The sequence below is a fragment of the Channa argus genome, chromosome 20, assembly GCF_033026475.1.
Source record: "Channa argus isolate prfri chromosome 20, Channa argus male v1.0, whole genome shotgun sequence".
NCBI classification, from domain to species: Eukaryota; Metazoa; Chordata; class Actinopteri; order Anabantiformes; family Channidae; genus Channa; species Channa argus.
The window spans coordinates 17,700,554-17,944,346 of NC_090216.1; the positions used below are offsets into that span (position 1 = coordinate 17,700,554).

Sequence of the window (243,793 nt, forward strand, 5' to 3'; positions counted from 1 at the left end):
GGATCACCTCCGTGTTTTGCACATCCCACTGCAGCATCATTGCTGTTATTTATATTATTGATCAATCACACAGGCTGGAAAAACAAGCAAAACGTATCAATGTAAACTGGAAATAGGTCAAAATGGTTCCTTCTATTTGAGCATTTATGACGTGGCCACAGTCAATAGCATTCAATCCCAGACAAAGTGCACTAATAAAAAAAGTTTGAATTTGAGTTTTCTGGTTTGACTAGACAGAAAGAAAAAACCATCAAATTATGTGCTACAGTACAACATCTGGCCTTCACCAGAAAAACAGCATAGGTCATTTCCTAGAGATTATTTATATTTTTACTATTGTTAACAATGCTTCTTCCTAAAGGAAAATGTGCAAAGCATAAGACTTCCAAAGGCTAAAAGAAAGTTTTACCTTTTACAGTCTGAAATATACGCAAGAAAGAGGTGATAGCTATTTGTTGGCTTATAAGCACTTTTTTGAAAAATGCACAAGGTCACATTTGTCATGAGGAAGAAACATGTCAACAAATGTAATGTGTGAGTGATATTGCTGTGTTTTAATAACTTTTAAACAATGGAGGAGCTCTATGGCACAGACTAAGGCTAAAATTAGGTTATGGACTCTCAGATGTTACAAAAAAAATATTTTGCATATAGCTCATAGTTGATAATCATTGGTCATTCGTGACGTTTTTATTTGCTCTCAGCAAAAGTAAGTTGTTGAAGAAGAGACAGGAGGCAGAGCTGGAGGTAGCAGAGCTTAAGATGTTGAGGTTCTCTTTGGGAGTGACGAGGATGGACAGGATCAGGAATGAGGACATCAGAGGGACAGCTCATGTTAGATGTATTGGAGATAAAGTTAGAGAGGACAGATTGAGGTGGTTTGGACATGTTCAGAGGAGAAACTGTGAATATGTCAGTTGAAGGATGCTGAGGTTGGAGCTGCCAGGCAGGAGGTTTAGAGGAAGAGCAAAGAGGAGATTTATGGATGTAGTGAGAGAAGAGGATGCAGAGGACAGGGTTAGATGGAGGCACATGATTCGCTGCGGTGATCGCTGAAAGGAAAAGAAGAAGAAGAAGAAGCAAAAGTAAGTTGTTCCGACAAACCTATTTGGAAAGTAATTTGTAAAAGGCAAATCATACAAAAAGTCTCGCTATGCAATTTTAAGGTCCATCACTTACCACTCTCACTCTCACAGACTCATCAATGTGGTAATTTATACTAAAGCCCCTTTTACGCTGTCCATTCAAGGTGGGTTTACTGTTCTGTAAAAACCTATCAAACTGGACTAGCATTTTGACTCCCCTTTATTCTATAGAGGTAGTATCAGAGGTTTTTCACCTCAGCACTGATGTAAACGACTTATGGTGGCATAGAGTGTTGGGGGAGAAGGACTGTGAAGTTATGATAATATTTTATTGTGAGTCATGTGGGTTGTTTTTGCTGGGAGGCTCTACCATGTACCCTGGAGGACAAACAGCATTTATGATACAATTCACACTCAAGCATTGTGTATAACATGTTAATGAAATAAAATGATTATACTGGACTTTTAAGCAACATGTTTGAGGGATCAGACTCAACACTGTGCTGGAGGAGACACTGGGAGACTTGCAAATGAATGCAACATTTTACAAGTGGTTGGATAAATGCAACTAAAGATTGTTGTTAGTTTCTTTTGGAGGCAAAGCCCATCCATGTTATGGTGCTTTGCCAGATCCCAGTCCTATTCCAACCCCGCTTACTGCTGCCTACTCCCAAGCTGCATGCTCTATTGATTCTCAAAATTCACAAATACAAATACTCATGACACACATGTTATGAATGAACTGTTGTACTTAATCCACACCTTTGTTGAATCAGAATCATGTAGTAAATGAGTAAAAGTAATAGATGTCTTTTTTTTATTATCCTTTTTGAAATAACAATTTGTATTATCATTTAATTTGCTTTTGTTTTACATATACGAAAATTAATTTCAATTTCCTTTCATTCCAATACCCAGTTCATCTGCCATTACTCTTTTGGAAACAATATACAATATATTTCAGTCTTACGCATCACAGTGGATGTTACGATAAGTTTCGCATTTCTTATACTGGTGTGCTGAAAATCAAAACTAAAAGTATTAACATAAAGAAATACTCAGCATTAGTATTAGTAACTCTTCAGATTCTTTACTCAAGTTGAAGTAAAAAAGTAAAAAAATACTTGTAATCCTCTAAGACAACAATATATTTTCAATTGTATTAAATTTGACCTGAGTGCACAAGCCCATTCAACATCATTTCGACAAACTCTCAGGTGTAATTCATGGCCACGAAAAGTTATAATAATTAAGTAATAATAATAATGAGGGGCCAAAGTTGCCAAGCAACATGGTCTGGAGCTAAGCAAGCACAGCAAGTATTTAATTAATAGTTAATTTGGTTTTGTTATTATGATTCTTAATCTGCAAAAATCAGCTAAAGCTGTAAAATTAATGTAGTGGGGCAAAAGTAAAAGTGACTAAGATTGAAATACTCCACTTAAGTAGAAGTACTGCATAATTGTTATCAAGTACCTTGGGGTGGTCGTCACAGCAGAACGTTTACCGCACGTTAATTTGCCCATGTTTTTTTACGCTGAATGCTCTTAGCGCCACACCCCTCCCATTTAATCCTGGCTAGGGACCGGTACCAAAATGAACCTCAGTGGCTGGGCAGTGCCACACCTGGTGGGGTGGGCTTTGAATTCACAGCCTTCTGCATGTGTTAATGATGTTAGGTGCTGTTTTGTGTGCTCTAACTTTTTTACAGACTGCTCAGACTCCAAGTCAATAAATTCATATATGAAAAAAAAAACTGATGAAATCCTGGTGAACCCACATAGAAAATATTTTTGTCCAGTGTCTATTGTTGGTCAGCTTTGTGGGGAGAGTTTGCATGACTGTTGACCTTGCTTGACAACCACACAGGCCACTCATCTGATGACAGACATGCTGAAGGTCGGAGTCAGCGTAGATTGAATGGATCGAACGCTTCAGCAGCACTTAACTGACGCTTATGTCTTGCTTTTAACATGGACTCCCAGTCAGGGTTACAATCCAAACAAAGAGATGAAAATCCATTATACACGTTGTTGATCAAACTTAATTCGGCAATTGGATAGGCATGGGTGGACATAATCTAGATAACAATTCAATTAGGCTGGATGCTCCCGGAGTCACTCCCCACTCACTGTTGTGCTGAGATTGGTTGTCCCTGCAGGGAGTAACAAGGTCAGATACTAGATCCCAAATATCAATGCATTTCATTCTTATGACTGAAGTAACATCATTAGATTCATTTGACAAGCCAGAGATGACTTCAATAAATGTTGATACAGTATTTTTGTGAGATGAATTGAGCCAGTAAGGTTTTTCAGTGGGGTATTAATTTACACCCAGGCAGCTGGTCAGTGTTTTTAAAGACACTTCCCCATTTATGGGCCACCAAGCTAAGGACAAACAACTAAGCCGCAAACTGATATTCAACATTATGGCAGTGAAACCACAATTTCTCTATTTCACAACTGAGAAATTATAAACACTACATTATAGTAGTATTTGATAGAATCAAATGGTTACAAAGATCTATTAAAGGCTGTGACGTCTAATTTAGCCATGGTGTGGCCACAGTCTTATTAGGCATCTGAAAAGACAGTTGTGCTCCTTCTGTTCCCTTTCTTTGTGCTTGGCTTCTGGAGGAGGATCAGTGAAAGCGGTAAACAGGTGTGAGCAGGTGCACTGAAGGGCTTTATCTCTCCCTTTCTGTCCTCATTCATCTCTTTCTGTCACATCCAACTGTGGGCCTCTGCCTCTATCTCATTGTCATTCCAGAGGTCCTCCAAACTTATCTGGGGAGCAGCCGGGCTCTTACACTGATTATACAGATGCTTTGGGAAGAGGAAACCACAGCCACCTCCATCTCAGTCATCTCAGAACCTCTGTGTAGCCAGTGGCAGAAAGAAGCCTTACAGCAATTACATAAACTAGACAGTTTAAAAGGTCATCTGATATCGAAGACCAATTAAAATGCTAACATTTTTGGATTTAAAATGTGTAGACTAGATTAATTATTTAAACAACACAAAATTGATCTGTTCCTACACAGATTATGAAATAACCGATGTGTCAAGCGTTTGCTGGGTGTAGCTTCTTAAATGTAATCATCTGAATCCTTTTTTCTTACACAATTTGAATCTAAATATTTGTGAATTGTTTGACAAATCATTAGTTGAAAAATACAAAATACAGTCGATATTCGGCACACAAAGGAGCAAAACTATACTTGTTTGTAGTTTAAGTTGTAACTTACTGTTATAACAATGGGTGTCCATTTTTAAAGAACGCAATTCAAAAACGTGAGCTGAATGTATGTCACAGACCTTTCCAGAGACTCCAAGAAACTTTCTCTGGACCCTCCCAGACATGTGTGACAGTGCTACATACAAATGTCTTAAGTCCAATTAAAGACATCTGTTATATGACTGCACACCCATTCATGGCTCTGCTCAGCCCATACAGTGAACTTGAGGTGAGTGGATCTCTAAAAAAAAACAGGAGCTGAAACAAAATCCATACGAAATAGTGCTGGACTATTGTAGGAATTTTTTTAAATTATAATTTTCTCAAATTGCACTACATGTAATGAAATGTATCCCCAAAACTGCCCAAACCAACACGCATTCAATCATTTTACACGAGTAAATGTTTTTTCCTAATTTTCTAAAGTACTTTGTTGCGCACATATAAAAAGTTGTGTGACAAATGTAGTAAAAGGCAAAACTATACAGCAACTTGAACATCATTTGAACCTATTTACATAAACGTCGAGAAGACAGTATTTGATCCTAAGTCAAATACCCACACTGTCTCACTTCCACCTCTGTACGTGGACGCACAAACGCACTAATATTTACAGCGTTTCCTCATTCTAAATGCGGATATGTGACACCTGGTCCTGTCTAGAACATTTGTTCTAGTGGAAGTTGGTGAGGGAACAACGTGCCCTTCAGACAGACCTATGGAAACTCAGTGATGTCATATTACACGAGTTCACACAGGGTGAAAGACTGGAATGATGCTGTTTGCTGTGGAAGGAGGGTAAATACTGTCAGTGACAGTGTTCTAATATTGACTTAAAGCACTTTTGGTAGTACGGAGAATGAATTGTACTAAAGTTGAAAACCAGCAATATTTGTCAAAGATGTTCACAGAAGCAGACGTACATCAATGTTCCCCTGCTCTGGGCCTCAGGTAGAAGTACAGCTAATCCTGTTTAGCACAGTATAGACAGCAGTTAGCACAGTTAGCAGAGATTAGATGGAGGCCAGAAACACGATTGGCTGTTGGTAAGCTGTCCTCACTCTGGGCTGTTGGAGCTGACCAATCAGAGCAGGCCGATCTCTTAAAGAGACAGGAGCAACAAACAAGGCATGAGGATGAAAAGAAATGCTACAGAAATGAACTGCAATTTTGAGTTTTTATAAACTTTTTATAAACATTTTCAGGTGGACCCCCTCAAATATAACAATATGGGTGAGAATGATGTGTCCTGAGGTCATGAAGTTCAGATGGGAGGGGTGCAGGCTCACTGCACATTTGAAATTGCTTTAGCTGCTAATGCTAACATTAATACCTTAGGTTAGCATTGTAAAGCACAGGGAAAACTTAAAAACCCCACACAGAGAGGCTGCAGCCAGCAGTGGGATTCGACCTGGGGAACTTCTAGCTATCAAGTGGCAACACTAACCACTCCACCAGCGTGCTGCCCACCACTGGCATATTTTATAATATTTTTTTGCCTGTTTTGATGTAAACGTGATGGGAAGCCTTGAGTTAACACATCTTTGAGTACAGAGATTTCTTTCATGTTCAAAGTAAGAATGGGATGGTCAGACGCAGCTAGAAGAACAGCAGTGGGTCTCCCCCACTTACGTTGTCCCGCATAAATCATTTAATAATATTTATTTTGTATCTCTTACTGTGTATTGATGCATCCATATCGGACTCTTGTTTTCATATGCAATGGTTCATCTGGTTTATTTATGGTTCATTGCTCTTGCACATAACAAATGGACTCATCGTGTCTATAGGTTTTGACAAGACAAACTCGTGTAAAACACCATTTCCAATTTATTATGATCTAATGACTTATATAATTGTGTTACAAAACTTATGCAGCTTTTCATTGGTCTGACAGAAAAGGAAAAAGAAGAATTCTGAGCATTTACATTCTCGTTTCGACTACGTGTTGTTGCATAAGCATTATTGCTGGTTTTTTCTTCAAAGGCAAGTGGGATATTTCAATTGACTGAAATACCTTCACTGACCCAAATTAGATCCTGTCCTTGCTTCCCTTTTTCTTCCTGCCCTAAGACTTCAACCAGATGGCTACATGATGTAATCAGGAAAATGGTGTCAGTGTGTCCAGTCAGCGCATTTTTTTCACAGGCAACATTGAGCTTTGGGATGAACCTATATGTGGTTAGTGCTTCTACTTAATATTAATGGACTAACCTTTATTTCCCATGAGATTTGAAGATAAGGATTCTGAAAGAGTAAAAAAGTAAGACATTTCACGCAATGAATTATTAAAAAAGGCTAGAAAAAAAAAATACCCAGGGTGTGGGATCATTAGGTCAACTGCTGACTTCTTTGATTTTTACCACGGATGTTTCATCCTCCTTGGGGATGGTGATGCATCGGCATAAGGCGATTTTAATTTTCACTTCTATGCATTGGGGTTAGACAACAATCATCGCTAGTTATCTCTGAGGCTTTGTTTTACTTGTGTTTCGTGCCAATCGTGCAGCCAAGACTGTAAAATCATTGGAGATACTGCACTGTGCATTTTCCACAATTCAGTGCATTATAAAGTCTCACACTCACTATATGCTCAGCATTCTGGTTAAAAGCGTCGTAAGAAAGAATCTTTGTTATGAGCACTAGTTCTTTTGCCCCTTTATCACATACAAGAGACAATTTCTAGGCGCAGCCACCATCTGCCTGCTTATTTCATGTCACTTAGATGAGGAGGCCAAAGTCAGGAGGAGGCATTGTCAAACAAAAGAAAGAAAACTATACTCTCAACTTTTCTTTTCACCCCAGTCTTGCCCCCTTGTATCACTGTGGAGTATGAGCCAAATGCAAAGCTGAAGGAGGTTAATTTGAGCTTCAGTGTTAAAGTCAACAACAGAGGGGGATTAGTACTGCTCCAGCAGCCCAGCAGCTCCACACACACTGCAAATGAAGTTGTCCGGATACATTTAAATGACATGCACTCTGCAAAAATATAAAATAAAATAAAATAATCTTCTTGAAACATAGACAAACAAATGGCTATAGAGTATCCTCCGCAGTCTGTCTTCTGTGTTATGTTTCCATCCAGTTGATGCTGCTATTTGCATCAATACTTGCTGTTCAACAGGTTTTCATACCTAAATGACAAAGCAGTTCTTTTGTTAGTAGCTTTTGTTAGAAGCTTATTTTATGTACTGGACTCACTAACCTTGGTTAATATTAAGATGCATGTAATTTTCTTTTTTCTTTTAATTTTGTTCAGCTGTAAGTAGAGAAGGACCACACATTCTTCTGTTTGTCATAAACAGTAAGTAATAAACAGATTTTCACATTTGTTAATTATTTAAATTTGCACGGACAGGCATTTAGGATTATGTGGACACGTTGTTTAAAAATGGAATCTCAAAATGTCAGACGCAGACCCCAGGTGCCCCATGTGGAGTGAACAAGTGTCCATGAATTAGCATATTGATGAGCATACATTTTTAAAACATTGAACTTCTCAATATTTTAAGCTAAGAAGTTCACATTGATCTCAGTGATTCATTGGCTACATTTTCAGCATGTTCAATGCCTCTTGCCCAGTGACAGCCCCCCTGCAGCCCTAACAGGGAAAGCAGTGTACATAATGGATGGATGGGTTTAAATTGATGTCCGTGTTGCAGTAGGTGTTGATTTGAAGATTCTTGCTAATTAATATGCTTTTCGCATAAAACGTAAAGCGTTTAACATTAAATCAATCGACCAGTCCACCCTGTTTACTCCCCCATGCTCTGCTGTGCTCCACTTAAGACCTTCAGGCATTAGCTCTTACAGTATAAAATTACAGTGAAGAAGAAACTATGAAACATACTAGTCATACAAAAAAAGTATGAACTTCACAAAAACCCCTTGACAAAGAAATATTTCTGCACTGTTCAGAGAGTCTAGGGCTACTATACATTCACATTATAGGCTTTTAATTCCCATTTTTTAAGGAGATCCGACTTTTTTCTGCTGGTGGTAACATTTGTTTGTCGTCAGCTCTGGCGAGAACACAGTTTGGTCCTAAGCTGACACGGTTTACTAAAATTGAGTTGACTGTCACACCATAAATATGTCTTTGACTAACACATAAAAACACTTCTTCCACAAACAAACAGTAAGTTCAACGAATGTGAGAATACTGTAACCTGTAAAGTCCCATCACATTTGAAATAACTGACATTCTGTCTTATCAAACAATCCTCAAAGTCTGATTAACAGCCATGTCTGCTGCTAGGAGACATCTGTTAAAATAATAACTACCAAAGAAATAAAAGGCTGGACAAGCTGGACAAGCATTTGTTAAGACTGAGATCTCAATGAATTAAACAGAAGTATATAATGTGACAGTGATGCTTCTTTTCAATGAGAGATCAAATTGCAAAGACCCTTTGTGTAAATGATGTCAAGGTGCAAGCAGGTATTTTGCAAGGACCAGTTGTACTAGTGTTTCTGGTGATTCAGTGTTAGGAATAACAGCAAATCATATAAACTTATCAGTAACATGCAGCATTACTGGAGTTTCTTTTCGAGAGACAGAAGAAACAATAAACTCATTTTCTTAAACTCACTGTGCACTGGCATATTGAAAGTTGAAAGATGAAAACTATACCAGACGTTTCCTTCCTAATGGTCCATTCTTACAATGAATACCAGTTCAGTAGCACCACCTTAAGTTAGTTTTAAGTTGTTTTGACCATCATTTTACATCGGTAATTAAATCTAAACAAACAGTTATTTCAATTTAAGGCGTCAAACCAAACTTCCTCATCTTCACTACACTGTTAGAAATGACTGTGTATATCTTGACTTAGATTTCTGCTGCCTTGTACCTCACTTGTGAGTCGCTTTGGATAAAAGTGTCTGCTAAAGGACTAAATGTAAATGTAATGTAATGTAAAAGTCTTTTTGAAATAGTCTGTATGATACTACATTTGCAACTGTTGCCACAAAGACAAAATCCAGCACAGTGCAATTTATAAATCCTCTTAGCAACGGTACCAGACTAGTAACTCATGTTCTTGACATAAAGGCCTCTGGTACCATTTGTGTTCTGTCACATTATCCTGCTGTATTGTTGTATTACTTTAACACTTGTGTAGTATTTTGGGATGGTAACCACATGATTAAACCAAGGGTCCTGTGGAACTTTCCCACATGTCCTATAGTAATCTATGAAAGGACTTGTAGAAAAGTATGCTTTAATGTGTCCAAACAAAGAAAGTTGCTTTGAGCTGCTCTTCATTGGATATATGAAGAAATATACTCGTTACACTGTGGCCAATGGTGGCATTGCATCCACATTGATCATGTGACACACACTGCACCAGATTCAGGAGCAGTAATTACCCATTTTCCTGCTTGTCCTCAGAGGTACCACATACTGTCTAATGTCTGCATAGAGGCTGTCACTGTCTCTCTGAGATTCAGCTGACATACTGTTTGTCCATTGTGGCAGCAGTAGGATTGGTCCTTACGGAGAATGTGGCCCGTGTCATTAATGTCACCTGTCACTGCACTGAAAAGCCAAACTTTGTCCTTTGTGGCTGTCTTCAGTGCACTGTGTTCCAAACATTCCCACACACTCGAGGCTGTTACCCTGCAGCTTGAGAGACAGCTGAATCTATCCTTGACTCTGTGCTTGTTAAGCAGCTCTATCAGTACTGCTTGATTTTGATTCAAATATAAAATCCTTGTGGTATATTGGACAGCACTGATAGCAGACTAAGCTGTGTTTCTATGCCGCATCTTATGATTTTCTACCACTTGTGTGGCTTTGTGGGCCGTGCCCACATTAGCATGCGAGCGTAGCCTTTGACCTTGTGCCCGTGTGGAGCCACGGCACAGACTAGCTGCAGTGCAAATAGCCACGTGTCAAGGAGACAGAGGTTCAGCAACAATTGGAGATGACAGCTCATTCATCATGGCTGAGGTATCCGTTCCACTGAATAGAACACATTCTCCACCCTAGACTGCGTCTGGCTCACTTAATTAAAAAAACTGGAACGCAGTAAACAACTTCAGTGATTTCTTCTAGACGCAATGCTACTTCATTAAAAAACATACTTTTCATGTTTGGCATTTTTAGTGAATGAGGAATGCAATTGAGCTGTTAATTCTCAGGGCAGGCTTTGATTATTCTTTTTGTTCTGCTTTTTTGTTTTTCAATGCTATGTGAAATGTGCCTTTGTGGGTGAATGAGATAATGCCTTGTTGTCCACAACACACAGAGGAAAGCTGGATGTAGTATAGTTAGTGCTCGCATGCACACACACACACACACACATGCGCACGCACGCACACACACACAGGGCGGGCTTTGAAAACAGACTGACTAAGTGTGGTATACTTCCTACAAATACTCTCACAAACATGTCAAAGTTGCCCAAAGTCACCTCCTACTTCCTATATAATGTACACTAGGTAGTTCACTCAGTACTGAACAGTCAATTGACCTTTGGACACTTACTAACACGTGTCGTTGCTAAAAGTTGTTTGAGTCACATCTCTAAAACAGTGTGTTACAGTGTGGGATACTTTGAGTGCACTGTATAGTCGACAATGGGACACTACTACAAAGTGGCGAGAACATGATACAGTGAATAGTTCCACAATTGGGGAACAAAGCGATCTACAATCTGTTTACTTCTTTTTATTTTTATGATTTGTTCATGAGAAATATTTTCATATAAAGCAGGAAATTACTAACATCAGCTTTTTGTTTGCTGGGATGACCTTTGTGAGCTGTTGTGTAGTAATGTTTACCACCACTTGACTGATGAAAAACCAATTAGTCTTCTGAATTTTCCAAACTGGGCCATAACACATCTCATATCGAGATCAGACAAAGACAGACAGCCTATTTAACTGGCAAAGCATCAGCATGCAGACACAACTACCAAGAATGTAAAAAAAAAAGTTTGAATCTCTAACAAATATTGTCATGTACTGTTTTTCTGTGGTACAATAATAAGAAATGCCTTAAGGTTTAGGCAGCAAAAGCTCTGTATGTTGTAATACTGCTCACATTTCTGAAAAAGGACATGGAGCTGTACAAGCAAACGCTAAGAATACTATTCACTACAACCCTCACAATTTAACAACCGTCACGATGCCAGGAAAATGGAAAGCTAAGTCATTATAGCTTTCTTAAAATTCTCATCTCATTTCTTCTGCCACATCATTATCTCCGAACCACAAATTAAGCTGTTTATACGTCTTTTTAATTCCGAGACAGTTGAACTGTTCATTTGCGTCGTGTGTCCCATATAACCATTGTGTCATTGAACCGCATTCCAATGATCACATACAGTCCCCTCCATGATGATTAGAATAGCAAGAATAATTCATTTATTTTCTCATACTGTAAGTTTGTAAGTTGAAAATGTCAAAAAGGGGGTAATTCTACGATGAATTATGATTAAGATCATAGTAAGTGTTGGAGTCAAACTGAAATTATATTAAGAAATGGTTCTAAAGTTTTGGCCATCCTACTGTATATACAATGAATTAACTTTAGAAGAACCTCTTAGTTAATATACTTCAGCAGATTTTATCATTCAAACAATCACACTTTTTTTATACAGCACCTATCAGATGGGTTAATGCGATTTAAAGTGCTTTACAGATGAGTGAGAAGCAGATGAAAAAGCATACTAAACAAAGGCAATAAAAGATTAAAAAAAAAAAAGTCAATGATAATATAGCCCACAGAAAGAATACTTAAAAAAAAGAGAGAGAGAAGATGATAAAACACACTAAACGAGGGGAATAAGACATTAAACTATGGGACTATAAGGCAATGAGATGATACACAACAATAAAAGACTAAAAATAAATGTAAAAATATATAATGAACAGAAATTAGTAAACAATAAAACAAATAACATTTAGATTTAAGAAATATAAAAAAGGTATTGATAACTAAAACATAAGAGAAAAACACAGTACAGAAGAAATATATACACAATAAATACTAGTAAAAAGGTGCAATAAATGAATAGTTTTTCTTGGCAGAAAAGTAAGAGGAAAACTACTTTATGTAAAGGAATTTGATAATCAACTGAATCAAAAGCAGCACTTTAAGTCCAGTAGTTCCAAAACTGAGACTTATTTGTTATGGGACTGCACCTCAATTTGTTAAACAACATAGAAGGTAGCTCCTTTTTCTACTATAGATAGTAATAATAAGAATAATTATTATTCAATATGTAACATGTTTTGTGAAACATAAGGCTTCCTGGGTTCTAAAACAATCGTGTCAGGTTTTGTATAAGGACGGACCCAAGTGAAGATACGACGAGAGGGAGTTAACTGATAAAACAGGTTTTTTTACGGCAAAAAACCAGGAATCAACTAAAGATCACTCCTAAGAGGAGGACTCGAAAAAACTCGACCCGTAGCAAACATTAAACACCAGGATCTATGGCTGAGATGACAAAAACAGAATCAGAAACAGAACAAACCAAACCTCGGATAGGGAACAGGGAACAGAGTTAAAAAAAAAAAAAAAAGCAAGAATCAGAACATGTCAGGTAAACCAGGGAGCAAGGTGCACTGTCCGGGAGTTAGACGGAGGATCTGGCAGAGGACTGTGGGGAGAGCCGGGTGTAAATGAACCAGTGAAAACAACCAGCATGATTAACAAAACATGAGGCAGGAAGCAGGTAAGAGGGGCTACAAAATTAAAGCCCTGGGCAGAAAGTGAAAACGACGTCCGGATCATGAAAGATAAATTAGAAGAAAATACTTCTAGTTCCTAAATCTGATGGTTCAACAATCATGTTGTTCACTAAAGGATGATTAACATTTTCATGTTTGGGCAGCTCAGTGTTTCTTAAAGTAAGGACGGGCAATACCTAGATTTTTCCTTTCAATACGATACCCGTTTAGTTTATGGTACTTTTTCATAGATAATAATACGATACCAGAAAAATTACATGATTGCACAGTGTTCATTAATAAATTTATTGCAAGGGCAATATGAAGTAAAAAGGAAACTCATTAACATAAATAATTGAAAAAAATAATTATAAAATCAACAATCATCAAAGTACAAAATGGAACTCTGGAACCAAAACATATTATCCAACCTTGTCCAGTTAAAGTTACAGCACAGAGAAAATGAATCCCTGTGTTTTCCTTATGCAACCATCAAACCTACATATCACATGTCTAGACTGGAATAGTTGTTGTTTTGAAGGATAAAATATTGGCGTATGTCATGTCTGAAACACGGTGTTTGTGTGATGATATTGGTAAAATCAGATGGAGCCTGTTTTTAAGTCTTGTATCAGGGCTCATGAACACAATGAAACCCCATCATGGAAAAATACTGATTCTTTACCAATGGGAGACTAAAAGACCAGAACACAAAGCTGCACAGACACTTGTGTTTTTCGTGCATTTTAACAGCAAACCTTTCAAAATCTTCAACAAAACCACTGGATTTCCTAAAAAAAGTAGGCCATAGTTCAGCCGGAAGCCCAGTAACACAGTGCATAATGATGAGTTGAAACAGAATCGGTCCTCTCTGTCCCATGAGTCTTATGTCCCAAAGTGTGTTGCTGTGTGACTGCTAATATGTAATCTGATTAAAAAATATTCAGATCAGACCTGGTGAAGCTCTCTTTTAAGAACTGTGCTTAACCATCTGTGTTATTGACACGTACTGTATTTATCTAAAATTGATTGTATTACATAGTTTTCCTTTCATAATATTACCCATGCTGAACGTTTATATTCACAGCCGCAAACTCAAATAAGAACCTTATAAAAACCTAGACCTTTAATCTGTAAATGACTGAAAACATTGAAGACATTAAAGGCTTTTGAAACTGGAGGTATATAGCAAGATGATACAGCATAACCTTTAAACACAATAATACCTAATGATAGTTTTTTTTTAGTATTCGTTCTTAAGAAAAATGTAATTGTAACTTGTTGGCAAAGGTCTGTATAGTCCAACTTTCACTGTATTACTTCTGATGAGTTTTTGTACTGTATGCTGAGGTTACAAGACCACTTGTTGCTACTGCTAGTTTTGATAAAACTATCATTCTCAACTGTCTGTTCACTACTTTTAATTTTTTACTTCTTAGAATTTTATTTTAGTTTTACCCATTTATTCCATTTGGTTTGCTTAAAGCAAGTTATTTCAATTGGTTTTTCATTGCTTTACACTATTTAAATGTTTTATCCAATGTGTTTAGCTAAGTATTTCAAAAGGTTATCAATTTCTTAGATCTTTTTAAGGTGTTTTTCCACTCTTCTGCTTATTGATTTGTGATTTGTGTTTAAACCGTTTATTGGTCACTTCAACTATCTGCATCTTGTCTGTTGCAGAGGTGTTATTATTAACTGAACGTGAGGATTTTTAACTGTTTGATGTTCTATCCATGTTTCCCTGTGTTATCAAGTGTACAGCCCACAGAATGGAAATAAGGTTTAAAGCAATGTTTGCAAACTAAATTAACTCCACTCCACTTTTTGAGTGGACCCTTGTTTGCCCAAACTTCTAGCTCCCACTGTCCTGACAGCATGATGGGTCCTCAAACATAGTGCAGCAATTATAATGTCACTACCCCATTGAAGTTGACTTCCTCAGAAACATCAGACTTGAAATGTCAGTGGCCTGATAGCTATGTCAAAAAAAGCAAAAAAAAGCTTCAAAAAATAGAATATTGTGCTTAATTTTACAGCATTTTGTACTTTACACATTTTTATACACACACAAAAAAAAATCCAATTTCAGTTTGAACTTAATTTGACTGAATGGGAGGAGCAACAATCAACTGCAACACTACATGCACTGGTTTTACCCATTAAAAATCAAATAACACCAAAGAGCCTTGGGTAACATAGAACCAACATTGCTTCCAAGCATTTAATGTTCCCTTTAAAGTCTGCACAGCCCGTTGGAGAACTGAATGGAGAAAGCACAACACTACTCTGAATTACTGTTTTTGATTAAAAATGAACTATTTCTGCATTTGTTGTCTGGCTACTTCTTGATTTCCTGCACAGTTTGCACACCTCTCAACTTCCAGTCTTTTATTTTTTTCCTGCTCTATATTTCCCTTTTCCCTGCCTTTCTGCCGAGCAGCCCATCAGCATTACGTGCGTCCTCGGACCTGAAACAGACCAGAGTAAGCCATTGCAGGCAACCTAATCTCAGGTAATGGAAGAAAATGGGTCTCATCCTCTTTTCCATCCCCATCCTGAGTCTCCTGACCTCTAGGGAAGCCTATTTTAATGAATGCTGAGTTAAAAATAAATAGCAACATTAAATTCTGTAATCTGTGGCCTGTGCAGTCTGCTCGATGGTCCATTTTTAACACAATAAAGTCCTAAGTTGTACAATTTTTCCTGCCAGATGGTGGAACTTTGCTAATTTAACTAAATAAATTATAAATGACGTTATTTTCTATACATATTTTTATATTGTGTCCCATCTCTCAATTAGGCTGATCCATGGGCAAAGTCATCAAAGGGCAAGGAAAGTGAAAGAAGTTTGACTGATGATCGCTCTAGCGTCCTGCACCATCTCACATAGAAGCTATGACACAGTTTTATGTACTAAATATGTTAACTACAGTTAAATATTTAGCTGTGTAAGGTTGTCAAAGTAAGAGATATTTTGGATGTCACCTAATGGATAACTTAGGATTTATTCTATTGCATGCAACTCTGGGGACATACTTAGGTTATAGTTTTATGAGTTTTTTTGTTTTATCTCTTTTGCAATGTGTTTGTAGACCAAGAGTCAAGATGAGTTTCCCAACTTTCTTTTACCAAAAATGGTCCAAGGAAGGGAAACTGGTTAACCATTGGCAGGGTATGAATGTCCAGATCTCAGGCCAATCAAACATCTTTGGAATGTGCTGGAACAACAAGTCCGAGGTCTTCAGAGGTCAGTCAGGGCTGTTTTGGCAGAAAACGGGGGGCCTGCTCAATATTAGGCAGGCGTCACAATGTTAAGGTTCGTCGGTGTAGCGGCGTAAAGCTTGAAGTAAACATGTGTTTTCATACACACGGTAGTTGAAAAGCCCATAATTCAGACACATAATTCAGACTGCTCTTAGGTGGGATCGGTTTTTCCCCTGGAGTGAAAATGACCAATAAAGGACCCCTGTTTTGGGTTCCCACGCCCACTAAGTACAGCAACAGGAATCTGGCCAATCAGAACAGAGTGTTCTAATGTAGCCCACATCAGCACAATCCCACCTTCATGTTTCATGGTCAGCCTTATGTAGTCAGTGCTGTAATCCTGGCCAGGTCCATGCCAAACATGCTGGGCACCCTTTGATCTAGACTTAAATTTATTTCATTTTCATGTGACCAAAAAAATGTGCTGCCATTATTCATCAGGCTTCTTTTCATGTCCTGTGCCAATCTTGTGTAATCTTGCTGTTTTGTGTTGATTTGTGAACAATGTCTTTTTTCTTGGACTCGTCTCCACAGAGACTGACTCCACCACACGAATCACTTAGTAAACTGCCAGATTTTACATATAATACTTTATGTTCTAATGCAATGTTGTGTAAAGCGTAGTGACAGACACTGCTCTGTTTGTGCTTGAAGTTCCTGCTACCACTACCACTGATTCAATGTCTTTTTAGTAGCCTGCTGATCCTCTCACATTCTCAGCCAATTCCTCACTACGTGGCACCATGTTGCACACAGCACGGGCCAAAGCAGCAGAAGCTGTTTTATAATGTTGTTTTACTAGCTGCACCCACTTTAGTAGCAGTGATCAGGAGGTGCATTAAGGGTTGTACCATATAGTCAGTAAATCGTCTGTGTTGTTGTAAGACATTTTCAAACTTTAACGTTTTAAAACTAAAACTAAAATTGTATACTGAGATAGACTGGTGACCTGGCTACCCCACCTCTATACAGCCGAGGTCAGTTCCGGCACCATCAGGGCCATAAACAGGATGAGCCATTTTGGAAATGGAGGAATGGAATGATTTCATAGCTCTGTCTGTCTTTCAGTATTTGGGTTGCATGAATCAAACAAATACAATTGTGGATTTATCGTGACAAAATCCAATATGTGCTCCAATATTTCCCAATATATAAAACCATGTGAAAAACTTCGCTTGTAATGTAATGAAACTTCAATGTTCCGCTAATAAAACTGTGTAGCTTTATATTTGGCGACTTTAAATTCACTTATAGCTCTGTTTTTGTCATTTTAAAGGTGCAGTCCTACACATGCTTATGAGCATCCTCTGCTTCAACATAATAACAATGCAAAGCTACAGTATGCAGCATTTTTCAAATATATTATTTCAGTGGAAATATGCCATAACTTCATCTTAATGTGGAGAGTTGCTGTCAAAGCATTCAGTGAAACAGAGAGCTGACACCACCATAAAGGGTTTCCATCGTACGACACTGAAAGCTCCGTGTGTTGATCATTAACAGAAATGGGTACCTGAAGTGTCAGCATGTAACACAGAGGGACTGGACTGAGATTCTGGAATGAGAACGGGCTGAGAATAATAATTTTATGAGAAGTTTGCAAAAAACAACTGAAATGTTTTTTGACAGACTGTTATTCTGCAGGAGGCTTAACTCCTTTAATTAGTGCAATAAGCTGCTGAAAAGGGTCTACAACAGTGAGTGCACTGCTCTGTGAGGTTGTCTGATGAAGAGGTGCCAGTGAAGCCAACAACCTGAACAACATGATCAAAAAGGCAAAATCTGTTGTTGGAATGGAAGTGCACAGTCTGGAGGCTGTGGCAGGGGGGAGGATGCCATCGGCGCCACGACTTCAGTGTCGACCTGGAGAATCCCACCATGAACTGTGGCCAATGAGAAGCTCATTTAACCACACGCTGGTCCCACAGAAAAGCCAGACGGCCTGCGTCAGTCATTTGTCTCTGCCAGACGACTGTTCAACAAACGTGTCTAACAACACGTCTATGTCCTGTGGTTACTTTATGGTTCAGATAGTGCATTGCTGTTTGTATTGGGCCGTACTGTTGAACTGTTCTTCTTCTTGCTTGTCATTTTGTGGTGGGAACATGTGAACATTCCACTTTGGGATCAGTAAAGTCTTCGCCCTCCCTCTCCCTGCTCTGCTAACATCTGTTATGCTCTGCTAAGCTTCAGATATTGTTTTGTATAAATATGCTCTGAGACTATAATGTAATAGCGCCGGAGAGCTGGAGCTCAGCTGTGTGTCTCTTTGTGGTCAAGCCGCTGCTTCCCCAGAGATTATGGCGAGCGGCATTAAAAACAAAACAAAGCAAACAAAATACGCTCTGTCCAGGCAAATGAATATTATCCTCATTATAATGAACCATGTAGTAACATTTGGGGAAGAGCAGACAGCGGAATTAAAGCAAAACCTCAGCTCTTCAAATTACAACCTTTTTCACACTGTTGCTCTCAGTAAGCAACAGTTAAATGCTGCTAAATGGAATTCAGCCATTATTGATTTTCATTGTTGTTGTAGTTGTTGACATGTTGTCTTTTTCCAGTCAAACCCTAAAAAAAAAAAAGGATGGAATCTGATCAGGGTGCTCAGACCAGAATGTGAAAGTCATTTTTTCGACGACATTTTTCAGTGAAGTTTCTTAACATGAAAATGTCAAAAAGTAATGAAATAATGATTATCTTACATATTTTTTTACATTTGAAATTACATTTTTGCTAATTAAATTTTTTTCCTGCAAAGAAGAACACAAGTTTTTAACTCTATATGCTTTAAATGATTGTTGCTCATTCATCTAACAAACTCATTTACTACTCTAACCAATACTGAGGGTTGCCAGATCCTCAGGTCAGAGATCCCCCATTTCTCTATATAATAATTCATTGTTTACGGAAAACATGCAAACTTGGCAGTTGCATAAACCTTAATTATTAGCCCAATGTGGAGCTGAAATGACAACTTTGCATTGACACTTTGGTGTTGGTAGGACGGCCCTACCATCTAAATTTGGCTGATCAGGGCATAATTTGCAGTCTGCCTGAAGCAGCTGCCCCGTCCAATGGAACGTGTGATTTCATTAAGCGGAGACAGTCTCGAGGATTTACTTGATTAACTTCTCATGCATAATTTAGTGGTGGCAATTTGAAGTTATTACAACCACTGATATCGATTAGTTTTAGTCGGTTTGGATCAACCTGCTGCTTGTGTGCACACTAGAGTGTGATGTGGTGTTGCAAACGGGCCTATTTGCTTTGTAATTGGCTGAGCCATCTCACTAAGGGCCTTGTTCCAGACTCTCTGGGTGGTAATGTGGCCCTTGAACCAGACTGTCACCCGCCACGCCTTCGAGAACCAGACCCGAGGCTCCGCAGCGATTAGCAGCCAACAGTCTGTAGACAAACTGTTAGACCAGGCTACAATAAGTGTATTTAAAATACTGCATGTGAAAGAAAAGACATTTTATATACAGTTCTGTGTGTGGTTGCCTGTAATTATTTCTCCCCAGTTTTGCAAACTTTACTCTAACTCTGCGTATTACTGTAAATGGAACTCTAACAAGTCACACAGAGCCATGAATTCAATGAGTGGAACAGTGGAAGCGAATGAACCTACAAATGACTGAGAATCAATTTACTCTGACTCTTACTGCTAGAGAGCCGAAAGCCATATGCTAAGCCCTATAATTCAGCAGACTCTATTTCAGACTTTTAGGGGATTATGAAAAAGCTCAACAATCAGCAAAGAATTAGCAAAAGTGTGTGGAAAGGTGTATGTTGCCTGATGAGGATCGATAAGGGCATTTTCCTCTCTCAGGTCTTTCATTCAAATCAGCATAGAAGCACTAATGAGTAAGAATAAAGACAAATGATGGAGTGTTTTAACAAGGTGGGTTAGTTGGAAGTTGATAAACCATAATGGCAGATAACAGTGAATATAAGTGTTGACAAGTAACAAGTTTCAAGATGGACATTTTAGAAAATGTTGCAGCTCAAAGATACAGTTCAGTTTAACCAAAAAATGCACAAGTCAGTGAATAAAACATTTAAATTACAGCTACAGCAGCCTCATATGTGCTGCTGCAGAATGATCCAGAGTATAAGAAAGCAACATGGATGAGAGTCTTGCTCGTGTCCAGCTACCAGCTACATACAGTACGCTATATGTTTTCTGTACTGCACTTTTACTCTTTGTGCCTTCATCTAAAAAAAATAAGAAAATTGTAAGATTAATGTGGTAAACTGATGAGCTCATATCAACACTGTTATCAAACTGATTTGGGTTATTAACTCTTCCCTTCCCATTCACAGTTTCAAATAACAGCAAATTTTCAGTCAAATTTCCAATTTCTCGTTTGTTTAAGGGGGACACTTGGGGGGATTACTGCATGACTGTAGCCATTTAGAAAAACTGTATTTATGAAATAAAAATTCTGGCTTTACAAGTGTAATTTTTTTTCAATAGAAAAAACACAGACATTCAGACTAACTAACATGAAGCTCTGGATTTTCAGTTTGAGAAAACCAGAGGCAGGTGCAGTATGAGACCAGGTAGGATCAACCAAACATTCTACTGCCACGACAGGAGGACCTGCAGGTGGGGCTGGACTATGACTCCTAGTTGATGTGCTTTTAAATGCTTCAGCACGACACTACCTGATTAAAATAAAGGCAGAATTACATGGCTGTTGCTCTATTGGCTTCTCACTGCAGAAATGATGAGAGACCAGGTGCCAAAGCCGGTCTCAGGGTGCTTCCCCACATCCTGATTTTTGTTCACCAAAATTTATATCGTGAATACTAGACCCATATGAAGACCCATATCATACCCAACAAACTCTTCCAGAATTACGGTTAATATACTATTTTTTAAAGATGCTTTAAAATAAGTTAGCCTGCTTCACATGACTTGTTGAAATGACAAATAGAAGAGTGGAATTTACATTTTACAATAATAACATATCCTAAAATAAAAACCATGATGCCAGAGTTTGATAAGTGGCATAAAAACATCAGTCACACCGGAATAATCACATGTTTCTCACTCATTCTAGCAATAAACTAGCATAAAGATACTAAGAACATATGAAGGACTTTGTGCATGTAGCCATAGTTTGATGGGTTTATGAGCAGCTGGTGTAACACAGTCCAGCACTGAACAAAAGTTTGATCTTTCTTTGGTGACTCTCCAGCTGTCTTACTTTCTGCATCCTTCTTGGCGTGAGTGACACTTTTTCTCCCATGCCGCCCTAAGTGGACACCTGACAGGCTCAATGAAAGGCAGCTGGCAGGACAGTATTGAAGAATGAAGTGAATAATTTATCTGAGCATCTGTGCCCATGTCCCTCATTCATCTCAGTCCCTCTTCCCACTACCCCCTTCATCTCGCTCCCATCTCTCTTTCACTCTCCACCCCCAAACCCTATCAGGAAGAGCTTTTTTTCTTTTTGCCTCTCTTTTTTCATTTCTATGTTTTTCTTTTTGGACCAATACAAAACTGGGCCTTACTCACTTTGCTTCATAGCTGGTGTAGATTTTCATTGTGTGCTTCTAGCTTACAATCAGATTTTGACACTAGATTTTGTGGCCAAAGTTGTTTGTTGACATTTCTGTCCACACTGATACATTAAGGCAGGTCATTTTGATACTTGCCACTCATTGTCTCTGGGCATCAATGTAGGTCACGTAATGCTTTTGGACTGAGTTCAGATTGACTGCCATGCATTCATTTGACAGTCCTTGCGTAAACTAGCAGTAAGTTGATCCTGATCCTGTCCCTAGAGTCACAGACAACACTTAAAGCTTCTTTAATCAATATTTTTATATAACATGGGTCATATTTGTGATATTAAAGGTGTCACACTTCAGTTCCTCACAAATAATATATACGGTACAGTCCACAATTCAAATTTACAGTTTTTTTTTAAAATGCTTTTGGTTTCTTTCCTCCCTTGAAATCATTCATTCAAACATAACACAAGTCATTTTCAGTGCAGACCAAAACAGCTGTTTTCAGTTAGAAACATGATTGAATGATGCCAACCCATTTAGCATCCAGCTAACGAATACAGTAGAACAGGGTCAGTTATTGCTTAGGAGCTGGTCGAGGCCAAAACAGAGCTGGAAGAGTGATTTTTTTTTTTTGTAGCGGATCAGATGTGAAATTATTTTTTTCGTATGGTACGAATTAATAAAAAGTCAGTTTTGGTTTTAACAATTGCTGGTTGCACCTACAATAAAAAACCCATCGGTTAAACCAGCATCAGAGCCTATTGTGCTTGCTACAAAATGACCTCCTTCCTTCTTACTGTAGGAATATTTAGTATGTAATAGTAACCAACATACAGTATAATGCCCTCAAAGTTTCTACCACAGAACAAAAAAGAAGTGTTAATAACCTGTGCTACCATGCAACACACTACTAGAACTTTCAATGGAACTGATTAATACATGTCTGTAATCCCAGTTACTGCTCACTTCTGTATCTATTATGTAGAGATGCTAAATGTTTCAGTTTTCATTTTTCAGATTATCCATAACTTTTGGCTCTCCTCCCTCCACCAGAGAGCTGACACACAAACCACTGCTGTACCTACATATGTAGGCCCTTAGCAACTTTCTTGCAACATTTAAGCTTTTAAGACCCCTTTAGCACTTTTTTTTTTCCCCAAAAAAAGTGACTAGCAAGGACTGCAGCACTTCAGTCAACCAATCATAAGCCTGAGGTTACTAGTGTGGGTTTGTTGAAAAGTTCGATGAAAAGTTTAATGAAGCTAAGAAACACGTAGAACACTGCTTCAGCAGAGTACATACAGATCAGGCTATAACACAGCCTCGTTTTCATATTCCTTTCATAAAAAAACTAAATTGTCAGTGCTTTCAAAAATAGGATCATAGGGGCTGCACTTAGTCATCGTGTGTTTTGCTGTCATTTTATTCCCCCTCACGGCTTCTAAAACTTGAATAGTTTTACCTGGTATGGATAATCTTCACCTCACTTCACATTGTCCATTTGTGTTTCCATGTGTGCAGTTGCAGTTCCTCTACTTTTAGACTAAAATCCTGAAAGTCATGCATGACTAAATCAAATTTTCCATTTTTATTTAATGCATGTATTTTTATATCTGCTTTCCCTTTAGTGGGAGCGTAACTATGAGACGCCATCTGAGAAACAAAAGCTGTGACAAATGCTTAAAAAATATCCAGTGTGATGGCTAAAGTAATAAAAAACAACAGGAAGTGAAGAGTGACGCAATGGGAAGGAATAGAGAGATTTGTGAAGGAAGGTGACTGGGGAATGTCTTAACAGCTTGGCAAGTTATGGAGGATTGTTTTTAATCCCTTGGTTTCATTAGAGCGCATCGTTATTCGTCATTGATCACTGGTTGCCATGGGGGATATGTGGCAGCCTTGGGCTCATGGCCTCTGTTCCATCCTGCAACATGCTGGGATCTTAATGGAGGGATTCACTCTGAGAGAGATAGATGAAAAAAGAGACCGTCACACACAAAGAGAAAGGTCATAGAGGTCTTTAACCTCTCTGTCTGACAGTGCGACAGCAAGAAGGGTTCATGGTATCACAGCATGGCCTTAATGACTTTGATTGCTGTGAAGTGAGCAAAGTTGAGTCCATTTCCTTCAGGGGTCAAGAGTCTGGAGTCTCCCAATTGTTCCCAATTAACCATCAATATCGTTATTTTTTTCTTCAAACACCCTTTAAATTGCTTTTTTTTACATCTGAAAAAATGTCCACTTCACAGAGGGGGAAAAAAAATCCCTGTACATTGCTGTATTTTACTGTTCACACTGACGACTTACAAACAAACCAACATGCTTTATTCCCAATTCCCAGTCGCATATAGCTTTAACCAAATGTCCACATTTACAAATGAATGCAAATTATAAAAAACACAGAAAGATGGTTAAACTCAGCATAATCATGAAGACTAACACTTAAACCTGCTGCTGTGTGTTTGCAGTCTGTTCCTCTGAGAGGAGATTATGGCAAAGCATGGTTGTTAAAGAACAACGAAATCAATAATTTCTCTTGTTTGTGATGGATGGGAGTGAAAATTTTGAAGGAAGGAAAAAACGAAACAAACAAGAAAAATGTTGGCCAGGAAAGTTATGGCTCCTACTCTCATCATACATCATCAGGTAATATCAGGCTTGTGTATCACATTTTGCAGAGGACCCATGCTGACCCTTGTTCTCCATAATATTAGAGATACCGGTTATGACCCGTATTCTGCTTGGTGGCTTGTGCTAAACCACCGGGTTAGCATGCAGAAGTCCGGGGGTTTGAATGCCATCCCACCAGCTGTGGCCCAACCCAGCCACCAAGAGCAACCTTGGTGCCGGTCACAATAAAATGGATAAAATGGGAGGGTTGCAGCAAGAAGAGCATCGGGCATAAAAAGTCACGCCAGGTCAATGTGCGAAACATGTTCCGCTGTGGTGAACCTTACTAGGACAAGCGGAAAGATCCTGTCCTTATTTTACCTCCATCATTGTACCGTGAATTATCACATGACGTGAAATTCTTCAAAAACTACATTCTTACTTGTACTAAATTTCTGATTCACACTGTAACCCCAGATAAAAGGTTCACATCCCTCCACCACAGATCCAGAAAACAGAAATTGTACATTTTCTCTTGAAATATCTGGAACTTTGATAAATTTAAAATCACTGTAGCCCAGTGTGACTGATGCTTCATATAAGTCTCAGGTAAACTTTGAAGCTCATAGTTTAAATACAGCCATGACTGTAAATGTGTGACCCTCATTTCTTACAGAGGACTGTAGTACTGTCTCGACTACTGCAATGCCCTGCCAACAGGGCATATGCACACTCAAAACCCTCCACATGATCCAAAACCCAGCAGAACATCTAAATTTGTAAAGGACACATGTCATACCAGTCTTCAACGCTCTGCATTGGCTTCCTGTAGCTGTCCACATCAGGTTCAAAGCTCTAACTCTAGCCGACAGCGTGGTCAACTCAACAGCACCTACCTACCTGATCTCCCTCCAGGCCTCCTCCCGCCAACTCACGAACAACATCTGGTGGTCCCAAACAAAGCTCTTATTCCCAGTGGTCCCACAATGGTGGGAAAGTCTTTAAACTCTGCACACTAAGCAGCCTTGCTCCCAATGTTAAAATTGTTGAAGATCAAACCTCTTCCGCAATGTCCTATGTAGTTAAAATAAAAAAAACAATTAAATACAATTTGCAGAGACTGTGGAAACCTTTAGCGAGCCAGAGTCTCCGTTAGATGCATAAATAGCGTTTCTCTTACTGTAAGACCTTGAAAAATAGCTTGAAAAATACCCAAAAAGAAAAATTCTTTGTTCTGTTTCCTTTTAACAATCTAAAGATGAGTAATACCATGTCGAAGGCTACAGAATATGGAGTAAGCAGCACACATTAAAATTGATTGCAGATGCTGGTCATTTTATTGCTGGTACAATATATCATGTGGCGCATTTTAATAAACACTGAGCTGAACTGTAAGGTTCTGATGTAGTCTATTCTTTAGAGGAAATATGCAGAAGAAAGCGTTTGACAAAGAATGACTCAAGGCGGTGGATGAGATGATTCTGTGAGCAACTGTGCGGCGAAATTCAATCCCTCACAGTGAGACAAATTGTTCCATTAGCGACTCGCTGTCCTTTCAATTTCTCAGCCTGTTGATTAATAGCTAAAGAGCACTGTGTGTCACAACGTGAGTCTAACTTGGCATGTCCTCCCGGCTACTCCTCAGCCAAGACCCCCTATAATGAGCCTCTGCTCTCGGGGCCCAGCAGCAGATTGCTTTGATGCTCCTATTTATCCAGTTTCTTTTGGCTCACCATATAGAAATGCACAAATCCACCCACTCGCCCGACCCTCCACCAGAAAATTAGAACAGTGCGCTCATGGTAATGGAAAAATACGACAGTACCGTCGGTAAAAAGGAAAATCGCCGCGGCATTGTCGCTCACTTTAATGCAATGCAGTGAGATGTTCATTTCCAATTTCCATCACCTCTTGGTTAGAGTTCTTTTCCTATGGATTGACTTGGCTCATCAAGAGCTTATACGTAGTAGATGGGCGAACACACAGTGCTGCATATTTCACCCGTGAGGATGAAATAAAAGAATGGCAGCAAAAATCAATTGGCTCTGGCTTAGATGCTCAGTAATGCCTCAGTGTTGGGGTGGAATGCTAATGTTGTTCTGGCTCCTGATCAGTGCCCCGTGGAGACGGACAGCCAGTGTTCTCACTCTGCTTTTCACTCTTTTACTGTTTTACTCCCAAGAATTCTCATTTATCTATTAACTTTTATTTGATTTTGTTTTAACGCAAATACATTTTGCGAAGAAATGTATGTAAATTTGACCTAACACTTTCTAGTGCTCTATTGTAAAGGACCTACCCATAAAAGCATAACAGGGCCACTGGTGTTTGCTGTAGTCAGTGTAAGAGCCGACTCAGACTGTGATTCTAGAGATCATTTGCAATTTTGTTACCTTAACTCAGCCATAACCAGGTATCATGTGCATAATGTAGAAAGCAATCCTTTTTAACACATTCATAATAAGTGGAAAAAAGAAACACTGTCTAATCTTTTTAGTTGAATCTAAATCTTTAATCTTTAGCATGCTTGCCTTTAATCCATGACAGTGAGGAGATGAGGGGAAAGAGCTGAGTGGGTTATAAATTCAGCTTCTGTACCAGGGCTTTGCATGTTCTGCTTCTTTTGATAGTCACAAATAAAAGGGTTACTTCAGCCTTTCAGTATTCCACTTAAGTCGAGGAGTCACAAGGCAGGTTTTAATGAATCAAAATCAGGAAGGCAGACGTTTCAATTATTTTTGCACTTAGTACTTTTAGTGTGGCTCCAAAAATGGTGGGTAGTGACATATACCCCATCTCCTCACACTTAATACTCAAGGTTTTGTATTTGGAATCACTGCAATAGCTGTTTGGATCAACAAGATTTTACGTGTTTCTCAAGACACAATACACCATGTTTGGAATCCCAAACTTTGTTCCGACTTGGCAAGTTTGAGCTTAGAGTGAGGACTCAAGGCCAACACAGAGAGACAAACACAGACAGACAACCCTTCACATGCACCTACGAGCAATTTAGTTACCAATTAATCAGACATACAAGTGTTTACGTGTTTAGGACTCATAAAAGTCACGGATGCCCGTGAACGGGAACCTGCAAGTTTCTGGCTATGAGGCAGCAGCACTAACCGCTCCATCACCTTGCTGCCCGACGGAACTACAAAAAGACTAAACAAAAACAAACAAAAAAACCACAGTAATACTGCCACTTCCATGAACTGTAACTAAAATTCAATGGGATCCACAAGGTTAAATGAATTCAAAAGCAATTTTTATATAGGTTAACAAAAAAAAAGAACAAAAAAGTACAAGTCTTGTAGGTGGGCCTTCAGTCAAGGACACACACACACACACACACACACACACACACGTCTTTAACTTGGTATGAAGACCCGTACAGTATTTGAAAATGCTGCCCAATGGATAATAAAGTAAACTTGATAAATTACGTGGAAACACAAAAGTCCAACATACAGTAGGTTTAAAGAAATAAAATAATATTAATACAATAGACCTTAGATACTATTGACACAAAAATGTACAGAAATAAAAAATTGAAAAAAAAAAAGCATTTTCTTACCAAACATTTGTCTGCTGTAGTGGGCTTGGCTCTTTAAAATTCACGATCAGCTTCAGCTTGTGACTAATTGGAGCCACAGAGGATATTATGGTGTGTAGTACTAATCTGAGTTTTCTTCTGCCCTTTAATTGAAACTTAAACATTCATTGTCTTCTACCCATCACACTTTGCTTTAACTATAACCTCATTGTGATTATTGATTACATATTCTACTAACAAAATGAACAAAATTGTAGGTCCACTATGTTCTAATCCATCATGCGCGAGAGCCTTAAAATACGTGGTTTGTGTATCTTTATTGTGTTGTACTGGAAGCAGCTCTGGTAATTGATACATTTGTAAATGTGACTGTACTTTGGAAGCAATATCCAGCCAGAGGACAGCAGTGACATGTTTTAGAGGAACGACATGTGCCGTGTTAGGACAAATATCTCGCTGCATTTATTTGACTTTACTCACTGTCCGACAGATGGACTGTGTATTTTTGTAGACAATAGTTTTTTTGTGGTTTCCCTCATGACAAATGAATGAAAAATACAGTGATTGCAATGAAATCCAGGCACTTACAGGCTGGAACGAGCTGTCAGCCACAGACAAACCGTTCTTAGTCACCCGAACTGAAAATCTACCTGAAAGACATCAGCTGCAAACGAGGACATTTCTGTGGAAAAAAACGGCAAACAGACTGTTATAAGAAAAAAACATGTAAAGCAAAGAAAACCAGAAGTGAAAGTGTGGTTTGCACTGGCCAGTAGTTCAGTCACAGCGTAAGAGATGAGATTTCTCTGTCTCAGTACGGGAGCTGATTTGCAAGAAAATGAAATAAAATAATAAAAATGGCAATGGATTAAAAGTAAAAAGAGTTGGGAATCCAAAGTGTAAAGACTCTTAGTGAAGAAAAAGGGTTCAGTTAGAGAAGCTTGAGGGAGCGGCCTGGAATTCTGATGACATTAGCAGCAGCGTGCAGCTCATCTCTGCTTGGTAACGTTCGAGGGGAATTACTGTCACAATCTGTTATCCGTAATCCACTGAGCTGATCAAATGCAGTAAAGTAATCCAATTTCTATCACTTGTCAACTATGGAATAACTTGCTTCTTTATGTACAATCAGCAAACCAACACTTTAAAGCTGCACTTGTTAATATTTTTGTTATCATTAAAATGTTATTTTACTGCCTAATAAATTGTAATATACTGTAATAATGACTGTAATATTAAAGATGCTACTTTTAGTGATTGATTTTACAGTTGCTACTGTATATTCCATGTTTTTACTCCAACAGTGTTTTTTGTTCTTTCAGCTTATCCCGTGAGTTCATGGTGGCCACAGCAGATCATTGTCCACATGTTAATTTGTTACAGTTTTTACGCCGGATGTCCTTGACGAGACATTGTTTTGGCAAAAAAGTCCCCTTCGATAGAGGATAAGAATTTTTTAGGTCAAAGGCCAAGGTCACTCTGATCTCAAAAAAAAAAAAAACATTATTCTGGCCATAACTCAAGATTTCATATGTTAACATGGCCCAATTTCACACAAATGTCTAACAGGATAAATTGAAGGTGTGACATTTTATATCAAAGCAGTCAAAGCTCAACTCCGCTATTAGATACTAAAAGTTGTCTCCATGTGAAATATGTTTCTCATTCGGTAAATCACTAGAATCATGTCAGTATAGTGATAACTTCCAGTTTGCCAACAAAATACACCTATTATAATTTATCAAATACCATCAAGTCCTCATTATATATTCTATATGAATCTAGACCTACAGCTAAAGTGCAACGTCACTGTTTGGCAGAGGCAAACCATCAACAAGATATTTTCTACAACGTGATTAAAATTTGCTGTTATCTTTAACCAACTGCTGAACCGAGTCTAAACATAACCTTTAAAAAGTTTAATAAAAAATGTACTGCAAGTTTGGATATTTGCATTTACATGTAAATGTAGTCATTTAGCAGACGCTTTTATCCAAAGTGACTTACAAGTGAGGTACAAGGCAGCAACAATGTAAGTCAAGGAGAAAACCTCAAAGCAAAGTCCCATCAGAAAAGTGTTTCAAGAGATGTGAGTGCAAGAAAGAGCAGAAAGGAAGTTTGTTTTTGTTTGGTTTTTTTGTGTGTTTGTGCTTCTATTTTTAGATAAAATAGATTTAAGTGTATAGAAAGTTGTGGAAGAGTTAAATTTTCAGCTGTTTCTTGAATAAAAAACATACTTGCCACAAAAGAAATATGTTTTCTGATTAAACATACACTATATTGCCAAAAGTATTCGCTCACCTGCCTTTAGACCCATATGAACTTTAGTGACATCCCATTCTTAATCCACAGGGCTTAATATGACAGCTTCAACTCTTCTGGGAAGGCTTTCCACGAGGTTTAGGAGTGTGTTTATGAAATACATAATACACAGTGCTCGCAGTCTTCGCTCTAATTCATCCCAAACGTGTTCTATCGGGTTGAGGTCAGGACTCTGTGCAGGCCAGTCAAGTTCTTCCACACCAAACTCACTCATCCATGTCTTTATGGACCCTGCTTTATGCACCTGAATTCATTTAGTGGGATGGGTGAACGAATACTTTTGGCAATACAGTGTATCTATAGCCATTGAAATCCTGCAATGGTGTTAAGTCTACTTTAGGTCACCTCAGCCAATTCACACTGAACAAATAAACACCCCCCTAAGGAAACTCAAGGTTTATTTCACAAAGGCAACGACACCCCGGTAGCAGCACAATGATGTTTAGCAAGATGTGTAACTGTGATGTACTTTTGCATTAACTGGGTCTCTAGCTAAGTTGTTTGCTTGTTGAGTACAAGAAGTAAAGAAATGATTATGGTCACAGCTTCACTTTCCTGCAACAACATTTGTAATGAGACCCTGGAGAGGAAATGCAAGGACTCTTGAACCGCTGTGACGTGCCGCTCAGGCTCAGGCATTGCCACAGGAAGGTCCTCAAACATGAGGGTGCGAATCTGACAGTATGTCACCAAAAGACTGATCCCTTTCTTTTGCTGCCTTCATCAGACGGCTTCCTGTATGTGATGTAGCGGTCCCTCGTGAGTCTCCCTGTCCCACGCCCTGTGTTGTGTCTCATCGATCAGACAAGTCACTTAAAGGAGTCCAAATGTGGCTGGATTCATTAATAGGTTGTGCACAATCCATGACAATTTTGCTTTGATCTGAATGTTGTTTCGGCTCCAGTGCAGGAGGGAGAGACTCTCAGAAAACAAACGAGCTTAGCTGGTCTCTCACAGTCCTTCCCCACCAACCTGCGATGCTGCCTTGGGTCATTTACACACGGGCAGTCTCAGAGGCAGTGTGAAATACCTCAGCTCTGACCTTAACTATGAAGGCAGTTAGGAGGAGGATCAACTTTGGCCCCCAAACACTGCTATGGTACCTTAAATACAACAAGCGCTGCCGCCTTGACCGAGCAGTGTAAGGTCTTTATTTCATGGTACTGTAAACCTTTCTTAAATACATTAAATGAATGCAGGTTTCATTCCTGTAAATTTTGAGGTTTATTTTATAATATTATGCATAAGCACTATGCATGTGGTTGGACTGGATTGGGAGGCAGAAGGCCGCAGGTTGGAATCCTACGCCGCCAGGCGTGGCTCCACCCAGCCACCAAGGCCCCAGACTTCTAAACAGACAAGCCGAAAGCTGTGGATCTTTTTTCTTAATATTTAGTAAAAAAAAAACTGTCATATGAGTTCATATAAAGCATATGAATCCATTCTATGTCAGTGCTCTGATGCCTGTTTTAGCTCAGGTTTTGTGGAATTTGGCTGTGCTGGGTGCCAGGTGACCATGCTTTTCTACCGAGCATCCAAGGCCACATTATTAATCCACTAGCAGATGTGGGGCCATGTTTACCAGCTACAGCGAGGAGTGTGTGTGGTTCACAGTGACAAATCGGCCGCTGCGTTGATCTACAGTCACATACCAGGCAAACAGCCTTAATGAGGGGTCACTTGGCATATTCTATTTGTGACCAAGAGGCTGGTAATTCACTGGACAAAGTCGAGCCCTGCTGTTGGGGAGAGAAAGTTATTTAGCAGGATTAAGTGAGGGATTGTGTTTTTGACTTCAATTCAATGACGCACTAAGCTGACTGTCTGTTCGTTTTTGGGTTTTGGTGTAGATATAATTTGCTCGCTGTTCCACAGTCCGGTTTGGTCACAGAAGCTCTTCATTTTAAAACAAACAGACAGATACAGGATGTATGAAGTTGACTTAGAATCTAAAGTGATCTCATTCTCCAACATGCAGACTGTTTGTCATGTAGCTCTAATTGACTGGCTTGGACGTATCTGCCCTATTATTTGTATCATTTGTAAACTTGCCCTTAAAGTACCAAAGCTTTATGGATTAGTTTGCTGTCACTTCCTCTTTGGAAAGCCTTCCACCGTGGGTAAGGGGATTAGGGCTCGGCTGGCCTTAACAACGCTTGTATATTAATAAGTCATTTAACCACCTTAAACCTATCATACATTCTGAGTTATAACAACGTAAATAAATCAAAGCAAGTAGGTTACAAGTGAAACTGGGTGCATCAAAATGTCACAGACAGCTAAGGAGAGGATGGGAAAACACAAAATGCTGGTATTGGTATGTCTCACAAGTTGTTCACTTTGTCTGGGGAACCTTCACTTTTTGAGACAAGGTTAAGGGGAGACAGTGGTCAACTTGCTCTGTCTTTTTGGGAAACTTTTTTTGGTTGGTTGTGGAGCAAATCTTTGACACGCGAACAACAACAGTTTTAATAAGCCAAACAAACAAACAAAAAAAAAGCAGAAGTGATAATATTAAAATTACATAAATCTTCAGGCAGAATGGTTTATGAAGGTATTTTATAAACACTAATAAGAGATGGACATTTAGATTTAAAAATGTATTTTTAGTTGCTTCTGTTGTGTTGTAGGTTTTGGCAGTGTGTTTTGTGGTTTAGTTGTGTTACGGCCTTTTGCCGTCCTTTTCTTCTATTTGCATGTGTTTTTTCCGTGAGCTCTCAAGGCCACCATACATGACATCCTCAAGCCCCCTCTGATCCATGCCGGAAATATTCAAAATTCATTTAAAGCTGCACTAATTCTTTAAAATATACTGTATATTTTTATGAAAGACATCACTTGCAGTCATGAAGTAACAAAGAAATATCACTTAACTCATCAGGTCCATGGAATGTTTTGACCTCTTTTAGCTCTTCTTTTTGTTTTGGGACCCCTGCAACTTTGTTGTTGTGATTTCAGTTTTCTATTTGCAAGTATTTCCAGCAGCAGCAGTTACTATATTTAAGAATTAAATAAATATAAACTAACAAGCACAGAGAAGCAAAAAAGGTGGCGGATAAACATAGCGGAGCATTTAGAGAAGCATCTCTCACTCATCAGGGACACACATCACTCTATAGATCGTTATATGACAAACACTGAGCATTTATCAAATTCCACGTTCCATAATTGAGCTGATAGCAAAGTTATTATAGACTAATGTTAACTTAAGCAACTGTTTACCAACAGGTTGGACCTGATCTGTAAGAAACCACCAAAGTGGAAATAATTCCATCCTAACTTACTGTACCTATACAATGTTTATTAATCATGTACACTGATGTGGTATATTGATTACTTATGATTGTAACAGGGAATGTGAGTGTCTATACACTTGACTGTAAGTGAATCTGACTAATTGGAAACATGTTTGGTACAAATCCAGAATTGAATGTTCCATACTGAGCACTGTGATTGAGCTGAGTTCAAATTGGTTCTGACACATTGTCCCAGGGGACCTCGCATCTGAGCAGTCAATCACACGCTGCATTCCTTCATGTTGCTCAGTAGACCTTGAGTTTGGCGTCGTTTGAGGAGCTTTTGCAGTTGTAATGCAATATCACGAAAGGTGAAAGGCATCATATCACATCTCATCTGGAATCAGACAGGAGAGACTAAAGACTTCTTAGATCCAATCCATCCTGCCGAGCATATAGACGAGACAAGGTGGCAGATTCACTGCACTCTATCATGTCTTGAGATATGAGCTTCTTGTCAGATTTTAAACCAAGCTTTAAATCATACTGTGACAGATTTATTATATTTTGTCACTGTTGCTGATGTCACTGCACTGCTGGAGACATATTTGTTGATTTAGTTTATGATTCAAACATTCCAAATATTATTAATTTAGAAGAGTTTTTAGTCTTTGGCATCACCAATTTTCCAGCTTTTGCTGGCTACATTGAACACTCTAAAAGATGTTGATAATTATTAATTATTAACTCTCTTCTACAAGGAGACACTTTAGGATTCCTCATCAAGATTTAACTCAGCTTAAATCCAAGGGGTCTTTTAAGAAATGTATTCTTAACATTATTTAATATTACAGCACATGAACTAATCCATACTTCATGTGTAGTTATGTGTCCTCTGATATTTTTTTAATTACATGTGATTTTGACAACTAAGAGTTCAGTCGTTACCAATGCTATTGTTCCTGTTATTACATAATCCTGCAGAATACAACATACATGATGCTTATGTCTGAATGTTGGTGATAGATAACAGAGATTAATTATGTGGAGAATTCCCAGCCCTTAATATGTGACTAAACTGACTCTCAGTATAAGAATGAACATCTCTAACTTCTGGTGCCCTACATGGAAAATCAATTATTGATTAATGTGCATGTTTGCTATAGTATTTGCAGTCACCAGACAGGACCCGCATACCGGGCTCCTCTCCTGTGCTGCATGGTAGAATTCACACATGCAGATACTGTAAGAAAATAAAAAAATAACAGATGACTAAAAAACAATGTGAGATTTCTTATTTTGAATCCTTTATATCGGTATAATTACCTGTTCCCCAGGTTAAGAACTGGGTAACTTTCATTAACCTCATCATAATGTGAGCATTCAATTCTTCTGGTTTATCAGTGTGGTCAAAAACATATTATATGTCAGTGTAATGAAAGTTAATTACACTGAGTTTCATGAAAAAAGTTATTTGAAAGTGTTTGTTTTTTTTTTAATCTTAGTTTTATAGAATGTGACCTGTTACGTGTTTACATTAAAACTGTCTGGGCTCTTTAAAAGCTTTGTTTTGTTAAAACCCCTGAAATGGCCATTTAATAGCTTCATCTTTATGATCTCACGTTTAACTTATTATAAAAAAAAATCCCTGAAAATACATTTATAATGCAGAATAGCTGGATATAAATGGCACGAGACTTTAATCATGGTGGGTTTTCATACCGTGAGTAGTTCTTCTCAGAAGGTATTTATGTGTGTCCTGCATTTATTGAAAGTTTGGGAACTTTATTAGTGTCTGCAAACTACTAGTACTGTGGAACATTGGGCTAAGCCTGAGTAGAAGGGTGCATCAGTATAGCTGTATTTACACTATTCTTTTAAATGATGATGACCTACTCAAAAAGAGAATAAAACAGACCAGCTTTGATGTCCTGATCATCACCATGACTTTTATATGCAGAGGTGATGTGCTTTGCCTTTTTTTGAGATGAGACAATCAGGACAGAGACTAAATGTGTGGGAGGAAGCTCTCCTATTAGATTGTGGAACATTAAAAGAAGCAGTCCCCTGCTCAGCCATTCAAGTTAAGTGTATCACTACAAATGAAAGCGGATGTACACCCACTAAATAGATCCATTAGCCTAGGCTCACTGGCAATAGCTAGAATTTTCAAACTCAGAGTAAGAGGTCTTGATTGAGTGGGTGATTCAGAAAAAAAAACACATATTACACAGGTATTTAAAGAAACTGTATTAGATTTTAACTGTATTGACAAAAGACTATATGTGCATGTGTCATCTGCTGTTTATGTGTCTGAACAAACTTACAAAACAATGACAGACAGGCCCCAAACTGCACAAGCTGATTGTGTCCTTTTTTGTATTTATTGGGTCATTTAATATATATATATTTTTTTATTTTATTAAATGTTGTTTGGGCAAAGTGGTACGAGACTTAGCACAGTCCCTTACAGCAAGAAGGTTCTAAGGTTCAAGCCCAAAGGTCGGCTGAGGCCACTGTGGGTCAGGCCATTTTTGCATGTCCTCCCCGTGCTTGCTTGTACTCTCACAGTCTAAAGACATGCAGCTAGGTTAACTGTTAGCAATAATAAGGCGCACACACACAGCCAAGTCCATCCACCCCTTTACCGCTAATGATAATTATGGTTGGTGGCATTAGGAACAAAAAGTACATTACACTGTCGGTGCAACACATCCCTGGAACTAGAGATTTGCCAAAGATTTGCCCAGATACTGCCAAATAAATGAATACATAAGCATTATGATTTGCTGGCTTGAAGAGATACCGATTTTATTTGTTCATCCATCCGTTTATCTGTAACCATTTCTCTGTCTCTGTTGGCTGTCATTGGATGAGAGGGCACATCTTGGAAAGGTCTCCAATCCATCTCAGAGAGACATACACAGACAGCCATTCACACTCACATTCACAGCTACAGGCAATTCCGAGTCCTCGGTTAACCTAACATGCATGTCTGTGGACCGCTGGAGCAAGAAAAGCAGAGTGCCCGAAGGAAACTCCAAGCTACACTGGGAGAACATACGAACTCTACATAGAAAAGCTCCGGCCAGGCTGAAATTTGAACCGTGGAGCTTGTAGCTGTGAGGCAGCAGCGCTAACCACTCCACCACCATGCTGCCCTGATTTCTTTTTTTTTTTTTTTTGTTATTACTAATTAGGTACACGGAGACATATTATTCTCCTTACGGTACGAGAGAGCTCGTCAGTGGTAAGTTTGTTTACCCTCAGAAATGTTCCCACTGTATCTCTGACGTGTTTTTTCATGAGAAATGTGAAGGCCTGGCTGAACAGAGCACTGTTGGCTTGTGTATCTTCGTTGTTTTTGATATGGAGGAACAGATAACGCACTGCAGCAGTATCACAGTATGTGTTTGACAGAAAAGTTAAAATTTTATTTCGTTTGATGCCAAGGGCTGGAGGCACAGCACAGCACGTTTAATTGGAAGAGGAGCTTGTTATGTCCTCTCAAGCTGAACATGATGAAATCTTATTTTGTCCGCCTGTACTCCAACTAGGAAAAGAGCATGTGTGATGTGCTACAACCCACAATCAAGTCGCAACGATATTTTCACATAATGAGTATGTGGTAATTCGGCACAATGTTTGCTTTGCATCATTTCCTAAAGTTGACTTGATTGCCAGAATTCTGATTTCAGCTCCCGTCAAAACCTATTATAACAAGGGCTCTGTCTATTTCTTTCATATTTGTGTATATTCCACTGTGGAAATTATGCTTTAAAGCCACTGAGCCCCTGTGGGTGTGTGGAGAATGACTTGTATTGGTTCAAACACTGAGCTCATCAAGGCCATGTCAGAAAAAAATTCACATTCCCAATGCAAAAGAAGTTGTGTCCTTGTGCCTCTACTGTAATTAACACCATGTGGCCACACAACTTCCAGCTGCAGGGGATTCTTCAAGTTGAAAATTCTCTTTCAACTTGAGTTTCTCACAGACTTTATGTACCAGAAATGTGGGCTGAACGAAGCAAGAACACAACAGTAGACCTCTTCAGACGTGCAAGAACCCTGAACTTACTAGACCCGGATCACCAGGAGGAGCTGCATGTAAGACTGCCAATGTCCAAAGCTGCTTTTGTTAACATTAAGCGTACCTTGCCCTGATCTACTTGAACAGATGGGCCAGGGCATGGTTCAGTGAACTGGGCCGTGGTACGGTTCTAGTGTGATCACTAAATGTGCACGAGCACCGAACTCGATTGCTGTCATTATGGGGCAGTGCTTCTTCTTAAAACAAAAAGGCACATGGTGATGATGTAAGCATCAGTATAGAGTAATGTGACCAAAGTTGGGAGAGACGGAAGCTAATGAAAATCCTGCTGTCACCCATATACTGTAAGTCTTTGTACTTCAGATGGCAGAAACAAAAAAAGTGCCATAACAATCAAGTAGTATGTCTAACTACACTGTTGTTTGTGCCAGATGTTCAGTGCAGCCAAGGCTCCACAGTGGAAGCATTTTCACTGGCATTTACCTGTAAAACAAATTTTAAGACAAAAATCATGAATTGATCCAGCTTCTCTCCTCTTTCTCTCCCCTGCTCCCTGTCTGATCAAGACCAGGGCTCAGCTACTCCACATGGATGGCAAAACTGAGATGTGTAGGAGAACATGACTTTGGCTGAAGTAAAACCCGTTACTGGAGGTGAAACGCATGACTGGCCAAATAGGATTTCCAGACAACGGCTTGGATCTATAATTGAACCTAATATGCCAAGTACCTTCTTTAGGATTTCTTCCAGTAGGTGAGAATGGACAATCTCCTTTGTGTGCTACATACATGAAAATACCGCACTGAATTAGGTCCAAACGTGATCCTTCAGACATTTTCTTGAGTGTTGGTCCCCAGTCACATCCTACATATTAAGTGTTGGATTTTAAACTGTGGCAGGAAGTACACGATCCCCTAATACTGACCACAGGTCTTCACAGGACAGGTTCTTGACCCCTGTGCTCTGCACGAGTCTTTAGTGTTGCTGCTTCAAATGCCATCAGATGAAAAAACGGTAACTCCTGTTAGTTTGATGCGACAGTTCAGCAGTATTAAGTTTGTAGCCTGCAGAACAGTGATAAAGTGAATCAGCATACAGCAACTGTTTTGACAAAAACCGTAATGAATGGAGGATTTATTATACTGACTTAATTTTAACTGTTAGTAACTTAATGCTGCCAACTGAGTGCATTTGATTATTTAAAACTAAAAGTAGTTTTTCACATCATTTTGCTGCTGCCCAACTAATTATATTTTATCATATTTGAAATGATTCGAATTTTTTGTTGCTTACATTGAAAACAACCACTTAGACCTGATGCTGTTTGAAAATGGATGTCAACCAGCTCTCATCACTCAGCATCAAATAATGCCGCTTCTCAGGGTCATATTGTGCCACTTTAGGTTCTTTGGCAGCCCTGATGGTAACATAAGTTACAAAAAAATTATACAGAATGAAAAAACTTAGCAAGCTAAATATTACATTATTGTTCTCTTGTCAAAGCTCTGACTCTGTCACGTTCTCTTGTCAACAAAGCTCAATTTAGGCTAAAACCTTCAGCTCAGAGCCTTCTGTTCTTCTGCATATTTTGAAATAAGGTCTTGAATTCCATTCAATGGCCCTTAAAAGTCTTAGGTTTGACTTGCAGCCACCCTGATATTGGTCTAGTCAGGGGATCGTTGGTTTTCCTGACAGCTGGAAAACCTGGCGTAGCTGTTTATAGAGCTCAACTGTCACTTCTATCTATGTTTTATCCTAAAACCCAAATGCTAAATAAAAACTTAACCAAGAAAAAAAAAAACAATGGTGCCTATGGGGGTCCTGCTAATGTAAATGTTGCAGAGCTGGGTGTTTTCATTCATCTAAAAATGACAAGTTGAGAAAAAAACTGTTTTATCATGTTAAGAAATTAAGAGGTCTAGATAACCGTGAACAGACCACATTTGAGTCCATACATGCACTTAGACGGTCCCTGTCTACAATTGCAATGCATATGTGTCCAACGTCTACTTCCGTTGTTGGAATATTAGAATGTCCAGAAAACAGCTTAGTACATGCTTTCCAAAGAATAATTTGGAATCAGACATTGTTCAGCTCACAAGCAAACTGAGGGACTGAAACTAATTAACTAAATAATCAGTTAATTACATTTACTGGCAAATTTATTTGGGCATCCAGGGGTTTAAACATTTTTAATTATGCATTTGGGATGCATGCTGGCATGTGCACATTCATGCAGGCTAGTACAACATATCATGGGTCTGCTGTATGCACATAAAATAGTATGTGTGTTGCAGTACTTTTTGCATTTGTAGAACATTATGTGTAGTTTATACCTTCTGCTGCAGCATGCAGCTTTTTTCCAAAGATGTTATTTATGAAAGTAATGAATTGATCCACATGTATACAAACTGTACATATGGGTGCAAACATTTGCATCAAATAATTGTTTCCAGAATTTAAATAAAGCTAATGTTTAGTGAATTTATTAGGAGGATGCAAACTTTGGCAGCGACTGACTGCGATGAGGATAATTTTGTTAGGTGTTTGTTAGCTACACGCAAAACAATGCAATTTTAGCGTTCATCAACAACAGTCGCAAAAACTGTCAAGGTATATAAAAGAAGTTATTTTAAAATACTGAAATTTGTCTTACTATTTTTCTGTTTTAGCCATTTTAAAATAAGGTAGTGCAACTTTTGGAAGTGGATATTCAGCTGTATTGTAAAAGCTTGGTCCAGTGAGGTCTTGTTTTCACTTAGAGAGAAGAATTTTTCTGATTTGATTTTGAGTTGATTTCTGAGTGCTTTGGGGATGCTGGGATTCTGCAGTCCAAGATGGACTCTCGTGTTATAAGTCCCCAAAGGGGTGAGCTGGTTGGCAAGCCCAGAGTGCATGGAAATAATTTGAGCCATGGAGCCTAATGAGCACTAGTGAGAGAAGTGGCCAAGCAACTCTGGTGAAACCTCAACAAGCAAGGTGTGTGTGTAAGTGTGTTTGTGTGTGAGCTGGAAGATAAGGAAGATTTATCATCTGAGGCAGACAGTGACTCTGAACGCCTCAGCTGCTTAAGCTATCCCTGGGGGCCCGGGGTTTTTGGCACTACAGAGCACAGTAATAATCCACTTAGATGTGGAGCCATGAAAACAATCAATTATTACTGCACAAACTGATTTATTATAACACAGATGGCCAGTTCAAGCTTTGTGTGTCCGTGAGCATGCGTGTGTTGTCCATTTTGTAACCTGTGGATCATGTACATGTGCACGCCAACAGTCTCTTAGGTCAAGTTTTCCTATTCTTGTCATTTGACATCACCATCATATCTTCTAATGCTCATGTGTGACACATGTCCTCGTATGCATGTCCCTCGTTGCTACTGTACATTTGATTACATGACATGCAAATGGTAAGCAGGATAATCCCAGACAGGTTTGTAGGTTCTCTTCAGCTCAGCAAGGACTCCAAAAGATCTTAATGCAGTAGGTGGCTGGAGACTCCTTTGATGGAGGAGCTCTAGTTCTGGAGACTCCAGCTTGGTTGAGACATCTGCGGGCATTGGTGGACTTCCTTCCTCTTCCTGTGGTGTGTCTGGCAGTGGGAGCTGGCTGTGGCCCGCTGAAAGGACCTGGTTGGGGGCCCTCATCAGCTGTTGCTGCTGCAGCTGAAGGATCTGCCAGACTGGCTGGTTGGCAAATAACTGCCCTGCAGTTCAAAGATTGTATCAGCCAAATAGCTCTATCGATGCCTTGTACAATATCCAACTCTGCTGCTAGTTAAGACCAACTCTGTAGTATTTACAAATGTATGTAGTAAACCAGCAAACATAAATGGCAAATAATTTATTAACAATTAAAATATAATATTATATTTTAATCAGTCAGGAAGTTACTCTTCCTCTAAAAGTTATCATTGTTTTTCAAGGCTATTGTGATTTCTTACTGTTGTACTTCATAATTAGCTCCATAAAAATGTGACATACAGTGCTGTACACTTACTGGCCACTTTATTAGGTACATCCAACAACTCTGCCAAGATTATAATTTCTTATAAATATGACTTCTTATGATAGTATCAACCATCCACAATCTCAATATGACAAAGCGTTTCAACTTAAAAACTGACAAATTATAGATTATTATTTACATATGTTTTCTTTAAAGCAAGAAAACAAACCCCCAAAACAAACTACAACTGAATGGTTGCAGCAAAAGCCTTTAACAGCTTATCAAAAGAAAAAACTAAATACCCTTAACTCACCAAAAGGCCCCAACTAGATTAGGAAAAAACTGTTTTGGTCCTGATTAGGTAACAATTACAAGTACACACACACACACACACACACGCACAGTTTTCCTACAAACAGGCAGCATGACTCACAAACTCACAAACCCCCAAAGGATCAGACCTCACGTAAGTTATTTTCTATGCTCGCATTTCAACACATCCACATAAAAATGTAGGAACAAACACAAATAAAAGAATGGGAAGAAATCTCATGCATAATCAAAACACACCGAACAACACACCCATAGGGACTAAACAAAAGCAGGCTTATCACAGTTCAGGGCTTGAGGTTGTCAGAAAGTAGTGAAGCAAAGGGGGAAATAAGTTTGTGTATGTTGTTGGTAATTTCAAAGAGTGTGGTTCTTGGGGCTTATTAAGACTTATTTTGTTCTCATGTGTTCCACTTGGAAAAAACTATTTGAAACAAAATACAAACAAGACAGATGTTTATATGGAAGAGAACTAACTACCCTGTGGGAGAGCAAAGTGGCAAGTCAATGATTCCCCCATTTTCTCCTGCAGTCTGTCCTTGCCATTACTTTCTAACCCACACACTGTTTGGATTTAACAAAGTCTGTGGTTGTGTTACATCAGCTGAGACGTGATGTTGTAGTCAGCTTCTCTTACACTTTGGGATTTCGTTAGAGTCGTCCACGGACCACAGGGTCAGTGGTTCAATCCCCAGGCCCGGCTACGTGAAAGGCACTGAGCCCCCAACAGCCCATTCCCCCTCCCCCAGCTGTGCAGCGCCGGTCCAAGCCCGATAGAAATTGGGGAGGGTTTCATCAGGAAGAGCATCCAGCACAGTGAAAAAAACTGTGCCAAATCAACATGCGGACAATGATCCACTGTGGTGACCCTGAACTCATGGGATAAGCCGAAAGAACACAAAAAATTAAAAGTCTAAAGCATTAAATGTGCATTTATATATATATATATACTTAAAGACTTCCATTGGCTAGATGTTACCAAATACATTTTTGCTAAAGCGACTTCACAATTGCAGCAATTCATCTATTGGCCTTAATGCAAGTAATTAACTTGAATTCTAAGGGAATATCAAAAATATTTTTTCACTCACATTCACATTTAAGTGTTTAGTGTAACATACCAGGAGATCAGCAATTATGTTTTCATTTAAAAAAAACCTGTATGTAAAAACCCCAAGAATTTAAAATAGACTATCGACAACTATTTTACTTACCGTACTGTGAGTATAAAGCTGTAAGACATATAGAATAAATATTTTTATATTAACTATGAAAAAGATTATCAGCCCTGCTCTACAGTCAATTTAGCTTTTTTCAGCTCATTTTTTCGTTAATGTAATGTAATGTAACCTTTATCTTTATATAGTGCTTGTTTACAACAACATAAAACTTTAAAATGGAAAATTAAAATAGAACAATAAAAACAACAATCACAGATCACCTATAATGTATCAAATAGCTGATTGAACAACTGAGTCTTCAGTTTGGATTTAAAAGTATGGAGCTCAGATCTAACACAACAGTAATAACAGCAAAGACCCTGTCACCCCAATGCTTTGGCCCAGATCTAAGCACAGCTAGACAGAACTGATGGGTTGATCTGAGATTGTAATTTGCAATCACAAAAATACAGTGCATTACAATAGTGAACCCTCGAGGAAATAAAAGCATGAATGGCAATTTCCAAGTCCTTTTGTGGCAAAAAAGGCTTGACTTGGACAAGTGAGCACAGTTGGAGAAAACTTCAATCACAGAGCTGATTTGTTTTAATGAACCGCAGCTCACTGTCACAAAGAAAACCTAGGTTTCTGAGCACAGTGTTAACATTGGAAGCTGCATTAGCTGTTTGCTTCCTGCTAAGCAGCAAATAAGCAACCAGCCGAGGAAGATATTGAAGCATTTACAGGAGCTTCTCTGGTGGTTACTGCAGCAAAACAGGGCCACTAGGAGAGTGAATGTTAGGCTTCCATTTATTTAGTGGCCAAATGATAATAATAAGCTAATATCTGCTAGATGTGTAAAAAAGGCAAATGTTTGTCAAATCTTTCACACGTTTTTTTATTTATAACGTTGCTGTTTTGAAGCATCACTAAACACTGCATCCATTTGTACAGTCACAGTTGTTGGTTGACTTGCACAAGCAGTTCTGACCTGATATCCGTTCAACAGAACTACACATGTGTATCTTCAATTTGCTGCTCAACAATTTTTGTTGAAAAAGAGGGCAAAAATTTTCAGTTACACTTTGTTCAGGTACACACCTTTATGCATCTTTTCCAGGATTTAAACTGCAACTTTCTTTTCATAGGCTCTATTTCCCACCCTTTAGGTTGTCTGTCACTTAAGAAAATAACATTTGCAGTTACAGTGAAATTTCCTCAAGACATTGTTTATATGCTCCTAACCTTGTTAACAGATGTTTCCAGAATAGCAATGTGCCCAGAGTGCTTTCTGGGCAAAAGAGTCAAAAATCCATTAATCTGCTTCTTGCCACAGGTATAAACAGAATACCAAGAATACTCTGTGCTGGATAATGTTTGATTAAAGGCCTGCAGCCACTCTTTGGGGAGCACTACATGACAAAAGACATATCTGTATCTATATATCAAGGTCCACATAAGTAGTTGCCAATCAGAGTACGCTGACATTCGAGTGACATGGTGAGAATATGGTCAGCTCATTTGGCTCTTGTCCTTTATAATAAACAGAAATCAATACTTAACTCATCTCAGGAGAAAATGGGTTTCTGATTACATCTGTGGAGCAAAGACATATGTACCTAAAGGCTGAAGAGCATAGCACATAACACCACTAGAGGAGAGAAATAATGGAGGTGCGTCATTGTAGATTATTTCCTTCACAACTGCCATGTGCTTTGTAAAAGTATGACGTCATCAGCGAACAACCAGAACATGTTACACAAGAGTTGATGGATTTGTTCATCTCATGGAAGAAATTGGAATTTGCCAATATTGAAACTGTCCTAGATTCTAAAAAAAAAAAAAAAATGAAAGAAAGAAGCTTTAAAGATGTTAATGCATTTCGAGCAGAAACTATGAGACAGCATCTTTAAATTCACTCCTGAAGATCAGAGAAACTAGTGCACTATTCATTTCTACAGCTCCAAAATAGCTGCCATGTAATGAGGTGGATGAAATTCACACAGTGTGCGGGTTCACTGAAGGAATATGGAGGAACTATTTTGGTCTGAAAATCAAGGTTAAATAATGATAGTCTTGCGTTGTCTTTGATGTGTCTCTGGCGGCTTCCTGTCCCTCTTCGGCTCCAAGCTGGTAAGTTTGATACATAAACCACCTTCTCTAATGCACCTTGATGCTGTTTGGGTTCACAGCTCATCCGCTCTCCCATAGTCTCCCATCTTTATTGCTAATCCTTTGGCCAGACACTCACAAGGTCCCCAGAGAGGATCACACTCACCCAGAATCAACGCTTAAGAGAATAGCAAAAAACAAACCCTACCTGTACCAGCTGCAGCTGTTCTACTTTGTTACTCAGAAGGTCTCATTCCAAAGGTTATAATGTAGAACACGAGGAGATTTCAACTTGATTTATTAAAGTCACAGATTAACGCAGTGCTCTCAGGCATATCTCAAACCAAACCTCTATACAAGGGCTTCAAGGAGCCTCACACAGATTTTAAACTCTGGCCAGTCATTTGTACGTGCAAATATGTATTCATGCATGGGAATCGGGTGAAGAGTAAAACCAGTAGAAGTACATATACGCAATATTAAAGTACAAGTTCAAATACTTTTTGTCATACCAACACATCTCAGAGAATGTCAGTAATGTCTTTGGCCTGCCTGCGGAAATTTGCATTCACTGTGCAGGAGCAGGCATGTTGAGACACACAGCCTACTCAAATGTTTGGTATCAAATTCACTGTGCCAAGTCAATGTTGATGCATATATATATATATATATATATATATATATATATATATATATATATATATATATATATATATATAATGTCCCAGCACTTTCCTGAATTTGGAATTCACTTTTCCTCCTTCTCTCGTGAGAGAGGATCTAAAGCAAAGTGAGCTCTTGGTGTTGTGGTGGCCATTGAGCTTTAAATGAAAATCATTGACAGGATTTTTTTATACTGTTGGAATCGTTTTTCCTTCTGGAGGCAGCAAAGCACATGTGTGTTTATTGCCATTAATTCTAGAGCAAGTTACACAATATTACAAGATAGCCATGTGCCATTATTGTCATGACCATCAGTCCATCAGACTTCTGCCTGTCGTGACCTTATTTCCAGCCTTCCTGGTGTTTTTTCAGTAGTTTGGGTTTTATTCTTAAAATGCATTACCGTGCACATACTGTACTACTGTCTCCATGTGATGATACAACATGAGTATTGAGGTATTAAAAGTGAGAAGGCGCTGGGTTATCAACCGATCATTAATGTGTAAGTAGTTTCACAGGTGTCAGTTTTATTAATGTCAGCTGATCGGTCAATCTTTAAGTTTATAGTAGAAAAGTCTTAATGATCATTAAGACAAATACCTTGAAATGGAAACTGTAAAATTAACTTTACTTCTCTTCTACCAATCATCTAGCAGGTTTCAGTAAAGGCCACATCAAAAATTGGTCCAACAAAATCCTCCGGAAACAGGTCAATTTTGAAGCTTGGTTACATAAAGTAGTTAATAGTAACTTTCATCCCAGCACTAAGCCGTTTAGGTTCGTCACTAAGAAGATAAGTTAACATGGTTTATTAAAAAATATACTTTAACCATTAAGGTGGTATGATCATTTCTAATAAATCATTTCTCTTTTGTCTATCAGCTTAAACCAGAACTTTCAAGCTGCATTCCCTTTCAAAATCCCTCGGAAATTCTTAGTTTTATTAAAAGTAAAATTTCGGGTGTGATTAAAATTATATGTATATATATATATATATATATATAGAGCGAGAGAGAGAGAGAGAGAGAGAGAGAGAATTGCCAACATGGTCCAATTTGAATCTTAGCTGGAAGTCACCTCTTTCCACATTTCCACATGTCTTTTTTCCCCTCTAACCACTAAACATTATTCCCTAAATCTAATCATGTCTAGGATCATAGGAAGAAAGGTAAAAATGGTTAAAGTTTCCTCTTAAGCAAAGATAAATTGAATTTTGATTTAATAATGCCATTTTACATTCAGGCTCCATTCAGACAACTATAATAGTGCACCACACCTACATTCTAGGTAAAGATTTAAACACCATTTGAAGCATCTTTAATGATGTTCTCTCTTTTCAAATATAAAAAACACAAGTTTTCAGCAAATGTATGTCAGCACAAGTATTTTTTTCAATTCAGTTCCATTTAACTTTATTTATATTGCGCCAGTTGAGAACAAAGTCATCTCAAGACACTTTACAGAATAAAGTCAAGACTATAAAGATGTATAGAGAGAACCCAACAATTCCCCCTTTAGCAAGCCCTATGCAAAAGTGTAGAGGAAAAACTCCCTTTAACGGAAGAAACCTCCAGCTGAACCAGGGTGGACGGCCATCTGCCTTGACCGGCTGGGGTGAGTGGAAAGTGTAGCGTGAAAATAGAAGAGAATCAAAAAGCAACAACAAAACATTGGGCAGATTGGTAGGACCAGTAGCTGCACACTGGAAAACACACAGCTCCAAAGCCGGGGACACCTGCAGAAAGGGACAGAGAGAGGAAGACAGAAGGAGAAAGACAACTGCTGCAACTGTGGTGCAGGAAGGTAGAGCGGTTGTCCACCAATCTCACAGTTGTTGGTTCAATCCCCGGCTCCTCCGGTCACATGTCAAAGTGTCCTTGAGCAAGACACTGAACCCCAACTTAGTTGCTCCCGGTGAGTGTTGGCCAGCTGCATAGCAGCTCCCCAACTGATTTATGAGTGTATGTGTGAATAGCTGAATGAGAAGCAGTGCAAAGCGCTTTGAGTGCTGATAGGTAGAAAAAAGCTATGTAAGTACAGAACATTTACCATTTAACTACGGGAGAAAACCCACGGAGTTAATGTCATACAGTAGTGACAATTGTGGGGTGAGAGGAGAGGAGAGAGGGTCAAGAGGAGGGAAGGAGCTCAGTATATTGGGGGGTGGGTCCCCCAGCAGTCTAAGCCTATAGCAGCATAACTATAACTAACTATAAGCTTTATTAAAGAGGAAGGTTTTAAGCCTAGAGTTAAAAGTAGAGATGGTGTCTGCTTCCAGAATCTGAACTGGGAGCTGGTTCCACAGGAGAGGAGCTTGATAGCTAAAGGCTCTGCCTCCCATTCTACCTTTTGAAATTCTGGGAACCACAAGTAGACCTGCATTCGAAGTGATCTACTGGGATGCTATGTTGCTATGAGGTCTTCTCTGAACAGTGAAGCTCTATGTAAGAAGCAGGGTTTTACATTCTATTCTAGATTTAATGGGAAGCCAATGGAGAGAAGCTAGTGAAGGTGAAATATGATCTCTCTTGCTGGTTCCAGTCCACACTCCTGCTGCAGCATTTTGGATTATTTGCAGGCTCTTTAGGGAGTTACTGGGGCATCCTGAAAGTAGGGAATTACAGTAGTCCAACCTTATTAGGTTGGACTACTGTCTTTCCCTACTTAAAAAAATGCATGGACCAGTTTTTCGGCATCACTTTGAGACAGGATGCTCCTAATTTTGGCAATGTTCCGTAGGTGGAATAAGGCTGTTCTAGAGATTTGTTCTATATGTGAGGTAAAGGACAAATCCTTGTTAAAAATTACTGGAGGCAAGACTTATGCCATGTAGAGTAATGATATGGTTGGACAGATTATTTCTGAGCTTTTAGGCCCAAATACTGTGACTTCAGTTTTGTCTGAGTTTAGAAGTAAAAAAAATAATAATTGCGGGACATTTTTTAGTGGTTTAATTACAGCTACCTTATAGGCCTGTGGTACATAGCCTGTTTCTAAAGATAGATTTATGATATCTAATATGAATGTATCTATTAAGGGTAAAGCTTCCTTGAGCAGCTTAGTTGGAATAGGGTCTAGCAGACAGGTTGTTGGTTTAGATGAGGTAATAATTGAAGTTAGCTCAGAGAGATCTCTGGGTAATACTGACTAGTGGGAAATGGAGTCTGAAACAAAAGCAAGACTTACTATAGTGCGTAGGGAGACGAGCTGAGCCTGGAGGGGAGGTAAGGATCTTATGGTGAGGAGTAAAGTGGTGGTCCTGGCAGTGTATGCGTGGGGTGTAGCTTTGAGTGGGGGTCCTGGCAGTACAGACAGAGGACAGAGGTCACAATTCCAAAACCCCTTGGTGAAAACACCCAATAATATCCAAAATCCCTTTCAGTGAGCAAGTGGACTAGGTAGTGCTGAGGAAGTCCGTGACGCTTGGTGCAATAATCAAAGTTCCTTACTAGCAACCTGAGTCCCACAGGTAGAGAGTCACATGGGGCAAAAGGGCCCCTACGCAAGGCATGGACTCAAACGTGAGCAAGGCATGGACTCAAACGTGAGCAAGGCATGGACTCAAACGTGAGCAAGGCATGGACTCAAACGTGAGCAAGGCATGGACTCAAACGTGAGCAAGGCATGGACTCAAACGTGAGCAAGGCATGGACTCAAACGTGAGCAAGGCATGGACTCAAACGTGAGCAAGGCATGGACTCAAACGTGAGCAAGGCATGGACTCAAACGTGAGCAAGGCATGGAAAGCATTCTCTTTCATGATGTCTGTGATGATAACTTCCTTACCGGAACTTAGCCATACCCAGGGTCCATGGCGTTATTTACCAGATCAGTAACAGAGAGACCAGGAAACAGGATGTGGCTGCAAAATAAAAGTCCTGAGGGAGGAAGTGAAGTCTGGGATCCTGACATACTAAATTTCTAGAACTCCACTTCCTTTCTTACTTTCATGTTGCCTGTTTTAAGTTGCATGTTTGCGAACTATACCATGGAGACCGTTTCTTCTGGTTTACTGCCTTCTTTTTCAGAGGGGCAACACTATCGAGTATTGTTCTTAGTGAGGCTGCAGACTTGTCAAGATACTCAACCTGTGCAGGATTAACATTAAGGATTAACACTACTTTCCATTGTATTAACATATAGTGAAGCAAATGATGAAAGAATTATTTCTTTAAATTTGTTTACAGCATTTTCACTTAAGCATCTGCTGTAGTGGAATTTTTCCCTGACTGCTTTATAGTCTATTATTATAAATTCAAATGTTAGTAGAAAATGGTCAGACAGCAGAGAGTTATGAGGAAATATTGTTAAATTATCCATGTTAATGTTTTAGGTCAGTTAATATGTTAGCAAATGTTTGTAGTAACTGTGGGGGAAATAACCTGTGCTCCAGTTATGAAAATAGCAGTAAGCCAGCAATGACAGCACAACAGATTTTAATGTAATTACTGTCAATTCATGTGTAGGAAATGTAATCGCCAACAGAGGATGTCGGCACCAACATATGGGTGATAATAATGTACGTTTTTTTTTGGTTTTATACAAGTATGTTTCTGAGTGTATAGATGTGAGCGTCCAGGTTACAGTCAGGGTCAACATGTGCGTTGTAGCTTCACTGATTGTTCTGTGAGTTTGTTATATAATTAAACATGAATATTTTGGAAATGTCTGACTGTTATTGTGAGCTATCACATGGATCTGCGTGATTAATGTGAAGCAACCTGACGTTTCCTGTAAGGTCAGCCTGACTAAATTTACCAGAATAAGTTAGTTGTAAGATTAAATATGACAAACGATACTTCGTACTGTTCAGATGCACATAAGGAATCTTTTTGAACTTGATTTAAAACCAGACTGCAAGTAAAATATACTGAATTCTGAAGTTGTAGTGGGTGGTAGAGAGTAAAATTTAAAAACTTTAAAACAGAGAAATTGCACCGTAAAAGTAGAATTCATGGCATATATATCCATAAATATAGATATATCTATATAGATATATCTATATTAGAGCTTTATTGTGATATGGAGCTGTGTAGTGTAATTAGTGTAAGTAATCTTGAGTTCTTTCCCACTGTTATGAAGAGCTGCTCTTCATGTGGAAGTTGCTTCATTACACCCACATCTGCCACTGACTTCACAGTTACAACAATGCAAAATGAACTATATGAGCTACTGAGGCAGAACTCATAAAACCCAGCAAACGTTTGGGCAGAGCTCATACTTTATCATTTGGATTCTCCGTGTTGAAACTCTGAATGATGCAACATTTAGAAGAGGCTCTGAAGCAGTAATAACTCAGCAAATGTCATTTTTCATCTACATAACATATTATAAACCCGTATTCAAACACGGCAGATGAGATGAATCATTTTCTCATGTCAAGTACTTCAGAAGCTGTTGGGATTTTCTGTGGTGAATATCAAGTGTAGACACAGTCATGGAGACACACTTCACACTCATCTTTTTATAAAGAAACCTTCAGATATGAATCAAACAGTTGGGAAAAAGGGGGAACGTTTGCAAAGATAGTGGTGGTTTTGTAATGAAGAAGCTGAATGACAAATGCACCAATGACCTATTTTCCTGTCAAACCTTAGTGAGTCAGAGTTCTTTGATTGTCTCTTTACCTCGAACACAATGTGGTCTGATTTCATTTCCCCCCACTCTCATTGTGCATGATGATTGAAAGGATAATGGAGGAGACACCTGTAATCAGGAATGGTTTCAGGGAGAGGAAATTAATTTGTGATAGGATTTATTCCTCTCATCTGGGCTTTGTATCACTGGTGAATCCCGGATGCTCACCTCAGTTCAGCGATGTCACACTGACTTGGCAATGGGAACGTTTGTGCTCTTTTTTATATCTCAGTTTATTGTTTTATACCTGAAACAACTCCAGTACTCCAGTAATCTAGTAAAGGATCCGTGAGCCACGATATTATAACCCGTGTCACAATTCTGGTTACCAGCGATGCAAGCTGTCCCCTTTCAGGAAAATGTGTCAGTCAAACAATGTACAAGTACAAATACACTTACAAGTTACGTCTATTCAAAACTTATGAAGTAAATTGGTCACAGAAAAGACAACAAATGAGCCACTACCTTTGTGTTATTGCAACACAAATGTCAAGGGACTATCAGGCAGACAAAAATTGTGAATTGTTATTCTTTGAAATGCTGTAAATGCTTTGATAGATTCCAAATACTGTAGATTTGACTTATGGGCAGCTGGTGACCCTGCAGGTGAACTTTCACCTCAATTCAATTCAATTCAACTTTATTCATGTAGCACCCATTCAAAACAAAGTAATCTCAGGGCACTTTACAGAATAAAGTCAAGATTATAAAGATGTATAAAGAGAACCCAACAATTCCCCCTGGAGCAAGCCATAGGCAACAGTGGGGAGGAAAAACTCCCTTTAACGGGAGAAACCTCCAGCAGAACCAGGACGGACATCTGCCTCGACCGGTTGGGGTGAGTAGAAAATGGAGAGAGAAGAGAAAAAGAGCAACAAATGCAGCAACAAAACATCTGGCAGGTTGGTCGGACCAGTAGCTGCACGCTGGAAAACACACAGCTTCAAAGCCGGGGGACACCTGCAGAAAGGGACAGAGAGAGGGGGACAGAGAAGGACAAAGACAACTACGAGAGAAAACACACAGAGTTAATGTCATACAGAGGTGACAACCACTGTGGGGTGAGAGGAGAGGAGAGAGGGACAAGAGGAGGAAAGGAGCTCAGTATATTGGGGGGTGGGTCCCCCAGCAGTCTAAGCCTATAACAGCATAACTATAACTATATGCTTTATTTTTTTTTCTTCTAGTTTTAAGCCTAGAAGTGTATTATTTGACAGAATGAAGAATTTACAGTGTGGCCATCATTTCTCACAGTGTAGTCACATGCAGTCATGGGTTTTTTTTACCAACCAACAGCCTGTTTAATGTGAATAAATAGCATTTGACCAGGTTGAAAAACTCCAAACTATTCCCTTAACCTACATACTGGTGGTATTAATGTTGTGGCTGATATGTGTAGACATATAAGTCTCTATATGAAGTTTACTGAGGATGGAACTGTCTACATGTTTCTGTCTACACAGAAAAAAGACACAAGCCTGCATCTATAATTAGATTAAACCAAAATGTAGATCATGCTCATTTCTCCCAGGCACCACACATTTTGTTGGGTTAACTAGTTCTAACACATCTGGTTGACATGACAATAACTGCTAACAATACCTGGATGTTGCATTTGAAGTCCTGACACTCAGTTCTAGGAACTGTTGGAGCTAAATTTTCCAGAGAACCATGAAAACCAAACCAGTGCCTGTAGCAGCAGTTCATTCTTTTCCTTGACACCTTGAATTGTGACAGAAGCAAAACCACAGGTATTAATAATAATATTAACAATGGCTCTGTTCTATTCAAATGTTCCAGTAAGTCATGACGGGATGACAGCGCAAACAAAACCAGGAACCCGAAACTGAGGGAACAAAGTGTCAAAAGGCCTTCTTTGAAAAAGACCTGTGACACATACAAATTACAACTGGACTAATACTATGTAATGAAAGTGGACATTTGTTCTACATAGGTATAATTTCTAGTGACTCACTAATCTAGTTGGTCAGTTTTTATTATTTAATTCTGCACATTCATGATGAGTGTTGGCATCACTGCAGTGATATAATACAGGGAGGGACCATTCGCTCAGGTCTACTTTGCAGTGATAAAGTGCAGTACAGTACTTTTGTTAGACTTTGATGAAGAAAAAAAACACCCCTGGACACATCCTCCTCCTCCTTTCTCTCATTTGTTATTCCTTCCTTTTTCATTATCCCTGCAGCAACCCAGAGATCAAGTAATTACACCTCCAGAGCAGCTCACCCTCCATCTACTGTACCCCCGCCTTAGTTTATTCATCATGTGTCAACCTTTAAACTTTACTGGGTGCATGATTCTATCAAATCTAACATGCTCACACTATAGAAATATTCAGTTACTTTACACACACACACACACACACACACACACAAATGCTTATTTCCTGAAATTGCATTCATCATATTTCCCTTCACTACCTGATGTACGTATGTCTCCAGAGTAGTCCGGTCTATTTGGAATAGTACTTCAGACGGGTGCTTTGCTGCTAATTTGAAGAGCACAATTAGAGCAAGGAGGGAATGACTTCATGCTGAGGCTTCAGTAAACTCAGCCTGTGTGGCACTGATGACATTGCCTTTGATAACTTTCTGAATCGGCGTATAATTGTTCATTAAGGCGGCTAATTAGGACATAATCAAGCACCAGTGATTTAAATGTCAAAAATGAAGGGCGGGGTAAAGAAAGCATCATTTAGTTTTGGTAAAATGACAGTTCGGGGTGCTAAGAGCTACGCGTAGTGACAATCAAACACAACCCTTGTGCGTGTGTGTTCCAGTTCACACACTCCCATTCTCTATTCAAGCTAAAGGCAAGCAGATGCAACACTGCCCCCTTCAGATCCCATCTGTTGGGCCGCAGGCAACACAGCAGCAGCTCACGGCCACTAAAAAGCAATTGGCTGGATTCCTTTGGTTGCATCAGTATTTTCCTGTTTTTGCAAGTTTGACTTGTTTATCTCACATTTTAAATGGGCAAAACAATCCGAGAGTAAACAGAAAAACATTGAGGGACGCGCACACACACATACACACACAAACACACAGACACAGAGACAGAGAGAGAGACACAGAGAGGACATTTCCATTCCCACAACAGATTTTGGGACAAACACAAAGAATTGCATTTATCATTTGCCCCTTTGTCGCTGATTTGTGCAAGATTCATTTTTTGAATAGTTTTTTGTGTAGTTCCTACCCATTTACAAAGCAGCTAAAATGTACATAAGAGAAAAGAAAATGACATTTAGACATGGATTATAAGCATATACTTATCCACTCACTGTACACAAATACAGTATGAAATAAGCAAGTTCTATATATAAATTATTACATTTGGACACATGTGCATACATGCAAACTCAGTATGCGGCTCCCTGACATGGAAAAGTTGGAAAAAGTCTTATTCTTCATTTACTTAAACCACAACTTGTATGTGAAATAGGTACAAAGGCTGTTTTTGACAAACTCAATGTACAATTAGAAGATTTTTTTATGTCAACGTAAAACTGGTTTTTACATAATCTCAATTCCTTTCAAATCTATATTGTAAAGTAAGTGGTTCCGTAAATACAAACATCCTGTAAAGCATGTCTTGGTTTTAGAAGTCACATATTTAAATGGAGATTACTATGAATATGTTTAAAGGATTTTATAAATCCTGTTTAATCAGTGTTCAAGCCAAAATCTGAACCTTGAGGGCAAAACACAACTCAACTCTGAACAGATTATTGAAAAGCAGAAGTGAGGGAATAAATAGAAGAGCATTTAGCTCACTAAATAGCTGCTGGAGAACAGGAAATCCATCATTAACAGATTAGAAATCAATTGTGCAACAAAGTGACTAGTGAGGAAGGCCACCAAGAAACCTATGAGTCCTCTGAAGGAGTTATATTCTTCAGCAGTTGAGATGAAAGAGACCTTAGAGGCAACAACTGTCGCCTGGGTTCTTCATCAGTTGAAATCTTTAGAGATTGGCAAAGAAAAAGCTCCTGTTGAAAGAAATTTTAATATTAAATCATAGTCAGGGTTTGCTGAATGACATGTGGGAGCCTCTGGAGTCAACTGGAAGAAGGTTCTTTGGTCTGAAAACACTGCACATCATCACAACCAGACCGCTCCCACTGTGAAGCATGGTGGTGACAGCATCCTACTGTGGGGATCTGTCTCTGCAGCATGACCTGGGAGGCTTGGGAAGGTATCGTAGTTTGGAAAATGAATGCAGCGAAATACAGGGAAACCTTCAAATAAAACCTGAAGCAGTCAGCGAGAGAACTGAGACTTTGGAGAAAAAAGTATTATCCAGCAACACAATGATCCCAAGAGTACAGTCAAATATCCACATAAATAGTTTAAAAGCAACAGGGTTAATGTTCTGGAGGGGCTGAGTCATTTGTGGCTGGACTGGAAAAGTTCACTTAGGAAACATGTGTAACGTGACAGAGCAGGTGGACAATATAATTCAATTCATCAATTTCTTTAAAATTCATTAGTCTCAGATAATATTATGCACAACTCTTTTTAATATTCACAGGTGCTGTAGAAATAAAACTTTCCACTGGAATGTGAGACCTTGCTGCAGGGTTTTGCTACCAGCAGAGCAATAAAGAAGTCCAAAAGTGTTTTTGATTGATAGGGTTGGTCTTGCAGTCAATGTTCCAGTTCTTTCCAAAGGTGTTAGATGTGGTAGAGGTCAGGGGTCTGTGCAGACCCTCATCAAAGAGAGTGCTCGTGTAGAAGGAGAAGGACAAACTGTTGTCTTAAATATGATAGTATGTATGTTTTATCACTGGGATGTGACACTGATACACGTGGACAGAAAAACAGACAGCACCCTCTTAACACTGTAATACACCCATCAACAAGTAGCTGTGGTTGAAAACATTTGACATTTGTGTTCATTTTGTACTGTGGGCTGATTAGCAGCACATGCTCAGAATTGATACTCATCCTACTTTGTATTAACAGACGTATTAAAACAGGGACTTGGCTCTAAATCAAAAGAAGCAAATGAAACACACGACCACAAGACAAATGACAAATTCCAAAAAAGGTCCAGTGGTCAGATATAGGAGAAAGGAGAAGAGTCAAAGAGGCAAAACAGGGAAGTAACAAGGAAGGTGGAAACTTGAAATGCTGTAAATTCACTGTCATGAATCTTCATAAACAATCTGGCAGATGAGGAGTGGAACACTGCAGATTTTTTTTTTATGGAGGCTGGTAGATTGCACAGATGAGAAATGGGTGAGTAGGGGGAGGTGGGATGGGTGAGAAGATGGGAGAGGTGGCAAATATAAAGCGAACATGACAAGAGAACAGATCCAGTATGTTTGCCTGGAAGATACCAGCCATGACTGGATCAGGGTAAAATGGGGCCCTGGAGAAGGACCCCCACCCTTTTGTTTCTGGTCACTTATCTATCTATGCTATTTTACATGTCTATTGGTTTTTGTCTGGTTTTTATTTACTTTAATGTATTTACTGTTTGTCCTGTTGTGTGTTTTTAGTCTTTTAAGATCAATTTATTAATATTTTAGACAGTTTGTGATTTTTGTTTTATTTTTTTGTAAATTTTGAGCCTATCAATTCATTTTACAGAATTTAAACAACAGTAACTTCAGAGGCTATGGGCAGCACCTAGCAACCATGAGACAGAGTTATACTCCCCCTCCTCTTTCATTTTAAATGGTCTGGCCAAAACATTACAACCACCTTTTCTTCTAATGCACCCCAGTACAACTCCAGTAACCACTTCCACCTCAATAATAAACAGAGAGTACAATTATCACCTTTCTGACAGTTTCAACTTAAAAACTGAGAAATTCTAACCTCGTAAAAGTATCATTCATGGCAGAGCTACTGTATTGGATTACATTAGATTGTACACGTGTATCTAATAAAGTGGCCTGTGATCAAGAAGTTTACTTAGTCATGGCACAGGTAGTAGTTTTTCCATTTCTATCTTGGAATATTTCCATATTATTCATATCATTATCACTAATACCAATATTTATACTGTACATTGTGTTATTTCTATTGTAGTACTGTAGAACCTACAGTGCACTAGGTGGCACTATGTCTCCTGACATGACTAAAATAGACGTCATCACAGAGTTTGTGGAGCTGCATGAGGTAAAAAGGAGACGTCCAGCTGACCTTTTATTGCTGCCATGAGAGAGTTTGCTCCATTGTTGTGAAGCTTTCAAAGCCACTTATGACTCTGTGATTTTTCCACTTGAGCCATAACCTAAAAAACGAGAACATGGTGAATAGAGGGAGACCTGCCACACTGTGTGAGTGCTTAAATTCAGACATTTGACACCATTACAGGACTGCACAATGTCTTTGTGTATGTGTGTGTGTTGGCGTGGGATCTTATCTTCTTGTTCTTTGAAAAAAAGAAAAAAAAAGTGCTATTACATAATGGGAAAGGGCCCTTCACTGGCTCACCAGTGAAATCCTTTTAGAAAAATGAATGTGGAGCCATCTTGAGCACAGCCCCCACCTTCCATTCTAAACGGAGAGATTCCTGCGAGTAGACACGTCCTTACTCATGTCTGTAGTCAGGGTCATGTTCTGGGACAAACTGAGGTTAGCAAAGAGAGATGGAGAGGGAGAAAAAAGAAGGCTTCCTGGTTCCAAGTGGAAGACACTTGTAGCCAAATCTGGGCAGGATGGGAGAAAAGACACAAACGGATCTCAGCTGCATAGTTGGAGCTTGGCCTGAGGCAGGGAGAAAACTGATAGTGTTTATGTTGGAGAATTAATTGCAAGAGAATTCTGAAGGGATGGAGGATGTGCATTGATTTGTATGAACATTTTTTCCTCAAGTGTTTTTCACATGGTGCTAAACTGTGTTCAGAGACCGTGTAATGCTAATCAAAATAAATCACGTAATCCCGACAAATATTGCTACTTCAACTCCATCAAGAATAAGGTGCTTTCCAGAAAATCCACAGTAAATAAGCAGATTATGTGTTGAGTAATGAAGAGGTCAAGTGCATATATAACATGTCTCTTTTCAGTCACGATGTGCCTAAAGAGGGTGGACTGTCAACTTTTTTTAAGGGTTTGGTCAAAATATATTGCACGACATATGGAATTTATTTTTATTTTTTCAAAAATACCAAGTTTTTGGTGGTTCAAAAATATTTGGACAAGCTAACATACTTATAAATTAAATCCTTGGTTGCAGATTCTTTGCACTGTCATGAAGTTTTGGAAGCCATAGATCATATCTATGTGGTATGGGTGACTGAACAGGAAGGTGGAGGAGTCGTCCACCAATCTCACAGTTGTTCTTTAACACGTTGAAGTGTCCTTGAGCAAGACACTGAACCCCAACTTAGTTGCTCCCGGTGAGAGTTGGCCAGCTGCATAGCATCTCCCCCACTGGTGTGTGTGTGATTGTGAGTGTGAATGGGTGAATAAGAAGCAGTGTAAAGTGCCGATAGGTAGAAAAATGCTATATAAGTGCAGACCATTTATTATTTACCGTATCCATATCCCGGTCTTTACTGCAGCTGTTATCAACTGTGAGCACCATCCAGCAAGTTTGGAGCATTTGGTTGAAACTGATAATCTCGTGAGAGATGCATTAGTATTGACCTTTTATAGACCACCTCTTTCTGGAGGTTTCATGCTTTTTGCCAAAATGATCAGTTGCATAATTGCATATTTTAGGTACTCAAAGCTGTGACCATATGTCGACTGTTATGGGCAAATCATATGACCCGACACCATGACATCCACCACAGATATCAGATTAAAAAATTATGCTCAGCACTGACTAGCATTGTTTCAGCGGGACATTAATTCGAGGTTTATATGGTGACAAAGTGAAAAAGCATGTTTACCTCACTAATAGAATTAAGTTTATTATCAAGAACTTATTAACATTAACTTATTTGGAGTTAGGTCAGTAAACCAGGTAAACGTCACTTTGCTGGTTCGGAAACACATTTGAAATATACATTAAATAGAAAGATTTACGATAATTAACTGGTGGTGTAGAAAATCACTGTGTGTTTTGTGACATCACTATTAATAACCTGACAGTTTTGTAAAAAGAAATATCGAAACCCATATTAAAAAAAACCATGATCAGCCCCTCAGATGGTTTCTGTGGTTATTTCACAGTGTTATTAAAACACATTTGAAACAACTTGAAACGGATTAAAGTCTCCATGACCTCCAAGGACTCGCAGCTAATGTGGGTCTGTGTGGGCAGAAACTGATGTAAAAAAAAAACTGTACGTTTGTTGGACTGTTTGATCAAACACTTTATCAGTGCGTGACATTAAACCATCTTGAAAGGATCCGATCCTCATTTAGGACAGAGAGTGATTTAAGGATGAACCCATTACTTCTTTAAACAGCTTTGGCAGGACTATATCAGGGGACCTGATGAGCATTTGTGGCACAATTTCATTAATATTACAGCAACACAAATCTAACGGAGAGCCACTGCAGAGATAAGAGAATTTATATTTACCCTAATAAAACTGATCTACTCAGTGAAGTACTTGAGATTTAGCACAGTGAGGAGGCCTCTGCAGAGCAGGGAGAACGGCTTGCTCCAAATATTAAACAGGTTTCTGGGGTCCAGTTGAGGAGATATTACCTGAGAGAACATTTGCCTGTAGCCTATATATGTACTACTGTATAAGTAACTGTATCTGTAACAAGCCTACAAGTTACTGGACCATTGGGAAATTGTTAGCAGCTCTTTTAAAAAGGAAGCACCAAAGAAGCATAGTGCGTTTCCTGGGACATGTTTGTTTACAGGAACATGGGAAACTCAGTTAAACAGCATTAACATGGACAGAGAGCTTCCTAAAGAAGACAGAGCTTAGATCCAAACAAAGAGGAAACACTAAATCTGGTGTGTAGACAGTTGTGTGTTGGACCAAACCCTTGGACTCCGTAACATTTCGAAACTCGGTTGTAACAGGATTTATGGCTTCACAACAATTATGGAACCACAGCTGATAAAAATTCAGAGAAGATTCCCATTTGGTTACTGAAAACTATGATGTTACCTTTGAATCATCAACGTGCTGTGAGGGAGCTGATAAACACCAACCAGAAAAATGTGATTGGAAAATTAGATCAGAACAGACTTAACTGTGAACAACTTTTTTTTTTTAAAAGACACACAAAACAATGTCACTGAGTTTGTTGTCTGGTGTGTCATGTGAGTAAAATCTGATATTTTTTGTGATTTTGATAAACTGATCTAAAATAATATAACAATACCAATATGATCCAAAGCATTTAAGCCATCACAAACACATTTTGGAAAACATTCATTTCCAGTCGGTTTTCTATTGGCAACTAATTAACTACTGTAGCTTAATGTCATCTGTTAATTTGCTAAAATGTTGTCATAATGTTAATGTCCAGTAACAGTTAACAACTAAGTTATTTTGGTGCCTGTGGCGCAGGAGTAATCCCACAGTTGTTGGTTTGATCCCCGGCTCCTCTGGTCACATGTCGCAAGTCTCCTTGAGAAAGACACTGGATCCCAACTTAGTTGCTCCGGGTGAGTGTTGGCTATCGGTGTGTGAGTGTGTTTGTGATTGTGAATGCAAATGGGCGACGAGAACGAGTGTAAAGCATGTTGGGTACTAATAGGTAGAAAAGGCTACGTACCATTTAAAATATGCAGTAATAGGGGTCATAATCCTTATTTCATACCCTATCATAAACATGCTGCTACTGATGTTTGCTCTCAGTGTTTGTAACCATTTGATGTCTCCTTGGTCCACCATTGCTGAAACACATCATCTTCAGCAGTCAGTGAAGATGTTGTCCCCTCCTTTTAAACCCGCTTATCCCATGCTCATAAATGTCACTTTTGACTGGAAACATTTCCATTGTTGTCTGTACTATTTGCATTTCTGCAATATACTGAGTTTTGAGCATGAACACAGTGACTTTTATCATTTTCCAAACAAAGAAAGTGGAAATAAGCGAAAGACTTTCAGGGATCAAACAGAGACGGTTGAAAGCCCTAAGAATGAAATGGTCAGTGAAACCAGCCAGGGGGTAAATTTCCTTGATTCATCAATGATGAAAAAAAGCTTCTATTCTGATTTAATGGAGCTGAACTCTCATGAAGCATGAACTTGCATTACACTGACTATATTTGCGTGTTCGCTCTCTATCAGCAGCAGCTGCTGGTTTTTGGTTGTGTTTGCTTAAGTTTTCTCTAATTGCACGTATTTCCTACCAGTCCACTAAGGCACTGAATCAAACACTGGTAAAGTTGGCGACTTCATGGTGAAAGCAGCACATTTAGTGCAGCATCCAAAGGACCAAATATTTCATTCAGGAGATTCTACTCTCCTTTCGGCTTATCCCGTGAGTTTGGGGTCGCCACAGCAGATCATTGTCCGCATGTTGATTTGGCACAGTTTTTACGCCGGATGCCCTTCCTGACGCAACCCTCCCCAATTTCTACCGGGCTTGGACCAGCACTGCATCACTGGGGAGGGGGAATGGGCTGTCAGGGGTTCAGGGTCTTGCCCAGGGACACTTCGACATATAGCCAGGGATCGAACCACTCACCCTGTGGTCCGTAAGCAACTGCCTTTACCAACTGAGCTATAGCCGCCCCTCTGAGCTATAGCCGCCCCTCTGAGCTATAGCCGCCCCTCTGAGCTATAGCCGCCCCTCTGAGCTATAGCCGCCCCTATTTCATTCAGGAGATTGTGGAGACAAAAGCATGGATAACATCTCATTTAACAAGTACTGGCCCACCTGTGGGCCTGATCTGCCAAATGCCATTTGAACACCACCATGGTTTGCTGTACACTGTTTGAAAGCTCAAAGTGTCATGAGAAAGAAAACAATGTAGAGATGTATTACTTTAGTATCATCATCAAATAATGTGGCGGTGATCCAGACTTGTGGCTGTTAGATAGCTAACACTGCATGTCTCATATTACTTTATATATGTGCATGCACAAAAAGTGTCAGAGGGTCAAACATACAAATTAGTATGTCAGATTTAGGCATGTTGAAAGATGAAAGATAATTTGAACTCGTTAGACTTAACAATTTGAGAAGGCCATGTCAGTAAACTGTGATCTATTTAACTCAAAAATAACTATAAGATAGAAATATCTAACATGACGTTTATTACAATGAGCAAGCTCTTCATTCAGACAAATGCTCACTGATAGCACTTGAAGGGAGACCTTCAGATTTTCTCTGTCTCATAAAGTAATTAGGCCGTGAGTCCTTTAAAAATAGCAGAGGTCAGTTTCCCCAGCCATTTGGCTTTGTGTGAGAACTTTAATGTCTGAGCCTCTATCAAATACCGAGGTAATAAAATAAAACCAAACTAAGTAAACTTGGCTCAGCAAAATACAGCCACCACCTTGTGCTTACAATAGGATCCAAAGCTTGAATGTGTCCCTGCTGACGTTGTGATAGCTCCTCTCTGATCCCTGGCTTTGACAGAGCCTCTGGTTTCTCTCTCACCATGACTTCAGGCTGACTTCTCCTCTAAGCCCAGTGCTGTTGAAGTTCACTTCGGTGGAGATAGAGGACCCTGGAATGGTTTTAATCAGTAGCATAGAAACACCACCATCATGGTTCATTTATGTTACGGGGAAACAACTGTTGTTTCTGCAGACAGTGGCAGTAGTGCTTTCTCTACAACCCACATTCACAATTTACAGATGGAATTTAAAATCCCCTACTCACTCATTCCATCCTCCCTATTAAATGTACACTAAATAGTTCATTTAATAATAAGCAGTCAATTGACATTTTGGACACTTAGTGACTGTTGTCATGTTGCATCATCAATAACAATTTGAGATGCACAACTGTAATTTTCTCATCTCTGGAAACGGGGAGCATTGCATTGTGGGAGTGTTAGCAGAAAGTGTACATGCCATGCATACTACATGCATTGTGGGATAAAGTGGATAGATTTGTATAGTGAGTGGGGGATGATTCTGGACACAGCCCATGACTCTGCAATTCACTGAGATAAAGAGTATTTCCTGCTAATGCAGCACACAGCTGTTTAAAAGTGTGTAATGTTCACTACAGGCCACCTCCTCTGACAAGGACCTTAGAGGTCATCTTCTCATCTTAATAAGAAGAAGTTTGGGTTACAGATTTGTGGAAATATCATCAATATGTTTGTGGTAAACTAAAAGCTACTAAAGTACTTTACAGAAATGTATTGGGCAAATATTCACACCCCATGTTGTACTGGGACCTTGAAAAAGATCCTCTTGTAGGAATGAAATATGAAAAATAAAAAACCTTTAAAAACCAAGGGGGATAGAGCATTTTCCACCATGGTTCCAAAACTGTGGAATAACCTCTCTGACTCAGGGTCATCTTTTAAGATACGCATTTTTATAGATTTACCTTTCCTGAGATGTGAGATTCTTGTTTTAGTATAAATAGTATATTCTATCTATTATTATTATTATTATTATTATTATTATTATTATTATTATTATTATTATTATTATTATTATTATTATTATTATTAATAAGGATGTCCCAATACCTAGTACTAGTACTTGCACTTTAGTACTCATCGATACCGAGTATTGAAATCCTCATCAATCCACTGCAATTAAGCAAATCCTGTAAGAACAGAAATTCTAACAAGTTCTGAGGAACTTTCCCTGAAAACAACACAAAGAAAAGGAAAAAGGGCAAACCAAAGAGTTAGGATGAGATCCTGAATGGGGAAGCGTGGACAACATGGACTGAACAGTCTACACAGGAATATGAAGGCGAAATAAAACAAAGCGTTGTCAATCGTAAGCCGGTGTCAGTCACAAATATAAAACGTTTTCCAAATATTCTTTGGAAACATGAGTATGACTAGATCTTAAGACTGTGGTACAGCAGAGTCTGTATTCAGCCTACTTTTGATATCGAAAATATATCAAAACAGACATTTTTCCACCTTCGCCTACCTGTGATCCCTAACGCTTGATTAGCTTCTTTGCCATGTGTTAGATAAACATTTTCAGTATGATTCACCAATCTCTAGCTAATTATCCTGGCTAAGCATGAAGACTTGGAACAGGAGGAAACCCCCTGACTCAATGTGAAGTCAAAATGATGCACAACCATCTCTACATTTTACACAGATCAACAGCTTTCGGCTTGTCCCTTCAGGGGACAGCTCAACATCTCAACCCAGTGCTCCCCACCAGGCCCCCATCTCTACATTTTACATATAAACACCAAATTCTTGTTCTAAATCAATGTACTAGTTTCAATGTGAGTTACCTGTTAGTAATATTTCTTGGCCTCAAAACACAAACAGTGTTTGTACATATTAAAAAACAGTTAAAATAAGCTAAGCTAAGCTTGCTTGGTCTTCTCATCTGATTCTTCGGAAATGTGAAAAAGCCTTGTATATTAGTTTGCATTCATCTTTAATATTTCCATTTATGTTATGTGGTGCTTTTTCCTCAACACATTTATGCATTTGAAAGAAAGAGAGCGTTTGGGAACCAGGTGGTCCTCAGAGCCAGCAGCACAAAATTGCCCCTTAGCCCCGTTATTAAAAAAAAAAAAAAATCCTCAGCCCTGCAGAGATTAATAGTCACAGTTATAGAACTTGAAACATAAGTTGTAGCCCCGACCTACTGGAACAATTAAACAATCGATTATAACTTAATGTCTTGTTTGCTCGGTGAGTGTTTATTTGTGTCTTCCTGCAGCTGTTTTGCAGTGCACGCTCACACCAGCGTACGAGGGCTGTTATCTCTCTCGTCTGCTTAGAGAAGAAACAAAACAGAACAACTTTCTGTGATGAAACAGTGGCCAAAAAATGTCCATGGCTGTAGAGCGTGTGTATACCGAGATGCCACGAGCACTAGATAAATGTCTAAAATATTAATTATTTGATCGTTATCTGCCGGCTTGAGCACAAAAATCTCAGGCCACAAGCACGCTTGAGGGAGCGAGACATACTCGAGGGAGGCTTGAAATAAACAAAGCAACAGAACAGATGATAAATCACAAGTATGATTTTTAAAAAAAAATAACAATTTCCAGCATCGAAATATTTGAAAAATATTTGAATTGCTTAATATTAGAAATACAGTGAAACAGGATTTTTGTTTTCTTTCACCTGCTTGAACATGTCTTAGCAGTCTTTTGTCTACATAAACTTGTCAGAAACTTTTCATGACCTCCCTCTCCTAAATATAAACCATCCAGATGAGTAAACATATTTGATTACAATTATTGTCAATGCTAATAAATTACCATTAATGGTTATAACTGAATGCCAATGTATAAACTTGCTCATAACAACACTGGTCTTGCTTTACTCTCAGAGTCACATGCATGTGACAACATGCGAATCAGAAGTTATAGTGGAAAACTTCTATTGTGAATGTGACCATGTGAGGTTATTTAGGATGCTTTGCCCTGTGTTTAGACTATGGTGCTGACTGCGTGTTTGGGATAATGTAAATGGATGATAAATCTTTGGAGTGCTGGCTTGACAGTCCCCCCTAAACCCCCTTTCGGTTTTCCTACACTAGAGCTATCTGTCTCTTTGCCTCGGGGCCTCCCACCAAAGCTTGCATCGAGACCATTCAATCTGCAGCTTATGTAGTTGTAGCGTTTTAAAGATAATGAAAAATAAAGAAAATCCACTTTAATATCTACAAGGGGGAGGGGAAAGTGTTTGTGTGTTGGGGTCATGTCCAGTATTGGAGGCATCTTTCATTTTATCGATGCTTACGGACACATTGAGCTGCTGAAAAAGGAATTAGAGGGTTAAGTCTTGTGTCACAGCCCTGTTAACCTCCTCAATGGAGGACACAGGAGCTTGGACACAATTGAAAAGTGCCTTCAGCTACTTGGTTTGTCCATAAGTTAAAATAAAAAAAATCAAGCCACACATAAGGAATCATTCATTATTACCTAGGACCACTGTGTGATACTGAAATGGGACCCTCATTTACATCAGTGTTAGAAAGGTATAAATATATATTTAGAGCTTCCTCGTTCCTCCTCAAGTATTCTCAGCGAACCTTATATTTACTTTCCCTGTGTCACTAATGAGTCAGACCAGGAAATGGTCTGTCCTGACTAACTCACTCATGGATTTCTCTGTTTGCTTAGCGTTTCATCACCATCACTTCATTCCAATGAGACTCACAGGCTGTGAATCTGTGCAGTGCATGCTTCTATATTAAGCCCGAATTGTAAGCATGGGAAGGCAGATGACAAGGCCGGCGAACTGCACAGGCACACAAATTGAATATTCTGCTCCTGGGGTGTAGCCGCTCCATCCCTTGTTGCAAATGCTTGAAACCGCAGATCACGTTGAGCTGCGTCAAAACAACGCTTTATAATATTTGAAATATAGAAATATAGAAAAAAGCAATAAAAGAAATTGTAGCGAGCAAAATAACATGCTATTCAAAGAAGGTATTTCATCTCCAGAATGTCTCCACAATATTTCTGCATAGGTTGGTTACATTTATTACCTGAGTTTAAAGATGTTTATCCTTCCTTATTCCACTTGTATCAAAAGTTTTTCTTTTATTATATTAGCGTAGGGGTTGGGGCTGGGGTCCTTTTAGGCAGGTGTGAACCTCACAATCCCAGTTCGGGGGGCGGGACCAAAACAATCATACCTTCAACACTTGACCCTTTCATGTGATCTTAGTTCTGTCCCAAACCAACTTGGTAGCGAGCTTCAGTTGGCTGGTTGACAGCTTGTCTTCTTTACAAAGAATTACGTGGGGGTGGGGTTGAATATTTAAGATCTTATGTCAAAGAGAACAAAATTTCACTCGCGCTAATTGTCACTTGCCGTGTTTACTTTCATGTTCCCTCCGCAAATCTATTTAACCAATGAGCATAAAGGATTATTCTCACATCACATGACTCTCACATGACACACAGTTTAGCAGGTCACAAAAACATACTTTCATACTGTTCAGAATAGATTGTCAATAAAGAATAAAAAAAAGTCACAGATGAACATGATGCATTCATTTTATCACTTTTATGACATTTTAATCGTTAATTGGTAACAAGCTCTTTTGTCGTCTAAAAAGATAATAATGTTAACAGACTTTCACAGAGGAACAAATTGCTACCAGTAGCTAACTTTAGTCACCACAAAGTATAAATAAGCTATCAGGATATTTCATGTATCCGCTGTTTTCATTTGAAACAGCAATGGAGTTTCCTTTTTAAAGTCCCGCTTGAAAGGTTGTTTATTTGCATGTGTCTTTAAATTAAAACTTTTTTTTTATGTTTTTCTATGACTTTACATTCTTTACAGTTCTGAGGAAACTAGTCTAATAAAGTTACTTCTCTTATCTAATGCAGCTGTTATGTAATTGATCTAATTAGCTGATACGCTAACTGTGCTTTATGCTTCCACCAGCATGAGTTGTCTTTGTGTGCAGGTTGATTGTATTTTGCATCGGGTTGCTGTTAACAAAAAATAATAATAATTTATGGATGTCGAGGTCAGGTACATTTCCCGTGATGTGTTTAGACCTTTACTAATTTGTCTTATAATGTAAGCATCAAACCAGAACCCTGAATCTCCACTTTATTGAAATTATTAGTACGTAATTACTAGTTTTTTCAAGTAAGAATTATTGTGTTAAGTTTTCAAATTTGTTTTAATTCAGTTGTGGCAAATTCCCCTGAAACAGTGAACAGTAAATAAGTTGACTAAGTGTTTCTTCTTTCCTTGGAACCAAAAACAGAACAAAAAGAAAGAGAAAAACAATTTCCTCCTGCACAACCTTGGCCCCGGGGTCATTTACCACCTTGATGTGGTTCTGATGCTGTTATTTGGCTATGGAGCGATGCAGAGCCTGGAGCTGTGTCTGATGTTGACCCAGGCAAACCAGTGAACAAGATGTTCTGAGTGTCCATGGGCTCCAGGCTCTTTCTGTGGCCCTCATCTTGTTTGTTTTTCCGACTGAGAGCTGGCCTTCCCTCTCCTCCACCATTATTCTTCTACTTCAGCAAGAATGTAAACACATGAAGGATACTAGCACGTGGTCTATAAACTATGTACATATGTGCAAAAGTTAAAAAAGCTTTTATTTCAAAGAAAGATTGTGAATTTTGTGTTATCGCAGTCTTTCAGTATAATGAGACTAATTACTTTGTGATGCCATTGTTACAGGTTATGACCTAGTTGTGATGCCCACCCTTTTTTTTCTGCCTGTACAACATCTTCACTTCAGGCTACATCTTCTCAAAGAAATGTTTGTACTCTTTTAAAGTGGCCAAAGCTCCAGCCTCCAAACACAGCAGGACATGGCTGCAGGCATTACACATGCAAACAGTTTACGCAGCAGCACAACGACCTGTTTAACCTTCCACATAACACCTGTCCCGTCCGCTAAACACTTTCCAAACCATTTCCAGGAGATCGTAAACATTTGCAATGCCGTGTTTACCCAATACGTGTAAGAACAAAACTCTGTTAGCACTGATAGACCTGCAGTGAGGTGAGGTACAGCGTGTAGCTATGTTAATATGGCTGACTTCCTTCAACTTGAAATAACCTCCCCGAATTTGAGTCAGATTGATTTGTGGTAAAGCATGAATTCTTACATTACATTTCAGCCGTACGAGCACGTTCCCCTGCTGTTCAAAGGTCAGCATTACCCGACCTCTGACACTCTTTACCACCAATAAAGAAACAAGTTGCAGAGTTCTTGGATATTTCTTTTAGTTTACATCGACACTCAAAGAGACACACAGGTAGACACTGACACCAATTAATCCACCAGCAGTAACCCCCAATAGATCTGAGTGCAGACCAGTCAGAAGATAAGTGATATTTCATAGGAGTTCAGAAACTCCATCTGTAATCGTATCAAACATACTTCAGACCCTCTTGTGGGCTTGTCGAAGCACTTCTGGCAAATAGAAGTTAATCAAGTTAAAATTTTATCTGACAGTGACCCCAGGAATGCAGTTGATAAGATAAACCCAGGATGAAACTACCTGAAAGTCAAATTCCTGTATTCAGCCGCACACTATATCCTATATATTAGAGAACTGTTGAATCAGTCATTAAGTTTATTTGGTATTTGTGATCAATTTAATGCTGATATATTGACTTTTGCAGTCTTTGCTGTACATGTTAACAGTTGACAGTCCTCATAACGCAAGGTAATTTAAAGCTGCACTGCTCAAATTGTTGTGATAAGAGGTTATGAAATGACTGAGTCAAGGGGTCATTTACAGTAACAAAAACATAAAAAACTATCACCCAGCTGCACAGGTTCCTTCAGCAAACCTTAGCATGTGCAAGCATTCTTTGTTTATTGTGTTTTACAGCTGACCACTTTACAAATGTCATTGTCTCTCACTGCTGACACACACCAACTACCAGCTATACAGGAATTTACGATATAGTATTAGGGTCACATAAAGAAAAGAAATATAAGAGGAGGTTTTGTTTTAGTTTTCATTTCAAGAATAAAGTTACAAAAGTTTTTTAAAAAGTAAAAAAAAAAAAAAAAATTGACAATGTCAAGAATAAAGTTGAAATGTCGAATATGTTTCAGAACAACCAGTGAATTTTTTTAACCTGCCAGTTCTGCTCTGGTAGGAGGGAGGTTCTGACGTGATACCATAATTATATCATTTTGCATTATCAGATAACTTGCAACACTAACAGCAAAGAAAGTTGGAAAGAATGGGCAGGACGCACCAATGTAGTCCAGAAATCCTGTCTCCTCTGTAAGAGGTAGAAAACCGACCATTCTGATGAGCCGGATAGAGGTGTGTGGTTGTTGTGGAGCCATACCAGCATTAAGGGGAGGGGTCGACGGTAACCCCACTGCACCCTGGCTGTACATCAGTGTTACATGTGTCCCACAGTGCTGGCTTCATCTCTCTACTGTAGCTGTGCAGCACGGACTCTTCAAAGTCCCAATGTGCCAAACTGTGTTTATACGGTGAAAGACAAATGATTTTCAAGTTATTAAAACCATTTGTGAAGTAGAATTAATTCCACAGAAGACATTTTGTAGGAGCATAAATGTGCTAAAAACTAGTCGAAAAATCTTGACTATTCGACTTTATTCTCAAAATAGTATTTTAAATCTCATTTGTTATTTAACTGACCCTAATACTCCGTTGTAAGAAACTATTGGTTTTTTAAAGAAAAGCTCTAAAAAAACCCAACGTAGATCCCCAAGCAGACGTTGTAAAGAGCAGTGCGTATTATAATACATTCATTTCGGGGGCTTAACCATCTTCGATAAATATTTTAATGGCGTGTTATCTGCTTGCATTGTAGCTACTTCAAAATGTAATATGTCAAATGTGTGTTTTTTTTCAGCTCGTTTTTCTGTCCCCTGCTAACCAAAAGTATCAATGCATGCCATTTTTAAATATCATTTTCCTTCTTCTATGTCAATAAATAGGTTTAGCAGAATGCCTCAAAATCTATGAAAATTGATAATTTGATATTATGTTCGCAATTTGTTCTGCTTCCCTCAAGCATTTATGATGCGGGTTTTAAATCATACAAAAAAACAACTAAGAAATTATGTAAAAATAATTTCTTACTTGTCACCTCACTGCTAAAAACACATAAATATGAAATGTTCGTAGTGTATCTGAAATGTGATGTGATTCATAATGATAAAAATTACCACAGAGGAAAAAATATGACTGATTATACAGGTCATCATTGAATATAATAAAAGTGGTCAATTTGCAGATTTGCAGTCCCGTGTTTTGAAAAATAAATATGGCAAACACAAAAAAGTACTTCTTCTTCAGAGACTACACTTGTCTCCATACATAAAGTTCATTAAAAGGAAAATCAACTTTAGTCCCGTACTTTTGTTTTGATCTGGTTTGTGTGTTTATCTCTCATGGCAGTCATACCAATCCAGTTATCATGGGAAAACACTTGAAGTAAATACTGTTTAGTATTCTGCAGATCCAGGGGGATTTGATTCCCTGTTTTGGTTCTTCACTAGACCACCACCTAGATATAGCACAGTGCACATTAATACCGTAAAAGGTATGCCTGCCTTCATTACTTACGGTATGAATTTGTTTAGCACAGATTCACGTTCATACAACTCAGATACATTCTGCTGAGAATTATACCAGTATTTTTTTAAATGGGACAGAGTTTATTACGGTCTTCATGATGTGTGAAAATAAACAGGGATTTTCCATAATGGTGCTGCATCTAGTTCAGCTATTTAGAAATTAACGGACTAGTTTATCATCGACTCCTCGTACTTTTGTAATGTCAAAACACACAAAAGCAGCAGCCCTTTTTTTCACTGTAACTGATTAGGTCTGCATTTATGAGACAGTAGCTTCATCTTATTATGCTTTTAACCACCATGTCTGCCTCCCCTACAGTTCACGGCTTTGTTTTACACATTACACTTAACGTGATGCCACTGAGTTGCTTCATCAACCACAGTTTTTTTTTTGCTGTCACCAAAGTTCCTTCGATAACAAGCTGCTAAGTTCTCTCTGAGAACATAAAACTATAACTAGAACAGAATGGAATTCTGTCTTTAAAAAATTATTGGCTACACTTAAAATCCAACAACTATCCTTACTTACATTATTTAGTTAACTTCACTCAATTATCAATGTAATGTTAACTAGTTTTCATCAAGTTAGATGTAATTTTAGGATGAACAAGCCAATTTACTGATTGTTTTGGAGTGATGCTAAATTAAAAGAATTACAAAAGAAACACATGAGGCAATGACACTACTACACCAGTGGGAGGCAATAACTCATAAAAATGTGCCTAGTCTGCTGGGTCATAACAGGGTCATGTAAAGTAAGTATTCTGCCCTTGAAACATCCTGTCCTGGCATTTGCTGAGAATCGAAGGAGGGTTAAATATTTCGGAAATACACTGCTGGAAGTAGAAATATGTTCCTTGTAATGCCGTACAGTGTGGGACTGATCTGTCCCTGCACAATCACAGCTAATCAACACAAGATCAACACTGTTGCTTGTGCACAGCAGACAGAGACAAAGATAGGGAAGATGCTGGGGGGGTCCTATTGATTAGTATTCAATGGGCTCTGCTGTGTTTGTACTACTTTCAACCAAACGTTATAGGTTAAGTTATAGGTATACGTTTTCGATTATTTGCTAATTATCACGTTCTATAGATTTTTCCGTTTTTTGGGAAAATGTAAGTCTTGAACTGTAGCTCAAGGCAAAATAAACGGACGGCAGAAGGCAAAGTGTGAAATTGAATTTGAACTGAAAAGAGGAAGACTATGGTGATAAATCATTCAGAATTGTGATTTTGTTTTTTATTTCATGGCGATATCGCTTTTAAATGTCCTGGTGGCATGGATGTGACAGAATCCATTGCAGAGGAAATTCATGGACTATTATTGGGTTTCAGGACCTAGTAGTGCACCAGGCGTCCCATTATTTGTCACAGTGATATACGAAACGAACAGCGAAATTAAATTTATTCCAGCTCCATTAGCATGACAGTATAGCGCTGTGACAGGCCCATATGTCTACACCATGTCTCTAACTAACAGACAGCAAAGAGGTGGTTTAGAGCAGAAGGTAAATACATATATCAAACATTTTCCTTGCAATTTGATAAGATGTCAAAGACAGCGAGGCAGGTTGAAGCAGACATGGCCTCGGGTTGTCGGTACGGTAAGTTTGTCTTTCAGAGCTGGACTCAGCAGGAAGAAGCTGTCAAAACGGTAACGTTATAGTTCAAGCGTGTCCGTTTGAAAAACCGCATAATGGTCCTAATGGTTCAAGCTCTGCTAGGAACGGTTTCATGCGTCACAGCTGGATTGCAAGTAAACACGACAGCCCATAGGTGAAGTATAATTCATCTGGAATAGTTGATCTTGTAAATTTGTTTCCCATTTTTGTGCCCTCCGACCACTTTCATATTCACTACATTAGGTCGCCTGTTTGCTTCAGTGGCCCACTGACACATGTGGGATGACACTTCACTCACTTTTCTTTTACACACTTTGGTGATGAAACTACCAAGGAGCAAGAAAGAGACTTCTGGATTTTCAAAGTAAAAGATCAGATTTTTTTTTACAGAGTAAAACAGAGAGGCCTTGCTGCACAAGATTCTGAACGAGTCATTGGAAGGATTTCACATTTCAGCTGCGTGTGGGTTTGTGATTGTGTTGTCTGCTGGCTCGGCTTCAGTTTTCCTTTGCCCTACAGCAGGCTGTTGAACTCCCAGAAGGGAAAAAAAATCTATGAAGATTTATAAAGAATAAGTGAAACCATTTGTTTCTGTGTTTCACTGGTTTAAAACAAGCCTGTCCTCACCTCTCTCCCTTGCTAACAGACTTTTGAATCAACATGTTTTGCTTGGCATATGCAATCAGACAGGCTTCATGCAGAGCACGAGGCTTGTGCAAGCAGCTCTCCCATTTACTTGCCCATTTAGCTTCGGTGCTGTTAGTTTACATTAGATCCCCATTAGTGTCAGAAATGCTGGGTGATGCCCAGTTACTGTGTGAGAGGGGAGGGGTCAGTGGTGTTCTTTCTCTCCACACACAGGTGGTACAGTGTTGGTGTGTGTATGCATGGATGACGACTTGTGTTATGTATGTGTTCATGTTTGAAGTTGATTTCATGTGTGTATTTGCTTATTGAGGTACATTGTTGGTACATTAAGCTGTGTGCCAGTTTACTTTTGCTGGACTACAAACTTGTCTTGTCCAATCTTGTAGCCGGCTTTATCTTGATTGGTTAGGGGAGGACTGGGTGGGAGAGGCGATCAGTCAGTGATGATCCACAGGCGCTCTCAGTTTCAGTGTTTCCATAGGGAGCACAGACTGATCCACCTCCTTCACAGCCTGAGAGGTCTTCATATTCAGACAAGGACTTCTTTACCTGGGATAACCCTATAACTGAAAGCAGGAATCCTTTAATTATTTGAATTGTTGAGAAAGATTTTGAGGGAAAACTGAGAACACAGTGGGATATCAACTTCTACAAGCATCACAAACTGGAATAGAACATTTTCTGTTCTTGCAAACCCGAATCCACCCAATAACTTGTGAACTAAGCTTTCTGGAGCTACCTTAGAGGAAGCCACATTCAACTCTACCGTACCAGATGTGGTGAGAGAGGAAGAACTACGAGCAAGCAGCTGAAAGCGAGTATGAGTCTAAGGCCTGGTGAGAGCAGGGGTGTGGTATAAGGGGCAAAACCAGCTAAGAATTGCTTTCAATGTAAACACACGGCACCATGCCAACCTGGCACAAGAGGTCCTGGACCACACTCCCGCTCTCAGTCCTCATTGTCATCATCAACCACCAGGTAAATACATCTGCAAGCATACATGATCATTCAGTTTTAGCTTCGCTTAACACAGAGCATTGATGCTGGATCTGCATTCACATACATTTACATTACATTTTCCAAATGTTCTTAGTCTGTTACATTTTTCTGAAATTGTAAAATAATGTTTCAACAACTCTTGGCTCCTTAAAACAACTCTCCGATTGGCTGTATGACGCAAGTATGCTCGCCAGATTTCTCATGAAACACACCAAAGAACCTTTTGTCACTTAACTGTGGAGAGATAAAAAATACAACATACAACATTCTTTCTTTTATCTTAAATTAGTTTTTATTTATATTGGGTTTGGGCTACAGGAAACCCCACTGCTCATCTGCAATTTCTGCCATATCTCTTAATGAAATCATTGCCTGAAAATCCCAGTTTAGCAACAGGCTGGAAAAAAAAAAAAAAAAAAAAAACCGGCTCGGTATCTTTTTTGAAAATCAAATCAGAGAGATGGTTTCCCTCAAGGAGTGAAAGCAAAAAAAAAAATAAGAAAGAAGAGAAAAGACAAGTTAGATCAAGAAGCATCTTCAACAGCATAGTACACAGAACTTTTTATGGATTTCAGATCTTGCTGCTTGATCTAAAGCAGGTTTAGTCCCATAGGAGAAAACAAAAAGACAGAGAAAACAGAAGCTGTTGTCTTTTGTTCACTGGTGATACCACTGTGGACAGTCCCAGTGAATTGTCTCGTCATTCGGCTCGCATGAGAAATCTTTGTGGCGCAGGTGGTGGATAAGCCACCAGGCAGCAGAATGGACACTGAGAGGCTGCAGAGTTTAGCTGCTTTCTCACTGGTGTGTGAAGATTGGGAGTGTTGGGCCGAGATAGGACAGCTACTGTCCTCGGCTGTGACACTGAATTATTAAATGACGAGAGTGGAAGCTGTGGTCTGCAGCTTGCTTCTCAACTTAAGGGACGCTAATCTGTCTCTCTAATGACATCAATTTAGACGGGAATCATAATTTATGACTAAGCATTGACTAATTTATTAGCGGTCAAATACATAACCTTTAGACCAGGACATATCCACAGCAGTGAAACTCCGCAGAGAGGTGTGTTTGCACGGACTGATGACTTGACTGTATCAATTAAAGGATAGAAATACGGGTGAAAGTGTTCTCTCATTGGCAACCGTGGACCTGATTAAATACTCCCACCAAGTGGGTAAATACAAATACTACAACACCTACTTCATACCACTGTACATCGAAAGGTCTGGGAACTAATAAACAGTGAAATCTATGCAGGTTTAACAAAATCAAATCATCAGTTGTTCCTTTGATAACAGAGTTATTGCCAAGTGAGAATTTGTGTAGTTATCTTAATGATGATTCATTTTTAAAAAAGTCCAGGTGATCATTAATTATAATAAATTAGTTATGTTGCCTAGAAATCAAGTTAACTACCTAGTAAGTATTGTCTTGTCACAATTCTTTATGTTTATCACATAAAGACATTTGATAAATTAAAAGATCCATATTAAAGCAATGATTTGTGGCCTTTTGTCTTCACCATATTTCACTGTGGTGAACATCGGAGGGAGATTTTAGACCTTTACACTGCAGCTGATAGTAAAACCCAAAATAAGTGAAGATCTGAAGTGATTGAACACCAGTGACTTACCTAGTTAGAGCCAACTTCCATTAAAGCTGTTCTGGGCCAAGCAGCTTATTAACGCGCTTTGCTTTTCCTTTTGCTTGTCACCTGTCTGTATACACACCATTTATCATGTGACGATTAGGAAGCTAGTGGAAAATAACTAGCATCTCTTTACAATGTAATAAAGCCTATATTAGAATACCTACTGTGAATAACACATCGCAAAATCAATAAGCTCCAGTTTACTTAGCTACACTTTGTAATGTTTTATATAATGGACACTTTAAGCACCAAACCCACTGAGAAAAATGTGGATATTCTGAAAGTGTTCTTGGGTTTTTCAGCTCATAGGTTTGTTTTCATGACCTGGAACTTTAATGCTCTGGTTCACTGCTCCATTTAAATTCATTACCCGGTTTCTATTGTAAATTAACTTTAACTTTAAACCTGCACATCAAAAATTTTGCTTTATTTACACTGAATCAAATGACGCCAGCCACAATAAGTTGGTTTCTCACAACGTAAAAAACTTTTTTGTAATGTGCACTCACCTGTATGGCTCTTTTTATGTGCACTATAATGTCAGCATGCATTTACACAAACACATATATATATATATGTAGTATGGTTCAAGTAATATAATAAATAAACTGTCTCCTAAAAATTACATTTGTGTTCAGCTAAACTGAAAATGCATTTTGTGAGAAATGTAAGCAACTGTGGCCCAGGAAGGTAGAGCGGTTGTTCACCAATCTCACAGTTGTTGGTTGAATCTTCGGCTCCTCCTGCCACATGTCGAAGTGTCCTTGAGCAAGACTCTGAACCCCAACTTAGTTGCTCCCGGTGAGTGTTGACCAGCTGCATAGCAGCTCCCCCATCGGTGTGTGAGTGTGTGTGTGATTGTGAGTGTGAATGGGTGAATAAGAAGCAGCATAAAGCGCTTTTAGTGCCGATAGGTGGAAAAGCACTATATAACTTAAGACCGTTTAACTGCAACCAGATTACAAGTTTGCAAGTTGCAAGTACACAGGTACTGAACATATGACTAAAATGTTCTCAGACAGTATATTTTGACTACTGATAAATCTTTTCATGGTGTTTTGACTAATCATGATTTGGCTTAATTGACTTCACACCAAATGTGTGATTTTGCTTCCACAGTCTTTTTCTAACCTTAACCAAGGTGCTTTGTTGGCTAAACCAAATCACTCTGTAATACTCTGTATCTTTTCTCTTACCTTGTGAAACCCTATGAAAGGTAACGGCCTCAGTGCTTGAAAGTCTGATAATTCAACGGGCTGAATATTGGGAGAACTGCAATAGAACTCTGGCAACAGATGCACTTTTAAAAACTGGTGAGCCTCCTGCCAAATAGTAATTATCTCGATTTTTACTACTTTCATGAAATCTTTAGAAATTATTCCTTTGTTATTGCAGGAAACTACTGCAGAGGAGCATTTGACATGTTTGTGTGCTGGCCCTTTTCATCTCCTGGGAATGTGTCGGTCCCCTGTCCTTCTTACCTACCATGGATCCAAGAGGGTAAGATTATAGTTAACCCCATTCACTTCAAAGGCATCCAGTGCATGACATGTCTTCCTCACAAATTAAGTGTAATTGTAACTTTGGCCTCGTTCTATGAATGGCTGTTTTGTGCTATTCATACAGTTTATCGTTGCAGTCATTCCCTGTGAATCCATCAGTTTATCACAAGACCGGCTGCTGTACTAATCAGTTTAAAGTTTAAACACCTAATTACACACTGATGGTTCAAACATTAAAGGGTGACTTCACCAATTTTTAACTTGCCTTCTATGGCTTTAGTTTAAATGTACAATAATGCTTTTAAAACTCCCTCTGTTTCTAGCTAAAAAAACCGGCCCATGTGTGGGGGACTCTACTCTTTTCCCATGGTCCACCTGGGGTCCACCAACAGTCAACCTTTTAAAACAGCATTGTGAGCACATTTAGCCTAAAGGGAGCCATTGGAACTGTGTGAGCACTGATCTGCTAGATTTGCTACATGAGGAAACTTACAAATATCAGGGTTTGGCAAATTGGCAATTTTAAACTACTGACTGAAATAACATCCTAGGAAATAGTTAGCGTTATTGAGACAAGCCTTTTGAAAGGATATGCAGTATGCAATAAAAATCTATTGAATCACTGTAAACAAGTAGCCATCCTGTACCTACCCAGTTTGATGTTAAGCTGCAAAATGATGTAACGTTGTAAAAAAAGATTTCCTGCCCAATCAATCTCTCCACTGGCTGCAGTGACTGAAGAAGGAATGCTTTTCAGTGTGTCTTTCAATTTCCTGCAGATGGCTCCAGGAAGGCACATCGAGAATGCTTAGAAAATGGAATGTGGCGACAGAGGGAAAACTCCTCTGAGCCCTGGAGGGATGAGTCCGAATGTCAGGATCACCATTACTTTAAAGACAAAGTGAGAAGGAGGGTGTGAACAATTGAGCAGGTTGACATGTGTTTGTTGATTTGTGGTTTCTTATGATAGACATTATACAAAAACCATTAGGGATTGTTCACTTGACAACTGCCCAAGAACTTTTGTCTTCAACAACAACATGCGAAAAGTTTTTTTGTATCTGCACATTAAGATTCTTATCTGTATGTGACCAGGAGGACGAAATGCTTCGCCAGACAGCTCTCAGACTCATCGCTGTAATAGGCTATTCCCTGTCCATGACCTCCCTCATACTGGCCACTCTGCTGATGGCCATGTTGAGGTCAGTACTAAACAAACCACTATCTTAGGAGATGAAACCGAAAAAGAATGTGTTCAAAATGTTGAAACGTGGACCTTTCATTTCATTGGAACTGTGTCAGTAGGACAATCTACAGCAAGTATACTAGGTCAAAGTTGAGCAGAGCTGTTTGTAGACTGTGATGGGTGTCTACAGCAGACAGATTGGGTAATAATTCTATCATTTTCCTTTTTTTTCTCTTACAAATAAACTACTGGAGATTCGTTTAAAATGTGCCTCCCTTCAGTTGCCAATCCTTCATTTTAATGTAGTTCCAATAAGGACAATAATTTACTGGTTTCCACTATGTCCCATTACGTAGAGGAAGCATAGGAGTGTTTATAAGACAATGGACATGTACCTTGATCATTTGTCATTTCCACGTATTGTAGGTCCTGACATCTTCCCTCAGTAATGCTTCTCCAGTTGAAAAGGACGTTCCAATCAATGCCTACCTCATATTGCGGTTGTATCTGTTTATCAGGAAGCTCCACTGTACCAGAAACTACATCCACATGAATCTGTTTGTGTCATTCATCCTGAGAGCCATGGCTGTCATTTTGAAGGAAAGTATACTATACTTCATGTATTCCAACCTACCGAAGGATGACATCGGATGGAACGAATATTCAAGGTCTACGGTATAAAAAGAAACAGATTGTTGACTATCTCTCGTCATGTAGTAGTTTATAGAATACACCACTTGGGACCAAGACTAATTTAACTTTTCTTTTGACAGATAGCCTCAATGTGCAAATTCTCCAAAGTGTGTATGGAGTATTTTGTGGCCTGTAACTACTTCTGGCTCTTGGTGGAGGCCATTTTTTTACACACGCTTCTCTTCACCGCTGTGCTGACCAAAAGACGTTTGCTGAAGAAGTACATGCTGCTAGGATGGGGTAAGCTGTCACAAGCAAAACACAGATTGTCAAAACTACTGTAGCCCGTTTCTCTGATGTAACACCATCTTTGAGCCCCACTCTGGCACTGGCTGACAGTTCATACTGTGGTAAAATAAATCTCATATAAAGAGACTGCTCTGCTGGTAAGAGTCTTACTGCACCAAATATTCATCTGCAGATGCACTATTTCGTCCGGTTGGAGTAACATTTTCTGAAATGCTTTTTTTCGACTGTTCAGGGACACCAGTCTTGTTTGTGACACCATGGACAATTGTCAAGATTTTATATGAAAACACAGAGTGAGTTTTTTCAAATAATTCACTCTAAGTAAATGAAAATGTTCTTTATAACTTGACTTCTTCCTTTATTCGTCAGATGCTGGTCAATTGTGAACAGATGGTTCTGGTGGATAATACGAGGCCCAATAACTTTATCAGTGCTGGTAAGCGTAGTCTTGTCTTGAAAGTCCTTTATAAAACTGTTGAACAGTCGTTGAACCTGATGTCCATGTTAGGTACAGATTCTTCATGTTACTCCTGAGTCCAGTTTCTCTGGTGCCAAACATCAAGTGATACACTTGATATTTCCTGCATTTAATGGTTCCAGTCTTGTGAGGGAGTGTGACACTGAAGTCACAAGCATGGCTGTTTTTCATTAGTAGTCATTTAAATCTACTGTGTATGTGTGTTGCAGGTCATTTTCTCTATATTCATCAAGATCCTGATGCTTCTTCTGTCCAAGCTGAAGGCAGATCAGGTGAAATTTACCGACTACAGATACAGGTACTTCCCCTGCCTTTGTTCACCAGTGTAACTGTGTCCAAAACCAAATGGCAGGAAACAGATTTGACCTTGAGAGCAATTTCCTAAGTGGTGTCCTTACACAGTGCAATAGGTTCTTCCCTCTCCAATGCATGGCACAAATTTAAATGTCAACTCTATAAACTCCCCTCTGTACTCCACCATGAATGTCATGACACTTATCCGCGTGCTCCCCCATTTATAGTAATTTGCCATTATTATTATTATTAATTACAAATATCAGCTGTGCAGTAATTATGTATCACTGTTTGTTCCCCAGCTTGGCTAGAGCAACCCTGGTACTGATTCCTCTGCTGGGAGTGCACGAGGTCGTCTTTACCGTGCTAATAGATGAATGTCTGGAGGGCAGCAGTCGCTATGCCAGAAACTTTATCAACCTCACCCTCAGCTCCTTCCAAGTAACAACCCTAACGTTCATTTTATACCTGAGAAGAGCAGTTTTTGGTCTAGATCCCCACTAACTTCAAATTTGTTCCAGGGATTCTTGGTGGCTGCGCTCTACTGTTTTGCCAATGCAGAGGTACGTCTCTTCTTTTGTGGAACTATGACTTTCATTAGAATAGTGTACACTGATTGGAAACAAGCCAAAAATTTAACAGGACTGCATTGTCCATGTTTAAAGTGTTTTAGCTTGTTTTAGCTCAATGCTTTGGTTTCAGATCATCAACTCCAACAGCAAGCAGCTGTTTTTTGGCAGAAACATTTACATAAACCACTGTGCACTTCCTGCCCAGCCCCGAATAAGAAACAGTATCAGGAATTTCCTTGTGCTTAGCAGTTGAAGCCCAAGAGCCCAAGAGCTCAAGAGTTGATGGAATCCAACACAACTAAAAGGAGAGAGAATGTTGGACTCATTCAACAAGTGAAGATTTTAAGATTGAATATTGCTCAGTGTTTCCTAAATGTGTCAATACATTGTTGGAAGACTTGAATGTTTTCAACTGCTGTAGAGTGGCCAAAAAAAAGAAACAGGTCAAAACAAATTGACCAAGTGTAACTGTAGCTTTAGTTACACTTGGACAGAAAGACTGCAGCTGGTCGGGGATTTGAAGCAGTAGTTGTAGTTGTCAAGTTTGCATGTTCTCCTGGTGGTTGTGTGGGTTTGTTCCAGTTTCCTCCGACAGTCCATATATGTGCATGTTAGGTTAATTGGTGAATCTAAATTATAGGTGTGAATGGTTGTCTGTCTGTGTGTCTCTCTGTGTTAGCCCTGCGATGGACTGGAGACATGCCCAGGTTGTACCCTGCCTCTCGCCCAATGACAGCTGAGTGGTTACAGATGGATGGATTTTTATTGTTTTCAGTAATTTAAAGTTTTCTGGCACTTAGAGAAAATGTCAATCAGGTGCAATTAAAACAGTAATCTGATCATCTCCCCATGAAACTAGCTTTATGGCTGAGGCTGATTTATGCTTCCACGTTTGAATATCTGGTAAGTAGTCTTTTTCTGTAATTAGGTCCAAGCTGAACTGAAGAAGCGCTGGCAGCTTTTCCTGTTCACCAACCACTTCCAGGTCCGTGGCTGTTTCCGTGGTGCGCCTATCAAGCACCTGTGGAAGTGCACTCGAGGGCGGCGGCCGCACTGCACTCGGCAGAGTGATTCTTATGATGAGGGAGCCACTATAACAACTCACCAAAACCTGCTTCAAGTGGCTGTAGTAGGAGGCAGTGAAACACTTGGACTGGGAAATGTTAAAGGTCAGGGGCTGATGGAATGTGACACAACGGGACTCGATTTTCTTACCAGGAAGAGCTTGTCCAGTAGTGATGGAGAGATGACACTTGGGGAAACCATGGAGGAGATCCTGGAGGAGAGCGAGTTTTGATCCCATTTAGCTGGCCTCTTGGTATTTCATCACCTGACGTGCACGGGTATACACTGGTAAACACATGGAGGAAGAAACACATCCTCACACAGCTGGGCCAAGACGCCAACTGGCCCTTTCTCATGTTTAGTTTGTGTCTGTTGCAAATTTAACCCACAGTGCTGTGAAGAACCATTTGAACCCTTCCTGATTTCTTCACTTTGTGTGTGTATCTCAAACTAAACTATTTCAGACCTTGAAATGAAATTGGACAAGTTGTACTCATTGAAGCAAACAGGTGATGACCAACTGGGCCTGTGGGGAAAAAGTTCTAAGGAAAACATCCAAGGAAGTGAAGATCTCTTTCATGACAGGCTGAAAAAACGCATCATGGGAAAACCAATGGTGAGGAGAAAACCACTGCTGAAGAACCTTTGTCAATTCTGACGCAACACACCGAGATTATCGTTCGCTCCATGTGGTCTAACCAAAAACAACACCATGACCTACAGTCAATCATTGCGATGGTAAAGTGTAGGGTGATCCTCTGCTGCGTCAGGGTCAGGACAACGTGAAATAGCTAAAGGACACATGAATTCGGCTCTTTACCACAGAACCCTGAAGGGGAACTTTGGGTCATTCGTCTGTGAGTTGAAGAACCAGAGTAAGAAAGAGTAAATCTCAGAAAAGGTTTATAATGAAAACTAAATGTTTTAGAATGACCTGTTCAGAGTCTGAAGCTGAACTAGCTATTAAGGTCAGCCAGGCATCTATTTTTGGACATGAAGGTACTTAGGAGCCTTTTTGCTTCAGTAAATACACCAAAAAGTATCAATTCAAACTTGTATTTTGTTTTTTTTCTCAGGTTTTATGATGTTATTAGAAGATCTGAAACCACTATACACTCATAAAAAAGAAGAAACTCAAATTGGTTGATGATATTTTCACATCAATGTGAATTCAAGTACACCGTTGTCATCACCCGATGTGTGCAGTACTGTGCACACCGATAACGTAATGAGCTGCTCACATCAGAAAACCATAAGTTTCTCCACAATTTCTTGTGAAACAGCCGATGATAGGACAACAGTTGTCATTGAGCCACTGTACACAGCTCGTGAACTAAGGGCTAACACATGATGGCAAAGCAGTTTCATCGGTAACATTGTCCTAATAATGTGTATGTAGCATTAACTCGTGTCTTTTGAGAAGCGCTTTATAGTCCAAAAGAGCAGGGTATAAATGCAGGATGTAACAGGTGATGAGTGATGAGACTTAGTAGCTCACTTCATTTCCGATGCTTCAGTTCCTTTCAAAGGCCTGAGGACAGTACTGCCAGGATGGTTTGCCGATGGTACATTTCGGTATCAAAGTTGAACTTTACAAAAGTCAGTGTTTTATTTAGCATAGAAAATATAGCATCCTATATTTCAGGCCAGTTATAAATATCCACATGACACAACATCTGGATTGAAAAGTGTAAATAAATACAATGTATTTGTCGCCCTAATCTGAAAAAAAATATGGCTGGACGTGCAGCAGCTTTTATAGGCATTTTATGTTTTATATTCTTTGGCGCTTTAAATGAATCAGAGATTGTTGTACAGTTCAAACTATCACATGATGTGTACTTGTTTCACAGCAATGTATATGTGCACAAATAAACAGCTGTTAAACTGTCTTCTTGTCTGCACTGAACACGCAGTCACCAAAATACCTTCCTACACAACTAAACTGCGAACACAATCACCTGTTATTGCTATTAATTTACTGAAATATCTGCTGATCACTTGAGTGAAGCAGTTTAAGGGAATAAAGTTTATACAGATTTACTGTTTCTATAGTGAAACAAGCGACTTTGTTTAATCCATGTCGAGCTCCATCTTGAATTTTAGTTCATTTTTATTTTTTCTAAATATTGTTTCCTCTGTAGATTAACACAAGGTGGTGGTTTTGCTGCTTAAATACAATAATATCTGCAGCCTCTGGCTCCTATTCAGTGAAGCTAAGAATCAACTTTAAGACTTAGTAAAATGCTTTAAACTAAATTCACTTCAAAACTGCCCAGTTTTCTTTCTTTTTCTCTTTTGCTTCACTATATTTACAACATATTGTTGGATTCTCTACATGTTTATACAAGTTTAAGTGTAGATGTTTATTTTGTGAAATGTCTTCAAACTCAACATAATTGGGATTTATTGTAGCCAAACTAGCTCTTAACGACATTGCTGTTACTATAAAACCCGATCTGCACCAAATTTCCAACTTTTAAGAAAAGTGCTGCTCTAGTGGTTTTTACAGCTCCACTCCCATTTTAGTTCTTATCATGACAATTCATTACTATAAATCCTGATATCCCCTTAGTCACTGCGGATCATTGCTCCCCTGAGTGTATCCACACACACACACACACAAACACACAGTACTGAAAACAGTTTGTCCAGAACCACATTCATCTAGGTTTATTGCACCATCCAGAAGCAGCACAATTACATCTCCTGTTCATTCATGCAGCATATACGAGCTGAGGAACCAGAGAAGACAGAGAGCACCAACACAATCTGCCCAAAAGGTGGGAGCAGACCCCGCAGCATTAATGTCATACAGTAGGTAATATAAGGGTTTCATTACAGAGAATTCTTAATGGGACCAAAGTCAAGCTTCATAGCATCTCACTTGATGTTAAACAGCAGAACTTATTTAACAGTTTCTGGCCATGTAACAGCTCTGTCAGGTTTTACTTAGCAGCCTACTTCTTTACTACTACTCTATATAGCTGTAATTACTAGTTGTACAACCTGTGGGTTTTACTAACAAAAAAATCTCACGAGCTTTTTAAATATGACACATTGTACATAAGAAAATTTGGGGTGTAAATGGTACAAAGACAAAATATTAAATGTGGCGTTTGACAGTTTTGAAAAGCTAAAGTTATGATCTAGATGATTTTCACCTCATCGAAGTTCCATAATGATTTTCTTTGGATTCTCTTTTTGATTTGCATTTTACACAGACGGTGTTTGTGCATGTGTGCATTAATAATTCAGCTCGAAAGGGATCATTATGTCCATTCGGCCTGAGGGATCCCGTGCTCTTTATTCGCATGTGGACATGTGAGTTGTATTTACGCCCTGATACGAGCCAATAACCAAACAGTGAGTCACGTGGGCTGCAGTATTTCATGCCTCCTCTTTCCGGCCTCTGAGCAGATTATCCGCTGTCCTCCCCCGTTAGGTAGCGACCATGGCTGGATCCTGTGCGACCGACAGCGCAGCGGAGCGCATCGGATACATCACCAGAATCGAGAGCTTCAGCGCGTGTCACCGCCTCCACAGGTAGTCCAGCATCCGCTTCGTACTGAGACAAGTTTCCCCTTAGACACCGATAGAGGATCGAGCTTTATTTCTGACGCTTTACTGATTTACGGATGGGATCCTAATGTTCGAATGTCCTGCATGTCCGAATACGCTCCAGAAATGTCCTTATGTGTGTGAAAGACACGAAAAAACCACAGGACCATGGGCAGTGTCGAGCCACAGCGCTGATCCTGGATCAGTTTATCAAATGGTTAATGTCCCCACTGTCTGTGGACCACTGCACATTTTAAACCAGCGAAACCTCTCGTGGGATTTGTAGTCTATAGCTGGTGCTGCCTCCACGTGCTGTCGGGGGGTTCGGAAAGGCATCACTGAAGGCGCCAGACACATTTATTATTCTCTGTAGCCTCATGGTTTAGGTACATAGAAAATAACAACCTGGAATCAGGCTTTAGTGCTAATATACTAATCATGTTTCTTTAATTGCTGACTTTCTCTTTACTCTCTTGACTAACACAGATTCCGGCTACACTTTATGAACTTTGAGCTATATGTTTAGTCACATTCTGAGCATGACAAATTGTTACGGATGCTTTTCCTTTTAAGTGATTACTACATCATTTCGTCATTTCTACAGAATTAATATGATTTTTTACACTGTTATAACAGGGGTCACCAACATGGTGCCACTTACTAATGAGCTGCATCTAATTTTTTTTGTTGCTATTCTTTTTTAAATCACATTTGGAAGTTATTGTGATCTTTGTATTCACATAGATTAATATCATTAATTTAATTAAGTATTGATAATAACATAGAATTAACGGTAAATTGAGCAAATTTGTTATTTCAAAAGTGCGTATTAAACTGGTAGCCCCTCACATTAATCGGACCCAAGAAGTAGCTCTCAGTTTCAAAAAGGTTGGTGACCCCGGTGTTATAACATCAGTTAGTGTGAGTGTATGGGATGTACCTGAAGGCAGCACATGTCCCATTGGTCATTTTCCTTGTGTGACTTGTGAATCCAAGAGACAGATTTTCTCTACACATACACTGGCAAGAAAAAATTTGGAAGAAACTTTTGGTTTTCTATTACTTTTTGGTGGTTTTATTTAATCAAAGCTTTATAATTAGATCAAAACACACACCAAAAAGGAAAAACTTTAAAAGTGAAAAAAAAAAAAATCAAACAGATTTGTCAGGCAGTTATTGCTGAAAGTGGAAATATGATTTAAACATTATTTTGTCCTCAGATATGCTTAAAAATGAGTTTGTCTTTTTTTTGTGTTTTTGTCATCAGTTTCATTTGAACATTTAATTGAATAAAACCAACAAAAGATAGTAGAAATACTAATGTGTTAGTGTTTTGAAACTTTTTATTGTAGCCTTCACCTGAGCGATGAGGAAAATAAAAAAGTCTATGGAAAATGCAACAATCCCAACGGTCACGGACACAACTACAAAGGTTTGTTACGCTCTGTCGTTTATAATAGCCTGAAACAGTGTAGTGCGGCTGTGTCGGTGTCTCTTATTTATTCAGTATTCTTGTTTGTCCACAGTGGAAGTAACAGTGCGAGGAAAGGTGAGCATCTCTCAGGCATCTTGAGAATGATTCCAGCTCAAAGGAGACATGTGTATACTGGATGCTGATTAATTGTATTCTAAAAAGTTCAAGTTACATATGAATTGTCAACGGCTACAAATCGATTGTTATGGTTCTCTAGTCATTTATGTAGCTTGTTTCCATCGTATGAACTGCAGAAGACCTTGCCCCTAAACCACAGCTAAATCGGTTGCTTCAATCTGTAAATTTGTTCTGACATCATGAATAACTAGTGATATGGTAACACACACACACACACACACACACAAACGAGACACACAGAAAGGTGTTCAAGCTTTGATCCTGTATGTGTCCACAGATCGATGCTCGCACTGGCATGGTCATAAACCTGACCGACTTGAAGAAATGCATTGAGGTAAGATCAGCTCCAAAGCACTGTCTTCGCCTTAGTGGGGTTTCATCAGAAAGTATTTCACACAAAAACTGGATTTTCAATTTGCATTGTATGGGTCTAGTTTGGGGACCACATGTGTATGAATGTAGTAAACTTCCTTCTGGCTGCCTTGTATTAAAATAGTTTGATACTGGAAAGACAGAGGGTTACAGATTAAATACATATCTATATCTATATCTATATCTATATATAGATATTCCTCAAACACACCCATTAATTAACTGTCCTTGCTATCCAGTCTCATATTCTTTCTTTTTTAATCATTTTTAATACAAGAGGAAATATGTTTGGTTAATTTTCCATCATTTATTATCAATAATGACCAATATAAAGGGCAAACTCCCTTCGGAAGGTGCAACAATACAAAGGCATTTGGTTACAAGCTCAACAAGGACTTTTCTAAAGGTTGTTGTTCATCCAAAGATCCAAGGCCTTTTCACCACAGCTGATCACTGTGCGCCTGATTCCTGTGTCAATATACCTACTTCAGAAATTGAAATGAAATCTTTAACCTTAATAAATAAAACCATCATTTTGAAATTTGCATTTTGTATTCACTCTGGTCCGGTTTGTGTAATAAGATTTGTTTGATCCTAATCATTTAAGTGTTGAAGGTGAAGTGTAGAAATCAGGAAGTAATACTTTTTCACCGCACTGTATCACCAAGATTATATGAAATAGCCTGTTAGTGCCTTCAGTCACTGAAATGTTCTTATTCAGCCACATTTCCTGTGTGATATTAAAGCTGCAGTCTTCTCCATCAGTTACTGCATTGTTTAATTATAATTTTATGTCACACATTAACATATAAATGCCCTTTAAACATCATAAAGCTCACATGTTAAGGATGTTGGGAGTTTGATCCCCGGCTCCTCCGGTCACATGTGTCCTTGAGCAAGACACTGAACCCCAACTTAGTTTGAAATGCTTAGCAGCTCCCCCATCGGTGTGTGTGTGTGTGTGTGTGTGTTTGTGAGATAGTGAGTGTGAATGGGTGAATAGGAAGCAGTGTACCAATAGGTAGAAAGGTGCTATATAAGTGCAGACTATTTACCATTTACCATGACTGTGGTCACGATAAATAATATAATCCAGTTTTTTCAAAAGCTCTGTAGATTTGGTGATAATTCACCACAACTGAACCTTTTTCCTTTATACACATTTGAGTCTGTTTCCTTTCTGCAGGAAGTCATTATGGTTCCACTGGACCATAAAAACTTGGATAAGGACGTCCCATATTTTGCTAATGTTGTCAGGTGTGTACCCTTCTCCAGTACACAGTGTATGTGTATGTGTATTTGTTTCACTGATTAATGAAGTTTTCCTCTGTCCATCAGCACAACCGAGAATGTGGCCGTTTACATTTGGGACAACATGGTGAAGGCCCTCCCCCCCAACCTGCTGTACGAGATTAAGATTTATGAGACGGATAAAAATGTTGTTATATATCGAGGAGAGTAAGGAGCCGACTTAATGTGATGTCTGATTTAGAAGTACCATTAATTGTTGTTTGCTTAATTTACACTTTGCCTACTAAGGACTGCAGACTCTGGTTAGTAAGAGTAAAATTTTATCAGAGCTGATATAGTTATTGTTGCCCCTTTTACACAAAAAAATGTGTAGCATATTGATGAAACGTTCAGTATTTTTTACAGAAATTCTATTCTTGTTGAAAAACATATTTAGACCAGTGAACTGTTACCATTTAAAATTAAATAAAGAAATGTTTTTGTCCATGTAGCCATATATTATCTGTATAAAGGTGAAGGGCTAAGATGGAGGTGATCCCAGCTTTGACTGGGCAGAGAGATGATGTACACCCTGAAAATTGTTTTTCCCCTTCTACTTAAAAGCCACAGAGCCATAATATGAGATTGTTGGAAAAAAAAACCAAATCACCTGCTATGAAATAATAAGACTGGATGAAGCATTTGATCAGAGGTGCACACTCTGAACACTACGCTTCAGCAGCACCACAGTGAACTGGCTAAATAATGACATCTAGTGATACAAACATACATACTGTACATCTCAGCTTGTTGCATTACACCTGCTTATACTGCATAGGAGTACTTTGAATACATTTATAGTAATACTATAAATACTTTTTATTCCAGAACAAGTTGATTATTGCATAAATGAATTAAAATAGTGGTTAAACATGAATGGAAACATTGATTAGTTTGTAACACAGGCTTTATGTTCAAAGTCTCCAAGGTCAAGCTATGGCAACTCTGATGACATCATCTACTTTTTTAGTCCTTACAGCTTAAATAATGTCAAGTCAACTGAACTTCTTTAGAGTATGTAAACTGTTAATGTTCGACCTGCCTACAAATAGCCTTCTTTTTCCAGGATATTGACCGTAATTAATCTTTAATAAATGCATACACAGCTGCACATATGAATAAGCACAAACATATACCAATCAGGCAGAACATAATGACTAGCTGGGCAATGTAATGCAGACCAATACAGTGGCTCTGCCATAAATTCTGCTTTTACATTTTTCATAAGTTCTTTTAGGTTAAAACTTGTCAGAAATGTAATATTTCTACTGTCTGTTTATTATTGAGGTCATAATGAGTAATGGAGTCGGACTGGAGTGCATTCTACGAAGAGGTGGTTCTAATGTTTTGGCCACCTTATTTATTCAAATAGGATTCTCAAATTCAAATTTTTTGAAAGTATATATAGAAAACGCAAAGTCTAATACAGATTTTATCCAATGAACAAAATAAAAATCGACAAAAATTTTTATATTTTTTTGTTTGTGTCCCTCTGTAGTATTCAATTAATACAAACAAACAAAAAACATTAAACAACAATTTAATCCGTTCAAATTAAGAGCAGAATTTGACACTTAAACCTTTTAAACAATGTGTGTGAATCATGGAATAAAAACAGGTGATAAAACATTATATCCCACAATTTTAAGATAAGAGTGTATTTATGTGTGTGTTTATCTACTGTACTGTTTATGCCTTGCGACTAGACAAATATTTAATGTGTTTGATACATGTTTAATCTTCCCTGAATAAATGTACTTTTCCAAGCTTCTATGTTTTATTTTGCGTGCAGTAAAACGGATTCTTTATTCCAAAGCCAGAATTCATTCTGGCTGTGACATAAAAAAGGACAGATGATGTCACAGCAAAATATATATATATATATATATATATATATATATATATATATATATATATATATATATATATATATATATATATATATATATATATTGCAATACTGTATGAGTATAAACTTTTTGTTGTTTTTATACTTTTTACTTATCACGCATTTTTGTGTGATTGTTCTCCTGACTGAACAAAAAAAAATAATCTAACCATCAAGGGCTCCAGAGGAGCTGGTAAATGGACATTAAGGTAAGATTTTGTGATGTGTTGTGATTTTGTGTTGGTGATGTTTAGCCACTGGGGGGCAACAACATACTACTTCTAGAAAAACTGTATTTTTTTTTGGCAACCAGAAAGGTCCTATGTTAAAAAAAAAAAAATCCATGTTAAGTTAATCAGGTCAAATATGTGTAGAGTCTAATGTTGTAACTGTTACAAAAATAATATATTAATTCTCACCACTATGTAAAGCTGTAGCAGAGCAGTGAAGTAGGCAGACACAGAATAACATAATGTGATTTCTTACCTGGGGTTTACTGTCGCACTGTAACTCTCTGCTGTGGGGATTGAAAAACCATTTCAACCATTTCAATTCATTACAAGCAACTTTGGTATAAGTCATATCTCAGCCTTACAATACTATGACATAACAATAATAACTGACATCATTTGACACATGTTTTATGACACACATATGGCACAGTATGTAATGCATCTTTTAAATTATGTCCTGTGTTTGGGCTCTTAAAGAAATTGTTAAACTTTGTGGAAAATACAATTTCTTTCAGGATTTGAAAGTATAAAACTGTCAGAATCAGCAAACTTACAATTTATGACAACGTGATACTGTGAAACTTTCAGTGTCACAGTGTGCAGTGTCTCCTTGTGACAGTCCCATGTATGGATAACACAGAGGACCGAATCAGACCATACTGGATCAGTTGGGGTCCGGGTTAACAGCGACCGCCACCGGTGCTGTTGACCTACAGGGTACAGATGGAAATTGGACTACTGTTGGTACGAAGTCGAAGAAGGAGAGAAGGAAGGTGTGTTCGTAGGCAGAGAGAGAAGAGGAAAGCTAAGAATGTAGGACTGACAGTAGGGACTTTGAATGTTGGGACTCTGACAGGGAAGGCTAGGGAGTTGATTGACATGATGCAGAGAAGGAAGGTGGACATACTGTGTGTCCAGGAGACCAGGTGGAAAGGTAGCAAGGCTAGAAGCTTAGGAGCAGGGTTCAAGTTGTTCTACCATGGGTCAGATAGGAAGAGAAATGGAGTAGGAGTTATCCTGAAAGAGGAGATTGTGAAAAGAGGATCAGACAGGTTGATGAGCCTGAAGTTGGAAGTTGAAGGGGTGATGTTCAGTGTTGTTAGTGGTTATGCTCCACAGGTAGGATGTGAGTTAGAAGAGAAGGAGAAATTCTGGAGTGAGTTAGATGAAGTGATGCAGAGCATCTCCAGAGGTGAGAGAGTGGTTATCGGTGCAGATTTCAATGGACATGTAGGTGAAGGGAACAGAGGTGATGAGAATGTGATGGGCAGGTTTGGTCTTCAGGACAGGAACACAGAAGGTCAGATGGTGGTAGAGAAGGTCAGAGGGAGTTGCATTGTGTCTTTGTAGATTTAGAGAAAGTGTATGACAGGGTGCTGAGAGAGGAGCTGTGGTATTGTATGAGGACGTCTGGAGTGGCAGAGAAGTATGTTAGATTGGTGCAGGACATGTATGAGAGCTCACACATGAGCACTGGCAGCAGGAGATGTGATTACGATACAGGTTGACGTGTCTATGATGATAAGAAAAGCTGATTGGTTGGGCAGAGGTTCCCAATCTTTTTCATGCCAAGCCCCCCAAGTAATACTAGCTTTTTTTTTATTAACTTTTGCAAAATGTCCTAAAACCCCATAATAAAATGGCCCATGTTAAAAACACCTTTGGATGGCAGTTCCTGGAGAAGCAAATTAACTTGATAACGTTCAAACTTTCAGGAGCAGAGCAGACGTGTTTGTGAAGCAGTTACCAGGTCGTCTCTGGCGGTTTAAGCGATGAATGATGTTTGGACTGGCAGGCAATTAGAAAGCTGCATTGCAAACAAATTCAATCTGTCTAACCTCATTAGCCATCCATTATGATATGATTTTATTCATAAAAGGCTTTTTCCTAGCATTTAGTCTTATCTTTCCTGCAACTTGCTGAGCACATCCCCCAGGTTCCCGCTAGAAACACGAGTGTTATAAAGTGATCCCTTTATTCTCTTTGTGGATTTAGACCACAGCATGTGTACGATGTCACTAAGTCTACATATTTGGCTGATAAGGGGAGCTTGAGCCAAACTTGTAATCTTTATGTCAAGATTCAGCTGCCAAGTGAAACCTTTCATTAATCAGATTCCATAAACGTGTCATGCACAGGCAGACAACCTGCCACGAACAAGCCACAGCAAGACAGAGGCAGCAGAGATAACCCCTCACAACTGTGATACCAGATCACTATCTGACTCTTCTAGTCTTTGGCTCCTCTTCTGACATTACCGATTGTTTGCTGATCGCAGATCTTTCCCCCAAAACCTGCTGTATGTTGGACTTTTTACAGTGCTGGCTAGAAACAAAGCAAATCAAACTCTGTAATTACAGTGTGATAGAAGGCAGCTGGATTGCTGCAATTAACAGGTAAAAGCCAGCAATTATCCTGCTGCTTCATGGAAAAGTGTTTTTTACGGCATTTTATCATCCTGAATTTACTTTGCTTTTATGTTCTGATAGCAGCAGCATTGTACTTTACTGTTTTTTGTATTCAGCCCATGGCAATGCAGATGTGTCAGATTATATTCCCAAACTGTGTTGGCAAATGTAACCACAGGTTTATCTCTGTCAAACACAATGGCTGCAGTCTTAATGCATGTTTGCTTGAGCTAAGATCGTTATGGGGATGTATTCAGAGCAGGTTTGTCTGCTGATGTCCACCCATGGGACAGTCCTTCCCTGCAGCGGTAGGTGGATTTCTCTGAAACATGGCACTCTGCCAAAGATAGGCTCTACAAGAACCTTGAGGGTGAAATAGAGCAATTCCTCTGCATCTGACAAGCCCTCAGACAACAAGTGCTCTGTGAAAGTGTTTGCAAAGACTGGCTTGATTGATATTACTTCTTCAGTTGCTTATTGGAAAAAGCTTGGGAAACTATGAGCATTTTTCTTTGTCTCTTTTTAAGTACATCTAGTTTTTTCTTGTACCCTGAGCATGCACACGAAGAACATGCAAACTCTACACAGAAAGCTGGCAGCCAGGCAGGGAATCGAACCGGCGATCTTCTAGCTTGAGAGGCGGCAGCACTAACCACTCATCCACCATTTATCTACCTGACTAGGAATCTCATTTTTAGGAGACAGGTTAGCCAGAAAGGACACTTGCTAATGAGAATCCCATTACTCATCCCATCAGAATCCCATCCGCTTTGGTTGTACTTTGTGTTTTGTGCTAATTACCAGATGTGCACATCCAAACAAACTACATGCATTTCTGCACATTGCAGCAGAATTTTACATTGAACACATTTTGCTTTCCATAAGGGATGATCCTATTCTGCCCCCTAGGGGGTAAGATGTGAAGTCACAGTGAGAATGCAGTAGTTGTATGTTTAGTAGTATGCGAACATTCACATTTAGCTTTTAACTTGGGATTTAGCTTTTTAGCATTTAGTGCTAAAAAGCTAACTAGTGCTAATTTATTGTTGAAGTCAACCTGAGAGCTTTACTGTATTTACTGAGTTTATTTTTACTACCTAATTATTAATTTTACCAGTAAAGGAAAAACTATAAAGCATGTTGAGAATGTTCTTGTTATTTGTGCTTTTTGGTCCTTTTTTTTGCAATCGTAAACATTACAGTACTGTATCATGATTTTGCTTATTATACAGTAAATATTGCTTAAGATTTTTTTTTTTCCAATTTAGCAGTTTGTAAAGTATGACACAACCCAGTCTTTATTTATTTATGTCTTTATTTATGCAAACTAAATGAAATAGCTATATTTCTGATACCAATGGAAGGTATCAGTCACTTTTAATTTACAAAAAAAGACTTTAACAATTATTCTGTATATACTGCTGTTTTTTCTGAATCATATTTGACATACTTTGGTTGTGGATCAGCCCACTTTGGAGTGTTAGTTCCTGCCACAGGAATGCACATTTATAAGATGAGGTGTGTGTGTGTGTGTGTGTGTTGATGGGGGTTGCACATTGTTCTGGTGGAGGCTGGCAGTCTGTGTTGTACTACTGTCAAAAGGTGGTGTGGCTTTAGGCAGGAGGTGTGTGTGTGTGTGTGTGTGTGTGTGTACTTGGGGGGAGGAGGGGGGGCTATTGAAGCTCCTCCGTGTTTTCTCTTTGCTCGTCACCTCCCACTCTCCCTCCTGCTCCTCTCTGGGTCAGGTAGCAGGCATAACACACACACACCCTCTGTCTCTCAAAGACACACACACATAAACACACACACACACACACACACACACACACACACTGCCATAGCCTCAAGTGAGCACACACAAGCACATGCTTCACTCCCTCCCCAGAGCTTGGTTGGGTGAAGACAGCATGGGCAGCTGTGAGCTGTGAGGATGGAGAAGAGAGTGTGTGTGATCCAGACTGACTTCCACCAATACAGACCCACCATCGCTCTCCACAGCAGACCTCTGGCACATGTAAGAAACCTGCCTCACCTCTCTGCCTGCCTCTTTTTTTGTTCCACTGTGTTTTGATCGTCACTTTTTCTCTCTTTTTTCATTTTTTCCGTTATTTTTCTAATTAATTCTTCTTGCAGTCCCTCAACCTGTTTGTATCCATTGCTGTGTTCTCCAGCATGTTGCATTAGAACCAGGGCTCCTCTTCACTACAGCCCCACAAATCTTCTACTACTACTCCCCACAAAGAGGTCCATTCAAAAGGGCCTGTCAAAGTATGCAGGACAATGCATGTGGATGTAGTTTGTCTATGTAGTGATATGCAGTATGTCATTGTTAAAGTACTTAAACATTTAATTTACTATTTCTGTATAATACTACTTTGTGCAGGTAACTGTACATTTTATAGGGTTGCACATGTTTGACACAGTCCATATTTCTGTTTTTCATTCTCTCTCTCACACACACATGCATGCACACACACATACACATATTGCACAGGAATGCAAATACAGATAAGCATCAGGCTTTAAGAACTAAATTTCATCTGCTTGCAGACAGAAAAGAATGGGAATAATGAATCAATAGAACTCAATAAAAGTTTAGCAGCATTAGTGGATGATTTTGATAGATAAGATGACAGATAAGAAGGACTGAGTTGTAGATGGGATGCAATTAGCATAGCTTAGCATGATGAGTGGTCAGGTGGAACTTAAACATTAGTGTAGCATGGCTATACCCACCACTTCTGAAGAACTGTATTATTACACATTTATAACCATAAATGGCTATTTAAAAAAAAAAATCACAATTACCAAATTGTTGGTTTATTCTTTTCATATGCTCCTCAGTCTTTTCTTGCAGCCCCTTCTGTTGTTTATTATCGGGGGGGTTTCTCTTTAATCTCCTCTTCAGAAGGTGAAATGCATGTTCAGATGGGATGGGTGCAGGAAGGTAGAGATGTTGTCCACTAGTCTCGCAGTTGTTGGTTCAATCCTGGCTCATATGTCAAAGTGTCCTTGAGCAAGACACTGAACCCCAACTTAGTTGCTCCCGGTAAGTGTCGGCCAGCTGCATAGCAGCTCCCCCATCAGTGTGTGAGTGTGTGTGTGAGTGTGAGTGTGAATGGGTGAATAAGAAGCAGTGTAAAGTGCTTTGAGTGCCGATAGGTAGAAAAGCGCTATATGAGTTGAGACCATTTACTCTGAATTCATTTAGCATCATTAGTTATATAATTTATAAAGATCTGTAAACCTGTTGCAGGAATAGTCATGTAGCCAAAGACGTGACAATAGCTCAATTGTGTTCACAAAGTAACTCTTATAATTTGGCTCATGAGCTGATTTTTTATTTGTTTGTTTGTTTGTTTTTTTGTTTTCTTCTTTAGCTTTTCCATAAGTTTGGTGATGATATGTCTGACTTTAATAAAAATCTGAATGTAATTTGAATTACATCAGACATCAATATACTTTTATGATTATGGAGCATAATAATCTCATTGTGACTGTACAAAGAATAAAGTAGCAGAAAATAGAAATACTCAAGTAAAAATACATCAAAACTCCATATTAAGTTCAGTAAATCTACTGGTCATAAAGTGTAGTGTTACCCATAATTCTGAGTCATATATTGTATCTGCTATACCTTTACCCATAACTATAATAAAACACATTGACATTTGTTTAAGTACATTACAAATTTTCCTTTCAATAAAGTTATTGTGTATTAATTTTCCATTGTGATTTTTGCAATAGTAGTTTGTCAAAGTATTACACTGTTTCTCATAGTTCACTTACTAGATTTTTCCAGAGCTTTCTACCACATCTTGTCTTTATAAACAGATGAAAGTTGTCCTAGATTTCCAGTGTGTTGAACTTGGTCACGTGATGAAAATATTTTTACTTACTTGGAAAAAAAAAAAAACCATGTAGTGACAAGAATACAGGAGGAACATTCCACTCATGACTACAAGTTTTTTAATGCAAGTGCAGTTAAAGGTCCACCTTGGGTTCTCTTGAGGGGACAAAAGATAAGTCTTTGGGGTCCAAACCTAATTCTTCTCTGCAGTTTTAGCTTAGTTGAGAAAGTATGAGAAAAAGGAAGCAGTGTTTTTCAGGATTTAACTCCACAATCTAATATTTACCTCATGGCACGTTGTCTATGTTATCTGCTCTTCTACAGGATATGATAAGTTGCCTCATCGGCCCTGCAGATCCTGATGGCTCTTTCAGTAGATGCATGCTAGTCTGATCTCTTGTCCTTGTCTTTGTCTGCATTTTCAGACCTGTTCAGATACATTATGCCAAATGCCACACACACACACACACACACACACACACACACACACACACACACACACACACACACACACACACACAGAAAGCTGTGTCAGACAACAAAGACATGAAAAGTTGTGCTACATTTCTGTTTTGATAATGCTGCATGTGGGTCATCATTAAACCCAAGTGTTGTGTGGGGGGACAGAGAGAATCTTTTGTGTTTTCCTGAACATGGTTTAACCTCATAAAATATTTGAAAGATGGTAAATTGAAAGCAATCCCAGCAAACTCGTGTGTATGTGGTAGTAATAGATTATTTTTAATAGTATGTTATTATTTCTTTTGCTATATTTATTTTTTGTTTGTTTTGGTGGGTCGCTGTAAGAAATTAATTTACTGCAAAGGATCAATACAGTATTATTCTATTTTATTCTTATGAAGGTTAACCTAACTACAGTCAGTGTTCTATGGCCCAACTACAGTATGTCAGGTATTTCAATAAGCTCTATCAGGACAATAACAGGTACTGATCAGAGCAGAAACCTTCCACAGTGTGTATAATGTCAAGAGTTATCTCTGCAGTATAATTACCTGACAACACTCATGTCATTGATATGATTTATAGGCTGGTGTTATTGTACCTGACGTGCACCCAGTCGACCACTGAACTATGAGCAGCTTCAGCGATCAAAGAGCTGCCTGTGCGTCCTCTGTGACCTGGATTCAGAGTTCAGCCAGAGTCCATTCACCTGGGAGCAGTTAAGAGTTTGTAGAGTTTGTGCTCAGCTTAACCACAAAGCAGTAACTGCACAGAAACCAGAGCACAATGCACACAAACACGCACACACAGCCCGATCGATGTGATGCACCAAAAAAGCAGGCCCAGCCAATTTTGGACATCGGAACAGACTTGATGTAACTTGAGGTGACTCCTACAGGCGAGAATAGTAACAGCTCCCATATAGAGAGAAAAGGGGGTTTAAAAGGAGATTTCTGTCTAAAGTGTAGTAGTGTAATGTGTGGAAAGTCAGTCTTGGTGCTATATTTGAACTATTAGCCTGTAATCATTTACATAGCTGTTGTGTATTGGCAGAGCCAGCTTTCCCCCCGGTCTGACTTTGGCCTGCAGGCATGTTGATGGTTCACTGGGAAAACTATTTAAAGGAGTCTTCCCCATAGTGGAGGGATAGTTTAAATATCAATGGTACAAATTTGTCTATTTGATCAACTGTAACTGTTTGATAATCTGAAGGTCTTTGTAGTTGTCACTTTTGATGCATATACAGTTTTTATTTTATTTTAAACTGTGATACTGAACTGTTATATGTGTGTGATGTTAGGCGTGATAAATTAGTGGCATGGAGCCTGTATTAGTTGTGTGTAACAGCCATGTGTGATAACGGCTAACAGGTCGGCTGTAGCTCAGTTGGTAAAGGCAGTTAACCACAAGGTCAGTGGTTCGATCCCTGCTCCCGGCTACATGTTGAAGTGTCCTTGGAAGGACACTGAAGACACTGAAAGTTGCTTCAGGTCAGGTGAGCACCTTGCATGAGTATGTGTCAATGGGTGAATGGGAATCAACATTGTAAAGCGCTTTGGATAAAAGTGCTATATAAGTGGCTATTTAACGGATTCTCTGGTGCTGCTACAGAACATTGCTAAAGCATCATAATCAGGACTGTGAATCTCCTATTTCATTTCCAGTCTTTCACATTGACCAGTCTAATGCGTGGTGAAGCAGCCACAACATATGATATGCAGATATTGTTTAAGGGCATTCAGACATCCCTTCATAGTAAACTGGGAGAGTGGAAATGGCACCTGTGCACTAATGTCCACGGTGACATACAAGCATCTGTATATACACACTGTTTTATTTGTGAATCTGCAGAGTGTTGTAAATCTGGCCCTTGTCCTCTGACAGTCATATTTTTAAACATAAAATAGTGCTGAAACTTAATATATGTGCAGGTAGTTGTTTTTTAATGTTTCTCTTTAAAACATTCTGTTGTTGGAAAAAATATATGCTGCTGTAAAGATGGTTTATTACTGCCTCCACCAGGGATGCTAAATACCATTTCACATGGTGCTAATAATCTGAATGCAAATGCTTTTCAGCCTTTGGGGTAGCTAATAATTTCTTTGTTAAAAATAGATTTTCTTGGAACATGTGTGATTAGCATACACCAGAATCATAAACGTGTACTTGAAAACAGTAGCATCTGAACATGTGTTCAAATGAGAAGTTATGGAAGGAAATAGCTGCTCAAATAAAAGGAATGGAGACTGTGACATTAATATTTCAGTTACCAGCAGTCAGATTAGAAATGTTAGGAATCAGATGAAAAACATGGTTATTGGGAAACAGAAAAATGGGCTATCATTTCATACTAGAAGTTAGTTAAGACAATTGGAAAGATTTTTTGCTGGGAGAAGAAGAGCAGACAAATATCTGTGAGCTTCAAGTCAAAACATGAGTCTTTCCTAAAGTTTAACTTAATAAGTTTCAACATGCAAAAAGGGACCTTGCTGCAATAAAGAGAGCATTTAATTTGTGCATTGTCAACAATAACACTGGCTTAAAATGTTGAGCCCTGGGATTGTGCTAAAGGTCAACCATTGATTTGTCACATTTATCTTCCACTGCTTTTCTGGCAACTATGTCTAGATTGATGTTGAGTGCAATGGTAAATCCTGCACTGACAGGTAAATACATTGTGTTTAAACTGACTGCAGGCAAAGGAAGTTTAGGTGTATCAGCGGACGTATCCTCAAGGCGACTGAAAGACACTTGGGCTAAATCTTATTTGAACAACATGGTAATGGTCTAATTTCTGCACTGACAGGCTGTACAGTTTGTCAGGTGACGGATAAGCTCACTGTCAGTGTTCAGAGAGCTGCGAGCTAATGATGACAGCTCTTTTCCAATGACACAGACACCGGCAGTAACAGATATTTGTGTATGTGTGTGTGTGTGTGTGTGTGTGTGTTGGGGGGTGATTGTGTGCTCTGCCTTTCTTATTATAACACAGTTTTTTTCTTTTATACCTGCCTTTCCATCTTCAGATCTCACTGTGGAAAATCAGATCACATCTCTATTTCCAAGGGAAGAACTTTGTTTTCTATGTTTTAGAAGTCAGACCAAAATTACTTGAAGAATCTTGTTAGCTGTTGGGAGACAGACAATATAAAAACTCTGGATAATGCATTTAGATTAAGATCGACAGTCGTGTCAAATACATTGAATTTGATGTTTATTGTTGTTAAAAGACCATGTAATAAAATGAACTGTTTGGACAAGAGACATCGATGTTTACTATACTGATATTAATGTTTACAATATATCTGAACATTTTTACAAATATCTTAAACTTAACTTTAATGTGAGCTTTTATGCAGACGACATCTCTTTTACACCTTTTCTTTAGTGCCATCATCAGGTTAACTAAAATGTTCAAAGAATTTAGCAAACTTTAGCGCTGATGATAAGTTTGGTGTTTCCTTCACTTTTCATTTAAAATCTAGATTTCCATATATTTCCTTCTTGTATTTAGTTCTATAATTAGTAAATGCTCGCATGTTAACATTTTAAATAAAAACAAAATTCTAAAAACTACTTTTAGAATTTATCCTTTGACTATGCTTTGATCAAATTTTTAAATAAGTCCCATATCATAAGTGCTAAATCATGCAGATACTTAAAATTTTGGTTTCGCTGAAGTAAGACAAATGTAAAAGTTTTGGCACAACCATTGGTTATTTACACATCCAGAATTAAAAGAGCAACATTACCATTTATTTAAAGTCAACTTTTTTGCAATCCGATATGTTTGTGGATAAAAGCGGCATTACAATTCCCAGACAGTAATAATATTTGTATCCAAGCCGTGCCGCATTTCTTTATTACCTTAAGGAATGCCGTGGAGTACAACAACCTCAGTTGGTAAGGCAGTGAGTCAGTGGGTCGACTCCCGGTCCCTCCTGGCGATGCGTCGTAGTGTCCTTAGGCAAAAGACTGAACCACAAGTTGCTCCGTTGCATGGCAGCCGCTGTCATTGGTGTGTGAGTGTGTGTGTGAATGAGAAGCAACATTCAGTGCATTTGTATGGACTCAAGTAACGTGGTTACAGTTGGGTTCTCAGAAAAGCTAATTTCTTAACTGTGGGGTAAACAGGAAAGCTGTTTTTCCAAATAAAGTAGGGAATCAGGGAAACCGTTTCAGAGAATATGGATTTTTTCTTTCTGGCATGTATATGCATAAATAAGTCTCTAAGCTTTCTCCAACTTAGCATCTGTATACGAACATTTACAGTAACCAGTTTTCTTAAGTCCCTGCAGTGTCATTGTAAAGTGCTTTGCGATGTAAGCAGACCATTTACCGTTTGCCGTTTAAAAGGAAGTCACAAAGTCGTAGTTACTGAACCGGGCAGAGCTTCACATGGACCAAATTCAAATAATCCGTGGTCATAAAACTGCTTGCTACAGCGTTTGACATCTTACAAGGATGATTTTTCCTGTCCCTGTCAGGTTCATTATTTTCAAAAGGGTTGTTTTTATTTCATGCACTTGCTGTAGATCTAAGTACATTGCTACTTTTTTTATGGAGGAAGCAATATAGTAACATAATGAGTAAAATAATGCTGAGTAATAAGTAAAGTAATATTACTTCTGAACCCAAACTTTTCACTTAAGTATTCTTTTAAAGTTCAATACCTACAAGTTAGCTTCTTCCATTGCTTGTATTTGAAGTGTTATTGACTTATGTTTTACAACTCTTGTTATTGATATTAATTTTGTTGGTTTATTGCGGGTTGTCTGGTTTTGTGTCTGGCTGTAGGTGTTTTTTCTTTATTCCTGATTATGTGGATTGTCTAATATGTACATTATCATTCTTGGAGGTTTTTTTCTGAGATCTCACAGTAAGAATCATTTTCACTGCAAACTCACACATCATCGCACATATTTGTGTTTATATCGTTCTGTCTGAGCTTGACAGACGTCTGTTTAGAGTCGTATTTTATGTACTCTGGTGAACTGGTGGGGTGTTGCTGATAGAACTCAGACCAGTTCTGCCTTGTACTAAAGTGCTGCCCACATGCTGATAACATCTTTGCATTACTGTCTGTTTCTTATCATCTGAACATTTCTGACTGAACTCTGCCTCTGATCTTTAGCCTCCGTACCATGTAGTCTTCAGCTCAGGGTGACAAAGTATTTGTAATGTCTTTTTTAACCAGCCTGAGGTGCCAGAGTGGTAGTTAGCTGTAAGAATGATATAAATGATTTGGATTTTAGAAAACAATGTAATTGTCCTTCATACAATCATGAACGATTGTTTGTCTTTGTGCAACTTGTCATGTCTAATGTCATCTGATGCCAGGGTAACAGGTACTGTAATTGAGTCTTACAATAGAAGGAGGTTCTAGCAATTTCTCAATTTGCAGCCACTTTGCAGATACTTAATGAATTAATGTGCTAAACCTGTTACATTTCACATACACATTTAGAGTTTTGTTTTGTTATTTTTTTGTTTTTTTGTCCTTTAGGCTTATCCCATGAGTTCAGGGTTCATTTGTTCATTTGTTATAAAACTCTTGCCTATCTTCTTTAATTCCATGAGTATTTTTGACCTATTAGTTTTCCTCATTCTCACTATAATTAACCTTGTTTCGAGCAGCAGTTTGTTTTTAGCAAAAATAAGTTCTGATAAACCTACTACAGGCTTCTCATCTCATCAGCACCAAATGAAACACAGTCAAAGTCAGGAACTGGCTGGTGAACATAGTAGAGTATTTAGCACTTAAAGAACCAGATAGATTTCCCATGAGCTGGTGGAACCAAGAAAGTAACCGGGAATCAAACCACCAACCCTGGGGTTCAAAAATGACTGCTCTACCAGCTGAGTCACAGCCTTCTCCAAACCTAAACTTTATCCAAGTAGCTTAAAACGTTAAACGTTAAATGAAGTGAATGACAGAGTGGAAAACCAGAAGCTGCACAATTATACAATATACAATAACAATATAAACTTCTTAAAAGATCACTGGGCTGTTGCACGTTTGCCTGGCTGATAGGTCATTGGATCAGCAAACTCCTCTTTTTGGACTGTTTTGGCTTTTCTGTACAGTAATAAACTCTCATAAACTATAATTAGTTGTACTATTGAGTTTATTGTTTGCATCTTTGTCATCTACGCTGCCTGTTTCCCCTTAAAACTTCAGAGCATTGAGCAGCAATGAAGCAGCCAAAGACAAAAGTTTTATATTGTCTTAGTGGAAGGAAGCTGGCAGGAGGCCAGTCTTGTGAGATGGGAGGAAATGTGCGTGTACTCATACATGCATGTGGATGTCTTTTAGAGGGTAAGGTGCTTTGACAGAGTGTTGCTGTGTATTTCTGTGTGTGTGTGTGCGTGTGTGTGTGTGTGTGTCAGATGTGGATGGAGAACAGAAGGGAGAGAAAGTGCGGCTACAGTTCGGAATCCCGACAGGAGTGAGCAAAAGTAATTTACTCAGCCAGCAGAGCTAAATATTAGGCTTTCAGTATATGTGTGTGTGTGTGTGTGTGTGTGTGTGTGTGTGTGTGTGTGTGTCATTCCAGGTTGGGGCTCTGTCATTAGAGCAGCACATTCATACAGGGATGAGGGAGAGAGAGGAACTGAGGAGAGCTATAGAGCAGAGTGACCGACTCCTCTCGAGGGTCCGCGAGCTAGAGGTGCAGAACACCCAGCTCATCGAGGAAAAGAATGAGGTGGCCACTAAATACCAAGCTGTAAGTCTGCTGCTCTGCTCTGCTGCATCTCTCCTTTTTACATCTCTCTTTTTTCATTTTTTTCCTCTTATAAAAAAAGTCTTTTCTCTTTTGTTTCACTCACATGATTTGAGATTAAGTCGGAATTTTCTGCTTGATAAGGGATTGTGAACGTGGTCATTATACCAACGCTGAGTGGATAATGATATCCTAGCAGAGACGGGGGGAGAGATGGCAGTCACTGTGTTTAAGCTTGTTTCAGTGCTGTGGCTTTTTACTGCTGTGTTAACCATTTTCCACTTGATCGTTTTATTGAGAGAACAAGTACAGAATGTGTTTTTACCCAGATTGATGTGATAGGGCACCATGCTGTTTGTTGGCCTGAGGCTCTCTGTGTAATTGGTTGGCTGCAAGGGGAAATCTGTGAGTGGCACATCCCCCTTTGGTTCAGAGGAGGTGTTAGCACAACTTTTATTGTGAGAAATAAAAACCTGCATTCTGATGTAGAAATATTCATACATCTATTAATACAATGGACCATTAAATGAATACAGTAAAATTTGTGCCTGCAAAAACAGACTTTTTGTTCTATTCGAACAACAACTTAAGTCTACCAAAAATACCAAACTCATCACGTAACTTTGTAGTTTTTTCTTAACTCTGGAGCTTTTGATCGGCTTTCGGTGAAGTGTTTCTGCTTTCATGGCTGAAAGTGTGATGATTCACTCTCACTACTCTCTTGAAGCTTGTTTCTAGGTGCAGCTGGAAGCTGTTCTCAGTGAAAACGCTTTGGTAGAATACCTGCCCAAAACACAGAGGCAGTGACTAACTGGGGAACAATGAAGCATTTCCCACATTAAAAGCCCAATATTTCCCTCAAGTGTTGGCGGACACACAGAGCTATAGGGATAGTGATTAAAATTTCACCGGGCTGCCTTCTAAATAAATGGTAAGGTCCATTTGCAACGATGTGATAAAAGTGACAAGTGACCCTTGACCCTAGTTTATTTTGCTACACACAATTAAATGTCAATTGAATGAATTATTGCATTGAACAGTTCCATCTTTGAACCTAATTTGTCCATTTATCCTTTGCTAAATAAAAATCACTAAATTGCTTAATTGACAGTCTGTAAGTGGTTCCAGATATTTTCTCTTTCGATGACAGTAATCGCTCTATTACAGTGGTTGCTTCTTTTTCCAAAAGTGGGAGTGTGGGAGAATGGACCAGTTCTGGAGGCAGAGGATTAAATGTGAGAGTGTGGATGAGTACTGCTGTTGCCAGTGTTTGTGGAAAGTGTTCCAGGGTCGCTCATGGGATTTAGTCATTACTGTTGACTAAGTGCCTTAGCAGACTCTTCAGGCAGCTTCGATGGAACACGTCATAACCTTCAAGGAGTTAGACTGCAGTATTTTACTGCTGTCTGGATACGACAACCTCATGTGTCACTGTGGATCTTTGTCTCTGTGAGTCCTTTGAATGCTCTGACCTTTAGCAGGTATCACCTCTGTCTAATCACTGTCTGAAAACCATGCAGTGATTCTTTTTCGCTTATCAGTGTAAAAAGTGGGTTCAAGTGAGTTTAAGGTAACTGCAACTCTTTTTCCTCTATAACCCACATTCTTCCCTCTTTCATAAAGTCTTTCATTTCACTAGTGATAAAAGTGTTAGGTCTTTAACCCTTTTTGCTTTTACTACTCACCCCACCGACAAAAACACTGTTTTAGAAATTAGTATCACCAGGTGTGCTCTGCTCTGGCTGCAACTGTGTCCTGCTCTGTGAAGCCAACCGTAAATAATGAAGTTAATCTGTGGAGGAGACAGATCAGCCAGTATAATTCATAACTTGGATCCCTTCTGATTTGACTGCAGTGGGAAATGTGACCCCTTGTCATAGTTATTTAGTGCTACTGCTGCCTGTAGGACTCCTTCCAGTTTTTCCGAGGGGAAATTTGTCTCGTTCCTCATTATCCCAGTCGTTTGCAGGAGGCTGGAGGTACCCAACACATCTTTCATCACGAGTACAACGAATTCCTGCTCTTTAATCAACCAGAATGCACTGCTGCCCTGTCAGGCCAAAACTGTCAGAACATCCGACATTATTTCCAACTACTTATTTTATTAGAAAGCATTTTGCTCACTTACTAATTGCAGTCTCTATCCCAACTCAAATGTATTTAAAGTTAATCTCAACAATGATGGAAAGAAAGTGGAATGACCCAGATTGTCTCCGGGAACTGCACAGTGATTTACGGCACAATGTAAGAAGAAAGTAGCTCAGTATTCTTAGTGTGGCTTAACAGGGCAGAGGCAGCAAAGAGGCCCCAAAAAAGGGTTTCAGAGGAAGTGAGGATGTGAAAAAGAGAGTGACCAAGCCGTGGTGAGAGCATTATAGACTTCTATTAAGAAAAATATTAGAAGACAGGTTCACAAATGTTTAAGTCTGTTTTAAACAGTATAGTCAGGTGCTCATATTGACACTGAAGGAGGTCTTACATGCTACAACCACTCCTCTCATGTCCCATCGCTCTTTCCACAGAAGATGGGACCAACATCCACAGACCTTGTTCTGTGCAAAAATGTATTCAAATGTGTATTTGAAGCTAACTATTAACAAGAGGAATGTGTTCATATGACTATTGTTTTATGTGAAAAGTATATAATTTTATAAAAATATCTGTGCTGATAATCCATGTACCAAACTTCTTGGCAATTGTTTAGACATTTTCTGTAAAAAACTGCCTAGTGGATGCATTTCAAAATCTTCACCTATACAGGTGGAGATTTTGTATGTTCCCATTGCAAAAGTCAAAACAAAAAATGTTTGCTTCTAAAGTTCCAACAATGTTCAGTACATGTGGAGATTAACCAAGAAAAGTCTACTGTTTACCCCTCAATTATTGCTAATGGGAAATAAATGCGGAGTGTTCCTGCACAGCTATCCAGATGCCCCAGTTCTGCATGTGGAAAAACTTTCAGTCTGGACTCGCTCTGAAGTTTCTTCAGCCCAAGGCAAACTGTGGGACAAAAGACTGGCAGGGAGAGATGGATGAGGTTGGAGAGAGGAGCAGTGAGAAAGGTGAAGGGGGGCTATGGAAAGGAAGGCTGACTTAATGTGTATGAGCAAACGGAAGGAAAGAAATGAATGTAAGGGCAAACTGGTGAGGGGAGAGAGTTGAGCTCTGGGTCAAAGTGTAATTTCTTCATTATGAGGTTGACATTTTTGTTCTTGGTTTAAAAAAAAAAAAAAAACCTCAGTGGATGCTAAGAAAATCGGTAGAGACATTCATGGTTCACGAAATTGTTAGCTTCCTGACGTGCATTAAACCTGTGCAACATCAGTGAGCTGTTATTATAAGCACATCACAATGTCATAGCAACTATTTTAATGACCATCGGACTAACATGAAGAACAGCTTGAGCTGCTGCTAACTTGTTATACATGTCCATTGTAAGGGCCATGACACATTAAGCCGAGGGTCGGACGCTGTCAGCCCATCAGTGAGTGTCTGTCCCGGGTGTTGCCGTACGTCCCACACCACTTGGACTTTTTTAAACAGTCTTTCAGCTGATTCTGCATGTTGAATCAGTGGCAGTCCCCATGAGCCAACTGTCATTGGCTGTCCAGCTTGGCCAATCAGTGCACAAGATGGAAGCAAGCAAAAGGCTCTTCTTATTTTTTAATCTCTTACGAAGATTCCAATAGAAGCATGTTGTTCACAACCACATGGCCATCTAGACTGAAGAGATTACTGTCTACTACTAATATTACTGTTTATAATGCAACTGACTACTGCCACAAACAAAGAGCAAAAGGTGAAAATATCACACAGTCAGAGAGCATCCAAAACATCCTACTAAACCAACAAACAGTCCAAAATCCACCTTCCAGATTTAGACAATCAGTAGCAATAAAAACATCCATCCATTCATTTTCTAAATAGACTTACAAACAATGCAAAAGTCCTGTGATGCTATTCTTTAATGACAGATTGCTGTGTGTATAATATCAGAATGCTGATATTAATAATCTCATTCAAGATTTCCCATCTCTGTTTAATGATGTGCTTTCTCAAACTAGGGTCACAAACCGTGGCATGTCTCGACTAACCCCACACCAATCAAGCAGCCTGCCTATTAATTTTTTTTTGTTTATGTCATTTCGTCTTATCCCGTGACTTCAGGGTCACCACAGCCGATCATTGTCTGCATGTTGATTTGGCACAGTTTCTATGCCCGATGCCCTTCCTTACACAACCCTCCCATATTTCTACCGGGCTTGGACCGGCACTGCACATCTGGGGATGGGAATGAGCTGTTAGGGGTTCAGTGTCTTGTCCAGAGACACTTCAAAATATAGCCAGGTATCAAACCAGTGACCCTGTGGTCCAGGGACGACCGTGGACCAACTGATCTACAGCCGCTCCTCCAGCCTGCCTATTAGGTTAATTCAGTCAAAAGAGAAACCTTGAAAGAGCCTGGTATTGATGACTGCTTCGATGGAATTGAAACTGCGACATAAATCACTAAGCTTGACATGCTGAAGGGGTTTTACCAGATACCTTTAACACCAGAAGCATCTGAGGTCTTTGCCTTTGTACCTCCTGACCACTTTCTTCAATATACAGTTATGCCCTTTGGCATGTGTAATGCTCCTGCTACCTTGCAAATATTAATTAATCAAATATTGGGAGTTGTCCCAAAATGCAGGTCTTACTTAGACACGTGAGTTGACCAGTCATTACTATAAGCTTCTATATCATCTACTGTATCTTGAGAGAAGTATTCACCCTTCTAGCAAACAGATCCTTAATACTGAATCTTGCCAAATGCGACTTTGGTAGAGTTACCATTCTCTGTCTTGGTCGTCAGGTTGGTCAAGGGTTGGTGTGCCCTGCAGATGCTAAGATCTCTGCTATTGTGGGATTTCCTGTGGCAACCACCAGGAGGGAGATGTACCGTTTCCTTGGGTTGACTGGATGGTTCCAAGATCTCTGTACGAATTTCTCTTCTGTCGCTGCCCCTCAGACTGCTCTAACCAGCTCAAAGACCACATCAACCCAAATACTCCACCACTGAGAAGGAAACACTTGCTTTACTATGGGCTTTGCAGCACTTTGAAGTTTACGTGCAGTGAGCATTTTCCCTGATCACAACCCCCTAGTTGTTCCTATTCAGGACTTATAATCATAAGCTTATGCGTTGGTTGCTCATTATTCACTATGCAACACTATGTTGCTTTCTTAAAGTGATAGGTCCATCTACAGCAAGAACCAAGTAAATGGCCACTTGTATTTCATATGATTGTTGTGCTACTGTTGCCATGCTACCTCTCCAAACAAATTTAGTAAAAAAGGAATTCTGTGATTCTTCCCAGGATAATCAGGTTAGATAATGAAGGTCACATGCTAAAGCTCAGCATGTTAACATTGGTCACTGTAGGCATGATGCAATGCAGACAATGTAGCTCGGAGCACCACTTTAACTAAGTTCAAACTCACAGAGCAGCTGGTGTGGCTTTAGACTCTTAAATCTTGTTATTTTCCAAGACTCTGTGATGAATATCTTGTTTTAAAAGCACCTGGCAGCTGTGCCTCCTCCCTCTAGTGTTATCACTCATCTTGACTATGGGATGTTAAGAGGCAGCTGACAATCAAATGCCAAGTTTTTACTTCGTAGGGAAGTTACGGTATTTTGAAACTTTGGATTGGGTAACCATGGTAAAATATGGTTTCATTGTTCACAAAGAAGCTACAATTAATAAAAGAACATCTTTGCAACCAGAGGGTTTTCCTTTAAAATTTCCATCAACAGTAGCCTTTTCCTACTTACTTACTTATGACAAGACTGCAATGCAAACAAGACATTGGGCTTCAGTTAATTGGTTTTAAGCTGTCTTAAAACAGTTTTAAAACTTTTTTTTAATATATGATGGTAGGCAAACTATGGTAACCTCAGTGTCTTGGGCTTCTCCAGTTCAAATGGGAGTCATACTGTATAAAGATATGACTCTGTGCTGCCTCTCTGTACAAGAACCCAGACCACACTGTCAAAATAAAACAATTCTCTGAAATCCAATTTTTTTCACAACCTTGTGGCATTGGCAATGAGTGCGGAGCCTTCCACTTTTGGGCATTTTAACATTCTGTTCAGTTATTCTGACTTTGAATTTGCCTTTAGTGAGAATCACTGTTGCTATCTAATGCAAATGTTGTACAATGAAATACTTTTGAGTAGTATTGTTTATACTCCTACCACCAAGATGTTTTTTGATTCCATTGCACTTGCATGTGGGTTCTTATTTTTTGGGCACAAAAGGGCCTCTTCCTCTACAGTTTGTGATAAAACAGATAGCTATTAAATGCCCTCAGATCTGCTGGCATATTAAAGACATATAGTGCATATACTGTACCATGAAGGAGTTTTTTAAATGCACATCAACATGTTGAAAGACCCTATATTGTACCAAAGTATGGCCCTCTGACCTGTGTATCTGCTCCCATACATCTATCACATTTTTATAGCACATAATTTATTTACTTTTTAGTTTTTGGCTTAGCAGTGTTACAACTTTCAGATGGAGTCTGATTTTTGCTCAGAATGAGAAAGAGTAAGTCTGTTTTGTGTCTTTAATGAACTTTATTCGGTTCAAAATGTTTGTCAGCATTCCAGTGTCAATGATAAAGTTTCAACATGTACTTCTTCAACCTGGTCTGGTCTTTGTATCCATCACGGTGGCTTCTTTCAAGAAAAAGTGACTCTTGAAACCTAAAGCACAATATGCCTCGTTGTTCTTCCTAAGATGAATGCCATGGCATTGTGGGAGACCATGTGGGTGTGGGCGCTCAAGACATTTCTGTCAATTATAACGTAGACTGAGAGAAGAAAAGGCATTTTTGAATCTGGAACATTGCCCTTGTTTTCTTGTCTCTCTGTGGTGTGGCTTTGATAGTACAGCTGACGGCTGCATTTCTGTGGCAGAAAAGCACAACGTTCAAGGACTTTTCAGACAAGACACCCTACACCAACCGACATTCTCGTGGGACCCCTTTGAAACTCTGGAGAGCCACCTGTTTTTGGGGAGGAGGAGACTACAGTGGGGAAAGAAGCCCAGAGACGTGGTGGTTGTACAGGCTACAGTAAGAGTGGCTACCTGCATAGTGTTACTAATGGCAGTAGCAGTCTGGTAGCATATACCACCACCCCCTGAAGTTAAACCGAGACAAATGCTTGATTGAAGGGAGAGAAAGAATAAGAAAGGAAGAAAAAAACAAACAAAGATATAGACAAGAGTTTGGAGAATAAAGAAGGATGACATGTTAAATGCAATGAGGACGACAGAGAAAGGTAAGCAGAGCTGCAAGTATGCGTAAGGAAGAGGATCTGCAGCATGGTGCAGCACCTGTGTGTGTGAGCCACTGCCAAAGCTCTCTGGGAACAAGCAGAACAGCTGAACACCAAGCGAAGGAGGAGAAAGGGAAGTGATTAAGCCTCTTCTCAGGGCAAACAGTCAAAGTCTGCAAAAGAAAACAGTGCAGGAACTGGAGGGAATATCCTCAAGATGATGTCTGTGAGGCTAAGTCAAAGCCGCCACTCGCTCTCTGATGAATCCGAGGAAGCCAGTGGAAATCATGACATAGGACCAGAAGCAGAACCTGAAGATCTGGACTGGGACAGCTTTAGCACAACACTGGAGCACAGATTAGCAGCTGTGGGTAACTCATTTGGGAATAGATAATGATGGCTTGCCTGTTAGTAAGCGTAAAAAACTATATGTCTAATCAAAATAGATATATCGTGTGGAGTTTTTTTCTACGGATAAAATATGGGTAGATTTTTTTTTCTCTTTATTTTCTCTGTTAATTACCAAGTAGCCAATTCTGTAGCTTAACGTGGCTAACGTGAAGCTGGAGTAGAAGCTATGCTACCCCAGTCATTTTCTACTCTATGTCTTTACTATTTTTACAAATTCCCATATAGAGACTTAAACCAACAATGACCTAGTCGTGGTTAATTTGTCCGTTTCAAACAGGTTTAGTTTGTTCGTTAAACTGAGCTCTTCTGAAATGGCCTCCAGTGAGTGCTAATCTGGAAATGGCATTTTAGCAGTCACCAAACAGATGGTAGCAAGAGCATTGAATTTCTGAAGTTCAGCAAACACTGTGCAGCCAGTTATATATGGGATTTGGTCCTGGTCAGTGCCAGTCTGGCTCCGTCTGTCCTGACAGTCAGCAGAGACAATTGTTAAGTTTGTGCTGTGCAAAGATTCCCATCTTTAATCTTAAAACCCAGTTGCTCTTAGTCATTTTAACGTAAAAGACCAACAGTAAGTACAGCTTTACCTGAACATAGCGTTGTCTCGAGTCTTGGTCGTCCAGGCGTTTACATCCATGAATTTGCAGCTTTTTTATTCTTTTGTTCTTTAAGGCCCAAATTTAAAAAAGTTAAAAATTCAAGATTCCCGTGTAACAGTATATTTATTTTGGAAGGTGTGCGCCACTTCCAGGCTGTCTAGATATCTATGATTGTAAAGACTGTCCAGTCTTGGACAGTCTTTACTAGTCTTCAGGTGTGTCCCAGAAAATTATCTTCCAAATGCATCATAGTACAAGAAATCTACTTTTCGTGTTCATATCAGCTATCACCATGTGTTCAGGCAAAGGTACTGCTAATAATTCTTTATTTGGGTTCTACAACAGACCTGTCCCGTCTGAAATGATTTCTGACCATGCAACTACAAATAACATCCATTCATTGTCTGTAACCGTGCTGAAGCCCATCCCAGCTGTAATAGGGCGAGAGGCGGTTCGCCAGCACAATTATTTCTATGGCAATTTAAGGTCACAAACATGCATGATTTTGGACTGTGGGAGAAAACCTGGGTACCTGGTACCTTGGTTATTCTTTGACTGCTTTCAATGAAGCTTCATTCAACTATGTCTGCCTTCAGAGCAGCATTACCCCAGAGTTATACAACACCAACCTGTGTTTGCATTAAAGTCTAAGTTGGGGTTCAGTGTCTTGCTCAACGACACTTCACTTCGACATCTGACCGGAGGAGCCGGGGATCAAACCAACAACTGTTGGATTGGTGGACGACCGCTCTACCTTTTTGCGCCACAGATTGTTTGCATGTGATGAATCCTCTTCTCCAATTATACCTGCAAACACCAATTGTCTCTTTCCAATATTATTATGCTTTTTATTTTCTAATAATATTGATGGAAAAGCTTGTCATAATGTGAATTGTCGTGCAGGAGGTAAAGCAGTCATCCACCAATACCCCAGTTGCTGGTTTGAGCTCAAAGTGTTCTTGAGCAAGACGCTGAACCCCAACTTAGTTGCTCCCGATGAGCATTGGCCATCAGTGTGTGATTGTGAGTGTGAATAGGTGAATGAGAAGCAGTGTAAAGGCCTTAGAGCACCAACCAAGGTAGAAAAGCGCTAAATGAGTGCAGACCATTTACTTAGGGGGACTTGTTAAAGGTGCAAAAAGCTTAGCACAAGAAATAAACTGTCACTTTTAAAGGGGCAGGGAGCGAGGCCAAACCAATTTCTTTTATGGAAATAAGTGCACATGGAAATGTGGTTTGCGTGATCATTTCACAAATGCCCAGATATTTGGGTATGCCATTAGCTCGTTCCAAATGCCTTCTCTATGACGACTGGTCCATGAGAGAGTAACAGTAACTAGAGCAGGCTTTTACAGTCAGGTCCCTTCACTCCTGTTATGGGTGGCGGTTGACTAAGAGATCTGGTGTTTAGTAGAACTTGCTTATCTGGTCAATACTGTACGTCCCTGCGTTGCCATCCCAGCTCTATTACTGCATATTAAGACAAGTGCAACCTTAAAAAGGGGATGGTTTCATCTGACTTGAGTGAGGATAAGTTTCATCTTGTGGCATAACCCCCGGTAAGATCCTCTTTGTTTGGACTGTCTTTCTCTTTGCTTCCACTGATCCCTCCATATTATCCTTTTTATCCACTAGCCTTTCACTAATTCTCTGTCTCTGTTACCTCATTTAACCTCACTCCTGTTCTCTCTCTTTTACACTGTGTTAACTAGTTCATCTTCTCACCAAAACAACACATTTACTCTTTCAAATATGTTAGGATAGACACAACATTATGATGCGTGAAGGAACGCAGCATCATTAAAATGCAACAAGGGAGATTTAAGTGTTTTCAAAAACAAATGATAGAACCACAGTTAGTTGTCCTGCAAGTAGCAATGCCAGGGTTTAAGATAAGAAAAGATAAACCTTTATTTGTCCTACAGTGGGGACATTTGTACAGTAGTTAAATGGATAAAAAGAAGGATGTGATGTAATGTGATGTAATATCATGTCATCTCCATTGCATAATAAATTCCAGCCAATGCAAAATCTGAAATGTATGGTGCATAAAAATAATACTGGAAAGAATTGACTGTACAGCATGTACCACATCAGTAAATGAAAAAAATTAGAGCCACGGCTGTGTTAACCTCCAGGAACAGGATAGTGCCCAGGCATCTGAGCAACGCTGTGTTCAGCTGGAGAAGGCCCGGCGTGAGCTGGAGCGACAGCTGTCAGGTCTGTCAGACCGCCTGGAAGAGGAGGAGGCCTGTTCAGCCCAGCTAGCTCTCCACAAAGACAGGCTGGAGGCTGAGTGCAGCAGCCTCAGACGAGATCTGGATGAACTGGACGCTGCCTTGACTGTGGCTGAGCAGGATAAACAGGTACATTACTGCATTTGATCTTCGGCAAAGGATGCTACTGTATCTTGGAACTGATAATTCCTTTTGTTGTGACTGGTGGTTGCTACTAAACCTGTCACTTGTGTAGTTTAAATGAATTTAAACAAACACATAGTTTAGTTAATACAGTTAGTGTATTGAAAGCTTGTTATCGTGCTTATTAATTTTAGGTCATGTACAGTTTGAATATACATTCTGCCAGCATTCGAACTAACATTTGATTTTTGAACAAAAAATGAGTGGGCAGAGCAACAGGGGACAGTTTTTTTGATTCACAACCTTGTAGTTCATTACAAGTTTTATATCTTTAGCTTGGTTTTATAACGTTGGATAAAGCCCAGTAAGGTGTTTTGCCCTGGTTCCAGGCTTAGTGCTAAACTGTGTTGGCTGCTGCCAGTAGTTCCCTGTGTGACATACATCATGGGTGAGTGGTGTCAGTGTTGTTTTGACTCTTAGCAAGAAACCAAATAATATTATGCTCTGAAAATAGTTTTCTTACTCAACAGCCAGCAAAGTTAGTGAAAGACAAAATCTGAGTTGATGAAATCTTCGTTTGTTACAGTTCTTTCCAATAGTATGGTACCAAGTATACTGTACTCAACACTACTCTGCTTTTTTTGCTCTTCCATTTGACAGATGTTGTGGATATTACGTGGTTTCTGGTACTTTGTGTGAGCAGAGCCGGTAACATGTGGTTGAAAACGTTATAAGTTGTACGCAGTTAGTACCACTGACTTTCTGCATTAATTTGTCCTAAAATGTGGTCTGGTTTTTCTATAAGTCATAAGTATAGACCGAGATATTTTGCTCAATGAGGCTGTATTTTGCCTTTTTGTATTTGTAGTCATAACTTAGCTGTAACAATGGAAAATCATTGTGTCTCTGTCTGCTCTGTCAACTCTGGTAAGAGGCAAACCTGTAGGTTTTCAAAGCTTTCCAGATTCCCAACGGTTCCATGTAGAAATGTTTTCGCTCCATAAAAGAACCTGTGTTTCAGTCAGCATGTCCCCAACATATACATCACGCCCACAGGCTCTAATATTATACGCATGACTCTTGAAGTTACTAACACAAACATTTTCATTCTGTGGTCAAATTACTTTGACGTTTAGTATCACTGGCTTGCTGCATCACCCAGCTACTACTGAGCACAGGCTGATAAACAGCCACCCTGATATTCTTCTGTGAAGATGAACTCTGGAATTTTACCTGTTCAGACCCAGAGGCAGCAAAGCAGCTCCACGCTGAAACTCACCCTACTTCATTGTGGGGACTCCACTTAGCAATTAGACCTGTGGTCACGTGGTTCTTTCAACCTACACTTTGAACGTTTTAATGATGTTTTCAGGATGGGCAAGAACAATAGAATCATCTGTATGATTTTAACCAAAGAAGATTGTTTATTTGTTGGAAGTTAGATGAAGGTGTGACTGTGTGATTAGACAGTGAAACCCATAGCACGTTTATAACATCACGACAGAAATATGAGCTAGGATTCATATAGTCTGTCTCAGTTTGAACTACTCCTTCCTGCTTGATGATTGCTGCTTTATCCCTTCAAGGCGGTGAGTTTTTCCATGCCACGATGAACCACTGTCTCCTGTAGGTAGACAATAACAAGCGAGGCTGCCCTGACATCCCCATTTCAGCCCCCTCACCAAACCCCTTTATCTATTTCAATGAGGTGCGTTAAAGGATTAAGATGCTATCTTAGTTCAGGAATGCCAAAAGAATTTACTGTATTCCATACAGTGGACCACGTGAAGACAGACAAATTGTTTTTACTGGCACAAGATGTTGTGGATTTAGCCTCAGCAAATTTACACAGATTAATTTAATCTGGGTCACAATGTTAAAAAACCACATTCTCAGTTTATATAAAATTTTTCTGGGCTAATAGATCTTGCACTTGGAAAAATACTGTAGGAGAGAAATGTGAGGATTCTGGCACAATGAATGCAACAAGACCAGACCTGAATGATAGCAGAGTTGACACATTGGGATTCCAAAAAAAAAAAAAAATGACACAACAAAATGTGTGGTATGCTGTCATTATGGAAGTGATGTTTTTGATCCAAAGGAAGAAAAGATCTGTGCGAATAGTATGTATGTATGTATGTTGGACATGTACAATGCACTCCACATGACCCTTTTTGAAGAAGAAACGCACAAAGCGACACCACCTTACATCTCAGTCTGCTGGCTCACATTTGCAGTTCAATGCTCCAACATATTCTAAAGATCACATTTGTCTCATTAGGTCCTCATGTCTCCAATAGAAGCCAGGAATCCACATCAAGCTTTGATGTTCATTAAAAAAAAAAAAGAAGCAAAATAGTAACATCTGTTTCTGTCATGAAAGGAGATAATTGTTTTATGGTGGGGCTGAAAAGTCAGCCCCTGCCAAATGAGGCTATCAGGGTTACCCACCTTGGAGGAATGAATATTCAGAGGGCAAGCTTGTAACAGAGATAGCTTAGAATGGAATTTGTGCCGACAAATGACATGGATGCTCATGGTTTTTAGTGAATGGCTTGGTGAATTTGGAAAATGTATTCTGTATTGTACTGTATGGTCCATGAAGCTACTGTATGTACTGTAAAGTGCAGTCAGAAACATCCCAAACCTGTAAACATTTTCTGTCTCAGTCATCAGACCTTGAAGTTACGAGGCTGTTGGAGCAGCTGTTTCAGAAGGATGAGGCAGTGCTAAAGCTCCAGAAAGAGAAAGACCATCTGGTGGAGCTCAGCCAGGTGAGAGCAGAGTGAATTTTGTTTTTTGAGTAAGGGTAGGGGATGCCGGTACAATATGCAGCGAGAAAGTGCTACATTGTAATTACGGCAATTTAGTATTACACTTTTAGGGAGACACATGAAACAGCATGTAGCAGCAGAACCATTTATGCTGAAAGCTGTAGCATATTTTTTGCCTAAGAGTGTTAGTGTATTTTAAAGTATATCTGAAGGCTAAAGCTGTCACACACATTTTGGTCATTTTTACACCTTTATTGGAGTGATAGAATATTGATGACCAAAAATGAGGGGAGGGAAATAAGAAACATAGGTCCGTGGCTGAAGTCAAAGTGTGTTTAATAAAGTGGAGTGAACCACTAAGTTTTCTTCTACCAGAGACGTGGTATTTACAGATACAAAGCTGTTTCTGAGCTACAGAGGACAATGCAACACTGTTGTCACAGTGATTGATATATGGCACGAAATCAAAGGTACAACAAAAGTTATCTTTAGTTCATTTTCATCCTAAGATAATTGAACAAATGTACAACTTGGCTTTGAGGCAAAACTAGTGGTCAAAATGTCTGCAACCTCTTTGTTTCCATTAATTAGAAATGTTTACTTTTAGCACAGTATGTCCCGTGAACATTTCTACATACCTCAAGCTCCTTCAGTTAAAAAAGAACAGTTATAATAAATTATAAAACAATGCAATGAGCAATGACAGTCTTACTAATTTGACATGGACAGCAACCGTTGAAATTAAAGTGTGCTGCAGATTTGTATCAATAAAATCAATAAAGTTTTAGTCTTGTTAGACTCTCTGGGAGAAACGACGGTTTAAAATAGTAATGTCCCAAATGTAAAACCAGTTTTGTATACAGGGTTGGAAACTGCCTTTGTGTACACATTCTTGGAAAACTTCTCCAAGGCTACACCCGATACCATGTTAACCTCACGTTGATTGAGCAGTTTAGTGAATGGAACATAAGGTACAGTAAGTAAGTAGCTTCTACACTTATATATTCATGAAGACAGAACAAAAATCTGATGGTAAATACTTTGAGATGTGACTGAAAGCTCTCGAAAAACCTAGTAAGGGCATCTTGACACGTTTCCAAAGTTAAGACGTAAGCCTATAGCACAGAGCCAGTTACAGAAAAGATTGATGTCAGGCTCAGTGTGAACGGTGTAAACCACATCTATACCAGGCAGCATGTCATTCTGTTTGGCTTCATTGCTGATTGTTTACTAATGTAATCAATAGCCTTGTCGTATTTATCAGAGAATAAAGCGATTCCTCACATATTGCTGAGAATGCAACATAAGTTGAGGAAAACAGAAGCATATGGCCCGAAGAGCTGCCAAGTGGTTCCTGATCCACATGCTCCAGATCAGACAAACCGTGCCATACTTTCAGTGCAGATGCTGTGAAATCCAAAGACATCTTAGTCCTCGACAACCTCATCCTGCTCCCTGGCAGCTATAGGAGGCCCCACTTTCTCAGAGGCTTTGACCAACAGTAGCAATCTGCTTCCCTGAGCATTCTGTGGGAACAATTTAGCATCAGGCCTCATTATGCTCCTACTGTTTGTTGAACATGTCTGACATTTTGCATCTGCAATGCAACGAGAAGTTTGTGAAATTCAAAGAGAAGATGAATTGTCTTGGCGTCACAGGAGGTCTTACAGCTGTTTTGGTGAGGTTAGGTAGCAATGTTCCAACCCTTCTGTTCCTATTTGATCGAAAGTCAGAGAGAAAATGTCTGATCTATCAAACCAAAGTGGAGATGACTTTGCAACCAAAACAATTCGTTTCCAAGCACCAATGTGGCAGACAGATGGATGTGAAGCAATACTGTTGAGGATCTGTGATTATGGGACACATATGCAGCCCAGGCTCAAACATCTTTTTTATCGCAACAGCAGGCCATCGAGGACCTGCAAAGCGAAGAGGAGAAAGTGAACCTGCTGACCAAAGACAAAACCAAGCTACAGATGCTAGCTGAGGATGTAAGTACATACTGCATTATGTGTATTTACTACTTTGTTTAGACTGACGTATATTTTTCCTATAGCCCTGCACAGTTTATTTCATCTCACGCATTTTTGTGTTTTTCATTTAATTTTTATGCTTTTGGAAACTGCAACAGTTGTTGTCAGAATCAGCTACGTTCAAAGCCTTAGTGTATTAAATTAAGCAAGGTTACGTTTTTTCTGATTACGAATTCCAGTTTTAAAGAGAAAGACTGCCTTGCATTTGAGTGCAAAAGTTTGCATCCTCTTATTTGGAAATGCCAAAAATTATTTTTTCACAACTTTAATACATATTTGGTTAGTACGTTTCATATTTTATGAGAAATTGTTTTCAAAATTGTTTTCAGAGTAAATTTTCAATTCATTTTTCAAGCGGGGATGAAAAATTCTTTCTTAGGTTTGTGCACATTTAGCTGGGACAAATGTTCTTTCATCATCATAAGTAACAAAAATGAATATGAGGTGACTGTGGTGCAGTCAATCTTACAGTTGTTGGTTCGATCCCCGGCTTCTCTGGGCAAGTGTCCACGTGTCCTTGAGCACTGAACCCTAACTCAATTGCTCCCGGTGAGTGTTGGCCAGCTACATAGCAGCTCCCACATCAGTGTTTGAGTGTGTGTGTGTGTGTGATTGTGAGTGTGAGTGGGTGAGTGAGAAGCAGTGTAAAGCACTTTGAGAAACATTTGCAGCCAACTGTATATATTATTTTCAGTTTATATAGATAAGATTGTATTTGAGTAAATCCTGCATTAACACATTTTCTGGGCACCTGGTCAGCAGCAAAAGTCTCTAAATACCACACTGACATATTATAACTGTGTGAACCAACCGGGGTTTCGTCTGTTTTTGTTAATGTTGTGTATTGTAAGGTTAATTACATTAAGAAGTATACTTCTGTGTACTGATGATGTCATTAATGACTCATATAGCTTTGATGTTTGACTGTATGCCTTTGAGACGTCCCTTCAGTTGTCAAGAAAACAATGCATAACAATGGCTTGTTACAAGAGAGTTCAGTTCAGCGCAGCTATTGAAAGGAACAGATGTGGCCAACAAAAGACAGTAACTGGAGCAAAGGAACTGACTACAAGATAGTGGGGACCTGCAACGAAAGAGAAGGGAAATGTTCGGTGTGTAGCTGGGAACTCTTTCCGTGTTCTGTGGATTTAGGAACCACTTGGTATTGATTCGTGAAGGTGTTTGTAAAATTTCTATTGGGAAACATGTATTGTAGATTAGTCTGTTATGGGCTAAGTTGAGAAACATGGACTACAATAAATACAATGATTTCTGGAGTGGATGTTTGTTGGACCACCGGATACGAGTCAGATCAACCTCTAAAACACCCTTTTCATCAATAGGCCAAACCCATAGCCACCTCAGCATTTATTTAGAGTAGTTCTAGTCATTATAAGCCATTAATCCTTTAAGCTTATTGGTATTTTTGCCCACACTTGAGAATATTTGCTACTGTTCACTGTATCTTTGTGAAAAAGCCATAATCTAAAGCACCATAACAAGACAATAGTGTATTTTGCCTGATGAAAATGCATCAAGTTTCTTTTTTGCTTCTCTTCTATCACTGACTTGGTCATCAGCCCCCCCAAGTATTACCCACTTTCTCCTCCTACAAAGCATTTATCCGCAATTCAATGTGGAAAGAGATAAATGCCTGTACACCTGCTGTGGTCCCAGTAAAAAGCCTCCAATAAACCAACTGCTACAGTACAGCTAAGTAGCACGTTTAGCAGCTCCTCAACCTTCTCTGTCAGTCCAGACATCAAACTCCAGCACCTTTTAAGAATGAAATGCCAGGCTACTGCCAGCACCTGTTTGGGTAGAGCTCAGTTTTAAGGGGTGAAAAATGTGAATTGTTTTGGATGGACAGAAAGCCAAGCAGAGAGGAAACACACGTATGGATTTAGCTAGCTTGATGTAGATGTAGTCTTCATCCAAACCGTAATATATATTCTCTAAAACCTACAACAATCAACTGAAAGGCAAACAAAACTGTAGAGTTGAATGTTAGCACTTACCCCAATAGATCTGTCAGTTTACATCAACCTTGTCATCAGTGATTAGTGCTGCTTTATAGCCACACAAAATGACAATAAACCATTTAAATCCATAGGAATGTACAGGATATAATGTAGCATGCAAAACAAAACAGTCGATCAAAGGATCTGACAGGACAGTGCTAATCAAAAGTGTTTACTGTAAATTCTACGGTAAATAACTGATCATAACAAACCGATTTTTAAGCTTTCAATGTTTAAAACACCAACATGCTGTTCTAACCTATGCGTCCAGCAGGAGAACACATACTGCTCACATTAAATGCTGTAGTTTAATAATTTTAGGGTCATGAACTGACTATTTGACAGTAATATGAGGAATGGAAACTTGGGGTTATTTGACTTAATTGTAACCCTGTTAGCCAATTGGCCTTGGCAAATCTGGGGAAACATTGAATACATGTAATTCTACGCATAAAAATTGTCAAATGTAATAAATGCTCAATATAAAGAATATTTATTCTTGGCAGAAAAAAATAGGCTGCGAAAGTTCAGAAAACATTAGTACCAATTTTAGCCTCAATTCAGCTGAACCCTACTTTTAACTATAATTTCTGCATCTGTGATACATTATAACCATTTTATCCTACATTTCCCTCCTCCAGCTGGAGTACCAGCTAGAGCAGGAGCGCCGTCAGCGTGGTGAGGTGGAGAAGAGCATGAGGAAGCTGGCAGGTGACAGCAGATCTGCACAGGAGAGCCTGGGAGAGATGGAGAAGATGAAGAATGGTCTGGAAGACCTCATCAGAAGGTCAGTCAGTGACATAGTCACTACGGGGCAGCAAAGGAGAAAAACTCCAATCCAGCCAAACAGTTATTTAGTTATTTATTCATTGACGTTTTAGATGCTCAGGCTTTTTTCATTAGTAACACAAGTAAGCTGACAGTTTACTGCATCTACAGTAACTGTCTTGACTTGGCTGGATCACTGTGCAGCTGGTTCAAATGTTCATGATTTCCAGAAGACAAATTGTGCTGACTTCTCATCCGAAACCACCAGTAGGTCACATTTTTTTTGCTTGTTCAGAGAAGTAGTTCAAGATCCAATTCATGGATAATCACAAAATGTTGTATAGACAGTCGTGGTTCCCAGATGATGATGCCCCACTGCTTCTACAAGGTTTGCATGTTTGTGCTGGAGAAACGTGTGTCAACCCCTGTTACAGTTAGTGTGGTTTAGTGAGTAGAGACATTTACAAGGTAAATGTAAGTCTGGAGAAATGTGCACGTCTATAAATGTCTAGGGACATTTTCAGGTAAAAGTTTCTATTTGTCTGATATCATTTACCTGTAACTGTCTAATATCACAACACTGTAAAACACCATACAGGGATTTAGTGGAACTGACTTCTCTGTAACTGTGGTAACTAAATGGTTAAACTATTACCTCCAGCCAGTGATCATGAAAAAAAAATCACCAACATTTTCTCAAGTGTAGGTTTATTCCTGTGATGATGTAGGCTGTAAATTTACCTCATAAACATTTACAACAGCCTACAAAAAGATGGAAAACCTGGTCAATGTGCTTTTGTGTGTGTGTGTGTGTGTGTGTGTGTTTGTAAGAGAGAGAGATTTATTCTACTCTTAGAACATGTGCGTGTGACAACAGGTCTTATCTTCTGTTGTCTATGGACGTTGCTAGTCTGATCATATCTAATAACCCCAGGAAAGACACAAACTAAAGGACTTTTTTTTACATTTTTATCTAATTCTCCCGTCCTTAGGCACTGTGGACTGTGGAAGGCTGTAATGTAATACCTGCACCACAGTCCAGTAATCTTGAGGTGTCCACTGCCCTGAGGTGTTCACTAACTTCCCAACATGTTGCCGTCTGCCCTCTGTAATATGAGGACAAATGGAATTATTCACTGTACGTTACCTTGCAGCAATAATCAACTGAGGACGGAAAACACACAAGCTCACGCCAATGAAAGAACAATATCATCTCTGTTATGAAGTTAAAACTTGTTCTTGGCATCAGTGAACTTCTTATTACTCCTATATTAATAATGTGAGTGACTGTCTTTGTTGCTAAGGTGTCATTTTTCAAACACTGCTTATTGGGAGAGAATCTGTCACTCACCTCGTGTCAGCTTTATATTAAATAAAGCTTTATTGGCAGAATGCTTTGATCAGCAATATGTTGTCTAAAAGTCGCTTCATATCACTTCATATTCACCTTCTAACCATTTTAAATTACTTCTGCTTGATTAATAAGCTTTTGGAGCGTATCTATTTTATTTATTGTAATTTCATAATGACAGCTACCTGAGGCCCTGGGCAGATTGTACAGCAGAATGTAGTGGGTAAGTACAGGGAGGACTGGGTGCAGCAGAGTGGACTGATTTCATGTCTCTGCTCTGCTCACTAGGCTTTAACAAAATATGCATCAAATATCACCTACATATCTCTAAGACAATTCACATGCTTTTCATGATGTCAAAAATGCAATCCGCTCCAATGCAATCACGCAGGCTACCCAGAGGTTATTGTGTCATACTCACAAAATCATGGAGCTAAAACAGATTCCTAAGGAAACACAGCTGCTATTGCTTTGAATGGACTTTTAACTTTTCAACTTTTGACTTTTCATTTAACAGTTGGTAATTTTAGCTCTATTAAAGACACTTAGAAAACATAGAAGATGCAACTCCAGACGTTTCTAGCTTTTTCTTCAGGTTTTCTGCCATCCCAGTCCCACAGAGTAGCAGGCAAATGGACCAAAAAACAGATAACACATCAATAGCTTGACTAAACCTGGTGAAATAAATAAGTTAGAGGTATGTAAGTATGTAACCTTAACGTAGTGGGTTGCGTATGTTCTGTGGCATCTGTCCAACTGTCAATCATGTAGTTACTAATAATCTCCGTTTGTCACTGAAGGAAGGATCTGGAGATCAACTGTACGAGCTCCAAGCTAGAAGTGGAGGAGGCCCTCAATGCTGAACTGCAAAGGAAAAGCAAGGAGCTACAGGTCAGAATTTACTGTTGTACAATTTATGTTGTGTGTGAAGAAACTTAGTGCAAAGGGTTTGTGAGAAATAATTATCATTAAATTGTCGTTCATTTAAGGGCATTTACATTTACATTTAGTCGTTTAACAGATGCTTTTATCCAAAGCGACTTACGAGTGAGGTACAAGGCAACAAAAATCTAAGTCAAGGAGAAAACATCAAAGCAAAGTCCCATCAGAAAAGTGTTCACAGTTCATGAAATGTAAGTGCAATTTAAAAAATAGGTTTAAGTGCATAGGAAGGTGCTGAAGAGTTCTGTTTTCAGCAGTTTTTTGAATATTGGGAGTGAGTTTGCTGAGCGTGCAGAGTTTGGTAGCTCGTTCCACCATCGTGGGATCATTGAGCTGAAGAGTTTTGCTTGGTGTCTTCTGTGTGATGCTGTGGGACCACCAGGCGTCGTTCAATGGCAGACTGCAGCGGAGGGGAGGGATTGTAGACCTGAATGAGGGAGTTGAGGTAAACAGGAGCGTCTTGAGACGCTGTAGGCAAAAGACAGAGCTTTGAACCTGATGTGAGCAGCTACAGGAAGCCAATGTAGAGATCTGAAGAGGGGTGTGACATGAGTCCTTTTTGGCTGATTAAAAATGAGGCGTACGGCATTTTGCATCATCTGCAAGGGTTTGATTGCGAGGGGGAACTTTAAAGCTTTTCACCTGCTAGTTTTCCCACCTTACTAAACATAGTAAATGGTAAATCTTCTGCACTTATATAGCACTTTTCTACCTATTGACACTCAAAGCACTTTACACTGCTTCTTATTTACTCATTCACACTCACAATCACACACACATTCATACACCGATGGGGGAGCTGCTATGCAGCTGGCCAACACTCACCAGGAGCAACTAAGTCGGGGTTCAGTGTCTTGCTCAAGGACACTTCGACATGTGACCGGAGGAGCCGGGGATTGAAACAACAACTGTGAGATTGGTGAACAACAGCTCTACCTTCCTGCGCCACAGTTGCACAGTCTGTCCATAGTCTACAGTTTATTTTATTACAGTGAACACCAGTTATATTGCATGTGAAGGCTATTGAAAAAATAGACATATTGGGCGCTTAAAGAATTATCAGCTTCTTTGGGAGGCGGCTTGAAGGTTAAGAAACCACACTCAGCAGAGTATGGATCCATCTTTGTACTGCACTTTGTACTGGGTGACTGTGGTTGATCTTACCTTTGGCTCACAGCAAACTGGATCGACGCACTGTTGAGGAACAGTTAAAAGATCAAACCATATAAATGTGTCAAAATGAGCCTAAATCAGTATTTCAGCTTATGATCTGTATGAGTTTAAACCAATTGTGCAATGTACAGACTATTATAAACTTCATCACGAATAACACCAAAATCCCCAGGGTTATGGAAGGAACTAAAGGAGACGTCAAAAGAGAAATTCAGCTGTAGCTTATAGAAAAGTTGAGAGATGCATTCCAGCCTTTCATCACAGCTGCTGGGCTCTGCTCTATGATTGGAGCAGTCACTTTACAGCTCCATGCTTGTTAGGAGGTGGTTAAAGCACAGTGCCTGCTTCCAGACCTCTCCATTCTCCTCCACAGGTTTCATAGGAGAAATTGGGTGTAGTTTGGGTCAACAGCTTCCTCTCATATGAAGACATTAATACACACATTTTGTTCCAGTTTCTGATTACTACTAATTGTAATGCAAAAGCAGGACTTAATCGTTCATTATTGTGCCAAGATTGATTTCCGTGTCACCACTGTTATAGTTTATTATATTTTCCTGGCATAATATAACAAAAACGAAACCATAGTGCAGAGGTAATGTTTAGTGGATCAGTGAGAAAAGACATTGTTGACTTAAACAAGATTTTTCATTTTCATTTCCAAACAGCTACTGTAAAAACCGTTGCAATTTGGAATAAACACATGCAACCTGTGTTACCCAGGCGGCATTGCAGTTTGATTCAATGCTTTGTCCTCCTTCACATGGTTGTGTTCAGTGTGCCTGGGGGAGGGAAGCAACATTATCAGTGACCAATCAACAGGGCACGTGAATGAGCTGTTAACGTGCCTAAACGAATCACTGTCCTCCCAGTCACTGACCCCCATTTGTGGTAAAGCTGAATATAATACAGCTTTGTTTTTTCTCAAAATACACAGACTTTAATAGAGTGGATTCACTGCAATGTTGAAATTTTCACCGTTCAGTCAATAACAGTTTTCATTTCAGCAGGTTTTGAAATCAGAGGTAGATAGGTAACGGTAGGTAATGTCCCAGGAATATAATACGACAGAGTTTCAGTTTACAGGTTCATAGTCAAAACTTTGACTATGGTCAAAAGTAAAAGAACTTGTAAAGCCATGCTTAACAAATTTTAAGGCTTGATCTACCTACTGATAAAATCAATTGCTTTTGGCATTTCGCCGAAGCGAAACATTTTCCGCACATTGGTTTGGAATGTGTTTCCTGCTGCAACCCTCCCATTTTATCTGGGCTCAGGACTGGCACTAAGGTCGCCCCTGGTGGCTGGGTGGGGCCACACCTGTTGGGTCGGGATTCAAATTCGTGGCCTTCTGCATCCCAATCTGATGCTCTACCACTGAGCCATCAGGCCCACTCGATCCACATGTTGATATATCTTACGTTTATTGAAGGAGTTGAGGAGATGTGAGTTGCAATGAAAACTAATAGCGCACCTTTATTTAAACAACAAAGAAAGCGTGATGCAAATGCCAACGAAGCCAAGAAACAGGACTGCTGCAGAGCAACACATGTATGAATCACGTCTCTGTGTAGCGTTTTTGTTTTAATCTTTTCATAAAAGTCAAAACTTTCAGTGTTTTCAGTTTTTCCTGTTTTGAAAATGTCAAGGTACTGTTTGCTATCAAAGTCCTAACTGGAGCTTTTAATAACGGAACCAGTAACTTTGTGAAATAATAGTTAATAGTCAAAATGCATTTACTACTTGTAGGCTACTGATTTTGGAAGTGCAACAAAAAGAAAAAGACCTGATTACACTACTTCAGCATGTGGTGAAATCCAAAGTTTGACAGAGCCATCAACTGCTGCCACTGGTACACTGACTATAACCACAGTGGAACACAGACTGCCACCAAGCTAAATCTCAAACGCTAAGGAAAAAAGGCTTTGGAGTTGTGGTGAAACAAATTATTATTAACATGTAATTGCTGGTGTGCGCAGTGGAAAACCACCACAGCAATGATTACATGCACAGTACGTGATACCATGATGTTACCATTTCAAAGACCATTTAGTGTTACTGTTCTGAAAGTCAGACATGATCACTGTATCGTTGAGATTAGAAGAGCATTGTTTGTCGCTCTATATTGTTTTTGGTGCTGGATTTGCTCTGGTGTTTAGTCTGTATCTTGTTAGGAAGACAGTAAAGTTTATACTTAGGCTTTTCCTCAAGCGTTTTGTGCCATCCAGATAGAATAAAGCTAGTGTGAGAGCTTTTATCAGTGTGACTGGGGCATGCTGCAGATAATGTGCTCTTTGAGTCTCCCAGAAAGAGAGGGACTCGGACAGAAAAACACTTGGGAAATAGATGTTTTAAAGTTTGGGTAGCTTTGCTGATGCTTCTGGAAGCCTGATGTTTCCTCCAGAGGTTTGTTGAGAAAAAAAATAAAGAATGTCTTTGTTTCTTGAGGACAAGCATGTTTTCACATTTACTGTAACTTTCTCCCTATCGCACAATGAGGCTATTATGTGTGTGTGTGTGTGTGTGTGTGTGTGTGTGTGTGTGTGTGTGTGTGAATATTTCTACTCCTCCCACTGATAAAGATGCAGGTGGATGCTGGGCCAGCTGATTGGATAATCCATCTCATCAGTCGCCCCCTCGCGTCTGGTTGTGACGTAAACATTAACGTCGTCACAGATGTGGAATTTAAAGAGAGAGCTTGGTCTGTCTCTAATGATGAAGACACCTCCTCATCTCTGTTTGAAAGGGAGTGTAAAGATCTGCTGCTCTGAATTATTACAACAACATGCGCTCCAAGGGTTTTAGTACATGGTCATAAAGCAACTTTACTCTGTCATAATGCTGCAAAAGGGTCATCACAGCCTGTGAGTAGAAAGCTCAGCCATGCTCTGTAGCTCGTTTGCTTTATACCAGATGTTTCCCGGTTGGTGTCACATCAGATTGGGGCAGAGTGTTGAGGACAGTCTGACATTCAGGTGATCCTGTGTGTACTGTACGTATCACTTCATAGATTCTAGAAACGTAAGCTGTCAATCTATTTTTAGTAGGTATTATTCAATTTGAAGCAGTTGTAACAGTTTTTCTAAGATGGCTGATTTTGTTTTAAAAGCTCCATTAAAACTTTTTTCCTTCCTTGGTGAAGGCAAAAAAGGCTATGAACACAACAGTGAGATATGAATTAGCCTGGTTGTGTCCACAGTAAAGGATGAACTCAGCCACAGATCTGTAAAATAGCGATCTTGTGTAGCATGTGTTGATTTGGTCATGTTGTCACAAACCATTGGCTAAAGACCTTGACAGCAGCCCCAAACCACAACAACAACACTGGACATTTGTGGGAAAAACTTGCAGAGCTTTTCCAAAGTATTAGCTTCTCCATATCTGCCATTTATGTTTTTTTTGTTTTTTGCTGTTGCCTAACTGGTGTCAACATTAATATCTTTGAGTGTTGTTCTGGCTAATGTATATCTGCCGCTGACGGTCAGGGATCCATACACCTGATTTTGCCCTTTAACCTTTAAAATCATCCAGGCAAACACAAAGTACACAAGAGTGTTTAAATAAAGTGTTTTAACAAATATGCCAATGACTGTTGTTAATCCATACAGTGAGTATACATGGGCCCTTAAACAGCAGCTAGCACTAACATTTGAGTCAAAATCAATTGTCCATCCAGCTTTACATCTTTCTGCTCTCCTGCAATCCACCGGCATATGCCAGGTTTTCAGGTAGTCCTTGTTAAAAAAATTACAGTAAATTAGAAGGTTCCAAAACGTTCTAATCCTGCAGAACCTTTTAAAAGTCTGGTGACCAGTTCGGGTTGGAATTGTTCCTCGTGTTAACTCAAGCTTTCGGGATCACAAGATCCTCCCAGCAGATGCAAGCGATAAGTGTACAAAACAGGTTTAAAAACGCTATCTGAAGACAATAATAGGATTCAACCTTACAGATAAGTCACAATAGGTGACTAAGTTACAGTGTCTCCTTTCACTGCCACTCAACAGGAAAATGCTGTTCCAGGAAACACAAAGAGGGATATTTATGCTTAAAAGACTTTAGATACACACGTGAGGATGGAACAAGGACTGTGCTTGTTGTTCTTGTTGTTCTTGGACTGTGATAGGGGCCCTATCACTTCTATTGAACAGGGTCTAGAAAAAGATCTCTCAGTGTGCATCTGTGCTGAACAGATATAGTGACTAATCATCTGATTCCTACAGTACAAGGCTTTGACCATGTTGTCACCCATCCATTCAAACAAGCTTGTTTGCTGTTGAAGCCTGTTCGATGCTATGACTACTTAAACACACAAAGCCTGTAGATTCCTACATTGCTGTTATGTTAGGATGTGTGGACATTATGGTGGACTTACAAGACTATCCTCCTGCAAAAAAACCTCCTTTGGGTGATCTGGACAAGCATGTCATTACGACCCACAGTTTATTGCTAGGCGACCTCTTACAGCTGTAGTAATTATGACAGGAAGTGAAAGCCAGGTGACGTAGCATATGGACGACTTTAGGGAGAGGTTGGGGTGGATGGACAGGTCAACAAAACACAAGACTTTAATATGAGAGACCACTATGTTTCCTGTTTCCATCCAGGAGTCATGACAGTCCCACAATCTTAGCCTCGGGTTTATTATTGTTACCATGACTTTGAAAGTCCTCTGACCGTAAGCATGTAATTTATATTCAGTCAAACTAAAATCCTTTGTGTCTAACCCTAACTAAACGGTTAACAGCATGTTTATTATTACTGCCATGACAAGGCTGGTTCGCCAACCTCGGGTACAGCACATTTTTAGGGGTTTTATTGTTACCATGACGATCGAGGTCCAGTACGCCTGCCGCTGCTACATCTCCTGTAAGTCGTATATGAGAGAAGAAACAAATAACCTTCGGCATATGCTGGTTTCGGTTGGAGGACTTATTTGGCTTGGAAACTGGAGGAAACTCACAGGACATAACTGCCTACGCTGCTGAAACATCCCCTCAGACACCAGCAAGGAGACATCAGCGATGAGGCAACATCTGATTGTAATTTATAGGCAATTATTATGGTTTCAGTGTTCAGTGGAGGAAAAAAGAAAAGTTTAGGCACATGCAGTTATGGAGATCAAACCATCCAACCCTTCTCAGCACACATTGCTCCAGAGAGTGGAGTTGTGGGATCATTTAGACTTAATTTCATTTTAAAAAGTTCACAAATCAACATATAAATGTTGTCTGTCTAGATAAGTAGTCATAATTGCAGCCTGGCTCAGACGTCTTAACACTGTCAGTACAGTATGATTTCTGCAAAGGCAGTAGAGCCACAAAGTTTATTTTGAGGCTGTCGGAAGAGGGAATTTAACAAGAAACAGATATGTGAGCAGGGAACAGTGAGAGACAGAAAGAGGCTGTGCATGCACATGGGGGTGTGGACAGCAACATGCCGGAGGGGAAGAACGCTGCATGTGCATGTATGTGTGAGTCGGATGTGTGTATGAGTGTGTGTGTGGGACAGTCAGTCATTCGGTCAGTCGGGCTGCTGCTGCCTCACCATGGCTGTTCTCTCTGCAGATGTCCTGCGCTGGCACGTGAGTTTTTATTTAACTTTTTCTGTCTCTCTGCTAGAGTTTGCTTTTAAAAAGTGGTGCTAGTCTATGGCTCAGTGTCTCGACTCTGGGCATAATCCTTTGACATTTGTATTAAATTAAATGTACTCAAATGAATTCAAATCAATAGCTTATGGCCCAGCTGCTAGATGATTCCGTGTCCATGTGTTCATTATTCCTCTGCAATGTCTGGGAGCTTCATGTTTGATCTATGGTACCACATCAGTTGGTAAAGATGTTGTTGGGGAAAATAGCCCTGGGCTACACGCTGTGTCGGACATACTTCCTGACACTGAGACACAGATAGAGACTGGAGATACTGCAGAACATGACACAACATGGGAGGATGCAGCTACGTTGAGAAACTAGCAATACATCTTTATTAGCAGTAGAAAACTCGGCTTTGGCGTGAGATGAGCGGATCAGATATGTAGTGTTGGTGGTTTATTTGGGTTGGATTATTGTGATTTTTTTGAATCCCGGAGCAGAGTCCAATAAAACAATATTAGTCACACAAGTGCACACAAATGGTTTTTGTCAGTATTGTAAGTAGAGGTGGGGGGAATTCTAAATGTTTCTAAAGTGTCTAAGTAACAAAATAAGTACCAAGTTTTAGAAGATGACACCACTGACTGTACTGGTCACTGTAATGAATCTACAACAATGCATCACGCAGATTTTGTGGGTGCAAGGTATGATTTGTGTGTAAAGCAGGTTCTGTTAAATAAATATAGTGGGGTAAGAGTTTTAATATTAACTAATGTGGAATTATAAAGAGGCATGAGATTGAGCCATGAGTTCATATTTGTAACCAAGTACATGTTCTTAGTTACTTTGCATCAGTGTTGTACCCAGAAGTTTTTGTGTTTCAAAACCATCAGCAGTACATTTCTGTCATTTGGTAAACAAACAGCATGTTTTACAAGTCTGTAGCTCAGTTGGTAAAGGCAGCTGACCATTGACCACAGGGTCAGTGGTTCGCTCCCAGCTACATGTCATAGTGTCCTTGGGCAAGACACTGAACCCCAAGTTGCTCCCGGTGGGTCAGGTGAGCACCTTGCATGGCAGCCACCGCCATCGGTGTGAGAGTGTGTGTGAATGGGTGAATGGGAATCAAAGCGGTATATAAGTGACTATTTACCATTTACAATATCTCCATGTCAGAAAATACATTTGTCATTTAATAAAAAAAAAGATTTATAACTATTTATTTTATCATCATCATTATCACATTCAGAAGCAGCTAATCAATGACACATCATAACCTTCTACGATGTCGTTGTAAGCCAGTGAAACGACAGCTGGGAAAAAAAATGTATACTGTATATGTTCAACAGAAAATGAAGGCTTGAAGCTAAAAACTGATGTTGCACAATTATACTGGATAATTTATTAAAGGAACAGTCTTTTTAACTCCAGTGCTGAACAGGCATCATGACTAATTATCTAATACACCTACAGTACGGTTGTTCTTCGGAAACCTTTCTGTGGACTAGACTTTTACATTTATGTTATCAACACTATCAAATTCAATAATGTTTAAAAGCATCGGGTTTTTTTTGTTGACCACTGGTACTTTACACCAGTATTTGTAGTACAGGTAATTGCATGTACTTTTCGTTTGATTTTAAGTGACATTTCTACTTGCAAGTACTTGAGTTTGACCTGACTATTAAGTTCATGTACTTCTAGCATCTCTGGTTTTATAGTGGTTGTATGTAGCCCCACCAGAATGATGTGTCTATTACACAGACTGAATTTGTATCATTTCGACTTGTACACTGTATATTCACACCTTATTGCTTTAGGAGAAAGCATCAGTTACTATCAGCCAGGACTCTAAACCCAAGTTGAAACAAACACATAACAAATTCCTCGAATGCCATGAAAATGGCACCGATACTTTTTGGTCTCGATGACCGGACATAGCAGACCCAGCCCTCAGTCAGAATACAGATAATAACGGTGGCTACAGACATTTTAGCTCTAAATTGCTACCTGGAAAAAAGAATGCAGAGCCGTGCCAGATCCCCAGAGAATACAGCGTGCATGAGACGGCCTCACCACCACCACCACCACCACACAAGTGCTACCCTGAAATACCAAACAATATGTGGAAGTGACGCCCCATTTGTTTCTTTGTCAGACTGATAAAGGCTTTGCGAAACCAGAGGATAACAGCTCGACTTCAGATGTCTGTCGTGTTTCTTTCCCTCTCTTTAGGCCCGCATTGAGGAGCTGGAAGAGGAGCTGGAAGCAGAGCGGGCCATGAGAGCCAAGGTAAGCTACATCTAATGCACTGTAAGGCACTGTATGGCATCTCCTCTCGCCCTCCCTGAATGAAACAAACAGCAGATGAGCCTTAAATCTGGCTGTCAGGCTGCAGGGCAGTGAAGACGAGCAGCGCTGGGATCAGCTTGGCTCTGCTGTAACACTTAGGCCTGTGGTGTTGAGAGCAGTCTATGGATTGGGGGCAACGTTTCAAAGAGAGAGAGAAAAAGATTGCCGATGTGTTGGCAGCCAGTGGAGTATGTGTGTCAGCGCTGTGCCTGTAGTCAGCCCAAACCATCTGCACCTGGGATAATAAACTCGGGGGGGGAGAGACCTCGTTTTTCTGATTAACATACAGGGCAGATGCATACAGGGAGCCCAGCATCCTTTTTGTTATTTCTTATTTTTCCCAATACTTTAACATCCTTTACACACACACACACACACATCAGTGCACCTTCTTTTTCTCGTAATCCCTTCATCTAGAAGCACATCAAAGGAGCTGGACTTTTTTACTTCTTATTCATTGCAGCGTAGTTTCCAAAACATCTCTGTAATGTACAAGCGCTTGAAAAGAGCATAGATGCTTCATACTGTAAAACGTTACGCTACTGCACCAAGGTGGCCACTTTAAGTGCTCTTCGTTTCAAAGGACAGACTCCTAAAGTGTGTTTGTATTTAAAACATGCTCACCCTTCTTAAGACTTGACTTGCCCCCATGTTACAGACGGTAAAGGCAGAAAAGCCAATGGTACATTTGTCACTGTTAGCGTTGAATAGAACGACAGCAAGCCTGAGGACATGATTTGCACACTTCTCCTCGCTGTGGGTGGTATAACTAATGGTGCTTGCTAAGTTATCCCCCACCCCCTTTAACCCATACAGTCTCCAAAGCCACAGGGTGGTGAAAGAGGCAGGCCGGGACACGCAGGTCTTTATCTGTTCCACAGCCTGTGTCTTCAGAGGAGCTCAAATACAACATACCAGTGCTGCACACAGGCTCACTATTGTTAGGTCCTGCTCCACAGGTCACACAACAGAGATGTCATCATCAGATAGACAGACAGCCCTATTTCCCATGGGATCTTCTACCTGAACTAGAATTAAAGCCAGGCTTGTACACACACTGTACATTTACACTATGGAGTGGCACCCACATAACCATTGTGTTCAAAGAGTGTGTGCTATTTAAGACAGTTGGACAGCAGTATCAGTAACTGGCTCTCTCTTATTCCTGTCAGGATGCAAAAGCCTGTTGACACAGTCAATGGTGTGAAGGAAAGCGATGAATGAGCCCAGTGCTCAGTGTTGACTCTCCACATGGAGCCAGGTTGCAGACAGAATGAGACTTTTTTTTTTTTTTGGAGACTGAGCTGGTGGGTGTGTGGGGGGGGTGAAAGAGGAGGCCCTCAGTGAGCATCATCTGTTTTCCCTTGCTTTGCCTGGGGTGGGCCTGTGGCTCATTGCTGCTATAAGAGAGACTGCAGCATTTCCAGACCAGTCCCAACATCTTCATTTCTTTAAACCAGCTGTATAAGGTCAGCGGAAAAACAACACAAGTGCTTTTAACTACAGAACGCCGGCTGTTTGTGCGTGTAATGGCCCTGCATTAAAAACTCCCTCCGTGTGCGCTGTTCCATGTTGAGCGTGAGAAGTGTTGCCCTGAAGGCCCCAGTAAAGACTTTATCATTCATACATCATAATTTCCGCAGCTTTAAATGTTTTATTTGTTTTGCATTTTCGTGAATATATTCACTTTACATGGTTTTTATGTATAACAGCAATTTTCTAATATACTTTTGCATTGTACTAGTATCCACTTGTATTAAACAGGTGGAGCCAGTGTCAATTGTTAAGTGGGATATGAAGATGAAGGTGGTGGTTTTTGTTTTTCAGATTATAATTCTTTCTGAAAATGAAAGTTGTTCATGAAAAACGTAATATTTGCGATTTAGGGAAGTATCAAAAATTAAGAGATAAATACCACTGAGTCAAAGTGTTTAAAGTAAACTACTGCTACTACAGTTATACTGACTCCCAAGTGGTTAACCTGTCCAGAAGTCCTCTGCCTGTGGGTTAATGCAGAGAAGGTGTTGACAGGCAGAGGTTGAATCCAAATTATTGAGGTTTAAAGAAATAGTTACTTTTTACTAAGTCATAAAATAATCATCTATAATTTATATGACTATGTTTGAACTGTCTTGTGTTTGTGTCAGGTGGAGAAGCAGAGAGCAGATCTAACCAGAGAACTGGATGATCTCACTGACCGACTGGAGGAAGCAGGAGGCGTCACTGCCTCACAGGTACACTAACAAAAAGTAAACTGCCATTTGTGATGAAACAAGTTCTGTGGATCTTTACATACTGTGTGTGTGTGTGGTTAACAGATGGAGGCGAATAAGAAGCGAGAGGCTGAGCTGCAGCGTCTGAGGAGAGACTTGGAGGAGTCATCTGTCCAGTCTGAAGCTCTGGCTGCATCTCTAAAGAAGCGGCACAGCGATGCGATGGCAGAGCTGAGCGAGCAGTGTGACGCCCTTCAACGAGTCAGGGCGAAGCTGGAGAAGGAAAAGCAGAACCTGAGGATGGAGGTGGATGAGCTGGCTGCTTCACTGGAAAGTCTGCAGAAAGCTAAGGTCAGGATCAGGATCCCCCTCACCGCTTCTTAACTAGTCCCTGACATCAGCAGCTTATAGTATGTGACTTGTGTGCTGCAGGCATCCTCAGACAGCCAGCTGAAGAAGCTGGAGGAGCAGCTGGCTGAAACCAACAGGAGAGGAGAAGACCTGCAGAGGACGCTAACTGAGCTCAGTGTATCCAAGAACAGACTCACAGGTATTGTGTTGTGTTTACTTCATGTACGTTCATGTCGTCACATATTTTCCATTCACCAGTAAGATTAAGCAGTAAGTTATTTAGGATCTAATGAGAGTTGGTGGGTTGTTTTGTTGCTGGCATTTAAAAGTAATCAGAACCCATTGTCACAGAACAACATTATTATTGTAGGTGTTGAAATCTTGTCAATAATACTTTGACAAGCTTTTCACTTTTTGTGCAAAGCACCATCTAATGGTGGTGCCCTGCTACTGTATGACCAATGTTATAATGGGTGTTTTTACTGTGGAATCTAGAACACACCCCATTAGGATCCCAACTGGGAACCTGCTGGGATCAGCAATTCATAGTGTTGATAGTTGTTCATTTCTTTTTGAGAGTAAGATGAAAAGATTGATTCCACTTATGCCACTTGTTATCTGTTATCTGTGGAACTAGATCAGTAAATTGTTTATCTTTGCATAGAGACCAGAAGCAGAGGGGAACCTGCTTTTGCTATAAAACATTGAAACGTGATGCACCAGAGCCTTTTATATATTGAATTGTTGTCACTAAGCTATAAATTCCCTGTATTCTGCACTACTCATAATGTAACTTTTTTTTCATGAGAGCTACACACATAAGCCAATAGTCCCCTGTAGTCAAAGCCAAAATTATTCAAGGGATGTTACTTTACTTGTCAAAGCTCCTCTGAAGTAACACAAAACATTATACAACTGCTTTTCTAGTCTTAGACATACTGTTGATCGGCGGAGTGCCCCTTTAATACAACAGCCCATCATTTACCTTTGTTGTGGCAATGAAATGGAGGAATTAAACATGTATAATAGCAGTTTAGTAGAAATAAACAACCGTCTTACTGTTTTAGAATGTGTCTGTTTCTCAATAGTGTTCAATTCATGACACAGTTCAAAACTCCTGCAAAAATAAACACACATAATTACGATTATAAAACAGACAAAAAAAGATTGTGTGATTGTATTTCGTGTGTTGCTGCAGAACCTGGTATAGGCACAGTGCTTCAAAATGCTCCACAGGGGTAACAATTAGTGTTGTTCTGTTATCCTGGCAGCTGATAATGCAGACATAAGTCGACAGATGGAGGAGGCAGAGAGCAGAGTCAGTCATCTGTCCCGCTCCAAAACGCTGCTCCAAACACAACTGGAGGAACTTAAGAAACATGTGGACGAGGAGGTCAAGGTCCGTGTTTTAAACTCAATATGAAAATATCAAGTACAAAAACATCTATTCTGCGCATGTTTTCTGCTCAAAATCGTATTTTCACGTCTCTGGTAAATGCTGCAAGTGTAAGCAGGTGGTCAACAGCAGTCTGAGCTCAATGCGTCAGGAGTGCGAGGTTCTGAAGGAGCAGCTGGAGGAGGAGCAGGAGAGCAAGCAGGAGCTGCAGCGTCTGGTCTCCAAACTAAACAGTGAGGTGACGCACTGGAGGACCAAACACGAGTCGGACGCCATCCAGCATGCAGACGAGCTGGAGGACACCAAGTATGTGGTGTTGACACTGGCAGTCATCAGTCACATGTTACTTTTCGTGTATCTAAGTTCTGTGTGTGTCACAGAAAGAAGCTGGCGACCAGGCTCCAGGAGGCTGAGGAGGCCGTGGAGGCCACACAGGCCAAATGTTCCTCACTGGAGAAAACCAAACAGAGGCTGCAGGGAGAGGTGGAGGAGCTCTGTATAGACTTGGAGAAGGTAGAGCAGGAAACGTGCTATATCAGTGCTATGAAAGTCTTTGTTGTTCTCTCCAAACACGTGTGCCTTGTCCCAGGCCAGCAGCTGTGGTCAGGCTCTGGATAAGAAGCAGCGGGTCCTGGAGAAGCAGCTTGGAGACTGGAAGCAGAAGTGTGAGGAACTGGTGGCTGAGGTGGAGGGCTGCCAGAAGGAGAGCAGGCAACACACCAGTGAGCTCTTCAAACTCAAGACGGCTCACGAGGAGTCTATGGAGCAGCTCGAGGTTCTGCGCAGGGAGAACAAGGCCTACCAGGGTATGTGGTCTGGAGGCCTTTGGCTTAGTTTAACAAAACCATTGCAGAAAAGAGGTATTGTAGCAGCAAAAACACACCAGCCAACATGTCTGTGGAGACTCGCAGTTATCCAGGTCATGGTTACACCAACTAACACATGACACATTCTACCCAGTTTTAATTATCCATACATCAAATGAAACGTAGAACACTTTGGCGAAGGGCGGACAGACAACTTGTTGGTCATTAAGCAGGTTTCTGCTAAGCTAAGCTAATGGCTTGATCCAGCTTAAAACATAACGCACGGATAAGAGAATATCAATGTTCTCATTTTGCTTTCGGCAACAAAAATGAATTACCATATTTTCCAATTCCTTTATGATTCCTTTAGCCACAATAGCTAACATCAGTTAAGTACGTTACGTAATAGTGAAGACTCATAGTTCAATTAGCCGTTTGGTTTGTCTTTGTGTTACAGAGGAGGTAGCTGACCTAACGGACCAGCTGTCAGATGGAGGGAAGAGTGTCCATGAGCTCCAGAAAGCAAAGAAGAAGATTGAGATGGAGAAAGAAGAGTTACAGGCCTCACTGGAGGAATCTGAGGCGGCTTTGGAGGTAAACACCCCCAACAAATCTGCACTTCAGCTGTTTATTTTGCATCGATGCTTACTGAGGGCCAAGCATGAAGCATCTTCACTTCATGCAGAACCTAGAAGTTAAAGAACTTTCTTTGTTTGCACCTTTCAAAACTGATTTACAAAGTTCATATCAGACAACAGATAAAAGAATGAACATATGAACGGAAGTGCATTTACAATGAAAGATCTAAAGTGAGTTCATAAGAAAAAATAATTGGGAATAAACAAATTGGGAACAAAATGGTTTGTATAAACTCATTTAAAGTTTAAAGCAGCAGAAGAGCCAACCATTGTATATTTGTTACTGGAGAACTGACATGATGAAACCATGATGAAACCTTAGAAATACTTTGTTTATATAAAATGTTTTATTCATCTCTTAAGGCTGAGGAGACCAAGGTGCTGAGGCTGCAGCTGGAGTTGTCCCAGGCTAAAGGGGATCTGGAGCGCAGATTGCAGGAGAAAGAAGAAGAGATGGAAGCTGCAAGGTAACTCGCTGTGTGACACTTCCTTCATCTGAAGGACCTATTTTTCATCCTGTCTTCTTTCTCCCTTTACTCCCTCTACACAGTCGTGGTGCATTATTTCTGGAGGTAAGACCTCTCTCATTTAACCATTTCTCCCTTAAAACCCTGCTCTGCCATCTCTGCAGTGACACAGGCTCAGTTCATCCTTTTTTTTTACTGCTTTTCTCCACTTCTTCATCCCTCTGTCAGGAAAGGACATCAGAGAGCATTAGAATCTCTTCAGGCCAGTCTGGATGTAGAGGTGAGAGGCAGAGCAGAGGGGCTGAAGATGAAGAAGAAACTGGAGGCTGACATCAATGAGCTGGAGCTGCAGGTGGACCTGCTCAACAAGAACAATGCAGAACTCAGCAAGAACAGCAAGAAGATGCAGCAGCAGATCAAGGTCTGGTGATAAGAGGTAGTACAGTTTTTCTTTTCGTCCACGGCACAGAACGGATTTACAAAGTAAGTGTCTCCCTTTGTCTCAGGAGCAGCAGGCTCAGCTAGAGGAGGAGGTGCGGAGCCATGAGGAGCGAAGGGAGGAGCAGGTGGCCATGGAACGGCGCTGCGTTCTTCTAGTCAGCGAGGGACAGGAGACTCGAGCAGCTCTAGAGAGCGCAGAGAGGGTCCGCAAGGGCCTGGAGACTGAGCTGCAGGAAGCTAATGAGAAATACAGCGACCTCAACAACCAGGTGATACATGCTGTGAAGTGTTTGCTTCAATCTCCTGTGGAGTGGGAAGGTCTCATTAAATGCCTTAAATTCTCCTGTGTTCAGTTGCAGGCAGTTCTGAGCGGAAGGAGGAAGCTGGAGGTGGATCTTCAGACTCTGCAGCAGGAGCACGAGGAGCTGCAGGGAGAGCTGAGAGGATCCGTAGACAAGGCCAAGAAGGCCAGCTGCGAGGTAAATCCCACACAAGACAAGCAGTGATGACTAAGCTATTACAACACATGTTCAGCTGGAGACAAATGGTTTTTAAAATGGTGTAACTGTGTCAGTTGGCGAGAGTGGGAGAGGAGCTGCGTCTGGAGCAGGAGCACACGCTCCACTTGGAGAGAGTGAAGAAAGGCCTGGAGGCTCAGATCAAAGACATGAGCACTAGGCTGGACGAGGCCGAGCAGATGGCTCTTAAAGGAGGCAAGAAGATCATCCAGAAGCTGGAGGGGAAGGTTAGTTTGTCTCATTTTAACACACTGATCCCGAGAAAGGAATTTTGTTCTCAGATTGTCATGAATGTTCATAACCCTGACGGGATAGTTTCTAATGATGTTGATTCTGTAGATTATGGTTACAAGCTTATTTATTTCTCATCTGAGAATGAAGAAATATCCCAAAATATAGATAAGATAGGGCCAGAAACACGAGCCGGGAAACGGTCAGACAAATTGTAAACAAGCCTCCGAGTGAGTCAGTTTGGAAAGAAGGTTGTTATAGTTCACTGAAACTGGAAGGAAAATGGATTTAACATTTAAAAAATGCTAATAAAAAAAATATAAATATTATATAATAAAAAAAAAAAAAAAAAAGCCAGTCACCCAGGAGGCTGAATCTTCCCTTTTCTAGTCTATGGAATAACCAGGAAACTACAGCTGAAAGATCTCAGAGATACTAGTGCAGCGTGTCCAATACATATACAGGTGATAAACCATAAAGAGCTTTAAAACCTAAAAGGAGAATTTAAAATATATTTAAAAATGGACAGGGAGCCAAGAACGGGCCCCCCAACCAGGGGCAATGTTTTCTCTGGGATTCTGCATCATTCATCATTTGCACCTGCACACCTTGCTCCTGCTTTCAGAAACTTTTTTACCAGTGATATGTTGATATGATTTACACCACCGGGTGAAAATAAGAATACATTTCAAAGTATCATCAAGATATAGATGAAAATTTCATCGAAATTCTAATTTAGAGAACCCAGTTTTGAGCTCTGAGGCATTGCACAGGTGAGTTTGCCATAAAAACGAAAACGTAAATCAATGTGTATGAATGGTGCAGGTGAAAGAGTTGGAGCTGGAGCTGGACTCTGAGCAGAAGAGACATGCTGAGACAGTGAAGACACTGCGGAAAAACGAACGCCGGCTGAAGGAGCTGCTGTTCCAGTCAGAGGAGGACCAGAAGAACCACCAGAGGATGCAGGAGCTGGTGGAACGGCTGCAGAACAAGATGAAGGCCTACAAGAGACAAGTGGAAGAGGCTGTATGTAACATTTCTATCTTATTCTGCACATTGTTGTCGCCTGATGATATTCCAGACTGTTTGGATCACACGCAAACCATTGCTACCGCAGGAGGAACAAGCTAACATGAACCTGGCAAAGTACAGGAAGACTGTCCATGAGCTGGATGATGCGGAGGAGCGAGCTGACATTGCTGAGTCAGCACTTACCAAGATCAGGACCAAGAACAGAGGGAGCTTCGGCAAAGGTTACTCTTCTGTGAGTAACCTTCTTATGTCTACGTGGGCTGAGCGATTTTTAAGTTACTCACTAAAAAAGCTTCAAAAGATCATTTTAAACTATATTTGTTCATGATCTACATCAGTATTTTTTTTTCACTATTTTGATATTTAACATTTTATATAAGATCGCAGATTATTCAGACTTTGCTTGTATTAACAACATAACACTTCAATGTCTTTACTGTCATGCAAAGCTTTTCCTAATGTATCTGATTCAGACTCCTCTCATCAGTACATAAGTAGGTTCAGTATTTTACTATGGTGTTAAAACAAGAAGATTGACACACTGCTTACAGGCTTGAAACAGATACGGTGCCTGGTTTACACTGATTTTTTTTTTTTTTTTAATGTTTGGCACATGACCAAAACAACATCCATCCAGACCTGTATCTCCACACTTTTTCTGTGCCGGGTTGCTGCAGCTTACACAGTTCACCTATCTAACACAGGGATGAAACAGAAATGTACTTTAACCACATTCATCTACAGGAAACTTTTAATCCAATTCAATTCAATTCAACTTTATTTATGTAGCACCAATTCACAACAAAGTCATCTCAGGGCACTTTACATAATAAAGTCAAGATTATAAAGATGTACACAGAGAACCCAACAAGCAACGAGCAAGCTCTAGGCAACAGGGGAGAGGAAAAACTCCCTTTAAGGGAAGAAACCTCCAGCAGAACCAGGCTCAGGGTGGACGACCATCTGTCTTGACCGGTTGGGGTGAGTGGAAAGGGGAGAGAGAAAAGAACAGAGTAACAAAAAGCAACAACAAAACATCAGGCAGGTTGGTCGGACCAGTAGCTGGAAAACACACAGCTTCAAAGCCGGGGGACACCTGCAGAAAGGGACAGAGAGAGGGGGACAGAGGAGGACAAAGAGAACTACGGGAGAAAACACACAGAGTTAATGACATACAGTGGTGACAATGAGAGTGGAGTGAGAGGAGAGGAGAGAGGGTCAAGAGGAGGAAAGAAGCTCAGTGGATTGGGGGGTGGGTCCTCTAACAGGGAACCACAAGTAGGCCTGCATTCTGAGAGCGAAGTGGTCTACTGGGATGATATGGTGCTATGAGGTCTTCTAAATATGATGGAGCCTGAACATTCAGAGCTTTATATGTAAGAAGCAGGGTTTTAAACTCTATTCTAGATTTAATGGGAAGCCAATGGAAGGTGAAATATGATCTCTCTTGCCAGTTCCAGTCAGCACTTTAGACGTATTACTAGTTGAATATTTTTTGCTTTTATCCAAATTAAAAACCATATGTCTGGAATAATTCAAGTAGAGTTTGGACTCTGGCCAGTAATGGTGAGGTAGATCTGTGCATTGCACTGAATCGTAATTTCTTTTTGTAGGTTTGAAGAATAACACTGTGTGTCTTTGCCTGTCCAGGGATACAGCACTCCGTACACCGGCCTGGTCAGGTCGCCCAGTTCTGCAGGCTCAGAGGGCAGAGAAGAGAAGATTCTCAATGATGACAATGAGTCTGTCAGCTCACTCATTCCTGCCTATCTCAACTCTCTCAAGAAGCTGATGATCGATTAGACAATTAGACAGACCACTGTCAGCATTTCAGAGAACAGCCCTGACTTTTTAAGTGCTACACCATGGGACCTTTTGAAGGGATTAAACACAGTATGAAGTCTGATACATCAGGGAGGCTAAAACTGTGATGTCACACTCAGGTCATCAACAAAACCTGAATGTGTACTGTACATTCCAACTGAACCTTTATGTAACTGCATCTACTCCTCTGTGTGTAATGACTGCAGTTTGTAAATGAACAGCTCTGAGAACACACTCCAGCTTTAATCCAATACATTTTATATCCATGTCACAACGTAATATTTGTATGTAAAAACCGATTGTACCGTAAAAGTGTCCTAAAATACCACTGTACTTAGGTTTAACACTTTATCATAATGAACCGTCAGGAGACATTTATAAGCTATAAATGAATTATAAACCTGAATAACAAAACATTTACTTTTGGAAATTACACAGGGATAATAGCATATTACTTATCTGCCTTTGTCCTTTGAACATATATATAATTTCTAATTAGTCTTTTATCTATAAATGTGAAATCAAATAACCTCTTCACATTGTTAAATTATAAGCAAGTCAAAAATCAACCGTTACTTAAAAGCTAAGTTAACTGCTTTTAGCAACAGCTGCATTTGAAGAGCAGAGGACGTGGCACGAAATAACTTTAAATAACCAGTAGCTCAAATAAGATTTTCTACCAGCTGGTGCAGCAGAACATTTAGCAAATATGTTGCTAAATGTTTAGGCTCCATGTCACTGAAGTCAGTTTAACATAGTCAATATGTGAAACCTTTTAATGAATGACATTAGCTACAACAGCAGCTGCTTTGAAATAGCAGTAAAAAAAAGTGAAACTTAAATTGTAATTGACAAACTCTAATTAGCATGGAATCATTATCATAAATGATTTGTAAATGGCTCATAAATGAGTCCTAACCAGTCATTATAACAAAGTGTTACCAAATAAGCTATGCATCTAGATGCCATTGATGACTTATTTCAGATCAATAATAAGAAATTCAATGTCTGTTCATGAACTATTTGATAACAAAGTCGGAGTGTATCTGTCAAAACCTTTAACCACATTTTTATTATCACTGCCTAAACCCGTGATAAAACCCATGATCCATGTTATTGTTGAATGTGAATGTTTTTTAGGATTTATTATCCTGTGTATTTTCTCCTTATAATAAAGCATCACAAAGAAAGCAAAAGTAAACCAGACAGCACTTGTTATAATATAGGATATATTTTCATTTTAAAGGTGAAATATGCCAACCTTTAGCTATTAATGCACAAAACATCTAAGTCTTCAGTGGTCAAGTGATAGTTAGCAGTAATACTGAACAAGACATGGTAATAAAAAAGCATTTTGTACAACACCGAATTCAACTGAAGCAACTGACTTGTTTTCCCCAAAAACTGCTTAATATCATAGGAGAGTGGCCATTAATACTGCATATAAACACTGTATGTTTCATATATTATTAGTACCAAATGTCTGGTATATCATATGTGTTTGTTTAAGATTCGACGGCATTTTACATCCTTCACTTTGTCTTTTTAAAGCAGGTGACATACATTTACACCAGTTCCCCGCAGTACAATCAAAACACTTTAACTTTTATTAGCAATATAGCTTCATCAATAACTTCTTTTAGAATACTTCAACTAACAGCATCTTAAAGTATAATTATTCAAAATCACTTGAGAATAAAGTGCAATTAACTGATTTTTAACTCTGATTAGCGATAAAGAAAACACAGGTGAACGTTAGCCTTTTTTGACACATATATATTTCAGAGAGCTAAATTTGAGATGTTTGTCTTCAGAAATTGACCATTCGCTAAACCCCAGCACAAGAGCTCTGTCAAGCTTTCAGTGTCACAAACATTGTTAACCAAAGTGTAAAGCGCCTTACGCGATGGTCATTTTTAATCACAAATCATTATTTCCAAAGGCACTCGACACTATTAATATTCTAGGCTATTTAAGCACTGTATGGTTGATATTAGAAAAAATATCATTTTAATATTTATTTATGATCATTTACATTTACTCACGTACTATTCGTTAGTGCAGTAATACCTTACTAGAGTATTTCCATTGTTTTACCATCTGAGATTCCAAATGAACCCACTCTGCTCCGCCGTGCTCTACACAGCTCGCCAGATTTTACTTATTGTCAGGTAATATGAAATATGAATGTTTTAAAACGTCATAAATATGTTTGAAGAAAAAGTAACGTACTGTTGCTTTAAGTACAGTTTTGAATCTAAGAGTTTTGCTCGTAATAGGATCCACAGATGTTGGGTACAATGAGAAACACACTTATCAGCCTCTGTGACATAGAACACTACGATTATTTCAAAATGATTTTGAATTTCGAGTGGTACATCAGCCACTTATCTTTATACATTTTTTTTGTAAACTGCGTATGTGCTGTGAAAGTGCACTACACCTAACAGCTGCACAGTAAGTATGAGTGGTGGGGCGAAGCGATGGGTCAATACTAATAAAACAATGACTTTAGCTGTATTGTGGTGCACAGTAATATAACACTCTTCGGTCAGAATCTATTTAGTTCAGCAGCATCGGATACATTTTGCTAACAGCGTCTTGCTGATTTCCTTACTGCAGAAGCACATACAAGCTGCAGAATGGCCCTGCTGCGTGACATACTGTAAAGCTATTTGACATGTTTTCATGTTAAATGTTCCCTGTTGGTGCTTCTTCATCATTCGTCACACCTGAGTATACTTTAGTGAGGAATTCACAGTCCCAGTTCCCATTTTCTCGTGCTCCGTCAGCTTGCATGATACCTTAGCATCTTCATCATCTCCAATGGTTTGTGGTAAATCGTCCAGATTTGAGCCTCCTCCTGCTGGGGAGGCTGCTGGGATGTGAAGAAACGCTTGCTTATCTCACAGTCTATTAGACGTGCTGTGACCCCAGCACAGATTTAATCTCCCAGTCAGCACTCAGGTGTTGTGCTCCCTCTGGGTTAACATGTCCGTGTCTAACCGCAGTGTGAAAGTGAGCTTATGCCCGATTCATATGTCAGATCTCTATGTTCACCGGCCGGATTTCTCCAGTCTTATTCTCCCGCACCCACAGCTCTCTGTCTTTGGCTGGGTCCACACACTGAAGGAGCTTGTCCACCGGCTCCATTGTCTGGAAAGAGAAAGAAAAGCATCAAAACATGTTGTTTGCTTGCTTGAGCACCGTGTAGTGGCTCTTTGATTCCCTCTGCTGATGTAGGAGCAGTAGTGAACCAATTCTGTTGCTTTTAACAAATTCTAAAGCAAAGTCTATAGTTAAAGTAACAGTCATGAATTGCGCAATAATATACAACAGAACATGCAAATTAAATCTTAATTACATAGATGTAAATTATTCTGATTGCTATGACAGGACATCAAGAAATAAATACAGAACAAAACCCAGTGAATTAATCTAAACAGAACATCAAATACATTAAAGACAGTAGCACACTGAGCTTAACCAATCAGAATGAGGTCAGTTGTGCTTACACTTTGATTAAACATGTCTGTTTCGTGACGAAGGGTGGTGTACTGGCAAAGATGCTGTCTGATCACCTCCACCCGCTCCACCTCCAGCCGCTCGAGCTCCTGAGGAGGAGAAGCAGTGTGGAACATCTGAGTCATAGAGAAATCGCTACACTTCTGTCTGCACCGACTGACTGAGTTTACAGGAACCATTGGAAATTCCCTGTTTAACAAACTGTACATGACACACATTTCAAATAATCCATTTCACCCCAGAGAGCACAGCATTTGGATTTAAAAGCAAACATTCTGCCTCTTATAGCACTTACAAATCTCTCACAAATCCACTTTTACAGTCTTTGTGTGTTTTGGTATATTCTGTTTCCTATTTTACCAGGTTTTGTCATGACGATGAATATTTTAACTGATCGTGATCCTTCATGCTGAAGTTACCATGTAATGTTGAAGTATGAAGTCTCCATGTAGTCTTGTTGTTTCCATGCGACTAGGTCATGTCAGAGTATTAGTCTCTCAATCATGATACCGTATCCTGTACATTTAAGTCATTATCTCTGTATTCTGATCATAAAATTGTATCGTTGGCTGCAACTCCCAGCTGGATGTGTTAAATCAGTGAGTGATAGTGACTGATTTCTATATTCTTCATTCCTCCTAAACTTCACCCAGTGATTTAATATCTGCACATTTTCATTTTATGTAGATTTTATATCAGGGGAGATATTAAGCCTATGGGATATTACTGTTGTAAAACTGAGTTATTAAATTATCAATTTATTAGGTACTAATATTAGTACTGTCAGTACAGTTTGCTCATTCTTGCTAAGTGTATCAAAAGTAAATGTCCTTTTAAAGCTAATTAAAACTATGAAAAAACAATTAATTTTGCAACTAATACCAATTAATTATTGACATCCATGTGTATAATGACAATTAAAATTGAAGTCTGTTGAATAACTGTGAGATGATGTTCCATCCATGTGGTTTCTTACCAGACTCGTGGTGACCATCTCCTCAAACCATTTGCACTGGGACTGGTTATAAAGGTCAACACAGCGCATCAGGTCATCGCCTGTTAAATGGGGAGAAAAAGAAAAAAAGGGTGATTGGGGCTTTTATTTTGAAAATATATGCAGTAATAGGACTTAACCGTAAGTGCATCTGCTCACGTTGCTACTGAGGGAATATTACAGTGTATATCTCAGTGTGCAGTGCACAATGCAGCCACTAGATGACGCTACCGCCAAACTATTCCATCAACACCGATGAATTACAACAACACACATGCACCGCATTTGTTCCACCTCGCTCAGATGATCGGATTATCCAAAGTGTGCCCACACTCTGGACTGATAACAGATTTTTCATTATGATATCATAAGAAAATGATTAAAGGAAAGGTCTAATCCATCTTTTCATTAATGTTACTGTTCGTATCCTGCAAAACAAACACTAATCATGTGTAAGATTAGATCAGAGAGGAAATGATCCTGATCATTATGTTCTTCAGCAGATGACTCTCAATCTTTTGTGAATGTCTCCTATTTTATATCCATTTTAATATTGAGTTCTCTTTTTCATTGTGTGACAGCTGGTGTAAGACAGTGTTTCTTAAAGTGGACTCACTGGGAAAAAAAGGATCCTAATGAAGGCACAAACAGGTCCACAGCTGATTGCTTTTCTAAAATTATGTTAAGTTTCACTGTTTCGCTCAGTGCTCCGTTGTACCAACAACACAAACTGTGACATGAACAAACTAATCAGTGTTTTATTTCATTCCAACCTGTAACAATTTTGGAGCCAGCACAAATAACCTGTAAACATACATTTATGGTTTTGTCACCTATGGCTGTTAGCAAACAGTTGCCAATTAAGGCTTATTTCACAATCTGTGCAACCCACATAGGAGCAACAATAAGAATGTCATCACTCACCTCCCTGCATGTTGGCAGATGGGATAAACTACCAGTGTTGCCAAATATTTTGAACGGAAAGTAGCAAGAAGTTTGGAGTAGTAGTTTAGGAGAAGAGACGATGGGAATAATGTGTCATTTGGGCCTGTTCATACCTCTTTCACGCTTACGTCTGGGGGCTGATTGGTCAACTAAAGCGTAATGGTTGTTCGAGGAGTCACAGCCGAAGCAAAGGGTAAGAAAGGGCCGTTACAAAAACACCGTAAGCTGCTAAATCTCCAAACATGTCCACCACCACCACTAGGAGCTAACTTAGTCCATCAGTGTTTGATGCTGAACAGTTAGTGTACAATCAGTTTTTCCTGCTTTCTGTGTGAATTCAACTGCTTGCCGCAATGGAAAATGTAACTAAAATACCAATGACACATAAGCAGAATATTGTCACTGCAACACTTTTCAAATTAGTCATTCAATCCTCGTCACTTTGTTCCTTTTTTTTCGTAAATGTAATTTATAGAGTAGAATTTACACATGAGGTTAACTCACTGGTGGGTATGTGGGATTTATTAAAAATGAGCTGTTGCATTTTCTGCTGCAGCACAGTTAACAGTTTACAGGTCTTCAGGTCAGCTCACAATATCCTTCTATAAAGAGAAAATTAAGAAAATGCAAAAGAGATGCAGATCAATTGCAGATGAGCCATCACATCAACCTCCAAAAGTCCTGAAGACTAAAAGGCTAAAATTAAAACCAATATATATATTTTTTTAAAGCAAAGATAATGAGCTCAACACAAGAGTGATGATGGTTTTTGGTGGTGGATGTAAAAACTTTAGGTTTTGAGAGTATGAAGCGATAATGATTCTTTGAGCAGACAGATGCTGCACTTTAGCTGCTTTGGCATCAGTCTTCTCTCTGCTTCCCTCACACTGTAGTCACCATCACTGGTGGCGAGACACAACGAGCACCATCAACAACTGCTGCTGTTTTTCTCCCTGGTTGCATAAGCAGGACGGAGGAGGGATGACGGCTTGTGTTTGCGTGTCTGTGTGTGTGTGTGTGTGTGTGTGAAGAGAGCCATTCACGTTGGAGGACTTGTGTTTATTGTAACAGCATTTGGTTGAGCCATGACATCACACGTTGGTGGAGAGTCTACATCTGTTTACTCTTAGCCTGTCACTTTCCTCAGGTTACACAGGTATTAAACACTTTTACAAACCAACCAGCTGCTGCTAATGTTACTTTTCCACTCCGCCTCTGCTTCCCCTCTCACTCTTCTAACATTCACGTGCATTTGGCCTCGACTTACACATGAGGTTTGTTGTGTCAATTTAATGAAATGTATTACTGGAAAGCATAAGACTAGTAATATTTTATAAATATATGTTTTATGTGTTTTTAAGCATGATAAACTATACCTCTGTGCCACTGAGCTCACATCAGCAACCACAATGTTGTTCTTTATTGCCATGAACACACGCAGTAGTTTATTTGGACTCACTCTCACATCTACTATCGTAATGTACTAGACCATCCATGTGTATTAAACTAGAGCAGAAAATAGTCCACATCATTTGTGTCTTTTCCGGTTTGGCTAACATTTGTTAAAAGAGTAAATTGCACAGGTGTTTCGCAAAAAATACTGAGCCTTTTTAAAATAAAATGCATGGATAGTCATAACTATTATATAAACTCTGTTTATGTCTCATTTTTTGTTTTGTTTTTGTCCTTTCGGTTTATCCCGTGAGTTCAGTGTCGCCACAGCGGATCATCATCCGCATTTGGCACAGTTTTTACGCCTGATGCCCTTCCTGACGCAACCCTCCCCAATTTCTACCAGGCTTGGACCAGCACTGCACAGCTGGGGAGGGGAATGGGTTCAGTGTCTTGCCCAGGGACACTTCGACATATATCCAGGGCCGGGGATCGAACCACTCACCTTGTGGTCCGTGGACGACTGCCTTTACCAACTGAGCTACATTTGTAACATAAGGGAAAAAAAATCTACATTAGCCTTTAAATATTTTTTGTTGGAAGATCGAATAACATTCACACGCTTAGCTAATTAACTTAATCCGGACTATGTGAGTGTGGTTTGCCTGATATGATTAATAGTGATCAAAGAACCCACAACCGTAATCCAATGATGATTCAAACATTGTTAAACCCTGATTTGTGCGCTGCCAAATATGACTGTGTTCACTCATTTTAAAGACCAACAGAGCTGTTGTCACAAACCTGTACTTATATAAGCTTTGATTTTCCTAAATAACAATTATTGTAGCACAGTAGCTACACAATGACTGCTTGTTAACATCTACTGCTCCTATTTGATCAGTTACTGACAACAAAAAACATTTAAAAATATGTGCTCTATATTCAAAATGAGGGATAAAAAAATATGTGTAAGATATATAGGAGCAATGTGTAAACGACACATGTTATTTATTAACCAGTATTTAGCTCTTTAGGAATTAATAATAGAATTACTACAGAATGAATAATCTCTACTATAAATGTTTTTCGAATAAAGGCAGCATTTTAATAGCTAAGTTCACATTACATGCCTTAATACTCAATTCAGATGTTTTGGTGATATCAGATTTTTTCATGTTGATGGTTCACATTCACCTTTGTGACATGTGTATATATATACATACAGTATATGACATCAAAGTCATTTGTGTGCAATTTTTAGTTTGTCATTATGACATGAAAATGTCACACGGCCTGAAAATGTTCCTATGGACACAGCCATTATCTGAAGCTGGGAGTGTACGTTTGGTCCCTACATGGTTAAGGACACAACATAATCCAATACTGTCAATTGACAAGGTCATTTATACTGTTCTGATTATTCATGTGCATGTATGTTTACCCCCCCCCCCTCCCCCCCCCCGGGGACTATGGAGTTAGTCCACACCCACGCCTGAACACAGACAAGCCAAGAGATGAATGTTTCCCCCTTCTTCCCTCCTCTTCCATCTACACATTAAAGAAAAAAAACAGTCTGGCCTAAAGTGCTGATAAAGCTCATGACTCGTGTAAAAAGACAAACACGGCGTCTTGGTCACAGCTGTTCTGATATGACCTCTACAGGGAAAGGGCTCAAAAAGCCCGAATGAGGAATTCTGGCCAGTAAGTTAACTATTCATTAAACTCTTAAGAGTGGGATTTGTAGATAAAGTGAGGGCAGCTGAACACAGCTGATTGTGCTCAGACAATCTTGATAAGGGAGAGTTGCACATCTGGTGAAGAGGGATTTTTTTTTTTATGGGTCTAAAGGATAAAACAGAAAGAGAAAACATATACAGAGAAGCACGAGCTAAGATTATCAATGAGCCTGATACTAACCGGTGTGTAGAACTGTTCTTACTGTGCACTCAAAATAAGTACACACTCAAAATCACTGTCAGATTCATGACACGTGCAGGTTTGATCTTAACACTCTAGTAGGTTCTAAATAACAGACGCTTGCCTGCTATTTGCAATCTCCAAACTGGCATCCGTGTATTTCTCTACATTAGGAAATATACATTTGCTGAAAAAGCAGCGGATTTCAACTGAGAGTAGAGCAAAGCTTTTGCAGCAAAAATGGAACAGAATTTCCCAACTGCACAAAACAGTGTCTGTAGTGTTAGTCAGAAAAGGTTTACTCTTGTGTTTCTTTGGGAGCTAGAGAAACATCAAGTCACCTGAGTAACAAAGTTAAAAAACAGAACAAAACAAGAGGCTTGGGATGCAACAACTGATGCAGTGACTGCTGGTAAAAAGAGAAAGAAAACAGACCAGACGAAAAAGAAGGAAACAGGTTCTTATTTCCAAGAAACAAAGATAAATTGATGACATCCAGGACTTTTACCCAGATTCTATTTATTTTATAATTGTAAGATTTGGGACGATCATTAATAAGGATGAAAGTGTGACAATTTCATGGTTATTTAATACATCAGATTAATGCATAAGTACTGTAAATTAACAGTTTTAAATACTTAGTGACTTAATATAATAAATAATAGCATAGATTTATGTGTATGCGTGAGGCCCAGTGCCTTCAGAGGATGAATTCTAATGTTCATACTTTTAAATGTATAAATGTAAAAAGAAAATGAAACGGTTGCTTTAGTGCTCCCAAAATAAATAGAAGCTTAATGTATCAACGTCAGCAATCAACAGCCCTTTACAGCCACTCGCAGCAGTGATGAGCACTGCTTCCCATTTAAAACAGCAAATACGTGTGTGAGACTGTGACTTGTGCTTTGACCCCTGGTTCTGACCTGCTTGTGTGGATTTCCTGCGGGCCTTCTTGATGTCTTCCTCGATTTTGTTGCTAAGTTTGATCTCCAGCTGCTGAGTCTTCAATTCCAGCTCTTTCTGTCTGTCGGCCAGAGCTTTACGTGCCTGTTGGCGATAATGCCGTGAAGTTAATGTCCATATCTAACAGCTGCACATAAGGGAGAGACAACAAAAACGCAGCTTCTACAAGGGAAGTTTTACAAAATGATTGTCTTTGCAAAAAACTGTAACTTTAACACATGGGCGCTTTTCTGAAAATAAACATTTTAATTAAAGTGATAAAAGTGTGCTGTTGTAATTCTTAATTAACAGGCTGCTTCCATTCATCGGAGTGATAATGTAGTCTGCTGAACCTTTCTCAGTATTCATCCCTCTTCCTGTGCCAAAGCTGCTTTATGACAGCAAACATGGCCGGGATCTTATTTCCTGTCCAGCTTTAAATGCTCAATTGTCCATCAGATCAGTTTATCAGACAGAGATTGTTTGGTCCCTTCTTAAGAGTGAATGCTGCTCAGATGACAGATGATGTGAGACAGATCTGCCGTTGCCTTCAGGCTTCATACATATACAAAAAGCAGAAAACATTACAAAGACAGGAAACACCCATCTGCTTATAGAAGAGATGTGGAATTTTAATCACCAGCATGAAGATTCCTAAAAATCTGCTGCTGCCAAATGTAAGGACAGCGCTCGTTTAGAGCTGCTGCTTTTGTATTTCATAAATCTGTGTTTTTGTGTATCTACCTTCTCCACTGCTGCGTATCGTCCAACCAGCTGCTTTCTTAGGTCTGCGATGTGATGATCAAACCTCTTCATGTCCTTCTTAAAGTTCTCTCTGAAGCTCAGCAAAGGCTTCTCCACCTCACTCTGGAGCTGCTTGAAACAACACCATCAACAGTTCAACAACGACCAGCAGACGTCTGTGAGGTGTTTTCTTACTCAGTAACTCAGTAAATTGTGAAGCTCAATTTTAATTCACCAATCAAAGGCTGTCAATGACTTTCATATTCCAGGAAACTGAACTAAAGAAACACACCATGCATTTTTTGTTTTTGGATGCAGATAGAGTAGTTGTTTTGTTGATGTGCAATTCCCACTTTTCCCAGCAACAAGTCATTGAAAAAATTACACTATTAAAAATCAAATAATTATTAGTCAAAAAAGAAAATCATATGAATATAGATATATATCTAATTATTTAAAAACATAATCAAATGCTTCTCATTGCTTTTTAAATTATGTGATCATCCTCCCACACTGTGCTAGTTTAGAAGACAAATACTTGTTAGCTGCTAGATCAGATTTTTCATTACGTCTGATAAGGGCTTTAAAGTGAAATGACTCACAATGCGAAACCATACTGCTCCAAGAATGTGACAAGATAAAATTGATGTTAAAATGAGTAACTTGAGAGCAGCGAGTGCGCCACTGGTTATATGATCCTAATAAGCAGTGTGGTATTCTCTCCTGCCCATCAGTGATGAATGAGATCTACAGCTTCCTCCTCCTCTCTATTGGAAACTCTCATTCAAACTTCACTTCCACTCAAAGCCTTCCTTCTCCTCCAAGAATGTGGAACTGTGCCGGACATCTGTGCATCTCTGGAGGATAACATCACTGACTTCATTTCCTCCATCAGTCCAGCTGTAATGCTGGCTTCTATCCTTTATGTTCCTTTGCTTAATTCCCAAGATAAAGTTATCAAATGCTTGCACTTCACATACTTAAGATTAGGAGCAATGTTCCCCCTCGAAAAGCAATGATGGAACTTTTATAGCAATTATGGCAATTGTGATTTTAAAGCCACATACTTTTTATACATTATACTGTGCATGGCTTAGTTCCTATTGTGAGCATGTCTCCCTCAAGAAGAAGCTACAAACAGTGGGTTTGAACATGCATTAGGGAAAAGTCACGACTAGAGTGACAAAAGGTTGTGGGTGATAAATGCTGATTCAGAGCTTCTGTTTCATATGTATGTGCTTCAGCAATCAGGGAGCCATTCACTGTGCATAATTACATCTGAAGGGAGGCTGCCTGCCATGTGACTCACATGTGCTGTAGGCTTCAGAGCCCACGGTCAATATGGAATCACATACTGTTCAATATACTCACAGCATGTAACGTGTATTTTTTTGTACTCAAATTCAAAGATTTATAAATGGTCATAGACTGTTCTGCTCTTTCTATGAAAGCAAGATTTAAATATTTTCTACACAGGACTTTAAGTACTTAGGGTCAACGGTTCGGAGCAACAGAGAGTGTGGAAAAGAGGTGAAGAGGCGAGTGCAGGCAGGTTGGAACGGGTGGAGAAAAGTGTCAGGTGTGTTGTGTGATAAAAGAGTATCAGCGAGAATGAAAGGAAAGATGTTCAAGACAGTGGTGAGACCAGAGATGTTGTTCAGCTTAGAGACAGAGACACTGAAGAAACAGGAGGCAGAGCTGGAGGTAGCAGAGCTTAAGATGTTGAGGTTCTCTTTGGGAGTGACGAGGATGGACAGGATCAGGAATGAGGACATCAGAGGGACAGCTCATGTTAGATGTGTTGGAGATAAAGTCAGAGAGGCCAGATTGAGGTGGTTTGGACATGTTCAGAGGAGAAACTGTGAATATATCGGTAGAAGGATGCTGAGGTTGGAGCTGCCAGGCAGGAGGTCTAGAGGAAGACCAAAGAGGAGATTTATGGATGTAGTGAGGGAGGACATGAAGTTAGTTGGTGTGAGTGAAGAGGATGCAGAGGATAGAGTTAGATGGAGGCACATGATTCGCTGTGGCGACTCCTGAAAGGGAAACAGCTCAAAGGAAAAGAAATAGTAGCTTTTTGTGTTCCTATTTTTCATGAAAAGCTGCACACAGTCTAGAAATTATAATTCTAGTATTTCTTAGCTTGAAACTAATTTTTATGTGTATGGCTATTATTAACAGCCATACACATATAATACACGTATCATTTCATCACAGGTTATTGCTAACATCAGACCACACTGATGCAACAAATACTTGAGTGATCAGATAGATCATTTGAAAACAGACTAAAGGATTATTTGCAGTACACCACTTAATTTGGAGGTATAATTGAAAAACACTTGTTTAAAAATGTCTGACCAGTAAACTTGGTGAATCCAGTGGTTTTAGCAAAATCTAAAATAAGTTTGTTTTAGTTGTTTTTATGTCATTTTTTTGTGTTGATTGCATCCATGTCAAATGTCAACACAGCTTATTCGCTTAATAAGTGTAGAGTTTGGATGTTCTCCTTGTGTGGTTTTCCTCCAGGTTCTCCGGTTTCCCCCCACAGTCCAAAAACAATGCATGTTAGGTTTATTGGTAACTGTGAATGCAAATGCTTATAGTTGTCTGTGTATGTCTTTTGGTGTTGGCCCTGAGAAAGACTGGGAGACCACCTCTCACCCATGACAGCTGGGATAGGCTCCAGGCCCCCATGTACCAGAAAAGAATAAGCATTTAAGATAATGGATGAATAGACAATCAAAAGGTCAAGTAACACTAAATCTGACATACCTTTTTATACTTATCAGATATCATGATCTTAAAATTTGGAATGTTCATAATTTAAGAACACTTTTTGCAACAAGGCCTGGAGAGCAGTTAGGAGTGAAGTACATGTTTTATTCCTGTAATAATTCCTCCTGTTCGTCATAAGGAACATAGCCAGCGCAAAGACTGAATTTGCCTTTGTGTTGGTAAAAGAATATCTACAAATTCATTCAGAATTTTGTATATAGTTGTATATTCTTCTTATTATTATTATTATTATTATTATTATTATTATATAATAACATACAATTACATTTAGAGGTATCTGGAAGCACATAAAAGACAAATTACAGAATAAGTTACAGCTGTTACAGATTCTGCACACACAGCTGGGCTTGTACATTGCTGACTAGCTACAGTAAACATGGACTGGTGAAATAATCTGACATTCAAAATCTAAAACAAGAGGGAACTTTTCAAAAACATGGACATAATTTTGGGGTTGGACATTAACTAAGTTGAACTTAATTACTATAAATAAAAACTCAATGAGTGATAAATTACCTTTGAGGAGAACTTTAGGTGAACTTCAGCTTCATCTGCCAGGCTCTTCCTTAGCTGGGCCCAAGCCTCCCCCAGAGTCCTGGGAGCAGATAAGAAACGAGAGTGTGATATCTCACACAACAAAGGACCACACACACTTTTACATACATGCGGAGAGGGCATAACATATGGGTGGGGGGCAGGGAGCAGAACTGGAGACGTTCACACATAGATGAGGTTTAGCAACAGAGTCAGTGCAAAAGTTCACAGATACACAAGTAACCAGTAAAGAGAGTTGAGCTGAAGTCCACAGCCAGTTCAACATATTAGGATGCATGGGACATGAGATATGGCTCAGTTTAATCTCTCTACGTTCAGATTTGCAACACAGCTAGGGACAATAACTCTGAGAAGGTTTGTATTGTTTTACAGATAAGCATTAAATTAGGTTAGGAAATGCACTTTATATAATAATCATAGGCCAGACATTCAATTAATTTGAAGAAAGTGAACATCACGCAGCCACTGGTTCTAGTACGGGGCTGACAACTGGTCAAAATAAAAAAAAAAAAACAGGAGGTGGGAACTTTCACAACACATCAGAGCAGTGGTCAATCAGTGTGTTTACATGGACTGAAGTAACCAGCTGCCAGATGGTTTCTGAAATTGAGGTAGGGGATTAAGGGCTACTTTCAAGAGACAAGAGGAGGAAAGGAGCTCAGTGCATTGGGGGGTGGGTCCCCCAGCAGCCTAACCTATAGCAGCATAACTATAACTAACTATAAGCTTTTTATATAAGGGGAAGGTTTTGAGCCTAGACTTAAAAGTAGAGAGGGTGTCTGCTTCCCGAATGTGAACTGGGAGCTGGTTCCACAAGAGAGGAGCTTGATAGCTAAAGGCTCTACCTCCCATTCTACCTTTGGAAATTCTGGGAACCACAAGTAGGCCTGCATTCTGGGATCGAAGTGGTCTACTGGGATGATATGGTGCTATGAGGTCTTCTATATATGATGGAGCCTGACCATTCAGAGCTTTATATGTAAGAAGCAGGGTTTTAAATTCTATTCTACATTTAATGGGAAGCCAATGGAGAGAAGCTAGTGAAGGTGAAATATGATCTCTCTTGCTAGTTCCAGTCAGCACTCTTGCTGCTGCATTTTGGATTAATTGCAGGCTCTTTAGGGAGTTACTGGGGCATCCTGAAAGTAGGGAATTACAGTAGTCCAATCTAGAGGTAACAAATGCATGGACCAGTTTTTCGGCATCACTTTGAGACAGGATGCTTCTAATTTTGGCAATGTTCCGTAGGTGGAAGAAGGCTGTTCTAGAGATTTGTTTTATATGTGAGGTAAAGGACAAATCCTGGTCAAAAATAACTCCAAGGTTCCTTGCAGTAGTACTGGAGGCCAGACTTATGCCATCTAGTGTAACAATATGGTTGGACATAATATTTCTGAGATTTTTGGGCCCAAATACTATGACTTCAGTTTTGTCTGAGTTTAGAAGTGAAAAATTGTGGGACATACAGGCCTTTATGTCTTGTAGGCTTGAAGCTTTATTAACTGTTTTTTTTTTTTTTTTCATCTGGTTCCATAGATAAATATAGCTGGGTATCATCAGCATAGCAGTGGAAAGGCCTGTGGTACATAGCCTGTTTCTAAAGATAGATAAAGTTTCTAAAGATAGATAGTTAAATTAATTAATTTAAATTAATTCTAATTTCTGAATTTCGAAACTGAACTCGTGAACACTGTAATCAACATTTAAAGTTGTTGAAATTGTAATCCGACACATATGTACTTTAAATGCATCTTAAATTAAACCCCTTAGCATCTCAGAAAAGTCTCATGTCCTGATAAACTGCACATCTTTAGGGTTACCTCATCAAACAAATCTAACTTTTAAAATACAGTGTTGAAAAAGCATTTCGCTTTCCTCTTGAAAGTTTCAAGAGGAATCACTTGCCAACAATGTACTGTATCTCAGTGAAAATTAATCTCCAGTCATGTTCTCTGTCCATTCAACAGAAGTGATACTGTGCAAGATTGGTAGAAAAAAAAACTTGGTCACATGTTTCACAGCCACATCTCTACCAAACAAATGGTAAATTCAGGAATAAATAGATGGCTGGTTCTGGGCTGCGAGTGTCTGGATGGTAGGAACTGACCAACAAAACAGCAATTGTCCTGTCTCACAACATAGCAGGCCTGAGGAAAAGCACAATTAAAGTATTGTGTTGCAGCTTTCTGGGTGTGGGCAGACTGAGCCAACTGGCATAATCTGGATTCTATATGGGACAATTCCATCCCACTCTAGCTCTGTATTACCATGCCTAATATGAAGAGGGAAGTAAACAGTGTAGGGGGAAGGTAAGCCTAGCTATTTATTCACACATTACTGATATCTTTATTTCTTGCATTTAAATGCTGCAGCACATTTTTTTTATATTTTTTTAGCTAGTTTGCAAGTAGCTAGTAGATATTAAAAATGTTACACCTAAAACTAATAGTGGATTTATTTATTAAGTCCATTTCCAATGTAACAGCGTGACAAAACTATAAAAGGGACATTATGCTTGAATTATGTTGTTTAATGGGTTTTTCGAATTAAGGTTTTGAAACATTCAATCAGAGTGTTATGGACTCTCACTGTATCCTTGAGGAATGTCTTAATAAAGATGAGTTTATTAACAATGCTGTAGGCGGCATGCATAAAAATTAAAGCTTCTTTTTTTTCTTTGTGGGTGCCTTCAGTCAGCGGTGACCCTCTCAGGTTCCTGTTCCTGTTTTTCATGTTCTTGTGTCCCCTTGGTGAATCGGAAAAAGAGCTGCCCTCAGCGTGATATTCCCCTTTCTGTCATCTTGGAGTAAATAGTAGTGGTTGCAAACTCTTTCTCCCTGCAGGGCTTCCCTGCACCCCCCCCCCCCCCCCCCCCCCCCCCCCCCCCCCCCCCCCCCTCTCTCTCCTCGCCTCGAACCCCAAACACACACAACTAAGTGTCTGTCTCCTCCAATTTCATTGTACTTTAGCTTTCTGCTTCCCTTTTCTCTCCTCCCTCATCTCATCTCCTCTGCTTTGCTCTCTTTTAATAGCTGAAGTGTGTTGCAGGATCGAGATCAAAGCATCTACCGGTTTACAGGAAGGTCATACTGTTTCGCAGCACCACTGACTGGGCCTCCAGACCAAGAACACCAGGGTGTTTCACCTGGTTGGCTAGTTGACTGGCTGCTCACTGAGGAGCTGTCTGCCTGCTTGCTAACTGGCTAAATAATTTCACAATTACTTAATCAATGTATTCATTTTGTGTTAATTTCCAACAAACGACACACAACAACAAACACAATTAAAACCCGAAAAGTGCTACTTGATGTAGTGAAAGCAGTTTTGGTGCCTATGAGGTCAAGACTATGTAGCATTAGCTTGTTATAGTGGAAACAAAGGTTTGTAAAGAAATGAATGTCTGTGAGGCAAATGTGTTGGCAGTGTTTCAAAGTGTCTGATAACGTTGACCATGTCTTCTAGCTAAACATCTGCAGGGCCACTGTGTGGTTCTTGTAGAAAGCAGCACAAACCCCCACGGATGCCCACAGACCTTTGCAATGAAGTAATTGCTACCGATCTGTGGACACCAGGCAACTCATTATTCTTATGTTGTAATCTATTTTAAATAGTCTTTACAGTGCTGTTCACCAGTGTGACATGAGAGTTCGTGTTTCGGTGGTCACATGATCTTTCTTTTTAAGAAGTATTGTCCCAGATTGTCAGTAACGTGCAACTGAATATCTACCAGCTTCATGGTTGTTCTTCTGTAGCTGTCCATACATACTCTTTTAGTATTATTCCAAAATGTCATGGAAGGAACCCAAAACAAATAATTTAGAGACTTCTCATATTCAAAGTGGCTGCATACTGGTAAGTCTGGCAAATTGCTTTTTAAATGTTGAACTGTCTGTATCTTTTTTACATGTATAGATTTTTTGAAAACTGATTCACATGTTTCCTGCAGTCACTTGTCTGAGAAAGTAATTTATGATCAGAGGAGGTTGTCTTCCTCCTGAGTCACTCACCCTTCTTCTTGGCCTGCGAGAGGGACCTGGGACAGCTTGGAGAGGTTCTTGGCATATTCCTCTTCTATCCTTATTCTGAGAGGGAAGTAGAGAGTTTCATTACCGCACCGCTTTTACGCAAGTCTGACTATTTCTGTGTGCTTTTTCCTGAGTTGTGCAACACAGTCGTTTACACATGTAAGCACAAAAAGGGGACATTGTTTGTTTTAATGACAACTGTATATTTTTCATGGAAACCTGAGGTTGTAAAAGGGGGGGGGGGGGGGGGGCTTGATTAGAAAAAACGAAACAAAAACAAACACCTTTCTCTTACGAAGTCTGCCATCTCTTTCTGCATCTGTTTCCCCTTCAGCTGTTTCTGCAGCAAAACCTCAAATCCTGTAAAGCAGCCATTGCCTTGGAGATCCTTCTTATCGGTCTGTGAGATAAGCACAGCACCCACATGAGAACCGTACTTAATGAACACTTAGGAGCAAACAGCTTGTAAAGAAGCAAAATTATATAATGAGAGTTAATGCAGCAACATTAAATGACATTTGCATTTCCTTAAACATAATCAATCCACCTCTGATATATAGCTGTCATAGTTTATAGATGGGGGATGGCTGACATAAGTTTATCCTGTATGTGCTGCTGAAACAATAATTTTGTATAATATCAAAAAGACTAACAATTACTTGTTTAAAGGTCTGTCACTGGAATTCACTGTATCATCTGCACACTCTCTACCATAAAAAAAAAAATATATAAGCAATTGATTGTTATATGAAATGAAAATGCAATATGGAAAGGATCTCATAGCAATTACACATTTCACCCAACTAAGTAGTTTTCTTTCTGCTCTACCAGGCATCTTTCAGCTTGTTGTTTGGGTTTTTTGCCATGCAACTTCAGTGTTTTTACTCATTATTTGCAGCAGCAGTGGGCAGCTGTTTACAATAAAGAAGCTGCAATAAACCAACTGTCCAGCACCAAACAACATTAGGTAGCAACGTAATGACTGTAGTGCAGCAGAGCCATGCATTATTCTTCTGTGCTGGTGGATACCAAAACAGAGGGAATATTCCATTTGTTAAGTGGACAGAAACACAACTAAAAATAATTGTTGCTAGATTTACCGTAGACAACCCTACTGTACATCTAGCAACATTCATTTGGAGTTTGTTTGTGTAAATGTTACCCCTAACAACTTTATAAGGTATCAATGCGTATTACACTGAACTTAAGTGTCCCAAAATGAACTTAATAGATTTTTGCAGCTTTAAGGTTATACTACTTAAGGTTTTTGTTGTTTAAGCATTTGGGCTGGCAACACAAGCTACTAAAACTGGTTTCTACTTTCTTAAAAATGACATAAACCCACATTAGTCAAGCTCCAGTGAACAGAGGCCAAAAGCTAGAAAGTCTGCAAGTTGTCTGGATTATAAAAGCTGATTTGTTTTCCTCAGAATTTCCCCAGTTCTCTGGCTCTGGGTTTCTTACCCACTCTCTCTCTATAATATGGTTTGGTCACCTCAGTTTGTAGACTTGTGTTTAGAGTGTATTAGCTCCAGATAGCACACTTGGCAGACATTGCAGTGTAGGGGTGCTGTCCAAACAAATCAACAGAGACCCGTCAGTTTGCTATGCTCCAGACAGTTACATCTTATGTATTATCCTATCGCCCTGACTGTTAGATCTTAAAGCTGATGTTGATTTTCAGTGGGCAGCGGCCAGTGTGAGATAAATATGGAGTCACAGTGAAAAGTTGATTTTGTTCACATGAACTCTTAGGGATGTTTAATTAGTGATTTACAGATATGTTAACAAAGGTAGATTGACTTTTGTTTATGGTCACTACTTTTTCTTTTTTAGATTTTTTTCTAATGGTGTTCTTACCCTTCTTCTATTTTCCTCTTCTCTTCATTTTAATCTCAATCATACAATCAATTAACCTGCATTGTGAGGTCCTAATCTTCGTTCACAATGTGAAATACATGAAGAACAATTAGTGTGGTATTTGCTTTTCAGGTTTCACAGTGTAGCCTCATAAGCATGGGGCCTTTTGTTCCCCTCAATGTAAATTCCACGCTGAGAGGTGAGTTTTTAAGATGACAAAATCTCTCGCAAAGTCATTACATAGCTCAATTTAATGTGCCGAGTAAAGGTGTAATTATTTTGCGGGAGTTTTACCCTTAATAATTTAAGAGTATCTGGATATCTGGGTTAGGAAAATCCATTCACACAGATCAGATTGACTCTAAAAATATATATTTTTAGAGTCAATAAAATTAAGTACAAGGACCAAACTCATTTGTAAAGGCGCACTGCAGCAACTGAACAGTGTACTGACTGCACACAGTAGCATTTTCTACTTCAAAATGTTGAACATTTGAATGCATTTAGGATTAAGTAATATAATAACCACCTTTGCAATATTTGCAGTAATGGAGACCTGTAAGCCCTGTATTTTAAACATTATGATATAAAATACATGAGTTGGACTTCAATGTAGCCTTTTTATACTGTAATCTGAGGAAAATTTACCCAGAAGTAGTCGCAGTAGCTCCATTCATTTGGTTTCAGCAGCTGTTGCTCAGTAATACATGCAGGCGAAGGAAACGTCACACAGTTAATCTGAGAAAGAGAGAGACAGAGCATCACAGGGAGGCAAATGTATAGTATCATGACACACAACTTTGATTAGATGCCGCAGTACTATAGCAACACTAGTAGCGCACCGTGTGTTGACAGTTTTTAGAGACATACACAAACTTCTGCTGTGGGATTCAAGGTAGCCCACCTCTGTTGCTTTGGCAACACTCATCTCGGCAGCTTCGACAACACACAAAAGAAGAAAGACATTTGCGATCGACCCAGCATTATTCAATCACTTTTCTCTATGCAGTGTCAGTACAGAGCCTTTGTGGTTCTCAGTCTTTTAAGAGTTCATCATCCAGCCCTCGAAAACAAAATGCTTAACTTTCTGCTTTAGCCCAATCAGCAAAATGGATTCCCAAAGACTGCCTTTAATAATCCTAATGCTGTTCATTCTTTCAGCATCCATGTTGAATTTAATTTATGGCTGCAAAGCACCCTGCTGTGAGCCACTTTGTTATGCTGTGAAGTTACGCTAAATGGGACCATAAGCAGTGCAAGACACTGCAGTTAGCTTCGTAATTAGGGCTTTATGGTGTTGTTTTTACATTTTATCAGTATAAAATCTCCAGGGTGAAAGGGAATGTATTCAATTTTGCGACAAATAAATTCCCTCTGAGCACTTTAGCTTGTGAAACACAGGGTAAACTAAATGACCTGAAATCCAAGCTGTTTTGCATACAATTGCCCAAAATCGGGATTTGACAAGGTGTCACTTCCGGGAACAGAACAAAACTTTGTTTTACCATAAAAACGCTAAAGTGGTTATGCATATTGTTCAGCTGCCATTTCAATTCAACTCAAAAGAAAATAGAAAAAGAAACAACAGTAAATAAACCACACATTACGAAAGGAAAATAGTGACCCTTACAATAAAGAGATACAAATACCATTTTTAGCCATGTCTTGCAATCATTCCACTTTACCTCAGGAGGTAAACAGTCTGCAGCTAGGATGCACAGTTTCTATTTGAAAGACCTGAGTAGCATGAGAACACCCCTGTGCCTAATGACAACGCGTCTTGCCTTTAAAGCAAGTCAACAAATGCTTTCTTTGATGACTTTTTACAGAGGCAATATTGAGATTGCAATGGAAAGGAGAAAACAGCCTCTACTAATTCCACTTTACCTTGGCTTATGAAGCTTATAATTTGTTTGAGGGAATGGCTTCCTATTTAATCACTGCTGAAGTCTAGAAGTTGAAAGCGCACAAGGTTTTAAACTGACCCTGCTTCCTCTGGTGAGAAGTGGGGGAAAAGCCACTTCCATTCAACTGCTTAGTTTCTTTGCATTCACATCAAAACACTGCGTCCAGCACTTTCTTTCCTGACCTTTGGTGCCCTCAGCAACTGACCAGCAACTAAATACCTAGTGTTAACAGTAAATGTCCAAACTTAGCTTAATACTGGCTGAACTGTACCACACTGGATTTCTCAACACATTAAGACTCTGAGCATTATAAAAGATACTCAGAATTCAAAGAGTTTGGAGAGTTGGGGTCAGTCACTTTTTAAAACCCCCAAACACCAGTGTAAAACAACTAGGAACAGATAACATCTGGTATGAAATAAGCCATAAACACCTCACAACAGTAACACAGCATTACTTCCAAGTCAAAGAGTTAGAATGTCAATAGCCAACATCAATACAGTTGCAAGTTAATTGGGAAAAGCCAGTAGTGGATGAAGTGTCCAAGTTTACAGTGAGGTTAGCGGCTTTGTCCTCTTTATCAAATCCTATTTACTTTACAAGATATGACTTTAGCAAAATAATGTCAAATCATGTCAAAATAAAACCATATTGAAAATAGTGTTTCAATAAATCGTGAATCTAACCACTGTGTTATTTGTTTTCCTATGGCATGAACATTATCTTCCACATAAAACTGTGCTACAATCCAACCTGCACTGCATGATTGCTTCTTCATGACTTTGTTGTTTTTATGTACTGTGGATTTAGGTGAAAGGCCAATTCATACTTTCTCCATATAGGAAAGGGATTGTTAAAAAAGAAGCAGGGGTGCAGCCCTTAAGGGACCTGGAATGATTATCACTGTCCTAAGTCCAGACAGACTGTCTCTACTATCTGTTATGCTTTGTAGTAAGCATGTGTGAAACAACGTTGTGTGCAGGCTTTTCTTACTTTCTCTAGTGATTCTGAAAAGCCTCACCACAGTAGGTGCCCAGTGCTAGGTCATTGCATTTCTTCACGTATGGTCTCTCATAATCTCTTCTCATCTTTTCCTTGTGTTTTAAACAGCTGTTTAACCAAACAAAAGATATACAGGGACCCCATTGTTGCAAAAAATATTTCAAGTGGTAACTCAAATGCCCCCTGCTAGAATGAACAAATATTTTAGTCAAGTTGCTTCTTTTAAATCTTGACCTGTATAATAAAGCAGCAGTTAAATTAGTAGCGTGTGTAGCTCTTCTAACCGCTTTTTTTCCTTTCGTTACTTGTTATAGCTTTCTGCTTATCAATAGCATCACTTCAGTTGCTATGGAAGCCAAGATATGCCCCCTCCTACCTCCATCCCAAGGTTGTGATTTTAAATATACAGTAAGAAACAAGAATCAGAGAAATAAAAGTCAGAGCGAAATTTTTCACAGCAGCAGCAGCAGCACTTCTGCTATTTACTAAGCTTGAGGACAAACAGAATGCAACAGTATGACAATAGAGGAGAAATCATCTGGTTGCTAAATAGAATGATGTCACTGTGTACATCTGTGTATTAGCAACAAGCAACCAACACTTCTCACAGTGGGAAGTAAAAAGACAGCAAAAGCAGACAAACCAACACATTTACAGCTTTCATACAGTTAGGATTTTAGTTATGTTATTATGAATACTGTCTCAACATACATAAATGAATAATTTTTAATCAAAAACAGATTTTTTTTTTTATCATTGTAACCAAATTTGGGCGGAATAAAATCTGTTTTGCTCCCCTAATCCCTGCTGGTACCAAATCTGGACCTTCATGGCTTTTGTAGAGAGCCACAGTGAGTTTAAATTAAGAGTTCAGGCTTGTTGCCACACTCACCGTGACCGTTGTCTCCTTGTTCTGTTTCCTGCTGGGCGATGTTGGTCCTGGGCTCTGTAAAAAGAAGGGCGCTCTGTCAAAACCTCCATACTCCATGTCAGACATGCCTGCTTCACATATGCACACTGTAACCCGTGCATGCACACACACACTCACACTCACACACACACACACAGAGTTGTTTTCCTGGCCAGTGCAGTTTGCATCTGTCTGGTGTTGTCTCTGCTCCTGCTGCTGCAACTGCTGATGTGTAAGTGTTGCTGTGCAGAGTAGGGAAGGATATTTCTGCGGAGCAAAGCTAAGTCTGGCTGGCTTTCTCTCTCTTGTTATGTGTGTGTGTGGATGTTTGTACATGTGGGAATTCTAACACTTATGCTTAAAATAGAGTTTTTTCAGTCCAGGATAAATCAACACTGTGTGAATGTATGGAAGGGACAGAAATTAGTAAAAGAAAGTATAATGTAGAAAAAATACAATGGCCCTTACAACATTTACGAATCCTTTAGAATTGTCTATATTTCTAACAAAGTGTTACCTAAGGCATCATCATCTTTAAACATGATCTTAAACTAGATAAAGGGAAGCCAATTTAAAAAAGAAACATAAAATGCATTTATTTAAGATTGGATAAAAGAACCCATGCCTTCAGTGACTGGTGTGACCCCTTTTGCAGCAATCAGTTGAACATTACCAGCAACTATTTATCAGCCCTGCCCACCGAGTTTTAGTGACTTTAGTTTATTCCTAATTTCAGAGCACCTTCGATTTAGGGATGCTGGTTGGCTTCCTGCATGTTTTCTCTGTAGGTGCATGGGTTCCCTCTGGATACTCCAGAGTACTCCTTCTGGTTTCCAAAGACATGGATGTTAGCTTAATTGGTGACTCTAAATTGCCTGTGGGTGTGAATGTGAGTACGAGCGGTTGTCTGTCTTTGTGTTTCTCTGTATGGGCCCCGAGATAGACTGGAGACCTGTTCAGGGTGTACCCCACCTCTCACCCAATTACAGCTGGGAAAGGCTCCAGCCCCCCCGCATCACTAAACAGGATAGATGGCTACAGATAATAGACAGAGGAACTTCCTGCTTAAGGACCTTCTACAGCATTTCGAGGATTTAAGTTTAACGTTTAACTTTCCTTTCCAAAGCATTACATTAGTTTTGCTTTGACCATTCTTTGGTAGACTTGTGTCTAGGGTCTTTGTCTTGCTGCATGGTGCACTTTCTGTTGAGCTCAAGTTCAATAATGTATATCTTTACATTTTTAAACACAATTTGCTAGTACAGCTCAGAATTCATACATTAGTTCCATCAACTATGGAAAGCTGTCTGGGTTCAGCAAAGCAGGCTCAAATTAAGATACATCTACCACTATTTTTTATACTTGAGATAAGGTTCTTAAGCTGGAATGCATTATTGTGTCGACACCCATCATAACTCTTATCACCTCCTCCATTAAAACCATTGTTGTTCAATGTTCTTCTGATGACGTCATGACATTCATATTAGCCACTAAAAGAAAAGCTATTAGTTTCCAAGACATTATCCTAGTGTTCCTTATGACTTATTATGGCCCATAATTCCACACCTTGGTGTGGAATCATGGTGTGATCTTTGTTGGTCGACCCCTTCTGAGCAGGGTTACAATGGTGTTCAATGCTCTCAATGCTGCCTGACAGTCAACAGTGACAGACTGTTGGAGTCTAAACTTTTCTGAATTCTTTCGTAACCATTTGCTGCCTAGTGGGATTCAACAACTATTGTTTTAGGGTCTTCAGAGTTGTCAAAAGTTCAATAGTGAACACCTACGTTTGTGTTTTTTGGGCAGGACCTCCGAGACTCATAACTGATAGTCAGCTCATTGATTGAGCTTAAAACCTTCACATACATTAGCTAATACAATATATTTACATAACACAATATATAAGGCATTATTAATTTGATTGCACTTCATTATACAATGTACTTTAAAATGTATACGACAGTAAATTTAAACTAAACTAAACTACAAATATTTAAAATGTATTATTTTACACAATAAATAAATAAATGTAATGATATTGTCTTCTGTATTTACGTGGGTTCCCTTGAACAAATTGAAAGTCATATTAATGAAGAAAAATAGACATCACATCTCATGTTCTGCAATAAAATAAAGGTAAAATAGTCAGCAACAAAAATATGTTTACTTTATATATTTTGAGTGACTGGAAATGACTGTGTGTACAAGTATAATATGCAGAAAAGCAGAGAAATAAGGAGACAGAGTGAATAATCGGTGGGTGGATCCTGTATAACTGTGCACTAACTGCCTGGTTAATTATGATCAAGGGAGTAGATACTGCAGGAGGTATTAATTCATACTAACTGCCATCAGCCTCTCAACTAATAATGAGAAGGGAAAGTGAAGGGTTTGATCTTCTCACATGGGGAAAGACTATATCTTGTATCATTTCAAGATTTACAACCCCAACCCCATGTTGGGACGATGTGTAAAATGTACATAAAAACAGAATGCAATCCCTTGCAAATCTCATCAACCCATATTTAATTCACAATAGAACAAAAATATCAGATGTTGAAATATTCAGATTTTACCATTTCATGCAAAAAAATTTGAAACATTTCAAATCCAGCCCTTAAGGACCTGAAATGATTAGCACTGTCCTAAGTCCAGACAGACTGTCTCTACTATCTATTATGCTTTGTAGTGTGCATGTGTGAAACAACGTTGTGTGCAGGCTTTTCTTACTCTCTCTAGTGATTCTGAAAAGCGTCACTCAACAGAGAATACATTTTCTTTGAGAACAATGGCGAAAATCTACATGTGTTTGGGTCCCTGGGACAAACTCATTTGCATGTTTATATCGGTTTTCTTTCAGAAGTCACAATGACTTTAACTTCAGATAATAATAATAAAAAAAATTGTATGATAACATGGCCCATTCAACAAAATGTTCAGACTGTGGAGGGGCATGTATAATGTTGTCAAGGAATAATCAGATGGTTTTACCTGTGGCTCTGGGCTGCTCTTCCTAACCGTAATGTTGTGCGAATGCTCCACATGATGCAAGGGGCTAACCCCTGAATGAAATCCATTCACTAAAGGAACAAATGAGAAAGAAAAGAAAGATAAAGATAGACAGACTTTAGTTCTCCGGTGCGTGAGCCCGAATAATGATTTAACTTAATTTTTGAATGAAACTAAGCCTTTGCCGAATTAACTTTTATTTGTGTAGCTTGACAAAGGTCCTTTGTGGTATGTGTAAATCTTAGCTACTATACTGTATTTAACTTTAGGCTTTGGTTCTGGAAATGTATTTGTTATCATATAAAAGAGGAAGACAGAAGCATCACTTCCCTTCACTCTTAATGGTCACATGACTGGAAACTGTACAGTGTATTATCTACAGAATTACTGATATTGTACCCCATGGTAGAGACAATGCTACCAAATTAGGTATAACGTCTAACTAGTGTATAACTAATTAGGTAACATAATAAACTTCACTATTGTCTTCGAATGGCAAAGAAATGCCATTATCCCAACATTTAAGTGGTGAAAATTATTATGTTATAAGTGTGATGAGAATCATACTTGAAATGAAAACAATGAAAACATTGATGAAGAAAGTTCGACTCAGCTTTTCCTTTCAGTATTCTGATTTACATTTTCCCAATGCTAAATGTTGCTGTAGTTTGTTGAATTTCATTTTGGAATTGTATCAATGCTCCTTTTTTATTTTTTTTTATTTTTATACTGTAGCTTCTGCAACAAGTACCTAAAATAAAAAAGTACTGTCAAGAATATCACTTGTACAGAAACATGACCAAGTAAGTTCCCTATTCTTTTACAATGGCTTTTCTTTTAAAAGAAAAGTTTTAAAACTTTGTTTGTGCTGTTTCTTTTGAGGCAAAAATAAGTTGCTACTCATGAAAGAAGTAGTCCTTTTTACCACTTCTCATAATGGGGGGTATCACACAAACCTTATAGGCCTCTCCGTTTGCCCATCTTTAGGATAGGGGCCAAAGGAAATACAGAGAAGGCCTTACTTCTGCAGTTGAGGTTACAGATACAATTAGTCAGGAAGTTTCTATGTGTGTGGTGTGATTGAGTTGATTCTTTATCATATTATGAAGTTTTAAGAGACTCTGCTGTCCTAGGGCACTGACACTCGAGGACATTTAAATAACTGGGCTTCAAATGGAAGGAGATAGATTTTTAGTACCTGCTGGCAGGGAGTTCTTGTGTCGGATTGAGGTTTTGGGGGTCCCAGGTAGACTGGATGGTCTCTCCCATGTTGTCTCTATCAGAAGGTTTAGTAGAAGGGGAAGAGAAAAATTGAAATTAGGAGGGCAATACAGCTGTAATTTTTTTGCATGTTGAAAATGGTGGAACTATTTGTGGGTAACAATAAGAAGAAGTGATCCAGTCCACAGACGCAAACTTGGCATTGGTTAAATAGTCTGCACCTATATAGTGCTTTCTACCTATTGGCACTCAAAGCACTTTCCACTGCGTCCTATTCACCCATTCACACAATAACACACCAAGGGGGTAGCAACACCCACTGGTAGAAACTTCGTTGGGGTTCAGTGTCTTGCTAAAGGACACTTTGACATGTGACCGGAAAAGCCAGGAATCAAACCAACAATTGCGAGATTAGTAGACGACCGTTCCACCATCCTGCGCCAGTCACCCCATCATTTTATTGTAGCAAAGAAGTTGCAGTGTATGCTAGAAGAGATAACTACAAAATCACACTGAATTGGCATGTTGTTTGACATACATACATATTGAGTCAATTGCCGCTTTCCATTTCCATGACATCACCCATGTCACATCACGTTTCAGTAGACTAAACCAAGTTAGACAATGCTAGCCAATGTTATCAATGTTAACGGTGACTAGAGCGGTTGTCCACCAATCTAATAGTTGTTAGTTCAATCCCTGGCTCTTTGGGTCACATGTCAAAGTGTCCTTGAGCAAGACACTGAACCCCAACTTAGTTGCTCCCGGTGAGTGTTGGCCAGCTGCATAGCAGCTCCCCCACCGGTGTGTCTGTGTGATTGTAAGTGTGAATGGGTGAATAAGAAGCAGTGTAAAGCGCTTTGAGTGCCAATAGGTAGAAAAGCACTATATTACCATTTAACAATAGCAGTAGCAGTGGACATCTGCTTTATTAAGATGTAAATAGGCAGCCATCTTGGATTCTGAGTTTCTGGGTGGCAAGGTACCTCAGACTTTACAACTTGCTAGTATTAAAGTAAGTTTAATCATTTCATCATGTCTTGGTAAAGTGGTCTTGACTACAACACAACTAACAGTAAAAAAAAAAATAAAAATCTTCTTAAATGTTTCTAAGCTTAACCAGAGCCACATTGAGACATGTATACTTTCCTCCTTTCATATGCAAAATGCATGACTGACAAAACCCCCTAGTATAGAAGGGCTCTCGTTGAGTTATACTCCATTTATGTCCATTCTCGTCACAGAACCAATCTCAATTAGCCATTTACTGTCAGCATAGAAATAAGAGACACAGACATTAAAAGAGCTTTTATTTCATTAGAGTCTTTTTGGATGGTTCTGTTCTATTTGGTGCTGCTTAGCGGACGAGACAACTGAGCCAAGCCCATCAGATCAAATGACACGCCTAGAGAGCGTATGGAGAAAGGCTATGCCTCCACGTTTGATGTACAACATGAGCGCATAGACTTCACTTACAGACCCTAAATGCCTCAATTTCTCTGTTTGCATGTCATGAAAAAACAAAAATCAATACTGTCAGAAATATAGGCTATTAATGCAAAACAATAGCATAATCTTGTTACTGTAGCTCAGGGGTATTGTTTATTATTGTGGCTTCCCTGACTAGATAGACAGCAGTCAAAACACCATTTCAAAAATGTGTATATTACATCTAATAATGTGACATGTGATTAAATGTAATTGTGGTAATATACCAGTTTTTTCAGTTAGCCTGAGGTGTGAAACACAACATATTTGATATATTGCTTGACACACAGCGGAACAGATGGAGGCAACTGGCTCTTGAAATGCAGATTTCTTATCATTTTCTTCGAGCAGGTTGTTATACAGGTGAGAGATCATTCTGGGCACCTGCCGGATTCTCCAGATACAGTGATACATATGCAGCAGCAGCAAAGGTACAGTAATTCTCATCAGCTGCCTTGTCACAGAAGAGCTAAATCCAAAAAGTTGTCAATCAATCTAAATTGCTTTAATAGTCTTGAATATAAATCCATGTCAGCTCAGTTCACCCAGTTTTACATTTATGTAATAGTACATCTGTTATTTCCAGGTTTTTTGCGAATCTTAATTATGCATATTCATCATATCAATAGTAGTAGGATGCATTAGCATATAACCTTTTATGGAATATAAAAGCCTCAATTAATGCTATTCTGATTCTCCAAAAGCAGTCTTAATGACGTTTTCATTTTCCATACATCACTGGTTCAATCACCTTAAAGTGTTGTCCCCACCAGACTGTGGCTGACAAGTGACAGTGTTTATACAGAAGCAGATGTGTATATGTCAATGTGTGAATAAAAATATTCCAAAGATGATCTTAAAAAAAAAAACACTAACTAATTGTCTGTAAGCATCAATTGATGGGAAACATTTTTGATTCTGAACAGCTAGTGGAGGATATGGCCTATTTGGCTTTGACATGGCTATGTTTTATTCACAAGCATATGACACTAATCCAATTGAATATTTCCAAAGAGGAAAGGCCCATAACAGACAGAGCGTACAGGATTTTATCTCATAGCAATAAAAACAAAAGAAAAAAAAAAAGCAGAAGCTTCACTATGACTATTATGGCAGAAGGTTATCAATGTGAGGTTGTGTAAGAGGTTGTGGTACATTTTTTGTGCAGCTGGCATAAAATTTGGCTGTCATGTTGTCATTTTTGCTATTTTTTTCTTGCTGAATGGAAAAAGGAGAGATGCATCTAAAAAGCATCTGATTCGAGAATCCAGTGTCCATGTTGACTTGGGCAGCATAATATAAATAGGCCTTTGCTGGACATGACCATGTCTTATAAGTTGAAGACAGCCAGCATTTTTTTGCAGCGGTATTAATGAATGGGCAGCACTGATTATATATACACTGACCAATTTTAACATTTGTAGCAGTTTAAAGCTATTCAGAATGAATAATCTATGTCATCACAAATACTGAGGCGCCAAGGGACTTGGATGATCTAAACTTTCACATCCAAATCCACATTTGGAAAAACACATGCATGGATATTACTGTATATCCCAAAGAACTCTATGTAACATTTGTGTACAAATCCAAAAGGTGTGTGTTATTAGTGTATTATATTTATTCTTCCAAATGAAGCCTATTGCAGCAAACCAGCCAGGTCACTTGTCAGAGTAGGATGAGAGGAGAGCATTAGGTTGTACAAACCACAGCAACCATGCCACTGAACCCAGCAACACAGGAAGGAAAACAAAACCTTACACAAGGACATGCAGCCCTTACCCACACACTGTTCTGTTACTATGGCAATACAAAAACACAAACGCACACACACAGAATCTAATCGAGTTGAACTTTAACATAACAGGGAGGTCCAGCGAAAAAAAGCAGAGATACTATAAATACCAACTGTTTCGTGAAAAATGTTATCAGATGTCTTTGTTTGGAAACAGTTAGTGACTTTAAAAAAAAGCAGAGGCCTTTAGAGTGAGAGCATGTTAGAGCTGCACCTTCTCTGGGCTTTCATTTAGTCATAAGTCAAGAAAGACAGCAAAGATTAGTCCTAGAGGTTTTCTGTACCCTAAGAGGCCACTTTCACAACACCAAAGCAGCAACACTGCTTTCTTTATGAGCAAGGATAAAGATGCCACAGATGCTGCTCTATTATTACGCACAGAAAGTTGTGAAAAATTTATCATTTTCTCTCTTCCCAGAGGAAATACCACAACTCTTTTTTTTTTCCTGCACACTACTCATTTCTGACACTGTCCCTCTGGAATGTGATCAGTTTTACTACTAAAGATAAGCCTCCAAGATCTGAAAAAAAGAAACAACAGATCTCTCATAATCTCCCAGAAACAACATGTAGACCATGTGAAAAGAATGGAAAATTCTGCATTCTGCAATTTTTTATTCTATTAAAAAAAAAAACATCATAATGAAACAATCCAAACAGCAGAAAAGAGATAACTTCTGCTTGAGTCTGCTTTGTTTCCAACTGTTTGTCATTAGCCCTAATTAGCATATAATTTCACCTAAATAGAAGAGGATGAAAAGGAAGATTGAGTCCCTAGGTCTTATGTCCGGGTGGAGCCTGTCCACTGGAACAATGATCAGAGACCTACATGATGTGAGTAGCTCTAATGTGAGGCTGGTTACTCTATTAAGTGACTGCGTAGCCACAATCCTAGTTATATGAAGAATAAAGGTGCACAAAGTGACTGGAACTTGAGTAAGAACCACTTGACACCAAAAAATGTAAATAAAATGATTAAGCAATGCTGTATAATGCAGTATGATGATTTCTGCCCAAAATATTGAGTTACGACTTACTCAAAAGGAAAATTTGTACCTAGGGACTAGTGCATGACCGTAACATGGACGTAATTGACCGAGGTACTCAGAGAAATCAGCTGCACTAAAGTAACCTGGAGTATGGGAAATTCGCCCATACATGCAGCAGCAGAGTGACCTGATTTCTCCTCCACCTCTGACTTATTTTAGAAGCCTGGCACACAGATTTTAAGTGTTTAATGATGGAAAATGCTGCTTTTTGACTTTCCTCTCTCTTTGCGTGGGGTGTGTTTAAGTGACAGCATAGGGGGAGAGAAAGGGAAGACACATGCAGCTGATTCACCACAGTCTGAATTTTAAAGATCCATGGGGGAATGTGGCTTATTCAGACTTCTACTAGACACTTAAAATTTTCTGTCGAACATCACAAGGACTTTGTTTTAAAAATGAGCCGGCATTGGCCCGTTAACTCGTTAGCGATCTCTACTTTCATTCATTCTTTCACTCAGCTGCGTGCAGCTTACTGTCTGCTGCCTTTGGTTACGCACAAGTGCAGTTGAAGAAAGTTGATTAGAAACCTGGTGATGAATGTACATGGCAGAATAATCGGTGTTCTCTGACAGAAACCAGCTTCCCTGTTTACATCACAAAAAACATGAAGAATTAGTAATCTCTGCTCATGTGCAATTTCATGTAAAACCACATCGGACCATTGTCCGCATGTTGATTTGGCACAGTTTTTACGATGGATGCCCTTCCTGATGCAAACCTCCCCAATTTTCTACCGGCCTTGGACCAGGACTGCACAGCTGAGGATGGGAAAGGGCTGTTAGGGGTTCAGTGTCTTGCCCAGAGACACTTCAACATATAGCCGGGACCGGGGATCAAACCACTGACCCTGTGGTCCGTGGATGCCTTAACAACTGAAGCTACAGACGCCCGTCACTCTACTGTGGTGACACGATAAATGTAATAATATGCTGTGTGCATTAACACAACTCCCCACAATCAAAAATGCTGACTTAGCGTATGAAATTTGAACTTACAACAAGTCAGATGGTCTCTCTACTTTTTAGCATTAGCAAATTTAGACTTTTCTCACTTGACATACCTACTTCTATTTTAAACGACCTGTGGCTTAACGAAGGCAGCAGTATATCTAGATCCTGTTTATATATGGTTGTTTCTTTGCATAGAAAGTAGAGTTTAAACTTGGATTTGTGGATGGGGAGACACATTGTGCTAACTGACATTAGTTTTTAGAGGTGATCCAGAGCCAATGTAATGATTCCTACGACATTATTTTAATGCAGTGCAAAAACATCTTTCAAATTATTGCGAGTAATTGCATTTATTTTATTTGCACTTTTTTGAAAAGGGTGGTGAAAAATGGTGGTAGTATAGCTAATTAGCCATGTACCATTCACTATTTACAGTATGCAGGCTTGTTACTTTAGGGAGCCTTAAACAGCACGACACAAAAAAATACAAGTTTAAGGAATCACTGAGTAACCAGCACTCATATGGCTGGCTATCATATTGCTGGCTTGTCACCAGTTGGCTTTGGAGGTAGTCACTGAGATTCTAGAATCAGATATTCTAGGCCTGTCAAAATGATCAACGTTCTGTTGGATAAGCTGTCCCAGAATTAATCATGATAAGGGTTGAACTCTGCACTCTCTTGCTGAATCGCCTGAATACCTTGCACAAAGCTGTTTTCTCACAAAACAGAGATAACTTACACTTGTTAGTGTCCCTGACCACACCTTGCCTGCAAGATGCAACAGATCTGCAGATATTGCTGTGTTTGAAAATGGAAAACCCACACACAAAGGGAAATGATCCAGTTACAGTCGAGTTACAAGAGGAAGAGAAGAAATGTTCACTCCAACTACCATACATTGTACAGTATAATACTGGCAGCAGGGTTGCCAGCCCATTACTGTCATTTTTACAGTAAATATTCTGTAATAAAGTTACTGTTCTTTACTGTAATCTGAAAATAAATAAAGATACTGTATTTAAGAATTCTAAAGTAAAGTACCTGGGCTACTGTAAAATTAACAGTAAACCAACCAATTTGGTGCATTTGAATAAACCAAGTAAAATACTGTATTTAGAGTAATTTAGCCGATTTACTTAATACCTACTAATCCAATTATTACTTAAAGTTCACTTAACCACTAAACTGCTTAGGATTTATGATGTGTCACCTGTATAAGGACACTTTGGTATTACTATTCAAATAATTGGCTATATCTTATTGACAGAAAAAAAAGTCATGAAGATAATGGAAAAGTCATAAACATTTTATTTAAATAAGCAAACTTTAATGAAACAACTTTCAGTATAAATGAAAGTCTACAAACAAATTTTCTGCAAGGACATCAAGTGAAATGTAAGACCTTTTAAAAGCATTCAAGAATGCAATGTAATGCTGTTTCTATGGTAGTGGCCAATGTGGTAGAAAACCAGTAGAACTAAATACGTGACATCAGCTCTGTGCTTCCCATTAGATTACATGCGAGATCTCATTAAGCATTGTTTGTTTCACAGATTTTCTTCTGCACAAGTTGCCCTGTGCTCTTGGATGTCACTTTTCCCTTTGACATTTTTGCTCCTCTCTCAGGTTTTCTGCTTATGAAGTGTCTAACAAAGTATTAGAAAACAGAGTATTTAATAGATGCACAATATCATCATCATCATCATCATCATCATCATCAGACAATAACATCATGGTTTTTTGTGGGAGGGATATAAATTACTTGTAATATTATTTTGGACACCATTTGAGAACCACCTCCTCCAAATACACTAGAATATCACCTTTATGACCGGTTTTTAAAAATTGAGAGATTTAAACCTTTTTAAAAGTAGTATTCATAACATACCTACTTTATTGGATTGCATTAGATTCAACAGGTATAACTAATAAAGTGGCAGGTAAGTGTATATTAGGAGCCAACATTCAGTGTATTTACAAGCTTAAAAAAAAGGCAGTTTACATTTGGAAGCAATGCTGTGGTTGGCCTTTCAACCATGTATTCTGCAAGAGTAGACCACAGGTTCTTAAAGTTTTCCAGCTTCATTGAACACTGTTTAAATTATATGTGTTTGCTCTCAAGCCCGAGTGTCCACAAATGAATGAAAGGCCCACATTGGACTGTTAGCTCTGGGTAATGAGTGATGTAATGGTGCTTTGGCCTAAAGGTTTTTTTCATAGATATAAGTAGTCCTCTGTCATTACCTTTAAGTAGGCCATCTGTCCATAGGAAACGGAATGAACTCCACCAACTGTCAAAGCTGTCAAAAACAGTTTCCACACATCATTATTAGCTAGGTTGCTGATCTTGTCTCTAATCAACACTGGCAGCAATCTCAGTAAACACCAGTTCTGTGCAGCATGACCTCCAAGTTTGTTACTCCCTGCATTTACTTCACATTCTTCTGTTCAGTTCTACATATGTAAACTGTTTCTCAACTGTGACCAAATGCTTGGTGTATAAAGCTAAATCATAGGGAGCGATACCTTCAAAGATATCATATCCAATGCAGTGAGGCAAGTCATGGTAGTGAGACAGCTCATTGAACAGTGAGTCAAATTTGATCCCCTTTCTCTGGTGTACTTCATTTTCTAGAAAATTATCTTTGTATGTCTGTTCAGTCCTGTCTGGTCCACTTGAACGCGGGTCAGCTGCGGGTCACAGAACCTGCAAAAGAAAACACTCCTGCTGAAATGTTCAACATCTCCTGCAATGGTGCACATAGTCCCTTTTAGAATCTGTCCATCAGACATTTGAATGCCATTTACCTCAAAGTCTTTGAGATCTTCTATCAGTTGTCCAAGGACCAGGTCTTGACCAAAGTACCAAAAGTCATCTTCCCTGCAAAGGAGAACAAGTTGCATATGGTCAGTTGATGATCGATTGTGAGGTAAAATGTCTCCTAAAGTGAAGTAGACTGCCAGCACTTTGTTTTTTCTTTCCTGAACCTAATGGGTTCACTACTTCAAATGATTCCTGATGAAGAATACAGCAAAAGGACAAAAGGACTTTGTTCTGACTTGAACAAAGGATTTTCTGAAATTACTTTGCCATCCCAAACGTCTTAAAGTGTGGGACTCACACTGGAAAAGACCAGCAACAGTTTGCTTGATTGGAATATATTGAGCTAAACACTCCTTTCCGGCTTCATTGTTCCCTAAACAGATAGGAACTGTCTCAATATAGTTGAAGCATTTGTTAAACACACTTTTCCTTCTCTAATCTGTTTTCAATATTTGGGTATTACAAGCCCCAAAAAGATGATACATTTTAATCTCACCTATTAAAGTTTTCATGTCTCCCTCCGAAACTGAAATTTTTCATTTAGTTTACACAGCAAATTTGACATGTATTTCACGTCATGTATATTGCACATTTAGGCTACATAAACATTAACCGACAGTAAGATGGGTTGAGATATGAAAATCAACCATTTATGAAATTGTCCAGCGCTTAACGAGTAACAACGGAATCAGCTTTATTTAGATTAGCTTAATGTTAGTGAATGTAGAGAACCAGGCTTAAAAAATTACATTTAACCTATAACATTACAGAAGGTAGTTTTCTTCATAAAATAAACTAGCGGTTACACACTGTACCTAACTGACAGCGGTAATGTCAGCTCTGTTTGAATGGTTTGAATTATGTGGTAAAAAACGTCTTAACATCAACATTCCTGTGAAACACTAATTACCTGGTTAACATTATTTTAGCATTAGCAGCAAGGCTAATGATGCTAGTCAAATGACATTATTGATACATTTACAAAATGTGCTTATCAAACTAGAACCTGAATATTCCGTGAGAACATTTGGATAAAATATACTTAATAATCACGTACCTTAAATGGCTGTGAATCTCTCCTCTTGAATGGTTGACATCCCACAATGCATCAGTGCACTTAAACATACAGCAGTACGCTGTAGAATATGCCGCTCAGAAGGTTCCAGAAGTGCAATTCAATACCGTCGCCCACAATGCATTGCTGCTTATACAGTACACGTACTGTAGAATCTCAATGTAAAATTTACGGCGATTCATTATTACAGTAACAAAATCAGCTAAAATGATTAAAGTCGTGATTATTTATTGTAAAATAAGCTGCTAACATAATTATTGGGATAAGATTAACCAAGTGTTAGGACTTGGGTCATTATTAATATTATTATTATTGTTTGGGATTGTTTTTGTTGTTGTTACTCCTCCTCTTTGTGTGTTTTGTGTGGGTATATCTGTGTGGGTGTGTCTGAGGGATGGGCTGGAGGTGGTATCCATGGCACAATTCATTTGATTAATTGCTGATGCCCAGTTGGACAAGGTGGTAGCACAGACTTACCCAACCAACCCAGTATTTAGTTTCAGACTATATGAAGGATTTATGATTTGTGTGTGATCATATATCTGATAAGTGCGTAAATAGGTCATGTATATAATTTACTGTAAACACTGAGCACAAGGTAGCACAGTAGGAGTGAGAAGCCCTATTATTTTGCTTAGGAGCTTAGGTTCTACAACCTGTCTTTTATTCGGGGTATTATTTGTGTTGGGTAGGTAAGGTGGGGTTTTCGTTAGAGCTTTTTGCTTATTGTTTTGAGTTATTGGGTTTTTTTGGAACACTTGGACTTGCAGGTTTTTGCTTGGGAGTGGGAAGAGTACATCATGTTATGTCTAGGTTCCCCTACACCCTGGGCATAATGCAAGAAACAGATTATGTTTAGTGTGACCAGGTCTTCAGATAGGAAGGTTCTTGCATGAGACCCACTATCACGCTCTGTGTGACTGATAACCACTCTGAGAAAACGGCAACTTCTTACCATTATTGCATTCACAAGTCAATTGCACATGAGAGTCACCACCGTGCCAAAAAACAGATATTAGTATCATCAGTCAAGTTTTACAGTGGATTCACCATGGGATAGTAAAAGCAGCAAGCTATGTTGCTATGTCTGTGGGGCAGAGAAAGGTATTAAGCTGCCAGTGTTTGTGTGTGAATGCATGTGTTCAGGAAGACATTGTGTGGCGATTGTGTTGACAGAAACAAGGCACTATCAGCAGTATCAGTACTTCTAGGTGCTGTGTCTGTCTCTGGTACTACGGGTACAAACAGAGAATATGTGTAGCACTTTTACAGAGAGAATAAATCACTCAGGTATCCTTTCAAAATAAGCTTCCACAGAAGAACATTTTATTGCAAATATTGTATTATTTTCACTCCCCTGTAGTTGAGGAGTGATGCCAGATATTTCTCTTGAGCAAAGTGATAAATAAAAATTGGAAACTATACGTTATGCATACAGTATAGAACAGAAGAAAAATCAAAGGTGTTCATCTTGCAGACACATTTTTAATTTTGTTGATTTAATCAAAGCCTGCTTTTTAGTCTTTTTGACGCAAAGGAAATTGCAGAACAGCCCTAACAGATCTCAGCGGTGAGATCTGTTGACCAGAAAACACAGCTCTGGGTATTATGTTATATGCAAAGACATGATCTTTTCAATAGTATAAATAACATAGTGGACGTGTACTAGAGAATATTATATTCCATCTAATTAAGACAAGGGGAATTTCCCCTAATATCCAGTGAAATTTGTGTCTGCCAGAGGCAATAATGTACATTTATGCTTCTCATCTAAAAGCAACCTTACGACCATTAAAATAACCATTCTGACCATTAAATCCTAACTCAAGCTGGTGGGTCAGTTGCAGTGTTGTAAATGTCTTGCTGTGATACATTTTGATTATGGGCAAGAGAAAAAAATCTATTTTTGAAGCCTAGTCTGGATAGGCCATGGCTCTAGCACTGTGTTAACTGGATACATAGTCATTACAATGAAAAGCCATCATTATAGGAAATACTGTATGCTTATCTGCTTTCTTTCTGAAAGTTGATGATATGTATGTTATATTTTAACTTGTGATACTGGAGTCAGAAGGCAGTATATCGTCCTGTAGCTTTAATATCAATAGTTGCAATACATGTCTATACATTTGAAATAGTAAAATGTTTCTTGGACTCTTACCATTGTTTGTGGTGTTGACGTAATATCGTCGTCCATGTGGAGACATGTAGCATTTCCAGTGAGGAGGCAGAGGGTCTTTGAGGTCCTCCACAGGAAGCTGACTCAGCGATGCTGTCCTCTGTCAAAAACCAGAAAAATGCATCAATAATCATGAAAAGGCTCATCAGTGGGCTGAGAGTTTATTTAGGTGCCATGTTAGTTCGAAAATAAAGATCCTGGAAGGATCTTTCATAGTTTAACATGATGGGAGAAGAAACTATATATAAAACCAAATTATTAATGATAGACTAGATGAGGGATCTAGGCAGAATGTGCAGCACTCAGTTTGGGTTCAATGAGGTTTTCTATTCCTCAAGTATTTCACAACCAGCTACTAATGACATCATGACAGAGCGGGCGGATCTGCTGCCACTGAAACACAAAGAACAACAAACTGGCATGGCTCTGTTGTTGGACTGAGACCCAGGCCTCAACAGTCAGTGTATGTGCACACAACATATAGCTGAAGCTCACAGGAGATCATGTAGGCATACTGCACACATCTGTTACTGATTAGCAGGGTAACAACAGGCCCAAAACCCTTTTAACACATTAGGGAGATGCTCTATGGAGACTGGGGAAAGCCAGATGAAATTCCATATCAGCTAAAGTTTGGTTGTTGCGGTTCATGGCAAGTCACTGAAGCACTGGACAAAGTTTTAGTAAGTACTAGGAACTTTATCCACTCTCTGTTGGCTACATACGTTACGACATTAAGACAAGGAGAAGGCTTCAGAGCACAAAGTCTTTCAAAAATCTAAAGCGTGAAAAATCAAGGAAAAATGATCAACTGTTCATTTCATTTGTTGTAATAGCTGTGAATGTTAGCACGTTCGGCTAAATAGTTGACCACCTACAATTGTAACTAAGCTTTATCCAAAGCCAAGCTGTGTTTCATAATATCATAAAGTCACAGATGGCATTAAGACCATTAAGACTGTGTAATATTTTCTGGTCCAGGGTGGTACTTTTATATAGCTTAGGTATGTATCTTATTTAAAAAATTGTTTAAAATATATTAGATTTTGTTTAAAACGCTTACTTTTGACTGCTACAGGTAGCAGTCTCAGTCGGGTAGCATGGCATCATGCATGTAGCCATCATTTAAGAATTTCTACTACAAAACAAGTCTACTGGAAAGAGAGTGAGTTACCGTTCACCTAATTAGCAAACTAATTAAGCAAACGTTTAGTAAAGCGTGACATGGTGGCTCAGTGGAAGAGCATTGGGTTGGGAGGCAGAAGGTCACGTGTTTGAATCCCACCCCACAAGGTGAGGCCCTGCCCAGCCATCAAGGGCCACCTTGGTGATGCATCAGAGTACGGATAAAATGGGGGGGGGGGTTGCGGCAGTAAGAGCATCTGGCGTAAACACTAAATCAACTTGGGAAACACGTTCCGCTGTAGCGACCCCTGAAGGGACAAACTGAAAGCCATTGATCATATTTAGTAATGTGTGAGAGCAACATTGATATGATGACATAAAGAGTGTCTTTATACACAGTACACCAAGTTCGAACTTCTGTGCATGACTCTCTGTGCTTGCGCTGAGATAGACGGGAGACCTGTCCAGGGTGTACCCCCCCTGTCAGCTGGGATGGGCTCCAGTCCCCCAATAAGTGGTTACAGATAGATGAATGAATAGATAGAAATGACTTTGTCTACCACTATTATTGGTATAAACTGCATATGTTATGCAGAAACTAATTTACTGTAACTGAGATAGTTAATGCAAATGGTTAGTTAATATAATCATGCATCTGTCGAATAAAGGTTTATAGGCAACAAGTAGACCATGGGTCAGTTCAGATGTTCAGTTGCATACAGGATAATGATAACATGCATTGGTGGGTACTGAGCGAACCATTAATCAGTAAAAAGGATTGGCCTGATTTATGTCACAACTGTGGGGTCACTGTGGAGATGCGTTTGGATCCAGACTGGTATGAGGAAAAAGGAATGCTACTCATTAATCGCTGCTGAATACCAAGGGAAGAGCTGAAAAATATCAGCTGTAAATAACATTTATTCATAGATAGTAACTATCTCAGTGCCCAGTTTTTGGGGTAATCACACAGTAGAACATACTGATTTAAGCACAAACTGTCCCTGGAGAGAAAAGCTGAATCACCTCAGGGAATGGAGTCATTACATATAACTGCTTCCCTTCAAGACACCGATGGAAGAAACCCAGAGGCCTCTGATCCCACAGGATTGGACAGCATGAATTCATGTCAACCTCAGGTGAATTATGACTGCATGTAATTACGCAGACTCCAACAACATTGGGGGACTGTATTTGCCCTTTGTGGGCCTTCTTATGCAGATTTCCTGAATTGTCCAGTCATTTCTTACAGCAGTGAAAACTGGTCATGAATGTAAAAAAAGAATAAAGAAAAAAAAAGTCTAAGCTATTTCCAATCAATGACACAGCATCACGTGTTTATGTACTAAATAAATGAAGGAAAAAGGTCAATACTACTGCCAAACCACAGTTACAGTAGAGTGATACACTACATAACTGTGGGCAGAGGCCTCTCAGTTGTTCAAAACATGTACTTACAAAGTCAAACAACATGTACTACAGTATTATACATTTGTTTTCATTCTTCTAGCGTAGAATTGGGTGGAATCAGCACAGAGCAGGAGTTAGATGTAAATAGAGCTAAACTGACAGACAACCAGACAAGCAGCATGTAAAAACATGGCCTGGGTTAGATGAAAGTATTATAAAGGGAAGGACCCCTCCCATTCTAACCATGGCTCAGTTTACCAAAGACAAAGACAGAGAGAGGGGGGGGTATTACGGAAAACGAACTTTGTCCAATCAGGCTGGAAACTAACAAAGAGAGAGAACAGAGGAGCTAAATGTCATAAATGCTCCAAAATGATGTTTCTGGCCAGAGACAATAAAGTAACTCAGATAGCTACTGCAAAACTAATTTATTCTTAAAATGTGTTAAAAAAAAATACATCAGATAATCTATTAAGTTAGTAAGTGAAAATGTGTCAGCACATCTGTGGTGTAAGCCACTAAAATTAAATTAGCTCACCAAAAGACAATCCGATAACAGTTGCTAATCAGCAGAGAATATTTATTTTGAATCACTATGAATATTGTTTACAAATAGTCACATTTAATAGGACAGTTTTTTATTTGAGTTTGTTGGGAACAGATGCTCATGAGTTTAGCCCACTGTGTTCTTATGCAAATGAATGCATGTATTTGAAATTAGGGGTGCGAAATTGTGTGATACTAAAAAATAAATGATATGAACTTATGTGCCAAGGCTTGGTGATATGAATCATAGACTTGTTGCACAGCTGACTGACTTCTGTACTGGTTTTCTCTGCATTTCCTTGGTGCTTTCCTGTTAGTATTCCTCCCACTGTTGTCTTGCTTAAATGTTCTTTATGAGTGAAACGATAATATGGTATATGTTTATTTCCAGAGCTTCAAAGTCAGAAAGTTCCTCTGAATCTCCTGTGTGTCATTGTCTTAAAATATCCAAATCAAGCAAAGCTTTGAGCCACAAGAGTCTGAGGTAAAATTCACCTCCCTGACAGTAGTTTGTTATGACAATCCTGTCATACATCAAAAAAACAAAAAAAATGTCATGAGTGAGAGAATAGGGGCACCTTGGTGGTGGGATAGATGACGAATCTCAAAGCCAGCTTGTCTCGACATATGCAACATTGAATAATGCACCATTCCAGATGGTTTACCTTCCAAAACCCCAGACTGCTTTTGGCTCCACATTCACAGCATGCCAGAAGAGCCCCTGGCACAGATCACAAGGACTCATCCCAGGTTGTGCTGACTGAGGAGAGACCACAACAATCACCGCTGCTGTCTGTGAGCTCTGCAGACGCTCTCGACACGTCCGTGCTACAGTATGTGCAATCAACTCCAACGTGTATTAGTCATTACAACGGTCATTAGAGAAAAAGAAAGATAAAATAACACAAGGCAAATATTCCTTTTAATTGAATTTGTGAGCTGCCAAAATCTCATTGAAACTTAATTCAAATTCTTCACCTGTTGTTCAGATAAAAATGATTAGATTTGGGTATTAGTTGAGAGTTTTGGTACTTAATAAAAGAAAAACACAAAAAGGTAAATATTTGTATTGTAAAAATGACTAAAACAACTATGTAATGTGGAAGGTCAGTGACCATGATGAACCCTGAGAAATTATCAACCAACTATGCTCACATGGAGCATTTTAGCATCTTTAAGTTACCAGTTGTCCATCGACAACTTTAGCCACTGTTTTGGTTCAGTGGTCTTGTTGTTTCATTCTCATTAGTCTCAATTCTAGCAGAAGAAAGAAAATATTAAAATTTAAAAAGCCTACAAATGCACAAAACAAACAAGGCAGTGCTCAACAGTAGTTAAAGTTAGCAACTACATGGCAGTTAGCAAAATCATCAACTAGCTAGTGAGCACAGAGGAATATTAATAACAGCAATTGACTATAATGAAAAAAAGAGTCAAGGTGTGTCTAAGCAGCTGCTTGCTTTCCAGCTGGAAAGATTTAAAGTATCCTAACATGAACATGCAGTGATACATGAGCTGTTAATGACCTGGAAATGGCTCTAGTGTAAAGCACCAGGAGCCTCATTTATAAAAATATTTGGATACAGTTTTATACAGCCTGAGATCTCACTAACCAAAGATAAAAGCAGCATGATCTTAACGTAATATGGTTTAAAAATATAGCTAAGGTTGCATTTGGTTCTAACGAAATAAAAATATTTCAATTAAATAAAATCAATGGGTTGCTCCCTTAACATACTTAGTGCAAACCTAACAGTGTCTTCACTTCACTCCAAAGACCGTTTCCCATAAGAATAAGGGCCTCATGCTTGTGTAATTTGCTACAAGTTGAAGAGTCTTTCATAGTGTATGCAGGCGTGCACGTCTTGAGGAGAAACCAAACAAATTCCAGCTGTATATATAGTAGAGCAGAGCCATAAACAGCTCCAAGCAAGCAACCAGGCAAAACACAAAGTCGTCGTCATGATGAGATGCAGACGGAGAGCGTGGGCCATCTCCAGTCTGCAGTCACTGCTCAAATAGTAGCAAGCTTCACATTAGACGTGTATGCTGTGATGTTTGCCTGCTCACTCTTCCTTTCACCTCACCAGTGACAAAGAGAGAATGGGAACACAGGTGTCAAAGGCAGGGGGAAGTATCTGTTTCCTATTATTCACTCAAAAATGCCTCCACCTTCCTTTTCTGGGGCAACACTGTGATTTTTGTGCACAGTGGCTTTTTGGGAAGTTCACACACAACTGCTGATGCTAACATCTGTGAAAAACTAGAAGCAGACAGTTGTACAATTAACGCTTTCAGCCAGATGCAAATAGCTGTTAGTGCTAAATGTGACGTGATTACCATTAACCGCTGTTTAAGGTTATTTGTCTTTTCCAAAAATATTTATTTTACATTATGTTTATGTGGAGATGTGCTGTCAAAGGGTTTTGTCGCCCAGATTCATTGAACAGTCTGGCAGCAGTGCAAAATAATTCCCCTGTAAAGGTTGATTTATATCCGTGCATCACACTGTGCCATACAGTAGTTTTTGCATTGGTACTACGTAACTGCGAACCCTACACAGTCCTTTCAATCCACACTCTGCATGGATTTAAAGCCATAAATTCATCACAAATTAAGCTAAAAGGGTTTTGAGTAGGGTTCACCCTACTAACCACTGAGAAAATCAATTATTTCTGATTGACAAGTAGGTTTATAGTAATCGTACATCATTTCATAACAAATTATACCTGAAGGGCTGAGTACAGCAAAAGATACATTTCAAGTCGCATGCTACAGTTAACTGGAGCCCAAAATTAGCATATTGTTGCTTCAATTAAACTACGAGACCTGCTGAATCTCCAGCAATTACAGAGCTGGCTGTGAAGCTGTCAGGTGAGCAGGAAGCTCCAAATGGATTACTCAGAGTAATGATATATTAAAGAGGTAATGACTGTAGTAAAACGGAGCAACCTCATTGGTGGCCTTGATTAAGGATCCTGTAATTTGCATAGGATTCAAAATTGTTAAAATTCATGATAGTGAAATTACATACATTTTCACAACAAGAAAGAAACACCCTGATGCTTTGCCAGCAAGTTGAATAAGCAATACATACATTGAATTAAAGACATTAAAAGTTCTGTTCTTAGAAATGTGTCAGGCAACAACTGACTGACACTGAACTCACTATTTAGCAAATTTTATTATTATTATTCTAAGACCTGTTTTAAGCTAATCATTTATGATATTTTATCTATGTAGGTGAATATGTTGACTTCGTCAGATGATGTGATGAACATAAGTTTTTCTGTAGATTTTGTCTTTGTCTCTCTAAAGTTTGGGTCATCATGAGATTATATTACTTTTTCATACATGTTCAGTCAAAGTCTACTAAAAGGTTCCTCAGCAACTAAACTGCAAAGTTATGTTCATCTTGTAGGAAACACATTTGATGTTTGGATTATATTGTATCCCACTGCAGCTGGTAGTGGACACTGGCACTTTACAGAAATACGTATTAACATGTGACGTCCCTGTCAAATAAAGTAACATAAGCAGAGATTCTTTGTTGTCTGTATGCTGACTGTAGACAATATTATACAGTTAGAAAATGACCGAAAATATCCTTTAGGCTCGTAGTGTAACATGTTTCTTTTTGGATCCTATATCTATCCTGCCATTTTCATTAGCAAAGAGCAAAGTAAAACCTTTCATCCAAATAAAAAACACGTGTAGAGGCTGTATGTAATCGACTGCAGTAATCTCTGACCCGAGGTACTTGTATTTCTTGTAAAGAAATACAAATTTGGACTTGGTAACCACAAGCATATCCGCATTTTACTGATCTTTAGTACTGTATATGTTAAAATATATATATAAACCATAAATGCTCTGATATAAATACAGAAAATGCTCTGTTCTCTGAGTGGTCTTAGTTGAAACGCAAACTTACCCAAAATTACAACAAGACTAAATTGTCTTGCCAGAGAACATCATCAAAACAATAACCACCTTCATTTAATTACAAGTGTTAAATTACATCCAGTTGAAGATGTGCTCAGCATCAACATGAAATGTGACGTAGAAAAAGGTGCTGATGGAGCTACAGTGTTTATTTGTTTCCCAGGACTATTTCACATATGCGCTGGAATCATAAGTTTCCTGCAACTTACTTTAAATATCATGCTGTGCCTCCTTGTGACCTGATTCTCTGGACATTGTCTGGTGTCTGTATGTGAAAGAGGCTTCAGATACACATAAAGTAATTCTTCATAAGTTAACCTTGGTGTTTAAATTCTTAAAAATGCAAATACATTTATAACTTTTAGAATCACTTTGAAATGGATAAAAAAAAAAAAAAGCCAAACTGTCCATGGCTCAAAAATAAAAAGGAACAACTTCCAAAGGGAGGTGTACTTTCTGTTTTTTCGCTGATAAAGGTTTAAGTTATGCAAGTTTAAAAAAAAAAGTCATTCTGCATCTTTAGCCCAAACTCTGTGTTGTTTCAGAATCCCTATAGTGACTTACCACTACCTCCCACTCAAACTCTTGAGACCAACTAAACATCTCATCACCACTATTATCACAAAACCCTAACATTGACCTCTTACCCGAGACTTCTGAAGCTGGGCTGAGAGGCCTCGTGTATGAAATACAGCTGGGGAGAAATTTCTCACACATACGCTTGGCCGCTAACTACTAGACCCAGAGAGAAGAATGTGTTAAGATATGGCAAGTGAGGGTTGGAGTGAACGGAGGAGGAGAGAAGGAATCAAACAGTCCTTGGAGGGACACAGGGAAAGAGAAACAGAGCGATGGGGGCTGTGGACCGTATCTTTATTTGGGAGACATTGTTATGGTCTGGGCAGATGTGGGAGCCTTAAGTGTAGCCACATTCCCACATGTAGAGACACTCTAGGCACTCACGGAGGAGGGGGGATGCACAGTTGTGTGTAAGCATGTTCTCAAGCCACACATAGATACCGTACATGCACTCGTATGCTCTATGTCTCAGCAGTGGCTACATCTGTGTGTCCCACACGGCTAACAAGGCCTGTTTTGTTACATCCTGCCACCTCCAGTTTAAGTGCACTTCTCAAGCTGTGTTTCAGCTCACTATGTGTGGTGGAGGTCTTAGCCGTGTCATTTGGACACATACAGCATCCACTGCATAGGGTGCAGGCTCTCCAGTGTGCAAGTCTTATCTGGACAAACCTGATTATGTTCTCAGGATCAGATATGTGAGACCGTCAAACCACTGTTCTGCTTTCCAGTCAACTACTAAGGTTGTTGAGCAATCTTCGAGAGTGAAGACTTTTCAAAGATCAGCTTAAAAATGAATGTCCTCTCTAATATCATATCAGCTTAATTCAGCCTCATTTCTGCCAGTGCGTGCCAGTGCTTAGAGCTGTGTTTGTACTGTTGGGAAATCTAAACTGGTACACTTGTGTAATTATGACTGATCTGGGGTTTCCCACCTGTTCTGGATTTTTCTACAAATATCTCGTGTGGCCCCCATTCTTCTCCAAGCATCAGTCTTCTTGTAAATGATGAATCACTTGTAATACTGTAATACTCTTAAGCCTGTTTTAGACATGAAGTCTGAAGAATGTCAGGAGGATCAGGTCACGACATTGCCAGGAGTTTCCCTTTCACACATGTAATCAACATCGGGAGATGCATTCTCACTTGTTAAGATATACACCATATTATTGGGCAAGGGGTGGTGACATTGTTTTGGTTTGAAATCTGGTCATATACCGACAGAACTTCACCATTTTTGTTGTCCTTCCAGTTCGAGATTATTGTTCTGTTCATATGAATGAATGAGTTCTTCACTTATTTACCTGGTTTCGGAGCAGTTGCAGGAAATGCACGTTATCAACACGCCTACTCACTCATGGTGAATCCTCCAGAGTATTAGCTCCTCTATTTACAAATGAGCTTGGATGGAGATAATCTGGACTTTGCTCTAGGAAGCTGGCTGGGTAAAGTCCGGGTAATGTCAGGTGCCACAGACTTGGCCGTTTGCATTCACACATAAACCCACCCCAGAGAAAGTCTGGAAAATGTCGGAATTCCAGTGCATGCGTGAAAGGGGCTTTAGATTAAGATCTCCCCTGAATACCAAGCTTATGCAAATAAAGCACCTCAGCTGCCTCCATCTATGTGTGAACTCCAGGGCAAACAGGAACAGTTTACAGCTGAGTGTAAAGGAGCTGGGGGAAGAGTCAGCACCTCCAAGTCTGAGGTCATGGTAGTCGGCCAGAAAATGGTGGAGTTCTCCTTTCATATTGGGGACTCTGGGTCTTGTTTACAAGTGAGGCCAAGGTGGGAGTATTGGATTGAAAGGAGATTGGGTTAGGTTGAGAATTTGCACCAACCATGAACTATGGTCATAGCCTCTTAAAAATGTCATTAGAAACACAATAAACATAATCAGAGGGGTGGGGGAGCAATTGTTGTGATGTTAAAAATTTCTACGAGGAGGAGCTGGGGGATATGGTTCAGCAGAAGGGTGTTTGGACTATGACCCAGATGCAGATGCACAGCAGAAAGTGAAAGGATCGATGTGTGTGGACAGTATTTTTATGTCTTACGATACAAAACTGTCAGCACATGTTAATGAATAATGTGTACTTTCCCCTGGATGGTCCTGTCTGAGTGTAAGCTTAAAAACATATCCAAAGAACCCTAACAACAGGCTAAGCTGGGGTATTTTTACAACTCATCAGCATCAAAGGACTTATACTCCTATACTGACAGGCCTGCCTGATTTCTGAACGTGCCTTTAAACTAAACAATAAAGATAGGAAACACACATTTGATACAGTCCCTCTTACCAACACCACCCAAGCAAAGCTTCCATGTGGATATTCTCCCAAATTACTGTAGCAGACATAATAATTCACTCAGATCCTGTGTGTTCTGTAATTCACAGAGCCCTGTTGTTTGTGAACATCATTAACTCAACCCAAGAGAAACGACTATAGACTGGTTGAAACTAATATAATTTCTTTTCCCTTTGCACCACAGACGTTTTTGGATGAATTACACCAGTGTGTTGGAAGAAAATGAGACCCAAGTTGAAAACAACTAATTATTCTTTAACAGAGGTAAGGTTTTTCAAAATAGCTGCATTGGCATGGAACCAGGACTAAAAACATTAAGGCCTGAATCTGTCCCCACTGCCACTATAATCTCAATTCTATCAAAAGCTATAATTATTTTAATCATATCTACCTTAAAAAGTCCCTTCAGTTGCCCCTATTCCACAAAAAACTGGTCTTTATTAAGCATAACTGACACCCTTTAGCCGTTGCTATGCAGTAGGGAAATAAACAAGTTGTGTCCTATGACACTTCTGGTAGTAGACGTGAGAGAGTTTGTGGTTAGCACGTCACTCTCAGAGGTGCCACAGTGGGGGCTTCACAGTGATTAAGCTGATAGCTCACAGCTCCACACTGAGTTCCATGACAACAAATGACTTTCTTTTGATATGACATCAGCACTGGAGGGGCGGCGTTGGTTTTCCTGAGTGCAGGGGAAGCACCTGGCTGTGTGCTCGAGGCACTACTGCAGTAGTCCGTCCCTGGGCATTACACTACAGGGAGCATGCCAGGCTAAATCACTATCCAAACATCTGCTCGAAGCCCCGACACTCACTCTCAGCTCTAGAGCTTCACAATAAACACAACTGACAGTCCACCACAAGAAGCATAAGGAAGACAAAGTCGTTCTCCATAATTTACATCTCCCTGCAAATTGCTTACATTAGTTCCCCTGACTACACATAGACACACACAGTATTCACACTGAAGTGAAACAATACATCATGTTATAATAATATGTGAACCCAGCAATACATTTTGGGAAAATCAACATGACATCTTCAATTTACTGACATACCAACGTGCACCTGATATACTGTATTTCGACTACATAGAGAGGTCGGGGTGGTGTCTCCTCCACATGGCCCCTGAAAGCCCAGGCCTACATGATAACCACCAGTGTTGATATTTTAACAATATAAGGGAGTCGTGATTTGTTAAGGGAATGTCATGTGACCCCAAGAGCAACAAGAGCGTGTAACTGCCCTCTGGCAAATCGTTAAAGGCTATGGCTATAACCCAGAGGGTCACCAATTTAATAACTAATATACTAGTTTTACAACGGGCCCTCAGCATGGGCTGGTGCTTTGACAGATTGTGTCATAAAAGCAACGTCTAGCTTTCAGTCCAACCTACGGCTGATGCAATTTCGATGCCACGCTCACCGCCTACTAGTTTATGAGAAAGCGAGAACTGTAAATTACTATTTTTAAATGACTTTTAAAACACTTAGATTAATAATCAATGATCAAAAGTGTGGCTTTGTAAAATTCATTAATACAACTAGTCAGTTAGTTAGCAAATTATTCCGCTTACAATATATTTAAAATAAAATGTCAATAACTTAATTTTTCCGATCAATTAAAAAAAAATTAAAAATAAATAAATAATAAATTTAAAAAAAATTATGAGCAAATTCAAAGATATTAGCTTAACATTGCAAAAATAAAAAAGTACAATACTGGTGTATCATTTATCAATATTCATTAAGTCGGCTTTACTCTTTCTAATTTCTTCCTGAGTCCATATTTCAAAATTGTGATTCAATTTTGTTGAACACACATTCTCACATCACAATTATTTTTATTTTCTTTCTTTCCTTTCTTTTTGGGGAGGCCTTCTATAGACAAGCCTGTCATCTTCCAGACAAGCAATTAACTTCATCAGTTATTGCAGTATATTGTTTGGATCAGGTCACACAGTGCAGAATTTTAAAACACAGTAGCTTTAATTACTGCCTGATGCCTGGAGGCTTTGAGAATCCTGCCTCTGTTGGTTCCGAGAAAAGTGGCAGGAAAAGTCATCTTTCAAGGTTTGTACCAAGTTTCTGTTGGTGTCATGGCTGTTGCTAAAAAACAGGTATTTCTCCCATTTGAAAGTTTCCAAGTGGAATCACTTGTTCCTTTTACCAAGGCCACAGTTCCATGAAATTATGAGTTTCTGTCAGAAAAACAAGCTAATACAAAACACCCTCTTTGACAGAAGTTAAAACTGTAGGAATCCTGTATTACAAATGCAAAAAGATGGAACAGAGTAATAAAGCTTTACTCAGAATGATGGAGTCGCAAAGCAGTACTACAGAGCCAGATGCTGTCTGGCTGTTTGAGAGCTCCAAACACCATCGGGTGACTGATAACTTATTTTGAATGAATAAATCGCTCCAATTTATTGCCGATAAACGCTCCAAAACGTTCAAGCATTCACATCTGTTTGGACAATATCTTCCATTGAACTGCTCTGACTCACGTCATGGCATCATCGGGCCCAAACCCGTGCTGATGGCTTTCAGCTGCTGCTCTTACACACTTTTGTTCTTAGTGCTTTTCATTTCATTTCCTCTTCATTAGGTGAACAGGGAGCACTAATGAGCCAAACCCTGATATGGCCATCATTATGACTCATGATTCTCTGGATTTGTTGGGTAATCAGAATTACTACAGAAATACACTGTTCCCCTGAAGGGGGGGGGGGGGTTAATTAGTCATTAAATAAAAGGATCATAATTTTCATTCTCAAAACATCCCCTTAAATGAGACACTGACATTTCTAAGGCGTTCTGATACATGCAGTCTATTGTAACCATCACCTGCCCACATCAGCCAGTAAATGTGCAAATGTTATCAGATTTTATTTTATTTTTTTCTTCTGGTATTGATCTTCTTTCTAATATTTACGTATATGAATAGATCTAAACCCCTCCACCACGACCCACCCTACATATCATACCGAACCAAGTGAGATAGCAGAATCAACCCATCAGTGTGCTGAACTGACCAAATGTTTGTAAAGAGCCCAAGTGTGCTGCACCAGGCATCAACATGTCCTGAATGATTCATCATGCTTGGAAGAATGGAGCTGTTTGTAGAACAAAGCCACAGGACTGAAGAGCCAGATGAAAGCTCCATTGTCAACTCCAACTTCCAGTTCTACAAATCTGTGTGATTAGCACACATTGACCTGAATTTATGATCATTTGGATTGTACGAAAATTAGTAATCTGAGTTAGTTGTGCAACTTTCTGTAAAAATGGTGATGGCTTCGTAAAACAGAGCCTTTGACTTACTTAGTCACCAAAAGGAGGAAATAAGGTTTTTTTTTTGTTTGTTTCACCATCAGTCATTGCCCTGTGCCATTCTACAACATACTTAACACGTCAACCTGTCAATGACACATCTAAAAACAACTGAGGAAACCTCCAGTTTCAGTATGTGATGCAGGAAGTGAAGGTCTACTCCACAATACTGACTTTAATACTGATACTCAGAGTGAAGGCAGAATGAATCTCTATTGCTCATTTTCTCAATTCAATTATTTGACCTTCTAACTCTGTTGTCCAAAAGTCTTAAGATCTAGTTACTTACAGCCATACTCATGTTTCTCAAGAATATTTTAAAAACGTTTACATTTTGCGGCAACAAGGTTTATATATAGTAACTACAGCATTATCTGAAGTTAACTGTGCATTACACAGTTATTTTACCTTCATGTTCCTGTGTAGACTCTACAGTCCATGTTGTTTGGGACTCTCCATCCAGAATCTTGTCCTAAATATCTGCTTTGTTCATCCTATTAACTTTTATTGTTGTTGTTTTCAGCAAAAAGTTGCTCCATTTTTTAAACACTGGTTACCGCCATATTTGAGGGCGACTTCACCAATTTTCATCTTGCTTTTTGTGGCTTTAGGTCAGAGTGGAATTATACATTAATGCTTTTAAACTTCCCTCTGACTTCCCTATGTTAAAATATGTCTCTGCTTTTAGCTGTAATTTTTTTCGTCATTAGGAGTTCAGATGACGTCATTTGGGGGAGCTCTGGAAAAGCAGGATGACCATAATTACAAACTCCATAGTGTGAGCAAAAAGATGACATAATCTGAACTAAAGATTCCTCCAAGTGATGTCATCTGGAGGTGCTTTTCAGCAAAAAGTAGAGAGCTATTTTGATTTAGGGAATTTTAATGCCATTTATGCACATGTACTACCCGAACTAGAACCAAAAGATGTCCTTCAAGTACTATTTCAATGGACTGATAAGGATTTTACTGTGCAGCAGGTGGTACTAGTACTAGAAGCAAAACACACACTTTAGATGTTCTCAATATTCAGTGTTAGGCCTTAAATAAACTCTGTTGAGTTCAGACTGGCATCACAGAAAATACACTTATTTACATTTAAATAAAAAGCGGCCAATTTCCTTTAGGTCAGAGGGAACAGCTGACCTACATGACAAGAAAATACCAAAAAAATAAAAAATAAACATTACTTCCTTACACCAATTTAGATGTATGAGGTTAAATTTATCAGTGTTTGCTAGATGGGACAGTTAAAGCTGGTGGTTAAACGTTGACCTACCAAAGAAAATCGGCAAGCAACCACAGCTTTAGCTCCCAGTTCACTATCATGTCACTTCCTTCATCTTTTCAGGTTATTTTTAGGTATTTCCACTCGAGTGCAGAGAACTGTAGAGAGTGACAGGAAAAGTGAGTAAGTGGTATGAATTTACATCTAAACCCACACGACCAGCAGCACCACCATCCAACACAAGCTGCAGACCACAGAGGCTGACTTTTCCCCGGTGTGGGCTTCACATTCAACTTGCTCGATGTGTCACCCATCAGATTAACATGTTGTTGTTGCTTCACTTAGCCCAGCTGAAAGACCGAACTGTTATCATGCTCTGCATCAGTGATTAAAAAAAAAAAAAAAGCCCTAGCACTCAACTGAGAAAGAGTGCGAGTTCAGTTTTTAGAAAACACCCAACAATTTCTCCAGCAACATATTCAAATATTCTCCGCCATCTCTCATGTGTTTTCTTTACTCAGTGGTCATGGAGACAATAACTCAAGCAATACCGGATTTTTCAGGCCAGTAATTAAAACAAAAAGAAATGGGCTATTTCTTTTATGATGTAATATCATGGTGAAACTGGTTGCTTGTCCTAAAATATCAGCCAGATGGAGACATGCCACATCGTACTGAACCGGTATTAATCTCCCAGTCTTCTCTAAATCATAGTTCTGATTTGGTCCAACTAAGGCCAACTTCCTACTGACTTCAGACCACAGTATCCTAATTTATTGTACTGGATCCAGTCCCTGAACCCAGCACAGATGCACAATATTGGGCCATTCAGTCAAGTGATGCATTGGTCAATCAAATACCTCCCTGTACACACCCTTCGTACACTACTTTGTAATGTGAACTGTGTAATTCTATTTTGTACCTTACAATGATCATGATGAAACATAATGTAGTTGCTGCTGTGGGTTAAGTAAGAGCTGCAACAGTTGGTACATTACAATGAGTGGTTGGGTTTTTGGCCTGTCTTAACGACTCGGAGAGAAACACCAATGAAAATAAGCTTCTAGTTTTATCGTGTTTCTATCCTTGTCAACTTGCTTATATGGCAGGAGATAAATACTTTATGTGCTTTCTATTATTGGTAAATAAATGTATTTATCTATAGCACACTGCTGTGCAATGTTTATGCCTGCAACTCAAATTGGATTCCTAGATCACACGTTATGTCTCGCTGGCAAATATACTAAGCAACTAAGGACATTACAACTTCCATCCATCATCTGTAACCACTGATCAGACAACCATTCAAGCATACGCACAATTTAGAGTGGTTAACCTAACATGCATGTCTTTGGCATGCAGGAGGACGCCTGAGTACCTGGAGGAAACCTACACACAAGCATCGGGAGAACGCCACACACCGAAAGGTCAATGTAGGCCAGGGGATTCAAACTCACCACCTTCTAGCTGAGGCTGCCAGGACGAAGCACTCCATCGTCGTGCTAAGTACTCAGTATTTCAGATGTTTTTGCCCTTGAAGGTTTTTTTGAACAAATTGGGTCAAGAAATATTTAGTGTATGTTATCAATAGGATCTAATTCCATTTGGATTAAAATACATGTTTATCTTTGTGGAAGTTGTTGTACTTTTGGAATTTATGCACATTTTATAGCACATACTTTGAATTTCAGCTTTGAGGAAAAAACCAAAGGGATATTTCAAGTTATAGTGGAGTACTTTTAGGCAAGTACTTGCACTTTTACTAGACAACTGAGTTGAGTATTGCACTTCTACCACCTCTGCTCACCGGTGCCCGAGCAACACATTCCCACTATGTGTTCACAGTCCTGCTTTCAGTCTAACATGACCCTAACAGTCCCAAACCTAATGATGTTTAATCCTTATAAATTAGAGAAATGCAACAAGCCATTTTACTTAAATCCTTGATTTTTGCTTAATAATCAATTGACAAAAACTCCTTTTTCATGGGTCGTACTTCACATAACACTGCACTGCCACTTTAATACACGTTTCTATTGGGTTTGATGAACAAATCAAAGATGTTGGCACTGATGAAAAGGGCCAGAAACAGGTGATTCAACTTCTGTGTGATACCTGTAGGAAAGCTCAGCCTGCTTTTACCCTGCTCCAAAAAAACCTACATCAACACATGAAGGGTAATTCCAACAATGATCAACATTATTTCTATGATTGTAGTTTGGGGTAATATGTATATATATGAATAGTATTAAACTACTTCAGAGGACATTATTTGGAGGTGTTTTCTGCATATTATTTATTATTTGGAGGTGTTTTCTGCATATTATCTGGTTCCACATCTTGTTTCACCTCCTCCACATAAGTTTTTCAGCCACATCAGCATTTCAGGTTGCTCACAAGTATGTGACATCATCTGCTGTCAGATGGCTATTTTAATATTAGGAATGTGGCGAGATGTGTAATATCATACATAAGCATGTACTCCACCTAAATAAAACCACGGGAAGCAGATTAAAAATCAGTGAAGTTGCATTCGAAGCATGGCAGGTATCTGATGGAAATGAAGGTCCTGTGTCTCCGCCTGGCTCCCTGCACCATCCTGCTGCCTCACTCTATTCCAGTTAAGCGATGTTGTGTTTCACCTGTCTGTTCCAACAGGTTCGTCTTCAAGCTCCCGGTACTGACAATTTCAGCTAAACCAGCACAGGCTCAGAATCATGCCACACTGCTCCACTGCTCACAAATCACATTGCTGCATATGTACATCTGCTCACAGTGCAGGCAGAAAAGTGATAAAAATGGCAGCACTAGTGCCACAAGCTGAGAATTCTGGCCTCACACTCACCCCATCTTGGATACAAGCTGTTTGTAATAAACTGTCAGAACACTGGGTGGTGTCACAGACTCTACCGCAAACTTCATCCTTGCAGTATTATTATCACAGTGCTAAACATACTAAAGCGAAACGCATAAATACATTTTTTTTTTTTTTTTTTTTTTTTAATCGTTGCAGCAGGAGCAGTGGTTGTGATGTCACTTGAGGCTGGCTGCTGGGTGGGGATGGGAGAGGTCGACCATGAGGAGCAGGAGCAGCATGCCCTGTGCATTCAGCCACACTGAGAGGAGAGTGAAGCACAGCATTTCACTGGAATGTGTGTGGAATGAGGAAGTGTTGGTGCTGCTCAGTCAGCCAGGGAGCTGACTGCAGTGAAGGTTAGAGTCAATCTGATAAGGACAGCACGGGGCAGCATGTGTTATTCCATCACTCGGTGATGTCTTTATCCTCAGGTGTGTGTGGTCTGAGTTTAACCCGTGTCGTGGTTCAGATTAAGTGTGTATGAAGAAAAATACATAATTAATTTAAAAAAATATTATTCTGAAGAAACTTTATACACATTACTAATTCATTTTTTTAAGAACATCTACTTCCAATGAAGTCTAACAGACAACATGTGTCCAGCTTACCTCCAGGACCTGGACATAACTTGACGGGAACCATCCTCTGGCTCCATCCTTCTCTCCCTCCCACCAGCCTCCGGGCAGAAGCTGGACCACTTTAATAATCTCCCCGGCGTCGAAGCTCAGTCCCTGCTGGTGCTGCTCCCCGCTGAACGGGTACAAACTTTTGCAGTACGATCCAGACATATCCAGCGTGAACCTCTCACACCCACACGGGGATGCTGGTCCTCGGCTCCTCGAAAGGGAAGCAAAACATAAAATCTTTTTTTTTTTTTTTTTCCTTTTAATAAAAGTGAGACTTTGTGTCGGGGTTTGGGGTTTGTCAAGTAACTGAGCGGAACTTGTGAAGTTGGTGAACAGGTTCTCCTCCTCCCCGCCGTGCTGCTGCCGTCTGCTCCTCTCTGCGCTCCGTCTTAGGCTGTTTACACCCGCGTGAAGCTTGACAATGCGAGACAGGGGAGGGAACGGAAACTGTGAGGATAACCCTTCGAAATAAAAGCACAACGTTGGCTAACAAACTTAGATGAGGTTCCATGATCTACTACGTACTACGGCGGCGCATTGCATTTACTAAAGAAAAGAAAAAAGTAGAGACCTCGTATTTACGAGTTATGTTTCTCGTTATTACTAGATAAGGGACTTAGGGATCATTTCAGAACCTAACTTAGATGAATCAGGTTTTTAGGATGTCTTCAGTATCACTGTAGTTCTGCGATAGTTTTCAATACTTCCAAAGCTCTATAGTAAAACATAACTTTCGATAGATCATTCGCGGGATTTAGCTTTTCAAAATGCCAACAAATGGTCTGTAAACAAGCGATATTCAATTTGCAGGCGACAATGTGACTATTCGTATCCATGGCAACCTACTTCCTTTTTCTATTGAAGTCTTTAATGTTTAATGTGAAATTCTATCAAATTCTATGTCGAATATTAAACACGGAAATTGATATTTAAGATCACATTCAAGTAAGTCTCCTAAATAAACTGCTTTGAATTAAATTAAGTTAAGGCATAATGCCACTGTCGTCTCAAATAGTGACAAAATGAATGTTGAAAGTGTTCGTGGAAAGAGAAACAGGAAGTGTTATGTTGCCATAGATACAGTAGGTTACACTGTGAGTTTCAACTTGGCCTGTTGGTGTTTACGTTTAGTAACATGAAATAACGGTTCATTTTCGCTTTAACTCTTGAATACAAAACTTAGATAATGAATGTGTGACAACCAAACTAAGGAAGATCACCAAGTCAGTGCTGAACAGTCATGTTTGTTTTAGCCATTGTAACTGATATTTAAATCAATTTCGTTTATTCTTCTTAAAGTGTGTTGTTTAAACTGTTCTTAAGGTTCATGAACAATATTTAACATGAAATACATTTTTCTTAACAACTACTATGCTAAAACAGCCTGGGACAGTAGCAGTAGATGTTGGGCTTCTGCTCGCATTACTATAAAATAATTGAAATGAATTGAAATGCAGGCTATGTAATTTCATTTCAAACCACCTTACTATATTATGATTAAATGAGAACTAAAAAGAAAAAGCATTATCACTCGTGCACGTTTTACTTTGAAATAATTTCCCGGAAGTTCTGTTTTTTATCTTGTGGCACGCCATTGGTTCGACTTAGAAATAAGCAACTCCCCTCCAGATCCTCTATATTTTTTCATTCAACACGTTCGTGTACAGATTATTTAATGTCATTATATAATTTTTATGGCCTTATCATGGCGTCATTTATAAGAGGCTTTACTCTTTTGCACACTGGATGTTAGGCTACAGTTTGTGATAGTAAATAAGAGGAAGTTGTAGTTTAAAAAAAGCTCAGACATATCATTTCAAATGAAGAAGCTTTGCAATGACTTGAATATGAACGTGAAATTTTCCCCGAACACAGAAAAGCCTTGTAGTTCCTGTTTCGCTTGATATTATGAAACATCAGCCCAGTTACCACAGTCGCCTGCTCCCGCTAAGACATCAGGGATGGTTTGTTAAGGTGGCTCTTCTCACCTTTTTTATTTAGAACTAACACAAAATTTGAAAGCAAAAAGGCCACTGGCAATAACTAAATGTTGAATGTTTAATTATTAAACCCATACTACAAGGTGGAGTCATCAGATTAGCAACATAGAGCTCTATTATGTTTACTGATAGTTACAAAAAATTCTTACTTGTAGATACTGAATTGCAATTGCACATGTGTCTAATGCACAAAACTGAACTCTGAAATCGAAACGCGCTTTTTCACAGGAATCTGAACAAAAAATAAGCTTGAGTCAATGGAATATGTCTCTGTACAAGAGGCAACACATGTTAGTTGTAGCCTTTCTATTGTTTTTTTTTTTTACATTTTCTTTTCTAACAATTAAATAGTAAAGCAAGAAGACTGACGGACTATTTAACAGTCATTTGAAAAACTATTTTTGTAATTAAAAATGTGTCTTTTTTTACATGACCCACAAGAACAGGCTTCATAACCACCGAATATGAATATATACCTAAAGAAATCATAATATAATGCAGATTACATTGTTTAATCTGTGCATATAATATAAACATGAGAAACTTGAAAGTTTTGGATCTTCTTATTTATTTTAGTTTCATAAGGACAAATACCTGAAGTGTAGACCTTTGTGAGGCAGAGCAGGAAGAGAGTGCAAAGTTGACTGATATTGATTATTGTTCTGGCCTTAACATTCAGTGACCTCTTTCATTCCTTTGATCTGCATTTAAGAAGGTCATCTGTGAATAATGGGTAATGTGAAGTTGTCGTACTGTTGTTGTCATGCACCATGCTGTGAGAATGTCCACTGCCTTTATGTTGGTAAATGTTCTGCACTTATACAGCGCTTTTCTACCTATTGGCACTCAAAGCACTTTACGCTGCTTCTTATTCACCCATTCACACTCACAATCACACACACACAAACACACACACACACACTGATGGGGGAGCTGCTATGTAGCTGGCCAACACTCACCGGGAGCAACTAAGTTGGGGTTCAGTGTCTTGCCCCATGACACTGCGATATGTGACCGGAGGATTGAACCAGCAAATCAGAGACAGTGGACAACCACTCTAACTTCTTGCGCCACAGTCGCAGGGGATTTGGAGGGGGGATTTGACTTTCAGTTATAATTGTGAAAAGCGTCACCACGATAGGCCAATGCTGCTGCCATGGTAGACGAGTGCCACCTTATCATTTCCCATTCTCCATCAAGTCTGAACACTTTAAACAAATTTTTATCCAAACTAAACTAAAATTTATGCAGGTAACCCACTGCATGCAACAGCAGGCTGAGGGGAGACCTCGCAAGACGTCACCCCCATCCCCAAACAGTTATCATCACCAAACACGACATTCTCTGTATTAGTCAGTTTGTTTTCTTTTGAGTATGAACTCCATGGTAACAGCGTGCTTATAAAAGCATCAGAATGATCCAGATGATGATCCATTTTAAATTACACATGATTATATTTGCTGTTTTTCTGCTTTTAACCCATCTAGAAAAACATCTGTTTCCACTCGCACTGTCGCTACTTCCTCTTTGTACCAGGTACAGTGTGTAAAATTATCTTGACTGTTTATTTTGAAGCGTTTCTATGTTGTTAAGTGCAACATTTCTTAAAGTGGGTGTTTTAGTACCTAATGCTCTACACAATACAGGATTAGTTACTGCAGTACCTGCCTCACTTTAAGTAGGCATTTGCATCAAATTATCCCAAAAGGCATCGCTCAGCCCAATGAATATGTATATATATGTATACTACCTACATTCACAGCAATAAACTGTGGTAAATGTCTTTCATCAATTGGATACATTTGTTTGGTTGTTTTTTTCTAACTAATTGAAAGCTTGAATTAGGGGCATCCTGCTTTTCCACATGAGAACGTCATCAGTGAGCGAGCAACAACGCTATCATGCAGTGGTCATTCTTGTCACCGTGCTTTATATGTGCACTGTTCCACGTTGAAAGTAGCTCCACATACAGCATGGCAGCTGTGATGTGTGCTGATTCATCCTAATGTGCAGAAAATGCTCCTGAGGCAGTTTATGCTCACAAAGTAACAGTATCAAGTACTATTTATTTATCTGCAAATGGCCTGGCTGCTGGCTGGGAGAAGCTGAAAAGTGGGTTCACAGTGACAGATAAGGCTAATTGCAAATGCATGAGAATTAGACAGCGTGGACAACAACTGTTTCTAATATTTAAAGGTTCCAGGAAATAGTGAGGCTGGCCGAGACCAGAAAGCTGCTTGTGGCTGAAGTGGTAAATAAGCTTAAATATAACACTGACTGTAAAGAAACGGTTTGTAAATGTGGAATTAAAGTGAGTAGATTCTAAATGCATATTTACTGTACACTCTAGCTAAACACTTTATATCATGATGGTAATAGTGTAACAATCTCATCAGTAACGCAAAACTAGACGCATGTGCAATTTTATATTATCAAAGTTAGAGCATTTTTTTACCACAAAATTTTAGTATGCTGAGAATGTAATTTTGGTCTTTAGAAACTGAAATAATCTGATGAAAACAGGGAAGAGTATTGTCTGCTTTGTCTCTTATTTTGTAACAGTAGGTACCAGAGTGGGAAATGTTCTAATCTCCCATGCAGGGGCTTTAAATCTATAACATTATCTTCTGCCATTCAAATACTGTATGTTTCCATAAGTTGCTATAATATTCTGGAAATCTAAACAAAACCACATGAATTAAACCTGGGTTTAAACTGTTTGTGCCATGATGCACCATTGTTGTTCAAAAACCATACACTATACTGTATACTACAATAAAATTACACATGATAAACATGTATATTACATAGGTGCTTAGGGTGTTAGCAGGGCCACCTCACGGCTAGAAGGTCCCCGACTCGGTTTCTGGTGTTTCTGTGTAGAGTGTGCATCCTGGTATGGGTTTCCCTCAGCCCCCCACCCCCCCGTGACCCTGAACAGGATACGCGCTTACAGATAATAGATGGATATTAACAATAAAAGTCAATGTCACAAACTGATATATTCACTGAATTTCTTGAATAGGTTCAACACTGGCTGTGTCAAGTCTCTAACCACAGTCTCCAACCACCATCTACTACAAAAAGAAGCGTTAAAAAAGCCAAAATGATTAGTAGTAAATATTATATACGTTGCACCAAAATAAAAAGTAACTATACAGACTAGATGTTGGATGGCCCAGAGCCACTTGTTGAGGTCAAGCCTCAGCGGGGTCCTGTTGAAAGCAGGGATCTGAGTTTCACCTCACCTCTAAGAAAAAGGACCAAAGCTGAAAACACTCAGAAACTGCTGGCTGACACAGCAGCTACTTGTTTCTGTCTGAATGCATCTTTAACGCTCGTCTCCTGTGTGTCTGCACATCAGTGGTCTGGGACACGGTCCAAGCCATTTACAAAAGGTTTCTCAACCGCTCCAAAGCCTTGCACCTCATGGACTTTGATGAAAGCTGCTTCACTGCTAGAGAAAAGGTGCCATCCAGGACATGGACGACAGAGTGCAGAGTGCCATGCACAGACGGGCTCCCAGTGAAGTTTTAACTGAGAAAAGGTTAATTATATAAATAAATAAATGAAGCAAATACACAGTACGATTATACAATCTGGTTTAGTCAACAGAAGCCAAAGAGAGCAAAGATGGGAATCAAGGAGTCAAAAGGTTTTCCGGTCATTTTTAGTAAATCACGTGCTTCTTAGCTTTGTGTATTTCATTTAACATATTTAAAGCTTCATTAATCAGTATTTTTATATTAACAATAAATGACTATATGTACTATAATGTGTGATGTCTGTCATGGTGATAAACCCACAGATTCATGAGCAAACTCTGCAGGTTCACTCAACATTAAGGAATATTTTATTCAGCTTACTGTTTTAGTTTTGCAACTAGCAACCTTAATATTATAACTAACTAACTATTATATTATAGGTTCGGTTTTGTTGCACCATATCAGCTTTACTTACAGTTACAGGAAGAGGTTTTAAGCAACAGAAAAAAACAAACCCACTGTTCCCTCCTTCTTAGCACCAGTTTTTTTCTCAGAAAAGAACAGACAATAAAGTTAATGCTTTTGTTTTTCAATGTGTGCTACAAATGTAAATAAGCAACTTCAGCTTTTTGAAGTCTTGATAAATGCAGAGGGTTGTGTCAGGAAGGGCAACTGACATAAAACACATATTAAATTAAACCTGTCAATCATTACTTCTGCGGAGATAGTGTAAGAGAGACCAGATTGAGGTGGTTCGGACATGTTCAGAGAAGACATTGTGAATATATCGGTAGAAGGATGCTGAGGTTGGAGCTGCCAGGCAGGAGGTCTAGAGGAAGACCAAAGAGGAGATTTATGGATGTGGTGAGGGAGGACATGAAGTTAGTTGGTGTGAGAGAAGAGGATGCAGAGGACAGAGTTAGATGGAGGCACATGGTTCACTGTGGCAACTTCTAAAAGGGAACAGCTGAAAGGAAAAGAGAAGAAGAAGGTTAGAAAAAAAATAAATGCAAATTTAATAACAATTAATACCATCTATCTAATTCCTAATTAACAATGAATACAAACAATGCACAGAGGGCAGAAGAACTTGGGAAATACATGGATCCCCTGTAGATTTTTACCCAAGGCTCATTGCTTATTTCTGTCTGGTCTCAAACTACCATGAATTAACCTCAATCTAACCTTCTACAGTAGAGCTGGGTTATCACTAGTAGGGAGCTGTGGATTAAACTGTGAGCATGCCTTCGTGACTTATAGCAACGGTGACTCAATGCAAAGAGATGAGTCCTTTTTTTTGGTTTTCAGTGCCTCAGTGTTTTATCACTTGTTTAATGGAGCCCTCTAGCTGCAGGTAATGTATTATACACTGTGGAATTAATGCACAATGAGAAAGAACTTGCTTACATTTTTAGGACATTAGGTGGCGTTATAGTTTTGTGAAGGGCTATTTAAGTTGGCTTCCCAGATCAACCATGCTTTATAATGTTCTTCAGACCTGCCTGAGTTTGGCCTTCACAGCTTTGTCCTTGTCAAACTAACAGTCTAAGTGTCTTATAATCCTTTACTGTCATTGAGGTCATTGTACGTATAGGAGATGCCGATGCGGCGCAGATTAAAGGTTTTTCTTTTTCTCATTCACTTTTCACTCTGTCTCACTTTATCTTACTCAAGCCACACATCATAAATAGTTTTGTTCAAGCATGAATTCACACTAAGACCACAAATCGTAATTTTTACATTTATGTTTGTGTACAGACCACCTGCTTCTTTAACATGGGCTACTTTAGGGACTTGATTCTTAGGGAGTGCAGAGTTCATTCCAATCTTTTAATGAGACAGATGGGAAATTTTCATGGCTTATTAGTTAATGTCAAGTCAATTTCAATTTGTCTAAATATAGGGCTGCTGAGCAGAGGTCACTTAGTCCATGTCAGAGCTGCATTTTGATAACATTTAATGGACAGCTGGTAACAATTGCTCCTGCCTCTGTTACTCATTTATTATCATTAATAATAAAACATTTTTTACACCCATGCATAATGTCAGGTTTTTGAGTACTGGATGGACTTAGGTATTTAGCACAAAATTAATACTGGACTTAAAGTGAATATGGCAGCGATGTTAGTATAGACACATTTGCTTCTAAGATTTAAGTTTAGTAATATTGCAAAAAGGAAAAAGGAAACCTGACTCGTGCAGGGTGGACCTTGCCTCTTGCCCATAGTCAGTTAGGACTGGGTTCAGCTCCACCATCGCCCTCTACTGGATGAACACCTGATAGATGGGTGATGGATCGCAGCGCCCTCTAGTGTCACTGAAGCGCCACTGGCACTTTGCGAAGACAGCGTCATGTGCATTACGGGGAAATGAATTTGGTAACAGCTGAAGAGCTGATCAAACAACAGTGAGCTGTTGTTTACTTTATTCGTATTAAATGTGAAATGTGAATATAAATGTGATAATCTGCTACAGTAAATTAGAATGCTTTGTTAAAGAACGCTCCCCTCTTTGAAGGTGGGTCACACCTACAAGGCCCGAGTAGCTGCCAGTCAAGTTGAAACCATCTCTGTCCACATTTCTGTGTCATTTTTGTAATTGTATTTTTATTTGAAAAAAGTTATTATATTTTGATATGACTTTGCATATGACTGATTTTATACTCGGTTTATAAAATAAATATCTTACTTTCTACTAATTTGTAATAGATGCATATTATTATTATTACCTTCAGTCAAACTTTGGTAATGACAAAATTATTTTATATAAAAATATATTAAATTAAGAAAGGTTCCTTTGTAAAAAAGTCCTACATTGATGACATGTCACAACTTATTTCCCCGCATTCTCTGTAACAGTTACTGTGAAAACAGTGTTTAAAACGCTGTAATTCTTACGTTTTTCAAGCATATAAAATCATGATTTATTAGCTGTGGCATTGGAATATTACGGACAGAACTATGATTCTGCTCACATTCTGCTCTTTTTAATCCAGAGCATCCTACTGTCCAGCATGTCTGTGAAAAATGTCATGCAGGTATATTACGGGACGTTTGACGCTAGTTTTCAGCAATGATGAGATTTACAAAGACCCGCTATCTACTCTGAAAACTAAAAATCTCGACGGAGAATTCGCAGTATTCGCCATTTTCTTTGAAACTGAATGGATACATGGTAAAAATCTAACACGGAAGGTCGGTGTTGATTGGATAAATCTCGTGCTCTTGGTCACGTGTAAATTGGCCATTGCCATGGTAACAGTAAACCGCCACACGCTCTCACAGTTGGCTTGGTATCTTTACTGTTACCTGTTACTGTAATTAAGATCGCACATTTACGTGTCCCAGACGTAGAACAACCACGGGACAATGTCGGATGTCGAGTCGGAGGATTTTGGTGACAAACTCGGGGTAAGATACAACGTTAATGACCCAGTTAGCGTTGTCTCGGGCTGTTGTTAGCTTAGAAGGTTAAATGCTGGCTGCTATCAACAAATCACAGTTGGTGTGTGTTTGTGTGACTTGTCAAAGCAATATGAAGGGGACAGAAATGAAGCAGGAGAAAGACACGGAGTCGGCAAAGCTGTTCTGCCCAACGGAGACATTTATCAAGGACAGTATGAGAACGGCAAAAGACATGGACAGGTATGATACTGTGTTCTTTGATATGTCCAAATCTAATAGTTTTGCTCCAGTTTAAGCAGAGTCAGGGGTCAATTCTGGGTCTTTAATTGCAAATGAATGAATGAATGAATCTCTCGTTCATTAAAACATACAAATAATCACAATTGATTGATTTAAAAAGGTAAGTTTCCCTAATAAGGTTAAAATAAAATGAAGACATCCATATGAATGACATTAGCCTTCAGATGTGGTAAAAACTTTACGTGGCTTTATCAATGCAGACTTTGCACGAGGATCATGTCAAAGGACACTTCAAATTAAAGCCTTTTAGACCAGTCATGCGTTATCATTATGTTACCTGGAAAATGATTGTTTCTTTGTTTTGTTGTTGCTATTTTTACTAATAGGGGACTTATCGCTTCAAGAATGGCGCAAAGTATGTTGGTGACTACTATCACAGCATGAAACACGGGCAGGGCACCCTCTACTATCCAGATGGCTCGAAATATGAAGGTACAGTAGAATAAAACTGCTTTACATAACTTTATTTGATTAGTCTTAACATGTGGTCCTCTGAAGGTTCTTGAACCTTTTTGAGGCGACACAGGCCGAGCTGAATCCTGACACATTTAGAAACCAGAGTCTTATTTCTGCCTGTGCTTGTCCGTCAGGATCATGGGTTGAGGACCTAAGACAGGGTCACGGTGTCTACACTTACCCCAATGGAGACACATATGATGGAGAGTGGCTGCACCACATGAGGTATATTGTGTCACTAAATGGTAGTTTTTGTTTTCCTTTGTATAAGCACTGTGGGGCGACTGTGGTGCAGGAAGGTAGAGCGGTCGTCCACCAATCTCACAGTTGTTGGTTCAATCCCTGGCTCCTCCAGGTCACATGTCGAAGTGTCCTTGAGCAAGACACTGAACCCCAACTTAGTTGCTCCCGGTGAGCGTTGGCCAGCTGCATAGCAGCTCCCCCATTGGTGTATGAGTGTGAATGGGTGAATAAGAAGCAGTGTAAAGCACTTTGAGTGCCAATAGGTAGAAAAGCGCTTTATAAGTGCAGATCACTTACCATTTATTTACCATATTACCATGCTGGGCTAACACCAAATACTTAAGAAAACAGAATTCAGAAGACCTTTTTAATTCAAATCCTGCATTCTTTCTCCAGCATCAAATGACCTTATTTGATTATAAAGACCTAATAACATATTCGAATAAAGCCACTAAAATGTTGTTCAAAATAGCAGTCACTTGGTACAGGAAATGGAAAATTTACTGAAAACACTCTTATTGTCTGATTGCCAGGCATGGCCAGGGTGTTTACCACTACCATGAAACTGGCTCAAAATTCAAGGGAACATGGGTGAATGGGAAAATGGATTCAGCTGCAGAATACATCCACGCTAACCACAGATACAAGGGTAACTTTGCCAACAATTATGTAAGTTCCTTTTTATGACTTATTTTATGAACAGCTTGGCTTGGCCAGTGCTTAGCAGAAATGTTTGGGATTGTTTAATTTAACCATAGACCATGAAAGGGTGGCATGAGGGTTTTAAATAGCTTGACCCCATTTACCAGACGTTTTTTTAAAAAGTGCACTGATTCGTGCAATTTTTTTAACATTTGTTTTTGTGTAATGTGAAGGAAGTCATTTGTTGAGAATTCTCAACCAGCTTTGCAGTCCCCTTCATTTCTATGAAATCTCTAGCACCTTTCAGCTCAAACCTGTATTTGTACAGTTTTTGTTACTTTCTGATAAGCGAATGGTTTACTCTCTCCCCCCTTAGGAGATGATGGTCTGTGTCAGCTGGATGTGTAACAGCCATATCAACCTTAGAAAGCCCCAGTAGTTCAAACGTAACTTAATTTGATATGAAGCCAAGTCTTCCTGCCATGGAAGGCAGAGAATCTGTGAAGTTACTGTTTATATTTCCTGTTTATAAAGACCTAACAAAACCAGACACAAAAGGTTCAAAAATAAACAAAAGCAGACATAAAATAACCCAAAACAGATACAAAACATCCAAACACGAACATCGAATAACTTAAAAGAGACACAAAACGACAAAAACAAACACGAAACATCCAAAAATGGACATTAAATGATCACAAAACTATGAAAACAGACTGAACAAAAAAGAAAGGCTGGGTCCTTTGCCTGTTTTTGCCCACTTCTCATAATCCACTCATAACTTCTGTCTTGAGATGGAAAAGGACTTATTGTTTCCACCTGGAGGCAGCAGAACACAGCAATAACTTTCAAAGTTGCTCTAGAATGATACACATCCACAGACACATAGCTGTCATTCAGTCACGTTTGTCCCCATTTGGCTCTGTCTTGGTTTCATACAACCCCTGAGAAAACAATCTACCACTTTATACCTGCTAAATGAGGCTAGTTAACCAGCTAGTCTCTATTTGTTTCTTTGATCTACTGTTTGGTAGAAGAAATGCAAGGTACAGTTGATATATCAGATCATTTTTCTTTGAGCATAGCGGATTGCTACTCGGAATAGGTTTATCCAATACTCAGCCAAAACACTAAAGTTGGAGCTGGATAACCAAACCTATGAGCTGAAAGATCCTCAAATACTTGATTGAGGATAATTACATGTAGATTTGTCACTATATATATCCCCCTTCCCATTTATTTTATTTATTTTTTATTTTTTGTCCTTTCGGCTTATTATCCCGTGAGTTCAGGATCTTCACAGCGGATCACTGTCGGCGTGTAGATTTGGCAGTTTTGTTGACGCCGGATGCCCTTCCTGACGCAAACCTCCCCGATTTCTACCGGGCTTGGACCGGCACTCCTGCTGGGGATGGGCACAGCTGGGGATGGGAATGGGCTGTTGGGGGTTCAGGGTCTTGGCCAGAGGGGATGGAACCACTGACACTTACCAACTGAGCTACAGTCTATACATACACTATACATCCACTTTCCCATAACATAATTTAAATTCACCCAGTGTTTAAACATATTTTATTTTAAAAATAGTGGAAGATTTAAAAGATTTTAGCTCATAGGCTTTCAGTAGTAGGAATATCTGGTTGCAGACTAAGATGGGGGATTATCAACCTGGACGGAAAGCAGAAATCAGCTGGAGGTTGCTAATTTTGGCAGAAGATGGACCTTGAGATGAAAATGGTTTGACACTAAGGCTGAGTAACTTGATTAGAGTAAGCCACTGATCAAGATGATAAGCTCCAGGAACAAAAACATTACCTTTTCAAAGACGCTGACAAATTTCAGCCAAGGTTAAAAGTCGACCATTTTGTCAGCACATTTAATGCCAGTGCCTCAATGATGTAGTTTTTACAGTACGTAGAAACCTGTACATTTTAGAATATAACCCTAATAATTATAACAGCCTTTGTTATGGCAATGTTGTCATTATCACATAGGTGTCTTTGTATCCTCAATGTTAGTGTTGTATCCACTGTCTTCTTATTTTGCAGCCATACGGTGCAGGGAAGTACGTATTTGACATTGGCTGTGAGCAGCATGGTGAATACCACCAAGCAGGGCAGGTAATTCGAAACCAGCACCATTGTTTTGTTTAAGTTCATCTTTTTAAAAGGATCTAATCCCCCTTATAACATTCTACTTACGCTTTAATTTAAGGAATAAACCTGTGATACCAGTTGTGATATGATGTAGACAGAATACACTAAGACACAACATAACCATGACCACTGTCTCAACTAAACCTCTAGCTGGCAGATGCTAAAGCAAATGGTAAAAATATAAAAGCTCAGAAGTTGCCCTACGCAGACTCTGGCGAGGATTATCTCACCTTCAGGACCCTGGGGTTTGGCAGAGGAGGTGCTGCAACTGTGTCTGTAAACATATGTATGTACACACATCAATAAGCTACAACCTCAACACTGGTGGTCATACTAATGTCATGGGATACAAGAGGCTGCAGCGCCACTCTGAGGCTATACAGCCCCCATGTATACAGGTGGTAGAAGTTACACAGGTAAAAGTGCAACTACTGACCCACAAAATTAACGTTTCACATGTTTTACTCCTCCTACATTTTAGTTCAAAGTACAAAAGTAAAAACAAAAAGTAGTGGGATTATGGTAATTATGGCTAAATGGTTAAAAAATAAAGTTTCATGACCCCTGTTGGTAAAGGGGATCTACCACTTTTTGTGCTGACACGTGGTTAACCTATAATGATACATCAGCATATATTACTTCATTATATTTTATAAACACTCTATCATATTTAAATGTTTAAACCACTTGATGTGTTAATGTTGTGGCTGATCTGTGTATATACTGTAGATAGATGGATGAGTACGTGAGTGACCATATAAAACTTCAAGGTGCATGTTAATAACTTGAAGAAGTGATGTGTGTTTCAGCTTTGGAGCACGTCTGAAGACACAAGCATGATATAATTTCCTTGCAACTTTTCTCAGTACCCAAAATAATCTGAAAGGTTTTCTAATGCCACTTACCTTCAGGACCAAGTTGAGGGTGAATGGAGAGAGATGTCATCCACCTCAGACCTTAAGTGGATTCCCAAGTGTATTACTGGCCTGACACAGTGGAAACTCGGCCAAGAGACTACAGGTGAACCTTGTCAAGAGCCATAGCCGGGATTTTACGGGGTCTAAACTGACACAGCCACAACCCTAAGACATTTTTATGAAGCCAATAACCAAAATTACTATTTCAAAAACATCACAACCAAAAAAAAAATTGTTTGTTTTTTTTTGGAACTATTAAATTACTTCTCCCCGTATTGTATAGTGTATCTGTTCATGGCCAGATTATGAGCAAATTACCCCCTGAACATAGGTAAAACCCCCCTCCCCCATCCTGCCTAATCCCCTCTGTAAATGACTGAGACACAAACCACTATAAGTGAGGTTTTTGGTCATTTATGTGTCTTTTTGGTAATGTTTTGATTCTTATTTTGGGTTTTAGATTAATTAATAATTAATTAACTGAGCTTTGACGCTCAACTCTCCCAGAGGTCAGAAAGGTCCTGTGCCCACTAGGCACATTCTGTCTTTCTACATTATAGTTAAAGTGTTGCATAAACCCTTTCTCTGCACTACTGGATATTCATAAATTTGTATTATTGATTGTTTTATTACATTTCTCCAAATTCGGAGGTAGACAAAAAGAAAATTGGAAAATATTATTCAGAAAAGAGATGACAATGTGTGTGTTTTCTTTTGCCAGCTGGGGGGAAAGAAACAGCTTCAGCAGAAGAGGTGGCCAGGAAACTGACCTGAGTGATCAATCCAGACTCCTGCATCTTTGAACCACTGTTTAGAAATTAATAAATATGTAAATACATATACAGCAGATGTGCCTGGCTTGTAAATCATGTCTTTCTGTATGTGTTAGTTGGAGTTTAATAAATGGGAGCCGTCAGTGTGCGTGTGCATGCATCCGTTCGTAATTGGAAGTTTAGTCCCGTTGCTATTTCTCATAGTTCACTCTCTGAATACATAATCTACGAACATAAACAGGATTCACCTTGTCGTAAATGTGAGGTAGAATTTGGAAGGAAGTTTCTTTCATGCTTTGATCCCGCTGTAAACCCGCTGAATCAAGGCTCAATAAACCAGGCAAAAGTGGAACAAACGTATCTGTTATCCCGGTTTTTTCAAGTTTGGGCAGAAACCCCAGAAAACCTGACAGTATACAGTATGTAGTTATTCTGCTGTTTGTATCGTACCACTCAATTTTCACTGCTAGTTAGGTTTGTCTTGACAACATAGGCGCTTTTTTCAGCAGTTAAATTGACATTTGAGATCCACTTATTGTTGCGAATAGGTTTTAGAGATTCTAGTGCAAACTTTACTGCTCCTTCAAATTCCTTTTGGGATTTAGGTAACTTTGCTTTTGTCCATAAAAGCTGGAAGTGTTGACAAACAATGTTTAATTGTCCCACTTAAACCTCTTCAGCAGTCGGTATTTGAAATGTCATTTCATTTCATTTTGTTTTTTTGTAATATGTGTGCTACAGAAATAGTTTGGGGAGTAAATTTTACAAACCACATTATTTATCTCAAAAACGGTTACTAGGGGGTTGTGTAACTCATCAGAAGGTTTATGTTGGAGATGCGTTGCGATAACAGCACTGTTTCTTCTTTAGACGAGATTCGCGGCCATGTTGCTGCACCACATCCAGTTTTTGTTATTACCGCGTTTCCTATCTGGCTTTCTTGCAGTATTATTGTTGTGGATACAACCGGAAGTATCTGGTTTGGCGGCGCTGTAGACGTCAGTTGTGACCACGTTTTCAACTGTGCTTTCATTCTGTGAGACAACAGAGCAAAGTGAAAGCAGCTTGGAAGCTCTCATAGCTTTCATCATGCAGGAGGCTTGAAAGCCTATAAGAAGGAGGCCGGGGCCTGGCTGGTGTTTCCTGCTTAGGCGGCTCGTTGCCGGTACGGTAAATTCACTCAGGCGTCAACTAGTCCAGCGAACATGGGTGACAGCGCTCCAGAAGCTCCACTGTTCACCTTCGGCGTGATCGCTGACATTCAGTACGCAGATATAGACGACGGTTACAATTTCAGCGGGACGAGGAAGCGGTACTACCGCAGCAGCCTTCAGCTGCTGAAAAATGCTCAGAGAAGTTGGTCAGAGTCGGCTGTCAAGCCAGAGTTCATCCTCCAGCTGGGAGATATCATCGACGGCTTTAACAAGCGCCACGACGCCTCCGACCAAGCGCTGGACACCGTGCTAAGAGAGTTCGGCTCCAGCCCCGTGGAGGTGCACCATGTGTGGGGAAACCACGAGTTCTATAACTTCAGCCGGAGCGCGCTGCTGCATTCGCAGCTCAACAGCAGCGTCCTCCACGCGGGAGCGCAGGCTCGCTCCGGGATCAACGCCTACCACTTCAGCCCGTCCCCCGGCTTTACGTTTGTTGTCCTGGATGGCTACGATGTGAGCCTGCTGGGCAGGGACGAGTCCAGTGAGCAGTACAGCAGTGCTATGAATATTATAAAGCAGTACAATAACAACGAAGATCTCAATTGTCCCCCAGGTAAGAGAATTGCTCATAAGTTTGTTTGTTAAAGAAAAACGCATAATAATATCATATGAAGCACCGTAATACTTCCTTAAACAGTTTTCATTTAAGTGCGTATATATACATATAATACAAAGCTTCAGATTCAGGAGTTAAAGTGACACTAACGTGAGAGGAAAAAGATGCAGATTAAAGCTTTAATAACTACGAAGGCAACAATTTGCATAAATAAATACATCTACTTATTAGTTAAAATGTTAGTTTTTGCTATTACATTCCTAAAGTTTTCAGATTTGATGACTCATCTTCGTCATTCTTCTATTTGGGATAATGTTGCACTTATTCCCACGTTGTTCAGCGCATGTATTAGCATTTGGGTCTTGGGTTTTTATCAAACTTAATTAGTCGGCAATGATTAAATGTTATTAAATCTAAGAAGATTGTTCTAACCGTATGGATTATAACATGTATTCCACTGAATGATTTATTAGGTTTGCAGCTCTGACTACCTGGACCGAAAACAGGCAAGCAAGTGGGGAAATAAATAAAATAGATTTTTTTTTTGTGTGTGTATCAGACAAAACGTGTTCCAGTGAGAACAATGGAAGGATCATAGCAAATATGGTAGTAAACAATGAATGCCTTAAAGTATACTTGTGGCAAACCCGGCTGTTGATTTGCAGATTACTGTCATAAAATTTAAACCAAAATGTAGGAACCCCAAAGCCTGGAGGAAGTGTGGAAGAGCAGGACAATAAAGTCTAAAATCTGAACAACCAGATGACATCATTCAAACAAAAAAATCCCTTCTATAGATCAGTGGTTCCCAACCCTGGTCCCAAAGACCTCCTACCACGCTTGCTTTCTTACTAACCCTACTTGGATCAGTTGTCTTAGTCACTCGGAAGTTGGAAGATATAAATTTTCTTTTATTTTCCTTCGTATTTCTGATTGACTAAACACTCCTAATCAGAACATACACAGTGGATACTGCAGGGATAGTTGGCCAGAGAGAAATGTAATATCCGTAATACATGTGTACTCCTCACAGTAGAACAATGGGAAATAAGTTTAAAAATAAGAGAACAGCCGTCGGTTCTAAATGTCTCCCTGCAAGGGCACATTGTCAATTGAGGATCCCTATTACTTGAACACTCTCAACCAGATTGTTCTTAGCGGAAAAAGAGAACCCCTGCTTTGATCGTTTAAATGAATTCATTAATTGACATTTTATATGTTTCACTTCATCAATTTATTAGACATCCATGTGTCAGTACAGTAATGTTAATACATGATTTTTTAAAATCTTGTTTCAGTCTTTCTGGGCAACCGACAGAGGTTTACAATGTTCAACGGTGGGTTCAGTAAGGACCAGCTGGACTGGCTAGATTCTGTGCTGTCCTCAGCTGATGAGAAACGGGAAAGAGTCACTATTGTCAGTAAGTACCAGGTTTTTAGAAACTGTAAATGAATTAGAATAGATTCCTGACAAATACAAATATGTACAACCTTCTCAACAAAATTTCAACTTTGTGAAAAATGTAAACCGATACAATGATTTGCCAGTTATTGAAAATCGTATGACACTTATTAGTTTAAATTTGTATTTTCTTTTGTCCTATTTTTCATGATTGCACATCTTAAAAAATAGAACAAAGAAATATCAAATGTGGAAACTTAAACATTTGTAAATTATATACTTGGGTTTCTCACTTTCAAAACTGAATGTATCACCTTTGTACTATTTTGCTTTATACATTTAGTTTTTATTACATTTTACAAAGTCTCCTAACATTTTTGGACACAGGATGTGAGGTTGGTTTCCCACATCAGGCACCTGTGATGTAAATTTTATGATTTGCTCATTCAGGTATTTATGAAAGTTCCAGAGACATGTGTTCAAAGAACCACAGAGTTGACTAGTGCACAATTCCTGTGAACACAGAAATGCCTAAACCAGTGTGTGTTTCATAACTTAATTTTGAGTGCTGTAAAAAGTATCTGAACTTTAATTCTAAATTCAATTAGGTCATTAAGTAATGTTGGAATTCGCATTTATAGAGGAATTCATAGTTTTATTGACGCACACATTATGACAAAACAGCAAAACTACAGAGATAATTTGGCAAGAAACACAGAATGTTTGCTGGACAAGAAGTGAATTCTATATTTTTCATTATTTTGAAGGATGAAAGCAGCTGTGTTGCTGTTTTAAAAACATGACTTTCTCTAAAGGCAGAGACAAACCAAGTGTACATTAAAAAAAATATATAGCCGCACTTTGCTTTGCCATCATCAGGGCAAAAAAGTGTCACTTTAACACACTGCAAAAACTACAACCAGCTAGCACATATATGTTTTGCATCTGTATGACAGAAAATGCAATTTAAAATACTAAGTGGTTGAATAGCTGCTGACGTGTCCAACCACTGCAAATGCTAAAGGACACCCCACGAGTTCTGCGTTTTGGAGTACAGCCTGTTAAATAAACAGATTTCTATGTATAATGCTATTTTTAACATTTTATGAATTACATTCACTTTGACCGTATGGATTTATGTACGAACGTAATACAACAGATTATTATTTTGTTGTTTTTTTTTAATTTTGTAGCCTGTTGTTGAAACCACTTTTTCACAGTTTAGAGACCAAGCACTTTATCAAAGTGAAAATAACCTATTGTTTTTATTTATATCAGGCCACCTCCCCATCCACCCCTGGTCCACAGATCCCGTCTGTCTTGCCTGGAACTTCAATGAGCTCCTGGCCATCATAAATTCCCACAGTAGCGTGGTGTGTTTTGTGGCTGGACACGACCATGATGGGGGATACTACCATGATACAGAGACAGGAGTGCACCATCTGACATTGGAGGGGGTGATTGAGACTCCACCTGACAGCAACGCCTTTGGCACAGTCTCCGTGTATGAGGACAAGATGGTGCTAAAAGGGAGTGGGAGGATCACAGATAGAGTGTTTCTGTTTCCCTGATGCGACTGGTACACTGTCTGAAGAAGTCGGCCAATCTTACTGCATATAACGCACTTTTCAAGAAACATATTTACATGCATCCATCTTCCTTTTATAGTATAAAGGATTTTCCATGTTTTTCTCAGCAGAAAAAACAATATAGAATTTTTTATTTAGTGTAATGAAATCACTTCAGAAATATAAATGCTATAAAATTCCATTATTTATTTCTTATCCCTAAGTTTGAAAGTCAAAATATTGTGAAAGGTAAACTACTGACAACTAGAATATTGGAAAAAATTTACATACTCAATGCTCTTTGGTTTTCAGATTCCAGCTTTTATGTCTATAAACCTCTGCAGACGTAACACCAAAAAAAAATAAATAAATTATTGTACTTTTAAAAAAAACCTGACACTAGGTGCTTTAAACTAAAGACTGAAAGACGACGTTTGTATAATTATGCACAAATAATTTAAGAGGAATGTTTTTATTTATTCAATATTTAATTGCTCCCTTTTTGCATGTTCTGTATACTAAGCATTGTACTGTTCAATGTAGTGAGAAATTATTTTGAAACTGATCAATGTAATGGACTGTTAACTATTGCTTACTAGTATACACTGACAGTTTACAGATGTTCGCACAAGGTAAGTGTAACTGTATGACTATCTGTACATTGAAAAAAATTAAATAAACTATTTTATAACAGCAGTTAAGTTTAGTGCCAGAGTAAATGTCACATTTATATCTTGGGCTACATTTCCATTTTCCCTGGTTTTCGAACTCGTGATCTAGTCCTCATCTTAATTTTGGAGGTATAACGGGGTAATGTTAATAACACTGACATGACAGCTGAGCAAACTCCACCCACTGATGAACACATTGAGATGCAGGTACAAATTCAAAGCTAGTGAGTGAACCTCGACTCAAGGGTATTTTGTGAAATTGCGGTTTCAAAATTGAAGCTCATGCTAAAATGCAGTACTTGAGTATGTTTCAAATTACTGCACATGTAAAAGGGGCAATGACTAGAACTCAGGTCAAACACTAATGCTAATCTGTTTCTCATAGAACAAAAATAATGTAAACCAGGGGCAAAGAGATGCTGCAAATGTAGACTACAGAAGATTATGGGAGTATACCTTCTGCTGTGTTCAGTATTTAGTTGAATGTCCAGATGAAATGGATAAATTAATATTGATATAAAATATAGCGTGTGCTATCATAAATAATAGAAAAACAATATACATGTTGACTTTCCGACGTCCCCTGAATGCAGCAGCGCCACAGACGTGGCCGTGGTGCAGCTGTTGCGTTCAAAGTGGCGCAGTGTCCCGTGTGGAGGCAGAGAAGGCGAAGTTTGACTCTGCATTGCAGCCCGAATGCTGCTGCCGGAATCCAACACAACAATGGCGACTCCCAGTCCTGACAGCAACTCCACAAGCTCCAGCAACAGCAATAGCATCGTAGGATCCACGTCGCACCAACTTTACCAGCAAATCCAAAGCAGCAGCATGCAAGGTTAGCACTCCTATTTTTTATTGTTGAACTGGAGACACAGGACTTAGTAGGAAAAGGTAGCTTGTAGCTTCCCAGAAGCAGAAACACCACAGTTATGGTAAACGCAATAGTTCAAAATATCCGGTCGAAACTTTCAAAATAAATCCGTACTGTGGGAAATTATGAATATGTTTAGGGATTAGAATAAACAAGTTTCCGAATGTTTAAGTTATTTACTCATATTAATGCAAAATGCAGATGCTGGACTGCTGTTATTTTGTTGGATTTATTTATCGTGTTTTTTAAAGTTTCAGTTTTTGAAGGAATCAGAAAATGCTGTAAAAAAAAAGAAAAACTAACCAGATTGGTAATTGAGCCATACAAATAAGTTAATTCGTTTTCTCGAAATGCTGTTGGCAAGTGCGGCGTGATGCAGCACAGTACGCGGGTACTATTCTTACAAATGTTTTGATGTATTGATTTTATAAACCCAAGTTGAATAATATTTAAATGTCCCAATAATCACGTAGTGTTTGCCAAAAGTCATTCACTGCCCTTAGAGTCGTAATTGAAATAGTGGTATTGATCACCGTACTGCAGTTAGGCGATTAGGTGAAACAGAATGCTTTTATTTTTAAGGTTGACTTGCAGCGTTTCCGCTCCAGCTCCAGCTGTCTGTGTCTAGCTTGAAGTAGTCGAAAAGTATCCGGCTAACGGGTTAGCAGTGATGCAATACTCTCTGTTAAGCTATTAAACCCTCAGGCCTGTAGTGGCATAGTAAAGTGCCCTCGTTCCTGGGGTCTGCCATGACTCAAAGGAGACCCCGAGCATGAACCATCAAAACGTGACATTCGAAAGCTGAAACAACCCCCCCCCCCCCCCCAAAAAAAAATCTGCTCATCGACATGTTAGCACTGGGCTGCTACAAGTTAACAGTTCCACTAACGTTAAAGGCCTAAATTACATGTCAGTGCCTCTCTGCTCTGATCCAGGCCACTGTTTTGTAGGAAAGTCCAGGAGTGAGTCTGTTGGACACAAATAATATAGTTGAGGTTAAATATATGTATGAACGTCACCATGTTGCGACGTTTGTGTCGAAACCCCGTTGTTCTGTCTACCGACAAACCTCACGGAGTTCTGTCGAGATTTCAGCCCGTTTCATTATGTGACACCGTGAAGCACCTTACACGTGTTTAACGCTGTAACAACATGTCCCGGGTGTGTTGACCTTTAGTAAACTGTGATATAAAGTCGTGTATGGGGAAACTTTGAAGCTGACGCTGGAGACAATGTTTTACGAAGCCAACCGTCTGAATCCACTATGGGACGAGAAGCCAAGCCGAGTCCGGCAAATCCTTCACGTAAGCTAAGCTAGTTAAGAATTATTTATACCTTATGTTAGAAAATGTACAAGTCCCAGCACGAGCAATGACAGAATCTGGATTAAGCCGGTTCACATACGGAAAACAGTTCTAAATTTTGCTCCGGAAAAGCATGTGAGGGAGGTGGTGTCCGATAATGGATATTTCGCAGGTGGTAACCGCCGGATAACGGGCGATAATGAATTGATCGATTAATTGACTCGTCACCTTTAACCTAGCAAATGTCTTGCTCTGTGGCTTATGTCTAGTGTCAAATGTTTTATCTAAACCTTACAGAAACCAACACCTGCTGGAGATGTCAAAATGAATCAGGTATTCCCACTTATTTTACTGAGTTTTATCTGTTCGTAGAGGATCTTTGTGTACTTTGTGTTCACTTAGTTCATTTCTCAAATGTTCCCTATCCATCTTCTTTTGTTGTTGTTGTTGTTGTTGTTGTAATTCATTTAGTTTTTGTAAAACCTGCATTCTCTTCACTCAGTCTGCATGCTTTTTATTCCAGTTTCCATATCTGAATAACCTGATGTAGCGGACATCAGCCTATCTGATACTGGGTGAAGCAGCCCAGTCTGGGAGTGTTTTACTGAACAGCACAGATGTACAAATGTCTGATACCAGCCACTTCTAAGTGCTATACTGCTGTTAACTTTGGATCTGCTGCTACTGTTTTACTAGCTTATGGTGCTTTGAAACACGAGTTCCATCACGTTCCAAGGCTGATACAGTGGCATCTTAATGGTTTGTGCCAACAGAAGATTTAGTGGGATCTAGCAGTATACACGTTTAAACTAAGGTTTTGGCCCCCTTTTTGTTTTAAATCAGGGTGGCTAAATTATTAAAACATTTTTAGGATGTAATGCACTCTAGTACAACTGTTTCAACTTAAAAATGGAGAAATTATAAGTCTGTAAAAGTAGAACTCATGGCACAGAGCTGCCGTATTGATTAGCATTAGATTGTATGAGTGTACCTAATGAAGTGGCCGGTGCTTCTCTTCCTAGCATGAGAGAGCCTTCATTGTGTGTCGGGTGCCACGACCCCACTGAGTAAGGGGGTCTTTAGGTGGCTTTAAAGTTTATCCGGAAATTGAATTTATTTACCTATTCAGTTGGTAAGATTGTAGGTCATGCAGTAGGTTCTTTTTAAGTGAAGCCCAAATTTAGCTTTTTTTGGAGTCAGGGTTTGGTTTGTCCATTTTGGGCCACCTTAGAAACCATGTGGCACAACATGGCAGCCTCTGTGAAAAGTGACCCACTCCCCATGTATAAAAGGCTCATTCCAAGCCAAAGAAAACACAGTGATTCATACTTTCAGGTGATTGCACAGAAATGAAAAAGCATTACAAATACAGTGTATTCAGTTTCTGCCAATAGATATTTCAAGCTTGTTCTGTTTAGGACGAAGGAAAAAAAACGATGTCTCAAAGAAAACAGGGCAAAGCCAGGGCCATATCACCACATCGCAGGGCTAATGTCACATTTGAGGCCACTCTCAGGTCACCCTGCCATTCCTTTGTATCAGAAGGCAGAGGTACGGCAGAATGTTTTTCACGAAGAGTCAGATGGAAAGATTGGGCAACAGAAATAGTAACAGCTATCCTGGATTTATGAAACCCACATAACTCTAAAACATTCTCACCATTTTAAATCTTGTTTGGTTAATAATGCACATCAGCTATGGGGGTAGAAGCTGGGCTAGTGTTCAAAACATCATGATTATCTTCTGGTTTAATGTTATGGCATAAACCATCAATTAGATTGGTGTTGGCTGGTGAGAAGCGGCGCCTGTCAGTGGAACAAACATTGTGGCAGGCCTTTTTTTTTATTTTTTTAAATTTTGTTTTTTGGCACAGAACAGCAGGATACCATCAGCTAGTTGCAGTCTGCCAGTGGAACATGACTGATGTAAATTGTTGTTTCTGAGTGGCACACACCAGTGGAATGGCAGGAGCACAGCAACATTCAACAGTCGCATACAGCTTAGACTTGGCAAATACCAAGGAGCACAAACAGAAGTGACACACTGTCAGCCACTCTTCGTTATTGTCACTTGTTTGTTTTTTTTTTAATTCAGTTCCACTTTTGTGAAATAGTACTGAAGTGATAATGGCACGGGGTGTTTTTGGAGAGGAACCAAAACAGTCAAATAGTTAATGTATTATTTTGCCATAAACCTTGCTGTTCCTCATTCGGCTGAGAATACAATGGAATCACATCCCATTTCACATACAGTTGCGTGGCAGTGCACTGACCCGGACCCACCAAAATAATGGTGTCACTGTTATCAGCTGAAGCACAGTTAAAATATCCTGCCCTGTATTCCTCTCTTGCTCTGATGGCACTTGATAAAAAATGACCCACTCACACTTAAACAAGCCCTAAGATGTTGTTTCTTTACTTCAGGGTTTCAAATAAGCCTGTCTGGAGTTTCCCAAAGTAAGCAATAGACTCGCACACAAAGCACACTGACCTCTACTCTTTGTGGATACACCTCAGTAGTCTCAAGTGGCTTCCTTTTGTCATTGCCCCTCTGCTGAGGGGCATTTCTGATCAATCACTGTCTGACGACTGGGCGTACTGCTGCCTAGTGACAGATCAGCTTTGTTACTTAGCTCGAGATTTTCGATGTATTTATCACACTTATTTTTAATTGGGTGAAACAGGTGAAAGGAAGCCACTGTATACTATTGAAACAAGCTGTGTGGTCCTCTTGGTAGTTGGGGAGTCTGTTCACTGTTCGCTGCTATGAACTGTCACAAAGTCAGTTAAGGCCGAGAAAGATTCATTTGCAACCGGGGCTTAAAGGCTAAGGGATCTGTTTGCACTTAAAAGCTGGTTGAACAGGGCAAAGCAAGAAGGACCCAACACTTAAACATAGCACATTACATAGAAGCTCACACTAATTACCAATTATATTCTGGAGATACAACTTATTAAACACAACCACAGGTCACAGTTACTGTGAATGCATTATCGTAGCATTAACACGAGTGCGGTTCCCCTGGAGTCAAATCTGAAACGTCTTAAATCTCAATTGAGTGCTGTCTGAGTGTTGGGTCACTTTGCTAATCACAAGGCAGCTGTTCAGGTTTAAATTGCACAAATGTTAAAAAATTTCTCCGATTGAAAATGTCTTGGATGGAGATTCCCAGTGTCAGTATACTGCAGTTAAGTGCTTCTTGGCTCTGTTGCTGCAACAACAAAACAAATAACTTGATAAAATTTATTGTTTTGTGCAAAAAATATACACAATCAACTTAAAAGAACTGGTGCAGTGCCTGAGCATTGGGAATCCATGTCCTTGTGGGCACTTTGCTTGTGTTCAGAATGCATTTTGTGCTTCCTCTGATCTTGAGATGCACTTGAGATAACCCAAAAGATTATTTAAAATGCCACAATAGCAACCATTTATTTATTTATTCATTAATATACAGAGTTCACTGTATGAAGTATAAATATGTGCTGGTACTTGGGTCATGTGTTTTGTGGCATTAATGTCGGAGTGTAGAAATAAGTACATACAATAAAAGGCTTATCTCAAGTGTGACAGATGTGAGGTAAGACAAGCGTTTTATCTCACTGTGTTTATCCTCTGTTTGCACCAGCTGGTTAAAACCACAGTGTGGTGTGCATGTTGTGGGAATCTGGATGTGTTTCTTTCTTTGTTCTGCCAGGTAAACGTAAAGCCCTGAAGCTGAATTTTGCCAACCCTCCAGTGAAACCAACCTCAAGGCTCCCGCTTAATCCAGTGGCTCCCTCCTTCCAGAACCCCCACATGTAAGTACACATAATTTAGATGGGATGTCCCGACAACATCTAGACCAGTGGATCCTGTGTTTCAACAGACTGTAGGAACAAGCTTGCTCTAGCAAAACACAAATCAGCAGGGTATTTCAGGAAGCAGGTTTAACAAACTTTGTAGTTCAACCTGACATCTGGGTTGAAAAAGCCCAAAAGGAAACTCAGACGTTTGGGTTTCAGAACGGCTGATTAGAGTCAGTTCAGTCAACTTTGAGTTTAGTCCTTCTGAATTAAGCATGTTGTAAGAGCCAAAACAGCTTTACATAGTTAAGTAAGTTATTGTTATTTTGTGTTATATCATTTCACTATATTATATATTATATATATATATATATAGTGCATCTGCTTATAGTAAATTGATCATGTGGGCCAGGTCGGCGGCACATGCGCATTGAAGGCTAGGAGGCACATAAGAAAGGAAAAAGAATGGAGAACGGTAAAAGTTGCTGAGTTGGCACGAAACAGGTTTTGACCGTATATTATGCTACCAAAAGACAAAGGCAATTAGTGGATTCACTGTCATTAATTGACAGAAGCTCAGTTAAAGGACATTATGATGGAAAAGTGAACAGTTTTTGTCTGATGCCAATAAATCATCAAAAAGCTGCTCGGATCGACTCATCTGTGAAGCCGTAAGTCTGTGGAACGTTACATGAGTAGTGGAATAAGTGTCAAACCGTTTTGTCTGGAAACCGTTGTGAGCCAAATACTGAACCAATGTTTACTCTTTGATTGCATGAGCAAATTAAAATAAAAAGTGGAAAATCTTGGACTTAGAAGAAGATGACGGTGCAATTATTGAACCTGGCCACAGGAGGGCAGGCTTGTTTGCAGGACAGATTGTTGAGGAATACATGAACCAGTACATAAATGCAAGTTGAGACAGTTGACTGCCAAAAATCAAACCATATTGCAAGATTAATGGAAAATGATGCAAACGTAAAGAAAATTGAACAAATACAAAATCAGAGCTTGCAGCAAACTATACACAGATTTTAGTGAACTTAACGACACAGTATTACTTTATCTTAAAGAAGATGAAAAGGTGGCAGACCAGGGGTAACTTCACAAAAACTGTGAAGTGGATTGAGGACACAACACATCACATAGAGCTGGCACTAACATATGACAAAGAAGTAAATCATATGGACAGTGTTTCAATTGCATCAGCAACAAAGCGTCATACTGGCAGGACAGCCAGCGATGCTGGACATAGTGGAGTACGGTCCACAGCATCTTCTGCTGCTTTTGAACGATTAAAAGAGGAAGCAGAAAGAGCAGCTCTGCTTGCAAGGGCTGCAGCATTGAAGAAGAAGCAAGCTCTGGAGATGAACGAAGTATAGCTAAGAGCTGAAATGGAAGAACTGGAGATACAAATGGCACTGGCTGTCTCTCATGCAAAAATAAAGGTCTATGAAGAATATGAAGGAATTCAACCACAAGAGCCCCAAGGTGCTTATGCCATAGAAATGACACCCGGTGCAGTAAGTCCACAATACGATGGCAAAGGTGAAGACATTAAACACAGTCCTATAATAAATTATGTTAGAGACACTTCATACAAAGATGACTTGCATGATGTTAAGCCTAGAGCACGCGAATCCTACAAGTCTATCCCAGTAACTGCTACAGAACCAGACTGACAAAGGGGAATTATACAGGAAACAACAAGCAAATATCACAGAATTGCTTGTGAAGAATCAGCAATTGTCTCTACTGCCACATAGGGATATACCATTGTTCCATGGAGACCTTCTTGAGTTCCGATCATTTCCAAAAGCCTTTCAGCGTGCTATTGACTCCAGAGGAGACAGCAGTTGGGACAAGTTGTATTTTTTGGAGCAATATACTAGAGGAGAACCAAAGAATTTAGCAAAAAGCTGCCAGCACATGGCTGCAGATCGTGGGTATAGAGAAGCAACAAGATTGCTTCAAGACCGGTATTGAAATGAACTAAAAATTGCATCAGTTCTAATGGAAAAGGCGTAAGAGCTTCTTTTGTCTATTTCTCCTGAGATGCCAAAACACTATGGAAGATGTTGCATACATGGAAGAACTTGATAATCCCACAAATATGAGAATCGTACCCTCTAAACTCCCGTATAAATTCAGGGAGAAGTGGAGAAACCAGAGGTAGCAGAACCAAAGTTGCAGATCTGGTGAAATTTGTAGATCGGCAAGCAAAAGTCATTTTGGATCCACTGTTTGGTGACTTGCTGCTGACTTGCTTGAAAGTTCTGCAGCTGACAAAAAACAAGGGGAGGTACACCGAAAGACAAAGACAGACAAACAAAGGAAGTAGCTCCGCTGTTAGTGCTTTATCAGTTGAAAGGGAGCGATCCAGCTTGCCTGAGTTCAAGAGGGATGTTTAATTTTCCAGCTCTGCCTTCACAAAACCATATCTGCTTTGTGACAAAAATCACAGTTTAGAAGAATGTCATAAAATGAAAGCAAAAACCAACAAGGAAAAGATTGAGTTCTTAAAAAAGGCAGGTCTGTGTTTTGGATGTCTTCTCAAGGGTCACAGAAGTAAAGATTGTAGATGGAGAATGACCTGTCAGGTCTGTGCTCAGAAACACCCTGCTATGTTGCATTTTGAAAGATCAGATGAGTCTGGTACAAGGAAAGTTGCAGAACAAAAGACACAAGATGATAACGCAGATTCTACAGCAGTTTCCAGTGCAATGAAAACCATTAAACCAGAAACAAGTGCCTGCACTGGGGCTGGGGACGACTGCATCCTTGCCATTGTGCCAGTCAAAGTGAAATCAAAGAAAAGTAGCAAAGCGGTGGAAACGTATGCATTTAAGGACCAAAACAGCTCTGCTACTTTCTGCACTGATGCATTGGCTGGACAGTTGAACCTACAAGGTAAACAAATGGAACTTGAGCTGAAAACTATGGGTCCAAAGCAGCGTGTGGAAAGTTATATACTCACAGACTTTGAGGTTAGTGGGATTGACAGCAGCGACTTAATTGATCTGCCTACAGTATTTACACAATCAGCCATTCTGGTTTCAAAAGGGAACATACCAGCACAAAATTACACAGAAAAGTGGCCTTATCAGCAAAGTCAAGTTGCCCAACATAAATGCTGACATAGGACTTCTTATTGGAGCCAATGCTCACAAGGCATTGGAACCATGGCAGGTGATTAACAGCCAAGACAATGGACCATACGCTGTAAGAACTGCACTTGGGTGGGTAGTGAATTGTCCACTGCAAATAGTGCACATGTAAAGGTTGTAGTCCATTGCATGCCTGTTGGTAATATGGAACAATTACTTAGTCAACAGTTTAATCAAGATTTCCCTGAGCACATAAGTCAGAAGAAGCTGGAGATGTCCAAGGATGATATACAGTTCATGGATTCTGTAAAAAGCTCTGTGTATCATGCAGAGAGTCACTATTATATTGGACTCCATAAGAGAAATGCTCACCTCACAATGCCAAACAACAACAATGCAGCAAAACAGAGAGCTCTCATTCTCAGAAGAAAATTTAACAAGAATCCAGCATTTCATGAAGGGTATACTGATTTCATGAATCAAATAATTGACAAGGAACCCACAGTCAAGGTACACAAAAAGTACCTCTTTTGTAGGAGTGTTAATGAGATTCAGACATGAGCAGATGGCTCTAACGGCAGACATAGAAGCAATGTATCATCAGGTGAGAGTTGTTGATGAAGACACAGATCTTTTGTGCTTCCTATGGTGGCCTGATGGAGACACAGAACATAATTACGTGGAATACAAAATGACTGTAGACCTGTTTGGGGCCACATCATCCCCCAGTTGTGCAAATTTTGCATTAAGAAAAACTGCAGAAGATGACAGAAACAACTCGTCACCAACAGCTGTAGATACAGTGCTCAACAATTTCTATACATAGATGACTGTTTGAAATCCGTCAGCAGTGTAACTGAAGCTGTTGCCCTGTATTCAGACCTTAAAGCCCTATTTCTCTCAGGAGGGTTTAACTTGACAAAATGGGCAAGCAACAGCAGAGAGGTTCTAGCAGCCATAGCAGAAGCTGATAGAGCCATAGAAGTGAGGGCAGTAGATTTGGCACGTGACGTCCTACCAATAGAGAGAGCACTTCGAGTATCATGGTGCATCAAGTCTGACTCCTTCAACTTCAGGATTCAAGTAAAGGCCAAGCCCTTCACTAGAAGAGGAATCTTGTCAACCATGTGTTCCATCTACGATCCATTAGGATTCCTTGCAACATTCATACTTCCTGCAAAAATAATGTTGCAGCAGTTATGTAAAGAAAAGCTTGGTTGGGATGAGGATAAATATATGCTCAGAAATGGCATCAATGGCTAAAGGATCTAAACCAATTGTCTACCTTTTTGTGAAAAGATGCATAAAACCAGAGGATTTTGGAAATACAGCTACAGCCACACTCCATCACTTCTCAGATGCAAGTGAAAATGGATATGGTACTGTATCTTACCTCCAACTTGCAAACGAACAGGGTCAAGTCCACTGTGCATTAATACTGGGAAAGTCAAGCGTGGCACCCTTGAAACAAATGACAATTCCACGAATGGAACTGACAGCAGCGGTCATGGCGGTGAATATAGACAAAATGATAAGAAAGGAGCTACAACTTGACTTACAAGACTCAACATTTTGGACGGACAGCACGACAGTCTTGAAATGCATTGAAAATGACACTCTGCGGTTTAAAAAATTTGTGGCTAACAGGGTATTCACCATCCGAGAATCAACAACGTCATCACAATGGAGACGTGTGAGATCTGCAGTGAATCCTGCAGATTGCACATTGAGAGGTCTCACAGCTGCTTAATTGATGAACCACCAAAGCTGGATAACTGGACTGTCTCATATCCAGGAGCCAGCTCTCTGGCCAGATAACCCTCATCAGTTATCGATAGATGAAGATGATGCTGAGGTTGGGAAACCAGTGATTTCAAAACTTATTCATGCAGATGATAGTAAAGATTCACTCAAACTCATCACATACTACTCCAGCTGGTACAAGTTAAAAAAGGCATTAGCATGGATGTTAAAACTTAAATCTGCTCTAATGCAGCTGAGCCAGAAACAGAAGAAGCTGTTTGAAGCAAGTGGATACAGTTATGGTAATGCAAACACACAAAGAAGCTTTGTAGAACAACCAATGCAAACCTACAAGACAACAAACCTACAGGACACCAAACCTACAAGACAACAATAAGCAACGGAAAATTAAATACTGAAGATCTGCACAAGGCAAAAATGGAAATAATCCGCTTCAATCAGAGACAGAGATATCAAGAAGAAATCTTATCTCCAAAAAAGGAAACCATTTCATCAAGAGGAGTAGTTCAATATATAAACTGGATCCTGTTTTTGAAAACGGAGTACTTCGAGTGGGAGGCCGCCTCAGTAAATCTGCATTGCCAGCTGAAGTATCCAGCAATCATTCCAAAGGATGTACACATCTGTCTGTAGAAAACTCAATGCAAAGAAAGGTGAACAAAAAAGACCTACCTACCAAGACAGACTTCTGCCTGCTAAACCACCGTTTACAAATGTAGGGGTCGACTATTGTGGCCCTTTCTTTGTAAGGAGGGGACGCTCTACTGTTAAGAGATATTGTGTGTTGTTCACCTGCTTAACAACCAGAGGAGTGCACACTGAAGTTGCTCACACCCTCAACACCGACTCCTGCCTAAATGCCATTAGACGTTTTGTGTGTAGGATGGGTCAAGTATCTATACTTAGTTTAGGTAATGGCACCAATTTTGTTGGTGCTGAATGAGAGCTTTGGGAAGCAATACAGGGATGGAATCAAGAAAAAATACAAAACGCACTACATCAGAAAGGCATAGAATGGATTCTCAACCCGCCGGCTGGCTCTCATCGTGGAGGTATTTGGGAGCGACAGATCCGGTCTGTGAAAAAGATTCTAAAATCAGTCCTGAAAGAACAATGTGTCGACGATGAGGGCTTTCAAACTTTGCTGTGTGAAGTAGAAGCTGCCCTCAATGACAGACCAATCACAATGTCATCAGATGACCCGAAGGACCATGAGGCCTTGACTCCAAATCACCTTTTGTTGCTGAAAGGACAACCTGCACTACCACCAGGACTGTTTAACAAGGACGATGTCTATTCTCGTCGCAGGTGGAGGCAAGTGCAATATTTGTCAGACTTATTCTGGAAGCGGTGGGTTCGAGAATTTCTACCTGTTCTAGAACGTCATAAATGGAATCGGGTGATACAAAATCTAACATCTGGGGACATTGTTATGGTTGTTGATGATTCAGCCCCCATGAACTCTTGGATGCTTCAGACCATTTCTGATTCCAAAGGTCAGAAGAGTCCTTGTTAAGACAAAAACAAACATTTTAGAAAGACCTGTTGACAAACTGTGTTTTATTTGAGAGAATATGTCTTGAAAACTTGCAATGTAACATGGAGAGTGAATACCAATGTAAATGTTTGTTTTATGGTTCAAGTAGTTGTTTTGTCTCTGTAGCGTCGTAATTGGAAAAATTGTTAGTGTTATGTTCTTCCAATTTGGGGCTGGAAAATGTAAGAGCCAAAACAGCTGTACATAGTTAAGTTATTGTTATTTTGTGTTATATCATTTCACTATAGTAAATCCTAATTGTGCCATCTGCTTATAGTAAATTGATCATGTGGGCCAGGGCGGAGGCACATGCGCAGTGAAGGCCAAGGAGGCACATAAGAAAGGAAAAAGAATGGAGAACTGTAAAAGTTGCTGAGTTGGCACGAAACAGGTTTTGACCTTATATTACAATAACAAAAGACAAAGGCGATTAGTGGAAATCACTGGCATTAATTGACAGAAGCTCAGTTAAAGGACATTATGGTGGAAAAGTGAACAGTTTTTGTCTGATGCCAATAAAACATCAAAAAGCTGCTCAGATCGACTCATCTGTGAAGCCGTAACTCTGTGGAACGTTACATGAGTAGTGGAATAAGTGTCAAACCGTTTTGTCTGGAAGGTGTTATTGATAAGAAAAAGCACCAACACATGTGCATGATGAAACTCACAAACTCTGATTCACCATGGCAACTGTAAATAAGTTAGGGAAGAGAGAAATAAGAAAATGTGACATTGTTTGCAGATTTATGTTTTAAAAAGCAACAGTAGTGAAAGGTAAACGGTCAATAAATGAACCATATTTATTTGTATTCAGACTAATTTATTCATCATTTAGCAGAGCTGGATAGATGATAAAGTTCTTAAATCAAAGGTTTACTGATTTAGCTATAATCTGATGGGACAAAATACTGTTGCAGCAGACAATGAAATGAATAATATTGTGAATATATCATTGTGTATGTATAAAAGTAAGTTTATGAGTAGAACTGGGACTGTAATATCAGTCTGACCTAATATTAATACAGCTGTAAATACATTAAGGTTAGAAGTGGATGTGATATTTATTTAAACATTATTGATCAACAGCATATAAAATAACTATATAGTCACTATGTTTTAATGTGTAGGCCCAGTAATGTTAACCTGACATGGTGTTCAAACAAGTTCAGATTATCTGCATCACTTGCTAAAAAATGAAATCACATTTAGTCAGTTTTTCATTTTTTAGGATTTCCACTTCCAATGCAACCAGCCTTTTAAAATATTTTCAACAGAACAAAATACATTTTAAATTAATAATAATCTATCAATGCAGTGCTTTTAGATGTGGGTCATGTTTCTGAAGCTGTAGGCACTTTTGTTCACAAAAAAGAAATTTGACAGTTTTCTTACTGTCCGCAGAGTCGCAGCGTTAGTAAGACAAATATTTTAAGAATGAATTCATGCCGTTTCAAATATGCTGCAGCATATTTAGATGTGAAGGGAGATCAATGTCTTTATAATGGCCGATTGTTCATAACGGTGATAACAGACAGGTCTAGGTTGGACTAGGTCGATAAATGGGTAAAAGGATTTTTATTATCCCCTCCTCTCAACCTTTGTTGAAGGAAATCTGCCAGTGAGCAGGTTACTTTCATGGATTACATTGACTTGAAGTTATCTCTGTTTTTCACTAAACTACTACTCTCCTTTTCGGATTATCCCGTGAGTTCAGCGTCGCCACAGCGGATCATTGTCCGCATGTTGATTTGGAACAGTTTTTATGCCGGATGCCCTTCCTGACGCAACCCTCCCCAATTTCTACCGGGCTTGGACCGGCACTGACCCCCTCTTGAAATACCGGCCAGAAGTTCACCATTTAGATCATTGTTTCTTAACACTACTTATGGTCCTTTAATTCTGACCCACTAAACCAGTGATTCTCAATGACTGGCCCACAACCTGGTAACGTTCTTGGCTGAGTTGGCTCCCAGGAACTGTTTAGCGATCCCCTTCTGCTCAACAAGGCTGTTATCCTTCTACTACCCTGAGGAGTCAGTGTTAATGTGAATGTGCTTACCGTTTATCGTCCTCATATTCTTTTTTTAACTGAGCATGAAAACTGAATATCCACTCTCTGAGCATCAGCAGTGAAAAGCTTATATGGCCCCTCCCGACCACGTACTTTCATGAGTTGAGTTGGTGTCGGCCACGAAAACATAAGACAGAATGAAAAATTGTTCCAACCTATATCTTTTGGTAATATGTAGATAATTTATGCTATGATAATGTAAACGGTCACTTTAATTTAAGGGTTTTGTAAAAATATTGAAAGACCCATAAAGGAATTACAACCACCTGTTCACACAGATGCACGTTGTTCTTGGCACAAACTAATGTAATCATCAGTAAATTAGTTTTTAATACTTTGGTGCAAATCCTTTGCAGTCAATCACTGCTTCAAATCTGCAACCCATAGAAAACTGGCATACTGAGTACTTTCAGATTTATCCTATTGCTTTTGTCCTCCGTGACATAATCAATAAATACAGGGAAGCCAGTTCTTTCCTCAGCCATGCTTGTCCATGCCATATTACTAACATGCTTCCCAGATGAAATGGTACAGTAGCTTCTGATCATGAGCATTTTTTTTTCCATCTCTCCAAAGTCTTTTCTTCCCTGCATTGTGATACAAGTTGGTCAGAGTATGATGGTCCACAACTCTACAGAATTTTGACATTGTTTTGCCAATGATTAACATCGTGTGGAAAGTCATTTTTACTCTTGTAATGTCCTTTCGGTCTCCTTGATTGTATACTTTCTGTTGTAAAGGGGCTTTTCTTCACCAGAGCAATAATTCTTCTGTTCTCCAACAGTTTCCAAAGCAAATGCAACACTTTATCTAGTTTTTAACCAGAAAAATGGGACATATGGATCCAAAAAATTACTGATAATTGAAAATGTTGACATTTTAACACATGTTCAAGAGATGTTAGATGTACTGTAATACAGCTTTGATCTACCGGGAATCTGCCTTTGTTTTGAAATGGCGCTATATGCATAAAGTTGAATGAATTGTATCTCTGTTAGAAATCAAAGCAAAACTATTATAGTTCACAACAGCTGCAATCATCAACCAATAACAATGACATCAAACTTTTCACACTTTTCTCACTTTCAAATTGCCCTCTTGCCACATTTTAGTTGCACCAAACCTAAAAAAGCTTAATTCTAAAGCCATATCATGGAACATTTAAAGGTTTCTGCCCTACAGGAGAACAGAGGTTCTCCTGTGGGGCAGGAGAACCTGTGTTCTTCTCATAGCTCTGCATTGTTCTTCCTGTCTCTCTCCTTTTTCATGCTCCTTCCTGTGACTTCTTCTGACTCTTGTATAAATGACCTAACCCCATCCACCATCCGTCCTCCTCCAGAGAGCGTCTGCGGACACACAGTATCGAGTCATCAGGGAAGCTGAAGATCTCTCCAGAACAGCATTGTGACTTCACTGCAGAGGATCTAAGAGATCTCGGGGAGATCGGCCGCGGAGCCTATGGCTCCGTCAACAAGATGGTCCACAAACCCACAGGCCAGATCATGGCTGTGAAGGTGACCTGCAGATTGACTCGTACATATAGATGCATTTTACTTTAGTTAACCTCATCCAAAAAACAATTAATCTGTTCAACGTTCAGAAGTTAGACGTTGCCCTTGGGTTGCCTGAATGGCACAAGTGAAAAGGACTCTGCTAAAACAATCTTTAAAGTGATGGTAACACTGTGAGTGGATCCAGGGAAACGTTAGTGGTGGTGTAGATGGTCCAGATGATGTGAATAAGTCAAAAATGGCAGTGTGTTTTTTTTTTTTCTGCCTGTCCCACAGAGGATTCGCTCCACAGTGGATGAGAAGGAGCAGAAGCAGCTGCTGATGGATCTTGACGTGGTGATGAGGAGTAGTGACTGTCCATACATTGTTCAGTTCTACGGCGCTCTCTTCAGAGAGGTCTGACAATCCCCCAAAATGTCTTATCTATGGTCATATTTCACCTTTTTACATTGACCTGTGTTTACATGGAGTCTGCTATTTTGTTTATTATCTTAAAGTGTCGTGTTAAACATACAGATTGTATTTATTAATGTTTTTAAAGAAACAAACCTTCTCATTTCAGGGGGACTGCTGGATTTGTATGGAACTTATGTCTACCTCATTAGACAAATTCTACAAATATGTATATTGTGCATTAGATGACGTCATTCCAGAGGAAATACTAGGCAAAATAACATTAGCGGTTAGTAGATTATTCAATTTTTCCTTATAGATCTTGATTTTAGAACCTTTATTATTAAATGAAAGACACTTATATTGTCTTCACAGACCGTTAAAGCACTGAACCACTTAAAAGAAAACTTGAAAATAATTCACAGAGGTAAGTTTGCTATTTTTCTGTGGATTTTACTTTTAACTACTGTGGATTTCACTTTTATTACTACTAACATCAATATTTATGTGCATTACAAAGCATTTGTAGTTAAATAGTCATAAAATAACAAAACTGTCGGACATGGCTTCATGAAAAAGATTGACTGTCAAAAGATTAATTTGTGGACTTTGCTGAAACCAGACAAAGTCTATGCATATCACATTGTATAGTGATGGCTTTTTTTTGTACCTGTAGACATCAAACCTTCCAACATTCTAATGGACCGAAAGGGTAATATCAAGCTATGTGACTTTGGCATCAGTGGTCAGCTGGTTGACTCCATAGCCAAGACCAGAGATGCTGGCTGCAGGCCATACATGGCAGTAAGTAATGAGCATATTAGCAGCATTTGTGTCATACACTCAAGATTTACTTACTTGTAACGACTATAACTTTGCAAAAAAGTGCCGGTTGTGTAGCCTTCATTAAGTTGGAGTACTAGGTGTTTATGCCAGAAATTAGTAGAAATAATACAGTATTAATAGAAAGTAATACACTGTGTATTGTGCAGTTTAGTGAGGTTAACAGTCCTAAAAAGACATGGATATGTTCCTTTGGTGTCCACTGAAATGTCTCAGAGACTGCTGTACACAGCTGTATAATCTTACAGACATACACAATGATGTATGTATGTGAACAGCCATGTTGATGGCGTTGCCATCGTCTACAGGTACTATTGGGTAAACAGCAAGTATATCTAGGCCCTTAAAGGTTGGAATCCCACACAGGCTATAACATGGTACCTATATTAACTTTATAGGCAAGAATGATCCTGCAATAAATCCTCCTTCATGAACTGGACATTGTTCCACTGTTGACATTTTAGAGAGATTTTGATTCAGCAGTTTTATATATGTATATATAAAATTCCTGTTGAGAGAGGCAAGTACTTTCTCTATGTGTGGGAACTGTCGGGGCAGTTTTGAAAAATTTGGTTTATTTTTTGCCACTTTAACATGGAAATTCAGGAATGAGAAGTTCATAACTGTCATTTAAGTGGAAGTTCAAGTTTCCATCTCAATAGCGTGATCTTAAACAGTTAAGCAAGTGTTCATTAGTAGTAAGTAAAGATATGAAGGCAACATTTAGGGCTCTGCTCATTCCTGTCGAGGGGGAAAGAAAAACAGTCAATCTTGTTTCTTTCAGCCTGAAAGGATAGACCCCAGCGCTTCCAGACAAGGCTATGATGTCCGATCTGATGTGTGGAGTTTGGGAATCACCCTTGTAAGACACATAATGTTTTTGCTTTTGACATGCAAATTTAGCTTTTGTTATGTCTGAATATGTTTGAATGTGTAGAGCTGTTTGTAGTTAAACCCGTTTCAAGTTTGTGCTTTGGGATTGTTTTCAGTACGAGTTAGCTACAGGACGGTTTCCTTACCCCAAATGGAATAGTGTGTTTGATCAGCTGACACAAGTGGTGAAGGGAGAACCTCCTCAGCTCAGCAACTCGGATGAGAGGCAGTTCTCCCCTAAGTTCACCAACTTTGTCAACCTATGGTGAGCTCCATTATATTCAATCACACAATCCAACAGTTTGGCTTCTGTGTCAATCACACCACACAATTCATCATTTATTACTGAAAACCTTTTTTAACAAAACTCTGGCAAATTAGACCTTAACTTTAGATCCACTTACTTGTTTTTCTGAGAGCTTTCAACCACTTTAAATGGTTTTCATTAGTAGACTGGGTCTGCTCAATTTACACATGGTCCAAGTATGAAACAGAGGGAACTCTGTGCCAGTTGTGCAAGTTTAGAAATGTGAAAACCTTTTCTGAAATGACCTCAAACAAAGGTAAGATGTAGTTCAGCAACAGACATTCATAGCACAGAAAAGGAAAATCATAGGAAATAATCTGCTTAATTCTAATGTTAGTAATTATCTACAGACTCCCCTGATAATTTTTTTCTTTGCATCTTGTTTAGTGTATTTGCTGGAATTCTCTTTGTGACAGTCCATAATGAACTGCATTCTCTCAAAGTGTTTGGTGTTTGATTTATTTTTTTCATCTTTCTGTAGCCTTACAAAGGACGAGTCAAAAAGGCCAAAGTACAGGGAGCTTCTGGTAAGTTTTCAACAGGTCTCTAAGTGAATTATGTAGATAAGCAAAGTTTGCAGCATTTTAAGTTTTATTTGTAGTTACCATTCCTACGTGTAGTGTCTAAACCCTTAAGCTGATGTAAAGTCCAGAAGGAGCAGATTCTATCTGTAATCATTGGATTTAAAAGGGACATACTATTATTTAAGGGGAATATATTATGTAGTATGTGGTGGATCAAAAGCTGACCAACATTTGGCTAATCATCTTCTTACATCTTATTAATTCCTTATAACCTTTGCAAAACTAAATAGAATATCTTTATGTAATCAGGGGCCCAAATACTGCATCTGCTTAGTAACTACTCGGTGCAAAACCAAGAGAGAATTACATTTTGCAGGTCCTCAGCTCTACAGAGCCTTTTAGTTTATTTTGGCTACTGACAGTCGTGCAAAAATTAATACCAACTCTTTGTTTCTTTTTTGTTTTTTTTATAAAAACAGCAGGTTTAGTTAGGCAAACACAACATCCGATGGACAACAACATATGTATAACGTTTTTCCCTGTGCCATATTATTTATTTAATAAAAACGTGGGCATAACTAAGTACCTCATAGCATATAGGTGCTGCTAATCATCAGCAATTGATTAATTAATTGATTAATTGAAGTTTTGGCTGGTCTGGAGTCTTCAGGTGTGTGTTAACACAATTTCAAGTGGGAAAGACATAAGCAGTGTTTTTAGAGAAGCAGTTGTTCCTGCACATCTGTCTGGAGATGTTACAAAGCCAATTCTAAACAATTTGGACTTTCTACAGTGAGAAGGTCACCCCAAGGTCAGACTGTGCAGTGCTCGGAGAAACACAAAAAACTCGAGAGCTCCAGCTCAGTGAGCATGTTAAATGTTAAAGTCCATCACAGCACAATTAGAAGAACGATGAACATGTACAGTTGGTTTGAAAGTCTCTTCTTTCTAACAAGAACATGAAAGGTTCAGAAAACGGCATCAGAATGGCAGCCTGCTAAAACAATGTCCTATTGACAGATCAAAGCCATTCTGATGTACATTTATGTTCCATGACCCAATGTGGACCAAGCTTGCCGAGCTTGGTCCACATTGGATCATGGAACATAAATGTACATCAGAATGGCTGAAAAATGAATCTAGTCTAGATGTAGTCAAAGTCCAAAGCTCAGCCCAATTGCGGTGGGACCTAAAGAGAGGTGTAGACAAACCACTGTTCCGAATTTTATTGCTCCTAAAAGGTGGATCTAACAGCTAATAACTCATGGGGGTACTTAGGATGGCCCACACTTTTTCTGTTTGGCTTCATTTTTGTTAATGATGTGTTAATAATAATGTTGTTAGTAAATATTGGCACCAGTTTGATTATTGTTAATATCTTTACACAAAGAGGAGGTGTTAACTTTTCCACATGACTGTATTATCTTTTTACTTTTTATGAACGCTGTCAGCTAACATTCACCTTATTTCAGCAAGCTTTTTTTCCAAGGAAGAGCTCAAAGCGACTGTCCAAATTCTATCCAACGTCCTAATAATATTCTGCTGAACATAGTAAAATTTATCAGCCACTAAATATTTATCAGGTGGATGGAAAAGAGCGCTAATGTTATTTTGTGTTGATGGTTTACATAAACATTTACTTCCAAGGTGTTTCTGCTGCCCCTAAGTGGCAAAAATCATTGTTAAATTTGTTTGTAAAATTGTCAAATGTGAAATTCTTGTGAATTGTGGAGTTCAACAAGTATATTTTAAGATAATAAAGTATAATATAACTTTAAATTATATCTCCTATAGGGAATTTTGGCCTTTATGTCAAAAAGTTTCTGATGTTTTGTGCATCTTTCCTTTAGAAACACCCCTTCATTCTGATGTATGAAGAGCGTTTTGTGGACGTTGCCAGTTATGTATGTCGCATCCTGGATCAGATTCCTGCCTCTCCCATCTCTCCAATGTACGTGGACTGACAGAGTTAGGCAAGAAGGATGGGTGGGGGTGGGCCGTTCACCCAGCACGCGTTGGGTGGGACACTAAGCTTTTTGATGCAATGTTTGACATCTTATCCCTAAGAGTTACGTAGGATCACATGTTTATTCACCCGTTCCAAAGAACAAAGGAAGTAAGTCCAAATAACCCGGTGCAATGAGAATATTGTTAAGCTAAGCCTTCCTGTCACCTCATTTAAAGTCAGTGAAACCTAAAATATTCTCATCCATCTTCAGCCAGAAAAACTTGAAGACAGAACATTGTCTTAGTAAAATACAATGCATCTTTTTATGTGAGCAAAAAGGAATAGAGTATACAGGTGTGTATATGTTTTACACAAATACAGACGCTACCAAATAAAATGTTGAACAGTGATGCTCATGACGTATGAACAAAAACAGCCGCGTATCAGATTGTACGTTGTGGACTGTGTGTATGCATGTGTGTGTTCACGTCTGAATTGTTGGCATGTACAGACGTATACCGATAGACCTACTGTTCTAAACAAACAGCCACACACACACACTCTCTCTTTACAAACAGTTTATTGCTGGCACCTTTACTTGTGGTGAATGAATGAATATGCAAAAGTGTTGCTATCTGGACAGCTCATGGAAACGGTAGCGTGGCTTTACTACTTGTTTTCTTTTTTAATATGCAATATTGAAAAGTGACATGACATATGAATGAGACAATATACATTTATTAAATCCACTGTTGGCCCAGGCTTCTACCTTTCATATATTATTATATTCGAGTCAAAGTTCTAAGCATCTGTTCTTTTGACAGATTAATCCCTGACCAATTTTCATAAACCCAGAAAGTCAGTAAACAACATTTGCCAGTTAAAGATTTTAAGTACTTAGACTCTGTCTGTCCACATGTGAAAGTATGTACTTCAGACTGCACAATAAAGATCATTTCATCAGTTGCAGCTATATTATCCTATGTAGAAAATAATGCTAGCTGAAATGTACAGCTGTCATTCAGGGGTGTTAAATGAAATCATTGAAATCTGGGTATTTTGCCAACATGGAACTGGAACCAGTGGCTAGTAGAACTCAACCTTATATGGAAATTACATACTGCCTTGCTTGTTTTGTACAGCAAAAATAGTTTAAATGTAGAATAAGATGAATATACCAAATACTTTTTGTTTGTTTGTTTGTGTGTTTGTTGTACAAAGCAAACATTAGTATGTCTATTTGGGAAATCAGTTGGTAATCTGGTCAAAAATCTTAAATCTTTAATTATGTTGCTGACAGAAGAGTCTTTGAAAACTCTGGAGATATTTTTTTAAACTGTGTTAACAAGCTTCTGGGTTTTTTAAAAACTAGACAACACTGTCTTGTAGGGGGAAAAAAGCTCACTTATAAAACTCAAATGTAATGATAATAGAAGAGAAGAAGCATAAATTGGGGCTAAGCCAGTGCTTCATTACCTGATGTAAAGTTACGTTAAAACTTCATGTCCCTCCATGTAAATGTGTATGTAAATAGTACATCTAATCTGCTGTTCCTGGCAGGTTCTGCTCCATAGTTGAAGCTCTTTTCCTAAACAGACATCATCCAA

General features: G+C 39.2%; 7 protein-coding genes and 1 long non-coding RNA gene across 17 annotated transcripts; 6 read left to right on the top strand and 2 right to left on the bottom strand.

The window, feature by feature from the left end:
• The first annotated feature begins 74,091 nt into the window (after positions 1-74,091).
• LOC137106121 (glucagon-like peptide 2 receptor) lies at positions 74,092-84,368 on the top strand. Of its 2 annotated transcripts, none has more exons than XM_067489148.1 (13): positions 74,092-74,766; positions 77,655-77,751; positions 77,834-77,938; positions 78,720-78,841; positions 79,036-79,142; positions 79,645-79,801; positions 79,900-80,059; positions 80,301-80,361; positions 80,438-80,504; positions 80,756-80,844; positions 81,143-81,281; positions 81,362-81,403; positions 82,092-82,319. In XM_067489148.1, the coding sequence occupies exons 1-13, from the start codon at positions 74,695-74,697 to the stop codon at positions 82,143-82,145; spliced, it is 1,272 nt and encodes a 423-aa protein (XP_067345249.1). In that variant the 5' UTR covers positions 74,092-74,694; the 3' UTR covers positions 82,146-82,319. The 2 variants fall into 2 exon arrangements, with proteins under 2 accessions (XP_067345249.1, XP_067345248.1); XM_067489147.1 differs by lacking the exon at positions 82,092-82,319 and adding an exon at positions 82,341-84,368 and having other exon boundaries at positions 74,101-74,766.
• A 1,516-nt stretch (positions 84,369-85,884) lies between these two features.
• On the top strand, positions 85,885-89,763 carry pts (6-pyruvoyltetrahydropterin synthase). Its single transcript, XM_067488992.1, has 6 exons — positions 85,885-86,023; positions 87,391-87,470; positions 87,565-87,587; positions 87,928-87,984; positions 89,209-89,279; positions 89,361-89,763. The coding sequence occupies exons 1-6, from the start codon at positions 85,932-85,934 to the stop codon at positions 89,482-89,484; spliced, it is 447 nt and encodes a 148-aa protein (XP_067345093.1). The 5' UTR covers positions 85,885-85,931; the 3' UTR covers positions 89,485-89,763.
• Positions 89,764-95,707: 5,944 nt separating this feature from the next.
• On the top strand, positions 95,708-144,689 carry LOC137105567 (putative uncharacterized protein MYH16). 5 transcript variants are annotated; one of them, XM_067487953.1, is made up of 24 exons: positions 95,717-95,855; positions 104,711-104,881; positions 115,354-115,581; positions 118,248-118,352; positions 120,257-120,343; positions 123,048-123,193; positions 125,326-125,416; positions 134,463-134,519; positions 136,727-136,813; positions 136,898-137,143; positions 137,225-137,342; positions 138,415-138,542; positions 138,658-138,845; positions 138,920-139,052; positions 139,129-139,345; positions 139,803-139,939; positions 140,347-140,450; positions 140,679-140,871; positions 140,957-141,160; positions 141,245-141,370; positions 141,466-141,636; positions 142,466-142,666; positions 142,758-142,904; positions 144,323-144,689. In XM_067487953.1, exons 1-24 carry the CDS (start codon positions 95,772-95,774, stop codon positions 144,473-144,475), a joined length of 3,522 nt encoding a protein of 1,173 aa, XP_067344054.1. In that variant the 5' UTR covers positions 95,717-95,771; the 3' UTR covers positions 144,476-144,689. The 5 variants fall into 5 exon arrangements, with proteins under 5 accessions (XP_067344057.1, XP_067344054.1, XP_067344053.1 ...); XM_067487952.1 differs by having other exon boundaries at positions 95,718-95,855; positions 138,649-138,845; XM_067487956.1 differs by lacking the exon at positions 104,711-104,881 and having other exon boundaries at positions 95,708-95,855; positions 138,649-138,845.
• Positions 144,690-144,733: 44 nt separating this feature from the next.
• gas7b (growth arrest-specific 7b) lies at positions 144,734-201,976 on the bottom strand. The gene is made up of 14 exons (XM_067487957.1): positions 201,547-201,976; positions 183,591-183,708; positions 172,224-172,301; positions 171,008-171,096; positions 167,999-168,052; positions 164,846-164,935; positions 162,622-162,737; positions 162,320-162,394; positions 158,274-158,352; positions 154,959-155,087; positions 154,196-154,319; positions 148,998-149,077; positions 148,012-148,110; positions 144,734-147,652 (listed from the first exon to the last, which is right to left on the bottom strand). Exons 1-14 carry the CDS (start codon positions 201,724-201,726, stop codon positions 147,539-147,541), a joined length of 1,425 nt encoding a protein of 474 aa, XP_067344058.1. The 5' UTR covers positions 201,727-201,976; the 3' UTR covers positions 144,734-147,538.
• On the bottom strand, positions 178,836-183,583 carry LOC137105569 (uncharacterized). 2 transcript variants are annotated; one of them, XR_010911836.1, is made up of 4 exons: positions 180,339-183,583; positions 180,057-180,237; positions 179,775-179,830; positions 178,836-179,176 (listed from the first exon to the last, which is right to left on the bottom strand). It is a non-coding gene; the product is annotated as an uncharacterized lncRNA (long non-coding RNA). The 2 variants fall into 2 exon arrangements; XR_010911835.1 differs by having other exon boundaries at positions 179,775-180,237.
• An 8,302-nt stretch (positions 201,977-210,278) lies between the features above and the next one.
• On the top strand, positions 210,279-216,083 carry rsph1 (radial spoke head component 1). 2 transcript variants are annotated; one of them, XM_067489358.1, is made up of 8 exons: positions 210,279-210,459; positions 210,580-210,693; positions 211,080-211,185; positions 211,344-211,434; positions 211,986-212,121; positions 214,143-214,214; positions 215,162-215,270; positions 215,889-216,083. In XM_067489358.1, the coding sequence occupies exons 1-8, from the start codon at positions 210,418-210,420 to the stop codon at positions 215,939-215,941; spliced, it is 723 nt and encodes a 240-aa protein (XP_067345459.1). In that variant the 5' UTR covers positions 210,279-210,417; the 3' UTR covers positions 215,942-216,083. The 2 variants fall into 2 exon arrangements, with proteins under 2 accessions (XP_067345459.1, XP_067345461.1); XM_067489360.1 differs by lacking the exon at positions 214,143-214,214.
• A 776-nt stretch (positions 216,084-216,859) lies between these two features.
• On the top strand, positions 216,860-221,376 carry adprm (ADP-ribose/CDP-alcohol diphosphatase, manganese-dependent). Its single transcript, XM_067489357.1, has 3 exons — positions 216,860-217,707; positions 219,009-219,131; positions 220,391-221,376. Exons 1-3 carry the CDS (start codon positions 217,146-217,148, stop codon positions 220,681-220,683), a joined length of 978 nt encoding a protein of 325 aa, XP_067345458.1. The 5' UTR covers positions 216,860-217,145; the 3' UTR covers positions 220,684-221,376.
• Positions 221,377-221,942: 566 nt separating this feature from the next.
• On the top strand, positions 221,943-243,368 carry map2k4b (mitogen-activated protein kinase kinase 4b). 3 transcript variants are annotated; one of them, XM_067489356.1, is made up of 13 exons: positions 221,943-222,186; positions 223,824-223,859; positions 225,950-225,982; positions 227,221-227,323; positions 237,127-237,301; positions 237,575-237,694; positions 237,861-237,980; positions 238,067-238,118; positions 238,368-238,495; positions 239,319-239,396; positions 239,524-239,672; positions 240,196-240,241; positions 240,718-241,256. In XM_067489356.1, the coding sequence occupies exons 1-13, from the start codon at positions 222,048-222,050 to the stop codon at positions 240,724-240,726; spliced, it is 1,188 nt and encodes a 395-aa protein (XP_067345457.1). In that variant the 5' UTR covers positions 221,943-222,047; the 3' UTR covers positions 240,727-241,256. The 3 variants fall into 3 exon arrangements, with proteins under 3 accessions (XP_067345457.1, XP_067345455.1, XP_067345456.1); XM_067489354.1 differs by lacking the exon at positions 240,718-241,256 and adding an exon at positions 242,089-243,368 and having other exon boundaries at positions 221,945-222,186; XM_067489355.1 differs by lacking the exons at positions 225,950-225,982; positions 240,718-241,256 and adding an exon at positions 242,089-243,368 and having other exon boundaries at positions 221,949-222,186.
• Positions 243,369-243,793: the final 425 nt, after the last annotated feature.

What these genes read in the sequence shown, in the direction of transcription:
- LOC137106121 (XM_067489147.1), top strand. Translation starts at nt 74,695, where the DNA reads ATGCCAACCTGGCACAAGAGGTCCTGGACCACACTCCCGCTCTCAGTC. An exon ending in ATTTTATATGAAAACACAGA is followed by an intron (nt 80,362 to 80,437) that starts GTGAGTTTTTTC and finishes TTTATTCGTCAG; the next exon opens with ATGCTGGTCAATTGTGAACA. An exon ending in TCACCCTCAGCTCCTTCCAA is followed by an intron (nt 81,282 to 81,361) that starts GTAACAACCCTA and finishes AATTTGTTCCAG; the next exon opens with GGATTCTTGGTGGCTGCGCT.
- pts (XM_067488992.1), top strand. Translation starts at nt 85,932, where the DNA reads ATGGCTGGATCCTGTGCGACCGACAGCGCAGCGGAGCGCATCGGATAC. An exon ending in TCACGGACACAACTACAAAG is followed by an intron (nt 87,471 to 87,564) that starts GTTTGTTACGCT and finishes GTTTGTCCACAG; the next exon opens with TGGAAGTAACAGTGCGAGGA. An exon ending in ACTTGAAGAAATGCATTGAG is followed by an intron (nt 87,985 to 89,208) that starts GTAAGATCAGCT and finishes TCCTTTCTGCAG; the next exon opens with GAAGTCATTATGGTTCCACT.
- LOC137105567 (XM_067487952.1), top strand. Translation starts at nt 95,772, where the DNA reads ATGGAGAAGAGAGTGTGTGTGATCCAGACTGACTTCCACCAATACAGA. An exon ending in ATCCAAGAACAGACTCACAG is followed by an intron (nt 137,343 to 138,414) that starts GTATTGTGTTGT and finishes TTATCCTGGCAG; the next exon opens with CTGATAATGCAGACATAAGT. An exon ending in TCTGTATAGACTTGGAGAAG is followed by an intron (nt 139,053 to 139,128) that starts GTAGAGCAGGAA and finishes GCCTTGTCCCAG; the next exon opens with GCCAGCAGCTGTGGTCAGGC.
- gas7b (XM_067487957.1), bottom strand. Translation starts at nt 201,726, where the DNA reads ATGTCTGGATCGTACTGCAAAAGTTTGTACCCGTTCAGCGGGGAGCAG. An exon ending in AGAGCAGCCCAGAGCCACAG is followed by an intron (nt 168,053 to 171,007) that starts GTAAAACCATCT and finishes TTCTTTTTACAG; the next exon opens with AGCCCAGGACCAACATCGCC. An exon ending in AGATGGTCACCACGAGTCTG is followed by an intron (nt 148,111 to 148,997) that starts GTAAGAAACCAC and finishes TCTCCTCCTCAG; the next exon opens with GAGCTCGAGCGGCTGGAGGT.
- rsph1 (XM_067489358.1), top strand. Translation starts at nt 210,418, where the DNA reads ATGTCGGATGTCGAGTCGGAGGATTTTGGTGACAAACTCGGG. An exon ending in GTAACTTTGCCAACAATTAT is followed by an intron (nt 212,122 to 214,142) that starts GTAAGTTCCTTT and finishes CTTATTTTGCAG; the next exon opens with CCATACGGTGCAGGGAAGTA. An exon ending in AATACCACCAAGCAGGGCAG is followed by an intron (nt 214,215 to 215,161) that starts GTAATTCGAAAC and finishes ACTTACCTTCAG; the next exon opens with GACCAAGTTGAGGGTGAATG.
- adprm (XM_067489357.1), top strand. Translation starts at nt 217,146, where the DNA reads ATGGGTGACAGCGCTCCAGAAGCTCCACTGTTCACCTTCGGCGTGATC. An exon ending in AGATCTCAATTGTCCCCCAG is followed by an intron (nt 217,708 to 219,008) that starts GTAAGAGAATTG and finishes ATCTTGTTTCAG; the next exon opens with TCTTTCTGGGCAACCGACAG. An exon ending in GGAAAGAGTCACTATTGTCA is followed by an intron (nt 219,132 to 220,390) that starts GTAAGTACCAGG and finishes TATTTATATCAG; the next exon opens with GCCACCTCCCCATCCACCCC.
- map2k4b (XM_067489354.1), top strand. Translation starts at nt 222,048, where the DNA reads ATGCTGCTGCCGGAATCCAACACAACAATGGCGACTCCCAGTCCTGAC. An exon ending in CCTGTCTGGAGTTTCCCAAA is followed by an intron (nt 225,983 to 227,220) that starts GTAAGCAATAGA and finishes TTGTTCTGCCAG; the next exon opens with GTAAACGTAAAGCCCTGAAG. An exon ending in GCCAGATCATGGCTGTGAAG is followed by an intron (nt 237,302 to 237,574) that starts GTGACCTGCAGA and finishes CCTGTCCCACAG; the next exon opens with AGGATTCGCTCCACAGTGGA.